The following is a 250,188-nucleotide window of genomic DNA, read 5'->3' as shown; positions in this document are numbered from 1 at the left end:
CCTTGCAGTTCTCCCTAGCAGTCCCAGGCCTTGAGGTCTGGGTTCTTGCTACTGTGGGCATTTGCACAGTTCTGCTTCTGTGGGCTACAGAAGTCTTACTGCCCTGCAGGTAGTAAGTTGTTATAGGTAGCTCCATAACTCTTCTCTGGGCTTTCTTCTGGCACTTACTCAAAATGCAGCTGGCTCTAGTTTAGCTATCTCCTGTAGAATGCTGTAACCTGCTGCTTTCTCTTAAAGTAACAGGAGCTCCTGGCTCCCTGTTCACAGGAAAGTAGAGGATGGCAAGGATGTCATCTGGTCCAGCCCCTTGCTCAAGGCAGGGTCTAATTATGTGTTGGACTCAGGATTAGAAAGAACCCAGGTCTCTCAGGTGAGTGCCCTATAGAACAGGCCAGGTACTTTATACAAAGAACAGCTTCAACGGGAAAGGATAAGAGAGATCTGTCTCACAATACCCCTTGGGTCAGTAGTTAGGTAGTCTTTGGAGAAGCGGATCTACTTTCAAATTCCTGCTCCCTACCATCTGATGGTTTTCTAGGCTAGGATACTGAGTATAAAGGTGTCCAGCACTGTTACCTTCACCTGTTTAATGAAAGGCCGAATCTTATTATGCATTCCCCGCAGACAAGACAGATTGAAGAATGCCTAATTTGTGAGTCATGCTGGGATTTAGGCGCTGAACTGCTCGGGACTCTCATTAGTCGCATGTATGCGCAGTAGAAGGAATTTAAGTGTCTCGGGAGTTTTAAGCATCTCCAAGGTCAGTCAGGTTCTGAGTCCCTAAATTTTGGAGTTCAGTGTCTAAATCCAGTCCTTTGCTGCATACAAGATGAATTAAGATCTCCGATTTCCTTGAACCTTCAGCCTAAAACACCATCTTTCTGAAATGTAAAAAAAGAAAAGAAAAGAAAACAGTTCCATTCTCAGTTTTCTTGGTTAGAAAGAATCTCAAAGAGTGCCCCAAACAATTTGCACTTATTCCTTTTTTTTAAAAAAGGGGCACCACTTTCAAATCCTGGACAAACCAATGTATATGAAACTTCTGTCCTCTGACAAGGGGCTGCTAAAAACATAGCCACTATTTAAGCAGTAATGAGGGAGTTTTAGTGACATAATAGGCCTTGCTTTTCTTTAGAGATGAATTCTGCTTTCACTACTTTGGAAAATCAGAAGCACTAATCCACTTTTCTCCCATACAGGATTATTAGGCAAAAAATGACTTGTTCAGCGATCCAGAGGCAGAAGTTTAATTACCTAATATAAACAATTAAATCGGGCATAAAGAGATTTCCATTTCTCTTTCATATAATGTTCAAGTGTACCACATTTTAATAATCCATATCTGATTGGCTCAGAGATGAAATCTAAGTAAAAGCAATCCTTGGTTTGCTGTTATTTCATTAGGGGTAGCCTAAAAAGGTGTGGCTGTATTCTAATCTAATTCTTAATGGATGCTAGAAACTTTTTAATACTATTTTGCTAAAGATTAAAAGAGAATGTCTGATGGGGATAATGTAAACATGGGAGGATTAGGGAGGATTATATTTTAATACAATTAATCATGTCTATAAAGAAATCTGTAAGAGCATCTGAACAAATCCAATTTAACTTTTGTGGGAAGCATTAAACTTGAGACTTAAAGCCATAAAACTCTTGTCAGATTGTGTGAGGGGGAGGGATTGGGAAGCCAATGATTTTGGAGACTGTAACTAAAAGAAAGCTCTGGTTTGCTAAAAAAGAAGGTCCTCAATTCACAGAGTTGAAACAATAGCAGGGGACAGAGAATTCATGACAATTGCAAATAGGAACCTGTATTAAGGTACTCCCTGGAACTTCAAGTGAGCTTGAAGTTTGAGAAGGGGTGAAAAAAATGGGGCACCTTTATTAGGTACTCCGGCCAAGAAAAACTGAGGGAGAGGTGTGATCATAGCTCTGCCCTGGGTCTGGACCATGCTGTCACCACTACAAGATCCCAGCCCCAGCCCGAGCAGCTCCCCATCCAGCTGCATGCCCTGGCCCTGCACTCTCAGGGCATTGCCACTGCTGAGGTGTCAATGGAAACCAGTCACAGTGATGTGGGCAGGGGATGCTGGGCCAGACATGCCCTTCTGCTCACCCCTGCACTAAGCTGTACTTGCTTTTCCTTACATCTGCTCTGTAGTTCACTGAATATCTAAACAGGAGAGATAGAGTGCCCTGCTCCAGCATACCCTGGCAGATAAGTGAGAGAATCAGACTGAAATTTCCTCAAGCAGAGGAGGTGCTGGAATCTGTAACTCACATCCTGGACTGTACCCTAACTCCTGAGACCATAGGAGAAAGAAGAGCAGCTACAACACTACTTTCTACTCTTCCATTTTTTGTGGAGTCCTCCCTCTTATGAAAGCTCTAAGAAGGCCTATCTAAGTCAAACCCCATAGGTGAGATAGCTGGAGGAATGCATAATTTTCCTCTGTGGATAATTAATTGTTTCACTCGTTCTTTTCTTCCACAGATCCTTTGTTTGATTCTCTAGTTCAGTATTAGAGATTTCATAGATTTCATAGACATTAGGGCTGGAAGGGACCTCGGGAGATCATCGAGTCCAGCCCCCTGTCCAAAGGGCAGGAAGTCAGCTGGGGTTATAGGATCCCAGCAAGATAAGCATCCAATTTACTCCTGAAGATGTTCAATGTAGGTGCTTGAACCACCTCCGCTGGCAGACTGTTCCAGACCTTGGGGGCTCGGACAGTAAAGAAATTCTTCCTTATGTCCAGCCTGAAACGGTTTTGCAGGAGTTTGTGACCGTTCGACCTCATCATCCCTTGGGGCGCTCTGGTGAACAAACGTTCCCCCAGATCCTGGTGGTCACCCCTGATAAACTTATAGGTGGCCATCAGATCACCCCTGAGCCTACGCTTTTCCAGGCTAAAGAGCCCCATGACTCTCAGCCTGTCATTGTAAGATCTGTTTTCCTGACCTCTGATCATGCGCGTGGCTCTCCTCTGGACTCTCTCAAGCTTCTCCACATCCTTTTTGAATTGTGGAGCCCAAAACTGGATGCAGTACTCCAGCTGCGGCCTCACCAAGGCCGAGTACAAGGGGAGAATGACTTCCCGGGATTTGCTCGAGAAGCATCTATGGATGCAAGCCAGCGTTTTGGTCGCTTTACTAGCCGCAGCATCGCATTGCAGGCTCATGTTCATCTTGTGGTCAATGATGACCCCCAAGTCTCTTTCTTCTGTAGTGCTATCCAACGTAGCACTGCCGAGCCTATAAGGAAGCTGCAGGTTTTTCCTCCCAAGGTGGAGAACCTTGCATTTTTCAGTGTTAAACACCATGAGGTTCTCGTCTGCCCATTTGCTGAGCTTGTCCAGGTCAGCCTGGATCACCCGCCTATCTTCTGGTGTGGATGCTTTGCCCCAAAGTTTGGTGTCATCGGCGAACTTGGCCAGTCCACTCCTGACTCCAATGTCCACATCATTAATGAAGATGTTGAACAGTATGGGTCCCAGGACACAGCCTTGAGGGACCCCACTGGTCACAGGGCACCATGATGAGTGACTGCCATCAATTACAACCCTCTGGGTCCGACCACGGAGCCAGTTTCCCAGCCAGCGGATCGTGGTGGAGCCAAGGCCACAACTGGGCAGTTTGGCCAAGAGGTGATCATGGGATACCAGATCAAAAGTTTTTTTGAAGTCAAGATATATGACATCAATCTCTTCTCCCTTGTCCAGGTGATAGGTCACCTGGTCATAGAAGGAAATGAGATTGGTCAAACAAGACCTACCCGCAACAAACCCGTGCTGGCTGTCCCTTAGGATGTTAGCCTGGGCCAGTCCATCAAGGATGGCCTCCTTAATAAACTTTTCTAAGATCTTCCCCAGGATAGAAGTCAGGCTAACAGGCCTGTAGTTAGCCTGATCCACTCTCCTCCCTTTCTTGAAGATCGGCACCACAATGGCCTTCTTCCAGTCTTCGGGCACTACACCAGAGTGCCAGGAGTTTTCAAAGATCCGTGCCAGGGGCTGGGCTATGACGCTCGCCAGCTCCCTGAGTACCCTGGGGTGCAGATTGTCAGGGCCAGCTGACTTGAAGGTATCCAGCTTCTCAAGGTGTTCCTTCACGAGGTCAGCATTTATGGAGGGTAGGGGATCCCCATCACCTGGATCTCCCTGTCCCATAGCAGGCATGGGTGTCCCATGTGACTGATGAAAGACTGACGCAAAGTACCTATTTAATAGGTTGGCTTTTTCCTAGGCGTCAGTTGTCAGTTGCCCCATCTGGTTTAGCAGGGGTCCAACATTGCCCTTGCTTTTCCTCCGGCTCCCCACATATCTGAAAAAGGACTTTTTGTTGTCCTTGATGCTTGAAGCTAGTTGGAGTTCAGTTGCAGCCTTGGCTTTTCTGGTTTGCTCCCTGCAGGACCGGACCAGCGCAGAATAATCCTCCTTGGAGGTGAATCCTGTCCTCCATCCTTTGTAGGCTTTCCTTTTTAGCCGCAGGAGGTCCGCTAGGTCTCTGGAGAGCCAGGAGGGCTGCTGTGCCTTCTTGCTGCCTTTTCTCCGTGTTGGAATAGATTTAGCTTGTGCATTGAGGATCACTTCCTTGAGAAGCAACCACTCTTCTTGAACTCCCATCTCCCTGGGGTCACGGTCCCTGAGGGCCTGACCGACAAGCCTCTTGAGCTTGTCAAAGTCGGCTTTTTTGAAGTCAAGGACTTCTGTGTTGCTGACTGACTTGCCAGCTTTACAGCGGATGGTGAAGGTGATCAGCTCGTGGTCACTGTCCGGACAGGAAGCCTAAACATCCCATAGTCCTGGGAGGACTAGGAAATAGCTAAAATCTGAACCTACATTTGCATCCAAATTGTGCAGCTTATGCCCTTCTCTGATCAATTCCAAAGAGCTATATAATATGTATAGTGACCCAAACTAGATTGTCAACACTCTCCCCACCCCTGTAACTAATATACCTAGCAAGATATTTACTTTTTTCCTGAGACCCAATGGAAAAAATATTACAGAAAATAACTGACTGGTCCCAAAACAAAGCAAAGAGCCATACTGCTATAAAGCCAACACTTTTGCTCAGTTCAGAAAATTACTGTGGGATAATTTAGCTGCTTTCATTTCTGTCTAGGGAGAATCAGAGATGTTACCCTCTAACATATCCTCTGGATTAAGTGACCTTAACACCAAGTCTGCTACTTTTTAATTTAAAGGTGTCTTCATTGGCTGCAGACTAAAAATGCTTCCTCTCAGAAGACCAGAACAGTTGTTCAATATAACACAGGCTGATCTGAAAACAGATCGCATTTCTATTCTAAACAAGGCAGGGTTTACCAAACCAGAAATTCTAAATGCCATTTGTTTTTAATAGCAGTTGAATTTATATTTTCTCTTGCCTGGAACAGCATGTTAAGAACAACACATTCATTTGAGAAAAAAACTATCAGTTCCTACAGATATTTTTCAACTTTATTTAATGTGTTAGGGAAAATGTACTGGTGTGTTTCAGAAAGTAACAGCAATTTTGAACAGCGCCATTTTGCGTGCAACGACCACTTATTGGATCATATCACTTCTCTACGTAGTCATAAACAATGCATGCATTCAACAATGCTGCCATCAGTGTTCCCTGCTGCTGTGTAGTTTCCCACTCATTGCACACAAAATGGTTTTATTTCAAAATTGCTATTACTTTCTGAAATACCCTCATACCTGTGACATTGTAATGTACTGATAGTGGCTTGCCTTTTCAAATGTTCAGTAGAAATAGATCTGTAAGCCATTTATAAAAATAGCTCTGTCCCTGAAGCTAGATCAAAAAAACACAGACTGGGGGCATCTACATGAGACATTTACTGCTCAGTTGACTAATTAACTGCACAGTAAACATCTCAGCACTATACATGCACCCGTATTAGGACGTATAAAACTAACAATACAAGTCCTACCCTGCTGTGGGTTTTTTTTATGCACAGCAGCACATGTGTAGACTAGCTGGGGCACCAGGGTGCTTCAGTGCAGGGGTTGCATTCTGGCTAGTCCTGCACTGAAGCACCCTGATGCCTGAGCCAGCCCCTCTGCTGCACATTGAGCCCAGCTGAAGCAGCCCTGGACTGGCAGGCTGACTCTCCAAGCCCTTAGCAGTCAGGGCTGCTGTGACCTAGCTCAACTGAAGTTAAGGTACAAGTACAGACCACACACCTGGGAGCTTTCCAGGCAACACTGTACTTAGGCTCCTGGCAGCCCCAGGCGAACTTCTAGTATTGGGACCCCCTTCGCCAGAGATAATGATAATAGTAATAAAAAATTACTATTTTGGGGCCCCCTTTCTGTCCAGACCCCGGGCAGCCTCCTGGTTTTCTATGCCTGTGTCCAGCCCTGTTCACAGGAACAATAAACTGTGGAGCAATAAGCTTCATAGTTTATTGCTGTATGTTCATGGTTTGTATAGGCACATCCACTGACAGGTAATCATTGATATGGCTGTTACTGCATGAAGCACATTTACACAATAACAGGTATAATGTCATGACTTGCTGAAAGAGAGGATTCACAGCAGTGATTGACATGGATGGGAGTTGTGGATGCTCAAAAGCTTGATATGTATATCCACTTATCTAAGAGAAGCCCACATTATAAACTGGCCCTGATTCTGCAAATTGCTCCAGATTGGCAAATTCTCATGCTTTGTGTGGAACTACAATGAAATTAAAGGAGTGCTCTATAGTAATCCCACCTGTATAGATAAACTTGCAGGATTGGGTCTCCATAGAAGGATAATTCCCTTGCTTGACAGATAGATGCTTCTGGGGTGGAATGCCGCAGCTGTCCAATAGTATCACAAAGCTTTACTTTATATAACTATAATGAAAAAATACAGAAATTTCCTCTTTGCTAATAAAAGCCATCAACTGAAAATAAAGTGCCTTTAATCCTCTTGATGACACTATTTACTATAGATAAATGACACTGAGAACAACTTCGCCATTCAGTAATGCTCCACAGCTAAGTGTTCAAAAATCCTGAGTTAGCTCTTGTGCACCCCCCTCTCCCCTATCATTCTTTAAAAGAGTTTTTATTTGTCATCTGCTCTAGGGCTCCTGTTTTTTTTTCAGTTTTTCTCCAAAATGAAGGGCTTCCAATTTACTGCTCCTTTGAAATGTAGATGAGATTTTCATTTAATGGCTTGACTTTGGGAATTGGAGTCTAAAAAAGTAAGCCCTGGTATTGAGAATCTAGCAATACAAAACCCAAGAATCGGCAATGTTGGTGAACCAAGGCATGATCTTGCAGTGGTTATGTTCACTGATGGGTCTGTGCTAGTAAAGACTGATTAAGACTTAGAGGAGTTTGAGGTGGTCTCGCTATTTTGTGCCTCAGCAATGGATTTCTAGCTTCCTCAAGCTTCCCCTGGTCCTTTGAATACCTGTGTGAATTTTGTCAGTCTCCTCACTCTCTCTCCTTGTGTTGTGGACCATTGAAAATACACAATTAGTCCTCTACTGATTTCATTGCTGTTTGATTGCCCAGGTATTCACCCCTTCAGCTCTGCACTGGCCTCTACACTATGAACAGGCATTTAACCATGTTAATTTGGTGATAAAGCTGACATACCCAATTAGAAACCAGTTAGTGGAAGCAACTTAATACATGAATTTATGAAAGACTGTTATTTGAAACTAATCCTACGTATTCAAGGAAAGTCTTACCCCAGCAAGCCAAATTAAGTCTCTAACGCATAGAAGACGAGTGTTGAAGGATTTACTTGGATTAGGAGTCATTGCTATTAGGAATGGTTCAGAAAAAAAGCATTTAAATAGGATAAATGAAACGTAATGTCTTTGCCTAAGGCAAACCAAACAAAGCTCACTCTTATATTTCTCTTGAATTTGCTTGCAGCTATAACATGTAAATGCTTATGAGAACAGGCCTAGCAAGGAAGCAGGGTCTAGCTAGGATGGTACTGACTCCAAGTGCAGCAGGGGATGTTCCTGTTCTCTGCATGTGTGACTGTGAGTCAGTATTAACATTAATCTATCTGCTGTTTAGGGCACCGAGCTGCTGGAAGTACCATGCTCTGAACAGCAGTCCCATCCACTTCTGGTTATCACATTCTAAATTGACATGTAGATCTAATTCCTGATATTTTACATGCATCTGAGAGCCAATATTTACAAAAGAAACAAATGACTTTTGATGCCAGTTTGACCTCTTAAAGGATCCTGCTTTCCAGAGGGCTGGTGTTCAATGCTTTCTGAAAACCCATTTCTGTTAAGGGGTCATGAGTCAGAAAACCACAGTCATTAGTCATTCTGAAAAATCTTGGCCAAGGGAACAGTAGGTTCAACTTATTTTTTCATCTCTCACTTGAATTCAGGTTACCTGGCTTCTAGCTCTGCAAAACTTTCAACTAAAAAGGACCTGCCCCAGGAGGTTTATTATTCACCACAGCCAGATCATGTGCCGCTCTGGAAAAGAAATATTTCCAACAAGCTTGCTGTGGAATACAGAAAACTCAGAGTAAATAAAAAGGGCACTCCAATCTCAACAGTAGTTGTGAGGTAAAACTTCAGTCTTTTTCTTACAGGATAGTCTAGAGCAAAAATTCCCAGACTGTGGTATGTGTACCCCTAGGGGTACACAAGACATCTCTGGGGGGGATGTGGGATAAATTTGTGTAATGGCAGATTTAAATTTTCATAATAATAATAGGCATTTAAATGGTTAAAATATCTAACATATGTTGGTAGGGGTTCTTGGGCAGCAGGTAAATCTGGAAGGGGTACGTAATAAGAAAAAGTTTGGGAATGCCTAGTCTAGAGAGACGTACTCATTGAATAAGGTGACTACATACTGACCTATGTAGAAAAGCTATTGTAGGTAATTTTAAAAGATACTTTAAAATCGTAGGCCAAATTTTGCTCACTTATGCTGTTAAAAAAAGAAGTAACTCTGCAGAAGCTAGTGGAATTACTCTGGATTGATACAGGCAAAGTCTGATATATTAACAAAAGTTTTTCCCCTCCCTTTTGTATTGTTTGATATGGCAGATAGCATTTAAGTCATGTAGCTTTACAAGTTAAGGAATTAGAGACTTTAATAAAAAATCAAAATGCTGAGCGGTATTCGGGTGGTGGGGAGGGGTCAGTTTGTCTACATCTTTCTAGCAACAAAGTGCCCTCAGCTCAGTGCTCAAAGGGCAATGGACACAGTACAAGAGACTAAATAGAACCTGCTAATATTTTGGAGAGGGGCTGTTAGCCTCCAACTTCATGATCTGACACCACACACCTATAATTTTAAATTCCATTGGCCCATTTTTGCTACAGTTTTATAATTCAAACTCTGAACTTATCTGCTCTCCACTCTCAGGATACATTTCTAGTACAAGCATGCATCCTCTCCCAGAACACTGATGGAGAGCCTCTTTTTTCTCAAAATACCTGGTACAATGAACTCATGCCTCTACCCGTCACCCAGTATATATTCCCAGAATGTTCTTGTATCTGCCAATATCTTACATTTAGTCTTTCCCAGAATGCTTTCATGGAGTATTCTGAGGGTATTCATCTTTGCCAGGTAGTTGCATTTGTCAGGTTTTCCAAAGGTTTTAGTTGCCATAGAAAAAAAAATCAATAAAAGAAGCTACAGTCATCAGGGAGTAATCTGTGGCTTGCAGGAATAAGGATGATAAGAAAAAGTTTAAGTAGGAAAGAAATCCGAGCAATGGTATAGGCCCATTACAAGATGGAGATGGTGAAACCTCTGTTAACAATGCAGAAAAAGCTGAAATACTGTTTCTGTACTGAGGCAGAAAAGAAACAGGATGAAGTAGCTGCCAGAGTATGGTAAACAACATCTACTTATGACATTTTTAAATCATTTAATTTTTTTGGTAACATGCACACACAATTTCTGGAGAGCTGGAAGATGAAAATTCTGTCCCAATATTCACTCCTGAAATATTGGAGAGATTCTAGAAAACAAGGAGAGTTCTAATGTTTTCCAGTAGAGGTGGACTATCCTAGTTCATCCCAGGTGGGTCAGTCTAATGTTAGTTCTGAGCAAAATAATGGAAAAACTGACAATGGATTCAATTAATAAGGAATTAAAGGAAAGGAATGTAATTAATGCCAGTCAAGGTGGCTTATGGAAAATGGCTTTTGTCCAACAAATCTTATTTCATTCTTGAATTTACAAGTTTGTTTGATAAAGGTAATAGCACAGATTTAATATAATTACACTTTTCTTAAGAAGCTTGAGTTAATTTCACATGAAGCATATGTGAAATAGATTAAGAACTGGTGTCTCTACTTTGTTCTTCAAGGACTGATGAATAATATCAAGCTAGTACCTTTATTTAACAAAGATAATTTTTCTGGTATAACTATTGCCAAAATGGTAGCTTTGAGTGCTGTCAGGACAGTGAGTATTATATGGATCACTTTATAACTGGAGACTATTTAATATTCCATCCCAACCCCTCTACTTAAAATATACCCAATGCAAAGTTAGCTATCAAAAGACAAGGAAGGCAAACCATACCTGCAGTATGAGGCTGAGGGGTAAGAAGCCAGGGCTGTGTTCTGAACAGCACCCAAGAATATGACTATGTGGTTCAATGTACTGCCTTGCAGAGGTACTCAAGCTAGCTGTCTGGGGTATAACTGGGAGATAGGCAGTTAGGGTTTGACCCTAGGGGGATCACAGCCCAGAGGATCAGGAACCGCTAGGGAAGAAAGGATCCAAACTAGAAACAGGAGTCAGGGAATCAGGAGGCTAAGGTCTAAAGGGGCCAGGACATCAGCAATCACTCTGGGTAGAACCACAGGCTAAGATGGGGAACCAGGAACAGGGAGCATGAATCCATACCATTAGTGTAATCAGAGGGCTGGAGCAAGCAGCTGTAGCTAGATAGGACCAGGACATGGGCAGTTTCCCGGCTAAGCCAGGGGCCAGCAAGGCAGTCTGGAAACGCAAGGTCCTGGCTAGATTTTGAAATGAGGAACCAGGATGGAGTCAGGAAGTAGGACCCAGAAAAACACAAATAGGGTTTCAGAAGTCTAGGGTTAGCCAGGAAGATACTGGTCCTGTACAGTAGCTGGCTGGGCACTGAAAAGGATGCTGCCCTGGCTCTTGCTACTAGCTCAGGTAACAGAAGCAGCATAGCTGTATCAGTGGGGGCAGTCCATCACAACCAATTTGCTTTGCAGCAGAACTCATTAGCCTGGGCAGAGCCATAATTCAGTAACTGCTTCCTGCTGCCTCTGTAAAACCTGTATTAGATGTTTTATTTTATTATTAATATAGGTGACTAACATTGGTTTTCGCCTTACCATAGTGAGCCTGTGCCTATTTTTCCAACAAGATTGCAGGTGCCCAGGCATAATGAACTTACACATGTTCAAGACTAACATAATTTCCAGTTGCTGATTGAAGAGAAAGCAAACTCAGTATGTTCATGACAAGCATCCTTTTCTATACTGATACTTTAAGGCATGCATCTTGCCTGTCTCATTTTCCATTTCATATATTAAAAAAAGTTATTGCACAGTGGAGCAGGCACTCCCTTCCTTTTTCAGTACCACTGAACAAACTGGAACAGGTGACTTGCCCCTGTCCTTTGGCAGAGACCCAAAAGACAGTGGGTTTCCTGTGTGTATAAGTAAGAAGAGGCTCAAAGTTGAGGCCAGTGCTTTGACCCAAGCAGGTACATAGGATGCATTTCAAAGTAGTGGCTGGGGCTTGCCAAGTTCTAGCAGTTGCCAGTAGACCCTGGCCCACTTCCTTGGAACATCTCTAGCTCACCAAGGACAGGCCACCAGGCCCTGGGTAAGAGCCCAGTGGTAGGGTTGTAGACCTACCAAGAGTGAGGTGCTGGGTTTGAGGCTTCCCTCTGTACCTGGTGCTGAATCTGGCCACTTTCCCTCCCTCCTGGCATTCAAACTCCCCTACGTGCAAACCAAGAGGCCTCCACCTCAGCTCATAACAACTAATTTTTTTAGTCCAGTGGCTACCTTGTGTCAGGGAAGAGAAGGCCCTAATTTGAAACCTGTCTTCCTCTATGCAGAATGGAGGTAGTCACTCAGCTTTCCTGAGACTCTGGCACCTGCCTTGCTGGGTGCATTGGAAAGCAATGCTTTTTAGCCCTCTGCCACTCCTAACCACTGCAAGCATACCTCAGCCCAGGTCTCTAGCCTGCAACAGTGTAGGCACTCTTCTAGAGCACAGAACAAAAGGGCCTGACTGTCCATCTCAATCCATGCCAAGGGAGCTGAGATAGACAGCCAGGGAGCTGAGATAGAAAGCCAGCCTGCAACCTGACCCCACTCAAGCCAAGGCTACAGTACAAAGCATGGGGCTCTGGTGTCCCTCTGGCCTAAAGAGAGGAGAGCAACAACACAGCATAATGGCTTAGGGCAGGGTTCCCATGCTGGTTGTGGGAAGGCATTGCCTCTCACTGGGTGCAGCTACATGAAATGCTTACTGCAGTGTTCCTTAGTTAGTTCCACGGTAAAGCATCACTGTATACACATGTGGAACTATTAGGCTGGAGTAAACTAATTAACTCTGCCGTAAGATAGTACTGCCCAACACAAGTACTATCCTATAGTGGAGTTATTTACTCTGCTGCAACACGTGTAGTAGGGGTGTGTGAAATGGGCCCTATTCAATTCAGATTTGAATTCGGCCCAGATCAGGGACAGTGATTTGATTGATTCAGATTGCTGTTGCTGATCCGATTTGGCCAAATCCAAATGTGAAGATTAAGTGCTGATTTGGAGAATCAGCGATTTGGACATACACACAGCTTTAAATGTTTTTTCTACATACCTCAAGGTACCAGGCACAGCTTGCGAACACTGTAATGCTGGGGCGGATGGAACGTCTCACAGGAGCGCAGGGGGTGGTCCCCACTCAGTGGCAAACCCAGAAGAGGACCAGAAGTGCTTCTGGAACACTTCTGGGTCTGCTACCAAGTGTGCTGGGGAGCCCCCTGTGCTTCTGTGGGATGCTCCATGTGCCCCAGCATCACAGTGTTCACAATCTGCCTCCTACCTAGAAGTATGTAGAAAAAACATTTAAAGCTGCATCTGTCTGAATCTCCAAATATTTCCAAATCTCTCCAAATTGATTCAAAGGGTTCCGATTCAATTCAGAGAGATTAAAGGGTCCTCCGATTCGATTCAGATTCGGCCACCAAATGAGGCTGAATCTCCGCCAAATCGAATCAGCAACCGAAGCTTCACACAACTCTTTGTGAGGTGCATTGTAGGAGTGATGCATACCGAAATATAGTCTCCTGCATGGGTCTGTGCTCCTCACTCATTGTCTGTGACGTGTTTCTGTAGTTGTCATCCCTATTATGATAGTGCCCTGTGCTCATGGGTACTGTCTGCTGTTGGCAAGTACCAAAATTGTCTTGTAAAAGTGGTAGAAACAGGCCTGGGGGTCAGTACAGTCAAGGTCTTGGAACATATCCCTAGTTGTTATATTGCAAAGTGGGTTCCCTTTATGTGAATTTGAGTTATGCGCCATTTTCCAGGAACGCATGTACAGCATAAAGTGAGGGAAACCTGTACAGAAGCCAGAGGCTGGTACGCATGCAAGAAAGCCAGTCAGTGAAAATGTAAATACAGGAGTCAATGGGTAAGAGACAGGTTGGGGAGTGGGGAGGAGGAATGAATGTAGCTAGTAAATAGTGGAGAGTTACCTTGAGAGTCAGATATTAGGCAAGTTATAATGTGAAATAAATCCAATGGATATATTTAGTCCATGATTTTTGTAACCTGTAGGTTGAAGTGAATTTCATAGGCTCATCTGTGAAAAGTGTTTTTGTAAATTTCCTTTGAGGATTAGAACTGAGAGATTGGAGAGAGAGTGGTTTTCTTGGGAGAAATGTACCCCCATAGGTCTGGTTAAACTGCAGTACAAGAAACAGATCTAGGAAATGATAATGAATCACAAACTAAATGAATCACTACTGAAAAAACTGATTAATATTTAATATCTTAATATTTAAGATGGGAGATGATTATTTCACTGTACTCAGCACTAGAAGGCGTCAACTAGTTTTACGTACAGTTTTTGGGCACTGAACTTTCAGAAGAATGTAAAGAAATTGGAGTCTAATGGAGGTTCAAGGGATTGGTTTGTTTATACTAAAAAAAACCGGGATACTTTTTTCAGTATACAAAAGGGACAGTGATGAATTGTTTTCCTGTCTACACTGGGAGATGGAAAAGATGAAATTAAGTTACATTTTAAAGAAACGTTATGGAGATGAAACACTAGAACAGGCTTCACCTTTGTATGTTGTGGAATCTCCTTCACCAGAGGTTTTTGAAAAATATGTTAGATAAACATTTGTCAGAGATACTGTAAACATATACTTGATCCTGCTACGGTGCAAGGGGTTAGATGAAATCATTGGTTGTCAGATTTCTGGAGGGTTGTAGACCCCTACGATTTTGTAATAGGGATAATGGAGTTATACTTTCTATAAACATACACTATAAAGTCTAAGACCACCTAAGAGGTAGTACACATCTCTTGTTCCACTTCTTTTCCCTTCTGCTTGTCAACTTCTTCCTCTCATGCTTCCCCTAAGGAGGAGAAGTGCATGTCTCAGGTTGAGAATCACTGGATTAGCTTTCTTGGAACAACTTCCAGTCCTGCATTTCTATGAAACAGGAAATTATCCCTACTCCAGATACATCATGAGACAGGAGAGAGCGATTTCCTTATTAGTACTATTAAGTTTAAGAATAACTTAATATTCTGCCTTCCGGTTCAAAGCTAGTGTTTCTATATTAAGCACTTACACCAAGACCAGAATTGTCTGGAATCACTTCTCATATAATATTATATTAACTTCTCACATTAACATAGTAAGGTAACACACAAAATTATGTTAAAATAACATGGCCTTTTCCATTGATGGCACTTCAGAAAGCAACACCAGACAACAAGACTGTTTAACATCTTCATCAGCAACTTGGACGAGGGGGTGGAAAGCACGCTGTCCAAGTTTGATGATGACACTAAGATGTAGGGCAAGGTGGACATACTTGAAGGGAGAGAGAGGCTGCAAATAGATTTAGACAGACTACAATAGTGGGCAGACGAGAATAGGATGGGGTTCAATGTAGACAAATGCAGGGTGCTGCACCTTGGGAGAAGGAATCCACAGCATACATACAGGCTGGGGAGTTCCCTTCTTGAAAGCACAGAGGCGGAAAGGGATCTTGGAGTCATTATTGACTCCAAGATGAACATGAGCTGCCAATGCCAGACTGCAGCCAGCAAGGCCAGCCATACCTTGTCATGCAAGCAAAGATACATCTCAAGCCGGTCCAGAGAAGTGATACTCCCTCTCTATGCAACTTTGGTCAGGTCCCCGTTGGAGTACTGTGTCCAGTACTGGGCGCCGCACTTCAAAAGGGATGTGGCCAGCCTGGAGAGGGTTCAGAGAAAGGCCACCCGCTTGGTGGGAGGGCAGCAGGAGAGGCCCTATGAGGAGAGACTGAGGGACCTGAACCTGTTCAGTCTCAGCAAGAGGAGGTTGAGGGGGGACCTGGTGGCTGCCTACAAACTCATCAGGGGAGATCAACAGCAAATAGGTAGAGCCCTTTTCTCCCCAGCACCACCTGAGGTGATGAGAAACAGTGGTAATAAGCTGATAGGGAATAGGTTTAGGGTAGAGATCAGAAGGCAATACTTTACAGTTAGGGTGGCCAAAATCTGGAACCAACTTCCCAGGGAAGTGGTCCTTGCCCCTACCTTGGGCAAATTCAAGAGGAGGTTGGATGATCACCTGGCTGGGGTCTTGTGAACCCAGCATTCATTCCTGCCTGTGACAGGGGGTCAGGCTAGATGACCTGTTCAGGTCCCTCCTGACCCTAGCTACTATGAAACTATGAAAGACTAATAAACAGAAGATTTTAATATTTTCTATTTATACAAGTTTTCCTTTCCTGCATTAGATGGATAAGAAGAAACAAGTTAGTATCCTATAACCATCAGTCAGTTATGGAAGATTTATCAAGGTTTGGTACTATTGAATCGGTGGACTTCATTGGAAGACAGACAGCCATAGTTGTATTCAGAGATATCATATCAGCATGTAAAGCAGTGAATGCCTTCCCAGCCAAACCAGGTGAAAGGATCCAGTGTGTTTGGCATGACAAATTCATGTCTGAATATAGCATATCAGACAACAGAAAGAAAAAATCCACAGGTTGCTAAAATATGGTTTTATTAAATTGTTTATATATGAATCAATACAGTAACATCAAAAAAGGCACTGCTAGGATTCACCAAGACTATTACCAGACTTGCTTCAGAGGAGTTTCATTTTTTTGTGATGAAAATCAGAGTTTTGCTTTTTTCTGAAAGAAGCTCACAATAGCGTTCATAAATTCATCAGATTGCCATCTTTCACAGAGGAGTTTACTCTCTTGACTGTTAACTGCATGCAGCTTCTCTTTTTCCGTATTTCGTATTAACTGCTTGGACAGCGCCAATGACTAAGAGGGAGGAAAAAAACAGCCTGGTTAAAGAACACACATTCAAATTCTAGGCATTTTCTCAGTTCGATGTTCCAAAATGCAAAATAGAGAGAAACATTCAGTATGCAGTATTAAGGCTGAATGGTATCATCATTAGCATTTTTAATTGCAGTGGGAAATTTACACAGAGGCTGCTACTTCAACTGCTGGTAGAACTACTTAGGGTGTGTATAGAAGTTGTTTTTTTCTACCATTTAAAGTGCTTTACTGCTGTGACTTAACAGAAGTGCATGGCTTTACAGCACATTAAAATAGGTACAATGCTTTAAATTAACCCCTGTTAAATGAGGTATTAAATTTGAAGCACTGTATTCTGTAGCACTGTAGCAACCAACATTGCTTTAAATAGTCTCTGTACACTGGTCAAATTTCTGACCAGTGAAGAAATCCCAGGAGGCTGTGGAGCACTATCTACCTGCCTCCTAGTCTGGAAAGTACAGGAAGGCTTACAGCAACCCCCCTCCTCCCCCCAGCACACTGCACTTCTGTCATGTTTAACAGCACTGTAATTTTATAGTGCTATAAAAAGTGCTCTAAATTACAGCACTGCAGAACATGCATGGAGCACTTCTGTACAAACCCTTAGTTGGGTATGGTTGCAGAGAAAGGAATGTGTCAAGGGAGGGCTCAGTCTATACAAATAGGCATGTTTAATTGGGAAGTTGTTGAGCTACTGCGGTTTCAAACACACCAACAGCTGATAATTTATGATATTCTGGTCTCAGACCAGTTTGTTTTCTGCATGTTTGAACAATCAAGAAAGACCTGAGCTGCATACATGCTTTATTTTTAGGCTGACCATAAGGAAATCTGGGACATTAATTCAGGCAGGCAGGCAGCAGTGCCTCCAAGGCACTCTATGCCACTCTGACTCCTGGCCAGATTGCACCCTGCACCCATGTTTCTGGGACACCCATTACAATTCTCAACAGCCGGGACCAGCCTCTGAAATTTGGGACTGTACTGGCTAAATCAAGACGTATGGTCACCTTATTTTTCTCTTTTCAGGGATGTAAGAGTGGATACAAATTGAGAATATTTTTCCTATTTTAATTAAAGCACCACCACATATTGCTTCTCTTTCAAAGGTGCTGAGCACCTACAACTTTCACTGAAGTTAAAATACTGAAAGCTGTAAGGGGGAGGGGCAGGGGACACACCAGTCTGGACAGGCACTGCATAAATATTCTTCCCCCTTAGTATTCGCTCTTGTGCTAGTACAAGGTACAGGGTACTGGGCTAGATGGACCTCTGGTCTGATCCAGCGTGGCATGTCTTTTGTTCTAATATGAGGAACATCCTAAATGGCAGCTTTTGTACAGAAAGTGTTAGGGCTATTTAAAAGAAAAGTCAAGGGCTGTTTAAATACATATCTTTACTCTCTGGACAAGAAATTAGCAACCAAGGGCAATGCATGTAGCTCCTTAATTTTAAATGAACTAGAGGGAAGTATATCTTCCTGATTTTAACCAGAATAAAAGAATGATGTTCCTGATAGAAGAACTATGATGGTTTAGTTCCTGAAGGGAACCAAAGAGCTACCAAACCTGAGGAGATCATTTAGAATGAAGCTTATTGTTTTCATTACTCACAAAGCCAAACCCCAAGGACAGGGGAAGGTTGGACTATCAAACACATATTTACCCTGTTGATAACCAGACTAGGATACTGCCTGCTTCTAAGCTGGCTAGTCATGATTTTTAAATACTAACGTTTCTGGGGTAACTTGCAAAAGTTTTCAGCCTTCTCCAAACTTCCTTCTGAAAAGTTTGATCAGGGAAAACCTCAGTCACAAGTCCCCGAGCACACGCTTCCCAGGCAGTCAGCTTCTTGTTGAAAAGCAGCATCTCATTTGCCTAAAAGTAAAGAAAAAACAAGCGGTCAATTTGATAAATCACAATGTTCTTCACAAAAACAATGGAAGCTTGAGTCTTGCCTATGAAAGGTCTAGACTCTGAAAAGGGTGTGGCCACAGAGGAAAAGGTTGCCTCTCTGGAAGAACATCAGTGGATGGTGGCAGAGCAATCAAGGAATTTAGTGCCTCAGATTAGCTACTGCCAAATGTATTGTTTGCTTGGTTATTCTAAATTCTCCAGAATGGGGAATGGCAGCCTATAATTTGCTGAATGTATAAACTTTGTTATCTGTTCAATGGACTACAGAGAATCTACAGCATATTTTTGCACACACAGTCTCACTGGCAGTTATGTTAACACAAAGATAACAGAAACCAGATTTAAATATTGCCAAGATCATCATTGTGAGAGAATCAAGTAAAGGATAAAGAGAGTTATGCATTTCTAAAACCCAGAAAATGAAAATTCTGTGGTATGCCAAATGTGGCAATCCCAGCTTTTTTGTTTCTTTTCTTATTCAGAGTGAAATATAGGGGAGGGGGGAGGCAGATGAATAACAAAATAGCTCAGAGTTAACAAGTAGTATGGGATATCCTGGAAAGAAGGGAGAAGCTGCTTCACAACAACACTCTGAAGAAGGACTGAACCCCTGGCTCCCTCCACAGGGTTGGCAAGGGCTGCTGAAAATGCCGCTCGCTGACTGATAGAGAGGTCTGCTGAGGAATCCTGAGGGGCACTCTAGTGTAGTAGCCTCTTTGACAGCCTGAAATCTGCCCCATACGTTGCTGAAGCAAAGATGCAGGCCCTCATTTAAGGCTCAGAACCAAGACTGTGCAAAGAAAATACTATTATGTCCATATGGTAGTATCTAGTTCCTGTTCTTTAAGCTTTCTTGTGTGTTGAACTCTCTACTCTGGTACATATGGTGATGTTTTTCTATTATCCTGATCACTGAAAAAGAAAATTCTACACTACAGAGTGCAAAGTACAATAGAGGCTGTCTTTCAGTGACTCTTGTGGTCACCCCTCTTACCTGTACAGTATCACCTCATAAATCCAGATATAAAAAATCTGGAATTATTGAAAATTTGGCACATTAAAAAACTACATTCGGTCAGGGAGTAGCAGCAGCTGGTCCCGGAGCAGTGGAGGGGGAAGCTTGCAAGCTGCAGCTCCCATTGCCATCCACCATCCCGTGCCGCTGCTCTGCGTGCAGCTGCTGCTCTACCTGTTGCTCCAGTTTCTAAAATCCAGAATTTTCACATTTCTGGCAGGTGCTCGGTCCCAAGCATGCCAGATTCATGAGGTTATACCGTATCATGGTGTAGCACCAATAAATAAAATGGTATAAATGTAGATCGGTAACTTAAACACTGGTTCCTGCAGTCTTACCTTGCCTAAGCCCATCATCTTTGGAAACAGGTAAGAGGAACATCCTTCTGGGCTCTGGCCAAGCTCAGAAAATGGGGTGTGAAACGTGGCCTATTGAAAAGTAAATTCATCTTTAGAATGAGGAATCCAGCATCTGAAAACTGTCACTTTTAACCAGGACTAAAGTCTTGCCTGGAACAGAGTTGCACCGCAGATCAATTTGACCCACTTCCTTTACAGACTTCAAACAGTGCAACATGGCATACAACTGCCCTTGTTAAAATAGCACAATCCCACAACAAAATAAAATTGCGTGTTTCAATGGTTCTTGTAGCCCTGATGGCTAGCACTGTTCTTGGCATAACCAGACAGAAGTCACATTTTAATCCACTTATTACTAATATAAGTTTCACCATAGTGTGGACAGAGAACCTTTTAAATTCATTAGCCTAGTAAGCTCACATATGGGAGCCTCAAGACAAGAATCTAAGAACTACTAAGGACCCAATTCTGCTAGTGAATTCAGCCCCCAGGCTCCTGACCAGCTGCCACTTCCCTCATTGCTCCAGCTATAACACAGCCAGAGTCTCCATGTTTCCCCTCCTTCCTCCAGATGCTGCTTCCTGCCTCTGTCCCAGCAAGTTGTGTGGGGAGCTGAGAGTGAATCCAGGGCCAGTGCCTGGCACAGGGTTGGGGATTACAGCCATGCAATGAGTGGCTGCTGCTGGTGCCCAGTGCAGCAGCAGGATAGGGGGAGGAGAAAGGGGAAAGGAACATGTAGCTGTTGCAGAAAGGGTGCCCACACAGGCAAACAATGCAGCAGGTGTGGTGGGGGGAGTATCCACACATTGTACAGCCCAGTGACCCTTGCCTCACCTAGTATAGCCTGCACAGTGTGCAGATCCCCACTGGTGTGGCCCCTGAGGGTTAGAAGTTGGACAGCCATGCTAACAGTATTGAGGATTCAGCCTTAACTTGGTTTACCAAAAGCTCTTGAAAACAAAAATACTAAGCATGTGCAGCATTTTTCCATGTAAAAGTTGCATAGTCTCCCCAAAAGCCCAAATACATATTAAATCACTTTGGAGTGCAAGAAAACTGCTTTAAAATAGTAACTGATCAAAAAGGCCCAAAGCTTTTACACTGCAACTACAGATAGCTTAAGGCAAGTAAGGACACATTGAAAAGTGACTCATCAGCTATGTAAGCTATTGGTTAGACTCCAGAATGACCTGGCTAGATTGGATAAGTAGTCTGCAAACAATCAGTTGAGATTCAACAAGGACAAGTACAAAGTCCTGCACATGAGATGGAATAATTGCACACACAAATGCAGACTGGGGAATGACTAGCTAAGCTGCAGTCCTGCTGAGAAAGACCTGGGGTTACAGTAGACCACAAGCTGAATATGAGCCAACAGCATGCTCTTGTTGCCAAAAAAAGGGGTTATAAAGAGGATGGTAATGGGTTTTTCTCTGTGGCCACAGGGGACAGGACTAGGAACAATGGCCTCAAACTTCAGCAGGGTAAATTTAGGTTGGAGAGTAGGAGGAACTTTCTGACTCAGGGTGGTCAAGTATTGGAAAAGGCTACCTAGAGAAACTGTGGAATCTCCATCTTTGGAAGTTTTCAAGAGCAGGTTAGATACTTGGCTGGGATGGTTTAGTCAGGGATGATTCTGCCTTGACAAGGGGGCTGTATTAGATGACTTAATGAGGTCCCTTACAGCCCTACTTTTCTATGATCCTATGTAACATAGTCATGGGGAAAAATTCATACTATAAATCACAGACAAAGCAGTTTAAAGAAAAAGCAACCCGCTATAAGTCACTTTTGTACCTAAAAAGTAGCACTTTCTAAAAATACTTAAGACTGGGATTTTTATTTTTGCCTTTAAAATAACATGGATTTGTCTAGCTTTTCCAAGCCCAAGTAATGTGACATGGCTCTACTAATAGAGTACCATAATGAAAATGGTAGCCATGTAAATGCAAATAAGCATTTTCTCACATTAAAGAATATTTTGTTAGCTTTGGATCTTATTCACCTCAAACAGTGCTTTCTAGTGGACCTGGATATGGCTCATCCAACCTAAATTTCCCCTGCTGCAATTTAAGACCATTGCTCCAAGTTCTCCCCATGCAACCACAGAGAATAGTCTGTCTCCATCCTGTTTTAAGTACCTTTCAGATATTTCAAGACTATCAAATCCCCCTCCCCAATCTTCTCTTGCTCAAAATCATCCTAGTTATTTCAGCCTTTCCTCATAAGTCATGTTTTCCAGGCTTTTAATTATTTTCATTACTCTGCATTCTTATTCAGACTCTTCGTTGAACTCTCTTCTATCTGCTCACATCTTTCTTGAAGTGTGGTGCCCAAAAGTGTACACTGTACTCTAGGTGAGGCCTCAAGAGACCCAAATAGAGCAGAAGGAGCTCTTCCCTTGATTGCAAACGACATGTGCAAATGTTAACAATTAGAGTGTAATGGTCTGTACTGGTATTGCTTGATATATGCCCAGATAGCATACAAAATAGGAAGTAACATATCACCTTTGGATTTTACATCAAGCTTTTGTATGTCTTTTTTTACAGTAAGTTTAACAAGATTTCTTAAAAAGGAACCTGTGCTGAAAAGAAAAAGCTGCTACAAAAGTTTAAGTACACCTTTGGTTAAAAAAATAAAATAAAATTACTGTACTCCCATTTTATAGTGGATTTGATTTTATCTTTCCACAACAGCTTTACTTGGTCAAAACATTTCACTTCTGTTTACTCCGACAAAAAGTGTAATAGCAATTTCTTAACCCGAGCTCAGTCGTCTTGATGGCTTTATTCAAATGACCAGTCTTAGCTAGGCAAGGTTCTTTGGGTAGATATAATATAGACCAAACAAATTGTTGGAACAAAGATCTTTCCGGGCACAAACACCCTTTATCAGGCATAGGCAGATTCTGCAGAGTCTGACGAACGGTGTTTGTACCCAAAAGCTTGCGAAGAACTTTCCCCCCGACTATTTAGTTGGTCCAATAAAAGATATCACCTTTACCTAAAGAATCTTGCCTGCCTATGCCCTTAGACCAAAATGACTACAACCAACAACCCTGCAGTGTTAGTTACACATTGCTAAATAAATATAGTTACACTAGTGCCAATCCCTGAAGTAGTGGTACTGCATGCAGACAAAGCAACTGCACATAACTGTGATCCGTTACACTGAGACAAATTGTTCAATATAGACAGAACTGACAAATACTTGACCGAGATCAGCTTGCTTACCCTGTCAGTAGCATATACAATATCAAACAGCCCCAAGATAGTTGCAGAGACTCCAACAGCTGGACCATTCACCACTGCAATCAGTGGTTTAGGAAAATCAATAAAATGGTTGACAAAGTCTCTGGATATAGGGAGGAAAAGAACTTGACGTTATGTCACCTTTAAGACTCATCTTGTGCCAAATTTCCTATATAGTAATTACTGCACACTGTTGAAAGGAATGACATTGTTCTAGATTTTGCAGTTGTCAGCTGACTAGGCCTGCCACTGTAGGTAAGCAACCCTGTATAAGTGAAGAGACAGTTTAACAAGAGGGCTTTATTACCATAGCTGTTTTGTTCAGAGAAAGTGGCATAAGCTAAACTGACAAAAACACTCTGTCAGCCTAAATATGTCAATATTAAGACTTTGGGTATGAAGTCTTACACCAGTATAAAAGTGTAGTTAAAAATCATAACCCTAACTCAAGTTACTATACTAACAAATGTTTCTACTACTAACCCAGTATCATTTCCTTATCTGTAGCTTGTGAGTAATTCTCTCACTCTGTTTTGTCTGTATACACTGTAAACTTTGAGGCAGTGATCTCCTACTGTATTTATCTACTGTGTCTGCTGTTACTGGGCCCCTTGCATGTGGGAGCTAGGTCTAATGCAGGTAACAGTCGTCTAGCTTTTATAGTATTATATACATATATGATAAGAAAATAAATCTTACTCTAGTAGTGATCCACCATATTTTGTCATCTTCTCCATTTCACTGGGTTTGATATTGATAAAGCCAGCCAGGTCATTTCCACTACAATAATAATCCCCACTTCCTGTGAACAACATAAATACATATCAAAAACTTCTCAGTGCAGAAAAATTAAGGAACAGGCACTTTCTTGTTTATAAAAATGTTTAATTTTGAAGCAACTACTTTATGCTATTAAGCTTACAAAAACATGTACTTTTTCCACATTCTTACAGGAACAGTATTTGTTTTGATATATATAACAAAATGAACTACAGAAATCAGAAGAGACAACAAAGAAAAACCACAAATACTTAATGTATTTGTGACAAGGCATAAGAGTTGTCCCAAGTGCATCAGAACTGATCTGGTCTACTGTCTTTGACATCTGAGAATTGTATTTCATGGGTAGTGCAACAGGGTTTCACTCCAGGGGTGGCCATGCCTGCTCAACCCTAATCAACTTCACTCTCTTTGGGCAATCTCCCTTTCCCTTTGCCTGCCATGCTGTGATATAGTTATCTTTTAGGAAAAGGGAGGCTGCCCCAGGGCTCTGCAAAGCTTGGTCTCTCACTCATGAGCACAGGTGTCTGTGCTCATTGCCTTAAGGGCTAGTTACATGGACTCTGTCCTCCTCAATATCCAGGTCCATGTCTCGCAGATGTCACACATCTTGATCAAATCGTAACTCCTCCATCGGTTCTGTTCATCCTTATACCAGCCTCTCTCTGGGCTATGGGCACTTTGGCTCCTTCAGTTTCCAGCTGTGGCCCTTCTGGTCTTTGGTCCTTCTTCTTAGACCATGACCCCACTCCTAGGCTGGGCTCTCAAGCCCTGCCAGTCTCCAGCTGTGACCCTTCCTGAGCCTTGGCCCTATTCCTAGGCCACAGAGATGTATGGGCACTCTAGCCTGGTCCTACCTGTTCCCTGGGCCCTCTGTTCTCTCTTTGGGGCCTCTGGCCCCTACTTATTTTCCCTTTGTCCCTTCCACAAACCACCAGTTGCATACCCCAGCTCAGATATTAACCTGGAGCCCTGCTGCCCAGAAACCCCTCTCTCCATGGCTCTCAGTGCTAGACTTGGCCAGCTTCAGCTCTGGGCTTATAGCCTGACAACCCAGCCCCTGTAGGTCATGTGACTCCTAACTGCCCCCCGGCATACCTGCAAGCTGCTTCTCAGGCAGCCTGGCTTCTCCTAAAGTAGCAGGAGTACCAAGCCTCCTGCTACAGTAAGTTAAGTACAAACCTACTAAATAACTCAACATTATCTTGAAAGGATTTCTGCTGTAATGCTTTGGAAAATTTTATACAAGAGGAAGGAAATATTGGAGGGAGATTCAGTTTACTTATGTATATGCTGTTCTGTCATTACTTTGCTAATAGTTATGGCTAAATATAATGCTAACAGATCCAGATAAAGTAAAATCAATCCAGTAATATGTGGTACCTGTAATAACAGTTATGACAGAGTCATCCTTGGCAGCTTCTTCAAGAGCTTGCATAATTTCTTTATACATCTATGTAAAATGAAGATAAGAGAAGCTGTGATGCTGGGAAAGTATAACACGGACAACCCACCATGAATATTAAAAATTTAAAAAGCCAGATTTTCAAGAACAGTCCTTAAATTCATACCTACAGGAAGAGATGTAACTAGTGCTTTTGGCATCTGGTGCAGAGGTGCTATCTAGAATCAGAGAGTAAAAGTTGGGGACAGAGGGGCTGGGGGGATGGTGAGCACCAGAGAACAAAGATGTGGGATGCTGCAGGATACTGCTGACCTAGAGCATATGCCAACACTTAGGGCTGCTGCCCTGCCCTAGTTATGCTACTACCTACAGGTAGTTTAAACACAGGTTACGTGTACCCACAGTAGTTATCATACTTGCAATAGTTATTTATGTCATAAAAACCTGTACATGGAAAAAAATAAGTTTTAGGTACAAGACTAAAGGCAAGAAGAGAGCCTCTCTGAAATGTACATGAACTAGATAAAATATTTTAAAACCTGACAAGTATTACAAACGTGAATTCAGATAAAGAGGCACTAAGCACAAGTGATCAAATCTGGGTCCCTGCTGTGGCTGGCTTGCAGTTGGGCAACCAAGGTAACAGTTGGCCAAGCCAACTATTAAAAGCTTCCTTTAACCATTCTGCCCTACTGAAAATACCTGCAGAACTCTAGCTAGATGTACATACAACATTGCTAAAGTATTACATTACATATAAATAATATAAATATACAGATCAAAATGTAAGTTCTCTAGTACAAACAAAGCTAAAAGCAAGTCCCATCTACGGGTTTAAATTAGGTACGTTACAGTCTTTCTGTACTTTACTATGCCAGGGTAGGAGAACAGGCCCTATGATAAGAGGCTGAGAGCCATGGGACTCTTCAGCCTGGAAAACACAGGCTCAGGGGTGACCTGGTGGCTGCCTATAAGTATATAAGGGGCGTACATCAGGATCTGGGGGAATGCCTGTTTACCAGAGAGTCCCAGGGAATGACAAGGTCAAACAGTCACAAGCTCCTGCAAGACTGTTTTAGGCTGGACATAAGTAAAAACTTCTTTGCTGTCCAAGCCCCCAAGGCCTGGAATAGACTACCTCCAAAGGTGGTGCAAGCACCTATTCTGGACTCTTTTAAGAAACATTTGGATGCTTATCTTGCTGGGATCCTTCAACGCTAGCTGACTTTCTGCCCCTAGGACAGGGGGCTGGACTTGATGATCTTCTGAGGTCCCTTCCAGCCCTAATGTCATGAAATCTATGAAACTTTGGGTTTAGATCAGCACCTACTACTCTTGAAAATCCGACCTTTTAAAGCTGGTAATTGTTAGTTGGGTGGTTATGTCTTTTTATTTATTTCAACAGCAATTCCAAAGAGAAAGAAAGGTTTGAGCTGAGAACAAGAAAGTAGCAAAAGCAAAGGAATTAAATAAAATTATTTGAAAAAGGCAAAAAAAAAGAACTCATAAGAATTAGAGGGAGAAATAAGAAGCTGGCCTGTGTCTGAAACGACAATCTAGGCCTTGTACCAAGGACATAAACCAATTAGAAGTGCAGCTGCTATGCTAATGTCTATCTATGGGCTTCAGCCAAACTTAATTCTTCCAAGTTATTTCATAGCATATATCTACTTGCTTCAATAATGCAAACTGTGGTTAAGGACAATCTCAACTCCTATTGGTTTCAATGGGAGTTGAGGCCCCATCAGCCCCTTGTGACACTGGACCCTAAACATCCAAAGGCACCACAAAAGGTTGTTATGAAAGTTTGGTCTTTTAAAATTTTGATTCATTTACCTGACAGTAAATATCTTAACCCTGAAAGCCAGTCTCCTCACCTGTTCATTGATAGCATTTTTCTTCTCAGGACGGTTTAGCATTATTTTAGTGATGTTGTCTTTAGTGGTTAGCTCTATGGTTTCATATCCACCCTTGCGCTCAGCAGTAGTATCTTTCACTTGGCTAGAAGACTCAGAGACTAAGCTTGACACAAGTTCAACATATTTCTGTCTGGCATCTCCCTGTGGTGAAGAAAATCCCAAATTATGATTAAATAAATACTGAAGTCCAACCTGGTGAGCATGCTTATTACAATAAACTGAAATAAGTTTATTTTTAGAATAAAAAGAGCTTGAAAAATCTGTTTTAAAATGGAAGCTGTCTTCATGAGGGCGATGAAGCTGCAAATTAGGAGTTTACTATAGAAGCCAGTGGTAGGTTTTGCCTCTGATTGGAAATCAGGGGCAAAAGGATGCAGTCAAGTACTGCCAGCTGGAGGCTAAAGAGCCTTATAAAGGAGTCTGGTGAATACCAAGATTATCACTTTCTTTCCAGTTTCAGGACAAAAGGGCACTTGAATCAGAGTCTATACTCAGCAACACATAAAAACAACTGAGAGGACAATTGTAACAATTGTCTGCATTTGATCCTGCATGCACAAAACCCCCATACTGTATTGTGTGATTCTGTGATATAAAACCTAAGGATGACGGGGGACCAAGAGGAGTGTGAGATGTTCCACCATCACACCACACATGGCAAGTTTTCCAGTTTGCTCTTTCTGTTCCTCCTGGATGAGGCTGTATTAGTTTACTACCTGTATGCTGTTTGTTGTCAGCTGCTAGCACTTATTTTTCTTCCTTAAATGTTTAATGAGTGTAGCTGGCTCTTGTGTGTTCGACTCAAAGAACTCTCCAACAATCACTGCTAACAAACATCTTGTTCCGATAAAGTTGCACAATACTTCTTTTTAAAATGACCTTTCAATTTTTATTCATAGGAGGCTGGGAACTTTTACAGAAAGCAGACTCTCTTCATCCTCAGAGCATAAAAATGACTTTCTCATTCTAAGCAATGGGAATACAATATTCCACTGCAAGTGGTTAACTTACAAACAAGATTTACAAGTGGTGATATGAGCATAAGTTCATGAGGCCCTCTGCTTATTGGTTCCTACCAAAACCACAAACACAAAGAAACACAGGAGGGAGAAATTTAATCATTTCTGAAATTCCATGTAGATTTTAGGTCAGTTCTGATTTCAAACAAACCCACTCACCCTCGCCGTACTTTTATTTGTCCCTCCAATAACCGGAGGTTAGGATTTAATGTTTCCCTATCAAGTGCTGATTACCCTAATAGCGTCAAAAAGAGCAGGGGGTTTCATTCTTTTAGTCCATCGTTTGACCTTAGCAAGGCCAGGAAATACAGTGAATTTGGGACTCTGAAGAAACAAAAAAGAATTTATCCAGTATGCTTATCAATGTAATTATGCATCAATTTTAGTCAGTTTTTAAAAAGAACTGCCTTTTGGCCAGTGTAAATCTCATCTACAAAATTTAAGCCTGTATTTTTTTAAAGTAGGAAATGACTTAAAGGCACTAGTTTTAGTACATGCATCTCTTAATACTTCCCTCTCAGGCACCTACATTCAAGTTGTTAAATAATAAAGAGCAAGTGTTGCAAGCACAAGTTGTGTCCTCAGAATGAAAAGCCTCCTTCTGGGAAATCTGGCTCTACAATCTAGGTCCACATTCAATCACTGATTTGGAATCGGGGGCGGATCCAGAGGGGGGTGCAGTGGCATAGATTGGACCACACTGCTGGAGGCTCCAGGGACTTCTTAAAGTTCCTAAAGCAGGTGAAAATACTCTCTCCTTTCCCCTTCCTGTTCAAAGAAACACCTTCCGCCCCTGCAGTCCCAAGGGCGAAGAAGCACCAGAGCCATTCCTGCCTGATGTGCAGGGACTGTGCTTAGCTGGGGATGGGGACAAGGGCAGCAGGGATGGACAGGGGTTTCCTTTCCCTGCACTGTGACTGGGCAGGGTAGAGGGAACTCTCCAGTCACTCTGTTGCACTGTCCCCTCCCAGCCCTGCTCAGCCCAGGCTGACTCTGGAACTTCCTTGCCCCACACCATAAAGAATGTAGCAGGGACAGGCAAGGAAGAGGGGTGGGGGTGAGGGAAGAGATGGGAAGGGGACAGCCTCTGAATAGGAAGGGGAAAGGAGTGGGTATTCTTACCTGCTTTAGAATTTTAAAACCTCTGCAGAGGCTCCTGCGGCATGGTCTGCCTGCAGTGGTAGGGCAGAAGAGGCTGGGAGCAGGGTGTGCTGCCACCCCTGCAGTGGGAGTTGCTAGTTCTATATCCCTTTTGGGGAAATCCTGGATCTGCCTGTTTACCCTGCTCCCAGCTTCTTAACCCATTCTGTATACAGCTTCTCACTTCATCTTTAGAGGCGAGTTGTGATAGATCTTGGATTTAGTAGTAGAGCGTGATCAAGGTCCAAGTACTATTACTATTATTCTCCCTCAAATTTTTACCCAACATGAAAAGACTTCTAGAAGCAGATAAGCTTGTTTAAAATTGATCCAAATTGAGCCACAACAGTTATATCTGCACTCTTTGCAGTTCTTCAGCATTCTTTGGAGAATCACTAAAAGTGGAAGCAGTGCTCCTGTGTGAACCAATTGTGAAGACTGAAATGTCTAAGAAACCTGGTAGAAATAGTTAACAAATGTTCAAGTGCAAGACTAGATGATTGTGACTAAAGTTACATAGAAGAGACAGAATCTGTCCTGAGTAGTTCAGAGGAAGCATGGCAATAGCTAACCCCTGATTAAATCCAATGGACCTACAGTCAAAACTTAAGCTTACTTCATACAAGACACATGACTAGCAAAATGTTATTCCCTCACCTTTGCCCTGAAGATGCCTTGTATGGTACTGCCCTATCATATCTCCCTTTAAATCTTGAAGATCACCATCAGTAGTCTGATAGCATACACAACACTCAGTGACAAAAAAAGGTATTTGTATACCTCAGGGCAACCTACAGAACCTAGTGCAGAAGTGCGACATGCCTGAACTTTCAAGAGGCATGCCATGCTCCTCAAATCACAAAAGCAATGCTTCCAAACTTCTTCAACTAATCCCTCTGCTATCTGATACGGCACTGCACACAGAATAACACTCCCCGCCACCCCCTTTGTCATTGCTTTAACTAGTTGTTACAGCATCAGGTTTAGTGAGAAATTTCCAGTGGCTACTGGCAATTCCTGGAGGACAGTGTTATAGTTGTATTGCAGGGGCTGCGTACACTTTGATCCCGCCTCAGCACTGGCAAATACATCTGCAAAATACAGCAGCACTGCTGAGAGGAGGCAATCCAGCCTAGAGCATCCTGAAGCAATAACCTAAGTGTAGATGGTTTCTAGGGCTGTGCAAAACTTCGGTAGCCACTTCAATTTGGGGGAGATTTGGCCCGATTTGGTGACTGAATGTGAATCGAATCGGGAGACCAGTTAAAGTTCCAAATTGAATCGGAAGCCTCTGCATCAGTTCAGAAAAGATTCAGCCCGATTCGGAGAATTGGCCATAGACTAAACAGGCAGCAGTCCTCACCACACTGGACACAGCTGCCAAGTCTGCTGGGGTTGGGGGAGAGAAGGGATGTGGGGGAGGGAGGGATCGGGGCTGGGATAAGCTGCTTAGCCGAGGCAGGAGGGCACGGGACTTGGGGGAGGTGTGGGATGCAGACTCAGCAGCGCTAGGAATGGCTACGCTCTGCTGCCATTTGCCCAGCTGGGGCGGCGCGCGTGATGCAGGCACGGCTTGCTCCGGGTGGAAGGAGAAAAAACCTTCATAGAGTATAAAACAGACAAATATCCAAAGCAGGACGTTCAGCTAGTATACAATGTGCTTCCAAGCTCTACCTGATTGGTTAATAAAGGGATGTCAAGCAATAAGTTCATAGTTCTACTTTACTTACCTTAGACAAACTGCCAAGAGAATTCCATGCATCCCATTTGGCCTTCTTGACAAAGTCAAGCATACCTGGCTTTGCAGAACTGCAGGGACCTTCAGTTGCCTGTATGAAGATGAAACAAATTCACATGAACCTTTGAGTAAGTTCAAATTTTTCTCTCCAAAAAAACAGGACAAAGAACATAGTCCTGGCATAATGTTACATAATCCTGGCCCAGAGGTCAGTCCTAAGTTTTAAAATAGTTACGCATTTAAATTTCTCAGCAACTTTTCAGTATGGTAAAAACACCAACCATTTTAATTTAGGAATAAATATGCACGTACACCATTTATAAAAAAGCACTGCAAGTAAGAAAACTCTAAGAAAAAAAAGGATTCAGACTTCAGAAAGGCAAGTTTTAGCTGGACTTTACAATGTCTTATTTAAAGCTTTTTATAGTCCCCTTTCTTATATCCTTCACCTTTAAAAACGTCATAGCCACTTTTTAAACAGAAGGTATCTGACCTACCTGTTTGAACAATGCATAGATCTTCAATTTTACTTCATTCCCAGGATCAGTTTTCAAAAGTTTCAGCTGAGCACTTGCCTTTTCAAAGTCTTCCTGGCTGACAGACATAGTAGCTCCAGTCATATGCAGCTGAACAAAAGGAAAAGAAACTGCCTGCACTGTCCTAGTTATAAGGGGAAAACATCTTGTTAGTTGCTTAGTTAAAAATCTATTCTAAAGATAAACAAGCTATTTTTCAAAATAAATATGTCAGATTTGCATTTATTTTTGAATATTCACAGGTGCACAAATCAATACCAGAGGTCACAAAATACAAAGCAGTTATGGTGTAGTTGCTTTGATACAATGAGAAGCATTATCAACCTTTGGACAGCTGGAACTTAACTGCATCCTAAATGTAAAGTAGAGGGCTGGATGGAATACCAAAGGCAAGCAACAGCTGGAAAGCAGCTAGAGAGGTGGAGGGGGGAGTAACATTATATGATCAGAAGCCAAGCAAGCAGTTTAACAACAATAGCACAAGGGGCAATACTAGTTTTAATCTTGAATCATAACTTTCCTGGTTCTATCTAGACCAGCTAGATAAGGGAATATTAAAGAAAAAATATTACTGTGTTCAATACTACTATGTTTATGGTTCAAGATATTAAAACCTATCAATGTCTAATAAATCTTTCCTGTTATATATATCACTAGTTCTCTTCAAGTCCAGGTATATAATATAATAAAGGACTGGAGTCTTAAAACCTGATTCTCCTCTGTTCTATACCTGCATGCCAAATGATCAGGATAGTTTTTTATTCAATAACACTATAAAGCTAAAGATCAGGCCTAAGCAAGAGAGACAAAGAGGTATGTAGCCAAGCTTCCTAGTCCACATCATGGTAAATCAATGTTATTACCAGTCTGAGAAACTTTCAAATTGCCAACAAAAAGTTGAAAACCTTACTGAGGCTAAAATTAGAAGACTGTGTTGGAAATGTATAGCTTTATCATTCTGGAGCAGTAACAGGGAATGTTGTTTTTACATAAAGGATCTGGTACAGTACAAACAAATTTCTTTCTGGATCAGATATTGAACATGGTTTGGGTCAACTGCACACTAGAAGCACATCACCACTTAGTCCACTTTTCTGTGGCTGCCTAATTTCTAGGGTGCCAGACTTTTAACATGGAGAGTATGGGGGAGGAAAATTAAACTGGGGTATTTGACCCAGCAGTCTTTCCTGCCCAGAGCAGGGGGTTGGACCTGATGATCTCACAAGGTCCCTTCCAGCCCTAAACTTCTGTGAATCTGTAAATCTCAACTTTCACTTGAAATATACTCTAATCTATATTGTTAGAAATCAGTACTGAAAGCATGCAGCAAGAACAAACAAGTGCAGTAACACTTGCCCAGATGTAAAGGAACTGCATTCATGGAGCTGTGAACTCCATGAATTATCTCATCTTACTGAGGACTCTCTTTTCACAAGTGTAGAACTTAACATTTTTCAGAGATGTTGAATAATTATCTTGCTGCTTAATTTGCCATTTTGCTGCAGCAGGACTCATGTACTCTAATTTTCTGCACAAAAGAGATGTATGTAATACGAATACAGCCCAGTAAACATTATTTTGCACTGTTCCATAAAGCCAGACCTGAAGTAGCCCAGGATCAAGGCCAATAGAAAATGTAAATTGTCCAGTAGGGCTGCCTGGACAACAGCTGAAATCTTAAAAATGGACAAGATGAACTACTGAAGGCTGGTTCCTCTTTATTTAATTGACAGAGGACTGGAGAAAGAGGAGGCTGGCTTTGAGCCTGGGGAACTGCCAAATCCACAGAGCCTGAACAATCAATGTAAGGGACAAAAGTAAGTAAATTCTGTAAATGAGAATTTTTCAGTATGGACAACAGTAGTGCTTGGAAGTCTGAGAGAAGGAAATGAAGGATTTTTCAGGAGGAAAGAAGAAATCTAACACACTGCTAAAGAGTACAGAGATTCTTAAAGAACAAATGACTTTCTAATCTAGACTGTGGTTTCACTTGTACTGCTGAGTACACAAAGCTCTGACTACAGAGGAGCAGAGATTTGCAATAAAAGCTAAAACTGACAGAATATGTTGACAGATTACTCCTGGCAAATATCAAGGAACCTAATAATAATGCTTGGGAAAATAAGCAGGCATGTCTTAACTACAGTTCAATATCATCAAAACCAAAGAGTTGAGTTAATAGACAAGATAAAAAAGCAGATAATTTATGGAGCTGCTGTAGTAAATCCACTGTGAATACTTCAGATAGTTTCCAAACCTTCCTTCCTTCTCTATCTTTATGAAGAGTTCCTTTCTTCTTGGATCTCACCTACAGTTTTATCCAGACCAGTGCTATCCAAATGGCAACCTATGGGCTGAACAAGGCCCCCAAACGTTTAAATGAACCCCGCAGGCTCCCACCTGGCTGTCACTCCCCCTTCCCACGTTGCTTCTACCACAGTGGCCAGGTTCCTCCAGCTTCTACTTCCTGTCCTGGAGGCATGGCAGCACAGCGGGACAGGGTAGGAGTGCCTGTGCTGCTCACATGTCAGGGGAGGGGACTGGGGTGCTTGTGCTGCATGCATGTAGCAAAAGAGGGAGCTGGGCTGTTCATGCTGCAGGTGAGCAGCACGTGCAGTCACGGGAGGGAATGGCTGCTGATGTGGGGGCAGGGGAGGGCCGGGGGGAGCTACCTGCACACATCTGTGAAGTTTGCAGACCCTGGGGCTGTAGCCCAAGCTGTGTGTGGCTCCTGACTGCGTAGAATTTGAACAGCCCAGACACAGATGATTTACGCGTGGTTGATTTCATTTACTCAGACCAACCATTTTAGAGCTCCTGAAAGAATGGTGGAGTCCACTTTTTCCAAGACAAGTTTTAATCCACTCAAAAAAAACAAGAAGTGTAAAAAAAAGTTAACTGAGTTTTGATTAAGACCAAAGTTTTCACAACACAATGCTTCACTGAAGTTCTAAAAATCCATCTTTAAGTACTTAAAAGTACTCATTACTTTTTTTTCCCCAGCCAGAAATGGGTAACCTAGTTTATCTGTACTAGGGATGTAAATATCTTTAAAAAAAATCTGTTTAATCTCTTCTAATTATATCAGTTAAATGATGAACCACTAACACATGCCTAGTGGGGCTACAGAGCCCTGCCCTGCACAGGGGAGGGGTGCAGCTGCCGGCTCAGAGCAGTGCGGGAAGCTAGGGGCTATGCACAGGCCCACTGGGACACAAGCACTGCTGGGAGCCTTTGACAGGTTGAAAGTCAATTCAGATCACGAGCCAATATACTTGCCCAGATTTAACAAAATCTTTACATTTTACTTTTGTTTAAAAAAATTCTTCCAGTTACTATGTATGACAAGTACAAAGCATAATATTTCATTCACCTATCATGTAAACCTGTATTTATGTAACATCTGCCACAACAATTTGCAAGTCCACCAAAGAAGAGCCTCAAAGTACTTTTGGTATAGAAGGTAGTCTTTAAGTTGTGTGTCATGAACTGCACAGCAAGGCAGTCATTTTGTTTGTTGTTTTTTATTCACAATTGAATACAATTGAAGCAGAGAAGCAGAGGGACAAAGATACAACTAGAATTATTATGTACAACAATTTTAAAAAATTCTGCCGGTCATCTTTACGTTATTCAGCACCAGTGTTGCTGGTTTTAAATTAAATTTCGCTGTTTAAACACAAAGAACTACATTCTCTCTGAAAAGGTACTACTTGACACTACATCTGCAACTGATCCACTGTCACCTGAAATAAATCTCTCATGAAGAGAGCTTGGACTCACGAAAGCTTATGCATCTCTACCCTACCTTCAGACTTACACAGAGGCATTGTTAGCAGTGTTAGTCTTAAGTCAAGTTGAATTCAGGGTAGATTTGCACCCTACCAGCTAACCAAAGTAGATAGATCTAGATAAAGATATAGATATAAGCTTCAGCTCAGGAAATGTTGAGTGCTCTGTGTGTGCATGTGCATATATATGTGTGTGTATATACATACACACACACACACACACGTGTGTGTACGTGTATTCAAGTGGCACAGACTGAGGGCAGCCCACCCTGCAGGTTCCCCCCCACCACACGCATGCCTGTTACAAACACACACGCTTTGGTTTCTCTGTAAGGTACAAATCTATCCTGACATAAAAATCTATCCTGCCTTCCTTCAGACTAGCAAGGCAGACCACCTCTCTCTGAAACATTTTGCTATGATGAGGAGTCGGAGTGCTGCTGTCGCTGTGACAGCCCTGGACATGCGTGAGAGAGCTATAGTCTGTGCTTGTTTGTTTGTCTTTTGTAGTTTTTTTTATTGGATCAAGGGTCTCCTCCCAAGGACACACTGAGTCCAGTAGCATATAAAGGGCATCCTCAGGTGGCAGCTCCCCCTGCCCTGCAGGTCCCCCCCTGCACATGCACACAAACACACACATGCTCCCCTTCCATACCCCTCCCCAACACACACAAACACCCCTTATGCAGTGCCAAAGATGCTCACACACACTTTGGTTCGTCTAAGGCACAAACTTAGTTTTATTCCAAAAAAAAAAAAAAAAAGCATAAAAACACTGGGAGTAAAGTCTGATTAAGACTTTCAGAGGCAAATGCATGCAGCAAAGTTGTAAAACCCCTTTTCCAGGCCCTTCAAAAGCACCTATTTTGTTTGTTTTTCCTCCTAGCCACAAATGCATAATTCATTTTATACTCAGGGTACCCCAATTCCCCCCCACCCCCCACGAGCCCTCTGGTCCTTTGTCTTGAGGTCCCATCCAGCCCTACTTCTCTTATGGTTTCCCCTGCCCTCTCCCCCCACCACATACTCGGATTTACCCCAGGAGCGGTGCCTCCCCACCACACTTCACTTAGATCTGCCTGGAGAACCCCGAGTTGGTTCTTTCTTTTTTGGAGCCAGGCTGAAAATTCGAAAAGCAGCAGCTGGGGCCGGGCTGGTCTCGAGGGGCACGAAGGGGAGCTGCCCGGCCCCGCCCTGCGGCTGCGGCTGCGGCTGCTCCCGGCCGGGCCCGGCTCGCGCAGGCTGGCGGCAGCGCTGCGTTCGGCCGGGCGGGGCCGGCAGCCAATGGGAGCGCAGCCCCCGCGCCCACGGCCCCCGCGTCTCACCTCAGCGGCCGCAGGCGCAGGCTCCGGGCCGCGCGGGTCACCGCCGCCATGAGGAGTGCAGCGCTGCACCCGCCCATGAGGGAGGAGCTTCCGCTCGCCACCGCCTCCTCCGCCCCCTGCCGCAGGGTCACGCGCTGCCGACCCCGGCTTCTCGTGGGGCCAGGCTCGTCTGCTCTGGACCGTACGTGGTGGGTGTTGCCAGTTTTGCTTTGAGGAGCCCCGCTCCCGCGCGCTGCTACTTCGATCCCGTGCTTTGTCACCTTCTTAGCCAGAAACACGCGTTCCCTTTCTCAGTGGCATCTGCCCAGATTGAACGTCCAGCCACTGGGGTGTGTTTAGTCGCACGTTCCTTGCTCCAGCCCTGCAGAGGTTAACTAATGGGGTCTTCTCGGGCACTCACACCCTCTTGTCGTCCAGATGACCTCTAAAGCCTCCAAGGGTTAGTTAAGTACTAGGGTTTTCTCAGGTCCCTGTGTTCTCTTGTCCTCCAGATGACCTCCAAACCCTGCAAGGTTACAGGGGGGTCTTCTCAGGTGCCCATGTCCTCCCTTCCTCCAAAGGACTTCCAAACCCTGCAAGGGTCAAGTAGTTAGGCCTTCTCAGGTGCCCATGTCTTCTTGTCTTCCAGATGACCTCCAACTTCACCCTTCACTTTTCCTAGGTAGGAGGAAGGCAGGGAAGGGTGGCACCTTAGCAACTAACTGGCTTGGAGAAGTGTGAGTGAGCTTTTGCAAGCAGCAGCCTACGTTGCCAAGTGCATTACAAATTCTGGTGCAGGTGGTGATCCCATAACTGCGTTCAACAGATAGGAAGAGATCGGGGATTCTCACCAGGGTGTTGTTGAGATCCTTTCAAGGGTGCCACGGGGATGTCACACAATGTTAGCAGTGTTCGGTGTGCAAATGTGATTCACAAGACAAACTCAGAGATTTCAAGTAGGAATCATAAGTGCCAAAAGCACTCAGACCTGCTGTGGCCTTTCTGAGATCTTTGCAACAGAAACATTGATCTGTTATTTTTCTGCAAAACTGAGCGAAAACGAAGTGCTGGCATTTTCTGAGGAGTGCCTCAAGCCTATGGAGTGGGTCTCGAGTCTAAAAAAGGTTAAGAACCATTGGAATAGAACATGATACCATAAACATTATGAGAAAACATATTTGGATTATATTTTTTCCCCAAGCCACCTCCCTCCCACGAAATAGTACACTGTGAGGAAGGACGGTATTTGAATATTATTTGAAATAGGTTCACTGGAGTATTGGTAAATATTTCCTGGGGCAAAGCAAACTTCCAACATGCTTTTTTACCCTTCACAGGACTGTAACTATCAATGTTGTAATCCACAAATAGACAAGTTCAGACAGAGAATTTACTTTCCCATCTAAAACACAGTTCTAATGTACTTAATTTAAAAATGACATTCCTGGAGACATACCAGCTCCACAGAGATCAAAAAGCCAAACCTTGCTGGTTTGAAATGTCTTTGTGTCCTGAGTAGTATTATACAAATACCAATATAAAGTACATTTGTTGCTTCTCTCTGCACAGGGTAGAATTAAAATCAAAGGCACTGGGTTTCTTTTCTAAATTGTCTTCACTCCATTCTAGTAATTTTTCTTCATTTGTAGTAGTGCATTTTTACTAATAAAAGACAGGTATTAAAGTAGCTTTCCCCCCTAACTATAAAAAATAAATATGTACTTACAATGAAATAAGCTTGCTTTCTCCTGAGATTAGGTGTCAGTATCCTCTTCTGCTTGATACTAACAGACAGATACGATTTTCTCAGCCTCACCTATTTATTCTTATTCTTATAACTGCATTGCAAATTTTTGCTTTCAGCAATTAAGGAATGCCTCCTTCCTTTCCTGTTCCCCCCAAGAAAATACAAATGATTTTTACTTTCATACCATGACTAAAAACATGCCTATCTTACTCATACCCTGCCTCTATATGACAGATGATTAGAAGATGTTACTTTGAGGGGAGATTGAAACAATGACCTCCATGAAAAGATCCTGGGATTTTAGAACACAAAAATGCAATTTTGAGCTAATGGAAATGCTTGCTGCTAAAAGCTTAGGAAATGCTTCTGTATTGGTAGTGTCAGGTACTTGTAAATGTAAAAACAGATTTGTTAATTGAGAGAAACCATTGGCCCAATTTATTCACTGAAGTATCTTGTGACAAGTACATTGCATTACTTAGTAAATGTACTGTACTGTACTAGCTGTGTTCTTTTTAACTTCTAAATACGGACTTAACATATTTTAAAGGGACCTGTTTGCACAGCATCATTTAGTAGACTGCTTCACATCCTTTTTTTTTTTTTTAAAGATTTTCACTTATTATTTTTCTTTCAATGGTGTCTAAAGGCCTGAATCCATGATCAGAGTCCTAGAGCTGAACACGTTCTACATTAACCCTGGTATAACTGGTTTGGTCTTTTTTGAACAACAACCAGTTAAACCCGCCTCCTCTCCACACATATGCTAATAGCACTTAAGAGTTCAAGTTTCTTTCACATGACATCTTTTCTATGTCATAAATTAGTTGTGAAACTCTCTTCTCTATCTGGAAATACTTGTTTAAGGTTTCTCAGACGGAATATCTCAGGTATACAATCTTGAGATTAATAAGCAAGACTGAAATCTGGGCTCTCTTCCTGGCTGTGCCATATGCTTGTTGTGAGACCTTAGCCAGATCATATGCACCTAAATTTTCAAAAGCAGTCATGCATGTTGGAGATGCGTCAGTTTTTGGGTCTGGTTTGAGATGGTTTGGGCCTATCTTTAGAGTTGCCAGTCTCCACATGTTCTCAGAATCAAGCACAGAACATCTAAATCTGGGAACTCAGGAATTTACCAGTTAAAGTTTTGGCTTTAGGGAAAAGAACACTTGCCTTACCACAGTAGGATGAAATGAATTAGTGTTTTTAAACTAATTTGATAGTACCATCTCTAGAAGGTGTTGAGGAAATGGGAAGTATCATTATGTTGGTACATCCTGCTCAGTCCTTATCCATGCAAAACTTACATAGAAACTAATGGTAGTTTTACCTGAGTAAGCATTAAGCAGAGGCCTCAGGACCTGGCCTATTGTTGATTAAAGCTCCAACTCTGAAATGTAAGGAACAAACCACCCCTACACTTGAGAGTTAGTTGTGCTAAATGTAAATACTCCAGCTCAGACTTAAGAGATTCAAGCTTGTATTCAGTCAAGCTCTTAAGTATAATTTTAAGCATGTGAGTAGCCTTGTTGAACTGTAAGCACATGGTGTTTTTCTTTCACCTGGAAGAAAGGATTTCAAATACCTGTGTGTCAGGGTGACTGAAAAACCCTATCATGGGAACGATAGAGAAAACCCCAAAAAACCAAACTTACCCAGAGAGTCAGGGAGAACTGCAGCAAGCCTGGGTGGAAGAAACACTGTGCTCTGAGCAATTAAAAGAACCAACTGGGGCTGCAGCAGATCAAAGGCTGCTGCGGCAAACCCAGCTGCCAGGGCTCAAGCCCAGGAGAAGGGAAAACAGTTCGGTCAAAAGGAGAAAGAAAAACCACGCCAAAGAAAAAGAGAGAAAACAGCTAGGTCAGACAGTCAGTGAATGGGAGGCTGCCATGGCAGACTCAGCTGGGCAAGAGGGGAATCTAAGGGGTGCCGAGAGGGCATTCAAGGCGCAGCTGGAGAGAAGAAAAGAGGAGAAGAGAGAGAATACAGAAGAGAATACTGGAATAGACCAACCCCAGAGCTCAAAGGTAAACTCCTGTTCCTAGACTTACCTGGAGGATCCAGCAAAGAGGCTGCTCTGCAGGGGAGAGGCGGCACAGGAATAGAGGAAACTGTGCAGCTGCTGACTCCCATCCCAGAGGGTGAAATTAACCACTCTGGGAACCTTGAAGAAAATTAAGCCATAGATGAGATTACTCCCCAAGGGGGAGTGAGTCTGTCCCAACCCTGAAGGTAAGAGTGGGACCAGAAGCAAGGGTGGCTTGGGACCCAGGCAGGGAAGAATGGGGCAAGCAGCCAAAGGAGGAGGGAGATTCCTATCAGTGGTCCTTAAGACCGAGACCAGAGCATCAACATCAGAGACCAGTACTAACATGCTCAGAACATCTGGAGTGGTTAGGGCAGGGGATGGGGATAGTGGATCCCTGCGAAGACCAGCCAATGCTGTGAGCCCCTAACTAACCCTTTGTTTCCCTGAGAGTGTTTCAACGTCTATCTCCCGTAACATCAAAGGCATGGCAGGCAATTTTTCTGAAAGACGAAACACTACCATCTATAGGGAGATGACTTGGCTCTAGGCAGCACGCCAGCAACTTCCTACAGCCTGAAACTAAAATGCACATTCACCAGGCCAGATTTACCTTGAATGTATGCGTGAAGCTCCCTGTGAGTGAGAGCCCTGCATACACATCTGTAGAAGAACTTGACTTCTAAATGTTGCAGTTTGAACAGGCTGAGTAACAATTACCAAAAGATGTACTATAATGGCACATTGATTCAGTGTCTACTGTAGCAGCATTGTAAGCCTAGAATAATTAAGCTAGAAAGCTCTCTAGAGAGGGCTGCATGAACTCATTTGGTAAGGTGCTCTAGGTTTATTATTGAGCAAGTCTCGCTGGCAATGCCCTCTTTAGAGTTTTACTGACACTATATGTTAATAATGAATCAAAGGAATTTCCCTTCATCCCTCTTGTATTTATTTCCATTAAATTTTGATATGCTACATCTGCATGTTTTGTTTTTCTCTTCTACCTAGTATTCAGGGGACACAGTTTGTTTTTCTTCAGATATTCACTGAATCCTCTTTGCTTCAGGTTACATTCCTACACAGAGTAAAAATGCTTTGTTTGTGTGCTTGGTTAATCAAAGAATTGTAGATGGAAGCAATAGGAAAAAAATCCCACATTAGATCAGCTTACTGAATTCCCTTCCAGTGCAGGATTGTTCCTTATTATATATTTTCTAGTACTTTATCTAGTCATGCATCAAGCTGCCCAACACTGTTTTGAGAGGTTCTTCCAGAACCCAGTAGCTCTGATCATGAGTAAATGTTTCCTGAAAAGTCATCTTAATTTTTTATTTTCTTAATTTCATCCCATTGATCTTAGTTTTAAGCAAACACAGTATTTGCAAATACATTTGCCTTTATGATATTGGTATATGTCAGCTTTTTTTTTTTTTACCTCTTAAAGACTCTGATCCAAGCTTTATTGAAGACAGCAAAAAAAAATTTGAATTACATTGGGAGTTGTTTAAATGCTCTGTTTAAATAAAAGAGATCTCTTCAGTACTCATGGGGAAGTAGTCTCTCAAGAAACAGTAATCATGATCTGTCCTTCTACTGGAAACTCCTACTATAAAACATATGTCACATGTACTTTTCAGAAAATTTCCCTTTGAGATGGAGATTTAATCCAGTTTTATATTATTAGATATAATGATAATGATTAGATAGTGGTAAGTTCTTTTCATTTTGTTCTGAAGCATTTGTTCCACAACAAGCAAAGAAAGCACTTTTGCTATCCTAGAAGAACAGATATTCCCATACTATGTCTCTGGATGTCTTTGTGAAGCACTTGACTGGTTGCCTGGCACTGGCTTCTTCTCATTGCTAACTTAAACACTTCATTAAAAGGCAAGTAAAATATATTAGGACATTTCCTGAAGATAATGTGTCCTTGAAGAAATGGGTGTAGTTGACACAAGATTTTCTGTGATTTTTAATGAGAGGGAGAGAGATATTCTGCCAGCATGAACAGGAGTGATGGTCTGTGCAAATAAGCCCAGGACAGTAACATAAGCTCTCTTTAACTATGTTTTCTTTTGAAAAGCCTCATAATAGGACATTGTTTTTGGCTGCTTATCAGAAGAGTGGGGCTGGAGACATGTCCAAGGCTTAGACCAAATGTATTTACCAAATATAAGGGTCTTACCCACACAAACTGACTGAACACTTTTTAAAAAGAAAACTGTGTTTTCCCTGGTAGTGTGATCCATCACATTACATACACTCAGACAAATACATCATAGAAGAAGAAAAGATTATATATAGTTATTAATATTATTAGTTATAGTTACATACAGACTAAAGACTACACAGAAGTCAAACGGAAATTCAGATTAACACAACACAAAAGTCAGACAGTCATAGAAGAAGAAGAGATTTTAGTTACACACACAACAGTAAACACAACACAGAAGTCAGATAGAGATTCAGATTAACATAACGCAAAAGTCAGAGATTCATAGAAGAAGATATTATATATCGTTACATATATTATTAGTTAGTTACACATGCAGACACATTTTCCAGCACAGGAAAGATTAATATGAAGCCTGGTGGAAAGGTAGGTGCCAGGTTTTCTGGCAGGAGAGGGAGAGGGGCCAGAGAGGGTAGGAAGAGAGCTAGAGCTGCAAATGCCAACCCCCACAACATAGACTTTTCCCCTTTCCTGGCAGCTATGAGTCTTCTCTTGCCAGTGGAAGCAAGGAAGTGAGAGCAGTACCTGTCCCTCCACCTGCACCACCGCCCCTAACTCCAGAAATAGGCACCAGCAGTGGAATCACAGTCTCCTGCTCCCCAATTTCATCTCCCAGCATGAGCCTCCCATTGCCAGAGGAGGATCTGGATCTGGATGCAGGGGACCTGAGCACCTTAGCTAAAGAAATTCTGGGGCTGAGGGGGAAACTGAGTTTCTGCTCAACTCCCCTCAGAGTTTCCTTAGACCCAGGTCTCCTTCTCAGGAATGCTCCTCTGTGGAGGCAAGTGACTTAGCTGAGTCAGCTCCTTCTGTTTTTGTGCCTCTGCCTGGTGAGGGGGGGGATAAGGCATGATCCCCACCCTCAGCCCAAAAGAAGGGGAGTAGTGTGGTGTGGGATCATTTTGAAGTGGCAGATGATCTCAAGTATGCTATCTGCCGGCACTGCCAAAGGCAAATCAGCTGGGGCAAGGAGGTGAAACACTTCACAGCCACGGTGATACTGCTACATCTCAGAAGGCAGCACCCCCTTGCTCTTCTTCCTCCTCAGCCTGGCACCAGTGGGAGTGTGCCTAACGGGAAGTCCCCCACTTGCTCCAAAGCCCTCATCCCCCCAGAGGCAAGCCACCCTGGAGCAGTGGGAGAAAGTCACAGACAAAGGAGGGCGTGTTGCAAGGTTGAGTGAGGTCACCTAGAGCACTGGGGAGATGCTTGTTCTGGATGGGTAGTCCTTCTGCTTAGTTGAGTGGCCAAGGTTCAGGTGGCTCATGGTCCCATTCTACCAAATGCCCACATGCACCACCTTTAATAGGACGGTGGTGCCCTCCCTGTATGAGGCATGCAGGGAATACTTGAGGGAAGAGCTGTGCAAGGCAGGACCACAGGTAGCCTTGCACTTCACCTCCAACATCTTGCCAGGGTAGCAATCACACCTCTCTCTCCCTCACAGGGCTCTGATGCAATCAGTCAAGCCACCTATAGGCTCTCTTTCAAGCCAAGGTGATGAATGAGTGCTACATAGCAAGGGTGAAGCATGGTGTCCATGAACCACATGGTGGAAGGGTGGCTTTTTGGGCAGGGCGAGCTCACCCGTGGGTTCATGGTCACCAACAATGGGGCGAATATGCTCAAGGCTGCCTGTGATGCCGACTTTGTCTTCATCCACTGTGTGGCACACAAGCTGCATCTCATAGTCAGAAACGCCTTGGAAAGGGACAGGGCTTCCAGTGATAGTGCTGTTACTACCACCCAACTGATTTCAAAATACAGGAAGATTCATAGATTCATAGATGCTAGGGTCGGAAGGGACCTCAATAGATCATCAAGTCCGACCCCCTGCATAAGCAGGAAAGAGTGCTAGGCCTACATTACCCCAGCTAGATACACATCCAACCTTCTCTTGAATACCCCCAGGGTAGGGGAGAGCACCACCTCCCTTGGGAGCCTGTTCCAGACCTTGGCCACTCGAACTGTGAAGAAGTTCCTCCTAATATCCAATCTAAATCTGCTCTCCTCTAGCTTGTGGCCATTATTTCTTGTAACCCCCGGGGGGGCCTTGGTGAATAAATACTCACCAATTCCCTTCTGTGCCCCCCTGACGAACTTATAGGCAGCCACCAGGTCGCCTCTCAACCTTCTCTTGCGGAGGCTGAAAAGGTCCAGTTTCTCTAATCTCTCCTCGTAGGGCTTGGCCTGCAGGCCCTTAACCATACGAGTGGCCCTTCTCTGGACCCTCTCCAGGTTATCCGCATCCTTCTTGAAGTGCGGCGCCCAGAATTGCACGCAGTACTCCAGCTGCGGTCTGACCAGAGCCCGATAGAGGGGAAGTATCACCTCCTTGGACCTATTTGTCATGCATCTGCTGATGCACGATAAAGTGCCATTGGCTTTTCTGATGGTTTCGTCACACTGCCGACTCATGTTCATCTTGGAGTCCACTAGGACTCCAAGATCCCTTTCTACTTCCATGCCACCCAGCAGGTCATTTCCTAGGCTGTAGGTGTGCTGGACATTTTTCCTCCCTAGATGCAGCACTTTGCATTTCTCCTTGTTGAACTGCATTCTGTTGTTTTCTGCCCACTTGTCTAACCTGTCCAGGTCTGCTTGCAACTGCTCCCTGCCCTCCGGCGTGTCCACTTCACCCCATAGCTTAGTGTCATCTGCAAACTTGGACAGAGTACATTTCACCCCCTCGTCCAAGTCGCTGATGAAGACATTAAAGAGTATCGGTCCAAGCACCGAGCCTTGCGGGACTCCACTGCCCACACTCTTCCAGGTCGAAACCGACCCATCCACCACAACTCTCTGGGTGCGACCCTCCAGCCAATTCTCCACCCACCGGACTGTGCAGTAATCCAAGTCACAGCCCCTTAACTTGTTCACCAGTATGGGGTGGGATACCGTATCAAAGGCCTTCCTGAAGTCCAAGTATACGACATCCACCCCTCCTCCTGCGTCGAGGCGTTTTGTGACCTGGTCATAAAAAGAGACTAGATTGGTCAGGCACGATCTACCTGCCACGAACCCGTGCTGGTTTTCCCTCAGCATAATTTGTCCTGCCGGGCTCTCACAAATGTGAGCCTTGATGATTTTCTCAAAGATTTTGCCAAGGATGGAGGTGAGACTGACTGGCCTATAGTTACCCGGGTCCTCCTTCCTCCCCTTCTTGAAAATGGGAACCACATTGGCCCTTTTCCAGTCCTCCGGGACTTGACCCGTGCGCCACGAGCGTTCAAATATTCCCGCCAGTGGCTCTGCAATGATGTCGGCCAGTGCCTTCAGTACCCTCGGATGGAGCTCATCCGGGCCTGCCGACTTAAAGGCATCCAGTTCCTCCAAGTGACCCTGCACCACCTCAGGGTCCACGCATGGAAGTCTGGTGCCTTGCTGCTGCCTCCCTACACTCCCAGTGAGAGACTTGTCATGCCTCTCGCTTAGGAACACTGAGGCGAAGAACTCGTTGAGGAGTTCAGCCTTGTCCCCTCTGTCCGTCACCAATTGTTTCTGCCCATTTAGCAGGGGTCCTATTCCTCCCTGGGCCTTCCTTTTACTCCCTATATATCTAAAAAACAATTTCTTATTGTCTTTTACTTGGGTTGCCATCCTCAGCTCCATGGTAGCTTTGGCCTGTCTAACTGCCTCCCTACAAGCACGAGCAGAAGAGGTATATTCCTCTTTGGTGATCTCTCCCTGTTTCCACTTTTTATGTGCTCCCCTTTTGGCCCTTAGTCTGCCCTGGATTTCTCTGGTCAGCCAGGGAAGCCTCCTGGCCCCTTTCCCTCTTTTACCTCGCACGGGGATCGTCTCGCTTTGTGCGAGAAGGATAGCTTCCTTAAGGCACAGCCACCCTTCTTGGGCTCCCATCATTTCAAAACTACTACTCTGCAGTGCATCCTTCACTAATCGCCTGAGTTTGCTGAAATCAGCTTTCCTAAAGTCCAGCACGTTCACCCTACTGGTTACCTTACCCACTCAACGCCTTATGTTGAATTGTACTTTTAGGTGATCACTGTCCCCCAGATGGCTACCGATCTGTAGGTCCCCTACTATGTCATCCCCCGTTGCCAATACCAGATCCAGTAAGGCATTCCCCCTAGTGGGACCATGTACCTCCTGCGTCAGGTGGAGGTCCTGTACACAGGTTAGAAACCTGCGTGAGCGGTGGGACTTTGCTGTCTGTGTCTCCCAGCAGATGTCCGGGTAGTTTAGGTCCCCCATGACCACCGCCTCTTTAGCTTTTATGGTCTCTGAGAGTTGCCTCAGGAGCCCCAAATCTATTTCTTCCCCTTGATGTGGGGGTCTGTAGCAGACCCCTACCACCAAATCCTTTTCTCCTTGCCCCCCATGTAGCCTAACCCACAGTCCTTCTACTTCCTCATCCTTTGATTCTGTCTTGATGAGGGTTGATGTATATTGCTCCTTAACATAGAGCGCAACCCCTCCCCCCCTTTTCCCCACTCTGTCCTTTCTGTACAATCTATAGCCCTCAATATGTACCGCCCAGTCGTGGGATGGATCCCACCAGGTTTCCGTCAGCCCCACTAAGTCGTAGTCATTTAGTGCAACCAGGAGCGCTAGTTCATCCTGCTTGTTCCCCATGCTCCTAGCATTAGTATATAGGCACTTGAGCCCTGTGACTGGTGCTTTTGCTACCCCCTCGCTCCAAGTCCTAAAGGGCTTTTTGTCTCTAACCTTCCCGTTCCTTACCTGTGCCGTATTGCTGTCCACCCCCTGTCTTTCACGTTCCCAAAGCTCTCTTTCTTCAGGCTGGGCTGTCCTTGTGGGTGCCACCTGGTTTGGTGGTCCACAGCCTCCCCCACCCTCATCTTCCCCTCCCCCCGACGAGCCTAGTTTAAAGCCCGCCGGAGGAGATCCGCCAACCTGGAAGAAAACACACGCTTACCTTTGGGGGACAGGTGAAGCCCATCCCAGCTGAGCATGTCCCTCATTGTAATGTGTGGGTCATTGTCCAGGAAGCCGAAGCCTGCCTCGAGACACCAATTCCGAAGCCGCCAGTTGGTCTCTCGGATGCAGTTCTCATGCCGTCTTCCGCGTCCGTTCACTGGTAGGATGGAAGATGGTGGGCTACTTCCACTGCAGCATCCAGGGGGGCAAGATGCTACAGAAGAAACAGGCAAAACTGAGCATCCCTCAGCAGAAAATCATGCAGGATGTGGAGACTCAGTGGAACTCCACATACCTGATGCTGGAAAGGCTGGTGGAGCAACAGAAGGCCATCCATGAGATGGCCTTGCTCAGAGAGATTGGGATCAGTATCCCCCTTAACAGAGCTGAGTGGGGTACCATCTCCCAGATCTTGGTGGTTCTCAAGCCCTTCCTCGAGGTCACCAAGACCCTCAACACTGGCAATGCCCTCCTTAGCCAAATGATCCCCATGCTAAGGAAACTTGAAAACCAAATGGAGAAGTTCCAGGCAATCAGTGTTCCTGGCTGGGGCAAGCTGCTGTCACCAGATGTGCAGGCACTGGTGAAGCAGCTGAAGGAGGGCATCAGGAAACAGCTGAATCCCTTGCGGTCCAATACAGTCCATGTGCTGGTGGGCATGTGCGACCTGAAGGTGAAGGGGAGCATGTGCACTGGCAGCACCAAAACCCTCCATCACTGGATGGAGGTTCTGGTCAACAGAGCCAGAAGGGCAGAGGTGAGGCTATGTGGAAGAAGGGGATCCACTGTCCTGTGTCAGCACTAGTCAGTCTCCTCCATGCCAGCCACTACCAATGTGGGACAAGGGTATGACTTCAATGTTGGAGTCCAGACATACCGGAACTCAGCCTCAGGCAGGTAGTGCCAAGGCTTTGGTGGCTACCTATCTCGCTAAGGACGTGGAGTTGCTAGACTGCAACCCCTTTGTCTATTGGGCAACCCGTAGCCAGATGTGGCAGGATCTGGCCACGGTTGCCTGGGAACACCTGTCTTGTCCACTGACTAGTGTTCCAAGTGAGAGGGTGCTCAGCATTGCTGGGGATGTAGTAACACCCCACTGCACCTGCTTGGATCGGTGGAGCAGCTGTGTTACTCAGGGTGAACCTCCCGCTGCTGGGGTTCCCCAAGCTCCACCTGCAGACTGAGTGCCACCCTCCTCACTCTGTCTGTACCTATTTCCATTTTATTTTTAAACCAGTTAATGACCCACTCTCAGAGCTGGAGGGAGCACTCCCTGCATCACCAGCCAGCAGGGGAAGAACTCTGCTGAGCTTCCATGCCAGAATGAACTGGGAGGTATGAGCTGGGGCTATGGGGAGGGAGGAGGCTGCAGGTCCTGGGCATGACCACTAAAACTGAACTCTCCCGGGGTTGGGGAGGCCCAGTGGGACTGCTGGTGGTGTGGCAGCCCCAGGGAATACCATGACCAAGGAAAACCTTGTGAAAAGCACTTAGAAGGTGCCATAACCTTGAGCCACCACATACACACACACACACAGGCCTGGCTGGGGAAAGCCCAGATCCATCACATCTTTGACAGGTCTGACGCTTGCTGGTTGCAGTGGAGTTGTGAGGCTCCAGGTGAGCTCAGCTTAGCTGCCTGGGATGCCAGCTTTTGGGTTGAAAAACCTTTTATCAGGCTGAGGAAGCACCTGCAGTTGGTGTGTGCATGTGCTGTTCCTGGATGGAAGGAATATTAAAGAAGCCAGAGGCAGGCATGCAGTGCAGGCAAGAAAGCCAGTCAGTGAAAGTGGACATGGAGGCATCGTGGGGTGAGAGAGACAGGCTGGGGTTGTGGGAGGAAGGGGGATGTAGCAGCACAGGTAAAAGTGGAGAGGTACCTGGGGAGTCAGATGTCTGGCAGGTTGTAATGTGTCTGTATTGAGTCCATAGTTTCTGTACGGAGGAGGCTGATGAAGTGAAGTTCATAGGCCCAGCTGTGAAAAGTGGTTTGTAAATTCCCTTTCGGGATCAGGCCTGAGACCCAGTGGGTTTTTTGTGAGAAATGTGCCCCCACAGGTAGTTGGGTATTCTTGCTTTGATAGGTTCTGGTGTGCAGTTTGTGGGGGTACTGGAGATATGTTGGCAGGTTATGTGTTTTGAGCTCTAGGAAGTTAGAAGGGCCATGTGAAATTTCACCAGCTGTTTCATTTTGATGTTGTTTTGACTCATTTGGAGCTTGAAACAGTGAAATTGAAATGAAACAAAGGGCTTTGAAATGGCCTTGAAACGAAACAAGGGCAGTAGAAACGTTTCCAAAGTTTCAAAATGTTTTGAGTTTCGAAGCTGAAGCTGGGCTTGCCTGCAGGGAAACAGAAAGTAAGGAGAGGGAGGGGAAGAGGGAGTAAGGACACAGTGAGAGCACACCTTAACACACACTCTGGAGAAGAAGTTCCTGCAGAGGGGAAAGAAAGGGTCTGTCAGAATTTGGCTGCCTGAGATGCTGCTGGTGCTACTGTGCTGCTTGCTAATTTATTATTAGTATCACTTGTTGTCATTTAAAGTGGTGGAGCAGGATGAGGCTGTAGGGGAGGAGAAGATGTCATTTAGGCACACGTCCATGTCGTATCCAGGCCCCAGCACCAGTGAGGGCCTTAACACACACACACACATACATACACACACACACACACAGTCACACGTCACAAGGTTTGCTTGTCAGCAGCTTGAGGTGCAATATACCAGAAAACCCATAACCTATCTCCTTGAAAGCTGGCAGGCTTCACGGTCTCATCAGGGGCTACCATGGCTGCAGTTTTCACCCTGCTGTGCCTTAACACACGCACATGACACAAGTTTTGCTTGTCAGCAGCTTAAGGTGCAGTTTCCCAGAAATCCCTGCACCTATCTCCTTGAAACCTGGCAGGCTTCGTGACTGAAACAGGAGCCACCATGCCTGCTGTTTCCACCCCACTGTCCCTTCACACTTACAAGTGACATGAGTTTTGATTTAAAGACTTTGAGATGCAATTTCCCAGAAATCCTTTGTCACAAGGCGGGGTCCTAGAAGCGGCCATGATCTCTCCTAGTGCCCTCTACCATGCCAAGTTGGTGTTAATGCACCCTCACCATCTCACCCGCCACGTCTTTGATGTAAGTAGTGTTAAGTGAGGCTGCCTTTTTGTCCTCTTTGATACGGTACTCTGATGTATCCAAGTCTGTGCTCTGTCTTAGATGACTCCATGCACTAGAGCCTTTGAGGCTACGCATAGCTCCTACCATCCCTGTACCACGCCCCAAGCCTTACAGATATACCAGATGTTGTATGGTCAATCCGTTGCCGCGCCCTTATGGGTGCCCCTGGCTCATCGTGCAATTGCCTGCACCCTCCTGCGGACATTCCCTGGCCTCTCTTGCGGCCATGCCCGCACCGGGGCCTCTCACAGTTGGGGCTCAGGTGGCCGTAGCCGTGCCTGGCCCCCAAATCCCCTCCTCAGGTCTTAAAACGAGTGCCCTCTGGGGTTCTCGCCTGTGCACGTCCTTGGGCTTCCCACAATTGGGGCTCAGCTGGCCGTAGCTGTGCCTGGCCCCCAAATCCCCTCCTTGGGTCTCCAAGTTCCTGTGGGGGTCAGGCAGCCTTGGCCTTACCTGGCCCCCAATCCCCTGTGCCCCTTCTCAGGGCTGGGGTCAGTGCACCCCGAATTTTGTGCCCTCTCTGGCACCAGGGTCCCCACACTACTGTGGAGACCCTATGAGGCCTCCTCCAACCCCTAATAGCCTCACCCAGTCCTCCAGTGTTATAAAACTACAAAACAGAAAACTCAAGCCCCTGGGCTACAACAAACTCTAAGCCATCTGGCTAATCACCATTCAACTCCCTACCAGGGCTTCCTCCACCCGGTATCCTTGAACAGAAGCTGCTCAAGCAATCAGGCTCCCCTACTCTGCTTACTACAGCAGAGCTCCTTCTTCCTTGGCTGCAGAACCCAGTTAGTGGGGGCTTTTCTTTTTCAAAGAGCTGGCAGCTGGGGTAGCCAGCGCTGGGAGAGCGAACGGGGGGTGGGGCCTGTGTGACACGGAGATTCAGCTGATTCGGCAGCTGCCGAATCTGCGAATCGGATTTAGCCGAATCCGAAACTGAATCCGGAGCGAATTCTAGGCGCTTCGCACCGGCCTAAGTTTTCTATAAAGGTTCTATGTATATACACATTCACCTTCTAGTCACTGTTCATTACCTCCTTAACCCACCAGAGAAAAACCTGCGCGCCTGTTACAATATATGCTCCCGTGCGAAGGCGCTCCCTCGCACCCATCCAGAAGGCATCGACTCCCTGAAACCCTCCCCCCGTCTCAGACTGGCCCCCAACCGGCAAGTATCGTCCACCCCCAAACTTTCCATCCTGGGGCTTCGGATACTTCTAAATCTTTGACCGGCATCCTATGTGCAGGCCCAAGCCCGAGGCCCCCAATTTTTATTATTTTTTCTTATTTGAAGGAAAAACCTTTAGAGTTCCAAACCAAATCAGCCAAATCACTTCCAAATCCGTGAGTCATTCAAGAACCGTATGTGGCCCTGCTACCGGCAAATATCCTCCACCCCTGCCTGGGGCTTCAGATGTTTCCAAACCATTTGGCGGGCATCCTATGTGCAGGACCACGCCTGGAGGCTTGGGGTTTGGATGCCCTGCCTCCCTGCCCCCCCGCTCTTACCTGAATTTTCCGTGCCGCTGCAGGCACAAACAGCCCCAGGGTCCCAAGCCAGAAGCCTCTGCTAGGCAGGAGTTTCTGTCTGGGGGGAGGGGCGGGCGTGGGGCCAGGGCCAGGGCCAGGGCCAGGGCCAGGGCCAGGCAGGCCTTGCTGTTCCAGGGTCCTGCTGTGGCTTCCGCTGGGTCCTACTGCCTGTGGCTCCTGTCAAAGGTGACAGCAGCGGCCAGGGGCAGATGCAGACGAATTTTCTAAAAAATTTTAGGGGCCCCGTGGGCCGAATCGAACAGCCGGGTGGGCCGCGTGCGGCCCCGCAGACCGGATTTTGCCCACCCCTGCCCTAGCATCACAGTAAATGCCGTGCTCTCACAAAGACAGGGCCCAAAACTGGCCCGACACCCCTGCAGGGCCTTTTTTGAGAAGTTCACCCCAAAGGAACACAATTATGAGATCGTGGACTGCAAGGTCTTGGCCATCACGGGAGCTTCGGGGGACTGTCAGCACACCCTTAAAGCAACGCATCGCAGGGGGCCCTGGAGAACTGGCTGTGCCTGGACCACCTCCGCTCAAGCAGGGAAAGGAACCACGGCCCCTAGCCTACGCCAAAGCAGCCACGGCCCGATCGCCGCAGCCTACGCCAAATCCCAACCACCATCGCTCTATTTTCACACACCCAGGGGCAGCCCTGCCAAAGCAGGGCCTCCAAAAATGGGTCGAGACTCGTAACTGCTCCCCTCCACGGAAATCTTTAGTAAAAGGCGAAAGATTTATGCAACTTGAAGAGAAACCAGAGTATACAGAGGAGCCGCAGAGGAGCAGCCAAGGCGGCCTCAACCCTTGCCCCAGTTACAGCGGCCCCCTGCCAGCCCGGCCCCCCGCAGCGCTGCTCGGCCCCGGGGCAGGCACCGCAGCGTGGCGCCGCAAGGAGGAATTTGGGGAGCCTCCAAAGAGCGAACCCCCCAAATTTTCCTTCTTGCGCTGCATTGCATCCTGGGTATGCAAATAAGCTTCCCCAAGGCTCTGGCCCCAAAGTGCCCCATGCCCTGTGCAATGGCGCATGGGGGGCAGGGGAGGCTGTGCCCCCAGGACTGTGGCTTGCGCCGCTGAGCCTTGCAGCACCCCGAGGAGAGCCGTGTCACCGCGGCAGCTGGCCTGCCTGAGGCTCCAGGCTGCCGTTTGCTACGAAACTGCCACTGCTTGCAGGGCAGCGGGGCTCTTGCTGCTCTAGGAGGGGAACAAGGCAGAGAAAGGGCATGTGCTCTGCCCTGCAAAGGCTGGCAGGAGGGAGATGCCATGTTGCAGGCAGAGGAGCGGGGCTGGAGGGGGCAGGGAGCATTAGCTCCGTCAGCCTGCCATCTCAGCCCTTTCCCGTGCCTGGCAGAGCTCAGCTCACAGCTTCCACCAGTGCCAAGGCCCTGCCGTGGGTTCTGGGACTCCACAGAGGGCACAGAGCTGGGCAACTTCCTGAGACATTCCAGCCTGCGCCCTGCAGCCGTGGTTTCTCCAGGACCAGCTCCTACCTTCCGTTTTAAACCATTTTTCTTTAAGGAAAATATTTTGTGTCCTAGGTCAAATAACCACATCAGCCAGATCAGTTTGAAATCTTTTGAATTGTTCAGGAACCATATGTGGCCCTACAGCTGGCGAGTTTTGGGGCGGGGGGGTTCTGTAAAAATATAATGTCTTAATATATACACACACACACGCAGATGCACACACATGCACACACATATATGTTTAAAGGTGACGTATATATATCCTAGGGCTGCGCGACACTTCGGGTGCTGATTCGATTCGGAGGAGATTCGGCCTGATTCGGTGGCCAAATCGCCGAATCCGAACGGAATCAGGGGAGCTATTCGAAGGTCGGAATCGATTCAAAGCTCTCTGAGTTGATTCGGAAAAGATTCGTAGCGCTTGGGTGATTCGGGCAGTCCCTGCCCACTGCAGCAAGGAGCTGGACCCGGACTCCGAGCTGGTAACTAGGGGCCGGCGGGAGGGGAGAGGGGACCATGGGGAGGCCCCTGCCAAGCCGCAGCCCCGCCCCCCCTCCATGGCTGCCCTGGCCGCCCCAGCTCCCAGCCCTTTACAAAAAGCCCCTGCTAAGCAGGAGCTGTCGGGCAGGGGGGAGGGGGTGATCCCTGCTGCCCACCATGGTGCATGGGGGACTCTGCCACAAGCCTCCTGACCTCCTCCCTCTCTCCCAGCCCCCGCCCCCCCAAGGCTGTCCTGCCCGCCCCAGCTCTGGCCCTTCAAGAAAAAAAGACCAAAAATCCCTGCCCCCCGACTCACCGGCTCCTGCAGCGTTCTCGGGGCTTCTGGGGGCAGGGACGGAGCCCTCCCCGATGGTGTGGGGCAGTGGGGATGGCCCCCCCATTCCTGCAGCACCTGGGGAGTGGGGGCTTTTCTTTTTCAAAGAGCCGGGAGCTGGGGTAGGCGGGGCTGGGAGAGCGGGCGGGGGGTGGGGTGCGTGTGACACGGAGATTCAGCTGATTCGGCAGCAGCCGAATCTGCGAATCGGATTTGGCCGAATCGATTCGCGGCAGTGATTCCAATCACCCAATCGAATCCCTGCTCCCGGATGGGCCGAATCCGAATCCGAAACTGAATCCGGAGCGAATTCTAGGCGCTTCGCACAGGCCTAAGTTTTCTATAAAGGTTCTATGTATATACACGTTCACCTTCTAGTCACTGTTCATTACCTCCTTAACCCACCAGAGAAAAACCTGCGCGCCTGTTACAATATATGCTCCCGTGCGAAGGCGCTCCCTCGCACCCATCCAGAAGGCATCGACTCCCTGAAACCCTCCCCCCGTCTCAGACTGGCCCCCAACCGGCAAGTATCGTCCACCCCCAAACTTTCCATCCTGGGGCTTCGGATACTTCTAAATCTTTGACCGGCATCCTATGTGCAGGCCCAAGCCCGAGGCCCCCAATTTTTATTATTTTTTCTTATTTGAAGGAAAAACCTTTTGAGTTCCAAACCAAATCAGCCAAATCACTTCCAAATCCGTGAGTCATTCAAGAACCGTATGTGGCCCTGCTACCGGCAAATATCCTCCACCCCTGCCTGGGGCTTCAGATGTTTCCAAACCATTTGGCGGGCATCCTATGTGCAGGACCACGCCTGGAGGCTTGGGGTTTGGATGCCCTGCCTCCCTGCCCCCCCGCTCTTACCTGAATTTTCCGTGCCGCTGCAGGCACAAACAGCCCCAGGGTCCCAAGCCAGAAGCCTCTGCTAGGCAGGAGTTTCTGTCTGGGGGGAGGGGCGGGCGTGGGGCCAGGGCCAGGGCCAGGGCCAGGGCCAGGCAGGCCTTGCTGTTCCAGGGTCCTGCTGTGGCTTCCGCTGGGTCCTACTGCCTGTGGCTCCTGTCAAAGGTGACAGCAGCGGCCAGGGGCAGATGCAGACGAATTTTCTAAAAAATTTTAGGGGCCCCGTGGGCCGAATCGAACAGCCGGGTGGGCCGCGTGCGGCCCCGCAGACCGGATTTTGCCCACCCCTGCCCTAGCATCACAGTAAATGCCGTGCTCTCACAAAGACAGGGCCCAAAACTGGCCCGACACCCCTGCAGGGCCTTTTTTGAGAAGTTCACCCCAAAGGAACACAATTATGAGATCGTGGACTGCAAGGTCTTGGCCATCACGGGAGCTTCGGGGGACTGTCAGCACACCCTTAAAGCAACGCATCGCAGGGGGCCCTGGAGAACTGGCTGTGCCTGGACCACCTCCGCTCAAGCAGGGAAAGGAACCACGGCCCCTAGCCTACGCCAAAGCAGCCACGGCCCGATCGCCGCAGCCTACGCCAAATCCCAACCACCATCGCTCTATTTTCACACACCCAGGGGCAGCCCTGCCAAAGCAGGGCCTCCAAAAATGGGTCGAGACTCGTAACTGCTCCCCTCCACGGAAATCTTTAGTAAAAGGCGAAAGATTTATGCAACTTGAAGAGAAACCAGAGTATACAGAGGAGCCGCAGAGGAGCAGCCAAGGCGGCCTCAACCCTTGCCCCAGTTACAGCGGCCCCCTGCCAGCCCGGCCCCCCGCAGCGCTGCTCGGCCCCGGGGCAGGCACCGCAGCGTGGCGCCGCAAGGAGGAATTTGGGGAGCCTCCAAAGAGCGAACCCCCCAAATTTTCCTTCTTGCGCTGCATTGCATCCTGGGTATGCAAATAAGCTTCCCCAAGGCTCTGGCCCCAAAGTGCCCCATGCCCTGTGCAATGGCGCATGGGGGGCAGGGGAGGCTGTGCCCCCAGGACTGTGGCTTGCGCCGCTGAGCCTTGCAGCACCCCGAGGAGAGCCGTGTCACCGCGGCAGCTGGCCTGCCTGAGGCTCCAGGCTGCCGTTTGCTACGAAACTGCCACTGCTTGCAGGGCAGCGGGGCTCTTGCTGCTCTAGGAGGGGAACAAGGCAGAGAAAGGGCATGTGCTCTGCCCTGCAAAGGCTGGCAGGAGGGAGATGCCATGTTGCAGGCAGAGGAGCGGGGCTGGAGGGGGCAGGGAGCATTAGCTCCGTCAGCCTGCCATCTCAGCCCTTTCCCGTGCCTGGCAGAGCTCAGCTCACAGCTTCCACCAGTGCCAAGGCCCTGCCGTGGGTTCTGGGACTCCACAGAGGGCACAGAGCTGGGCAACTTCCTGAGACATTCCAGCCTGCGCCCTGCAGCCGTGGTTTCTCCAGGACCAGCTCCTACCTTCCGTTTTAAACCATTTTTCTTTAAGGAAAATATTTTGTGTCCTAGGTCAAATAACCACATCAGCCAGATCAGTTTGAAATCTTTTGAATTGTTCAGGAACCATATGTGGCCCTACAGCTGGCGAGTTTTGGGGCGGGGGGGTTCTGTAAAAATATAATGTCTTAATATATACACACACACACGCAGATGCACACACATGCACACACATATATGTTTAAAGGTGACGTATATATATCCTAGGGCTGCGCGACACTTCGGGTGCTGATTCGATTCGGAGGAGATTCGGCCTGATTCGGTGGCCAAATCGCCGAATCCGAACGGAATCAGGGGAGCTATTCGAAGGTCGGAATCGATTCAAAGCTCTCTGAGTTGATTCGGAAAAGATTCGTAGCGCTTGGGTGATTCGGGCAGTCCCTGCCCACTGCAGCAAGGAGCTGGACCCGGACTCCGAGCTGGTAACTAGGGGCCGGCGGGAGGGGAGAGGGGACCATGGGGAGGCCCCTGCCAAGCCGCAGCCCCGCCCCCCCTCCATGGCTGCCCTGGCCGCCCCAGCTCCCAGCCCTTTACAAAAAGCCCCTGCTAAGCAGGAGCTGTCGGGCAGGGGGGAGGGGGTGATCCCTGCTGCCCACCATGGTGCATGGGGGACTCTGCCACAAGCCTCCTGACCTCCTCCCTCTCTCCCAGCCCCCGCCCCCCCAAGGCTGTCCTGCCCGCCCCAGCTCTGGCCCTTCAAGAAAAAAAGACCAAAAATCCCTGCCCCCCGACTCACCGGCTCCTGCAGCGTTCTCGGGGCTTCTGGGGGCAGGGACGGAGCCCTCCCCGATGGTGTGGGGCAGTGGGGATGGCCCCCCCATTCCTGCAGCACCTGGGGAGTGGGGGCTTTTCTTTTTCAAAGAGCCGGGAGCTGGGGTAGGCGGGGCTGGGAGAGCGGGCGGGGGGTGGGGTGCGTGTGACACGGAGATTCAGCTGATTCGGCAGCAGCCGAATCTGCGAATCGGATTTGGCCGAATCGATTCGCGGCAGTGATTCCAATCACCCAATCGAATCCCTGCTCCCGGATGGGCCGAATCCGAATCCGAAACTGAATCCGGAGCGAATTCTAGGCGCTTCGCACAGGCCTAAGTTTTCTATAAAGGTTCTATGTATATACACGTTCACCTTCTAGTCACTGTTCATTACCTCCTTAACCCACCAGAGAAAAACCTGCGCGCCTGTTACAATATATGCTCCCGTGCGAAGGCGCTCCCTCGCACCCATCCAGAAGGCATCGACTCCCTGAAACCCTCCCCCCGTCTCAGACTGGCCCCCAACCGGCAAGTATCGTCCACCCCCAAACTTTCCATCCTGGGGCTTCGGATACTTCTAAATCTTTGACCGGCATCCTATGTGCAGGCCCAAGCCCGAGGCCCCCAATTTTTATTATTTTTTCTTATTTGAAGGAAAAACCTTTTGAGTTCCAAACCAAATCAGCCAAATCACTTCCAAATCCGTGAGTCATTCAAGAACCGTATGTGGCCCTGCTACCGGCAAATATCCTCCACCCCTGCCTGGGGCTTCAGATGTTTCCAAACCATTTGGCGGGCATCCTATGTGCAGGACCACGCCTGGAGGCTTGGGGTTTGGATGCCCTGCCTCCCTGCCCCCCCGCTCTTACCTGAATTTTCCGTGCCGCTGCAGGCACAAACAGCCCCAGGGTCCCAAGCCAGAAGCCTCTGCTAGGCAGGAGTTTCTGTCTGGGGGGAGGGGCGGGCGTGGGGCCAGGGCCAGGGCCAGGGCCAGGGCCAGGCAGGCCTTGCTGTTCCAGGGTCCTGCTGTGGCTTCCGCTGGGTCCTACTGCCTGTGGCTCCTGTCAAAGGTGACAGCAGCGGCCAGGGGCAGATGCAGACGAATTTTCTAAAAAATTTTAGGGGCCCCGTGGGCCGAATCGAACAGCCGGGTGGGCCGCGTGCGGCCCCGCAGACCGGATTTTGCCCACCCCTGCCCTAGCATCACAGTAAATGCCGTGCTCTCACAAAGACAGGGCCCAAAACTGGCCCGACACCCCTGCAGGGCCTTTTTTGAGAAGTTCACCCCAAAGGAACACAATTATGAGATCGTGGACTGCAAGGTCTTGGCCATCACGGGAGCTTCGGGGGACTGTCAGCACACCCTTAAAGCAACGCATCGCAGGGGGCCCTGGAGAACTGGCTGTGCCTGGACCACCTCCGCTCAAGCAGGGAAAGGAACCACGGCCCCTAGCCTACGCCAAAGCAGCCACGGCCCGATCGCCGCAGCCTACGCCAAATCCCAACCACCATCGCTCTGTTTTCACACACCCAGGGGCAGCCCTGCCAAAGCAGGGCCTCCAAAAATGGGTCGAGACTCGTAACTGCTCCCCTCCACGGAAATCTTTAGTAAAAGGCGAAAGATTTATGCAACTTGAAGAGAAACCAGAGTATACAGAGGAGCCGCAGAGGAGCAGCCAAGGCGGCCTCAACCCTTGCCCCAGTTACAGCGGCCCCCTGCCAGCCCGGCCCCCCGCAGCGCTGCTCGGCCCCGGGGCAGGCACCGCAGCGTGGCGCCGCAAGGAGGAATTTGGGGAGCCTCCAAAGAGCGAACCCCCCAAATTTTCCTTCTTGCGCTGCATTGCATCCTGGGTATGCAAATAAGCTTCCCCAAGGCTCTGGCCCCAAAGTGCCCCATGCCCTGTGCAATGGCGCATGGGGGGCAGGGGAGGCTGTGCCCCCAGGACTGTGGCTTGCGCCGCTGAGCCTTGCAGCACCCCGAGGAGAGCCGTGTCACCGCGGCAGCTGGCCTGCCTGAGGCTCCAGGCTGCCGTTTGCTACGAAACTGCCACTGCTTGCAGGGCAGCGGGGCTCTTGCTGCTCTAGGAGGGGAACAAGGCAGAGAAAGGGCATGTGCTCTGCCCTGCAAAGGCTGGCAGGAGGGAGATGCCATGTTGCAGGCAGAGGAGCGGGGCTGGAGGGGGCAGGGAGCATTAGCTCCGTCAGCCTGCCATCTCAGCCCTTTCCCGTGCCTGGCAGAGCTCAGCTCACAGCTTCCACCAGTGCCAAGGCCCTGCCGTGGGTTCTGGGACTCCACAGAGGGCACAGAGCTGGGCAACTTCCTGAGACATTCCAGCCTGCGCCCTGCAGCCGTGGTTTCTCCAGGACCAGCTCCTACCTTCCGTTTTAAACCATTTTTCTTTAAGGAAAATATTTTGTGTCCTAGGTCAAATAACCACATCAGCCAGATCAGTTTGAAATCTTTTGAATTGTTCAGGAACCATATGTGGCCCTACAGCTGGCGAGTTTTGGGGCGGGGGGGTTCTGTAAAAATATAATGTCTTAATATATACACACACACACGCAGATGCACACACATGCACACACATATATGTTTAAAGGTGACGTATATATATCCTAGGGCTGCGCGACACTTCGGGTGCTGATTCGATTCGGAGGAGATTCGGCCTGATTCGGTGGCCAAATCGCCGAATCCGAACGGAATCAGGGGAGCTATTCGAAGGTCGGAATCGATTCAAAGCTCTCTGAGTTGATTCGGAAAAGATTCGTAGCGCTTGGGTGATTCGGGCAGTCCCTGCCCACTGCAGCAAGGAGCTGGACCCGGACTCCGAGCTGGTAACTAGGGGCCGGCGGGAGGGGAGAGGGGACCATGGGGAGGCCCCTGCCAAGCCGCAGCCCCGCCCCCCCTCCATGGCTGCCCTGGCCGCCCCAGCTCCCAGCCCTTTACAAAAAGCCCCTGCTAAGCAGGAGCTGTCGGGCAGGGGGGAGGGGGTGATCCCTGCTGCCCACCATGGTGCATGGGGGACTCTGCCACAAGCCTCCTGACCTCCTCCCTCTCTCCCAGCCCCCGCCCCCCCAAGGCTGTCCTGCCCGCCCCAGCTCTGGCCCTTCAAGAAAAAAAGACCAAAAATCCCTGCCCCCCAACTCACCGGCTCCTGCAGCGTTCTCGGGGCTTCTGGGGGCAGGGACGGAGCCCTCCCCGATGGTGTGGGGCAGTGGGGATGGCCCCCCCATTCCTGCAGCACCTGGGGAGTGGGGGCTTTTCTTTTTCAAAGAGCCGGGAGCTGGGGTAGGCGGGGCTGGGAGAGCGGGCGGGGGGTGGGGTGCGTGTGACACGGAGATTCAGCTGATTCGGCAGCAGCCGAATCTGCGAATCGGATTTGGCCGAATCGATTCGCGGCAGTGATTCCAATCACCCAATCGAATCCCTGCTCCCGGATGGGCCGAATCCGAATCCGAAACTGAATCCGGAGCGAATTCTAGGCGCTTCGCACAGGCCTAAGTTTTCTATAAAGGTTCTATGTATATACACGTTCACCTTCTAGTCACTGTTCATTACCTCCTTAACCCACCAGAGAAAAACCTGCGCGCCTGTTACAATATATGCTCCCGTGCGAAGGCGCTCCCTCGCACCCATCCAGAAGGCATCGACTCCCTGAAACCCTCCCCCCGTCTCAGACTGGCCCCCAACCGGCAAGTATCGTCCACCCCCAAACTTTCCATCCTGGGGCTTCGGATACTTCTAAATCTTTGACCGGCATCCTATGTGCAGGCCCAAGCCCGAGGCCCCCAATTTTTATTATTTTTTCTTATTTGAAGGAAAAACCTTTTGAGTTCCAAACCAAATCAGCCAAATCACTTCCAAATCCGTGAGTCATTCAAGAACCGTATGTGGCCCTGCTACCGGCAAATATCCTCCACCCCTGCCTGGGGCTTCAGATGTTTCCAAACCATTTGGCGGGCATCCTATGTGCAGGACCACGCCTGGAGGCTTGGGGTTTGGATGCCCTGCCTCCCTGCCCCCCCGCTCTTACCTGAATTTTCCGTGCCGCTGCAGGCACAAACAGCCCCAGGGTCCCAAGCCAGAAGCCTCTGCTAGGCAGGAGTTTCTGTCTGGGGGGAGGGGCGGGCGTGGGGCCAGGGCCAGGGCCAGGGCCAGGGCCAGGCAGGCCTTGCTGTTCCAGGGTCCTGCTGTGGCTTCCGCTGGGTCCTACTGCCTGTGGCTCCTGTCAAAGGTGACAGCAGCGGCCAGGGGCAGATGCAGACGAATTTTCTAAAAAATTTTAGGGGCCCCGTGGGCCGAATCGAACAGCCGGGTGGGCCGCGTGCGGCCCCGCAGACCGGATTTTGCCCACCCCTGCCCTAGCATCACAGTAAATGCCGTGCTCTCACAAAGACAGGGCCCAAAACTGGCCCGACACCCCTGCAGGGCCTTTTTTGAGAAGTTCACCCCAAAGGAACACAATTATGAGATCGTGGACTGCAAGGTCTTGGCCATCACGGGAGCTTCGGGGGACTGTCAGCACACCCTTAAAGCAACGCATCGCAGGGGGCCCTGGAGAACTGGCTGTGCCTGGACCACCTCCGCTCAAGCAGGGAAAGGAACCACGGCCCCTAGCCTACGCCAAAGCAGCCACGGCCCGATCGCCGCAGCCTACGCCAAATCCCAACCACCATCGCTCTATTTTCACACACCCAGGGGCAGCCCTGCCAAAGCAGGGCCTCCAAAAATGGGTCGAGACTCGTAACTGCTCCCCTCCACGGAAATCTTTAGTAAAAGGCGAAAGATTTATGCAACTTGAAGAGAAACCAGAGTATACAGAGGAGCCGCAGAGGAGCAGCCAAGGCGGCCTCAACCCTTGCCCCAGTTACAGCGGCCCCCTGCCAGCCCGGCCCCCCGCAGCGCTGCTCGGCCCCGGGGCAGGCACCGCAGCGTGGCGCCGCAAGGAGGAATTTGGGGAGCCTCCAAAGAGCGAACCCCCCAAATTTTCCTTCTTGCGCTGCATTGCATCCTGGGTATGCAAATAAGCTTCCCCAAGGCTCTGGCCCCAAAGTGCCCCATGCCCTGTGCAATGGCGCATGGGGGGCAGGGGAGGCTGTGCCCCCAGGACTGTGGCTTGCGCCGCTGAGCCTTGCAGCACCCCGAGGAGAGCCGTGTCACCGCGGCAGCTGGCCTGCCTGAGGCTCCAGGCTGCCGTTTGCTACGAAACTGCCACTGCTTGCAGGGCAGCGGGGCTCTTGCTGCTCTAGGAGGGGAACAAGGCAGAGAAAGGGCATGTGCTCTGCCCTGCAAAGGCTGGCAGGAGGGAGATGCCATGTTGCAGGCAGAGGAGCGGGGCTGGAGGGGGCAGGGAGCATTAGCTCCGTCAGCCTGCCATCTCAGCCCTTTCCCGTGCCTGGCAGAGCTCAGCTCACAGCTTCCACCAGTGCCAAGGCCCTGCCGTGGGTTCTGGGACTCCACAGAGGGCACAGAGCTGGGCAACTTCCTGAGACATTCCAGCCTGCGCCCTGCAGCCGTGGTTTCTCCAGGACCAGCTCCTACCTTCCGTTTTAAACCATTTTTCTTTAAGGAAAATATTTTGTGTCCTAGGTCAAATAACCACATCAGCCAGATCAGTTTGAAATCTTTTGAATTGTTCAGGAACCATATGTGGCCCTACAGCTGGCGAGTTTTGGGGCGGGGGGGTTCTGTAAAAATATAATGTCTTAATATATACACACACACACGCAGATGCACACACATGCACACACATATACGTTTAAAGGTGACGTATATATATCCTAGGGCTGCGCGACACTTCGGGTGCTGATTCGATTCGGAGGAGATTCGGCCTGATTCGGTGGCCAAATCGCCGAATCCGAACGGAATCAGGGGAGCTATTCGAAGGTCGGAATCGATTCAAAGCTCTCTGAGTTGATTCGGAAAAGATTCGTAGCGCTTGGGTGATTCGGGCAGTCCCTGCCCACTGCAGCAAGGAGCTGGACCCGGACTCCGAGCTGGTAACTAGGGGCCGGCGGGAGGGGAGAGGGGACCATGGGGAGGCCCCTGCCAAGCCGCAGCCCCGCCCCCCCTCCATGGCTGCCCTGGCCGCCCCAGCTCCCAGCCCTTTACAAAAAGCCCCTGCTAAGCAGGAGCTGTCGGGCAGGGGGGAGGGGGTGATCCCTGCTGCCCACCATGGTGCATGGGGGACTCTGCCACAAGCCTCCTGACCTCCTCCCTCTCTCCCAGCCCCCGCCCCCCCAAGGCTGTCCTGCCCGCCCCAGCTCTGGCCCTTCAAGAAAAAAAGACCAAAAATCCCTGCCCCCCGACTCACCGGCTCCTGCAGCGTTCTCGGGGCTTCTGGGGGCAGGGACGGAGCCCTCCCCGATGGTGTGGGGCAGTGGGGATGGCCCCCCCATTCCTGCAGCACCTGGGGAGTGGGGGCTTTTCTTTTTCAAAGAGCCGGGAGCTGGGGTAGGCGGGGCTGGGAGAGCGGGCGGGGGGTGGGGTGCGTGTGACACGGAGATTCAGCTGATTCGGCAGCAGCCGAATCTGCGAATCGGATTTGGCCGAATCGATTCGCGGCAGTGATTCCAATCACCCAATCGAATCCCTGCTCCCGGATGGGCCGAATCCGAATCCGAAACTGAATCCGGAGCGAATTCTAGGCGCTTCGCACAGGCCTAAGTTTTCTATAAAGGTTCTATGTATATACACGTTCACCTTCTAGTCACTGTTCATTACCTCCTTAACCCACCAGAGAAAAACCTGCGCGCCTGTTACAATATATGCTCCCGTGTGAAGGCGCTCCCTCGCACCCATCCAGAAGGCATCGACTCCCTGAAACCCTCCCCCCGTCTCAGACTGGCCCCCAACCGGCAAGTATCGTCCACCCCCAAACTTTCCATCCTGGGGCTTCGGATACTTCTAAATCTTTGACCGGCATCCTATGTGCAGGCCCAAGCCCGAGGCCCCCAATTTTTATTATTTTTTCTTATTTGAAGGAAAAACCTTTTGAGTTCCAAACCAAATCAGCCAAATCACTTCCAAATCCGTGAGTCATTCAAGAACCGTATGTGGCCCTGCTACCGGCAAATATCCTCCACCCCTGCCTGGGGCTTCAGATGTTTCCAAACCATTTGGCGGGCATCCTATGTGCAGGACCACGCCTGGAGGCTTGGGGTTTGGATGCCCTGCCTCCCTGCCCCCCCGCTCTTACCTGAATTTTCCGTGCCGCTGCAGGCACAAACAGCCCCAGGGTCCCAAGCCAGAAGCCTCTGCTAGGCAGGAGTTTCTGTCTGGGGGGAGGGGCGGGCGTGGGGCCAGGGCCAGGGCCAGGGCCAGGGCCAGGCAGGCCTTGCTGTTCCAGGGTCCTGCTGTGGCTTCCGCTGGGTCCTACTGCCTGTGGCTCCTGTCAAAGGTGACAGCAGCGGCCAGGGGCAGATGCAGACGAATTTTCTAAAAAATTTTAGGGGCCCCGTGGGCCGAATCGAACAGCCGGGTGGGCCGCGTGCGGCCCCGCAGACCGGATTTTGCCCACCCCTGCCCTAGCATCACAGTAAATGCCGTGCTCTCACAAAGACAGGGCCCAAAACTGGCCCGACACCCCTGCAGGGCCTTTTTTGAGAAGTTCACCCCAAAGGAACACAATTATGAGATCGTGGACTGCAAGGTCTTGGCCATCACGGGAGCTTCGGGGGACTGTCAGCACACCCTTAAAGCAACGCATCGCAGGGGGCCCTGGAGAACTGGCTGTGCCTGGACCACCTCCGCTCAAGCAGGGAAAGGAACCACGGCCCCTAGCCTACGCCAAAGCAGCCACGGCCCGATCGCCGCAGCCTACGCCAAATCCCAACCACCATCGCTCTGTTTTCACACACCCAGGGGCAGCCCTGCCAAAGCAGGGCCTCCAAAAATGGGTCGAGACTCGTAACTGCTCCCCTCCACGGAAATCTTTAGTAAAAGGCGAAAGATTTATGCAACTTGAAGAGAAACCAGAGTATACAGAGGAGCCGCAGAGGAGCAGCCAAGGCGGCCTCAACCCTTGCCCCAGTTACAGCGGCCCCCTGCCAGCCCGGCCCCCCGCAGCGCTGCTCGGCCCCGGGGCAGGCACCGCAGCGTGGCGCCGCAAGGAGGAATTTGGGGAGCCTCCAAAGAGCGAACCCCCCAAATTTTCCTTCTTGCGCTGCATTGCATCCTGGGTATGCAAATAAGCTTCCCCAAGGCTCTGGCCCCAAAGTGCCCCATGCCCTGTGCAATGGCGCATGGGGGGCAGGGGAGGCTGTGCCCCCAGGACTGTGGCTTGCGCCGCTGAGCCTTGCAGCACCCCGAGGAGAGCCGTGTCACCGCGGCAGCTGGCCTGCCTGAGGCTCCAGGCTGCCGTTTGCTACGAAACTGCCACTGCTTGCAGGGCAGCGGGGCTCTTGCTGCTCTAGGAGGGGAACAAGGCAGAGAAAGGGCATGTGCTCTGCCCTGCAAAGGCTGGCAGGAGGGAGATGCCATGTTGCAGGCAGAGGAGCGGGGCTGGAGGGGGCAGGGAGCATTAGCTCCGTCAGCCTGCCATCTCAGCCCTTTCCCGTGCCTGGCAGAGCTCAGCTCACAGCTTCCACCAGTGCCAAGGCCCTGCCGTGGGTTCTGGGACTCCACAGAGGGCACAGAGCTGGGCAACTTCCTGAGACATTCCAGCCTGCGCCCTGCAGCCGTGGTTTCTCCAGGACCAGCTCCTACCTTCCGTTTTAAACCATTTTTCTTTAAGGAAAATATTTTGTGTCCTAGGTCAAATAACCACATCAGCCAGATCAGTTTGAAATCTTTTGAATTGTTCAGGAACCATATGTGGCCCTACAGCTGGCGAGTTTTGGGGCGGGGGGGTTCTGTAAAAATATAATGTCTTAATATATACACACACACACGCAGATGCACACACATGCACACACATATACGTTTAAAGGTGACGTATATATATCCTAGGGCTGCGCGACACTTCGGGTGCTGATTCGATTCGGAGGAGATTCGGCCTGATTCGGTGGCCAAATCGCCGAATCCGAACGGAATCAGGGGAGCTATTCGAAGGTCGGAATCGATTCAAAGCTCTCTGAGTTGATTCGGAAAAGATTCGTAGCGCTTGGGTGATTCGGGCAGTCCCTGCCCACTGCAGCAAGGAGCTGGACCCGGACTCCGAGCTGGTAACTAGGGGCCGGCGGGAGGGGAGAGGGGACCATGGGGAGGCCCCTGCCAAGCCGCAGCCCCGCCCCCCCTCCATGGCTGCCCTGGCCGCCCCAGCTCCCAGCCCTTTACAAAAAGCCCCTGCTAAGCAGGAGCTGTCGGGCAGGGGGGAGGGGGTGATCCCTGCTGCCCACCATGGTGCATGGGGGACTCTGCCACAAGCCTCCTGACCTCCTCCCTCTCTCCCAGCCCCCGCCCCCCCAAGGCTGTCCTGCCCGCCCCAGCTCTGGCCCTTCAAGAAAAAAAGACCAAAAATCCCTGCCCCCCGACTCACCGGCTCCTGCAGCATTCTCGGGGCTTCTGGGGGCAGGGACGGAGCCCTCCCCGATGGTGTGGGGCTGTGGGGATGGCCCCCCCATTCCTGCAGCACCTGGGGAGTGGGGGCTTTTCTTTTTCAAAGAGCCGGGAGCTGGGGTAGGCGGGGCTGGGAGAGCGGGCGGGGGGTGGGGCGTGTGTGACATGGAGATTTTCTATAAAGGAAATGGATGGGTAGACCAAAGTGGGTAGTGATACATCTACACTTAAAGACGAGGTCAAAAATTGCAGGAGCCAGGGTCAGTAGGACCCAATGGGAATCTTTGCTGGGCTCCTACAGCAGGAGAGCCTTTTTTAGTTCTGCCCCAGGTCATGAATCTCAGGTAAGGTGAAGGGAAAGAGCAGAAGGACAGTGAAGGAGCTGGTGTACAGCAGGGGGCAAAGCGGTCACTTTCCTGACCCCTGGCCTGTTATCCCTGCTGCAGCTGGTTTTAGCCCCCTTGGGCTGTCCTGAGTAGGCACAGGGAGCCGCATGTAGGCTGTGAGTCACTGAAGCAAGGAGCGCCGGCTACGGGGCAGATGACAGGCTGATTTTCCCCCTCCCACCCCGTACTCAGCACCAGCTTATAACCCGGCCCTGTGCCAGCTCTGGGCTCGCGCATCAGGGCTGCACCATGGCAGCAGCAGCTCCAGCCTCCCTGCTTGGGCTGCTCTGGGCAGTGTTTTCAGCTGCTGCCAAGTAGGAGCTCACTCCACAGTAGGCTGCAGTGTGGCAGCCCAGTGCATGAGCTCTGGGTGGGCCACAGCAGCAAATGCTGGCAGCAGGTGCAGGTTACAAGCTGGTGCTAAGTGCAGGGGGAAAGCAGCCCCTCGTCCGTCCCGTGGCTGGCGCCCTGCACTGCAGCTGCTGGCAGTCTGAGTGGGGCTGTCTGGGCCTGCTCAGGGCAGTCCTATATGGGCTGCAAGCGGCTACAGCAAGGAGCGCCAGCCATGGGGTCAGGGAGGGGCTGCTTTTCCTCACACTCCACACCAACTTATTCCATGCCAGCAAGCAGGGGGTTAGGGCTGTGCACTGCCCCCCACCTGTACTGTGGGGCTGAGGAGCACTAGAAGTGAGCAGGCTGAGGAGCACAGGGCCCGCACTGTTGTCCCAGGGCCAGCACCAGCAAGGCACAGAGCAGGGTGGCAGGAGTACAGGGTCCCAGCTGGCAGGCTCTATGGAGCCAGGCCAGCTCCCCGCTCTCCCTGCTAGTGCAGCCCAGCCCAGCTCTACAGACCCCTGCCAGCCTGTGACCTGCTCAGGGCCGCACCAGTGCTGGCCCTGGGACACTGGTTCCAAGATGGTGACAAGGGGAGGGCACCTGTCGGGGGGGCAGGCAGGGCTACCCATGCAGCCCTCGACAGCTTGCCAAAATTGGGTAAGCGACTCTCCACCCAAAATAATTGACCGCCCCTGTACTATACTATACTGTACCGTACTATACTATACTATATACAATATGTCTTTATATATACATAAAAATATGTCTTTATATGTACATACACACACACACATACTTGTCAAGTACAAGTTGCCAACAGTGCCACATGCACACCCTTGCCCATGCCTCATCCAGATCACTCGAGACCCCCACACAGGAGAAACTAATCTTGAATTAGATATGAACCCTAATACCATGACAACGTAGAAGTCAAAGAAAGATACCAGTGCCCATAGCAACTAAGATGTAACTCACAAGTGCGGCCCCCTAATTGGCTGACTCAACTGAAACTAAGATTTCATAGATTTCATAGATTTCATAGACATTAGGGCTGGAAGGGACCTCGGGAGATCATCGAGTCCAGCCCCCTGCCCAAAGGGCAGGAAGTCAGCTGGGGTCATAGGATCCCAGCAAGATAAGCATCCAATTTACTCTTGAAGGTGTTCAATGTAGGTGCTTGAACCACCTCCGCTGGCAGACTGTTCCAGACCTTGGGGGCTCGGACAGTAAAGAAATTCTTCCTTATGTCCAGCCTGAAACGGTCTTGCAGGAGTTTGTGACCGTTCGACCTCGTCATCCCTTGGGGCGCTCTGGTGAACAAACGTTCCCCCAGATCCTGGTGGTCACCCCTGATAAACTTATAGGTGGCCATCAGATCACCCCTGAGCCTGCACTTTTCCAGGCTAAAGAGTCCCATGGCTCTCAGCCTGTCATCGTAAGATCTGTTTTCCTGACCTCTGATCATGCGCGTGGCTCTCCTCTGGACTCTCTCAAGCTTCTCCACATCCTTTTTGAATTGTGGAGCCCAAAACTGGACGCAGTACTCCAGCTGCGGCCTCACCAAGGCCGAGTACAAGGGGAGAATGACGTCCCGGGATTTGCTCGAGAAGCATCTATGGATGCAAGCCAGCGTTTTGGTCGCTTTACTAGCCGCAGCATCGCATTGCAGGCTCATGTTCATCTTGTGGTCAACGATGACCCCCAAGTCTTTTTCTTCTGTAGTGCTAACCAACGTAGCACTGCCGAGCCTATAAGGGTGCTGCAGGTTTTTCCTTCCAAGGTGGAGAACCTTGCATTTTTTGGTGTTAAACACCATGAGGTTCTCGTCTGCCCATTTGCTGAGCTTGTCCAGGTCAGCCTGGATCACCCGCCTATCTTCTGGCGTGGATGCTTTGCCCCAAAGTTTGGTGTCATCGGCGAACTTGGCCAGTCCACTCCTAACTCCAATGTCCACATCGTTAATGAAGATGTTGAACAGTATGGGTCCCAGGACACAGCCTTGAGGGACCCCACTGGTCACAGGGCACCACTATGAGTGACTGCCATCAATCACAACCCTCTGGGTCCGACCACGAAGCCAATTTCCCAGCCAGCGGATCGTGGTGGAGCCAAGGCCACAACTGGGCAGTTTGGCCAAGAGGTGATCATGGGATACCAGATCAAAAGCTTTTTTGAAGTCAAGATATATGACATCAATCTCTTCTCCCTTGTCCAGGTGATAGGTCACCTGGTCATAGAAGGAAATGAGATTGGTCAAACAAGACCTACCCGCAACAAACCCATGCTGGCTGTCCCTTAGAATGTTAGCCTGGGCCAGTCCCTCAAGGATGGCCTCCTTAATAAACTTTTCTAAGATCTTCCCCAGGATAGAAGTCAGGCTAATGGGCCTGTAGTTAGCCTGATCCACTCTCCTCCCTTTCTTGAAGATCGGCACCACATTGGCCTTCTTCCAGTCTTCGGGCACTACACCAGAGCACCAGGAGTTTTCAAAGATCCGTGCCAGGGGCTGGGCTATGACGCTCGCCAGCTCCTTGAGTACCCTGGGGTGCAGGTTGTCAGGGCCAGCTGACTTGAAGGTATCCAGCTTCTCAAGGTGTTCCTTCACGAGGTCAGCATTGATGGAGGGTAGGGGATTCCCCTCACCCAGATTTCCCTGTCCCATAGCAGGCATGGGCATCCCATGTGACTGATGAAAGACTGACGCAAAGTACCTATTTAATAGGTTGGCTTTTTCCTGGGCGTCAGTTGTCAGTTGCCCCATCTGGTTTAGCAGGAGTCCAACATTGCCCTTGCTTTTCCTCCGGCTCCCCACATATCTGAAAAAGGACTTTTTGTTGTCCTTGATGCCTGAAGCTAATTGGAGTTCAGTTGCAGCCTTGGCTTTTCTGGTTTGGTCCCTGCAGGACCGGACCAGCGCGGAGTAATCCTCCTTGGAGGTGAATCCTGTCCTCCATCCTTTGTAGGCTTTCCTTTTTAGCCACAGTAGGTCCGCTAGGTCTCTGGAGAGCCAGGGGGGCTGCTGTGCCTTCTTGCTGCCTTTCCTCCGTGTTGGAATAGATTTATCTTGTGCACTGAGGATCGCTTCCTTGAGAAGCAACCACTCTTCTTGAACTCCCATCTCCCTGGGGTCATGGTCCCTGAGGGCCTGACCGACTAGCCTCTTGAGCTTGTCAAAGTCGGCTTTTCTGAAGTCAAGGACTTCTGTGTTGCTGACTGACTTGCCAGCTTTACGGCGGATGGTGAAGGTGATCAGCTCGTGGTCGCTGTCACCCAACTTCCCACCGATCACTAGGTCGCCGATTAGGTCGTCCCCCGTAGCCAGGACCAGGTCAAGCAGCGCTTTGCCTCTTGTTGGCCCATAGACTTCTTGAGTCAGGTAGAGGTCATCCACGCATGAGAGAAAGCTTTGCGCCCGCTCAGATTTAGCTGAGTGATCTTCCCACGAGATGTCCGGGTAATTGAAGTCACCCATGACAACCAAGGTCTTGGAGCAAGCGGCCTCAGTCAGTTCCCGGGCGAACTCCTGGTCAAGCTCGGGACTTTGAGTGGGAGGTCTGTAGTAGACTCCCACCGTTGTGTCCCCTGTGCCGAATTCCCCACGAATTTTTACCCAGAGGGTCTCTAGCTGTCCATGCCGGTCGCCAACATCAGCTTGCAGGGACATGTAGCTTTCCTTCACATAGAGAGCTACACCCCCACCCCTTTTGTCAACACGATCCCTCCTGTATAGGGTATAGCCCTCTATACCCGTGGTCCAGTCATGGGTGGAGTCCCACCAGGTCTCCGTTATCCCAATGACATCATATTTCTTTGCACTGAGCAGGAGGACGAGCTCGTCCTGCTTGTTGCCCAGGCTCCTGGCATTAGTGTACAGGCAGGCAAGTGTACCCTTGGGGGCTCTTGCCTTGCCCACAGATTGTGCCAGGGCTGGGGCAGGGGTGGGCTCCCTTAAGTGCCCCCTTAAGTGCCTTGGTCCGCTGGCTTTGCAAGGGCCGTTCAGCAGGCCAGCAGGGGCAGTAGTCCCCCCATCCCCCAGCGGGCTTAGTTTAAAGCCCGGTGGAGCAGGTCAGCCAGCCTGGCTGAGAAGAGCCTTCTCCCCAGGGGAGAGAGGTGGAGGCCATCTCTTCCCAGCAGCTCGCTGCCTCTCTCTCCAAAGAGCGGGCTGTGGTCATGGAAGCCAAAGCCTTCCCGATAACACCAGCGCCGCAGTCTTTGGTTCACCACGTGGATCCTCCTCTCCCTCCTCAGCCCATAGCCCGAGACTGGGAGGATCGACAAAAACACCACCTGAGCTCCCAGACCCCGAAGCCCCGCTCCCAACTCCCTGTAGCGCCTCATGACCTGGCTGGGGGTGCTCCGAGCCGTGTCATTGGTGCCCACATGAATAAGGAGCATGGGGTAGTGGTCTGTGGGCCGGAGGAGCTGCGGGATCCTCTCCGCAATGTCTCAGATGTGGGCCCCTGGGAAGCAGCAGACTTCCCGGGCTAAGGGGTCGGGGCGGCAGATTGCCCCCTCAGTGCCCCGCAGGATGGAGTCTCCCACAACAAACACCTTTCGCTTTGTCTTGGGGAGAGCGGGGCCAGTAGCTGCGGTCGAGCCTGGGTTGCCTGCAGGAGCTGGCAACTGCATGGGCTCTGCTGGGGCTGCAAGAGGTGCGAACCTGTTGCTAAGCTCCGGCGGGGCAGGGGCCTTGGTGCGGCGGGCCTTGGGGCCTTTGACCACCTTGGTCCATGCCCCTGACTGGGCAGAGCGGGAGGTCCCAGAGTCCTCCTTAGTCGCGGAGGGAGACGGAGCTCTCCCCTGTGGCTCCCGGGGGAGAAGGGCCTGGCAGTAGGAGTCTATCTCCTGGCCGCAGTCCCTGATGGCACGCAGTCTCTGGACTGTGGCCTGGAGCTCCTCCAGCTGGCGCGCCAGAGGCCCCAGTAGCGAGCAGACCCCGCAAGGGGAGGTGGCCATGCTCCCGGGCCCCAGAGCCTGAAAAAGGGACAGGCAGCCTCCGCAGCCAAGAGCCAGGGGCTCCGTCTGCGTGGAGCCTGGAACCATGGGCTCCGTCTGGGTGGCCGTCTCTGAGGTGCCCAGTGGAGGGGCCACAGAGCCCGAGGGGACCCTCGGGGTGCGGCGCGTGCCCATCCATGTCATGCCTCTGGTAGGCTGGCTACGGCTGGGGCTGGCTATGGCTGGGGGGGGTGGCAGGCAGGGTCTCGTGCCCTCCCGCACCCTCCCCTGCACGAACTCTGCGCTAACTCGAGCGCCTGTTTACGCAGCCTGGTCGCGCGGCTCCGGTCGCGTGGCTCCCTGGGGGGCTGGGCCAAGTAGGGTCCTGGGCGGGGGCTTGACCCGGCCCGGCACTAGGCAGCGGTCTCCTCCCAGCAAGCGAGGAGTTAATCCCTTCCCACCATGAGCCCGCTTACCTCTGGCTGTGCTGGGGGTCGGCAGGGGGCTCGGCGGCTGCTGAGGGGGTGTCTGGGGGGCTTCGGGGGAGTGGGGGCGCAGCGGGCTTAACCCGCGCGTCTCTCACCGCTCCAGAGCCTACCTGAGTGTGTTTTTTGTTTTTTTTTTGATTGATGAGCCGCACGCGCCCTCTTGTGACCAAACAGGCCCAGTACCACACAAACGAAAACAACCCCCCGCCTGCCCCTGTCCTGACGGCTGGGCTGACAGGAGGGGAAAGCCTGTGTTGAAACCTGAGCAGACAAAGAAGAATCCATTTGTAGTCATGATTGGCTGACAGAGTAAAACTAGATAAGAAAAGTTATAAAAACTCTCCCCGTCCTTTGTTCGGAGAGACCGCCATTTCACCGTAACTCGAGCCGGACTTGATGCTACCCCCTGGGGCCGATCACCCTATTGTCTCCCGCTGAACGATCCCCTCCATCCTAATTTCCTGTGTTCTCCAGAGCATCTCATTTCGATCTTTATATCGTATCTCGCGATGTGAACCTGTTTGTAACCACCTGAAACGCAACTCAAGATGCATGTCTGCCCTCTCCTCTAGCCATCTCATCAAGGGGAGTGAGTAAATAAACTTTCTTTTGCTTAAAACCGTTACATTTCCAACCCTTCCTCCTCCTGTAAATCCAGATCAGTAACGAACCGGAGGGCACTGTATAGCCCCTCTCTCAGTGTGGGACAATACTGTTTAGTCACTTTTCATCATATACCTTAACCCACAAAGAAAAACCCACCTACCCATTACAATATACGCACCATCACAAGAGGTACTCTGTTCAGACACTCTTCCTCAGAAGCAACTGCTCTGACCCTGTGGGCTGGATGAATGTTGTGGGGCTGGTCCATAGGCCAGATCCTGCATGGGGATGGCAGGCCAGGTCAGTCGGTGGGTGCAATCCAGGACAGAGGTTGAGCACCACTGCTCTAGAGCTTCCACCCCTGCCACTATGGGACAGAGGTCCTTGGGCTACCTGAACCATTGGTCTGCCCCAGTAGGGCACTGTTTGTGTGCTCAAATTTACCCCTCAGTTCTGGGGCTGGGTGGCACCTCATGGGCCCTCACAACAACAAAGAATGGAAATTGTATTTGTCAGGTGATAGAGCTCCAGACCCCACTTGCCCTGCAGCTCTCACTGCTGATCGGTTTGTTTCTGGTATGAACCCTTGGGACACAGCTAAGACATCAAAGTGCTTCTTCCTAGTCATGGGGTGGAAGAACCGAGAGCCATTTCCCTCAAGAAACATAGCAAAAGCTCCAAACTCAAACAGAAACTCTAAAAGCTGCCTGTTCAGTCCCTGCATGCAATTCCCTTTGACATCAGAGAAGAGCTGGACTGGAAGGTCCTCAGGAGGTCACATGTAGTTGAACTCCAGGGGCCAGCCCTGTCTACACCATCCCAGGCAAAGGTTTGTCTCTAATCCATACTTAAACATTTTGGGATTAACCCTTGCACCCAACCACCAGCCACAATGGCTGAAACATCAAACACACTCTGCAACTGTCCCAGATAAAGCAGGGCCAAGGGCATTGCCAATATCCTGCCAATGTCCCGACACTGCAAGGACAGAACGTAAGAACTATCATTCACCGGGTCAGAACGCCAGTCCTTCTTGCCCAGTCTCCCGCCTGACAGCAGCAGAGAGTAGAGGCTAGAAGGGAGAGTGACCTGGATCTGCCCAGGGATTTTCCCCTGTTCGTCTCTTCCTTGCAGCCTCCAGCATTTAAGGTCCAGGAAATTATGATTCAGAGGCTGTGCCTTCACTCACGTGCTTAATAGCTACTGATGCCCCTTCCCGACAAGACATGTCCAATCCCTTTGTGAATCAGGCTACATTCTCAGCTTCCACATCTGGTGGCAATGAGCTCCACACTTTAATTACCCACTGTGTGAAAAAGAACTTCCTTTTGTTAGTTTTAAGCTTTTTATTAGTTTCAACTTGTGACCCCTCGTTCTTGTATTGTGAGAGACAGTAAATAATACGTTCCTATCCACTTTCTCTTAGTATTTTGTAAACCAGTGTTAACATATCCCCCACTCAAGTATCTCTTTTGTAAATTGAACAGGCCTCTCCTCATAGGCCAGCCCCTTCATACCACTAATCATTTCTGTTGCCCTTTTTTGAATCTTCTCTATTTCTTCCTTATCCTTTTGGAGACGCAGGGACCAGAACTGGGTACAGTATTCAAGGTGTGGAATGGATTTATAAAGTGGTTATCACTGCTGTTTGGGTAACTCAGAAGCTGGACACTCCTAGTGTGACGAACTAGCTGGTAGTGATTTGGCCCAGGGGTTTTGAAATGGTAAAAAGTGATTGGAGTGCTTGGGATTCCCTTTCCTCACCAATCAGGCCCCAGAGACTCACCTCCATGTCCCCTTATTGGCCCTTTGGGTCATCTGGAGGGGGATAAAAGGGGCAGTGTAGCTGATTCAGGGGAGACCTGTGGGGGATGATGAGGAAGGAGTTTCAAAGAGCTGGCAAGAGCTGGGCCAGTAGGGTGGGAGCAGTTACCTCAGAAAAGCCTAAAGGCCCAGGATCTGCAGGCAGCAGTTGAACCCTCAGCAGTACAGCCGGCAGGAAAGGCTCCTTGCTGGACTCCAGGATCCCCAGCAAGAGGCTGGGTCGGTGTGGTGTGGAGAGGTTCCCTGTCTGGCTCCAGCAAGAAGCTGTGCAGCGACCTGAGAGACTCCTAGCTCTGCTTCCAGTTTCTCTAGCAAGAGGCAGGGCAGCTTGATGTGAGGCCTGGGCGTCCAGAAGGTCAAAAGCCTTAGCAGCCTAGAGTAGTCCCAGCACTAGTGTCTGTGTGGTAGAGTTTCTAACTGCCAGGTGGGAGATCCAAGTTTAAGTCCTAGCTGGGTCAAGTAGGTTTGAATGAAATGACAGGGGAGAAATTCTCGTTGGAGTGGAGGGGGTCATTGCGTTTTCCCTTTCCCCCTCCAGGTACCTATACCCTATATCTCTTGTTATTTGATGTTTTGTATTTTGTGCATTTTATATCTTGTCAGCCAATCAGTATTGTTAATTGTGTTGTTTGCATTTTATATTTTATTCAGCCTGTCTTTTGTTAACTAGATAATTAAGTCTGTGAATGTGAATGCCTAACCTTTATTGAATCCCATCCCCCTGGGGTATTGTAGTGTCCCCTATACCCCCTGGTTTATATATATTATGTTCCCACCACTGTTTCTCTCATTAAAAGGTGTATGGTTAAGTCCCCAGTGGTGACCTGGCTCTGCTTTATAGGGGAAGGAGGGTCCCTATACCTCCCACAGCTCTCATGCATCTGCTCTGATCCCTTCAACTGGAGAGGGGGTACGTCTTGGAGTACCACTTGGGTTACACTAGTAAGCTCCATTAGCAAAATAAAAAGAGCGTTTAGCCTTATTTGTCACAATGACAAATGATGCTTGTACTGTTTCACTGCAGTGAGCCTAACTTTGGATCACATGGAGTCTGTGGTAGTGTAACAGTGATGTAGAAAGTACACAAGAGGCAAGGATTTTTTCCCATGATATCCTTTATTGGACCAACTATGTAGCTGGGATAAAGTTAGACAAGCTTTTGAATGCAGGACTGTCAGACCTCATGGAGTCTGAGTATCTCTTCTGGTTCTGATACTAAAGCCAACCCTAAGGAGGAGAAACACAGGAGAAAAAACAGCCCATGCTCTGCAGATTTTCCCCAGGGCCCTTGGCAAGAATTATTGCTATCAGAAAAGACTGATGGCATCACTGGGCTGTGCCCATGCTTCTGCTGGGACCAAACTTAGAGGACTTAGAGGGTCTTGCGTTTCCACTCAAGATCGGAGCAATTCCAGATTTGGGGCTTTGAAGGGATTTCCCCCCCAGTCAGATTGGAACAGGCTGGGGCGGGGAGGTTGCCTTCCTCTGCAGCAAGGGCACAGCCCCTGCCTGGGGTCTCTGGAGCATGTATGAACCCCCTTTGCAGTAGCAGGATGTTGGCGGCTGCAGCCCTGGCCCCCCTGGTTTCCCAGGGGCAGAAGCAGGGGCAGGGGCGATGCCTGCGGCTGTGTCAGGGGTGCTCAGAGCTCTTGGGCATGGGGTTTGTCTGGGAGGGTTTGGACAGGGCTAATCCTGCCATGGGCAGGGCTGGGTTGGATGTGACCTGCAGGTCCCTGCCAGCCCCATGACTCTGCAACACTGCAGTTTCCCCTGGACCTTGCTGCACTTGGTCACAACCGGGCAGGGCAGAGGCAGGGGCAGGGGCAGGGGTAGGGCTCTGGCCCAGGTAGCTCCAAAAGCATAAGGCGCTTAACCAGAGACAATTTCAGTGGTACCTCTTCTTTTCCCAATTTGACTTTCAGATAACTTACCAGCTTATGCCTAGAAATGGAGGGGCAGAGACCTTCTCCCAGAAGGTCAAGTATGATGCAGACTTGTCAAAAGAGTCACCCAAACCCAGTCCTATTCTGAAGCCCCATAACTTCTTCAGTGCTGCACTCCTAGCAAACCTCCTCTCCCTGCTCCCTGCCACCACTGGAGAGAAAATATTTGGGGGGTTTTCTCTGCTTTTGTTTTTACATTTGTTTTTTCCCAGAAGAGCACACAACAACTGCATTGGATCCAAGATGGGTTGATATTTCTCTGGGGTACAATCTATGTGCCCCTAGGTCAGGATAGATTAACTCTCCTTCACCCAAGCTATGAATTCCCCATTAGCAGACCATCCTGAAACAGAGAAGACTTACTGCCTCATCTCCCATTACTCCTAGTGGCCATAACTGTGCGAGACAGTGAAGGCCTCTGTCCACTCTTGAGAAATTTGTACCCTCACCAAGAAACCCTCTTAGAGGCCTCGTGGACTCCTCCAACCCCTCCCCACCCTGCCTTGGCCATAATCTGCAGTCTCCGTGGATGTCACCATAGAGCTGCCAATCTTGAATGGTCAACTTACGGCCGTTATTCCTTGTTACTCCTGGTAGTGCTTGGGGGAACAGGGACTCCCCCAGTGCCTGTTGTTCCCCTTTGACTAGTTTGTAAGAGGCCACTAGATCCCCCCTCAGCCTTCTCTTGTGGAGGCTGAACAGGTTCAGGTCCCTTAGTTTCTCCTCGTAGGGCCTGCCCTGCTGCCCCCGATCATATGTGTAGCCGTCCTCTGGAACCTCTCCATGTTATCCACATCCCTCCTGAAGTGCGGCGCCCAGAACTGGACGCAGGACTCCAGCTGCGGCCGGACCAGTGCCGCATAGAGGGGGAGGACCACCTCCTTGGACCTGCTTGAGATGCATCTGTGGATGCATGACAAGGTGCAATTAGCCTTCCTGACTGCATCCCCATGTTGGCGGCCCATGTTCATCTTGGAATCTATAATGACTACCAGTTCTGGCATGAAGCTCTGTGCCTAGTGGGAGTCTGTGCCCATCTCATGTCGGCCTGTCATCCCCAGACAAATGACCAGGTCAAGGGGACCAATCAGGTCTTAGAGCAGTGTTTCCATTTTTACCTTAATTTTCAACAGAATAACTGGTTCTCACTCCTAACCCTCGTAGAATGTCCATACAGTAACTCCAAGCACACCTTAACTGGGAAAACCCTGTTTTTTGTAAAATATGGGTTCCATTCCAAGTTGCACTGCCCTTTACCCACAGACTCTGACAAGCCTCTGGCTAGAGAATGGGTACACCACATTCATAAAGTCCCGGAGGAACTAATAAAACACCTGGAAAAGGCAAAAACAGGCACAAAAGCAGCAGATGAGCAGTGCCAGCCAGGTCCTGTCTACTCCAGGGGACAGAAGTGTGGTTGTCACACAAACTACTTTGCATGGATTTGCCCTCACAGAAGCTGGACCATTGTTTCCTTATCCCCTTCCACATAACCCACCAAGTCAAATTTGAACTATAGCCTTTGAACTATAGCTGCCTTGGACACTGAAGATCCATATGCTGCTACTCAAGCCACATATAGAGAATTCTTTTCTGCAATATAAGAAACACGAACTAGCACCTCCCCTCCATAACAACCCAGGGACAGGGACAGGAGCAGTATTTAGATGCAAAGTGGAGACAGGGGAAGTTGCATTACTTAGTAGATTGGGAAAGATATGGGCCCAAAGAGCACACATGAAGACCAGCAGAAAACATCTATGCCCCCAACCAGCTGAGAAAATTCCATGAGAAGCCAGGACCACCACCTACCTTGGACTGGAATTGGAGTGGGCGTTGATGTCAGGTCACAACCTTGAACCGCAGCCTATCCAACACAGCCACTCATCAACGTACCACCCAGAGCAGACCTCCAAAATCAGTCAAGGCTAATCTGAGGCCTCCAGCATGGCTTAACCCTCTTCCCACTCTCTGTTACCAGAGTGGCTGGCTGTGGTCAGCTGACCCTCCACTTCACACATATAACCCCCCTGAACAAGAAGTGGCTGGGCAATAGGGTTCTACTTGGCCCATGACTCTTTTATGCCTTCTGGCTTGCTCCTAAATGCTGTTCTTGGCTTGGTTGTCCTGACTTTGCTTGTTGGTGATCTTGTTCTCTGTCTACTCCTCTGGTGTCCTTGACTTGGTGTGCTTTTGGATTCCACTCTCTGACTGACATCCTGGCTTCTGGACATCCTGGCTTCTGGACCTGGCTTGTCACATGCAGCACCCCCCTCCGTGGATCCTGCTCACCCATCCTAACCTGATAGGTGCCTTCCCAAATGAAGCCCTTCCAGGAATTTTTGTGGGCAACTTGTCTCATTCTGGGTTTCACTTTGGCTTCAGGCAGTAGAAATGAACTGCAAGAAAGGCTGGAAGAAAGGACCAAGAAGTTATAGGATGATTGTTGGCAGGCTTCTGTGCTCACAGGTGGCAGTGCCTGGGTCATTTTCAAGCGCACTACAGTGAAGGGGATAAGCATGGAAAAGAATGGTTTGCTGAACTCATGCTCAGAGCTTCCAGGATCAGGTCTATTGCTGCTAGGGTCAAAAGCTTAGGGTTGTCCCACTCTTCTTTGGAGCAGAAGCACCTAAGAAAGGCATCAGGCAGGATAATTTGCCCTCAAGGGATCCTGACTCCAGGAAAGCCTCTGGCTGCCACCTACCCAACTGCTTCCATCTGATCTTAGCTATCTGCAGGGGTTAGGAGCAGAACTTAAGTGGCATAGGTAATTTTTTTTTTTTTTGCTCAGGTTGAGTGGGCCGATGCAAGAGTTTAGGCAGTTCCAGGGTTAGGAAACTTCTGGGCTATGGAGGGTGTTGCTTGATTACAATGTTTCGACTTGGACAAACTTCATTCTTTCTTTCCTTTTAGTTCTGGCTCATAGATTCCTTAAGGCTTAAGTCATATGCAAACTCTCCTTTTCCTATTGATTTCAATGAGATTGCATCAGTGTAAATCAAATCTAATGGAGAAGTAGGCCCTTAATAGCTTTAGATCCTGAAGGGAGTAATGATTTTGTTTTGGGCAGTATGACCAGCATCAATCTGCTTTCTTCCAGCCTCTCCTTGTAATGAGGAGTTGGTTTCTACAGTGTAATTGCCCATACCCATCAACAGCAATTGAAGCAGTATTGGCTACACCTGTGACAACTTAAATGAGTTACAGCTGGGCTGGCTGGAAGCCAAATGGCAATAATTTGTCAGGATGTAGTAGACGGTCTGTCTTGCTCTCTAAAAGGTCAAGACAGGATAACTGCTGTTTGCCTTCCTCCTTAATACAGATTTTTACCTTCATGAAAAGTACCCTGTGTTTAACTAAGGCTCACCCACTGAGACACTAAATTCTTTAAATGCATCTGAATAGCACACGAGCTATGAAATTGCTAATTCCTTAAATCATCGAGCTACTGAGCTTTTCTGGGAAGTGTAGAGCTCTTTCTATTTTCACTGATCTCAGTGGGACTGTTCAGCTGTGAAATAGTGAAGATATACAGAATTGAGGCTTTGGTATAGATTTAGTGCCACCAAATCTTATTTTACAATACTTTTTTTTCTATGACTTATATTATTGTTCTATATTGTAAACTTTCTATTCAGCTATCTGAAGTATCAGACTAACTCTCTGCTATGTTCTGTATTTTCAGGACTCTTGGTTCTAGAGATTACTGTGAAAATACAAAGCTCTCCTTTTTCCTTCTAAGGTTGTTGATGCTTTCCTTTGTAGTGACTTGCTCTTGTTTCTGCCTTATTATTCCTTTAACACTGAAGTTAATTGCTACTAGCACTATTTTTAAAAGTCCTTAAGTATCATCTATGGCAGTGTTCATTGTTGGGGCTGGAAGATGGAGAATGATCTAATACAGTAGTTCTCAATCTTTTTTAGACTAAAGGCATCCCTCTGTCTTTTGTAAACTGAGTGGCATCCCATTTCAGAAACAAACTTTATTATAGTATTTATCTCCTTGCAGAGGGGTTGGACAGTGAGGGGCAGGGGAACACCCAGGCCAGACCTGAACCTTCACTTGTTTATCTCTTCAGACCTGGTGGCATCCCTTGGTGTCCCATAACCCTGGTTGAGAATCGCTGGTCTAATGATTACAACAGGATACTGGGATTAGGAAAACTTGCGTTCCATAGCTCCACCGCAAGCATCTATGGGAAAACACTTGTGGCTGGGTCTTTAAAGGAATTGTAAATGCATAAAGATACAGGCACTTTTGAAAATCCCACAAGTTGTCTCTTCTTATGTCTTGCATACAAAAGCTTGTCTAACTCTATCTCAGCTAGACAGTTGGTCCAATAAAAGATACCATGTTAAATAAATCTCTTGCATAAATACCTTTTAAACACTTGGCCCAATGTGTTCTTGGTTCCCATTAAGTGTGTAAAATATCCATCTTTTGTGGATGTTATGACGTTATACTTAAATTTCTTGAGTGCCCAGATTACAAAATAATGGGTTCATTTATCTGGGTAAGTAACATTAACTGGTGGCTTCCATGTCTGTAATACTTCCATTTTTTTTTTCAAAATGATGTTGTTAAATGGTTTATGTAGGGGCATATATTAATCACTGGCATGACCACAGCTAAATCTACAATTCTTACCCCCTCATAGGGATTTCCGCACCTCCCTCCCCCCGCCAAAAAAAAGAAGCCTGAATTTTTTTTTTTTAATTGTTGATGTATCAATTTTTTTTAGCTGTGTGTACCTACAATTAAGAATACTGCCCCCCTGCTTCTCTGAACGGTTTCCTTTCTCTCTCCAAGCTTTTCAAATGCTTCCTCTTCTCCTACTTTCCTTTGCTGCTTTTTTCTTTTAATAATTCCCTTTTTCTCCTCTCAGTCCACTCACCTCAGTGTGCTCAATACTATTAACTCCCCCAAATAAGCTTACTTTGTTCCTGTGTAAAATGCTGTTCTTTAATGCACAAGTTCTGTCTCTACCCTGGGAGAATAAGTTACACACAAACCAGTTTAAGTGATCAGAAACTGGTTTAAGCCTGTAACAGAACAGAAGTTCATTGCACAGAAACCAGTTCCGAAAGTGGCCAAAACCATTTTGAGATAAACCTGGTTGAATGTACTGTCAGACTTAACTGATTAAGGTCAAGCCAGTTTACAGAACTTATATCTCAGACCCCTTCCTGGTTCAAGTTAAACCAGACTCCCCCAGCATGCTCTGCAGCCTTGGGTGGGCTGGGCTTTCTATTCCAGCCAAGCAGTTGGCCCCGCCCCTCTCCTCCCTGGCCAGAGCACTATCAATGCTCCAGCTGACTGAGAAAGGGGTGGCAGTATGAAACCCTGCAATGGAGTGCTACTAGGTCTGCCAGGCAGACTGAGAAGCAGCCCTTTTCAGGCATCCCCATCCCCCCACAACCCTTGCTTGTCCAGGAGCAGGGGGAGAGCCAGACCCCAGTAGCCTGAGGAGAAGCGAGGGTTTATTCCCTTCATTGCAGGTGGGGGAAACAGCACAGGCAACAATGGGCTCCACTTGTACACCCGGGGCTACGATGGCCAAACACTTGTAGCCTGAAGAGAAAGGGGGGTTTAATCCCCCGATTCCAGGCAGCGGCGATAGGGGCACTGAAACGGGGCCTTGAGCCGAGTCCCTCAGAGGAGAGGCCAGCCAGCCGTGGGGAGGGAATAGGGACCGGGGATGTGACCTGGCTGCAAGCAGAGGGTGGAGCCGGGGCTAGTTATGGAGCCTGACTCACTGCTGCCTCCTGCTGCGGCAATGCGGCTCAGGCTGGGGCAGCCCCAAGGGGCAGGGGTCAGTGTCTGCCACCTCCCGTCCCACATGGGGGCTGCAGTTTGCAGATGGGCTGCAGCTGCAGCATGGCTCCCTGCCCCCTCCATCCATTGATGGCCGTGGCAGAGCAAGCCACTGTGGCAGGCAGAAGTGAAGCACCTGTTACCCACAGTCTGCTTGTGGCAGCACCAGGAACTTGGGGCAGGCTGCTGCAGGCCAACAGCATGGGCAGAGGCATGGCTCGGCAATGGACTGCCATAGCCCAGTTCGGCCTGGCCCCACTCCTCAGGAGCATAGGCAGCAACTAGCCCACAGCAGCCCACCCCGAGCACCCAGCAGACGGCAAGTAACAGGTGCTTCGTCTCCATCTGCCATGATGGTTTGCTCTGCCACTGCTGGTGCAAAAGGGAGGGGTGGGCTATCTTGGGCCAGTCACTGGCTATGACCCTGGGATGCAGGGCCAGACTGGACTGGGCTTCAGTGGTTCATTGCTTCCCCCTGCTGCTGCCCATGCTCCTAGCCTGCAGCAGGCTACCCTGAGCAGGTGGTGGGTGACAAGTGTTTCACCTCCAGCTGCTGCAATGGTTTGCTTTCCCATCACCATGAGGAGAGGGAGGGGGCAGGAAGCTGCACTGCAGCCAGCCTGGAAACAGTGGCACCCATGTGGGGCCAGAGATGGGAGATGGCAGACAAGGACCTCTGCTTCCTGGGGCCACCCAGAGGCAGCAGTGAGTCAGGCTCTGTAAGTAGCCTCCGGTCTTTGGAGAGCTTTGAATCAATTTGGACCTTTAAATTGGTCCCCTGATTCAATTTGGCTTTCACCACCTGAAGCTTTACACAGCCCTTTTATATTAACTTTCTTGGTAAAGGGCTATTTGGAGTTGGATCCTCTCCTTGATTACAGGAATAGGAGACAGACTGAAGAAACTCTTCTTGTCTACTAGACAACAGCTTATGAAGTACCCTGGGACCCAGCTTTGCCCTTGTATGTCAGGCTGACTGGTGAGGCCAAGTCCAAAGTATAGCAAAGGGTTCAAAGGTTAGTGTTACTAATTGGGTCTGCTGGACAGTTGCTTTCTAAAACTAAACAAAGTAAAATGGATGTTGTGTAACAGAACATGACCTGAAAGAGGGTGCTGTTTTTTCTTGACATATGGGATGACACGTAAAGCATGCCAATGCCAGAAGAAAAAACATATCAATCCATACAGAAGCCAGCCCAGCTATGTAAAGAGTCAGTCAACCCGTGTCAGCTGCACAGTTGTTTATACCCATCCTAAATTAAATCCAGAAAAATTATATATAAGAAAGGAACAAATACAAAATTGCAATAAGAAATCCATCAGAGAAATAGGTGTTTCACTTCCATTCTTGATTATGTGGCTACATTTTTGACTTTTTTTGGAAGAAGCTCCTAATTGCATTCATGGATTCCTTTGAAAAGTATTTCTTCACAATCTGCTCACACTCTTGGGAATTAACTGCATAGAGCTTTTCCTTTTCCACACTTCGGATCAACTGCTTTGACAGTGCCAGGGACTGGAAAACAGAAGAGTAATGTAATTTGATAGCATGAATATACCATTGTAAGATTCCATAGTCTCCTATGTAACCCCTAGGCCAACAAGTCTGGCTTAAAACAAAGCATAAGTACCCTTCAGTGTTCTCTATCATATTTGGTTTATGGGATGTTACAAGTTGCCTCAATCCAGGGCACTTTCTAAAGAAAACAAAGGTGGAAATAATATATTCCTGTCATTTTAAAAAAATTTCTTCATGTGCTTTGGATCTAATACTTTGAATCTGTTTGAAACTACTAGATTTATATATTTTTTTGGTAAGATGTGCACGATAGCTTAACCTGCTGTGTCTTGCTTAACATCTGATCGTATCTCTGCTATAGCTCACTACTTCGTGTGGCTCTCATGTACCTTATTTCATAAAACATCTTAGACCAAATCAGAATCTAAGTAACTAATGAAATTATGCCATATTTACTTGAATATAAAATGAGGTTTCCCCCCACAATTAGCATGGGGGTGCGGGGGCAGAAAGCTCTCATTGTAATTGCCTATAAGGAAATCTCACAAAATATTTTGTCTACCGTTAAACTGCTGCCAAAAGTAGTATGTGCTTAGCAATGGAAGCCACCTATGAAGTTGACTAAATGCAGCTGCCACTAAGCATGACTATAAAACACATAGCCTACACTGGGCAAACATGCTGCTAGGAACCTACCACGAGGTTCAGATGCAGCCCATCTGAATGAGACTTCTGATGGTTCCTATTAAACATCATTCCCCTCATGACCGACTCTTTCAGATCATGGTGAACCACTACATTGCATATATTTTGACCTCTTTACACCTACACCTGAGCTATGCCTTTTCTTTCTCACTTCCAGTGATTAGGGATCTACCTAAATCATGGCAGAAATGCACTGCACAGCAGCTTCTTGTTCTTTTCGCTCTCCTTTCCTCCAGCTGACCAGTAGACAGGCCCTGGTGGCCCCACCACTCACTCCCATTGCTCAGATGGAAGGCAAAACCCACAGATTTTAAATATGCCACAATTTTTGTCTCCTGGCTGATCAGCAGCAAGCAGAGGGGCCACTGGGGCCCCTTGGCCAATTGATGGTGGGAGACGAAAACAACAGTATATTTCCAATTCCAAAAAAAGGATACCTGTTGGGGGAGAAGGTGGGCAGGAGGGATAGTGTATAATTGCAGGGGGGGACAGTGTCTAACTTACAGTAAATAACTAGCATTATTGCCTCAGAAAATAAATGTAAAACAAAAATAAAGCCACAGTCCCATGCTGGTGCCCCTTACTCCCAACTGGCAGCTCCCTTGTGCTGCCAGTGCCCCTCACTCCTGACCTGCAGCCCCCTGCTCCCCCAATCCTGCTGGAGTGGGACCCCCAGTTGCTCTCAGCCTGACCAGGCTGGAGCATGGCAGCTGCAGTGGCTCCAACTTGTGTGGGTGGCAGTGAAGCAAGTCTGGCCCAGGCACAGGCTAGAGGGAGGAGGTAGGGAGGCCTGTTGCACCCCCTACCCTTAATGGGCTCCTGCACCATGCCATGGAGCCTGGCAAGGCCCCCCTGACAGGCAACATCACCCACCCCTGCAAGCACAGGCACTAGCCCCTATGCTGCCAGCCCAGTCACACAGCTTCCTGCTGCTCCTGAAGGGCCCCACAGCCCCCCTTCCCCCACTGGAGGGGCACATGCCTCTCCTGCCACCCCCCTGCCCAGTGCCAGTGTCTGGACACCTTTCTCAGGCCCCCTGACACACACATGCACATAGAACCACCGGACGGTCCCCAAGCCCTGGCCCTCCAATCCCACTCCCCATAGACATACCTTCATGCAGCTGCTGGGGCTGCTCCTATCACCCTGCCTGGCTATATTCCAGCCACATGCATCTGTGTGCACAGATGTGTGGTGCCCCTTACCTCCAATCACCCCACTCTGCAGGCTGGAAGGCTGCCAGCTTGCAAGAGGAAACTTGTGCTTTCCTCCTCTAAAGAGGAAAATCCACGTTTTTCTGCAGCAAATGGGAAACGCAGACCCCTGGTAAACATGCATGCCACTAGGACAAGCCAGAAAAGGCAGTTCTGCCAGGATTGATATTGAAAAAGGGCTAGAACAGCAAAATCCCAGGCAGTATATTTAAAAAAAACCTGCCCAGATGGAAGTTGGAGGACCCAGAAAGAGGTCATGTCCAGGAAAACCCTGACATATGGTAACCATAGGCATATTTAAAACCACAGTTTTTGCCTCCTGGCCGATCAAGAGTGAGTGGTGGGGCCACTAGAGCTCCTTCACCAATCAGTGGTGGGGGGAGGACACACAGCAAAAAAGCCAAGATTAAAGAAGCTGCTGCACAGTGCTCTTCTGCTGTGATTTAGGTAGATCCCTACCAATGATTCCTGGTTCTTCACCAACCTTAAATGTCTGGTAAACATCAAAAATGGGCCCCCAAACAGTTCACCCAAAATATGTCTGTTGAGCCTCCCTCTCTCAACCTGTCCCATATGAGTAGTGTGGCCCTGCCCTTCATGAGGTGAAGCCAGACCAGGTTGCCCTGTACCTCATCTACATCTACATATCCATTTTTGGATCAGCCCAGGACTCATGACTTGGGTGCAGTCATGAGTGGGGACTAATTAGCACATGGCTCCTTTGTGGGGGTGGTATCTGGTATACATACACATACTGAGCCATGCTGGGCAATGGGGTCACTATGGCTTGAAACTCTATTGACTCTGGTATGAACTGTGTGGTAAAGCATAAACCTTTGCCTTTGGACTAATGTTATGCATAGTTTGTACTACATATAAGTAGGTACCCAAGTGTTGCTCAAAAATGTGTTTCTGGAGTACCTATACTAAAACTTGTAGCAGTTTTGTATCTCAAGAAAAGATAATATGCATCAATTCTGGAAAAACTAAATGTATGGGTACTATAAGCAAATTGCTACATCCAAGTTTAGTTTCAAGGTTATTGTTCTCAAATTTGCTTCTCATTTCCCTGCTCTCCTTGAGTGCAGGGGCTGACAGTAAGAAGAGAGGGAAGGGGTTGCCAAGGGAAAAAAACTGGGAGGAAATAGAGACCAATCTGACCCCTCATATTTGGTCTTTGTAAAGGTTGATAATATTACATGAGACATTAGAGACAGGAAAATGTTCATATAGAACAAAATTCTTGTGTCAAGTGGGAGGGGGGACAAATTTAAGATTCTATACCTGGAGAGTTATAACAAATTTTATAAATTTTCCATATATAGAATCTAATTACTGTGGGGGAGGGGGTCATCATATAATCAGGATTGTCTTCTGTTTGAGTAAATATGGTATTTTACAGTTTCTGGTTATTGAAACTCAGTGGCCACATCCAGAGGAGCGTGGCTGTGTAGTATGTGGTACAGCAGGCCCATCTACAGTGCCACACACTGTACATTCAGGCATTTTCTGCACTGCTACCTTGCAGTGTTGTGGGGGCAGGGAGGGGAGGGTTGACCTTGGGAAATCCCAGGGTCAAAAAAACCCATGCAGGAAAAAGAAGAGTGGTGGATGGCGGCAGTGCACACCACCCAAAACCACAGCCTGGCTGTCTGGAGCCACACTCCAGCTGCCAACCAGAGTCCCTGCTGCAGGAAGCACCACAGCTGCAGCTTCCCTGGCCCCCAGGCTCCCAGGTAAGGCTGCTGGGGCCAACACAGCTGCTGGCCCCAGCCTCCCCTACCCCACCCAGGGTAACCTGCCACACTCCAGAGTGTGTGCGGCACAGGTGTTTCCTGGGAACAAGTAGCACCAGCACAAGGTGTCAGCACAAGGTGTGCCACTGCTACTTGTCCCCAGGGAACCAAACATCCATGCTCATCTAGATGTGGCCAATGAAGCTTCCATTGCTAAGTCTTTTATTGGTTTTTGAAAATCTTGTTTGAAAATGTTGAGGTCAGTTTCTATTTAATTTCCCTCACCTGGGCATATAATATTGTTATGCAAGCTGTTTAATACAGGGGTCAGCAACCTACAGCCCATGGATCAGGTTCAGCCCCCAAAGCCACTGGATCGATCCCATGGATGTGGGACTTTAGCAGCATTTGGTGGGCATTTCTCCCATGCCATGGTGGGTTGAAGCGGCTGAATTTTGCCTGTGGGAAGAAGTAGTAGCAGTAAGCACTTACCCTATGCAGGGTAGAAGTGGTGACAGCATCTGGGTCTTAGCACCTGACCAGTTATGACTTGAATGGGGTTCTTCTAGCCCAGAGCTTCTGAAGACTGCCAACCACTGGTTTAATATACTGCTGTAACTATAAAGCAATATCCAGGGAAGACAAACTGCAGTTTTAAAGTTTAGGCCAAATTTGGAGTCGGCATGACATTTAAACTGCACCTACTTAACTCAGGTGTGACTTCTACCCATTATGTCTCCTCAATTAGATGATTTTAGATCATTTCCTGTCTTCCTGATTGGCCTTGATGTAAGAATTCTGTTCTATTTGAATTATTTATTTTCCTGTTTCATATGTCTCATGTAATATTATCAACCTTTACAAAGACCAAATATACTATTAATGTGTAAGGTCTTAACTTAGGAGTTCTTTGAAAGTTGTGACTCTCATAAATTTACCTTAAAGTTCTGATGTCATGTCAGGACTATGGAAAAGTTATCTAAGGTGTTCTGGGATGGAGTCTAGGGGGTTGGGGACCTGTTTAATAAATCCTGTTTAGATCCTTTTGGACATAATTGCTATTTCTTAGTTGCCTGTAATTATAGGAAATGGGATCTGATCACCCAGTGGCCCCTTCCAGTCCTGTGTCCCTTTACTTGGTAGCACACCTCTCTCCAGATACTACACACTCAGTATTGTACAGTCTACTCTAAAATACCCAGCTGTAAAATCAGTTGAACTATGACATCAAAGACTACCAGTGGCACCTACACACAATTCCACTTGCAAACTCTTCATGCTTTCTTAAGGAATAATTTGCATACAGAATTGTGAATTGGGCTGCTGCCAGAATCAGGTAAAAAAAATTGTGCTGCTTTTGCTGTGCACTTGCTGGGGACATTTCTTGTTTCACTTAATCAGTAGAACTAGGCCAGTAGGCATTTTGCTTAATTAATAATTTAACTATTTAACTAACAGCTTATTAATAATTGAAACCTAAATATCAAATTGTGGGGCTGTCTGTAAACGCCTGCTGTTTATAAAATGAACACACGTGGTCATTTTTACTATAACTGCTTGTTAAAACTAATAAAGCTAGCAAATACGTTTATTAACTTTGTGATTACCATATGTTGTTCAAAAAGGCTATGGTCTGCAAAAATCATTAATGCCTTCATGTCCAAACACTTAAACAAAGGTAGCTTCATCAGAAGACACAGACATCTCCTGAGAAACAGACCTCTTTAATTTTGTTGCGTTGGTTATTTATGAAAACCTCAGTCATAGAGCGCATTAAAGTTGACTGCTGTATTGAAAATGGGTTTTATACTTTTGAAACTGAATATCTGACGAAAATTATAAAGGTGAACAGGATGGAGGAAAGGTGACTTTTCTTATGAATCTTAAGTAACTCATATGCCACCTCAAGGGTACATGCACACATTCAGGGAGGTTAGATGGAGGTCAAATTGGGTTAAAAAGGGCCACTCAATCTAAAATCAGTCAGTATGGAGGGGGCTAGCGGGAGGGCTTGGAGGCAAGCAGGGTCCATGGGGGAGGCTTGGGGGACTGGGAAGGCTAGTGGGGTTGACAGGAGGCTTGGTGGGATTAGTAGGGTCTGCAGAGGGGTTGGGGGGATGGTGGGGAGGGGCTAGCAGAGTCCAGGAGGGTTTGGCAGGATCAGGGGAGCTGGCAGGATTGGAGAGGCTCTCCTACCAACCCCAACTCAGACCCCTGCAGTCCTTCCCACAAGATCTCTAGAGGCTGATTGAAGTAAGTTGGGATAGGGGGAAGGGTGGGCAGACCAGAGGGTGGCAGCTCTATGACTGGGGGTTGATCTGATGGGTGGGCCTCTTGTCCTACCTGGGGACCAGGGGCTTTTTTAGCTTTTCACCCCCTATCCCCAGAGAAAAAAACCCCTGACGAGCCAGCCCACCTCCCCCTCCCCCTTCCTGTCCATCCCAAATTACTTCCTCAGCTCCTAGCACCAGCACCAGGAATAGCCTGTGGGATGTGAGGGGGAGGTTGACAGGCTTGGGCAGGGGGGCACAGGCTGGCTGGTCTGTGAGATGGGAGAAGGTTGTCTGTCTGGGGTGGAGCAAGGGGTGGAGGGGCTAAAAACAGTCCAGTGGTGATGTTGGGGATAGGAAAATTGCAGCTCTTGGGATGGGGCTAGTGGCTAGGCTTTCCCAGAGCCAGGACTGCATTGGGAACTGTACAGAAGTTCAGTTAGGTCAGTCTTGCTGGACCTGATCTAAGTTACCCTACCTCTGAGGTAGGGTTGAATTAGATTGGGTCATTCATTTTTAGACCAATCGAACCTTCCTGAACTTCTGGGCAGTTCACATTTAGCTTGACCTAACTAGGGATCTAAGTGCAAGGTCCTCACTTGGGAAAATTAAGTAAGATTGGGCAGTTATTTTAAATGCAATATAACCTCCCCTTAGCCTGCTCAAACATCTGTACCTAGCCCAAGAGGGAATGGAGAAGGACTAATGCTTTGCTGAATAAACAAACTAAATTCATAGGTGGGTGCCTCCGTGTGCAGTGTATATGCAAAGAGTTTAACATAAGTTTAATACCAACATTTCTGGGGAGACTTGCAAAAACTTTCAGCTTTCTCCAGACTTCCTTCTGAAAAACTTCGTCAGGGAAAACCTCAGTCACAAGTCCCTGAGCACAAGCTTCCCTTGCAGTAAGCTTCTTGTTGAAAAGCAGCATCTCATTTGCCTTAATGGAAGAAAACAAGATGAAGATGCAATTAAAATGTGCCAGATGCAACATTTGGAAAACAGAATAGAAAATGATAAAATTCCAGTTCCCTGTTCTAACTAACTAGTAATTTACTGTGTGCTAGGTTGAGAAATGCCAGTTGTGGTTGAAGTCTTGCCTGTTGTAGCTTTCTCTTCTTTTTCTATAAAGACAGTCTTGCTGGGTTTGGGCCAAGCTTGCCACTCAGTTACACAGATGCAGCCCTACTGAAATAAATGGCACTGTAAAGGAGATGAGTTTGAGCTATGCTATGGCTACACATTTAACTGGAGCAGTAAGGAGACTGCTCCAACCCCCTCTCACCATACCTGCATCCAGCTGCCCAGGTTGCTCCTACCACCCTTCCTGGCTGCGTGCCAACTATGGGCATATGGGCACACATACACATGTGGTGCCCCTTGCCTCCAATCACTCTCAACCCACTCTCCCCAACCCCAAGCAGCTCCTTGCTAGGGCAAGCAGGGAACTGCTGGGACAGACATGGATGCTGAGCAGACCAAAATTCCAGCCCTTAATGCTGAAAAAAATCCCAGCCCTTAAATAAATGGCATGTAGCTAGGGTGACCACCTGTCCCTAACTGGGTGGCGCAGTCCTGGAATGGGATCACCAGGTCCTGGTCCTGGGCTGCATGACTCTGGGACAGAATTTGTCCTAGATTCACAGCACTGTGTGGGGATCTGGGTTTCCTCTTGCAGGCACACAGCATTCCAGCCTGCAAGGGGCTGCTGGGAGTGGAAAGCATGCACATAGCCAGGAAGAAACTTGGCAGCCTAGAGAGCAGCTCCCTGCAGGAGCGGGACAGCCATGAGCAGCTTGTCCAGGGGTATGGGGTATATGGGGGTGGCTCCCTGTTACTGTGCACTCCCCTTGGGGTGGGGGGGAAACAAAGATTTGCACACAGGGCAGGGGTGAATACAGGCTGCCTGCTGAAGACTTGGGGCACCCTGCCCTGCTGTCACCCCCTGGGAGCCCCACACCACCATGGTGACATGTCCCCTGCCCAGCTAGCAGTAGCCAGGGTGGCAGCATGTTGTTGTGCCTCCCACTGCTGCCAGTGTGTGGGCCGGCATGGGGGCTCCCAGGGGAAGAGCAGCAGGGTGGGGAGTCCTGAGACTGTAGGAGGAAGCCTGCATCCACCCCCGCCCCGCTCGGCTCTGCTCTTGATGTGCTGGTGGGGGCTGAAGTGAGGAGTGGGAGAGGCATGTGTCCCACCTTCCAATCTGGAAAAGGTATGTGTAGCGTTGTAGCTCAGGGGAAATATTTTATTTATTTACCATTTACTAGCCAGTAAGTTTCATTTATACTTAACAGACCATTAGAATGTCATTTAATTGAAACAATGCTTGCAGTTACATTCATGTCCGCAGTTTGTTTGTTTTTTACATATAGCTCCAATTTATATTAGATCATAGAGACTGTAAGTATAATTTTTGGTCATGTTGTAGCAAACACGTGTTGAATACCTTGATTATAGCGTTACCATATTTCCAGTTCCAAAAAAGAGGACACCTGTGCGGGAGTGTACATGACTGTGGAGGGGGGCAGTGATATGGCAGTGCCCCACCTCTGTCCATGCCGTTGCCCCTCTCTCCCAAACCACAGCCCCCCCCTCCCACCAGCCCTGCCAGTGTCCCTCACGTCCAACCTGCAGACCACTGGCCCTGCCAGTGCTCCTCCCTCCCAATTTACAGTACCCTGCCCCCCTGGGGCCCTGTTGATGCCCCTCACTCCCAAACTGCAGCCCCCTGGTGCTTCCAGTGTCTTGCCCTTCTGACTCAGTACCCTGCGCCCCCTAGTGTCCCCTCTCCCAAGCCACAGCCCCTCACAGCCCTGACCTCCCGACCTGCAGCCCCTGCTCCTCCCAGCTTTGCAGTGTCTGCCAGCCACCCCGCTCCTGTAAGCAAGGGCACTGCTGCCACTGGCCTGGCCATGCAGTTCTCCACTGCCCCTGAAGGGCCTCCCTGCCCCCTTCCCCCATTGGAGGGACAGGTGTCTCCCCCATTCCCCTGCCCTGCTATAGCCCCAGTGCCAAGACTGCTTCCCTCAGTACCTGCAGCCACCCACCCCCCCTCACACACTCACCCCTTGCTATTCACATGCCCCACACAGCCCCCCAGACAGTTCCCAAGCCCTAGCCCTCCAACCCCCTCTCACCATACCTACATCCAGCTGCCCAGGTTGCTCCTACCACCCTTCCTGGCTGCGTGCCAACTATGGGCATATGGGCACACATACACATGTGGTGCCCCTTGCCTCCAATCACTCTCAACCCACTCTCCCCAACCCCAAGCAGCTCCTTGCTAGGGCAAGCAGGGAACTGCTGGGACAGACATAGATGCTGAGCAGACCAAAATTCCAGACATTTGATCATTTACGGAAGAAAGAGACTTGGGGGTCATCACTGACCACAAGATGAACATGAGCCTGCAATGCGATGCTGCGGCTACTAAAGTGACAAAAACTCTGGCTTGCATCCATAGATGCTGCTCAAGCGAATCCCAGGATGTCATTCTCCCCCTGTACTCAGCCTTGGTGAGGCCGCAGCTGGAGTATTGCGTCCAGTTTTGGGCTCCACAATTCAAAAAGGATGTGGAGAAGCTTGAGAGAGTCCAAAGAAGAGCCTCGCGCATGATCAGAGGTCAGGAAAACAAACCTTACGACGACAGGCTGAGAGCCATGGGGCTCTTTAGCCTGGAAATGCGCAGGGTCAGGGGTGATCTGATGGCCACCTATAAGTTTATCAGGGGTGACCACCAGGATCTGGGGGAATATTTGTTCACCAGAGCGCCCCAAGGGATGACGAGGTCGAACGGTCATAAACTACTGCGAGACCATTTCAGGCTGGACATAAGGAAGAATTTCTTTACTGTTCGAGCCCCCAAGGTCTGGAACAGTCTGCCAGCGGAGGTGGTTCAAGCACCTACATTGAACACCTTCAAGAGTAAATTGGATGTTTATCTTGCTGGGATCCTATGACCCCAGCTGACTTCCTGCCCTTTGGGCAGGGGGCTGGACTCGATGATCTTCCGAGGTCCCTTCCAGCCCTAATGTCTATGAAATCTATGAAATCTATGTTTTTACAAACCACTGGGACAGAGATCAAAGGATTCAAAAAGAGGACATACCCAGGAAAACCCAGATGTATGGTAACCCTACTTGATTATAAGTGCCTTGGTAGGCACTTCACATATGTTTGTTCCTGACTGTGGTACACCTGAGCCCAAATTGGGAACAAATGGGTGTCTATAGACGTGCAGAGAGGCTGCTTTGATGTGCTGTAAATCCAGTGTGTTGGAGCAGACTCGATTAATCTAGTCTGCTGGAGCACAAAAATTAACATGCTCTAGCAGCCTCCAGCATCATGTGTATCAGCATCCCCATGCTGAAAAATGGTGGCAGGTGCTTTAAACTAAAGCTCATTTGATGAATTTTAATTCAAAATGCCCTGTCACCATTTTTCAGCATGGGGACACTGATACATGTGGTGGCCAGGTGATTTTAATTAGTGTGGCTCACTAATTAAAACTCCCCCCCCCCCCACCTCCTGGATCACATCTATAAAACACCCAATGATTGCGAAGTGAAGCATATGTTAAATTCTATGGAATTTCTCTACAAACTGCCTTTAATTTACCTGAATGCTCTTTCTGGGTCTACTTATCACAGACTAGAAGAACTATTTTGTAGAATACAGGAATATTACAAGATAGGGAAAATATGAAGGATATGCTTTAAAACTGCTAAACAGTAATGTGAGGTGGTACAGATGAATCCTTTGTTGTTTTGCATGAGACTTAAAAGTGAGACCACATCATGTAGCCATTTCCATTTACTGTGTGGAAAGCAGCACACAAAAAGGAGTAAGACCCCTGACACACCTTCTTAAAAAACCATTATCACCTCTTTGTGAAAGACAAGGTATAAACAAGCACTCAAGCAACATACTTCATAGGACTGTGCAAAATGGCACTGTTCCATTTTGTTGGAACAGCATTTTGTTTCAAATTTCGTTTCAGTTGAAAACCACTGTTCCATTTTGTTTTGTCGAAACAGTTTCACTGTTTCGACATTTTGCCGATAGGCTATAATGGGGAAGCTCAAAACAGCCTATACCTATGTCATTTCTGGCCTGACTTGGATGAAACTTGCAGGAATGGTAGCCCCTTCTGAGGACATGAAGCCTGCTGAGTGTCAAGGAGATAGGGGCAGGGGTTTCAGGGAAACTGCACCTCAAAGTCCTGAAAGCAAAAAACTCATGTCACATGTATGTGTTAAGCCACAGCAGGGTCAAACCTGCAGGTATGCTATCCCCTGCTGCAGCCACAAAGCCTGCCAGCTGTCAAGGAGATCAGTGCAGGGGGAGTCTGGGATCTGGGGCCTTGCACCTCTAGCTGCTGACAGACAACACTTGTGACATGGGTGGGTGACACTCTGTGTGTGTTAAGGTGCGCCCTCACTCAGCTGACACCAAGGCAGAAAGCAGGGCAGTTCAACCAATGCTGCCTTTATGCAGTTTTTCTATCCCTCCCCCCAGAGCACTGGGATTGGAAGGGACCTTAGGGAAGGATGCCAGTCACTGGCCAACCACACAGTCAATAATGAGAGCAGTCCTTCCCCCCACTCTTTCTCCCTCTCTCCTGACTTTAGTTGCTGTTTCCCTGCAGGCAAGCCCAGCTTGAGCTTCGAAACTCAAAACTTTTCGAACATTTTGAAATATTTCGACTTGCCTTGTTTTGTTTTGAGGCTGTTTCTAAGCTCTCTATTTCATTTCAGTTTCGCTGTTTTGAGCTTGAAATGAGTAGAAACAGCGTTGAAACGAAACTGCTGGTGAAATTTTGCACAGCCCTAATACTTTATTTGTTTGACAGGGTGGGAGGGAGAGTTCAGAAACCTGTGAGCAGTACAAGCACATGCAGACAAGCACCTCATAAGGTTCCTGTAGAATTCAAGCCTTGCTGGTCCTGCCCTCTCCACCTTCAGTCTGTGCAAGGTTTGGGAAAGCAGCTCCTTCACCCAAGGGGAGCCCAGCTGATGTCTCATTTCCAGCACAGCTGAAAAGAGGGCCGAAGGGCTGACTACCCCTGCCAGAAGCTTTCCAGCCCCCCTTGCTGGCAAGTCTTGGCAAAGCAAGTTCCCAGGGCACTTTTTTCCCCTCTGGGATAGCATGACAGTTTCCATCAAATAGTATTATCTGTTGTTTGATGGAAATAATGGGCTTTTATATACAATTTTTGTGTCCCATGATGCACTGGAGGTCTGCTGCTTCGAAGCAGACTTGATTAATTGAGCCTGCTCCATACACAAGCTAATGTGAACTGTGTTGCACTGCATGCAGTTGTATAAGTAGTGAAATGCATGTTAGCTTGCAGAAAATGGTGGCAGTGCGCTTTTGAACTAAAGTACCTTCTATGTGTGTTAGTTCAAAAGTGCACCACTGCCATTTTCTTAGTGCTGATGCACATTTTGCCACTTATACAACTGCATGTGTCAGAGCACCGGGCATGCCACTTTTCAAAGTGCCTGGTGCTGTGGCACTTGCATCTGTAAAAAAGCTAAATGTCTGCCAGGGGCCTTAGTATCTAAAAATGAAGTGTCTGTTTTGAGTATCTCAGAAAATAGAAACTAGCAGGCTTGGCAACAAATTAGCAAGACAAATTAGCAAACGAAACATATTCTCAGAGGCAGAGCTCAAATATTTTGTACCATCAGACTGAAAGAACCTTACAATTACTTCAGACACACAATTATAGGTCCTTAGTTTATAGTTTTCCAGGCTGTGATGTAAAATACATTTAGTAAATAGCCTTCAGAGATTCATTACAGAATACACTGGCTTTTTAATGCGATACATGAACCAAAATAGTTGAAACAGCAATAGCTTTATGTGGCATAAACCCAGGCTTACACTATCAGAGAGATTTCTTTTTGGAACTGCATTTTTCACTAAAAACAAAGTTAGACATGATTTGAGCAGGTAACATTGGCAGCAAGGAAAATTAGTTTTGTTTTTGCTTTGCTTCATTTCTGCTTCAAATTGCAGGCCACATTCATACACAGGACTAAAAGCAGGGATTAACTTTTTCTCTTCTTGCTCAGAAAATTTAATTTTGAGAGTCACTGAAGGAACAAAAGGCTTTCCACCTGGTGTACAATCCTGATGAAGTGAATCCTACTGTATGGCTAGCAGATGAAAATGTAAAATTGTTTACTGGCATTACTGAAATCCAGCTTTGCAGGGGGGGAGTTTATAATGTACTTGAAAATAATATATAACTGTAGATGACTTTGTCCTTGAAGATTTGAAGTTTCAGGTGATGATAGTTATTACAGATAGTGAGTCTTTTTTTTTTTGTCCTGAGAATAGGTCCAGTTCTCAGGTTGCTTCAGTGCCTTTGTGCTCTACATGCGAGTTGAGAAATGTAGCATCTGTGTAGGAGAGCTAATTCCATGTTGCCCAGACCCAACAACTGGTGATACATGTTAGAAAGAATATATTTAGGTCCTTGAAAGAACCCACTTTATCAAACTGTACTGATACATGGTTTGTCTAGATGGAAAAGAAAGTAGAAAAGGAGAGGGAATCAAACATTTTGGGGGATGTACACATTTTCATTCTTTGCTGTTCATGAAACCTGGACCTAACTCAAGAAGTTTCAACATGTTTTGGGGGGTTTTAGATGAGTTGATCTTCTGTGAAGTTGTATTGTGGAGGTACTAGACCAGGAGTGGTGCTGTACTAGACAGCCTATGGTGGACTAGACAGCCTATGGTGTTGTCATCTCACTGGTGGGACACCTCATAGGACCAGAAATCTGGCTGGGGGCAGGGGAGGAGCGGCAGCTCCGCTCACCTGCTGCCAAATTTCTAAACCCACAGGAAGCACTTGGGTGGAGGGAAAGAGCAGTGTTGGGCCCTTGGGGCCCAGACCTACCAAGGGGCATGGGTTGGGGGTGGCACTGGGGCCCAATCGCAGTGCATGGAGCACAGAGTTGGTGGTGCTGGGCCCCCAGAGCCCAATCCTGGCACACGGGGCTCTATTGGCCCATGGACCAGCCCCAGGCTGCTTATCTAGCCCGAAAGACCAAAAGGTTGAGCACCACTTTACTAGGCCAGGGACACAGATGGGGTTGAAAAAGCTGAGTATCTTGCTCTAATATTTTTAGACTTAAAATGTCCCCTTTTCAGGGGACAACTACTTAATATATACACAAGTACAAATGTGCCAGTTCCTCCATGGTAGAAAATAAGGTTGCTGCCCCTCCCTCAAAATCAATGCCACTTCCTTCCTATGGTAAGCTCCTTCATTATTCTTAAACAAGGACAAATGAACAAAAAAGCCCTGCAGTGGAATTGCTTTTTTCCCTTTACTGTCACTATAACGTATCATTTCCTGTCCATGCAGTCAGTTTCTTTACCATTGTCTCGCTTCAGAAACCTGCTTGTACCTCTAGGACAGCTCAGATATGATTTTTATTTTATGCAGCTGGGGAGGAATCTGATTTCCTGCTAAGGTAACATAAACATCATCCATTTCCAGCAGTTTACTTTACTTACTTACTTTAGCTGTGCCCATTATTTTAGGGAAGGTGTAAGTAGAGCAGCCTTCTGGAGTTTGACCAAGTTGGATAAAAGGAGTCTGAAATGTTGCCTGTATATATATATATAAAAACAACAACATGTGAAATTATACTACTTACTACTCCCATTGTAGTGGGCATCGTATAAACACAACAGAAAGACAGCTTCTGTCTCATAGAGGTTACAGTCTGTTGGCCAAGAGCCAACAGGTAAAGAAAAGCAGAGACATATTCAGCAACAACCTCTGAATTCATAACAGATAGGTAGAGTTGTCATTGATAGAATTTCAGAAGGAAGCAACTAAGAGCATAGACTTAGGTTTCTTTAATATTTTTTTCACGAGAACATCAATGGGCTGAATGTATGTGTTTGACTAATTACTATTGACGCCCCTGTCTCTCAAACTTGATGAAAACCTACACAATACAACATATAGAAATACAACATAAAACTAGTTCTAATTAATATGTTTATATACAATTTCCTATGCTTTTTAGAAGAAAGAAGGTGAAAGTGAGTTATGTACATTGTAATAGCCATTCACCATGCATGAACAATTAAAACCTCTGCTGTTGGCATTGCAGCACTGATTTTTACTTGAGCTCCTGTTTTTGTCCACTCACATAGCTATACTCTTGCTTCTTCAAGGATAAATTCTACACTAGATTGAATGAAATCACTTGAGAGGTTTGTGTCATCTATCCATTTCTTGCACACACTGGTGTGAACATCATTAATGTTCATACAAACACATTGTCTGCCCAAGCCCAAAGAGTAGGAAAAGGGAATACTATTGTTCTCATTTTACAGATATGGAATTAAGGTCAAGAGTGAAGAAGTAGCATACTTAAGGCTACCCAGGAAGTCTGAAAAAAACAGTTCTCCTGAGTCCAAGTCCCTACATCCTCTCTACATAGTTAAGTTAAAGAAGCCAGGGCATGTGACTCAATGTAGTGCAGACTACCCATGTGTGAACAGTATACCCCACTGATTCATTAGTTCCCATTAGTGACCTCCAGACTATCCTGCCTCCTTATTTTTCCTACTGTTGAAAAAAATTGTTTCCTTATATTGATTGTAAATGCTCTTTAAGCATTTTCAGACCATTAGACCCAATCCAACCCTCTGTACCAACCTGAAAGGCTTCCTTTCCTCTACCAACAGCTTTTTCATTTTTTGCAGAATTTTTTGTATGGACTTTTCTCCAGTGAACTCTCTCCATCCACCCTGTTTTACTTATGTTCTTCTGCTGCTTTTAAACTCCCTGGCTTTCCTTAGTGTCACTTCTTGTAAGTCTTTTATCAGATTTGTATTTTGCTCTGCACTGAAATGCTTTAAATTTTCAGCATCACTCTTATTGTCAAGATGTCCAAACTGTAAGTGTGGGTTTAATAATCTTTTATATAATGAGTGAATGGTGTATATTTTCTCCAATCCTTGGTGCTTGTGGAGAAATTACACCCCAGTCTGTCTCGCTGCTGCAAGCAGACAGCCCCTACCACCCGTTTCATTGACCTACATGGTTACATGACTGTGTAGAGAAATTTTATAAGCCTACATGACTTTGTGGAGAAATTCATGATGGATGGGGGGAACCTGCTTGTCCTCTGTGCTGTGTAACCCTAAACTCTCACCTGAGGGTGCTGATGTTTTTTTAACTGACCAGCCGGCATCAGCCATGGTCTGAAAATATTGGTTTATGGTTGGGGTCCAGGTGATGAGGTCAGAAAAGTAATTTAAGGGCCCCTCCATCCTGGAGGGAGAAGAGACAACTGGGAAAACACAGAACCAGCTAAACAGGCTCTGGATATATAAATGAGTAACTTACCTGAAATCTAGCTAGTCTACTAGGATATGTATTTTAGTTCCATATTCAAAAGGTCTTCAAACCCCTTTGGTTTTGCTCAAGGCGTTTTACTCTAAAATCTCTTTTGTCTACATCAACCCCATTCCTTCTCCCTGAACAATCAAAGGCTACCTGCATGCAGCGAGCTGGCTGTGGGTTTCTGTGGAGAGAGGGTATAGGCAGCTGTTATAGCTCCCTTGACCCAGCTAGCTAAGGCGGGCTCAGCTTTTCAGTGTCTCCCTGTACTGGAGGCTGCTTGTGAATGCTTCAAGCAAATAGAAGCACCTCAAAATCCCATGGTGGGTTAAGCACCTTCAAGGTCTACAGGGCCTGTGTAGCCTGGGCAGCACAGAGTCCTAACAAAGACCCAGGCCCAGGTGGTGGCAGCAATTGCCCCAGGCATGCTCCAAGAAGTGGGTCAGCCTGGCGTAGGTGCCCCAGGGGAGATGCATAAAGCAGGGTTATGGTCAGGCACAGTGGGGTGGGTGGCTCAGCACAGTAGTACCCCTTACTGCCCTGCCACAGTGCTTTACTATAATATCAATAATAGCAGTTTTGTTTTTTATGTTGTGCTTAGATTTTCACCTTCTGGAACTACTCGTGTCAGTTTTGTGTTGATGTAACTCTGACTAAAGCAGCATTGTTCTTGATCCATACAAGTCAGGGAACCATCCCTATTACATTTCATTTTGAATTAGAAAATTAATCAGAAGTATTAAAAAAAATCTTCAGGGGGTTTTATTAATGGAAAAAAAATCAAAGGTAAAAAAAGAGACGGGCAACTGTAATATGCTGCCAAGCCTCTATTTCAAAATCTGGATTATAAACTTTCTTTTGCCAAGTAATAAAAACCTGCTGAATTTACTTCCTCATTAGTATAAGAGCTTTTCCCACCACAGAGACCAATTCATTCTCTTACTACTTAGACCTGCTGCTGTTCAGTGGAATTGAAACTGTGAAAAACACAGTAAAAATTACCCCTCTTTTCTCAACCAGATTCTTCTGCTGCTTTCTGCTGTAGTTCTTGCTCTTGACCCTGAAGTGGATAATCAAAATGTATCGCATCTTGAGGCAAGAAGTGTTAGATTCCTCTCTTTCCACACAATATGATATGAACTGTATCTCAAAATATGAGGCTACCTTGTTTTCAACAGTAATATCTTTTCTTAAAGCTTCTCAAAAAACAGTTATAATTTCTGAAAGCCTTATTTAAAAAAACAAAAACCCTCAAACTAAATAATGCTCACATCATGAGCAGATTAATCCAAAAACCTGTCTGGAAGAGAGAAGACTTCCTGGCCCTTGACTAATCTTGAGATGGGTAAAGCTTGTGGTTCTCAACCCTTTAGACTCAAGGCACTGCTCTATAACTTTTCTGAATTTAGTGGTACCCCCTTTCAAAAACTGATTTCACTCATTTGTTTGACTATTATAAAGCAATTATTTTATTACAAAGAACACAGAAAAAACACAACAGGTCAGAATGTTTTTGACACTCTAGATTTTTATTTGAAATCTCTGGGTTTAATTTGTGAATCATGTGTGGGTAGTTGTATCCTTAATAGCACTAATATTGCACAGCACCCTTAAAAGGATCTTGAGGCACCCTGGTTGAAAATTTCTGAGTTGGACATCCGAAAATTATCATAGACTTAAATGGGTATTGCACATACCTAATGCCACAAAAATACTGATTATTCACCACATGGGCAATGCCTGCTCTTCCAGGGTTCTTTGTAACAGCAAATCCACTGCCTTCCAGACACATTTCAATAAATGCACCTGAAATTTCATTTCAGTTTGCAAATTCTCTTGAGATAATTCATGGAGTACTGAGGTGCAGGGGGAGACAAGGAAATCTATGAATAGCTCAAAAAGGCTGATGATAAATTAAGACATACCTGTTATACATTTAATGTACCATAGATACTTATCATTTTGCATTATACAGCAGAATTAGATTCTGCAGAAAGCTCCCTTGTGAATGTAGTTCATTATAAAGAAAATACAATATTCATGTAACTCACAAATATCTTTAAATTTATTCAGCCTTAAGGGTTTCTTAAATTTCACTTTAAATCTCTACTGCATTAGCATCCAGATTCACAAGTGTCAACATGAATTTGTCTCATAAATTAATTTAATAATCCAAATATCAAAAGTAATTTCACACCTGGAACTCTTTATTTGATACTCAAAAGGTTATGTAGCTGTATTGACCACAATCTCTGAAACAGACAATGAATCTTGCATCTAGATATCAATATCTTTTTCCTAATATTTGCTTTGTCTTTGCTTCCCTCAGGACAGCAGACTGAGACCAATACTATTTTTTAATCATTCTGGAAATGTTGTAAACATCATCACAATAAATGTGTGTAAAGGAAAGGAGACTGAATTATTATCATGAGTTTGCTATTTGAATATCTTGCTAGCAAGCAACCTAATTAAAAGCTTTATACTATTTGATATGACATCCAGCAAGTCAAAATGCATAGGTGTACCACACCACCATCATAACATCATTTTAATTTTAGTACTTAATATTATGGCACTTTTTGCATGATATTGTAACTGTTTTTTAAAGGCTTCTCTAAGAACTTGGTACTATTAGCTTTTGCTGGTGTACTTGAAATAAACTATATGAAGGGTGCAGGAACGAACCATCCTCATGTGGAGGAAAACTACTAGCAAGCATAGCAGAAGACCAGCTTGACTTAGTAGGGAACTCTTCAATGAGCTAAAACACAAAAAGGAAGCTTACAAGAAGTACAAACTTGGACAAATGACTAGGGAGGAGTATAAGAGTTGTTTGGACCTGCAGGGATGAAATCAGGAAAGCCAAAGTGCAATTGAAGTTGTAGCTAGCAGGGGACCTAAAGGGTAACAAAGGCTTCTACAAGTACGTCAGCAACAAAAGGAAGATCAGGGAAAGTGTGGATTCCTTACTGAAAAGGGAAGGCAACCTAATGACAGACAATGAGGGAAAGGCTGAAATGCTTAATACTGTGTTTACCTCAGTCTTCACAGGCAAGGTCAACTACCAGACTATTGCACTGTTTAGGGAGGAGGTGAGCAGTAAGCCTGTGCAAATAGGGAAGTATTTGATTTGGATTTGGATTTGGATTTGGCTGACTTGGAGGACTGTGATTCAATTAGGAGACTTGAATCACTGTCCCTAACCAATTTGGCCACATCTGCTTTGGAAGATTTGGTGCTGATTCAGAGAGATTTGGTGGTTTGGATTGGCTGGGGAGATGTGGGTGTGCCTGCTCTGGCTGTGCCTCCTTCAGCTGTGCCCACCTCTCCTTGGGTGGGGGAAGCCACGGAAGAAGCCCCCATAGCTACCCTGCCCATCCCCATCCCCCACCCCAGCTGGGCAGCTTGTCCCAGCCCCAATCCCTCCCTCCCCCACACCCCTTCTCTCCCCCCTCTGTCCACCACAACAGACCTGCCAGCTGGAGGCAGCTGTGTCAGCTATCTATTTAGTCTATGGCCAAATCTCTGAAGCAGCCAAATCTTTTCCAAAGCTTTTCTGAATTGATTCAGATGCATCGTATCAATTCAGAGATTTTAATTGGTTCCCAGATTCGATTTGGATTTGGAGATTTGGTCCCTGAATTTGGCCGAATCTCCTTCCGAATTGAATCATTCAGCATTGCATAGCCCTAGTGAGCAGCCAACAGTAATGAAGGAACAGGCTAGGGACTGTTGAGAGAAACTAGAGGTGTACAAAACCATGGGACCAGATGTGATGCACCTGACAGTGCTAAGGGAGTTGGCTGATGTGATTGCAGAGCTGCTGGCCATTATTTTTTAATAACTCATGGCAGTCAGGAGAGGTCCTGGACTACTGGAAAAGGGCAAATATAGTGCCCATCTTTAAGAAAGTAAAGAAAAAAGATTCAAGGGAACTACAGACTGGTCAGGCTCACCTTGGTCCCTGGAAAAATCACAGAGCAGGAGCTCAAGGAATCTATTTCTAAGCACATGGAGAAGAAGGTGATTAGGAACAGTCAACATGGATTCACCAAGGGCAAGTCGAGCCTAACCAACCTGATTGCCTTCTATGATGAGATGACTGATTGTATGGATGCAGGGAGAGCAGCAGATGTGATATGCCTTGACTTTAGCAAGGCTTTTGATATGGTCTCCCACAACATTCTCACAGGCAAGCTAAAAAAGTACAGGTTGGATGAATAGTCTGTAAAGTGGAAAGAAAACTGGCTGGATCATCAGGCTCAAAGATGGCAACTGGTATCAAATGCAGTGCCCCAGGGTTTGGTCCTGGGGCCAGTTTTGTTCAATGATTCATCAATGATATGCAATAGGGGATGGAGTGCACCCGCAGTAAGTTTGCAGATGACACCAAACTTACTTTTTTTCTTTTTATGACCAGGTCATGAAATGCTTAGATGAAGGAGTTGAGGTAGATGTCATCTGCTCGGATTTTAAGAAGGCCTTCGATACTGTATCTCATCCTATTATCATAAACTGAGTGACTGTGACATAGATGACTACATGGCAAACTGGCATAAGCGTCGCACCCAGAGAGAGGTGCTGGATGGGTTGGTATCAACCTGGAAAGATGTGGGCAGTGGGGTCCCCCAAGACTCAGTCCTTGGACCTGTGCTTCATCAGTGTCTTCATCAGCAACTTGGAGGAGGGTGTGGAGAGCACTCTGTCAAACTTTTCAGATGACACAAAATTATGGGGTAAAGTAAACACACCTAGTGGGGAAGGATCAAATCCAGATGGACCTGGACAAGTTAGAAAAGTGGGCAGAAAAGAATAGGATGAAGTTCAACAAAGACAAGTGCAAAGTGCTGCATATAGGGAGAAGGAATCTCCAACACACCTATAGGCTAGGGGATAACTTTCTCAGAAGCACAGCAGTAGAAAGGGATCTTGGAGTCATAGTTGACTCCAAGATGAATATGAGAGGTCAATGTGATAAGGTAATTAGTAAAGCTAACCACACCCTATCACGCATTAGCATGTACATCATAAACAGGTCCAGGGAGGTGATACTGCCCCTCTATGTGGCATTGATCAGGCTGCACTTGGAGTACTGGGTCCAGTTCTAGGTGCTGCACTTCAAGAGGGATGTGGATAACTTTGAGAGGGTCCAGAGGAGGGCCACTTGTATGGTTAAGGGCATGCAGGCAAGGCCCTACGAGGAGAGACTGAGGAACCTGGATCTCTTCAGCCTCCGCAAGAGAAGGCTGAGAGGGGATCTTGCAGCCATTTACATATTCATCAGTGGGGGGAGGGGGAAGGCAGCAACAAATTGGAGGTGCTCTGTTTACCTTGGAATAACCAGGAACAATGGCCCCAAACTGACAGAAAGCAGATTTAGGTTGGACATCAGGAAGAACTTCTTTACAGTAAGGGTTCCCTTACTGTATGGAATGGGCTTCCAAGGGAGATGGTGCTCCCCCTACCTGGGAGATCTTTAAGAAGAGACTGGACAAGCACTTGGCTGGGGTCATATGACCCCAGTGCTCTTTCCTGCCCAGGGCAGGGGGTTGGATTTGATGATCTACTGAGATCCCTTCCAACCCTAACAACTATGAAATTATGAAACCAAGCTGTGGGGAGAAGTAGATATACTGGAGAGCAGGGCTAGGATTCAGAGAGATGTAGACAAATTGGAGGACTGGACCAAAAGAAATCTCATGAAGTTTAATTAGCACAAGTGCGAAGTCCTGTGCTTGGGATGTAACAGACTCATGCACTGGTACAGGCTAGGGATTGACTGGCTAAGCAACAGCTCTGCAGAAAAGGACCTGCGTCTTAGGGTGGACAATAAACTGAATATGAGCCAACAGTGTGCCCTTGTTGCAAAGAAGGCTAACAGTATAGTGGGCCTGCATTAAGTAGGAATGTTGCTAGCAGATCAAGGGAAGTGATTCTTCCCCTCTTTTTAGCACTGGTGAGGCCACATCTGTAGTACAGTGCCCAGTTTTGGTCTCCCCCACCCCACTACAGAAAGGGTGGAGATAAACTGGAGAGAGTCCAGCAGAGAGCAACAGAAATTATCAGGGGCCTGGAGCACATGACTTCTAATGACAGGCTGAGGGAACTGGGCTTAGTCTTGGAGAAGAGAAGATGGAGAGAGGATTTAATAGCAGCCTTCAGGGAACCTCCTTTCAGGTAGTTGAAGGGGGTTCCAAAGAGGATGGAGCTAGACTGCTTTCAGTGGTGGCAGATGACAGAACAGGAAGCAATGGTCTCAAGTTGCAGCAAGGAAAGTTTAGGTTAAATATTATGAAAAACATTCTTATTACCCTCCTAGTGAAGCACTGGAACAGGCTACCTAGTATGGAATAGTCATCCTTGGAGGTTTTTAAGTCCCGGATAGACAAAGTTTTGGCAGAACGATCTAGTTGGAGACCATCCTGCTTTGAGCAGGAGTTTGGACTAGATGACCTCCTGAGCTTCTTTCCAACTCTAATTTTAACTATGAATACTGTTTAAGTATTCTTTATAAAAGTAGATTTTCACTTCTAAATTGTTTTTATATTTCTCAAAAACAACACAGCCCGGGAGAGGGAGGCAGAGAATGGGAGAGATGGTGAATTTGTTGATCTGTCTAGGATATGGTTGAAATTATGGTTTTAAATAAAAAAGAAACAGCAACTTCAGATTCACGGTAGTTGAGTAATGACTTGTACAGAGTCTGTTTTAGGTTAAAACTTGTTGCCAAGTTGTCTGTATAAATAAATGTCTTGAAGGCTGGATTAGAATTGTATTTGGGCACTTTCTACCGTATTTGGGCACTTTCCAAAAATGAACAAAGAGTGTTGGAATCTAATCTCAGTAACAGCACACCCATATGAATCTGGAACCAGTCCACAATAAAAGTGATTGAAATCCAAGTTACCTTGGATTTACAGGCAGCTGAATGCAGAAATTTACTTGTAGCTACTGCAACAGAGACAGCATATCATATTCTTTGGGAAGTCTTGAGGATAAATAGCAGAAAAAGGATGAAGGTACAAGTGTTTTCTAAATTAGTATGTCTGACGATTTAGGTTATGTTTACAGATTTTTAACATGCATTATTGTTCTGGTAAACATAATCATGGTCAAGGGAGTTAGGATTTAACCCATAAAATTTTGGTTTCAGCTTAGTTTCACAAAAGATTTACCCTTTTCATATGATGAACTCAAAATCATACTAAGTATTGTGAATTGCAGCAATTTTCCATGAAAAAGTTTGTATCGTAAAGTAAATTTAGTTAAAATTGCTCATATTGAACTGAATATCATTACTGGAAAACTTTTATTAGCCAACCTTTTCTACTTCTGCAGCTGCTGGTCAAGACAGCTTCTTGAGAAATGGTATTAAAAATAAATAAATAAATAAGCACATGTCCCTGTATTTGTTTGTCTAAATTTGTGAAGGCCATGCATAACGGTTCCTCATAAAAAATTAAATTGAGTACAAATGCTAATTAACTGGTCAGTTTGTAAAGATGCCTGGATGTCATTATCTACTTTTTAAGACATAGCATTTGAGTTTAGAACAGATGTCAGGCTTAAGGTTTTATTCTCCTATTCTGTTAGAATAAGAAAAAAAATCTAGTAACCACTGGTACATGATCTATCTAAGTGAGAAAATCTTTCAGGTATGGTTTCATCATAAATACTTGTAATTTAACACTGAAATATCTGAGTACTCTGCAAAATTATTAATCACTACATTTTTCCTGAAGGTATTTCTCTTCCTTCATGGATAGCCAACTCTGGAAGCCTTTTTCCCCCAGCTCTAGATTGCAAAACCCTTACAAAAGTGAGCAGTCACTTAAGTTGTCCTGCTGAAGTCAGACTACAAGTAGAGTGCTGATAGAAGTGATATTTGTCATGCAATTGCCCAGTTAAAAGTGCTCTACAGCCATCTCCTGACAGAAGTGCATGGCTGCAGAGCTCCTTAAAAGTGCCCAATAGTGCAACTAATTAACCCTCACTAAATGAAGGTTCAGATGAAGGCGCCCCAGTCTCCCCCCTTGGAGCTCCATTCTAGGGTTTGCTCAGTCTGTGCTGCATCCCCTGCCTTCTCCCCCTCCCATCCTGATGACAGCGCTGGAGCTGGTGTGGGCAGGGGCTAGGGGGGAGAGGCTTCAGACACACAATATCTCTCTATTGGATTGGTTTCAAGGTGGGGCTTGACTTTCCCAACCAAACAGCAAACATCTGTTGGTTGAGGGGAAGGGAGGAGGGTCACTGTAGCTCATGACACTTTCTGTTAAGCACCGTGAGTTACAGCAGGGAGCTATACATCTGTCAGCACCCAGAGAGTTGGATGCTGTTAACACCTGTGTGAGAAGGTCCATATTTGATCCTCAGGTTTGGGAGTTTTTTAGGCCAACAGACAAAACTCCATCAACGGAGATTTACGAGTTTTAGGACTTTCAAGTTATGGAAATGAGAAAAGCATTTTCCCTTACTGAAGCTTTAGAAAATTCATCACTGTCTGTGATTCTGCTCAAATCACATCTGAAAACTGTGCAATTCAGCCAGAAATGACTTACCCTGTTAGTAGCATAGACAATGTCAAACAGCCCAAGAAGAGTCACAGAGATTCCAAGAGCTGGACCATTCACCACTGCAACCAGTGGCTTAGGAAAATCAATAAAATGGTTGACAAAATTCCTGCAGAAAAAAGGAGTACATTTTTTTTCTGGTATCATGAACTCTAAATACTCTTTAAAATATATACCAAAAGATCAGTTGACTCTGTATGCCAGCATTAATTAATTACTACTAGGATTTACAACAGAGTTCTTAGTGTTGTCCTAACTTTGCTCTTGCTGAAGTAAACCTCTTAACGATTTCAATGGGAACAAGGTTTTAGGCCTTACCACAGTGTTTTGAATCCCCCTCTGCTTCTATCACATCAAACCTCAAGTGACTGACTCTTTCTTTCTAAATCAAATTTTTGGAGGTGTGCTTGTAAAAGATAGACTAAGAATTTTATAGCTTTAGTCCAATATTCAGCTGGTAAATATATAAAAAAGGAGGTTTTAAGCTGTTGGTAGAAATTTTAGCGCCGATTCCCCCACTTCTCCCCCCCCCCATACTGCTGCTTTTCGTAATCACTACTTAGTCAAGCAAAGTTTCTATTGGTGTTTCTTATGGTGCAACAACTTGCTAAAACTAAAATGACATCCGAATCCAATGTGTGTAAAGAGATCCACATTCTAATTAGGGCTGGATTTTCCCCCTGCCTTTGCACATTGCACTCAACTAGGTCTATCTGGAAGTAATTGCACTCCTTAATCTAAGAAAATTCTTATGGGAATGAAATTTTTTGTGATAGTGTAATTAAATAATAATTAATTCTCAGCTGTGTGGGGAATAGGTGATGGAAGTAGAGATAGGTCTCTCTCTCTCTTTTTTTTTTTAAGCTGAACCGAGTGTTTCAAAAATGTCTTTATACCAGTCCTTCACTTTTTCTTTCTGTGGTCTAACAAATTTTCATTTATTTATTCAAAGTACTGCAGCTCCAAAAACAGGAGGGAGTGAGAATTGCCTTAGAATACCCAGTAGCCTGGGAGGTGGGGAGACCTGGATTCTAGGATCTGCTTCAAAGCAGTGGGAACTGGAAAACAGGTTTTCCTCTTTCTAATCACTGACCTATTGGGCTAAATGGATTGTATTTTGTGGAAGGCCTGGTACAATAGGCACATTCTCAGAACACTGGATTTGAAGGTAGCAAGGAAGGCAAGGGAACAGCTATTTTAAGAAATGTGCTGGTCAGGGTAACCTGCTGACCCTGGCTATTGGGTGGGCCTGGCTGCCAGCATCCTAATTAGTCCTCAGCTGGTCAGAGCTGCCTGTATGGATCTGGCTGCCTGCTTATAAGCAATAGCTCTTCCAGAGCTCAGGGGGCTATTGATCAGGACAGATACCTCTGTCTAGCTTTGGGCTTCTGACTCCTTAGTTTCCTAGTACCTGATAATACTATATCTTTGATTCCTAGTTTCCCAGTTCCTGGGTCCTGCCTATTTGTTCCTAGCATCCAAAGTCCTGCATGTTTGTTCCCAGATCTCTGTTCCCTGGGTCCTACTTGCTGGGTTCCTGGTTTTATCTTTGTTCCAGCTCATTGGTTCCTGCCCACAGAATCCTTGTTTCAGACCTCAACCTGGATCCCTGCGCTTCTAACCTGCCTTGCTGGCTCCTTGGCCCCTTGTGTTCCAGACTCCAGTCTAGATCCCTGTGCTCTGACAGCCAGCTCCCGGCTTAGCTTCCAGTCCTGTATAGCTAAAGATACTTGTTCTAAACCCTCTGGCTAGTGACTGTGGTCTGGATCCCTGTCTCATGTTCCTGGATACCCCATGGCTTGTGGTTCCCTACAGGGTGACTCTCTCCATTCCAGTCCCTTACAGACCTCACCCTCCTGACTTGTCTGCTCCTGAGCTCCTGCTGTAGCTGGGACCCTTGCTTCCCTAACCTTGTCTGTTCCTAGAGAGGCTAATTTGCTCTTTCGAACAGCATGTTTATGGCAGAACAAAGAACTGATGCGAAACCTCCCAAGTCCCATCTTCATCAGATTTCATAGACCGCTCAGATTTGTGAGGTCTCTCTTACTGTAACTGAACCGAAACAGAAACCATCTTGAGAGATTTATGCTGCAGTTTAGCCCCGATCATGTCAAAATAATGATAAGCTTGCATCCTTACTGTCATGCAGTCAAGGGCCCTTGTAAGTAGAGCTCTGTTAGATTGGGACCTTATGGCTATTAAAGTCACTGGAAAGATTCTCACCAGGTCTTTCCACTGCTTGTAATGGGATTTGGCTCAGTCCATTAAAAACTGAATGAGCTTTTAGTAAATGAGCACTCTTACTTTATCCACTCGCCATTGTTTTTTATTATCTGCTCCAAATTTTCTGTGAAATTGTTGAGGTCATTTCCACTAGAGTAGTAATCACCACTTCCTGCAAAAACAAAGGAACTTCACCAACATATGCAGAGATGCTGAGATGCCACAGCAACAGACATTTAGATTGATAAACACAGGAATTCAGATTGATAAATGAAGCTATGTGCATTTGAAGATGGAGTTTAAGTGAAAAGTTTATGTCTTTATATTTAAGAACTGTTGAGCAGCTACATTTCAAAGTAGGTCCCTTTAGAACTCTTCCTGGTATAAACTGATACGACAGTGTGCTCACAGAGTACACCCCAGACTCATGTGGGCTATATGCTGTTTTAGTTCAAGATGTGTATTCATACATTTAGCACTTACTCTAGAGCAGAGTCACCAAGCTGATAGCCATCCCCATTTTGTTTATTTGTTAGGAATTAAGTAAGAACAAAATTTGTAAGGAACATAATTGTGTGGTTGATTCCAAAGAGATATCAGTGAGAATAGTAGACTCTAAATGGTGCCATTTGGGACTTGATTCCAAGCCCATTACAGTTAATAGAAGCATAGTCCTGCCCTTTGTGGGTGCTTCTACATGAGATGGTTACTATGGAGTAGGTTAATTATCTCCACAGTAAATGTCTTGCATTTACACATCCAGAACTATTAGGCTGGATTAAACTAAAACTCTGCAGTAGGGTAGTACTTATAAGTACAAATACTGCCCCACTGCACAGTTTGTTTGTTTTTTACTCTATTATAGCACCCATGCAGATGCTGATGGGGCTGGCTAGAGCATGAGGGTGTTTCAGTGCGGGGGCTGCCTGCCAGCTAGCCTTACACTGGAGTACTCTCATGCCCCAGCTAGCCCCTTCTCAGTATGTTGAACCGGAGTCAGAGCAGCCCAGGGCTGGCATGCTAGCCCCCTGGGACCCTTGCCAGCTGGAGCTGCTTCAACTCAGCTCTAGGTCTCAGGTGTACATGCAAACAGCAAGCCCAGGAGCAATAAACTCTGGTGCAATAACCACTGGAGTTTATTATTCCGCATCATTTGCACATGTAGGCACTCCTTTGCACTTGTAGGCACACCCTGTAAGTTGCCCTTTATTGCAGAAACAATGAGTCAGACTCTAGCGTCACTGACATCGGAGTAAATCTTTACTGAATTTGCATGGAATTATTTTGGATTTTACACTGCCGTGACATAAGAATTTGGTCCCAAATGACCATTTCCTTGAGGTGTTTCTTATAGTGCTAACCCTGATGAAATTCTCTAGCATTAATATAAGCAGCATTCCCAGGCTTTTGCTATAATGCAGAATTAAAGGATTGATTAGTCTCCTTTGAAAATGGCATCCACAACCATCTAAGGTGGTATTTCCCAATTTTTTGGAGTATAATTCCATCATGAGCTAGTCCTAATTGCAATTGGAGCCCATCTGGAATAATAGAAAGTATATGGAACTTACAACCCCACTCAGAAAAGTCCTGATCCCGTTTAGGATTTATGACCCCTTAATTTGGGAAACACTATTCTAATGGCTGTAGGCTAGATGGCAGCAAAGATCTTATGCTAGTTCCTACATATGCTGCAATAGAAAACCACAGTCAGGTGGTGGAGAATTTTGTAGCGGCTCATTTAAAAGCAGACAACAATCTTTCAGGTTTGCGTAGAACAGCTGACATATACCGAGTCCTTGGTCACAACTCTGTGCCCCAAATTCACAGCATGCAGCAGGTGTAAATCTGCGTTGGAGGGGACTTTTGCTGCAGGGGAGCCCAAGTTGTGAAAAATTGTGTATTTGTTTTATTTAATTTTATTCACAATGGCATAACAGTTGGTATCCAGGGCAAATGCTGCTGGGGGGGATTTGCGTGCAATTCTCACAGTGGAAGTTGGGGGAACCGTGGGTTCTGGAGGCTGCAGTTTCCAGGGGCAGGGGGTCCAGGACTGAAAGCAAACATAAGGGGCACACCAGTTTCAAGAGTGGGGGATGAGACCTGCAGGTTCAGGAGAGCCACAAGTTCTGAGAAGGGGTGGGAGGTCTGGGTTTCAAGAGTGAGGGTGGAGGGCAGCAGTGTTACCTATGCCAGGACTCTCTTACACAGTCCCAACTGAGCTGCTGCTGCCACCACCACACACATTCTGCCTACCTCAGCTGAAGTTCTAAAAACATCAGCACCTGGGGCCTATTTTGAACTTCTTGGCATGGATGTGTTGGTAGGATGCAGATCCCATAGAGATGGGGGTGCAATTCCAGCACCCGTTTTAACTTGGTGCCTGGGAAGGTACCCCTCTTGCCTACACCTAAATATACTCCTGGCATGTCAGAGTCTGGAGAGTTATTCACCCCAGGAACTGTCTGCCTGTTTATTGCCCAGAGATGCCATTTATTTTGAAGCTCTAATGGAGCTGTTGCTGTGTGGGCAACCTGGAAGGATGCCAAGGAGACAGAATCCCTTTTTGCATTTTTTCCACTCTGCTGAGTTCTCATCCCTGTCACCCACATCTGTTGAGGGGATGATTTTGCCCCCATTATGAGCACTCTGACTGAGGCACCCATCAAATGTGATACCTGTTACAACAGTTATAACAGAGTCGTCCTTGGCAGCTTCTTCAAGCGCTTGCTTAATTTCTCTGTACATCTGTGTAAAAGGAGGATGGAAAAGAGATTACGTGATTCTGGCAAGCATTATAGAAAGTTAACTCCATAGCAAGAGTCAAAGAAAAGGACTTCCTTATTATAAAATGGAGACAAGTGTGATAATAGACTGTAGGGGCCATAGTTCCATCTTATTTACATTTGTCTTATGCTGACTTCATTTGAGCTGCTCATCAGTTATACTGGCAAAAATGAAGGTGCTTTTGAAGTTCCCTCTCATCAAACTCAGTCTGCTTCAAAAGCCCTGGTCTTGAAAGTGTTCATTAGCTCGCTGTATTTTTAGTCATGTGACTTTTTGGTATTCATAATTGTAAAAATGGTTTGTGTAAACTGAAGGTTATATTTATTGTCTTGCCCAGATAATTCTAATGGATAGCATGCATGAAACTTGAGATAGAATTTGGGGTATATGTCAACTAGTTTTCACAATTTGCATTACTCTACTTACCACAAGGTTGATAGCATTTTTTTTCATTGGACGATTTAGCACAATCTTTGTGATGTTGTCTTTAGTAGAAACTTGCAGTGTTTCATATTTGCATTTGCTACTGGTAGAAGCAACTTCTTCCTGAACAGGAAAGTTTGAAGACCCAAGTTATACACATGAACAGGGTAAGTAGAAAGTCACTATCCTGTTGTAAATAAAGCATAAATCTAATACAAAATCCAACCATACAAAGCCAAATTCTTCCAGTTAGCCTCTAGTTTCATGTACAATGGTCTTCATACTTTCAAAGAAGCATTTAAAATATAAATGTATAACCACTGGCACATGCAATTGCACATTAGGTTGTAAGCTAAGTGAGCAGGCACACAAATGGATAGGAATTCAACCTTTTGGCTGCTTCTGGTTTTGGATTCCCAACCTGTATCACTTAACTTTGGCATGACTTGCAGGAACTATAGAAAAAACCCCTGAAAATTGGGCCTGTTAAAATTTCTGGTTTGCTACCTTAAAACAAAGACATCTGAAACCATTAGTCAGTTGACTAGAACAAGTTCAAACACAAATAAGGAACTGTGGGCAGGGGTGAAACAAGTAAGCAAAAAACATTCCTTGACAAATTCAGCTGAAGAGTTGAAAGCACATAATCACTGGTGGTATTTGCCTGATTTTTGGGCATGTATTGCTTGATGAAGCACTTAGATCTTTTGAGAACTATTCAGACATTAGTACCTATGTTGTTTAAAGATAAATAAAGAGAAGCACTTTAAAGTGAATTTAGTGTTAATGGGATGTGCCAAATGGATGAAACGGAAATCTCTTATGTATCAGTGGGACAGCAACAGTCATCCTTTACATCCATTTAATCCCTGGCTTCTCCGCTAGGATAGAGATGAGTGCTGACTGTATATGTGGGTTTTGAGATGCAGGTACTAGGGCTGTGCAAAATTTCACTGGCAGTTTTGTTTCAATGCTGTTTTGACTCGTTTTGAGCTTGAAACCGCAAAATTGAAATGAAACAGAGAGCTTCAAAACAGCCTCAGAACGAAACAAGGCAAGTCAAAATGTTTTGACATTTTCGAAACATTTCAAAGCTCAAGCTGGGCTTGCCTGCATGGAGACAGAAACTAAAGTCAGGAGAGGGAGGAGGGAGAGGGGGGAAGGACTGCTCTCATATTGACTGTGTGGCTGGCCAGTGACTGGCATCCTTCCCTGAGGTCCCTTCCAATCCCAGTGCTCTGGGGGAGGGATGGAAAAACTGCATAAAAGGCAGCATTGTTTGAACTGCCCTGCTTTCTGCCTTGGTGTCAGCTGAGTGAGGGCGCACCTTAACACACAGACTGTCACCCAACCATGTCAAGTGTTGTCTGTCAGCAGCTAGAGTTGCAAGGCCCCAGATCCCAGACTCCTCCTGCACCGATCTCCTTGACAGCTGGCAGGCTTCGTGGCTGCAGCAGGGCCTAACAGGCCTGCAGTTTTCACTCCGCTGTGGCTTAACACATACATGTGACATGAGTTTTTTGCTTTCAAGACCTCAAGGTGCAGTTTCCCTGAAACCCCTGCACCTATCTCCTTGATACTTGGCAGGCTTCATGCCCTCAGAAGGGCCTACCATTGCTGCAAGTTTAATCAAAATCAGACCAAAAATGACAAAGTTAAAGGCTGTTTTGAGCTTCCTCATTATAGCCTTGGGTGAAACATTGAAACAGCAAAACTGTTTCAATGAAACGGAACAGCAGTTTTGCATTGAAATTAAATTCAAAACAAAATGCTGTTCCATCAAAAAGGAACAGTGCTGTTTTGCACAGCCTTAACAGGAACCTTCCCATAAAGAATAGTTTGGCATGGACTCACCCACTGAACTGCTAAATCAGTGGCTCTTCACCGTTTTTAGATTTGAGCACCCCCCCTTCTTAGGTTTCATTCATTTTTTGACTACAGAAAAATAATAAAATAATAGTCCATTATTAATTCCTAGTTGAAATACCTGGGTTTCTTGTGAATCATGTTTGCACTCCTAAGCATACTAACATTGTTTGAAAACCCACAGCATCCTTGAAAGGATCTCAAGGCACTCCAGAGTGCCACAGCACCCTGGTTGAGAATCACTATGTTTGACAGTCATGGTATTAGTACTGTCCAGAGCTGGATCCAACAAGCAATTCCCCTTTACCAGTTCCACAAGTCATACAGCTCCCAAGCATAGCTACCCACTCCCTCTCTCCTTTGAGAGCCTATGCTCATTTGGACACAGTTAATGAGGACAAAGGCTGAAGAACTCCTGCTGCACTATGAATCATGCAGACAAAAATGCACAAAATGAAGTGAGAGCCAGATTGTGACTTGGAAACAAGAACTAGAGCAAGAATTTTTTCATGCAAGAGTCATTGTTAGTTTTGTCTTGTATTTAGCTCAGTGGCTGGACTCCCTTTCTTGTCTGTAGGAAGGCCTGAGTCTGATCTCTGGTATCTGTCAACCATATCAGAAAGCAGTGAGAAGTGGCAAGTGACAGATTTTTCTACAAGTCTAGTACTTTTTCACTTTTTTAAAACAGAAACTTTTCTTGCCAGATGATTTCTTTAAATAAAAAATAAACCTTAACAAAGGAATTTCTCCCCCAGTGCTTACGTTAACAGATTATGTGGTGGTTTCTCAGAATACTGGTTAAAATCCTAAGGAAAGCGGGGAGAAGAAAAAGCAATAAACCTTGCATTTTTCATTAAAGAGTGTACTGTTTGTAGATTGCATATAGGCTACATACTGTAATGAGTATATCCCAGTTTAAGAAAAATTGGTTAGATTACTTAAGACAGGGTAAGTAGCTAAAAAACCTGCTGTATTGGCTTTTATAACACAAAGCAAGTTCAAATCTAGAAAAGGTATCAGTTTCGAAATAGCTGACAGGAGCATAGTGATAGTGAAGTAACATGGCTGACAATGTCATCTAGTTTATTCAAGCAGAAGAACTTTTGAAAAAAAATGTATAAACTTGGATTACTTATTTTTAGGATCCTTATGTTTAAGATTTGGGATTTTCAAAAATTCTGAAGTGAACTCCTGCTAAATCCAAGGTAACTTTGCCTGAAATCCTGGCACATCTCCCTGGGGATCAACAGTCTTAAAAACTGTGGGAGCCTGGGTCTCTAGGTCTGTCTTTGGGACACTGAACAATAGCCTTGACAAGAATGCCAATTTTACTGAGTTCTAGGTTTGGGAAATTCTGATTTGGTGGAAACTTCAAACAGCATTTGCAGTCTGATTTTTGACTGAAGCCACATTTTAAAAAAATGTAAGCAGGAAAAGCTAGTTTTTATCAGCCCAACTTATATTTAGGTATATTAGGTATTTAGGTGCCTATGTTCCATTACAATTAAGCACTTACTGTATTTTTTCACATACCACATGCCCCCCAAAAAGACACGCCCCTTGTTTTTGGAAGGTAGAACGTTAACAAAAAATCCAGTTGTGGATGAGAATGGACTGCATGCAGCAGCTTACTTGCCCTCAGTCAACTCATTGGCAGTTTCAGGCAAAACCTATATGCTAATTCTTTCAAAGAAGGTGCTGAGTTGGCAACATCTGTTAGCTGCTCAGCTAAAAGCTATTGCCAATTCAGCAGCGGCTACAAAGGGGTTAATACTGGACTCGTCCCCTGTTGCTGGCCTGAAAAGATGGAGTAGCCATTACAGTATCTCCACATTTCTGTTCCTCCATGCTTCTGTACTGGCAAAGAAAATCAGCTTCCCTGCTTAAGACACATCTCCCCAATTTTGTAGAGCTGGTTTTTGGTGGAAAAGGTGCATGTTGCATGCAAAATGTACTTGTTAAAGAAGTTTATTAAATTGGAGCTTTAATGCTGGGATACTCTATGTCCATCTACCCCTCTGTCCTATCAGAACTGAGCCTGAACTAGAACTTCACATCAAAATCTGGTAAACTTTGGAGGGATTTAGATCTAGATGCCAATTCAGGTTTCATTACAAAGGCCCAGCTCTATTGATGACCACATCAGAAAACCAAACCCAAACACTGTCCACATCTTGAGGAGGACTTTTTTTTAATCTAAGCTTTGTTCTTTAAGAACAGCTGTAAGGAAGATGCTGTTAAAAGTGATATTTGCCTTCTGTAAGGTTCAGGAAAGGAGAGATTAGTTTTAACCTACTTCAGACAAACCTTTAGGATGTCCAGAGTAGGATTATTTATGCTGCTAAAAGAGTTTGGTCCACTGAAGTTATTGTCACAAGGATGAAAGCCAAATAACTTCTGTGGGAGTGTTAAGGTGTATGAACCAGTGTGGCTGCTAATTTTCTTTTGCCTAAAGCACTCTCCTTTCAATTGCTGATTATCCTTCCCCAGAATGTTTTAATTGTTAAAATGCTCCAGGAAGAAATATTTACAATCACCTGAAATTTCTTAGCAGTTCCAAAAATATCTAATGTGTCAAAACAAGCCTACTCAATTTTACTGTTCAGCAAATCTTGCCATATTTCAAAGCTTTAAAAAGGGGAAATAACATTCAAATTAATGAACTCTTGACTGACAAATAGAAAATGTTGTGCCTAGGTACTGTCAAGCAGGTGCACTAGAAATAATTAAGTAAATTAAGGACATGTGTAGGTTTGTTTCCTCTCTCTGCTGTCTGGTGCTTGTGAAATTAAAGTGAATAAGGAACTTCATGAGACTGATTGGTTTTTGCATTTTGCTTCCTGTATTGACTGCTGATTTCACACTTGCATACCCTTATTTTCAAAGGCAGCATTCTCCTGAATGTGTTACACTTCAGTGGTTTTGAATCTTGCTATTTGCATAATTGTTTTAACCTATTTTGAGCCTGATCTAACTTCTTGGGTCCTAAAGAAAAGATCTCATTAACTTTAGTTTAACATTTATTACTCTTCCATTTTGAGCATTTCACCTTTGTCATGCCATAGAACTTTGTTGTACATCACATTGTGCAGGTTATCATTTTTGCTCCAAATTAAAGTAATTTCAAATTGCCCTCCCTCCTGATATAGTTTAAACAGATATCTTTTGAAAGAGGAGTTGAAGGTGTGTTGCTTTGTGTATTCTGTATCAGACTGAACCTGTAAAAATTTTGGCTTACAGCCAGAACAGAAATTGCTTTTGTATTTTGAGGCCTAAATGCAATTAGTTTGATTGTTCTCATGGAAGAGCACAATGAGAACTTAGGCCTTATTGAAATCTTTGTATCCTGAAAGCAGTGTTGTCAAGTGTCCATAAACTTATAGGCAGCCCATTAAAAATAGCACAAAAATGCCTGTTCATGAAGTCCATAAAAAAGCTGGAGCCATCCCTAAAAATGCTAAGTAACTATGAGCTTGACAGACAGCACACAGGAGGGCCACCTGGTGTCTGAGCACTCTGCAGGGAGCTCTTGTCAGGGCTTTGTGACTCACAGGAACCTGCATGGACCCCTCCATCCTACCTAGCCATGTATATCTTTGGCTGTCCCCTGCATCTAACAGTGGCTCACCTCAAAGATCTAGAGTGCAGTGGCAGGATGGAGCTGCAGGCCAGGAAGGGAGAAGGCAGTACGTGTGGGTCTGTGCCAAGAAGTGGGGAGCTGAGCTGGTGCGGATAAGGTTAGGGGACGGGGTGAAGGATACACCCTACAGGGTGCAGTCAGATGTGTCAGAAGAGTGAGGGGGCTGAGTAGGAGACCTGGGTATGGGGGCAGGAAGCATCACCAGCAATGTAAAACTATTGCTTCAGTCAAGCAGGGATGCCAGCACAAGAGCACTTTGTTAGTAATAAACAAATAAATAAAATCTTTAAACTTCTTACCAACAACTTTTACTTTGGTTGGTTTTAAACCCTTTAATTTGAACCCTGCACTTGTCACTTCCTTCCAGAGCCTGGCAGAAGGTTTATATTTACATTATGTAAAACCAATATCAGTTAAAAAAAAAAGTTTGTTTGTCAGTAAAAAGTCTGCAGATTGTCAACCCCAGAACATTATTTTATTGTCAATCCTGCATGTAAGTGCTTCCACTATTGAAAATAAAGGTATAATTTGTTTACACTGGGTTTTACTTTTATAATTAGATAATTGGAGTATTTTCATTGCTTACTGTTGCTTTTGGTTTGGAAGGCACAATTCTTACTAGTCTTGCAAATATTAGCTATTTCCTGTAAAGCCACGACTACTTCTTGCAGTAGTTTTGCTTTGATCTGGTTATCCGTTACCATGACCACTTTGTCTAATTAGTCCTTTTAGCTTACATGACTTCACTTAATTGTATATGACTGTAACATGATGGTCATATCAGGTGGTCTTATCAGGCACCTGGTTTCTTATAAAGGAAATATGTCTTTCCCCAAAAATATTCTTATATGAAAAAAATATTCTTGATTTTTTTTTAAAGGGCACTGTTTAGCAGCTCCCTTCATACTCTTATTGAGATGTTTCATAGATCTCCATTGCCTGTGCTAGAAATCATTTACTACCATTGATTTTTCCCCCCCTGAAACACTACTTGCTTTCAGAACAATTTGGAAGAGGTCAAATAGTATTTCAAATTTCTCAGTCCCTGTTTCCAGTTTCTCTCTCCCTGTCTCTCGGTCTCTGTCTCTCTCATTCAGGTGGCTGTTTTCTGGACAGTCAATTTATTTCTGACTAGAACTGGGCGGAAATTTTCCAGCAAAATGTTTTGTCAGAAAATGAATATTCATTGAGCTCCAAATGTTTCACTGGTAACCTCTCAGATTCACCCACTCCCAGAATGCTAGGCAAGCTTCTGACATTGCCCTGGCACCAGGAATTCAGTGGTTCTGGGGTCTTCAGTTCCAGGGCAGCTTGTCATGCCCGAGGTTCCAGGCTCTCTGTAATGAAGCTGAAAGCCCTGGAAGCCTCTACTTTTAACTGGGGTGCAGCTGTTGGCTCTCTAGCAGGGGGCCCTGAAAAGATAGGCTGGAGCCAGAGCTCTGGGATTTTCCAGGCTCCCTGCTTGCAGAGGTGGGACTTGAAGCGTGCAAGTCCAGGAATTAGCTCCTGGGGTCTTTGGCTCCAAGGCAGACTGCACAGAAGGGCTGTCAGGGAGCTGCAGATCCTTGAAGCCCCTGAAGTTCCTCAGTGCACTGCATGCTCATCAGCTTCATTGCTGCTCTTGTCGATTTATACTTTGTCTCTTTGTAGGATCTGAGGAGCGTATTTCATTTTGGAAATACATATTTTGGTGTTTCCAAACAACTATTTCTCTGACTTTCTGGTCCATGGCAATTTTTTTTAATTTCTATTTGTTTCAGATTTAAATTAAACTTGGAAGAAAGTGGGGGAGGGAGAAGAAATACATTGCCTGCAAGTGGGAAACCCTACATTTCAGCCAGCCTTACTTCTGACACTATACAGGGTCTTCATAAAGTCCTCGTGCACTTTTAAGCTTTAATAACTTAGGTTGTAGGTATGATAGAATCAATCTGTAAACAGCATTTAAAAGCAAATTTATTGAAGTTTTAGGACAACTAGAGTACATGATGTTAGACTTGGTAAGTAATAACAAATTTATTCTTAAATAAAATGGAGCTCCATGCCACTACGGTCTGAATGTACAACAGTTCCTAAATGACGTTTCCCCAGAGAAGTGGATAGGCAGAGGTGGACCAATTACCTGACCTGTCGACATTGGACTTATTTTTATGGGGATATGTTAAAAATGTAGTTTACTTGTCAAAACCATGTTCTTTGGTGAAACTTAGGGCTAAGATCACCAATGCAATTAGTGTAGTAACTTTAGCAACTGGGAAACATTTTCAAGGAGTTGGAAGATCAGAATGAGCCCTGTATCATGATGGATGGTGGTTATGTTGAAATCTAGTATTGTGTACTCTAGTTGTCCTAAAACTTTAATAAATTTGTTGATTCATGGGGATTTTGAAAGAAACCAGCCACTCTTTTCTGGCCTAAGTCACATTCACAAGCCCATGCTATAAAAATCTATACTCCTGTTGCATGCAGTAGCATATTTAGGGCAGAGCAAGTTGCATACCAGCCCTGGGTGTCAATTTACATGAGAGTGCCATAATGGCTGCCCAAAAAAAGTGAAGGGCACTCAGTCCTGTCCTGTACCCTGCTCTACAACAGTAGGCACCTGTGCCAAAGGTCTCAAAATTGCTAGTAGTGTCTCCAGTCATATGTCAGCCATCTACATTCATTTGATTTCAGTGGACATTTTTACAAAAGCAAAGCAATAAAAAGCAATTGCTTTTTGCTTTGACATAGTTTGCCTGAAAAACTCCAAGAAGAACTCTGAGAAGGCAGACGTGGCAGACCACAGGCTCACTTGATTTTGAATACAAAGAAAAAAACTTAAAATCTGTTGGGTTTTTTTACTTGCAAAAATGTATCAATATGTCCGGGGTAATTTAGATGCTTGAAGGAAATGGCTGTAGATCTCAAAATGCCTTCCATTTTGAAGGGCTAGAGCCATATTTTAAATCATGGGGCTGAAAGAGACAGCTTCTCTGTAAATTCTCTCTGCACGTAGGCAGCACACCTTAAAGACAATAATTATGACTTGGCGATTAAATTCAAGCCTTCCTTACTACTTCAAGCACAATGTAACACCCATTATATTATATTATTGTAATAGCTTAAATAAAATTAAATAGCATTTGGATTGAAAATAAGACCTCTCATAATGGAGACTTAATGTTATACAAAAACTTCTGTTACAGCTTGCTAGACTTGCAGATTCACAATATTGAATTAACTATCCACTGAGCAGCTGAGAGACCCTGGAGTGTCTCATAATGATGTGATGGAAAAGTCTTTTGAGAGAGATACATTTTTCTTAATATCTTTATGAAGATAAAATATGCTGAATGTTAGATTTCATATCTATCTTATGAAAGACTGTAAACAAGGGTGTCAAAGGATGTTTGGCTCTTTGCTTAATTTTCAGGGCTTCTCTCCTGCCCAGTTACTGTAGTTTCAGTTGAAACACTGTAGGTTAATAGCCTACTTCCATTCAACATTCATACCAGAGACTTCTTTCTCTGTAAAGAGCTTGTTCCATTACCATTACATTTTGGACAGAATATCTCTATGGCAATAATAATACTTAACACTTTTTGCATTTAGCATGTTTCAAAGCACATTACAAGAATTAACTGAAGTGTCCTGTACAACCCCTCCATGAGGGAGGAATTAGTTGCATGCAAATGCAGTATATTCACAGTACTTCATTTTTTAAAGCTCTCATCTTAGTCATACCTTCAAAGGCAACTTTAAATGTTACTTTCTGAAGCAAAATAATCTTGGGTACCTGTGTCACTGATGAACGATGCCTCTGCAGCAAATCTTTATCTTCAGGATACTTTTCCAAGGACTTCATCTTATTCCTTGCTTTTGTAAAGTATTCCTGACTGACTTAACTCTTAGGACCTGATTGACTCTTGAAAGTACTGAACTAACCACACCCAATTATAATTAATCTTACCTATTCCACCTTATTTTAATGTGACGCTATGCTGTAATGTAATATTGTAATGGAATACAAAGCCAAGTAGATACCTGAGATGCATTTGTGTTTGTTAGGATCTTCCAGTGCATTTCAGGGTAGCACAATTTGTCCTTGTTCTACATTGGTGGCAATAGATTGCCTCTCTTTTTAGGTGCTCCCAAAAATTATACCTATAAACTTGCCCCATTTCCTACCTAATTTTGACATTTGACCTGTGATCTTTTAGGTTAGAAAGATTATCAGTACAGAAAGCTCTCCTCATCCCTTTAATTTGAGCTGAAAGGTATAAAATTTCTATTTTCTCACTAATGAAGAAATCCATTTTCTCACTAATGGAGAAATCTGAAGAGTCCTTCCTCCTCCAGCCAGTGAACCAAGCAGTAGACAAAAGTCAACTTGAGAGGTCCTTACTTAAAATATAGACTAACATATTGTACCATATGAGGGGGAAAATAGTGTACTGCAGGGGTCAGCAGTGTTACCAGATTTGCCTGTCCCTTTGGGGTGCGCTCATTTATTAGAGTTATGTTTCTGGGGTCTCTGTAATTCTGTCAATGTGCTGCTTGTGCCACTTGTGTTTCTATATGGAGCTTATCTGTCCCTTCTGCAAGTCCTCATCCCCCTTGGAGCTACCTTGCAGAGTTTAATTTCAGTGGGACTGGGTTCTTCTAGCCACCAAATTGATCGAAAACACACACTCTCACTGTCACTCATAGGGCACATCTGAGTGGGCAGGGTTACTCAGCATTTCCAGCTGACACCCTCATGTGCTCTGGACTCAGCACCGGAGTAGAGCAAGTCTGAGCCAGACCAGGTTGATCAGTATTAACAGGCTGACACCCCTATATGCCCTGGCTCAGCGCTTCCCAATTTCTTGTCCCAATTGCCCTGGTAGTAACTCCCTTAATGAGCAAACCTCACAGGATTTTGGGGCTTTACAAGGATCTTTGGCTTAGGTAAAAGAAGCGTTGCTGCAGAGCAAATGGAGAGGTTGAGGAGAAGGAAGAGTAAATGAGGTTCAGAGAGAGTATGGCAACCAACTTGACCATAAAAGTTATTTTATTGCCAAGTATATAAAACTTATAATGACACTAGTAGTAATAGCCATACAAGGAGAGACAAACAAACAAAGCTGTTACAATATTACAGTTTCAACTGGGTATTTGGGGAAGTTTAGCTCAAGTTTGATCAGAAGAAGTCAGGTTTAAAATGCTTTGCCTGGGGTAAGAGAAACAGCATGGGTGACTGGTGCCTCCTGAGTCTGGGGGGGGCACCAGTGGGGCATGACTGAGGTGGGCAGTCCCCACAGAGGCCGATTGCCATGACCGGGGGAGGAGGGGTCCCCCAGCAGCTGATCACCAAGGGCACAGCAGTGGCAGAAGTGCTGACACTTCCACTGCTGGCACTTCTGCCACCAGCGTCCCACCAGCAGAGCCAATTTCAGAGGGAGCACGAGCGCTCTCCATGCCCCACTACCAGCCAAAATGCTCACGCTTGGGGGGGGGGCACGTGACCCCTTTACATGTTGCCTTTCAGAGAGAGAGGGATTAAACTAAGTCTGAGGTTTAGAAAGTGGGCTTGCTAAAGTTTGATCAGCAAAAGTCAGGTTTAGAAAGCTACGCCTGGAGTAGGAGAGAGAGGGAGGGAGAGAGAGAGGGAGAGTTGGGATCTCACCACTCAGGGAAGCTTGAACTGGTCAAGGTTCTCAGGTGTTTGTTGCAGCCTGTAGGCAAGTTGCTGAACTTAGGGTCCAGCGTGCTTGAGACAAGCAGAGCCCCCAGCACAATCAGTGGAGGTATTCAAGGCAGGAAAAGAGGTGAAGTCCCAGTGGAACTGGTGCAGCTTTTGGATCCAAGCACCAGAACAGAAACTTGAGCTTGGGTAGGGGTTTTTGTAGGAAAATAACAATGGCTTAATGGAGAACACTAGGTTTGTTTATGGGTAAATGATGGTTCAAGGTAGTATACCAGAGTTGTTTTGTTATGCTGGACACACGGAGCTGATCATCCCTGGCTATGGGCAGTGTTACCCTGAGGGATCTCACAATACAAACAGGCAGATTCAGTGTTTTGGGTACCAATAAAGGAGTCATCACTAGAATTGGTCTGATAAATGATGAGCTGCGTGGGTGCAGACTTGGGTTGATTAGCATTTGGAGGAGGGATTCCCCCATCATGCAGTGCTCTCTTGCTTCTCTGGTTGCAGAGTTCAATGTGGTCCTTGCCTTGGAATCTCTGTTCTCCATTCTGAATGCTAATGGAGGTGCCTCCTTTTCCCATCTCTCATGCAAATGAGACTAGGGAAGTTGCCTTATCCGGAGGGGTTTAGGTGCATCTCTCATTGTATCTTCATTGCCTTTTGTAAGTCCTTCTTTTGATCAGTTCTGGTTCAGGCAGAGGTGCAGGGGCAGAGTCTTTTGTGAGTCAGACAGGCTGGGTACTGTGCCAAGGTTGCCCAGGAACACAGAGCTGACAGGTAATAGCAGTTAGCAACCCCTGGCATGCATGCCAGTACAGCATGAAAAGGCATTTTGCTTGGCTCATGCACCTTGGGGTGGATGGCAGAGAAGGGGCTGGTGCTGTGCTGCCACAACAAGGATTGGGTCCCTTCCAGCTTCCCCCCACTGTCTTCCCAGAGGTGTTCGTGCATTCATTGCCAGCAATGAGCTGGGCCACGGCTCCACAGGCCTCACTGCAGCTGCTTACAGGTTCCTCACTGCCTGCCAGGGATCCACAGACCTCAGTGCAGCAGCTTGAAGCCTCCTAACCACCTGCTACAGCTTAGGCAGGCCCCTGCTGCCCACAACAGAGCCCAGGCTGCTTGTAGTAGGCAGCAAGGAAGGTGACATGTGGAGCCCCAGCACAGCTCGCTGCTGGTGGTGGGTGCACACACACTTCTTGGGCAGACATGTAGAAGGGACTGGGGCTGTGCTGCCAAAACAAGGATCAGTCCCCCTTGTGGCTCCCCTGCCACCTGCCCCTAGCACACCAACATCTTACAAGTTAAGGTCAGGGTGTTTTGGCACTCTGGCCAAAAATTTTGCCGACCCCTGGTGTAGTAATTGTTTTGTGTGTCCATGCTTTCCCACAATAAGTAGAACCTAAATTCCAGCAGTCTATCAAGAAAGCAAACAAGCAAGAAAGAAAGCTTACTAAATTACCCCTGTTTAGCTTTTGTTTACTGTGGAATAGAAAAGACACATGAAACTGTTGCTACTTAACTGGCTGAGTCTTTCCTTCCACCCGTTTTAATTTGGAATAATTTGTCATCTCTCCGCACCCTTATTTACAGTGGAGATGAAATTATGGTAATAAAAGGGATAGTGGACTAAATTCTTTATTTGTGGAACAAAAGTGATTAGAGGAGGAGCTCCTTTCTATTCTGCTTCAGGCATCAGTGGATTTGTCAGCTTAATTCTACTCCCAGAATTTCTTCTGCTTGTAATGAAGTATGGGCCAGATAGGACCCAGAATGATTTGTGGACACCAACTAAATTCACAGAGATAGCTATTACAAAAGGCAGTGGTCTTTTGCTTTTGCTTTTGACCTTATAAGCTGAGTAAATTTGACAATGTAGCCTTTGAGAAAAATCCTGAATACTTTTAGAGTATTTTTCTTATAGTATAGTTGCATCTTATGCCCCTGAAGCACTCCTGGGGTTTGATTCTCTTTACAAACCCATCTCATGCAAGTGCAAAATGACACAAGAAAAGAATCAGACCCAAGGCTTCAGGTGGCTTTGCATTTTGTTATTTTTAATATGGAACTGTAGATATAGTGTACCCTCCTGTCTTGAGGACACAAGCTCTCTAGCTTCAGTTCTTAAGCCCCTGGCATATGTTAGGTTAGTCATGCAGTTGAGATTTGATTAACTTTATCCTAGATCCCCAAAATTGTGCATCCTGTCATGCATGGCAGGACATGCAATTTTTGAAATCTGGGATAAAATTAATCAAATCTCAGTTAAGTGACTATGTGCATGGGGAGCCAGGCTTCACGACTGGTCCCTGATGTTGTGCTTCCTGCATCAGCAGCACACCCTTTCAAATGGCAATGTGCAGAGAGCTTGTGGGCTCCCCACCTGTTGGCAAGTTATAGTGTAGTGTAGCTCAACATCCAGCTGCACCAGGTGACTATGGGTGCAGGTGTGTAGGGAGCACATCAGCTGATGGCCTACTCATACTCCAGGAAGCTGAAAGCCACACCCTGTAGCCCCGCATCAGGCTGCAAAGGGTAGGTTTAAGTGCTCGTAAGCTCCTGCACACTCAAATTAAAGCATGATGCAAACCACATGTTCAAATTAAAGCACAATGCAAAACCAGTTACAAAGATATGCCGTATTAAATTAAGTATAACATTTGCAATTTATTGTGAGATTAATGTGTTAATTATGCACCCCCTCTGGATCCATCTCTGGGAACAGATATTTGCTCGTAGTATATGAGGCCTCCTCAATCTAAGTGGTGGCACAGGCTAGGGACAAACATTACACACAAATCAGTTTAAGTGATCATAAACTGATTTAAACCTGTAGCAGAACAGACATTGAGTGCATATAAACCAGTTTGAAAATGGCTGAAATCTATTTGAGATAAATCAGGTTGAATGTAATATCAGACTTAACTGATTTGAGTGAAACTGGTTTATGAAATGTCTGTCCCAGACCTCTTGCTTGTTTAAGTTAAACCAGACTCCCCCAGCATCCTGGCATGCTCTCTCAACTGGGTGGGGCTCTCTGCTCCAGAGATCTGTGCTGGCCCCTCCGCTCTGCTCCCTGGCTGGAGCTCCAGCAGAGACTTGCAGGCACAGCAGTGTCTGTCTAGCTTCCCCGTGCTCCCCGCATTGCTCACTGCTCGAGCAAGAATCCCCACTCCCTCCCTCCCTCCAATAGCACAGAGCATAGTCAGCGTGTAGTATCCTAGCTAATGCCGAGAGGCGTCTGTGTAAGGCAGACAGGATAAAGGCAGACAGGACAGTGATCACCTAGGGCTTTCTGGAGCAAATCAACAGGTCAGCTGGTAATGTCCCTGCATTCCCTCCTTTGGAAAAAGCTGTTTAAGAAGAGCTTGAACTAATGAGTGAGGCTTTGTTTTTTGATGGAGTGCTAAATGCTGATAACAGCTGATAAATGCTGTTATCAATGACTGGGGGGGGGATAGACCCCTCCCAAATCAGAGCATCCTGCCAGGGCCTAGCCACATCCCCCCCTCAGCTCAGCACTCTGGAAGGGAAGGGAGGGCAGCTATAGCGCTGCCCCCCCCAGCTTCTAGCCTGAGCCACTGCAGGCATGTACCTGAATTTCCTCAGTCCAGAGAGGGTATCTGTGTGATTACAAACTGTCTTAGCCTAGTGAAGTTAGACTAACCTGCAAAGATTGAATCAATCCGGGCTCAGGCTTTTTGAATGTCTGTCCCTAGCCACAGTCACTGAAGGATGAAAGATAGTTATACATGCACTGTATGTGGTGTTACAGTTCATGTCACCAAGCTGTATCTGCAGTGAAAAGTAGAAGAAATCTGCTTCTTGGTTGTTGTTGACAACTCCAAATGACCAAGACAAGTAATTGGGGAGAAGAGAGAATAAACACTACCACTGGTTCCATGCCTACAGTCTTAGTGAAGACTATATGTGAAAATCAACACATTGAGATACACATACACCTCTTGTTGTCTTTGGATATACACTCTAAGTCAGGTGTTTGGTCCTTGTTTGGTAGCCAAGAAGCTGCCATATTTGAGGGAGGTCAGGTAATACTACTAGCTCTTAGGCTTGGTGCTTTTCTTTCCTTAAACATGCCTCTTGCAGCTATTAGGTAGGCTCTGCCATATATCATGGACACAGGGACTGACTTGATGATCAATTGTCTGCTGATGCTCTGAATTAGAATGGAACAAGTCATAATGGGGTGTGAATAGATAGGGATACACTTTTACAATAAAAACTGGCTGCCATGCTTAAGCTGCTTGAAGCAGTGACTCCTACAAATTGATTAGATTTGGCAAATGGTTTCTGCAATTTAAATGGCTTCCTGCATAACCAGTGTGTAGAACCTATCACACCAAGCAGGACTCAACTTTTCATTACTCTGTCTCTGAGTATATATTTAAATTCTGCAAATCTATGCTTGTCTGTGATTTGATGGTCAGGCAGCAAGTACTGGTAAGACCCCTATGTAAGTAATCCAGAGTTGTATATCTGTGACCTGAGGCTATCATTTTAGCAAATGGAGAGACAGTGAACTGGAAGTGAGTGTCCAAAGAAAAACATGACAGGACAATGGAGAATTGTGTGCCTGTCCAGGAAAGGAACAAGGTGTGGCTATGCCCCTGGTAAAACCAACTTGGAAGAAATCCCAAACACTTCTCCTTGGTGGGGTAATTCTGCACAGTCATCAAGGAACTGAACTGGTCCTTGCTGATACAAAAATCAACAGCTGGTCCTTTTCTGATGCCCTAAGAAAGGATGCATTCGTTTTAAAAAAGGAAAAACTAATGGCCATGTCAGAGAAATGAAGACGATTATTTCGAAATCCCAAGAAACCATAGTAGGAGACTGATATATCTTCAGGACCTGACACTCTGCTATCTTCAAAAGATGGTCTGCTGTTTTGTTGTTGTTTCCTCCCTCAATAACAATTTGAAAATTGTAATGACCTGTAGAGATGACATCTCTATAAATGAATGGTACTATATTGTGAGATATGCCTACATATAAGGAGGTGGTATTTTTTCTTCCATGCTTACACTGATGAGATTGACATATATATGATTGTTTTTTCAATGGTAAAAATGTAACTATAAAAGTTACCTCACCAGCACCAACACCAGCACCAACTAATGAGTGTTGCCTTGAGCCCAACACAAACTACTGCTCTAAAACTTCCTGTTGGCCCTGGCAAAGCTTTGTAACAGAACTTTCCAGTGGAGTCATGCAGCTTGATTAAATATTAAAACTTCTCTTCAGATGACAGAATGAATTAGGAAATCTTTCTTGCAAGGGGCTTTTGGGGGTGAATAATCCATAAAATTTCTGAAACATCTGCTTCCATGTAAGTCACAGAGTTGTATTTTTTTTATTAATTTGTTGTTTTTTTCTAATATGTGGGAACACATTTCAGGCTATGGATAGCATGCAAGCTATTTGGTGCTGATCGTTGTTTTAAATGGTTTGCGTTCATAATATGCTGTGTGATTCGTTAACTATATGTGTAAGTATAATTATAACTGCTGCATTCTATAACCATAAGAATGAGCATGGAAAAAAAGGAGAAGAAAAAATAAAATACTGTCATGCAGGCCTATCCCTCAACTAGAAAAGACATTCACTGATCTTCATTGAACAAGAATTGTCCCTTGCTATTTTGTTTAAAAGCAAAAGACCCTAAATATATGTAACTATTCACTGGAGCTCAGCACAAGCAGCTGGACTTCAGTTATTCTGCATCACAGGGACCAGATGGCAGACTTGGTGTTGCCAACTCTCATAATTTTATTGCAAGACTCATGCTACCTGGTGCCTTTCCTAAAGATCTAAGTGCTGAAATGATATGATCAGGCAAGAATTATCTCATTTTAAAAGATAATACATTTTTCTATCTCAGGTTTGAGGTGGAAAACTTGGAAACATGAATCAGAAGCCCAATAAAAAAATCCCATGCATGATTTTGGAATGTTTGGGTTTGGAAACATTGTAGGCTGTTTTTTTTTAATTTTGTTGATTGTAAATGCAAAGGCAAATACTTTACAGATGTTAAGAAACACAAACGCCTCTCCCGGATCATTGTTTGCCCTCCACTACTCTTACAACAAATGTTTGCAATGTATTTGTTAGCATTTACAGTTGTGTTAAATAATACAGGTTATCTGAGAATTAATACCATATTTATTCAAATATAAGACACTTTTTCCCCCAGTCAACGGGGGCGGTGGGGGAAGCCCCATATCTTATATTTGCATACAAGGTAATTGTATTAAATACATTACCTGTCATTGAACTGCTGCAAAAAGCAGCATGCGCTCAGTAATGGAAACAAACTGTGAACTTGATTAAATGCAGCCAACATTGAGCATAACTATAAAGTACATGGCCCATATCAGGCAAACATGCTGATAGGAACCTACCACAAGGATAGGTATAGTTTGTTTGCTTTGTTTTGTTTTTTATTTTGTTCACAGCCAAACCAGTTAAAATATAATTGAGAAAAGCCCAAGAGTCAAGTTCCAAAATTCAACTGAGCATAGCTCAGTTGTCAAGTCTATGTGGTTCTACCACCCAGAAAGCATCTTTCCTCCCAGACCCATTGGTCTGGGTCTTTGGATACTCCTCAAATCCAGGCAGGCATCCTACATACAAACCCGAGGTCCAGAGGCCTTGGGGTTTGGATGCCCCTAGTCTTGTTTGATTTTAGCCAAAAGGCTGCAAAGCAGGAAACTAGCACAAGGATAGTTATTGTTTTTTTTAATTGTAACACACACATACACCCGTATACCTTTACTGTCTTGTCTTGTGACAAGACAGCCTCTCCTCATAGGGCCCTCAGCCTCTCCTCATAGGGCCTGCCCTGTTGCCCTCCAATCAAGCTGGTGGCCCTTCTCTGAACCCTCTCAAGGCAGGCCACATCCTTCTTGTGGCGCCCGGAACTGGACGCAGTACTCTAATTGTGACCTGACCAATGTTGCGTAGAGGGGGAGTATCACCTCTCTGGGACCTGCTTGAGATGCTCTTTAGATGCATGACAAGGTGCGGTTGGCTTTGCTGGCTACGGTCTGGCATTGGTGGCTTATGTTCATCTTGGAGTCAATAATGACTCCAAGATCCCTTTCCACCTCTGAGCTCTCAAGGGCGGATTCCCCCTTTTAGTTTTTAGTTTTTTCTACATACTTCTAGGTAGCAGGAGCTCATGAGTGCTGTGATGCTGGTGTGCATGAAGTATCCCACAGAAGCATGGGGGGGCTCCCCAATGTGCTTGGCAGCAGACCCAGAAGTGGACCAGAAGCACTCTCAGTCCATTTCTGGGTCCACCAGAGAACTTGTCGGGGGGGGCCTGCGCCCCCCCTGGCTTGGTGACTGGTGTCTCCTGGGTCTGGGGGGAGCACTCAGGGTCCCCCTGTGGCTGATTGCTAATCCTGGGGGGCATGTGGGGCCCCCAGCATGCTCCCTGGCAAACCCAGAAGAGCCCCCCATGCAGTGTGGGGCAGTGGGGTGCAGTGGGGATCAATTCCCGGCAGCACCTGGTGAGCACTGGGGCTTTTCTTTAAAGCACTGGGAGCTGGGGTGGGTGGGGCAGCCATGGGGGGGGCTGGGAGAGCGGGTGGGGGACAGGGGGGCTGGCAGGAGTCCCCCTATGGTCCCCTCCCCTAGCCCCTCTCCCCTGCCCCTAGTACCTACCAGTTTGGAGTCTGCTGCAGCCACCAGGGACTATCAGAATCATCAAAGCTCTCCGAATCTTTTCCGAAGATTCAGAGAGCTTTGAATTGATTCAGTCCTTTAGATTAGTCCCCTGATTCGTTTTGGATTCAGAAATTCGGCCACCAGATGGGGCTGAATCTCCTCCCAATTGAATCACCAACCAGAGCTTCACACAGCTCTAATGGGCACTGTATTTGCCCTTTTCTAATCATCCAGGACCTCTCTCAATTGCCATGAGTTTTCAAAGATGATAGCCTGAAGCTCTGCAATCACGTTGGCCAACTCCCTCAGCACCCTCATGTGTATCCTGTTCAGCCCCATGGACTTGTACACATCCAGTTTTTCTAACTAGTCCCTAACCTGTCTTTTTGCCACTGTTGGCTGCTCACCTTATCCCTGTAGCAGGGCACTAGGGCACCTGCTACTGACTAGGAATATGGGCTGCTGAAGCTCCCTAAGGCAGCGCAGGTGTGGGTTGCCGGAGCAACCAGGTGGGTCACATGACCTGAAGGGGGCAGGGCCAGGCCTTTATAAACAGCCCAGGCCAGAGCCTGGGAGGTACTTCCCTTCAGACAGCTGCAGGAGGAGCAGGAGCAGGAGCAGGAGCAGGAGCAGGAGCAGGAGCAGGAGCAGGAGCAGGAGCAGGAGCAGGAGCAGGAGCAGGAGCAGGAGCAGGAGCAGGAGCAGGAGCAGGAGCAGGAGCAGGAGGATTGTTGTTGCCTGACCACGCAGACCGGCTGCAATGATGCAGGGGAAGAGAGAACCCTAAGGGAGGTATGGCTAAGAGCCAGTGTGGCACGGAGTTTATGTTGTGAGCCAGAAGGCTCCCTGTGGTTATGTTACAGCCGTTTGGATCTGGGTTTAGTTATTGTTATACCGGAGGACCGGGTGAGGTTGTAGGGGTGTGAGGAGACCTCACAGGAGCTCCCCTATAATCTGGGGGTTCCTGATGCCCAGTGGGCGCAGCAAGCGGTGCCAGGGTGGCACAGCGATTGCCGCCATAGTTGGCACAGTGAGCGAGTGCTGGAGAGGTGTGGGGTGTAGAGACCCCAGCCCGTGAGGGCGGTGTTTTGCCAAGTGGGGCGAACAACCCTGAAAAAGGTTAGGGGGCCAGGCACGGCTATGGGCCACCTGAGCCCCAAGCGCGGGAGGAACACGAGCTAGGCCCAAGAAGGCGGGTCTGGGGGGGTCAAGTAAGGCTAAGGCCGCCTCAGCCCCAACCACGGGAAGCCTGAGTGCGGGCAAGAAGCACGGACAGCGCCGCATAGGCCCCAGAGGGGGCACAGGGAGCGCAGGAAATGTGGCACAGGCCCCAGAAGCAATCAGTCTCCTACCGACGCTAAGCCCCGGAGAAAGGCGGGCATGCGGTATACATCCCGGAGAGGGGCAGGCGCACGGCATAAGCCCAGAGAGGGGCCGACGTGTGGATTGGGGCCGGACTGATAAGAGCTCAACAGAGCTGAACAGAAGCCCAGGGGTGGGCGAATAGGCCCAGGAGAGGGTGAGAGGGGAACAGAAGCCCAGGAGGGGCGAGGGTATGACATGAGAACGTCCAGTACAGCTGCGAGGCTTGGGACATGCTAAAGGGGAGGCTTGGAGGTTTGGTGCCCCTCAAGGCTGGGGTGCACTGAGTCACCTATAAGGGATGGGGAATAGTGCCAGCATATTACCATGGACAAGGGAATCATAGGCAGCCTCCCTTACAGAACCATAACATCAAAGACATGGCGGGCGAGACAAGAGGGTGCTAGTTGCCCATGTGACACGGTAAGGGGGCGCAAGGGGGATCATGGCTTGCCCTAGGCCCCTGCCCCGTGACACTCCCCAAACTGTGCTGCCACATGCAATAGTCTGGGAACTGGCCTTGCCTGTGAAGGGTTGTCTTGTATTTGAGGAAATACAGTACATATTACAACAGTGTGGACCAACCTTTCCAGCAGATGTCACAAATTACCCCATATCTTCTTCAGGTCTCACACAGATCCCCTTACCCTACCTGATCTGCTGCTGTGCTTTTTTTTTTTTTCTCACATCCTGTGTTCTCTGCCTGATCTTCTGCTCTGCTTCCTGCTTCTTTCCCCATACTTCCTTGTACTCCCTGCCTGATCTGCTGCCCTGCTTTCTACTTCTTGCTCTATCTGCCACTGTGTTGCCCAGTCCTCTGTATGACACATGTAGAGGTTTCCTGTGCCACTTGTGACCCCCTGCCACAAGTTGGCCACCCCTGTATTACAATGTTTGACAATTCAAGTCTAGAAAAAGCTAGGTGTTGGCACAGACAAATTCATCTCCATGGTCCTCCTTAAAATTAAATTGTTTCTCTAAAGAACTGAGTGGCTATGACAGACAGTAGTATGTATCCAGCCCAAATGCATGAGCATGGACTTTGCCATGCTGCTCATACTTTAAGGCAAGGGTTGGCAACCTACAGCCTATGGTCTGGATCCAGCCCACAGATGTGATGTTTCAACCTGTCCTGCAACCACAGGTGTAACTGCAGGCCGGGCATACCATTTGGGGATTGCGGGGTTTCAGTTCAGCGTGTTTCATGAGTCCTATAGACATAAAATTATTTTTCTTAACGTGACAGCTGATATGCAGTAAAGACCTTCTACCATGCAATATGTTTAATGTACCCTAATTTTCTATACATGTTAAATGGTAATAAATTACAATAGCTAAGGAGCTGGTCCATTGACTAAACCAAGTAAATATAGAAATATTTTGTACCAGCTCTCTTCCCACAGTACTGTTCCTTAAAGATACTGATGCTATATTGGTTTCTGACAATGTCTGGATATCGCCTATTTGTATGACTTTTCTTGTACTGTTTAAAAAAAATTGAAAGTAAAAAGAAAACACCTCCCCCCATCCCCCATTTAAAAAAAGACTTAAAAGATTAACAGATTGGAGCCAGGAATTGGTTAATTTTAAATAACAACAAATAATATAGCAATACATTATGAGTTACGGCTACACTGTCAATTTTCAAATGGCTGGAGAGACAATTGACTAGAAAAATATTTACAATAACAATGGTAAAATAAATATATAGGACTGTGTCTCTGAATGAAGAGTATTGCCTATATTTTTTTTAATCCACCACTGACTACGTTGTCTGGCAGTCTTGATGGTGTTGTACTTGGCTTGTAAGGGTTAAGTAAAATCGGAAGCAATGCTGTAATCCTTCAGGACTGCCAGCGTGCTGCAGTGTTGTTATGAAAAATCTGTTTTCTGAAGAAAGCTTTGTTAGTTCTGGCAGCCGCCTGGGTCATGTCTGTCATTTGGGCTTTCTGTCCACAACAACATGGCTGATGTAGCAGGTAAAGCAATTGACTAATGCACTGTGTATGAAACTACACTCCTGTCTCCCTTATTGCTCCAGAAAAATGTATTGTCTGAAAAAGGACAACTCTTCAGAAAACTGATACAGTGACTCAGGAACATGAATCTTTGCTGGGGAAAAAGCATGAATGTATGTTCATATAACAAATAGTCTTCTCAAATGAAACGAGAAAAAAAAAAATGCAGGTAAACCTGCCTGCCCTCTGTCCTACCTTTTTATATGCTGAAGGCAATTCATTTTCCAAAGGAGGAGAATAACCAGAAGGGATATTGCCCCATGTTATCACCATTTTCTCAAATTGACATTAAGTTTGCCCTTAGATTGACATTGACATTGTAACCATCTGGTAAGCTATTTGCTATCAAGTGGGACATATCTACAATTCAGGTTCTGTGTAAGTGTTCTTAGGTGACCACTATCTAGTTCATCTTTGTTTTCATACTAGATTATGCCCAAAGCATAACAAGTAGTATTTGTACTCTGGGCAGCAGTGACAACTGCCAATATTGTGCCCCTTCTAAGTTGGCACCTAGGGCTTGTGCCAGTTTCTCCCACCTCTAGTTACACTACTAGATTATGCATTTCAAAGTGGGAATGGCAAATGTGATTTATTGCTATCAGAGTTGGCCTTAGCTTAAACTCTCTTTAAAAACAATCTACCACTTCATAGCTATTTACATGGGCCCTATGATTACAACATCAATGCCTCCACAGTCTCTAACGTTTTAGACATGATAGACTGAGCCACAGAAAGCATTAAAGCCAAGATTACACAGAAATGTGATTGCAGAAGGTAACTGAACCTAAATTGTAGGCAAAGGCTTGCAACCACTGGATGATCCTTCTTCAGCTTCCTGTCTCTTCCTGAAGCACCAGTAGCAATGACAGTATTCTTAATGCCTTGTATTCTGTTAAACACAAAGCTGAAAAAGGGCTATGCACTATGTGCTTATCCAAACAATGTGAACAATGCTTAGCAAGTGCACAGTACTGTCGGTGCTGTAATATTAGCAACCCTGAAGCTGACTAGTTCCCCTCATTTTCTAATACTCAGTTTTAGGCTTGTTACTACAAGCCTTGAAAATGGCAAGAGAGAGCAGCTATGAAACTGCCGAACTTCTGTCAATGTCAAGGTGTCTAATACTGGTGCTTTGACAGCTGCTTCCCCTTTGCCACTTCAGGTGCCAATTAGTATTCCCCTCTTAACCAGAGTATAATAAAGTTACAAAGTAGACAGTAAGGCTGAAATCTGCTATGCAGTTAAGTTTATTCACTTAACTGATATATAAATAACCAGTATTGGAATGTAAGCAACAGACAAAACATTGGCATTCACACAGTGTTATGCAGTTAATTGAACTATGCACTTGAATGCTGAATCTGTTGCACAGAACTTTGCTAGGCTTTTACACCAGAACTGAGTCAAAAGAATACTCTTGTCTTATCTTTCCTTATATAGAAGAGGATAAGGAACACAGAGAGGGGAAAAAATGCAAGGCAGGGTGGCACCTTAGAGACTGACTTGTTCAGAGAGGCCTGCACTTCCGTAGAGGACAGCCTGCTTCACCAGATGCTAGTAGGATAGCATCTGATAGAGTAGGCTGTTCTCTACAAAGGTAAAAGCTTCAGGCTAGCATGGCTAACCACCTCTTACTACTCACAAAGGGAAAGTTGGCTTGCCTGACCTGGCCTCATTAGAAGCAAAATTAGGGGTCCTTGGGTCCCTACATGAGAGGTTTACTGCTCAGTTGACTAATTAACTGTGCAGTAAACATTAGGGCTGTGCAAAATCTCACTGGCTGTTTTGTTTCAACACTGTTTGGGCTTGTTTTGAGCTCAAAACAGCAAAATTGAAATGAAACAGAGGGCTTCAAACAGCCTCGAAATGAAATGAGGCCAGTTGAAATGTTTTGAGTTTCAAAGCAGTAGCCACGTGGTGGGAGGCAGGGGGGAGCCAGGGCTGCGCTCCACAGCCCCATGTGGCTCAGCCTGACAGAGAGCACAGCCCTGGCTCTCCTCACCTCCCACTGGTGGGCTGCACTCTTATGGGCTCTGCCAAGCCTGTGGAGCTCAGCCTGGTAATGGGAGGAGGGCAGAGCTGGGGCTGTGCTCCACCTCTCTATTCCAGGCTGAGTTCCACGGGGCTGTGAGCTGCTGGGATCTGAGCTCGGTGCGGGGGGCAGAGCCCCCTGCACTGGGCTGCAAGCCGCAGGGAGTGGCCGGGGGGGGGGCAGGGGGAGGCAGGCATGCCGATCCGGGTTGGGGAGGGTCCCTACACAAGCTGATCTGCCACAGCCCTGTACCAGGGCCGGCTGGAGAAAGGTGCAGGCACAGAGCAGATCACCTGGTGCGATGACCGTCCCCCACCTCAGGATTGGGGTGGCTGGTCCCCACACCAGCTGACCTATCCTGGCCTTAGGTGGCAGCACCTGTCTCTTGTCAGCTGGCAGGCAGATCAGGGGACTGCTGGCACCCCCAGGAGTGCTGCAGGGGCTGTGCTGGAGTCCTCCCAGAGGCGCAAGACCTCAATCTGCCTGCCAGGTGACAGTAGCTGGGTGCTGCTGCCTGGGACCAGTGGCAGTGCTGATCTTCCCAGTGCCCGTCTCAGGTGGCAGCACCCGGCTTCTCTCATCTGGCAGGCAGGTTGGGGACTCACACCCCTGAGAGGACTCCATCACAGCCCCCACAGCCCTCCAGGGGGTGCCAGAGAGCCCCCGATCTGTCTGCCTGCTGCATTTTATGTTTCTCCACAATAACTATGAGTGAAACATCGAAACAGCAAAATAGTTTTGACAAAACGAAATGGAACAGTAGTTTTGAAACAAAACAAAACTCGAAATGAAACGCTGTTCTATCAAATGAATCAAACTGAAGCTGAATTGGAATGGTGCTGTTTCGCACAGCCCTAGTAAACATCTTGGCATCTAGAAGTGCGCCACTATTAGGCTGGAGTAAAATAGTTTACATTGTAGCAGGATAGTACTTGTAAATACAAGTGCTATCCTACTGTGGAGTAAAAAAGCTCAGCAGCAGTCCATGTGTGGATGATGCCTGGCTGGCTGGGGCATGAAGGTGCTTCAGCGCAGGGGCTGTCTGCCAGCTAGCCACATGCTGAAGATCTTTCATTCACCAGCCAGCCCCTCTGCAGCACATTGAGCCTGGTCAGGGTAGGCTTGGTCCCTTGCAAGTTGGGGCTGCTCCATCTGAGCTCCATTGGCTGCACTTGAATAAACTGCAGTGCTTATTGTTCCAGAGTTAATTGCTCTTGGGTGCACCATTTACTCCAAAGTAATAAGCTCTGCAGTTTATTCAGGCACCATAATTGCATGGATATATGTGTCCCCTGTGATGTATAAGACTGTATGGAGGCTCTTCCACCTTTTAATGGGTCCACGAAGGAGTAGCTTTCCCTGGCTTCTCTGTAACTGACTAATACCTGTATACTGCCAACATCCAAATAAGCTGAGAGCATCCTGTGGGTAGTCCAAAGGGAATGAGAACATACCCAGAGCATGGTCTGCACTTTACCTATTCTTGGTTGTAGGAATGGAGCCATAGGCAGGCAGACAGGCATGCATACCCTGGTGCAGCCCTTAACCTGTTTTACCCTACACATGAATAAAGCTAATCCAGGACAGCGGAAGTATGGCAGGGATATAAAAACTTCTTTTGTTTCCTGTCTCTGCACTAAGCATAGCTTCAATACAGGGATGAACTAGGACCAAGGAGGGCAAGAGCTCAGTAATTTTTCTTATTCACATTGGACAAGGCCATTCAACCTGCATTTCCAACAACCCTAGAGATTAGCTTTTTCTGCATTCAGAGGCTTCTAGTCAATGGCTTGTTAATGACCAGAGTCAAAGTTAGGTTGGCACTACTAGACCTACTGGACTAGCAATGAAGCCAGCAGTGGATCTAGACTTGTCTTGCTTCTGTTTATAGGCCAGAGAGGCGCTAAACCCACAATATTTCCTATACGTAGCATCCTCGGTAGGAAAGCATGATATAAGGATGAATGATGGTTCACCTATGCATACATGGAATTGTTTCCATTGGGAAGTATGTTCAGACATTAATGAACAAATGTACATAGAAGGAAATATCCTTGGTCAAATACCCCTTTCATTCTGAGGTCCAAATCCTCCTCTCGCTTACAGAGGTGGAAATCTGTAGTAACCTGTTTTGATTTCCTTTATGAAACTGAGAGCAGGAATTGGCCTTTAATTGGCACATTAGAGCTCTGCTCCTGGGTGTGAAGAAGGCTACAGCAATAATTAACAGAGAACCTGCCAAAGGCACTGCAGACTGGAGAAGTGCCCCTTCCCTGTTGCAGTAGGCTGATCCAGCTTCTCCATCTCTAACACTATGGCAAACGGTGCTACCTACAATCCCAAATGGCCCAGGAAGCAGATCTGACAGCTTGTGACTAGTAAGAAAGCCTTTGTCAGGTTTATGAAAGAACTAATCCAGCAGTACAGAAAGGATTGCTGGCTCACCCACTGGGAGCTCACACTCCTCTGTTTACTTGAACCAGGAGGGGCTGCTGATCATTTAAAGTTAACCTGCTGTGAAGTTGTCAAGTTGCAGCTGGAGGGCTAAAGGGACTCTGGGGTGAATTATTATGGAGAGAGGTGTTAACTAGTCCCCTGACTAAGTTTATACGGGGCTTCTCACTGAATGCCCTGAGTCAAATCCCTTTATGCTGTAACACTACTGGAGCTATGTCAGGCTTGACTTTGACCCTGCCATCTACACTCGCTGTCCCAGCAACAACGCTTCACCTTCCTTCCTTAGGGGTGGTGAAAGTGAATTAGGTCAAAGGGAGCTAAACAATGGATAAAAGCTTTTATTTCAGCCAGGAATTTTTGCCTGTGTAGGGACAGGACTTTGCTGCTCAGGGCAGTAGCAGATTGGTTATTATCAGCTCCAGACATTGCAAAACCTCAGGTTTAAATTTACTGTCAATGTTATTCCAAGTGATGAGTTAATTCTCTTGACTGTTACAGCTTACAGCTGCTTTAGTATAGGACTTACACAGGGATGATTATCTCTGCAGCACAAAGGTCTATAATCTTTATTGTTAGGTGAGAAGTCTGGTGTCTCTCTTTCTGTTCTTAATAAATATTAGATATAACAATGCTTGGGATGGATCTATACTTCTCAGAACTAAATGTTATCATTTCCCAGGGGCAGCATCAGATTCCCCATGACTCTCAGAGGACACAATATTATACTTGGCCATTTTACTTTTGTAGGAAGACTTCAGTGTGTCTGCTCCCACCCAGGATGAGGAAAAGAAACATTTACAGGGTGAATCTTCAAAATGTTGATATGGGTAAAAATAAATCTATCTTTAATCATTCTAAAAAAACCTTAATTTTTAAATCGGATTCTTACTGAGACAAAGGTCAGTTCCTGTCTTGATGATTGCTTTGGCATTCTGGAGGGTGTTTTTTCTAAAAGTCTTTTCTACCAACAAAAAAAACCCAAACAAACAAAAAAACCCTGTTCTTTGTTTTAAAAGAAATAATTTTGATGGAAATTTTTACTTTAGTTTTTTAACCAGCTCTATCCCTGTTCCCTGCAATTTACTTCTCTCCCTGCAAAATTCTCCCTGGGCATGTCTACAGATGTAATTAATGCTCTGTAATCTTAGTGAAGTAAGCTTCCCCTGGGAATGTATTTATGTGTGTGCCCATCAGGAGCAGTTCAGTTCAGGGCTACTTCTGCCCTGGTCTGTCCCCCTATATCAGCCAAGGGGAGCTTCAGGCTTCCCCGGGTGCCAGCCCTGGGCTGGCAGGGGAAACTGGAATCAGGTCTGGTTTCCCCTCTCCCAAAAAAGTTTCCCAGCCCCACATCCTGATTTACCAGTTGGGGTGCAAGGTAGGGAAACAGCTGCTTGGGGGAGAGGACAGTTCCCCTACCCCCTGCTGCCTGGGCTGACTGGGAGTAATTTGCTCACAGTCAGCTGTCAACACATGCACTACTGCACTGTTAATATGCTACCTGTATCTCCAGGTAGTAGCAAACCATGCAGTAGACTAATTTATTGCACAGTAGATTACTGTGCAGTAGATTGGTCTACTGTACAGTAAAGCATCTCATGCAAATGTACCCCCTCTCTCTCTGTGGCCCACTCCCCTTGGTTCCAGACCACAAAAGGGAACTTGGTTAATCTGGGTCCCTAGCTACCAAAATCTCTGGTCAGCTGTTTGTTCTGTATAATGTAGTCTTAAACCAGGGAGAGCAAGATGAACTCTGATCAGTCACTTGGCAGGGAGTCCTCTTGGGGTGCACAGGTTGTACTCTGGGCAAATCAGCTAGGGAATGACTGAAATGCATGTGCAGTGTTACCAGATTTGCCTGCTACTTTGGGGTGTGCTCATTTATTAGGGGTAGGGTCTTGGTAATTCTATCCATGTGCTACTTGTGTTTCTATATGGAGCTGCATCTCTCCCTTCTGCAAGCCCTCACCCCCAATGGAGCTAACTTGCAGGACTCGGTTCAGTGGGGCTGGGTTCTTCCAGCCACCAAGTCAGTCCATACACACAAACACACACAGATTAACGTGACACGCCTGACCTGGCCAGGTTGATCAGCATGGACAGACTGACACCCTCATATGCCAAGAATCAGTTCATCAGAGCAACAATAACTACAGTCAGACACAAGCACACAGTTGAACAGAATACTTCTGAATCTGGCTGGGTGTCCAGATGACACCCTCATGGGCCAGCATTCAGTTCATTAGGGCACGTCTGAGCCAAACTGGGTGAATCAGCCTGTACAAGCTGATCCCCTAATGGGTTTCAAACTCAGCATGTCCCAATCTTTTAGCCTCTTGATGAGCAGACCCCACAGTATTTCTGGGCTTCACAGGGATCTTTAGCTTAGGTAAGAGTAGCGTTACTGCAGAGCAAGTGGGGGCGGGGAAAGAGAAGTAAAGAAGGCAAAATATACCCAATTACTACCAGTTTGACTATAAAAGTTATTTATTGCTAAGTAGATGAAATGTATATATTGACACTAGTAGTAATAGACATGCAAAGGAAAAACAAACACAAACAGTCACAGTATACCCTGGTTTCACTAAGTATTTGGGGAAACTTAGCTCAAGCTTAACTAATACAGTTCAAGTTCAGAAATCTATGCTTAGAGAGAAGAGAAAAGAGAGAGCTGGGATCTCACCAGTCCAAGGCACTCAGGTTGCAAAGCTGACGGGTCAAAGTTCTCAGCATGATCCTTGAAGGGAGATGATGTTCCTCCTGCAGCCTCTTCAGAAGAAAGGAAGTGGTGTCAGCACACACTGCTGCTTCTTTTGCAGATTTTTATAGCCCCAGTTCAGCTTCTTTCAGGCATTCTCAATAGTGTAAATCAAATTGTCCTCTCTATTGAGAAGGGGTTATCTGGGTGGAACATTTCAGGAACTTGATTGATACTCAGGAAACACCTACTTGGGAGCCAGCTTGACATTATATACTTGATGGGGATATCTCTTGGTGTCTTCCGAAACAATAGATTGCAGCATGAGGGTTTTGGATTTTGTGAACAGGCTTGCTGTGAACAAGCCTCAGCTTAACATGACTTTTTTTCCAGATCTTACTATAGTCTTTTAACAGACTTAAGGCAATTATTGGAGTGATCATAACCTGTTGTGGAGAGGACCTTCACCAGTCGTCTCGGGAAAAGTATGACAACACTTGTGGTCAGGGCTCCAACAGGCTGGACACTGTGATGAACCCTGTACCATTGTTCAAATGTTGCCCATACCCCCTCTGACTCGGTCTATTGCCTCAGCATTCCCTAAACCGGCAACTGAGTTGTAGTCAATTAAGTTTACATAGGCCTCCCATAGTGGGACCGGGGAACGTACGGCCGAGATGCCCTAATAAACTTACTTTTTGCTTAGAGGTGTGGGGGGGGGGGGAAGTCCTTTGTAAATCCAGATTAGAACTGGTCTGATAAATGCTGAGCTGGGTGCATGGGTTGATTAGCATTTGGAACACAGCTTCCCCATCATGCAGTGCTCCTCTGCTTTGCTGATCCCAGAATTCACTGGAGTCTCTACTTCAGGCTTTCTGTTCTCCATCTCAGATGCAAATGAGACCTAGGGCAGCTGTTTCACTTTTGTTACCCTTATCTGGAGGGTTTTAGGTGTGTTTCTCACTGCATCTTAATCAGTTTTTGCTTAGGTTGGGGGGCGATTCTTTGTGAGTCAGACAGTCTGTGTCCTGTGTCAGGGTTCCCCAAGAACATGGAGCTGACAGGTAACAGCAGGGGGGTCACTTACCAAAGAGGAGAGGGAGATTGTTAACTGTGTTAGTCTCAAGTCAGGCAGAAGGCAGGGCTGGATGGCACCTTAGTGCCTTGTTACACCTTGCACTGAGCTGTACAAATGTTGATTGGCTTAGTCCTAGCTTGGAGGTTGGAGCAGTCACACCTTAAGGCTAAAATCCTTCTCTGTCTCCCACCTGCGCAACTGTGCCTTAACACTAGAGGCCTCATGAGCAGGGCTGGTGAGCTAGGACAGGCTTTTATTCCTGCTCTGTGGGCAGGAGTGTGAGAGATGGGGTGTGGGGTTGGGGATGGAAACATGTAACAGTCAAATGCCACCTGCCTCCTTTGGAGCCTGGCATAATTGTTGGCAGCATACTGGTGGCTTGCTGCAATGAGGCAATGCCTTTCCATCCTCCTTCTCCTGCCAGAACCATCAGGGCTGCTAAATACTCCCACCAGACGTGGCATGGTGCCATGCGAGGAAACCAGCAGGGTGGCATGATGTAATGCTCCCTGGCTGGGCAGCAATGGAGCCTTCAGTGCCTCATCAGGATGGGCAGCAAGCCAGCACCAGAGCCCCCACTTGTGTGATGACTTCTACCTCCTCGGTGCCATCTCATGAAGCATTCCTGTTCCTCTTGTGCTGGGCCACACTCTTCCCACCCTGCAACAGCATCCCGGTGCACCAGCTCCAGCTTTTTATGCCTCACCCCCACCCTCATTCCCCACTGGCCCCAACCAGCCTTGATCTGTCACCATCTTCAGCTACACACAGAAACACCATGGAGGGGAGGGGCCGTTGCAGCCCAGGATGGTGGAGGACTTCAACTTGAGCAGCACAACTGTGGGGAGTAACCACACCTTCTTATATAACCTTGCTGAGGTTCCACTGAACCGAAGATAATCCTGCCCTGGAGCGGCATAACTTTGAGCCTGTCACAGGGTCACGCAGGTGCCCTGTTCCTATGAAGGAATAAGGGCTGCTGAAGCTCCCTGAGACGGCACAGGTGGTGGTTGCTGGAGCAACCAGACTGGTCACATGGCCAGAAGGGGGCAGGGCTGGACCCTTATAAACAGCCCAGGCCAGAGCTTTAGTTAGCAGTTCCCTTCTGGCAGCCTGAGGTGCAGGAGCTCCAGAGCAGAGCAGAGCAGAGCAGAGCAGAGCAGAGCAGAGCAGAGCAGCCTGACCACCCAAGTGGCTACAGCATGGTGAGGGTGGAGAGGACTCTGACTGGACAGTCTTTACGAGAGAGCCAGGTGGGCTTAGATCTTATGTTATAGCCAGGAGGCTTATTGTTGTGTTTCAGCCGTTTGGCTTATGGTTCTATTTAGTTACTGTTATACGGGAGGACCAGGAGAGGCTGTAGGGGATGGAGGAGGCCTCATTTAAGAGTGCCCCAGTAGAGTGGGGGTGCTCCCAGCATCAGAGTGTGGTGCTGCATTGTGGGGTGTACTACCCCAGCCCTGAAGAGGGGCACAGTGCCAGTGACGGCACTGTAATTGGGGTATAAGACCCCAGCCCTGAGAAGGGCAAAGAGGATTTTGGGGGCCAGGCGCAGTTAAGGCCACCTGAGCCCCACTGCAGGGAGCACCAGTGAGAAGCCCGAGGGGCTCATGTTAGGCTCCAAGGGGAGAGCCACACAAGAAGAAGCCTAGGGTGGGTGCTACTAGAGAGATGAGCCTGGAGAGGGTGAGTCCATGATTATAGAGAGCCTGGAGGGGGCAGAGAGAAGCCCCAGGAGCAGGCACATACTTGAGGGAAGCCCCATGAGGGGGCGAGTACAGAGAGAAGCCCTGGTGGGGACAGGTTTTAAGCAAAGCCCCAAGTGTGGGCATATACTATTGATAGAAACCCCAGTAGGGGTGTGGACTGAAAAAGATCCCAGAGGGGCTCCACAGTGGTGGGGACTCTGAAGGGTCAAACGGGCCAGGTAAGGCTCCGGCTGCCTGAGCCCAACTGGAAAGAGTACTGTCAGTCAGCCCGAGAGGGCTAACAGATGAAGGGGCGCTGGTTGCGTGACAAGCCCAGGGGCGCTGGGCAGGGCGCAGAAAAGAAAAGGACCTGATAACATCTGGAAGAGCTGCAAGGCTTGGGGCGTGCTAAAGGGGAGGTAGGAGGCACGCATTGCCCATAAGGCTGGGGTGCACGGAGTCACCTCATACGGAACAGGGGATAGTTCAGCATAACACCGCTTATTAGGGGATCAAAGGCAGCCTCCCTTCCAGAACCATATAACGACAAGATGTGGCCGGCGAGACGAGAGGGTGCTGGATCGCCTAATTGACATGGTAGGGGGCGCTAGTGGGATCACAGCCGTTCCTAGGCCCCACTCTGTGACACAGCCATATAACAAGTGCTTTAAGCCACTTAAAGGTATTAATATGTGGTCAATCCAGGGCTTCAGAGCCACCTAAAATTATTGTGTAACAAGACCCTTAGAAACTAACTAGTTTAGAGAGGCATGAGCTTTTGTAGGTGACCAGTCTACTTCATCAGATGTTAGGCTGTTGCCAGTTAGTCTCTAAGGGCTCCTACAGACATGCAGCAAGGCTGCTCCAATGTCCTGTAAATCCAGCGGAATTAATTGGAAATTAATGCACTGCAGCATCACATGTAGCAGCATCCCTGCACTGAAAAATGATGGCATGGCACTTTAAACTAAAGTTTGTTGAATGAGCTTTAGTTCAGAGCACCCAACTGCCATTTTTCACCGCAGGGACACTGATATACATGATGCTCGGGCACTTTTAATTAGTGCGACTAATTAAAAGTGCCCAAGCATCCTGAGTACATCTATAAATGCCCTACGGCTGCTTATTACCAAAGAGGGTTCAAAGGCAAGGAGTTGCAATGGAGAGAATTCTTATTTTTCCTGTGGGGTTTGTTTAGTTTTGTATGACCTCCTTGCTCCTGACTCGTTAGGTAACCCCATGGTTAACCCGATTGAGTGTAGGGCCTATCAGTAAGCTGTGCTTACTTTGCGTGTGGAAAGATGGCTTTTCCAGCTGCTGTCCCTGCAAACTGTCTGAAACCTGAATGTCAGGCAGGATTGTTTCCTCATTGCGCAGCATGGTATACATTCTGGGGACCAATTCTGCATTTCACTATCACTCAGCGATCCCTTTGTCTTCAGCAGGTATGGTATAGAGTTGCTGACCTGTCCTGAGACTAGAATTTTGTAAATACTTCTGTGGATGATTCACAAGAAGAGATGCAGCTGACTTGCGCTATCTGCTAGGTATATTCCTTCCAGTTTTTTGCAAAAAAGTTTAAAGTTTTTAAATTTAAACAAAATGCTTTGTTTGAGATCCAAAATTAATTTTGAGCGTGGTGAATTAAAAAACAAAATCCTTTTAGGCTGACTAACAACTAATTTTCTCTTGGTTTTGAAGTGGGGGTGGGGTGGAAAAATCAGCTAACTGCAAATATCCATTGTCCAAGCAGCTTCATCAGTGCAATGTAAAGGGACCTTTGTATAAATGAGAATGAGGACTATGGTGCTGAGTAGAGGATGCTGTTTTCTTTCACTCTAGTGCTATTCAGCAAGAGTGTCCTGCACTTGGCATTTACTTTTTCTCCATGTTTTTGTCTTTGCTTGAAGACCTTCACTAAATACTCACATTCCATTGTTTTAACTAAGTCAGTTCTAAAATAGACTTAACTAAATCTGCACAAACTCCCTTGTGTGAACACTCTGAGCTAAGTTAAAATGATTGATATAAGGCATTCTTTAATCTAGTGTAGGAGGGTCCCTGTAAGCCGGGTATGACTTTGGTATGCAGAAAAAGACTTATGACCAGTGCCAGCCCCTAAGGTATGTACCCATCTGCTGTTGAATCAGTTCTTCAGATCTCTTTTGGTGTCATAAAATATAAAGAAAGAACTTTGAGCATCTGAGAGCAACACTCAAATCTTTCTGCTTGTTTCAGAGCTCAAACAAAAAGTAATGCTTCTGTGAATTAGACCATTCTGGGTGTTGGTCTATAAATAAATATGCTCTGCATTCTGCTTTCTTTCACCAGTCCTATGTGCCGTATACCACAGTGAACATTTACATATCAATACCCAGAATGCTTCCCCTGCTCTTTCAGAGGTCTGTTGTTTGAACCCCAGAGCTGCCTGAGGAGCATCTGGGTGTTGCTTTTGGATGTAAAAAAGTTCTTTCTGCCCCCCTCTGCACTTTTCCTGCCATAAATACAGCAGGCTTTTCTCCCTATAGTACTTCTCTACTGAGTCTGTATTCAAAGGTGTCTCTTGTCAATCCCTTTCCTTAAAGAAATGGCATGATAAACTGGCTGATTTATCTAATTTATTAAAAAGAAATATGACAGATATGAATGGAAGTTTTTAATTATATATGTTACTAGGTAGATAATAGCAAAACCTTGCAGTGATCCCAATGTTCATTCCACTTGAACATAAACCTTTGTTCTAGGTGTCTCTTATCTGTTTATCTGGGTACCAGATAACTAATCAAATAGAAAGGCAATACCTTGAAGTAGGGTAATAAATTACTTTTGTGTGAATATTTAAAAAAAAAAAAAAGACACTGATGGACATGACACTATTGCAAGCACCTCTCAAGCCCCATGATTAATTTCTTAGCACTATAAATTAGCCAGCCAAGCAAGTCTTGGCATTTGGGAGTGGGGTTCAAGTATTTCCCTTTTTTAAATTGTTAAAACAAAATTTTGAAATCAGCAGTCACAAAGAGTCACCTACCTTTTTTAAAGAGAAATAGAAAAGAAATCTACAAGTTAGTTTGGAATGATGAAACTCTACTGCTGATGTTCTTCTGGAACAGCAGTGTGGCAATATACCTGGAGCACAGGGGTGTTTGGTACCCTAGGTCACATGATGGCATCACTTGAAAGAAGCACTGTGAGGGAGTTGTTTGGAAGATGGATTAGCTAAGAAGTTAGTCTGTATGGAAGTGGCTGGATTCCTAGTTGTAGTTATGGCATCTCTGTAAATGGTTTTTGTAATGAAGACGTTTGGTTTGTTTTTTAGCATGGAACCATCTTATGCTGTTATATTGTACATGGAACTTGGTGACAACAACAAGTAAAGGGAAACCTACAGAGAGGAAAAAATGATTAAGAGACGGACAAAGCGCACCTGGAGAGAGAGAAAGCAGAAAGACTGGGAAGACTTGAACTGGTGGGGATGTTATATTTCCTGAAAAGAAAATGTGTAAAAAAAAAAAAAAAAAAAAAAAAAAAAAGCACCCCTCCCTCCCTCAGCACACTTTTTTTTTTTTTTGTTTGTTTGTTTTACCTAAAACCAAGAAGCAGAAGAGGGGACAGATACACACATGAATGGAGTTGAGAAGTCTGGCACTCTGTTTGAGTTTAGAGATGCTTAAGATTCTGTGATTTTAAAAATGGTTAATTTTTTAGTCACATTATTCCAGCTTGTAGGTGATCATTGAGAGAGATCCATCTAATCCTAAAGCAGCAATTTCCAAGCCTTTTTTGGTAAGACCCAGCTAGAAGCCAATGTCATGCCATCACATACATTAATTTACTTGCGCACAGTGTGTGTGACACCAACTACTCGCCAGCCCTCAGCTTCCCTTGTGAAGCACCACTTGCAGTACAACAGGGATACTCTGATCTAGATCAGTGGTTATCAACCTTTTTTGTGCCAGGACCCATTTGTAAACGACTATGGCCAGTCCCGACCCAGTGCCCTTCACTCTCAGCCTGCAAGGGAAAACGCATGGTTTCCCACTCCTTTTTTTTCTCCTTTAAAGGGGAATCCATTTTTTAAGCTTGTTGATTCATTTTTAAGGTTTGTTCACAGCCCTTGCATATATACTTGTGACCCATTTTTGGGTTGAAAAATCCTGCTCTAGAGGACTATTAATTTCATCCTGCACCTCTTCCACCAGTATCTGTGTGTCTGCAACAGAGAGGGTGTGGAGAATTGCCTCACCTCAGGTGTTCCACAATATTTGTCTGTGTGCCTGCCCCACAGAGATCTAAACTGGGGCACCTTAGCCCTAAATGATATAGGGATAAATTGCCTGTTGTAGCTTTCAATTACCATGGGGATGTTGCAGACATATGTTGAGTTGTGACAGTGCATCTGAGGTGTGGTAATTTCCCACCTAATTAGTGAGGAGAAAAAACAGACCCCAACAAGAGTCTGAGGGCACAGACAAATGATTGAATGAAAGAGAGTTAACAGAGAGGGGAGACTTTTCAGGGAACAGCTGTCATGAGATAACTGTGTGCCTGCAATTGGTCCATGGTAAGTGAAAGCTAAACTGGACAACTTACCCTGGTTTCATTCAAGAGCAAGGTGTCTCATTTTAGCCTCACTGAATGCATCTAGCTGTGCACTTTACTGCAGAGCTGACTGATTAGCTCCACAGTAAAGCACCTCTGTCTACACATATGGTGCTATTGGCCATAGTAGACTAATTAACTCTGCCATAGGATAGTACTGCCTGACACAAGTACTATTCAATGATGGAGTTTAGTGTGCTGCAATGCACATGTAAATGGTGACTGGGGGTTGGCTGGGGCATGAGGGTGCTACAGTGCAGATGCCTGCTAGCTAGCCCCACCCTGTAGCACCCTCATGCCCCAGCTGAGCCATGGTGGAGCAGCTCTACATTGGCAGGCTGACCCCCTGAACATACCTGGAGCTGCACTGCCTCAGTTCAAAGTGCTGTGGTCCTGGGCACACATTTAAATGCTGTGCCTAGGAGCAATGAATTCAGCTGTGCTAATTGCATGTGTAAGTGCACCCACTGTGGGGTAATTGTGAGCCTAGTGACAATTACCACAGAGAGAAGTGCAGTGAATCCTGCAATTAATAGGGAGTAGGGACTTACTGTGCCTCAACTTCTCTGTGGTAACCATTCCCATACTCGCAACTTACAGAGTGTGGACCTAGAATCATAGAAAAACCAGGCTGGAAGGGACCTCAGGAGGTCACCTAGTCTAAGCACCTGGGCAGGATCATCCTTGCCAAAATTCTCATCCGAGTGCTTATCTAATCTACTTCTAAAAACTTATGTGGATGAAGAGTCCATAACCTTTCTAGGTAACCTATTCCAGTGTTCAAATAGCCTCATAGTTAGAAAATTCTTCTTAATTCCAACCTAAATTTCTCTTACTACTTAAGATTTTTACTGTTGTCCTGTCTCCTGCTACTAGAGAATCATCTGTCACCCTCTTCTTTATAATAGTCTTCAGATCCATGAAGCATTGTTATAAGACCTTCCCTCAACCTCCTCTTCTTTAGACTAATCCCAGTTCTTGCAACTTTCCTTCATCAAGCATGTTTCCTAGACCTCTAATCAGTTCTGTTGCTTTCTGCTGGATGCCTCCTAATTTGTCTGTGTTTTGAAGTGTGGTACCCAAAGCTGGACACATTACTCCAGGTGAGTCTGCAACAGAGTCTACCACACCTCATCTTCTCTATGGTAAACATTCCTGTGGCCACAGTTAACATAAGGTGTGAACATAATGCAGTAGCATAACTGGGAAGAGAGGGTAACCCTGGGTACTATCTTTCTATGTGTGGGGGTGGCGGAGGCACAAAAATAGCTGCGACTGCAGTGGTGGCTGATCACACCACTACGATCACCAGTCTAGCAGCTTGTACTTCCCTGGGTGTCACAGCTGCCTCTGACTTCAGGTGCTGTGCCACAGACACATTTCGTGCCTGCCACTTTAAGAGCTTACAGTGACAGCAGGGCAGCCGGCAAGTGTAGGCCAGCCCTGATGAGGCAGTTACATGGCTGCAAGAGGGCCATGTGATTGGAGGAGGAGGCTGAGCAGCCTCTATCTTAACTCAGGCCCCCAGGGATGTCAGCAGTCTGCTGCTGGCAGCCCGGGGAACACCACCCAGCTCAGCAGCTGCTCGGAGCATCCTTGGAGGTAAGGGCAGGAGCTATGGGATGGCAGGAGGCTCCTGGTCCTGGGGCATGACTGAAAACTAAACCCTGCTGGGGATGGATGGCCTGGTGGGACTGCCCATGGTAGTTCCCCAGAAATTCCAGGCCAGCTGCCTCTCCAGTGAAAGGTGGGTAGGAAAACCTTATAACACTAATTCCTACTACCCAGGGGGTAATTTTGGAGCAGGGACAGGCAGTGCAGCCAGGCACATTTGTGGATATGTGAGCTCATGACCTCAAGAGGTGTAAGACCTCAAGCTCCAGAGAGGGGGCATAGAGTGGGACCCAGTAACAGGGCGAAAAAAAGGCCCTGGTGACAGGGAGAAAGTATGTGTAGAGGCCTGCAAAGAGTAGGGTATACAGTAATGCTTGAAGGGCTGTGTGTGAAAGGAGTAGTGTAGGGTCTGCACAGGGAGGCCTAAAGGGCTGCACCAGGGGGCATGTAGAGTAGGGTTGCTCATGCAATCTGAAGGGCTACACATGGGCCAGCCCCCAGAAAAGTGACAACATGAGCAAGTTGCTCGGAAAGGGGCTAGTGGCTGAGTTCAGCCCAGTGTAAGGCATAAGGCCGTAGGGTCTGAAGGACTGCATGTGGGCCAGCCAGAGTGCGAGGAGGAAAGCCTGAAGGGCTGCTTAGAGTAGGGCCCAAGTGGGGCTTGAAGGGGCTGCATGGATCTGTAGTGGGTTGAGAGCACAGGGGACACAATGGTGGGAGTCTACTACAGACCTCCCACTCGAAGTCCTGAGCTTGACCAGGAGTTCGCCCAGGAACTGACTGAGGCCGCTTGCTCCAGGACCTTGGTTGTCATGGGTGACTTCAATTACCCGGACATCTCGTGGGAAGATCACTCAGCAAAATCCGAGCGGTCGCAAAGCTTTCTCTCGTGCGTGGATGACCTCTACCTGACTCAAGAAGTCTATGGGCCAACGAGAGGCAAAGCGCTGCTCGACCTGGTACTGGCTACAGGGGACAACCTAATCAGTGACCTAGTGATCGATGGGAAGCTGGGTGACAGCGACCATGAGCTGATCACCTTCACCATCCGCTGTAAAGCTGGCAAGTCAGTCAGCAACACAGAAGTCCTTGACTTCAGAAAAGCCGACTTTGACAAGCTCAAGAGGCTAGTCAGTCAGGCCCTCAGGGACCATGACCCCAGGGAGATGGGAGTTCAAGAAGAGTGGCTGCTTCTCAAGGAAGCAATCCTCAATGCACAAGCTAAATCTATTCCAACACGGAGGAAAGGCAGCAAGAAGGCACAGCAGCCCCTCTGGCTCTCCAGGGACCTCGCGGACCACCTGTGGCTAAAAAGGAAAGCCTACAAAGGATGGAGGACGGGATTCACCTCCAAGGAGGATTACTCCGCACTGGTCTGGTCCTGCAGGGACCAAACCAGGAAAGCCAAGGCTGCAACTGAACTCCAACTAGCTTCAGGCATCAAGGACAACAAAAAGTCCTTTTTCAGATACGTGGGGAGCCGGAGGAAAAGCAAGGGCAACATTGGACCCCTGCTAAACCAGATGGGGCAACTGACAACTGACGCCCAGGAAAAAGCCAATTTATTAAATAGGTATTTTTGCGTCAGTCTTTCATCAGTCACATAGCAGGCATGGGCATCCATGGGACAGAGAAATCTGGGTGAGGGGGATCCCCTACCCTCCATAAATGCTGACCTCGTGAAGGAACACCTTGAGAAGCTGGATACCTTCAAGTCAGCTGGCCCTGACAATCTGTACCCCAGTACTCAGGGAGCTGGCGAGCGTCATAGCCCAGCCCCTGGCACGGATCTTTGAAAACTCCTGGCACTCTGGTGTAGTGCCCGAAGACTGGAAGAAGGCCAATGTGGTGCCGATCTTCAAGAAAGGGAGGAGAGTGGATCCAGCTAACTACAGGCCCATTAGCCTGACTTCTATCCTGGGGAAGATCTTAGAAAAGTTTATTAAGGAGGCCATCCTTGATGGACTGGCCCAGGCTAACATCCTAAGGGATAGCCAGCATGGGTTTGTTGCAGGTAGGTCTTGTTTGACCAATCTCATTTCCTTCTATGACCAAGGGACCTATCACTTGGACAAGGGAGAAGAGGTTGATGTCATATATCTTGACTTCAAAAAAGCTTTTGATCTGGTATCCCATGATCACCTCTTGGCCAAACTGCCCAGTTGTGGCCTTGGCTCCACCACGATCCGCTGGCTGGGAAATTTGGCTTCGTGGTCGGACCCAGAGGGTTGTGATTGATGGCAGTCACTCATTGTGGTGCCCTGTGACCAGTGGGGTCCCTCAGGGCTCTGTCCTGGGACCCATACTGTTCAACATCTTCATTAGTGATGTGGACATTGGAGTCAGGAGTGGACTGGCCAAGTTCGCCGATGACACCAAACTTTGGGGCAAAGCATCCATGCCAGAAGATAGGCGGGTGATCCAGGCTGACCTGGACAAGCTCAGCAAATGGGCAGACGAGAACCTCATGGTGTTTAACACTGAAAAATGCAAGGTTCTCCACCTTGGGAGGAAAAACCTGCAGCACCCTTATAGGCTCGGCAGTGCTACATTGGATAGCACTAGAGAAGAAAGAGACTTGGGGGTCATCATTGACCACAAGATGAACATGAGCCTACAATGCGATGCTGCGGCTAGTAAAGCGACCAAAATGCTGGCGTGCATCCATAGATGCTTCTCGAGCAAATCCCGGGACATCATTCTCCCCTTGTACTTGGCCTTGGTGAGGCCGCAGCTGGAGTACTGCATCCAGTTTTGGGCTCCACAATTCAAAAAGGATGTGGAGAAGCTTGAGAGAGTCCAGAGGAGAGCCACGCGCATGATCGGAGGTCAGGAAAACAGATCTTACAATGACAGGCTGAGAGCCATGGGACTCTTTAGCCTGGAAAAGCGCAGGCTCAGGGGTGATCTGATGGCCACCTATAAGTTTATCAGGGGTGACCACCAAGATCTGGGGGAATGTTTGTTCACCAGAGCACCCCAAGGGATGACGAGGTCGAACGGTCACAAACTCCTGCAAGACCATTTCAGGCTGGACATAAGGAAGAATTTCTTTACTGTCCGAGCCCCCAAGGTCTGGAACAGTCTGCCAGCGGAGGTGGTTCAAGCGTCTACGTTGAACACCTTCAAGAGTAAATTGGATGCTTATCTTGCTGGGATCCTATGACCCCAGCTGACTTCCTGCCCTTTGGGCAGGGGGCTGGACTCGATCTCCCGAGGTCCCTTCCAGCCCTAATGTCTATGAAATCTATGAGAGTTGCCCAGTGAGGAGCAGTATGAATGAAGCCCAGTGAGAGTTTGCCGTGTGAAAGGTCGTGTGAGAGTTGAATGCTAGAGGCTCAGCAAGGGGCAGAGTTTAGCCTGGCCTTGGGCTGTAGCTGTGACCAATTGGTGATGCTATCTGGAAGGCATGGGACATGGTGTAGGGAAGGTCAGAGCCTTGTACAATGCCCCAGGCATTGGAGCATTAAGTGGGCAGCCTCATGCACTTTACTATAATTTAATGTTACAGCAAGATGTGGAAGGTGAATGAGGGCAGACTGCCCTAGACAGGTGGGCAGGCCAATGTTTGACCGGCCTCTCAATGGCTCCCTGTCACAGCACCTCAGCTGTTACATGGTAACTGTCAGTGTGCTTCCTCTTACTACTTATCAAGACCTAAACCAGGGCTGTATGAGGGTGCTCAGGGGAACTACAGGGGCTTGTGATTCCCCACTTGTCACTGCAGCAATGCTAATTTTAGTTGTGACCCTTAGTTTGAGAAGTTCTGCTTCAAAGAAATATCTTCAAATACACAAGGGTGGTTGAATTGACCAGACAAATGATAGGGGGAGGGGGGAAAAGAGAGGTACTACTAAAGAAAAGGTCAGCATGGTGAGGCTGAAGGAACTCAAGAAAAAACAGAGACAGAATGAGGGCTCCATGGTCCAATTTATATACTGTAAAAAGCAATGTATAAGGTAAAGAGGAAAAAAAAAAAGCCAAGTCAATGGGTAATAGCGTAAGGGGTGTGTGAAGCAGAAATACTTTTTGTTCTGCTGGCATAGCTACCCTCATAAAAGAGGCTGCAGTACATATTGATTGAGGACATCAATCCTTCAATGAAGAGGAGGATATTTGCAGTTTAACTTTAGCAGAACCAAAAACACACAATTTACCTACACTGCAGGAGACAACTGCCAGTTCTTTGACTACTGTATTTGCAAATGTGCAGCTGTATCAATGACCAATTTGATTCCAGCTAGATTGTGCAGCCATTCCGGCAACACTGATAAGTAGCAATGTAAGAGTTTGTGCTACAGACCCTCTGCTGCTACAGCTATCTTGGCATAGCTGAGTCAGTAGAGCCCCTGAGCAAAAAACACGGTGTATGCCAAGAGAAGGGGTTTTCTGCCAGTGAAGCTATGCCATGTCCCTGAACAACATAAGGTAAGCTGGCAAACATCCTCTTCTGTCAGCACAGCTGCCTCAAACACTAGAGATTTTGCTGGCATAGCTACATTAGCAAAAGGTTGTGATCTTTTCATACATCTGTCAGAAGTCTGCAAACCCTGGAGAGAGTTAACACACAGTGATGCTGGGTGGGAAAGGTCAGAGCCTCAGGAACAGGCATTTGAAAAGAAAAGAAAATCTCATGTGAGGAACCAGCCCTAAAGGAGGACTGTGGTCAGGCAATTAAAGATGAATTTTACAAGTTATGGCCTACTCATTGTACAGTGCTCCAAAAATGGGCCACAGTCAACAGGGGTAGAATTCAAATGCTTTGGCACCAACTAGGAATCTGAGCACAATACTACTTGTTTATTTGATTTATATGCTGTCCTTCCCAGCAGAGGCTCAGGGTGGCTTACAATCAAAGAACAGAATTCTAATACAGTAAAGGGCTTAGTCGGTCTATCCGTGTGTCTGTCTGTCCGTAACACTTCTGGGCAACTGCCCATGCACTGCTGAGAGGGCTGGCGGTGATTGGCTGTGAGGGCTCTGCCTCCTCAGGCAGGGATGGAGCTGCTGCCACCTCAGGCAGGGAGGCAGGAGCCCCACTGCACCACGAGAGGAGGTGGAGGTTGGGTGGGGGGAAGGAGAAGCCACCACCTCAGGCAGAGGGAAGCCCCACTGCTCTGCAGGAGGAGGTGGAGGCAGGTGTGGGGGGGGAGGGAGCTGCTGCCCCTGCCTCAGGTGAAGGGAAGCCCCACTGCTCTGTGGGAGGAGGTGGGTGGGTGGGAGGTAGGGAGCTGCTACCAGCCCCTCAGGTGGAAGGAAGCCCTGCTGTTCCACCGGACAGCGGTGAGGAGGGAGCTGCTGTGCCGGAGGAGGAGGTGGTGGTGCTGGAGGTACTATATACATGGCTGGCTCCAAAGGGTCAGTGGGGGGAGGAGGGAAGGTCATGTAAATACTCTGTCATTCATGATGGGCAATTGGCTAGTAATTTATAAAACAGAAGAAAAAATAAAGGAACCAAAAAAAAAAAAACTTAAAAGGCAAATATCAATGTAAAACAGAGACCCTGACAGACAGTACACAGAGGCAGTAGAGAGGACATTCAAATAAGCAGATAGCTACACCAAGGAGCTAGAAACCTGTTTCTGGAACAGGTAAAGGTAGGGAGGGCTACCAAGGGAGTTGGAATGGAAAGCCTACTGTATGGGCATGGCTTTCTTCACTTAGCAAAATTTTAAGTTTGAAGGGCATTATGACTCCTTTTTTACAAATCCACTTGCATTGAGGAGGGAGGGAGAAGAGCTGCTTCAATTAAAGAATATAAATTGGCACAGGATCAACTGTGACTACAAGCTGGTCATGAACAAATTTAGACTAGACATTGGAAGGCTTTTAATAATCAGAGGAGTGAAGTTTTGGAAAAGTCTTCTGAAAAACCCCTCTGAATTACTTCAAGATGGAGCAATAAGTTTATGGAAAGTATAGTATATGATAGGCTACTAGTGCACTTGGTACAGTAGTATGTGTGTGTCATATGTGGGTTTGAGAATTTGATATTCTGATGAAGGGATGGAAAAGAAAGTTTAATTTCTGTGGGAGGTGTCTGGAAATTTCATGCTTCAGCATTTCTGCCTGTTACTTGAAGGGACCAGGAAGAACCTTCTACCCTCATCCAAGAAAACCTTATAACACTAACTCCTACTACCCAGGGGGTAATTTTGGAGCAGGGACAGGCAGTGCAGCAAGGCACATTTGTGGACATGTGAGCTCATGACTTCAAGAGGTGTAAGACCTCAAGCTCCAGAGAGGGGGCATAGAATTGGACCCAGTAGCAGGGCAAAAAAAAGGCCCCGGTGGCAGGGAGAAAGTATGTGTAGAGGCCTGCAAAGAGTAGGGTGTACAGTAATCTGGGAATGGGAGAAGTTATCGTTCTCTGAGTAATCAAATGTTGGTCCTTAGGGGACTTTAGCTGGGGTGTGTTGGTGCTCCTGTGAGTAATTGGAAGGTGTCAAGTACCCATCCGGATGGATTTGCTCATGTGCTCAGGGTCAAACTGATCCACAGGATGTTCAGGCCATTAGGATTTTTTGCCATCCTCTATAGCACAGGGCATGGTCATCACGGATCATATTTTAACTAGGAGTGCACCAATAGAGATTTTTGGGGGGCTGACAGCCAATTTTTAAGCAGGCATATTGGCTGATTCTGCTTTCCTATACACAGCCCAGCAGCTTGAAGAGCAGTATCTGGCTGGCAAGTGAAAGGGGAAGGGATGTGGAGGCAGGCAGATCAAGGCCCCTGTGATGAGGGAGGGAGTGGGGCTGGGGCAGGTGCTGCCCAGCTGGTGTAAAGTACAGGATGGAGCCACAGCTTGCCCAGAGCAGCACAGGGAGAAGGGGCAGTTCCTGCCACTGTGTGCACCCTGGGAGGGCATGGTGGGGTATGTGCCTCTGGATCTTCATGGGGTGGGCTGCTACTGTGGACTGGGGTCAGGGCTCCGCCAGGCTCTTCCTGTTGTGGGGCTGAGGCAGGCTGCACTTGGGGCAGGCAGTAGCAGCACTGACGGGATCACGGGGGTGCTGCAGCCACCCCAAAATTTGCCATAGCCCCCCACCCCAACCTCCCTCCCAGTGCCACTGCCCAGCCTCCACTGGGAAGAGCCCAGCACAGCCCCAGCCCACAGTGGCAGCCTCTCTGCTTCATGTAGATCCAGGGGCACACACCACCCATGCCCTCCTCAGGTGGACATACTGGCCTCCCCTCCCTGTGTCCACCCAGACAAGCTGTTGCTCTGTCCCACACCCTGCCCTGCCCTGGCTTGGCAGCCCCAGCCCCAACCTGACTCCTCCCTCACTGTAGGGGCCTCAATCTGCCTGCCCCATGCCCTTTGCCTGCCCCTCTCCCTTCCACCACAACAGACTTACCAGCTGTATGCATCTCTCCAAGCTGCTGGGATGTGCTCCTCACCACCTACGTGCTGCGCTGTGACTGCGCACATTCACAGGGCATTTATTGGTCAAATTATCGGCCACATCAGTCAAAAAAAAAAAAAAAAAAAGCCGACTTTTGTTTTTTCCCAATACAGTCAGCTTTCTTATATCGGTGCCAACCTGATATTGGACTGATGTACATGTATGTGTCAGTGTAGAGGGCAGAAGTGCACCTCTAATTTTAACCTAATTTCCTGATGTTGCAGTGGTAGGGCAGTGGAAGTGTCCTTCTCTCCTTTGCTTTTTAGCTGTTGCACATTGCTGAATATTTTTAATAGGGTATTTTATGGCTGTGCTGCATAAAATATCTGCATGTGCTTAACTTTAAGCAGGAGAGTAGTCCAGTCATTTAATTGGGACAACTTGCGTCTTAAAGTTAAATGCATGCAGAAATCTTTGCAGGATCAGAGCTATAGCAAATTAATCTGTTCATTTCTGACTATTTTAGTGATAACATTTAGTAGTAGTAGTAAAATTATTTAGAGAAGTCATATTTTGATTTATGGATATAGTCATGATCATTGTCCAAAACAGTTTACAATTATTTTTTAAATTTATTTTTGTAGAAATTGAGATTTCAACCTATAATGTTTTAACTCTTGCAAAGAGAGAGGTAAAGAGGAGATTTCACATTTTATATGAAATTTACTTGTGGATTTTTTTGACAAGTACAAGATAAAATGATCTCTAGAGTTCTTAGACAAGGTAGAACTGGAATATAGATTATCTGTCAAATGCTCATCAAGAGGACTTCTTTTTCTCTAGGAAACAAAACTACAGTTGATGTGAAAAGCAATAACACTTAAATCTATCAAGAAATTTGTTTCATGTGCTGTTTTGTTGTACAGTTGGAGAGTGTGCATTATGTTGCATGAACAATGTTTACTTAAAAGATCAGAGGGAAATACAATACTATTTAAATCTGAAAAACAGGTGACATGCTATTCCCTTGTGGCTGCAACAATCAGGCAAAACTGTCTTCTGATGCTGTTCTTCTTAAGTGAGTGAAATTCCATTACCTTTGTTCCACATGCTGTGGCTTCAGTAATAATGTGAAAATATTCCATGCTTGTAAAAAGTTATCTTAATAAAGAATCAGTTTACTTTTACATAGATGTTGCAACTGCAATTTTACATGCACAGCTCAACTTCCTGATGCCTCTGACAAAGTGTTTCTTCCTGCCATGGACGGATCCAGGGTGTAGGGTGGTGAATGTGGCCAAACCCATCTTTAGCTGTGCAGCATATGCACGGTGAGCTCACTGACTATTTAGTGTGGCCCTGAAACCCAGGGAATGAACACTGCTGCTGCTGCTGCTGCTTTACCTCCCTCAAATTCTCTTGCCTGCCACTGAATTTAGTGGCAGGGGAAAGTGGGGTGAACATGGCAGCACTCACATCCTGCCCTCTCCCCGGGTTAGAGCTGTACCAACACAGGCTCTGGCAGGAATTCCCGACAAGCTAGTGAGCTCAGAGTGCAGTCTACAAGTGGTGCACAGCTGAAGGGGGCTATGACTGACCCCTTCTCTCCCCCCCCCCCCAGCACTGCTGGATCTATCTCTGCCATCTGCAACTTGTGCTGTGTGACAGAATTGCACCCCAGGGGCAGCCTTGATGCCCCTGGTGGCTGCATAGCTCCTGCCTCACTCTGACTCCTCAGGCACCCTCCCTTTTCCTCTTGTTTGCCATGCCTTGAAGGAATTGTTTTTGGTTGGAGAAAGAAGGCTGCCCCAGGGTCCCTGAGTGAACCCTACCCTGTTTTGGCTAGTGGATCCCTCCCAGACCCTGATGATCCCAGTCCTGCCCCTCAATCAGTAAATGGGGTCCTCCCCACCCTGTCCATGCCCTAGGACACCAGTTGCCTTAAAGGCTATTTGTGACCTCCTTCTGCCCCTACAGCCACTCCCTTGCCTCGCAGATATCACTCTATTGCCAGTTGCTCCCTTGTATAGGCTTTGGCCTTCTCAGCCTTACCATACAGGTCACTCTGGCTGTTGATTGGTAGCCTCAGCCCAGTGGCTCTGGCCTGGCCTTTCAGTCCCAGCCTCTTGTTGGCCCTGGCTGCCTGCATTGCCCTCTCTAGGCTCAGGCTCCAGCCTTCTTGGCCTCAGGCCACTTTTGTCCCCCTACTCTCAAGTTCAGGCCCTGGCCTTCTTGGCCTCAGCCTGATTTTTGTCTTGTGCTCAAAACTTAGTGTGCCACTAAAACACCCATATGGCCTCCTTTTTCCACCCATCCAACCATATCTAGTCCTCCAGCATAAACTAGAAAAAAACCCCAAGAAACCACTTTAAACTCAAACACTTTCCTCCTGGGCCATCATCCTATTCCCAAGCCACATTCCCACTTCCTGGCTCCCTCAGCCTCATGAATACCTGCCATGGCTTGCAGCTGTCTGTCCTCACCAGCCTGAGTTGGCAGAAGCTCTCTTCCCTCAGGGCTGCATTGCCACTCTGCCTCCAGAGCTCAGGCCTATATCCCCTGGCTTCTCCTCTTCCGAACAGGTGCTCTCCCCTGACTGGCCACAGGTGTGTCCCTCAGCCTCCAGGACAGCTTACTGCCAGTGCCTTTGCTGCCTAACCAGGGCTCTGCCCTACTTCCCTACTGCTAGGCAGCTAGCCCTGCAATCAGTCCTTGCAGCTTATGGGTCCCTGGCTGCCTACTCCCCTGCAGCCAGCCCATAATGTGCAGTCTTCCCCTACCTGTGGACATCCCTGCTACAGCTCCTCATTTGAACTAACAGGAGTCCCTGGCTACCTGTTACATGCTCTTTCTTTCAAATTCCATCCAGGTAGCTACAAACCTGTATATTTATATTAAAACTAAAAACTTAAAACAATGTTTCATTACTTTCCTAACTAGAGCAGGCATCCTTCTTTCAAACCCCATTTAAATCCAAAGTTAGTCTATTGCAGTGATTCCCAAGCAGGACGTTGTGAGATCCTTTCAAGGGTGTCGTGGGTACCATACAATATTAGCACTGTTATATGTTCAACCACCTACATATGTTTCACAAGATAAACCCAGAGATTTCAAATAAGAATTCATAGTGTCAAAACACTCTGAACTGTTGTGGTTTTTCTAAGTTCTTTGCCACAGAAGATTGCTCTATTATTTTTCTGTAATCAAAAAATGATGAAGGTAAAAGCTAGAATTTATCTCAGTTTGATCACTTGCAATTACTCTCTTCCAAAATCGTAAACTGTATCACTTGCGTTACAAATGTGTAAAATGCTACTGAAGAATGACAATTTTCTAAGACAAAAATAATAAAAAGATGGTCTCCTTTACTCTTGTTGTGAAAATCTGAAATGACCATCATTGAGTATTAATGATTCTATAGTATATGTTAACAAGGGGGAGGAGGGTGTGATATAGTTGTTATACTTGAGGTGTTTCAGTATCAAGTTAGAGATGCTTATTATGGTAGCATTACTGTGGTAGCATTGGGGTGATGTAGCTGTGATGGTTCAGGAAAAAATGTTAAAGGAACAGGCCTTTGTTCTATCTACAATTTAGCTCAAGCTGTGTCTGCTTTTTTTTCTCAGAGACCTGGGGAAGGGCATTTGATACCTGAAAGCTTATCTATGTTCCTCCCAACTATACAGTTTGTCCAGTAAAAAAAATCTGTGCCTAATAACATTACTGGAACTTACATAGGGGCCTCTTTATAATACCTGTGTCCTTTTCCTTAATATTGATCAGTTTAAGTTATACCTTTTCCACAGAGAAATGTTTGAACTAAGATGCCTCATTTGAACTGCTTTTGATATTTGCTTACTGGACGTAGCACAATGGTTTATCATGAAAGACTCAATCTTCTCTATTTCCTAGGTGCTTTAGTAAGTGTATTTATCAAGAAGTAAATTAATATTTTAGGGCTTCCTAAATCTAAACTCTGTTTATTTCATGCATACTTGTAATACGTAGAGAGACCTATTTTAATTGAACATTAAGGCTGCTTGGTTTAAATCAGTGAGTCAGCAAAAAAATAGGGTTTCCATAATAGCATCAATATGTATAGCTGCAATGTCATGTCTTGTATATGTTTTATGGTATATATTTCACAACCATAATAATAAGCAAGAAAAGGGCGAAAAGGTTGGGCACCATTGGTTTAGAGTTATATAGCTGTTTTACAAGTAGAAGTAAATTGGTACAATCTCTGATATAGACAGTGATGCCACTATAGCTTATTTCCTTTCTGCAAACCAATATCTCTGTCACTAAATGTCTATTTCAGTAATATTACATGCAGTAATAATACATACTACTTCTGCACAGAGAATGAACATGCAGGCTCAGAACATGTAAACATATAACATACCAATGTCTGGACATGAACAACAAAGACATTGTTAAAACATCATGTCTTTGAATCAGAAATAATTTTTATGTTTCAAACATGAAAAGGCAACTACCACATTAGAGACTGTAGTCCTGAGCCATGGCTGAAGGTAATTGGAATCTTTCCATTAATCTCACTAGGCTTTGGATCAGGGCACATATTCTAAGCCAAGTTTCAGATTTCAAGTATCAGCCACTTTTGCTATAGCTCTTTTCAGAGTGAATGACTAGACTATTCAAAAGATATTAATAGATTTTACTCTTGGATGTACGCAGAGAAGAAGCTAATATTCCCTATCTCACTCTTTCCCCAGAGTTATTTTTTAAAAAGTCCACCTTCAGACAAGTTGCCAAAAATCAAGTGTCAGATCAAAAATTGAGTGTCTTTTGAAAATTATGAACATGGGAAAAATAGTATTATACTGAGAGAACTTTCTTACCACCTGGACTAAAGTGATCACTAATGGCAACTGCTCTAATTGATTTAGCAAAATCATTTGAAAAAACGTCTTGAAAAACATTAATTAAACATCAAGCTAAATAATCAAAGTCGACTGGCTTTTTTATTTTCATGTTGATCTGGACATTACCAAACTGATGCACTGCAGTTTTTAAATTCAGCATCTTGCATCTGCAAAGCTCCAGCCTTTATTAAGGACTAATCACTTACTAAATTTGATTTTGAACAACAAAAGCTGTTCTTGAGTTATCCAAGAACAAATGAGAATCTGGAAAGAAGAAAAAAATGTTATTCTATTTTACAATCAACCAAAACAGAACATATTAACATTCAACCAAAAAAATCCATCAACTGACACTAATCATGTCATATTTGAGCCTGGAAAAAAATATTCCTAAATTTTAAAGTAATTTAAAGCAGGCACTTGTTTTGTAGATGTGCTATCTCAACTTTAACTTGAACATCTGTCTACCATGCCTCCATTATACATCTTATTATTATCATTGATGTCTGACCTGTATTAGTATAGATGAGTTATTTAGATTATTACATCATTTGTAAAAATAGAGGGGAAAAATCCTTCCACAGTAGTTGAGACACCATTCCAAACTGGACCCAGATAACTCACCAACTCTACAAATTAGGAAAATAGCTTCAGCTAGGAGGTATGCTATAGTCAGTAGCAAGCATTAGATGATGGCAGATAAAGCCACATTTTGCTCACGTTCAGAAAGAGCAAAATCTGCTGCTAAGCTCCTTTTCATGTCACCACCCCTCATGCTGATCCAGGAAAGCATTCCTACTCGGGAAGGCCTTCACACTTCTGAATAAGTCTGGAATCCAAGTGACTTAAGCACATGCCTAAGTGCTGTCTTGAGTCAAGTTCTCAGGTAGAAACCCTGTTGCGGGCCACAAGTAGCATGACTTTTCTCTGATTCATTCCAGACCACAGACCATGAACACCATGTGCCCCCGGAGGCTGGGAGAGCAAGGTGAACTCCCACAGGTGACGGTGGCACTGTTGGTGGTGGGAGCATGGTGGAGGCAACTGGGGAGCTGCCACAGGCAACCGCAGCACTATCAGTAGCAGGGGTGGGGGGTGGTGAGCACTGACCAGTGGTCTGCAATCACCCTCAGACACTGCCAGCACTGTCACGGTGGGGTGCACTGCCACGCTCAGGGGGTTTACGTATGCCTGCGTGCACCCACTACACGTCAACAATACCACAATCGGAGATGTTGCAAAGAAATGGGTTTTCTGTTAGTTCTCCAACTCTCCCAAGTTTTTCTTTAACTGAAAAAGAAAACTATAATAATTAAGAAATTTGAAAAGAACTGGTTCATCTTCAATATGGCTGGCTCAGTAGATTGCTGTATTTCCCAACTCCAAGTTTCTTGGTACTGTTACTTAAAATTCAGTACAGATCATGCGACGCTACTATTTGCACTACAGTAGTTTCCAGAAAGCCTCCTCATGTTCATGGCCCTAATGTACAGGCACACAACAGGAGAAGGTCTCAAACTAAATAGACAAGACAGATGGTAGATAAAGAAAACTTAATTTCCATTTTTACAAGTGGAGAAAAACTCAAAGAAACTCAGGGACTCACAGTGCCTATGGCAGAACCAGGTCTTCAACCCAGAACTTGCAAATCCCAGTCCAATGGTAAAACATAACAGTAAGCTTTCTTTTTCTCTTGAAGACTATAAAGAGGAGAGGTGGTGAGAGAACAATTGTTTTTCAGACTCATGGAAGTTTGAGATTTCAGACATTTTCCCATTTCCTTGGGCCCAATACTTTCCACAGTTTTTCATGAAAAAATCGTATGCATGATATCCTCCCTGTAGCCCAAGGAATGCAGTTCTTTTTATAAAATGGAATTGCTTCAGCAGGCACAGTTGGGAGAGCCCCCACCCCAGACCCAACCCCTGGCTGCTGCTTGTCTATCACACCAAACATAAACTACTTGCTTTCACTTCCAAAGCCCATTTATGCCTGTCCACACCCTTCTTATGATCTCTCACTCAGGACTGAGCCTTTGACTACCTTCTCCGGCTCTCCCTTGTTGTCTTCATGCTTTTTCTTATGCTGTCCCTTCTGTTTGCCCCTTATAAACATCTGCAAAGCTATCTTCTTAGTCTCCCTCAAATCCCACCTTAAAACTCTCCCGTGACAGGTTCATGTCCAGAAAACTGCTGCTGGGAGGTGCACATGTTTTTTGTTTGTTTTTTTTCACCTGGTAGCAGTGCACTTTCCTCGTCTTGCCTACCACAACTTGCTGTTCCTATAAGCTGAGTATTTAATTATAGGGAGGTGGTACCTGTGGTCATTTGGTGGACTTAGTGCAGTCAGGTCTGTGTTGTGCTTCTGTGGGTTTCCTCCTCCCGTACACCCCACCGCTTTCCACTCGGGCGTTGCTGTCGGATCTTGATTGTGAGTCAAATTTCTACTTGGTTCTCTCCCTTCCTGGTGCTGCATGAGGATTGGACTCATGTGGGGCAGTGCCTGTGCCTCTTCTTTAAAGGACTAGAAGGAAACTCAAAAGCACTAAACTCAAATCACTCAGGTTCATTGGCCAGGCAGGTCACCAATGCCTTGGTGTGGGCTGAGCCCCCTTACTAGGGTAATAGACTTAGTATAATGTGTCTTGGAGCACCACTTCTGATTGCCCTTGTCTGGACTCCCCGACTACTAATAGGTTGCTCTGGGTCCACAGGCTCCCTTTGCCCGTGTCTCTCACAGGGTGCAGCACTACTTGGCCTGGCCCAAGATAGCTCTGTGCTGGTCCCAATATGCAAATATATTTATGACAGACCATGAAGCCCACATCCTCTGCAGCTGACCTCTCATTCCCCTGGTATACCTCAGGTACATTGGCAACAACATCATCATATATTCACACTGGGGGACTTAGTTCTGGTTTATATCTTATACTACTTCTCTTATGCTAATACTTAATACTTCCCAATACAATACTTAAGGCCTACTAAAATGCTACACTATAAGCAACTAAACCTAATTTATCCTGAATATCTACACCTGTCCAGGCTTACAGATAGCAAACAATGTCTCTCCAGCAACAGACTACCTAACTCCTATTATCACCCCTCATCAACACAGGTCACATAATTACTGAACTAAACAACATGGATTATAACATGGATTTAGGCTAGATATCAGGAGGTGCTACTTCACAGTCAGGGCGGCTAGGATCTGGAACCAACTTCCAAGAGAAGTGGTGCTGGCTCCTACCCTGGGGTCTTTAAGAGGAGGCTAGATGAACACCTTGCTGGGGTCGTTTGACCCCAGTACTCTTTCCTGCCATAGCAGGGGGTCGGGCTCGATGATCTGCTCAGGTTCCTTCCAACCCTACAAACTATGAAACTATAACATTATTATAACATATGTTCCTCTACCTGCCCTTCTACCACTGGCATAATGCCATCACCTACTTACAGTGCTCCTCTGCTGTCTAGATTGGACATTCCCTACCTGAAAGAACAAATGGACACTGATCTGACATCAATTCCAGAAGGATACAAAAGCCAAAAGAATACAAAAGACGTATTAACTTCCCCAGTCATTCCGTCAGAGTAACTGTTCTTAAAAAAACAAAATTTAAAAAAACAACTTGAACGTGAAATTGGTGAACAAGAATCATCCACAGACTGGATTGTGTTAAATAATGGTCTCAGTAAAGACTCTGGATTTTTATCCCATTATTTCAATGACCTTTTTATAATCTCTATGACCTCAACAGTTTAACCACTTTATGTATTCCCTTTGATCTTCAGTTCCTCTTCTCTCAACACTGCCCCCTCCTTTACTTCCCTTTTCCCTATCCTTTGTATTTCAATGACCTTATTCCTTTCTATTTAGTACCTGTGTTCTCTTTAAGTCGATTCATAGCATCTGTCAAAGTAAGCTGTAGCTTACAAAAGCCCATGCCTCTGAATGAGTTAGTCTATAAAATGAGAGAAGTAGTTACCTGTATTAGTCCAAAGTCAGGAAGAAGGTAAGGTAAAAATACACCCCATAGACTGAGTCAGAGATGCACAGCTTTTTGTGAGCAAGAGCTCACTTCATCAGATGCTGCCCTGCCTTCAGTCTATAAGGAGTCATGCTGCCTTGCCTTCTGCCTAATTTCAGACTAACATGGCTAACTCTCTCTTGCTACCATAAGTTAGAGCAGCATGGAGTCCCTCTTCCAGAAAAGAAGAAGAAGAGAGCAGAGATGCTCTGCCCTGCCCCTTCTCGCCTGTGGGAGGTTGGAAGTTGCAAGCTTTCTTTCAGCTAAGATGTGGGAATTCTTAGTTGGCCAGTTAGGGCCAGATTCTTGCTACTTTATAGTATGAAATAGCTGGGTGTAAGGAGAGCATCAGTTGTAAGATGCCCAAACTTTAAAACTCAACCTCAGTGTGGAATTGCCCTTGGAATGCTCAAAAACTGCTCAAACTGCATATACTCAAAGTGCTCTTCACAAAGCTTCACAAAAAAGGTCAGAATTATGTGCTCCTCTAATTGCCTGGATGGCTAAGTCATCCCCTTCCCATTAAAGTCAATGGGTGTTTCTTGCCATTCACTTCAGCTGGGATAGCTTTGGGCCTCATGAGTGTGTTAGAAATGGTTTGTTAACCTGAATTTCTGCTTTGCATCCTACAGGCTGTTTTCTGATGCACTCCATTACACCCTGCAAAGAAAAATGCTACTGCTTAGCAACAGTCACAGGCAAGAAACCCAGATAACTATCCTATACTGTGGAGAGGCAATAGAACTTTCCTTAGCTTGCAAATAGCAGCTAGTGCACCAGCTGCATATATCCCTTTGAAATAGACTGTCTAGTGTCAAACAAGAACTACATATGAATACTGTAGTGTGGGACAGGTTCTTGGAATGGCTTCCTGTGGAAAAACTGATTGTTGGAGCATAGTGTCTTCTGTTCAAAGTATCTTTGGCAATACAAAATATATTGTAAGCTTAGTATGGAGAAAGAAGTTGAGGCCAGAGGGAAAACAGTTTAAACAGGAAACCCACATTTCAGAACTCTGGATCTGTAAAGCAGGAGCATATACAGCTCCTTTTTCATTGCTGCTGCTATTTAGCTTAACTTCTGATTATTTGGTTTTGTAATGGGATGTATATTTGCAAAGGATAAGCTCACATACAAGCCTCATTTAATGTCCATTCACAACCATTTGCACCACATTACAAGCTCATTTACAAAACGAATGTGAAAACAAATGAGAGTCTTGTGGAAAGCCTTTCTGAGCCTGTGTGTGATTACAGCTGTATGCAACAGCTCATAAATGGTCCCAACTCGAGACTATGGTTAAATATTACAGCACAGGAGCTTGTCATTTCCTTAACTAGAATGCAATGTGTATATTTCTCTTGCCCTTTTCCAGATGCTGTTAAGCCAGAGAATTCTTTCTAGAGCAGTCATCTTAAAAGCCACTTAGCTCCTTTGGAACAGCTCAAAAATGCTGTCATGTTTAAAATATGCTATTGTGCTATGAAACAGCATTACAAATAGCAGTGGTAACAAGCTAGTGTACTACATCAGCCCTAAAATGCAGAGGAAAATGAAAACCAGAGTATCCAAAGCAGTCATGCTGGCAGGTGAGTTGTAAGAGCAACAGCACAAGCTTAGTTAATGGGATATTACCTGCTCTCAGCCTGATAGATTGAAACATGCCACTTCCCATTTTGTTTCCATCTCAAGACCCAGCTGTTCTCTGTATTCCCATTAAAGTCCTTTTTACTCAGGTATTCAACTCCCCTTGCACTGAAGACGGTCTCCATCTTTTCTCATATGTCAGTTAATGCCAAGTGGGAAATGGGTTTCTTTTTGTAGAGATCTCTCAATGTAATAGAAGAACCAAACCCTTTCTGCACAGAAATGATGAAAATCATGCAGAAGTAGGGCTGGAAGGGACCTCCGTATATTATCTAGTAGGGCTGTGTGAAATGTTACCAGCTGTTCTGTTTCAACTCGTTTCAAGCTCGAAACAGCAAAATCAAAATGAAACGAAGGGGTTTGAAACAACCTCAAAATGAAACAAGGGCAGTCGAAACATTACAGAAGTTTCTAAACTTTCTGAGTTTTGAAGTTGAAGCTGGGCTTGCCTGTAGGGAAATGGGAAGAAAGGAGAAGGATGGGGAAGAGGGGGAAAGGACTGCTCTGATATTGACTGTGAGCTGGCCAGTGACTGTCATCCTTACCTGAGGTTCCTTCCAATCCCAGTGCTCTGGGGGAGGGGTGGAAAAACAGCATAAAAGACAGCATTGTTTGAACTGGCCTGCTTTCTACCTTCAGGTCTAACGGTTACTGAGCTATTTTCTAGCAACTCAGGAGTGTTAGACAACAAAGGCTACTACTATTATTGATTTCCTACTTGCTAGCCTAGCAAGTGTGATTCCACAATACCTTTTGCTTTCTTTCACAACCCTTTAATTTTATTATTATATTCATTGATTTATTCTTTTCAATTTCATAATTACATTGCATATTATAGGATTTATATAGGAAGACACATATACATTTATATATTTTTATAAAGACAAGACACTATGAAATACACCATGAAGTGTGCTGGAAAGCAGCTGGCAAGCCTTCAGGGAGGGGCAGAAGAGGCGGTAGAAGGAGAGGTAAGTTCCTTTCCCCCACACTGAGACAGCCTCTTTGCTACAACAAGCAGGCATGAGGCTTCCACTAGTACAGGCACCAAGGAGAGGGGAGCAGTATCACTGCCTGTGCCTGAGTCTGCATCCTCTCAAAGAGCAGCAGCCATATCCCCTACCACCACCCTGACAACAAGCAGCAGCACCAGCATGGCAGCCTCCTCCACCCCCATTTCACTTCCCATACTGAGCCTTCCAGTGCTAGAGGAAGAGCTGGATCTGGATCTGAGTGCCCTAGCAAGGGAAATTCTGGGGGAAAAGGGGGAATCATCTGAGTTTGTACTCCACACCCCTCAAGTTTTCCCTAGAGTCAGGTCTCTTTCCTCAGAAGACACTTCAGAGGAGGCTGAGGTAGAGGTTGCAGAGGCAAGTGGCTCAGCTGTCTTCCTGTTGCTGTGCCTCTGCCTGCTGAGGAGGGGGAAATTGCAGCATCCACACATGCACCCACACCCCAGAAGTGGGCAGGTAGTGTAGTCTGGGATCATTTTGAGCTGGCAGATGATCACACATAGGCTATCTGCCTGCACTGCTAAGCCAAAGCCAGCTGGGGCAAGGGAACAAAACACGTGAGCACCACAGGGATGCTGATGCATCTCCACAGGCATCACCCCCTTGCCCTTACTCCTCATGCTGGCAGCAGTGGGAGCATGCCAAAAGGGAAGTTCCCCCCTCACTACAAAGCTCCCATTCTGCCAAAGCAGAGGCAGGCCACCCTGGAACAGTGGGGAAAAGGTGGACAGAAAGTGGGGCACATTGCAAGGGCGAGTGAGATCACCCAGAGCACTGGGGAGATGCTTGCTGTGGATGGCTAGCCCTTCTCCTTAGTTGGGAGGCCAGGGTTCAGGCAGCTTATGGCACTTGTGGCCCTATCATACCAAATGCCTGCACGCACCAACTTCAGTAGGAAAGTAGTGCCCTCCCTGAATGAGGCATGCAGGGAGTATCTGAGGGAGGAGCTGCACAAGGCAGGTCCGCAGGTGGCCTTACCCTTCACCTCAGACATCTGGAGCAGCCGGGGAGGAGATCATGCATACCTCTCCCTCAAAGAGCACTGGTGCAACCAGTCAGGCCATTGGTGGGCTCTCCTTCAAGATGAGGTGCTGGATGAGTCTCGCACAGCAATGGAAATCATGGAGGCTATGAACCACTTGGTTCAGGTGGCCCATTGGGCAGGGTGAGCTCACCTGTGGGTTCATGGTCACGGGCATGAGGCCAATATGGCCAAGGTGGTCCCTGATGTCAACTTTGTTGGCATCCATTTTGTGGCATACAGATTGTACCTTGTTGTCCGGGATGCCTTGGAGGGGAACAGGGCTGCCGGTGATGGCACCAGCACCACCAGCAAGCTTATTTCCAAATGCAGGAAGGTGGCACTGCACCTTCCACTGCAGCATCAAGGGGGGCACGATGCTGCGGGACAAACGAGCAGAGCTAAACATCCTGCAGCACAAAATCATTCAGGATGTGGAGACTCAGTGGAACTCCACATACCTGATGCTCGAGAAGCTGGTGGAGCAACAGAAGGCCCATCCATGAGATGGGCTTGCTCAGGAAGATTGGGATCAGCAGCCCCCTGAACAGAGCTGAGTGGGATACCATCTCCCAGATCTTGGTAGTCCTCAAGCCCTTCCTTGAGGCCACCAAGATTCTCAGTGCTGGTGATGCTCTCCTTAGCCAGGTGATCCCTGTAGTGAGGGAACTTCAAGGTGAAATGGAGAGTTTCCAGGGGATCAATATTCCTAGCTAGGCCAAGCCACCATCACCAGATGTGCAGGTACTGGTGAGGCAGCTGAAGGAGGGCATCAGGAAATGGCTTAATCCCTTAGGGCCCAGTATGGTCCACATGCTGGCTGCCATGTGTGACCTGAGGGTGAAGGGCAGTGTATGCAGTAGCCAAACCCTGAATCAGTGGATGGAGGTTCTGATGAAGGGAATCAAGGAGGCAGAACAGCAGAGGTGGGGAGGACATGGAAGAGGCAGATCCACTGTTCTATGTTAGCACACCATCCACCAGCCAGTTCCCTCCTCCACCAGTGCTGCCAATGTGGGCCAAGGGCATGGATTCCATGGTAGGGTCCAGAGGCACCAGACCCCACCAATAGGCAGGTAGCACTCAGGCCTTGGTAGCTGCCTATATAGCTGAGGACATGGAGCAGCTGCTGTACAACCCCTTGGCCTACTGGGCAAGCTGCAGCCAGATGTGGCCAGATCTAGCCATGGTTGCCCGTGATCACCTGTCTTGTCTATTGAGCATTGTTCTGAGCAAGAGCATGTTCAGCATTACTGGGGATGTAGTGACACTCCACTACACCTGCTTGGATTGGTGGAGCAGCTGTGTTCCTCAAGGTGAACCTCCTGCTGCTGGGGTTCCCCAAGCTCCAGGTACAAATGGAGTGAATGCCACTCTCCTCACTCTGTCCGCAGCTATTTCTATTTTATTTTTTTAAACCAGTTAATGCCCCACTCTCAGAGTTGGAGGGGGGACTCGCTGCATCACCAGCCAACAGGGGAAGAACATGTCCCTGCTGAGCTTCCATGCCAGGATGAACTTGGAGGTATGGGATGGGGCTATGGGGAAGGAGGAGGCCCCAGGTCCTCGGCATGACCACTAAGACTGCACCCTGCCAGGGTCGGGAAGCCTGGTGGGTGTAGCAGCCCCAGGAAATGCCAAGACCAAGGATGCCCCTGGTGAAAGGCAGGTAGGAGGTGCCATAACCTCCAGCCATCACACGCATACACACAGTCCTGGCTGGGGAAAGCCCAGACCCATCACATCTTTGACAGGCCTGATGCTTGCTGGTTGCAGCGGAATTGTGAGGCTCCAGATGAGCTCAGCTTAACTGCATGTTGGTGTGTGTGCTGTTCCTGGATGGAAGGAATAGTAAAGAAGCCAGAGGCAGGCATGCAATGCAGACAAGAAAGCCAGTCAGTGAATATGGAAATAGAGGCACCAGGGCATGAGGGACAGGCTGGGGTTGGCAGGGGGTAGGGGGATGTAGCGGGTAAAAATGGAGAGGTACCTGGGGAGTCAGATGTCCGGCAGGTTGGAGCGTGTCAGAATTCCAATGTCTATATTGAGTCCGTGAGTTTCTATACCTAAGAGGCTGATAAAGTGCAGTTCATAGGCTCACCTGTGAAAAGTGGTTTGTAAATTCCGTTTGAGGATCAGGCCTGAGAGATTGGAGACAGGTGGTGTTCTGTTGTTGTCTTTGATAGATTTTCGGTGTGCGCTCATTCTGGTGCCAACTGATTTGGCTCGAACCAGTTGATGCAATGCCTGTCCCAGACCCCTTGCTGGTTTAAGATAGATCAGACTCCCCCAGCATCCCAGCAAGCTCTCTGGGCTGGGTGGGGCTATCTGCTCCACAGCAGAGATGGGCCCTCCCTTCTGCCCTCTGGCTGCAGCTCTGGCAGAGACTGCAAGCTGCTAACCCCTCTTCCCATCACCACTCCCTGCTAAACAGGAATTCCACCCTTCCCTCTGCCTTGAGGAGAGGTGTCTGTGCATTAGCTAGCAGACCCCATGTTGTCTACGGTCTGTGCTGAATCAATGGGTAGAATCAACAGGCAGTATCAACAGGTAGCTGGTAATGTCCCTGTGTTATTTTCTTAATTGGGTGATAAACACTGTTGTTAATTCCCTGCTGGGCTAATCAGAGCATTCTGCCAGAGCCTGGCCACACCCTCCCCCCTTAGTTCAGTGTGTGGAAGAGAAGGGAGGGCTGCTGTAGCATCCCCCCGCTTCTAACCTGAGCTACTGCAGGCATGTGACTGCATGTCTGGGATGTCGGTGCAGTTACAAAGTGATTCAGCCTAGCCAGGTTGGACTAACCTGAAAAGATTTAATCAATTCAGGCTCAGGCTTTTTGTATGTCTGTCCCTAGCTCTGGAGATTTAACTCTGTGAATGCAGACAAAAATATACACACCTTGAGACTAAAGTTTGGTTTTTTTTAAGCTAACATTTCACTTGAAAGTAGGACTCTTAAAGATAACATTAATAATGAGGAAAAATATTATGAATTAAATTGATGTCAAATATTGTTTTACAGATCCAAGAATCACAACTGCAAGGAGAAACGGACAATCCTTGGATACTGAGAAAATAAAACTGGAACAGATCTATGGTAGCACCATATGGGAGAAGGGCAACCATATGAAAGTCAAAAAGAGTAAGTCTTTACATCTTATCTTGTATTTTCCTGCATTTATTTAGCTTCTTTTACTAAATCAGCTCAGTTTCAAATTAGCATTACTTCCTGGTTGATTAAACAGAGAGAATGTACAATACTGACTTATGAAAGACATTGTTAGAACCACAGAGAATAGATGTAGGAAATGGGTTATAGAAATTGTAGTTTTGAAGATGTTGCGATCTTTGGTGTTAAAAGAAGGTCGGAAAATAGTATAATTACCTGACAGAAAATTGGAAAGCGTATAGTATTTTTATTTTTTGTATTTGTAGTCAGGGGGACCTTTTAAAAAATATATGATCTAGTCTGTCTTGTTCTATACTAAAGATAGTATGCCGACTTTTTAAATTATAGGTGACTGGCACCAGCAGCTACTGATTAAAATGTTTCTTCTTAGAGCAAATTTATTTTTAAGTTTATGAAATAGGCAACTATTAAACCTAATTTTCTTTATTATTTGTCTGTCAGATTTAGCTTGGCAAATGAGGTCCTGATCCTCTATTGTTTACTACCATGAGTAACTTGACATAAGGAGAAATTTCTTTGCACAACCATTTTTTATAATGAAACCATCTTATCTAAATAAGTAGTGAGAAGGAAGCTGGAAAAGTTCTTTAAATAGAAATAGCTCACATCCTATTTTTTATGCTTTTTAAAGAGCAAGTAGATGCTATATTCTGAGCTGTACTAACAAAACTGAAGACAGTCACTGCAGGTTTAATGTTTTGAAAAGTCTGAGCAGCAGGCTTTCTGTTTTCTCTGCTAGAAGGACCAACAGAACAGGAACCCTTACTTCCATTGCCTTTGCTTATGGTTTGGGTCACTCACTCTGTCAGAAACACAAAAATAGCAAAGTTCAGTTTATCTGAAAACTAGAATGCTTATCTCAGGTTAAGCTGCCAGGAGATCAAAACCCCGAAGGTCACCACATAGCTGAAACATTGCTAAAAATGATAAAGAGAGGTGAGGGAGGGAAACCAAGCTATCTATAAATATTTTTAGGAGATAAAAGAACAAGACTCTACGTGGCAGTAGAAGATATAACTGTGTGTAACTAAATCATGGGAAGAGGGAAAATTTAGGCTGAATATCAGCAAAAGCTTCTTAGCAGATCTTAGGCAATGGTCAGGTCTCACTGACCTGACACATCTGATTTTCACAGGAAACTACAGGGGTGAGTCCTTCACCACTGCTCTGTGCTTTTACGTAGAGTTACAGAGCTAGATAGTCTGAGGGCCCTAAAGTCACATGACTGAGGAAGGTCCGTTGGCAGAGCGTCTATGTAGGGCATTTGATACAGGGGTGGCAAAGGGATGAGAATAGTGGTGTTACATAGCTGCAGAGGGTCCAGATAGTACCTCAGTCTTCCTGTGGAGTAGTTTTTCCATTGGAAAATGCTGACTCCTCAAGCTCAAAATGTTTTGCAGGGATGTCTATTTTGATGCAATTTTTTGTAATGGAAAATCATTACAACGATTCATTTCACCTGCCTATGTGTGCCAAGACTTCCTCCTCATGAAAGTAACTGACTGACTTGAATCACATACTTGGAGTAATTTCAGGGTCTCTGGACCTCATGGATATTCACTTCTCCATTTTTCCCTGCTGGCTGAAAAGTAGCACTGCAGAGATGAAAATCCTTGATGTTGTCATGCAGAGAGGAGTGGGAATGGTTGTTTCTGATGTGTTGAAAATTGCATTACAGTCCTTTCACTTGAAGATTCTTCATTCATGCAAATGTCATGAACCACTCTCCTGTCTCTTTTTCATTCACCTCTTTCTATCAGTGTCAGTCTTACACTCTTCACTTTGTGGGAGCAATCCCTATTTTGGGTCTTTTCTACACAGCTACCTCAAATTTCTCCCAGGCCAGCACTTTTGTCAAAACCCACTGAACACCCACATGACAAAACCTTTAGCTTGCCTCCTGGCCGCATGCCAGCTTACTCCTACTGAAAACACTGTGGTGGGAATAAAAGACATTACGTGGGAAGTCTACCACTAGCTCTTTTCCACCCCACTTTCTAATTCTTCTGTCCATAATTAAGGCCAAGAGAGAAAGGTAGTAGATGTGATTACCAGAAGAGCTATTCTTCTACTTGCCTGCTTGCTACTTCCCAGCTACTTGTCTGTCCTTCTGTGCTTCCCGTATGCTGCTGTAGCAAAGTAGTATAGGAGCTCATGTGTTTCTGAGTTAGCTGAGGATAAGCCTATAGTTTGCCCAAGAAGTGTAGATATAACTAACCTTCTGTGAGTTGACTATGGCCAGGCACAGACATTACACTTTTACTGGTGTAAGTCATAGGAAACCAGTCTATATCCTTAACAGAACAGAAATTCAATGCACACAGACTGGTTTAAAAATTGCAGAACCCAGTCTAAGATTTGCACCACCCACCGAAGGGCAAATGTGTGTTCTGTTAGCAACTGATCTAAACTACACGGCTTAGACCGATTCTGCTTTCGGCTTTTTGAACATCTGTACTTAGCCACCACTGTGTATGCCTCCCTCCCCGCCAACTCCAATAACAGTGTTTAAATCAGGAAAAAGTGACACTCAGATTGAGGCTCCTAAGGCACAGATGGATGGCTCTTCAATTTATTACCTGTGCCCCTTCACAGAAAATGTTATCAAAGTTTCTTCTTTTTTTTTTAATGCATGCATGTCATAGTGGCTCTTGGTTAATGTGGGCTGCTCATATCCAGTGTTCCCTTTAAGCTGCGCACAAGTAAAAATCTTGCCACACACAAACTTTTAAAGGCCGCACACCTGCCTGGAGAGGAGCTGGGCACAGAGTCTGGCAGAGGCACCAGGGCCGGCACGGGACACTTATCGAAGGTAAGCTCCTCACTCTTCATGCAGGGCAGGCAACAGCTCCTCCCCAAGGTGAGGTGTGGACAGGGACAGAGACAACGCTGGGGCTGGGGGCTGGTGTGGGCTCCAGGGAACTGCTCTGTGGGTTATGCTGGCTCCAGGGAACTGCTGTGCTCCCCTGCATCACCTCGGGGAGTGAGGAGGCACATGGCATCAGGGCTGGGGAGTGGACAGAGCTGGCAGAGTCCACACCGGCCCCCAGCCCTGCCTTGCCTCACCTCAGGCAGGAGCCACTGACTGCCCTGCGTGAGGCTCTGCCGGCTCCAGGAAATTGCTCCGCAGGCTCTGCTGGCTCTGGGGAACTGCTCCACTCCACAGTCCTGACGCCATGTGCCTCCTCACTCCCCAAGGCAATGTGGGGGAGCAGAGCAGTTCCCCAGAACCAGCAGAGCCCATGGAGCAGTCCCCAGAGCTGGTGGAGCCCATGCCAGCCCCTATCTCCACCCCTGCCTCGCCTCAGGGAGGAGCCTGTGCCTGCCCTGCACGAGCAGCGAGGAACTTACCTCAGGTAAGTGTCCCATGCCGGCCCCGGTGCCTTCCTTTCAGTTCTATCAGTTGACTGTACCCAGCCCGTGGCTGGGCCACAGCACTCCACTGTTCTGCTCTCTGGGCAGCAGTTAGCATGGAGAAGGGTGGTGGCCAAACCCTGCCTGCTCCCACCTGGACACTTACTTTGGGACACTTACCAGCGGACTGTGCCGCGCTGAAAGGGGGAGGTGGGACTGAAGTGGCACGCTCACAGACCAAAGCAGCGCATTCATGGACTGCTACTTCTCAGAGGTAACATTGCTCATATCACTCCAGAGCCAGTCAAGATGGAGTGTCAGAAAGTGAAGGCGAATTTCCTTGACTGCTGCAAGGTAGACCTAATAGGGACTCTTTCTCTACTGTCAGCGATTCTTTGGGACATGTCCCTTTTACCCATCTCCATGGACATTAGTTCCTTGTTCATACTACCAAAACAGTCAACAAGGGTGCCAATCAATGCCCAATATAGTGGGTTTTGTGACATGGGTACTTTTTCACCAGTAATTGCACCACTCAATCTAAAATCATTCCACAAATCCATTATTCTAAGCCTTTCAAACAATGGCAGTCTCTACTGTATCACATTTTCTATTCCTTGCCACCTTTAAAACCCTAAGAATATTTCCCCCCACCCCAAACCCTACGTTTGTATCTCTTCCTACAGACCAGGAGTCCAGTGTTGTTCACTTTAATAATTAATTAGGGTCAAGATTTTGTCAACTTCTGCATTGTCTGACAGAGATTCAGAACTTGTCACAAATCAGACATTGTGGACTTGCAGAAATTGCCCCCAGAATTCCCAGTCTGGTCATTAGTGTTGCATAGTAAGCCATTTGCAGCCTTTTATTAATTGAGCATTCACATAATGTATTAAAAATGAACACTGCTCATACATTATCAGGTCTGTCTGTTTCAGAGGTTGCTAGATAGATTACATGTATAAACACTTGTGACTTGAACATGAGCCAACTGTCACATGAATGACTGTACAAGACTTCAGTCTTCAGCCTTTGTAAACAAAACCATATCAGTGGGCTCTGCTTTAATTTTGTTTTAATCATTTTTTAAAAGCCTCCTGTATGCATTTAGAATCTGACGGTAAATGATAGAGATATTAATGTTGTTAATAAAACCAGCACAACTAAATTCTGATACTCTTACCCATGTGAAATAACAAGTAACTAACTGTACAGTGGAACTACTCAAAGAAAAAGGAAGTATTTTAATGTAAGTAAGAGTATAAGGCCTTAGTGTTTCTGTATAATATTTTTATTTGACATCTTCAGAACAGGTAAAATGTAACAAAAAGTTGTAGATTAATCCATGAGAGTCAAATGCATATGTAACTAAAATTAAATGTTCTGAGAAATCTGGAGCAAAAGATCCCTCTTTCAAAGGGAGAAGTATTTTTTTTTTTAAGCAAAAGGCTAGATGATGCATTAAAACTACTCTAGAAAACTAAATCTGAGATAAACTAGTTATTAATCGACTCATACCAGTTGTTATTTTGTAAGTACTCCTAAGATTTTTTCTCTTTCTTTCTTTGTATTGTGTTCTGCATAATTTTCTGTCTCTTCTTAGTAACATGAAGATCTAGTCAGTCTACCTCTCCTAAAGTTACACTTCTATGCCTGAGAGTTTTGCTCCCTTCTGTACAATTTATTTGCTTCAATAATGACCAACAAATCTCTCAGCATGAAAAATAATGGGACTGAACAATACTGTGATGAGTAAAAAGGGTCATTCTCTGTTCTCCATTCATCTTTATAATCTTCATTGCTGTGTAAACAGTAATAGACATGATCATGATTTATATAGAAGGAATTCACAGTTAAATATTGACTCCAGAGAAATTCTTCCTAAATATAAGTGGCTTAATTGAAGATAATGAACATCAGAAATATGAAGCCATTTAGAGTTTCCGGTTCTACAGTCAATTCTCCTGATACAGTACTGTGAATAAACATATGCATTACATACTAATTTCTGAGCAGTGATTCTCAACCAGGGTGCTGTGGTACCTCAAGGTGCCTGTTGGACCTTCAAGGGTGCTGAGGGGTGCTACATAATATTATCACTGTTAGGTGTGGAAACATGAGTCATAAGATAAACCCAGAAGTTTCAAATAGTGTTAAAAACATTCAGACCTGTTGTGGTTTTTCTCAGTTCTTTGTAATAGAAGAATTGCTCTATTATTTTTCTGTATTAAAAAAGAGTGAAAACTAAGAGCTGGCAATTTCTGAGGGGTGCCTTGAGTTTATCAAGGGGAGCCTTGAATCTACTGAGGGGTGCCTCAGGTCTAAAAAGGTTGAGAACCACTGTCCTAGTGACTATACAAGTTTAGTGACAGGTTGAATGGCAGACTCTTTGGGCACCTAGAAATGAGCAGCGAGCTGCTCTAATTAAATAACTCCCTCCCTCCTCCCACCCCCCAAGCCCTGGAGCATGTGTATAAACACCCTTTGCTTGCTATCTTATTTATTTATGCCATCTTTAGGCTCAGTCCAGTGAAGCACTAAGAATGTATGTAGTTCTTTTAGAGTCCTTTGAAGAGCACTATTACTACTTGTCCTTATTTTTGCCATGCATACCATAAATAGTATTGTGGTAATGCAAAACCACATAGAGCAAGTCCATGTGTTTGTCTTGTTTTAACTCACAGTACTATTAAATAACTGTGCTGAGGTCTTTTTCCTACTCAGTTCTGAAATTAATATTGTGCATTTAAAACTGAATCAGTTGCAGCTACATTTTAAAATAGCAAGTTAATGTTTAACCTCTTTAACCAATTCTTCACCTCCATTTTCTTGGGCAGGGACTGGGACTTCCCCACCGTGATGTAAGACGGACTCAAGGGGAACGCCTCCAGACCTCAAGTTGGGGAGGACTGGGTTAGAGAGCTTCTGGAGGGCTGGACATGTTCAAATCAGTGGGTCCAGATGCTCTCCACCCCAGGGTGTTGAGGGAGCTAGCAGGGGTTATTGCAGGGCCCTTGGCATGGCTTTATAAGCACTCGTGGTGCTTGGGCCAAGTGCCAGATGATTGGAAGATAGGCAACGTGGTCCCCATCTTTAAAAAAGGGAGGAGGGAGGACCTGGGCAACTATAGGCCCGTCAGTCTTACCTCAATCCTAGGGAAACTCTTTGAGAAGATCATCATGGAGCACATTTGCAATGGGCCGGCCTCAGAGATGATGCTCAAGGGCAACCAGCATGGTTTCATTAGGGGCACGTCATGTCAGACCAACCTGATTGCCTTTTATGATCAGGTCACAAAAGCACTGGATGCAGGTGTTGCCGTGGATGTAGTCTTTCTGGACTTCAGCAAGGCCTTTGACACCGTCTCCCACCCCATCCTCATTAAAAAATTGGGCAACTGTGGCATTGATGCCTACACAGTCAGATGGATTGCAGATTGGCTGAAGGGTCGCACTCAGAAGGTGGTGGTGGATGGGTCATATTCGACCTGGGGGGAAGTGGGCAGCGGAGTTCCCCAGGGCTTGGTCCTTGGGCCTGCGCTGTTCAATTTGTTTATCAGCGATTTGGACAACGGGGTGAAAAGCAACCTGTTTAAATTCGCTGTTGATACCAAAATTTGGGGTGAGGTGAGATGCTAGTAGGGAGGGAAAGACTGCAGCAAGACTTGGAGAGGTTACAGGGGTGGGCTAACAAAAACAGGATGCACTTCAATACTGATAAGTGCAGGGTGCTGCACTTGGGCAGTAGTAACCAGCAGCACACTTATAAGATGGGAAACTCCCTTCTTGAGAGCACGGAGGCAGAAAGGGATCTTGGAGTCATTATTGACTCCAAGATGAACATGGGCCAACAATGCGAGGTTACAGTTGGCAGGGCTAACCGGACTTCTTGTGCGTCCACAGGCACAACTCTAGCAGGGACAAGGAAGTGATCCTCCCCATCTATGCAACACTGGTCAGGCCACAGCTGGAGTACTGTGTCCAGTTCTGTGCGCCCCATTTCAGAAGGGATATGAACAGTATTGAGAGGGTCCAGAGGAGGGCCACCCGCATGATCCAGGGACAACAAGGCAGACCCTACAATGAGAGACTGCGGGACCTGAACCTGTTCAGCCTTCACAAGAGAAGGCTGAGGGGGGGACCTGGTGACCATCTATAAACTCACTAGGGGGGACCAGAAGGGTTTGGGAGAGACGTTGTTTCCCCTAGTGCCCCCTGGCATAACAAGGAATACCGGCCACAAGTTGTTGGAGAGTAGGTTTAGATTAGACATCCATAAGAACTACTTCACAGTTGGGGTGGCTAGGACCTGGAACCAACTTCCAAGGCAAGTGGTGCTGGCTCCTACCCTGGGGGTCTTTTAGAGGAGGCTTGATGCCTACCTAGCTGGGATCATTTGAGCCCAGTTTTTTCTCCTGCCCAGGCAGGGGGTTGGACTTGAAGATCTACAAGGTCCCTTCTGACCCTACTTCTATGATTCTATGATGATAATGTTCAATGTAAGGTCCTTTTTCAAGCTAAATGAAAAGATAGGTCAAATTTTGCTTGCAGTGGAATGCACCAATGTAATTGAGCAGGTTGTGGTCCAATAGTCACAACAGGAAGAAAAAAGGGAGGGCTTGGCTCTAAAGAGTTTGCAATGAATCACAGTTAAGCATGGAATAATGCTGTGACATCCAGAAGTGTTAATAGAAGAATTAACTTCATTTCTCAGCTACCATCAGATGAAATGTGTCCAGGTTACAAAAGGTAATTCTGCATTGCACAGTAGAGATCAGTACGTAGGAACTCTGCTAGATACTATAATAATTTTTTTCTATTTAATGACGTGCAATTAAAACAGTAAGCTAAATTGCAAGCCATAAACAGAGCATATATATTCCTATTGGGTAATACCTCACTCCTTAAGGGGTTTCATTAATATCAATGAGACTGTTTGCAGAAGGAGCTCCATGTCAGCAAATGTTGGCAGAATGCAGCCAATAGATATAAAACACACAAGCGGAGACATCTAGAATGGCTGAGAGGGCGAGCAACTGGCATGCTTCTGACTGCAGAAAAAATGGTTGTAGCCAACCAGACAGTCTGACAGTGCATATAACTGTGGCTTCCAGGTCACATGGCCACGTTCTGTTTTCAAAATGATTTCTTTTCCTGTGGCTTTTCTGACCATGCAGGGTGGATGCCTCCTTCAGATTGTGTGTTTTCTGTGCTCAGAGTTTCTCATGCTCAGTGACTTGGTGGATATATGTTTAGTGAGGAGTGTGGTCTAATAGAGAGGACTCTGGGCTGAAAAATGTGGGGACCTATATACATATATTTTAGCAGGATTTCTGGTTGACCACCTACTCTGATAGGAAGTTGTGGACTTTGTAGAAAGATTTTTAACAATACCCCACAAGAAGGTTCGCATCTAATAACAGACAGAAATAAGAAGAAGGAGGGAATTCAAAATAAATGGGATCCTAGGGAGGGCACTCATTTTAATTATGTTTACTTTTCCCCCAAATACAAAAAGAATTTGCTTGCCATCTAGTTAAGTTGCTTGTTAACTGCATAATTAATGGAAATAGGTTAACCTGGCCTATGAATTTCCTTGGGGAACTAGATGCCAAGGTATTTGAAGTGCATTTATTGTCATCTGAATGCCCTTGCTAAGCAATTGCTTCCAGCTGCATCTAAAAGCATCATTGCTTCCAACTTTCTTTCTAGTTTATCTTATAGCTAGAACATATGCTAAAATAATTCGTTGGTTGGAATAGACTGGGGTGGGCAAAATACAGCTTGCAGGCCAGAGCCAGCCCACAGAGGGTCTTTGACTGCCCACGGCAGGTCCCTTGTTCCTGCCTAGCCAAAACACCATTCAGCCATGACATGTCCTGCCCTCCCTGGGCATGCAGCAGAGCTGGGGTGGCTCTGCAGCTGGACTGCCTTTCTAGACAGCCCAGGTGGCAGCAGCTCATTCCAGCTGTGGCTGGCCCGAGCCCTGCAGTACTGGTGGGTACCTGCATGTATAGCCCCAAACCAGCTTGCCTTGCACCCACTCCAAACTTGCTCACCCAGGCTCAGCAGCAGCAGTAGTAGCCAGGCAGAGTGAGAGAAAAGCAGCCCCTCTCTCTCGCCGCTTCTGGGCCCTTCCTGCTGCAGCTGCCCAGAGCCTGTACCACACCGTGCTGCCCTGCAGCTGCTTTGCTGTGCCACCATTGGCCCACTAGGCAGCCCAGAGGCAGCAGTGATGGCAGCAGAGATGAAGGGCACCCTGGTGTGGCACTGGCTCCAGGCAGCTGCCGCAGGAAGGACCCAGCAGCAGCAAGACAGATGGGCCCCTTTTCGCCTGCACTGAGCAACAGTTTCTGCCTGGCTGCTGCCAATGCTGAGCCTGGGCAGGTGAGTCTAGAAGAGGCGTGGGGTAGGCCAGTACTGAGGGGCTGGGGTCAGCAGTGGCAGCAGCCAGAAGCCGCCACCTCCTGGGCTGCCTAGAAAGGCAGTCCAGCCATGGACCACCCCAGCTCTGTGGCATGCCCAGCCATAGGCAGGTGGTGTGGAGCTGGTGATGTGTAGGTTGGGGTTGGGGCTGTGCCCTTGAGTTCTGGCTGATCTGTTCCAGCTGGGTGAGGGGCAGGGCTGGGGCTGTGCACTGTTGGCAGTGCTGGGGATGCACTGCAGGGTGTGTGGGATCTGGGCTGTTGTGGGGTGGGGGCAGGTGCTGACCAGTTCAGGGGGGGTGCATGTGGGGGCTCCAATGCACACCCCACCTTACTCAGAAACCCTCCCCTACAAACCACATCCTCCCCCACCCACATTCTTCCACCCACAAACCCCACACCATTTCCCGCAAGCATTCCTGAAACACCCCCGCCCCACACACACACACACAAACCTGCATACCTCTGGGGAGAGCCTTGCTTACTGCTGTGTGCACATACCCCACCACACACAGACACTCACACCCCCCATCCTCACCCCACCTCCCCACACATACTCCAGCCACCCTCCCCTCCACACACCCTACAGCCCCCCATAAACCCCATACCCACACACACATCCCCACAAACACCCCCACACCCAGCCACCCATGCACACACAACCACATTCCCCCACAAACCTCATACCCACTCACCCATACCCTCCACAATATACAAGAGCAGACTTCATTTTGAGCTATTATGCAATCACCTCTATATATATCATGCAAACACACACAAATCAGGATTTTTTTTTTAAATAAAATTAAAATATGTTATTGTCTGTGTTTAAGTTTTAGTGTGTGTGTGTGTGTGCATGTGCGTGCATGTATATTCTGGTTCCAAGATGGCAAAACCCCTTCCCAAAAGAATTACTTCCAGGGTTGAGGGGAGGGACATGTGGTGGCAAAAGTCAGGGGATAGAGGGCAGGACTTTCTGTCCCAAGATAGCAACCAGGGGTTGGGGCACCTGCCATGGGGCGAGGCTATCCTTGTGGCCCTCAACAGCTCACCAAAACTCAGTAAGCAGCCCTCCAACTGAAATAATTACCCACCTCTGGAATAGACTGATTGGGGAATAGCTGGATGTGGGTATGTAACAGATAGGAGCATGTGCGACTGGTGCCCCCCGCCAGTGACCAATCAGCGACTGGGGGACTGGGGGGGTCCCCCCTTGGCTGATCTCACTGACCAGAGGAGGGGACGGTCCCCCAAATGGCCAGTCACTGAGGCTGATCGCTGTGGCTGCTTCCAGGAGTGGCTGTAGCGGCTTCAGGGAATGGCTGCAGCCACTTCTGGGAGCGCAACGGTGCTCCACTCCCCAGCTGCGACTTGCAGGGAGAGCACTGGTGCTCACACCTGCCCGTTGCCTACGTTGCAAGCGGGTGGTCAGGGGGTGCATGTGCACCCCCTACACATCCCTTCCAACCTTAATTTTCTATTTTTCTGTCATCAGCATATAAAAGAGTTTTTGTCACATGAGACCCTGTTTTGATCCTTTAAATACTATGGTGCTCCCTCATTAATACTGCAATTTATTCTAATGCTAGATCAGAAAAGGGAGGAAAGAGACATCCCTGTTTACTTTCCCAAAAGAAATCAAAAGTGGTCAACAGAAGAGACTGAGCTATTTGTTATGTTTTGAGAATTGGGATATAAATAAAGGGTTTTCCTCAAGCCAAATTTATCCAAAATAAGAAGTAAGTATTACAAATACTCTATCAAAAGTCAAGTGACTTCACAGGAATTTCTATGAGGTCGATTTAATAAAATACTTTTTTAAATACATAAATGTTTGTTACATGTTTCTGTATCTTTGTCTGATCTCAAAAGCCTAGAATTTAAGGCTTTCCTCAGAGCCTGGAAGCCTGGCACCTTTTGGTAAGACAGTTTCATAAGGCCTAATCAGTTAGAGAGTCTCACTGAAAATTTGGTTGAATTTAGCAGCTGGGCTGATGTGCCATCAGGGCTAGGAGTTTGCATAGGCACATACTCCTCCAGGGTAGGTTTCTATAAAGGGATTATTTCCTGTAAATGAAAGGGAGAAACAAGCTCAGCCTGTTGCTCTTCTGACATTTGTGGAAGGTGAATTTTTAACAAAATTAACCATTTCCTTTGCATCAAGTGGTGAATCATAATTATAAAGACACAAACAGGATTTCAGAAATTGGTAACCGATCTCTTCTTTTTTTATTAGTAATAACCCATTGTTACTCTGAGGTAAATGATACTTGTTGGGACCTCTTGCTTCTTACTTCTCATCTGTAGGTAAGAAGTTTCCCTGCACTCTAACCCAACTCTCATTTTGCTTGGGCTGTTGTGAGACTGTTGACTTTGCATTGAAAATGAATTTATTTTTAAGGTTTCTTGAGGGGGGGTGTCTGAAGTATAGGTTTAGATTCTCCAAACTGTCTGGTTAACTCCATGAGTTCAGCCTGAATTGTCCTCTTCCTGCTGCTGAATAGGAAATAATCTGGCCACTAATAAAGGCTTTGGACATGTCTTGTAGAGAGGGTAGGGATTCCTCAGTTGTGCCATTTGCTTCAAGAAAAAAACTCATTTAACCTGTGTCCCATTAATTCTGAAAATATTTATCTTTTTCAAAAGCAGAGCTGTGTCTCAACCTTTTACAAGTCCAGATTGTCTCAGAAAGGGAAGATTGCAGTGTCACTTGGGCACTATCAGGTATCGCAATTGATTTTGGCTTCATAATTAAGCACAGAATAGAATGACAGAAACTGGGGGGAAAAACCTGTTCTTGAATAGTTAGACTGCTGTTTGTATGGTGGGAAGGAGAAAAAATGTAAGTGCTTTTTCTGTGGTTCAGTAACTGTCATACATCTTTCAACACCAGTTCTTCTATAACTTGTTATAATGATTTTAGCATGTGATTGTGAACAGTAGAATTGGTCTGACTTGTCCGGAAAGAAATCCAGCACCTCATTAAGTGACCTGCTGTGACAGCCTAATTCTGCTGGGAAATTAGTGATTAAAAAAACAAAACAAAACAAATTATTGGTTAAAAAAACTTGATCATCTTTGCCTGGTTTACATAGCTCAAATTTCAAGTATGTAGAATCACAAATCATGACTGCTAATTCCAAATCTACTTTCTTGCTCTTGTTCACATAGAATATTTGGAAATTGGAGTCTCCTGAGAAACAATATAGCTATGGATTTGGCTGCATAGGAATAATTATTAAGCACCCCTTCTCCTATTCAGCCCTGCTTAAGTTTCACTGCCTTCAGCTCATTAAGGTGAGTTTCCTGTAGGAAAATAACATCTGCCTGCAGTGGTTTTTAGTTGGCTGATCCTCCTTCTTCTTCATTGATTCATCCCCTTGATGTTCCAGAAGAACCAGTGTATAATCTTAGTCATTAGTAGCGCTCAGGACAAAAATCTCTTTATTAAGTACTTGCCTAATACCAGTAAGAAGTTTGCTATGAAGGAAAGATATTTCTGGGTTCCCTCTTACTGCATAGTGACCATAAACTGTTGTGAGAGCAGCAGGGTAGGGCAGGCATAAGAAGTACAGGATGGATAGGATAGGAGAGGTGACCCTTTTTAAAACTGAAGTGGGACATAGGTCCAAGAAATTTAAGAAATGCCAAACTTCCTTGCATATTGCATCTGTTCACTGCAGAACACACTCATTGGAACGATGGCTCAGTTCTTCTTCACTTCATGTCAGGGGCCCTAATCAAGCAGCCCAACCTGGGTAATTACCTAGGCAGCCACACTGGCCTTGCATCTCCCTCTGACAAGCTCTGACCCAGTCCTGATTGGCCAATGGATCACTACCTATCCATTCAGTCCCACTTACGGCAGGAAATTCCAGGCCAGTCACCTGACCCATGCTGGACTGGAGCTGGACTGCTCTGACATGCAGCTTGTAAAATCATGCTGGGCCCCATTTTATTGGAACAACTGTATGGTTGGGAGGGCTATGACAAACTTTAGTTTACGAAGTACCCTTATTTAGGTATTGGGTACTTTGTACCTGAAAGCCTGTTCATCACTTACCCAACTATTCAGCTAGTCCAACAAAATACATCATCCACAAAAATCCTCGCCTCTCACATTTTTCTTAGACCATCATGGCTACAACATGTTCATGTGTAAGCACAGTAGCCATTTAAATCATGCAAATCAAATAAAGTGTGTTGGCTAATTCATGTCAGAACAGCTTGGCTCAGCTGTTTGCTCCTCACTAGGGCTCATTACCACATTGTGTAATGAGGTGGGCTCAGTTTGTGTATAGCTGTTTGCACCTCATTAAAAGTGTAGGTATTTGGAACATTGTTACGTGCAATGAATCAATCAAGCCACATACCCTCCTGTCTGTGTTGGGCAAGCAGAACGTCCACGTACTGGCTGCAGGAGCAAATATGGCCAGGAAAAAGAAAGCATCTCTTTTCAGGATTAGCTAACCACTGCAAATTGACATGTGTCCTGACACAGTTGATTGGCTGAAATGCACATTGCCCATTGTCCCACTCACTGATGTTGTAGAACAACAGGTGATGTGTTCTCTGGGACCCTGAGGAGCCTGGTCCTGCATGCCCTGGGAATTCCCATGCAGGATTGAGCTGCTCAGGCCCATGGCGAGTGCCTGCCTGGCTATCCCCTACCCCAGACAATCTCAGGGTACACCTCTCTCAGCAGGAAAAGCTGGGGTTTTCCCACTTGCACCCTGGAGATTCCCAAGGGAACATCTCTGCATCTCCATAAGTGGGGAAAGTCAAGTTTCCTCACAGATAGCACCCTGGGGAATCTTCAAGATGCATCACTGTAAGCAGGAAACTCTATCTTTCCCTGCTTATGAAGATGTGACCTGAGACTGCCTGGGATGCATCTCTATAAGAGGGGAAAGCCAGCCAGGCACTCACAAGGCTCAGTCTGGTATGGGAATTTCTGAGATGCACAGGATTGGGCCCCTCAAGCCCCTGGAGCACTTACTTGGGCTGGCTCACAGTGTTAGCAGCTCCAGGCTGCCCATGCTCTCCCACAGTGAAGCAAATAGCTACCACTGAATAGTGGCACAAATTTATACCACCTTTGTCTTGGCCACAAATTTTGGGCATTTGTGGCACAAGGGGCATAGACATTAGGGGTGTGCGAAGCGGGTTCTATTCATTTCAAATTTGGATTTGGCCTGAATCAGGGACAGTGATTCAATTCGCTGTTTCAGATCACTGTCCCTGATTTGATTCAGCTGAATCTGAAGATTCAATGCTCATTGGGAGAATCAGCAATTCGGCCATAGACACAGCTTTAAATGTTTTTTCTACATACCTTGAGGTACCAGTGTGGTTTGTGAACACTGCGATGCTGGGGTGGATGGAGCATTCTACAGGAGTGTCGGGGGGCCCTCCACATGCTCGGCGGCAAACCCAGAAATAATTCTGGTCCACTTCTGGGTCTACTGGGAAGCATGCTGCCCTGCCCCCCCCTCCCCCCGCACCTCCCTGGCTTGGCGATTGGTGGGGGGGGATCCTGGGTGCCCCCCCAACCCAGGAGGCACCAGTCACTGAACTGGGGAGGTAGGGACCCCCCTGCATTCTCCCCAGCGGACCCAGAAGTGCTTCTGATCCACTGCTGGGTCTGCTGCTGAGTGCTCAGGGGAGCCCCCTGCGCTCCTGTGGGATGCTCCCTGCGCCCCAGCATTGCAGCATTCACAACCTGCCTGGTACCTTGAGGTGTGTAGAAAAAACATTTAAAGCTGTGTCTATGTCCAAATTGCCAAATCTTTCCAAATCTCTTTGAATGGATTTGGAGAGATTAAAGGGTCCTCTGATTTGATTCAGATTCAGAGATTCAGCCACTGAATTGGGCCAAATCTCCGCCGAATTGAATCAGGGACTGAAGCTTCACACAGCCCTAATAGACATCTGTTTGCTCAGCTTTTGTGCCACCACACAAATTTTTACGGTGGTACAAAAGCAACAAAAGGTGATGTCTGTTTCCACCATAAGACTGGACCTGTTCAATTTAACCATCTTTTCCATTCACAGCCTTAATTATTCTCAGAATTCTGTATTCTGAGAAAAATCATCACTCTATGCCTCTTCCCTGTCAGTTTTTTTAAACTTCCAGGCTTCAAGGCTGAGTATCTGTATATTTTAGGAGTCCTATAACTTTGGCCTGGAGTTTGGGAATGATGAGTTCTCTTAGCATCTAAGTTCTGGGCAGAGGGGAGAGACAACATCACTGGTAGCATGGTGGGTAAGAATTCTACAGGCATCTCTTTCCATTCTCTCAGGGAGATGCACAAATCACCAATTATTTCATTTTGATCTTCCCTGGAGGCCATTAGCTTTGTTTTGCAGCATATCGACAGCCATTTTCTCGTGTTCTGAGACAGTATTTGAAGGACCTGCTGTGTCTTCTAGTAAGGAGGTATTTTCAGTTCCCCCTGTTCTCAGTGCCAACTCCTGCAAACTACTCTGATGAGTACAAGTAATATTTTCCCCCTCTTCTATGCCCTGCAATGTTTCTCAAAAGAATCTGCCCCCTAACATTTGCTTTTAGCAAGGCCAGGATTTCCTCTGATGTAGCAGGGCAGACACTTGTTGCTCAACCATCAGTTGCAGAAAAGTTCACTGACAGCTTCAGTTTTTGTGCTTTTGTGGAGAATCGAAGGAAGGAGTTTTCATATTGGTATCAAAATAAACTGAAAGAATTCCTGAAAAATATCTGAGGGGTGAAAGATGGAGAAAAACGTGGTTCAAATTCATTATGCCTGTGGATTTTAGGAGGCAGGAAAGGGAGCTGGATAGCTGTACAGCTGCCATCCTCCTAATGGCTCCTAGAATTTATGGCAAGCTTTAAAACAAAGATGAGGTGGGCACAGAGAATACTGGAAAGTACTGCTAGGTCTTGAACTTTCCACTAATAACATCCCTGTTGTTCTCAGAAAGCAAACAGAAAAGGACATGATCACAATCAAAGCAAATCCTCTTTTTCATTTCAATAAAACAAACCACAAAAATATTTTGTGTCGTTTGTCTAACTGCATGGGCTAAAGAGCTGAAAAACTCTCCTCCTGTCACCAAAGTCTGAGAGTACATCTCCATATAAAATAACCTGTTATCTTGCATATCACCATTTGTCTTACTCAGATATTTAACCTAATAATAATTTACATTAGTCATTTTAAACAGTCTTAGGCATGTTCACTTTTTCTTTTCTGCTTATGAACATATTTTCATTCCTAAATGAAATCAGAATTTCTACTGGATTGCAGAGAACGATATGACAAAATAGGCAGTCCATTGCTTAAGTGTTCATATTAATGACATAGGTTTAATTTACCTGATAGGCAAAATAATTATGTTCTATCAGTAAGGTCACCATATACTTGTTCAGAGTTTCTATATTCCAAATTCTTCTTACTCTTTGATGTGCTGTTTACTATTGGATGCTACTTCTGTCCTCAAAAATTACATTCATCTAAACTATTTACTGCATACATTATACAGCTAATCCTAATTGGTACCTAATATGTTGTCTAATGCTAAATGTGTGATCATTATGAAGATGAAAGGATGAACCTAATAATGTTATAAGCCATTTGAGAAGTGATTATATAAAGTGATTAAGAGTGAACTCCTACCATTGTGACTGAGAGGAAATGAGTGGGTGTCTGTCCAATCTGTGACTTGCTGCATATGACTCAAGCTTTAAATGTTTATTTCTTGTGTCATGAGGGACGGCTCGGAATCAGTCCTTAAACTTCTTACGTGTTGACAAATAATGTTAAAGTAAGCCAGTCTCACTGTACTGCTAAGCATCAAGTGAGAACTCTAATGAAAATATGAAGGAAAGTGATGAAAAAAACTAGGGATTTTTCATATTGCTAAATTCCTGAACAATTGCAGTCTTTGCTTATTAACTGTTTTTTCCCCCTTTCACTGGCTGGTGTAATAGCCCTTTGTTCTAAATTTCTTCAGCAACTCATCTTTTTTAAATCTTCAGTCTTCAACTATTCCATTTCTCTTTCAGAAATCATCAAATTTTAGAAAAAATCTTCGTTTTAATTTCACATGGAGAAAATTCTCCAATAGATTTTGTTTCTTTGGGTTCTTGCATTATCCTCTGAAGATGTCATGCAGTAGGAACTGTAGCATTTTAATAAAAAAAATCTGTATCAGTAACATTGTATAAGCTTGGTTAATTTAATTGTTCCATTAATTATGCTAATATTCAGTATCCGGCCATTCCCATAACAAATTATCTCTATCATTTTAAAATAAGATGTATAAATATCTGTGTTAAAACCATTTTACAATCTCGAGAAATTTCTTGAATATATTTGCAAATGATGGATTGACATTCACTTCCAACAGAGATTTTCTTCTTTTAAGATACCATATATGCCCTCCCATCCCATCAGAAGTAATCCTTAAAGAATATCATTGTTGCAGATGAAATGAGTATACAAATATAGGTGGATGCATATATGTGATGCAAGAATCCACACGGGCAGGGTACAATATAAATGCTTCATTGGAATGAGCTTGGGATGACCTTATTACTAAGGAGTAGTAAATTATGCAGGTCATCCTGGCTTGGCCTGCATACCAGATCTAGTTTCTTTGCCCTTCCCTGTATACCCCCCACCCCCCCATGCCATGGAACCCAGTCTCAGTGCCCCATTTGCTTTTCCTACAACCTTCTTTATACAGCACTCATCCCCAAGACACTGGCTGTAGGAAGATAGCATAAGATAGCATTCATACAGTGTTACATGAATAAAGTCAGACAGTGGTTGCAATCTTCATTGGTATCAAATTCAACAATAAATACATTTGTAAAAAGAAAAGATCAATATTCATTAACTGTTTACTAGCATATTTCTATGACCAATATGAAATTTCATGTTTGTGCACCCAGATCACACAAAAATGAAGTTTATTATGTGTGTACTTAGCAGTTTATATGAAGAGAATATTGTCCAGAATATGAGATAAGCAAGGTTTTTTTGGATAATGTCTTTAATTGGACCAAGCGTACAGCTGAGAGAGATATTAGACAAGTTTTGGAGCCTGAAGTGCCCTTCCTCAGGTCTGGGAAAGAAGCAGTTAAGTGTCAGTCAAATGCCAGGTCATATGACGAAGTAGGATTTTGTAAAGGGGGTGCAGGAGCAATTCCTGACACTTTACCCCTCTTTCCTGGACTTTTCCCCCTCTCTTGGCACCCCCATCATTCCCCTCTGGCTCTGCAGAATGTCCCCTCCCCAGGGGTGATGGGAGCTCCACAGCCATTCCTGCCCCACTCCAGTTAAGCTTTGTGGGTTGCTGAGCTTAGACAAGGACAGGTTCTCCCTCTCTACCTAGTCTCCTTGGGTGTTCCCCACCAGCCTTGGAGCAGGCTCAGGAAGGGGGAACTTGCTAGGCCTGCCAGCTCTGCTGCCCGTCTCCAGCTGAGCCTCCCCCCCAAAAAAAATGCAGCTTGGCTGGCTAGACCAGGGCAGGTGCAGTTCTGGAGCTTCCCCTGCCCAAGGTCAGCTGGGGATACCAGCAATAGTTGGCAGGACAGGAAGAGAATAGGAGGGGAGGGCACATGCTGCTGAGCATGAAGGGGAAAGGGTGGATAGAGAGATTCTTACTGCTTCAGGTACTAAAAAAAAAAGAGTCCTTGGCTGCTGTTTCTGTGGTGTGGTCTAAAAGTGGGGTCTGCCATGCCACTGGACCCCTTTGGATCTGCCTCTGTGCCAGGTAAAATAATGGTTTGGACTTTTGTTACAGCTGTGATGATTTCAAAAATATGAGAAGCAAGGGTGATAGCAAGGGATTTTTTGGGGGGTGATATCTCTTATTGAACCAAATATTTATAAATGATATATGTTTTATATGTTCAAAGTGCTACATATAATATAGAAGAAGCAAATCATTTTTAAAAAGTGTTGATTTAAAAAGAGTAATTTTTCCAGAAGAGAGGGAACACAGATCATGTTGCTACCCTCATTGCCAAGGAGAGCAGGAGAGAACCTAGGTAATATGTTAAATTCTAGGGATATTGGAACTTACAGTCGAGGAATGCCTAGACAGAGGGCTACGTTTACACTAACTTTTAAACAGGGCTGTGTTCATGTGTGAGCAGAGCTGGCTTTGTGGGTGCGTAATGTGGGCAACCATGGTCAGTGGGACGCCACACACATGTGCGCACACGCAGGCACCATGAGTGCAGGTATTGGTGCTGGTTTGGAGCATTGCTCAGTGCAATTCCAGGGCAAGGAGGGGAGGGGGCCTCAGCAGGGCAAGGGAGGGTGGCACATGCAGGGAGTCCAGAGCTGGGTCTGGCAGCCCATAGAAGAGAACAAGGGAAGGCTCCACCCAAGCCTTGCCTGCATGCAGTCTGTTGCATATTAAGGCCTAGAGGAGCCCCATGGAGGTCATAGGGCACCACCATGCCAGCACTTGCAAGTTGCTCATTGCAGGCTCCTGTTCCCTCCGCTTCAGCTCCGTGGGCTGCAGCCAGAGGTCCCTGCCACAGGCAGATGCCTTGCCCAGCTTGTTGGCCTGTCAGTTGGAGTCCCTGTGCAGCAGGGCAGTAATGCTGGTGACTTGTGGTGGGGAGCACTGGGGAGGTCTGTGGTGGGGTGGGGTGCCAAAATACAAGTTTGCCAGGGTACCATTTTCCCTAAGGGCAGCTCTGGGTGTGGGTGTATATCAATACAACCTGCACCCTAGTGACTGCAGTATAGCATAGTAAAGACACATGAGCTAACTAATTTTAAAAGTTAGCTGAGGTACCAATAGTAGTCTGGTTGCAGGTTTCTTGATCAGGTAAAAGCCACTTTGGTGATCTCTTCACTGAACTACAGTCATTGGAGTGAATGCAGTGCTGATGTATCATCAGATAGATTTCCAGCTGGAGACAATACTAAAGTGAAGGTCACCTTGGAGCTGTAGGGCAGGAAACCTTATCCTGGCTCCCTTTAGCTTCCCTCTTGGACCAAGAGCTAAAGGAGTCTAGCCAAATTCAGGGGATCATGGCATAACAGAAACATGAGAGCCCCAATTTAAATGAGCTAAGTCCAGCTAAGCCTTTGTAGAGAATACTCTGAATTTTACCTGCAAGTAAATTGGATATTCACATAAAAGCAAAGAAGTTACTGTTTTGAAGTCAACATTCCCCAGGACACACATATCGGAACTGGTTCTTCAGGTTTAAGCGACTGGTGTGCTAACCTTGTATACACCTACGCATGCCCATGCTAGTCTCTTTCTAAACCACAAGTAGAGAAGGTGTGATTTTATTTGCTGGAATACCTGCAGAAGCAATGAGCCTTGCTCATAACAATAATTATTAGGGAAGTCTTTTATTTGCTGAAATATTTGCAAAGATGATCAGTTTTGTTTTCCGAGTCATTGGATTCTAACTGCTGAATGAATGGAGTCAGGATTATTTGGGCAACCACCAGATTTGTGAAAATGTTCATAAATCCCCCCAGTACTGCTATTTTTTAAAGTCCAAATGGTTATTCTTTTGTAAATGTTACAGAGGTGTTATGTCATTCATTCTCTAGTTTTAAATTCAGTCTTCCATTCACAGAGAAGAAGCACTGCCAAATGTGTTTATAGTACGTATTAATGTATTTGGCATTAGAAGTTTCTTTCATCAAGTGAATAAAATAACAACAAGGTCCAGTGGCTGGTAGTTGAACACAGAAAAATCAGATTAGAAATGAGGTGCACGTTTTTTACAGTATGGGAAATTAGCTACCTGTTCATGATTGCAGTGGACTGTTGATTAATAGCATTTATTTTAAATGTTGAATTTCAATATTGGATGTTTTTCTAAAAGGTATGGTGGTAATTTAATCAACACTGTCAGGCTTAAAGCAGGATTTCATTCAATTAAGTCATATAGTGTGTATTATGTAGGACAGATTAGATAATCACAATGGTCCCTTTTGACCTTAACATCTATGAAGCAACAATGGCCTTTAACGTTCAGTAAAAAGTGATAATATCTGAAAGTTCAATAAAGTACAGCACCCTGTATTCATGAGAATACAAGAGGGAAAGATGTGTGTTATTAAGTTATTTTCATGTACCATTAGTACTCCTGCACTTGACAAAAATACGCCTTGAAAACAAGACTTAAAAAAAAAAAGAATATATAGTAAAACTATTTTCACAGAATATGAACATTATCAATTATTATTCATGGTTGGAAAGTTAGTCTATTGAAAATGAGATTAAAAAAAGAGTTGCCCCACTTCTCTTATCCTCAACATCCTAACATGATAATGAAATAAAATATTAATTCTTTTAAACAGGTACCTATATATTGCATGCAATTCTATAAATGCACTTATACCGAGAATGAATTAAAATTTAACTACACTTACCCAAAGCCAAAATTATTAAAGAGGAGCTCAGATATCACCACGAGGGAAGTAATAAGTGAATTTCTGTTGTGTCTGAGTTCTAATCGCATAACCTGGTCAACAGCCTATGACCAGTGGGCAGGATCTGGCCTACAGAGCCCGGCTTTGGTGGCATTTCAGCTACTAGGAGCTTCTGTGAGAGGCTTCTGTGTGGGCAGCTTCACTTACATGATGGCCAAGTGATAGAGTGAAGTGGCAATGTCACTGTGATGGGGAGCATTGATTGGGCCACAACGACAGCAGTAGGTATGATGCAGGCCAGATTGGAAATAACTTGCATTTGGAGCAAAGTGCTGCTAAAGCATCCCCTTTGCTACAAATGTTGTGACCCCTGCTATAAACCACAGAGGTGACTAGAGAAAGCACCTAGCTAAACCAATATGCAAACACAGCTGGTTGATGTTTGTTGACAAAGTGTTTTCATGAGGAAATAGGGTTGGGTTAACTCCAATTTTGAAACAAAAATACTTTCCACATTTGTGTTGAACCTAGAATAAAGATAGGCAACCTCTGGGGAGTTTGAGGCTTGGGGAATCTTGCAGACTCTTTTGATGTCCTTCCACTCCTACTTTCCTATGATTCTACAGTTCATTTTCACCATCTCCTGTGAACTGAATGAAAACCGTATTTACCTGAATCCAAGATGACTCTGAATTTAAGATGACCCGCCCCAATAATTAGATTACTTAAATGGAAATGATAAGTTTATTATAATTTTCCATGTATACAATCTAATTGTCAGAGTCATTTTAAATTCATCCCACTGCTGAAGAAAGGCAATCAGTTGGGGGCGGGGGGACAAGCAGGGGCAGAAACGATGAAGGGCAGGCCCTGGGAGAGTCAAACAACCCTTGTTGCCTATCCTCCACACCACTTGGCCCCCTCCTTATGGCTGTCCTTCTGGCATCTGCTCTGCCTGCTATTTGCACCCCCCATGCCTACACCCCAAACACCTGCCCTCCTCACAGTGCCTCCCCCCATTGTCTCCTTGTCTGCTCCCCCATCTTCCTCCCCACCATTGCCTTTATGTCCCCCTGTCTGTCCCCACTGCTGTCTCCCCCTGTCCTCTCCTAGCTTCTGTCCAGAGCTGGCCTTAGGAAAAATGGCACCCTGGGCAAACTTGTATTTTGGTGCTTATCCCCACCTCAAGTCAGCAGTACTTGTGCTATGGGGAGCAAGGCAGGCATACTGGAGCAGGTGCCACCCAGCCTGCATGTGCCCAGCCCAGTTTCCCCTGAGCAGTAGCTAGAGGTGAGGGATAGGCTCGGCTGGGCACTGCTCCTCTTGCTTGGAGTGGGGATCAACCTGGGTGGGGTGGGGGAAGAGTGCTACTGTAAGCGTGGGCTGCTCACACATGTCTGAGTGTTTGGTGCCTCCCTGACCATGGTACTCTAGGCGGTCACCCATGTTGCCCACCCCTAAGGTCAGCTTTGCCTACACCACTGCTGCTTCTCGTCTGGCTCCGGCAGGCTCAAACCTTACTCCAACCCCAGCCTTGACTGGTAATAGCTGCTGCAGTAGCAGCAGCACCAGCTGGGCCCTAAAGGGCAGAGGCAGTGGGGGGCAGGCAGCAGTTGAAGCTTCTATCCCAACCTCAGGTTGGAGTCAGAGCCAGAGTGAGAGCTAGAGTTGCCGTCATCTCCACCCCTTGCCTTCCTCCCCCACCTCCTTGTAATCAATTCCATGATGGGGGCCTTTCCCCTTTGTATTAAATGGGGAAAATCCTTGTCTTGGAATCAAGTAAATATGGTAGATTCATAATTAGCCCATGTGAGTTGAACAATCCTATCTGAAAATTTGAAATTTAAACAGAAATTTCAAGTTTGTGGTTCTGTTTGGAGTGACAGTTGATTTCCGTGCCTCCAGTGAAATACAGCAATAGAAATAAATCAAAGTAAACTAGAGATAAGGGACTGCAGGACCAGAAGCAGGCACATTTGCTGCTATACAGAAGGATAAAATAATACATAATTTTAACTGTCGTTAATTTTGAAAGAATTAGGGGCCATCTACTATTCTCTGGACATTATTAAATGAGAAACTGGAAGCATAATGGCCAATACATTTTTAATTTGTCATAAATCTTATTCCTTCTCCTTCCTCCACTGTGTCTGATGATACAGATGGCAAGCGTTCAAATGAAAGATATTTCCATTGAAGTAAAATATGTTTAAGGAACAAAATGCAATTCTTGAAAACAATCGGTATGGCCCACAGAATTTTGCCTTAATAAGTTCCATTTACACACAAAGCTGAACTTGTTTATCCAAACCAGGAGTTTCTGACTTTGGAGCTTCCAGGACCTCCCCCTAACACCCAGTGTATGGGGAGTGGCAGCCAGTGGGGATCCCATAGGCTGCAAATTAATTCCTCCCATGTCACCCATGGGCCATGAGTTGGTCATCCCTGATCTAAACTTTGGGTGCCTATATTTAGCATGTGCGTACTACTTTAAAGGGCAGAAGCGGCTTGGCCATGCTGCTCAGAAGGCTAGACAGAGCTGTAGGGTGCCTGAGCAACAGCCTAATAGCCCCACCCAAACCAGCGGTCTTAAACAGCAAACAAAAACACAAGCCCCTGGGCTATAACATAAATCCAAGCCATACCAGGGGTGTTCCATCCCTCACCAGTATCAGAGGCTGTTCCTGCAGTCAGGCCTCTCCTTTTGCTTGCTCTGGGAGAGCTCCTTCCCCCTTGGCTGCTGGTAGGGAACTGCCTTCCTGGTTTCAGCCCCGGGCTTTATATACGAGCCAGTCCCTGCCCCTTCCAGTCAGCTAACCGCTGGCAGGTGTGGGCCACTAGCTCACTCTGGTTGCCCTGGTAGCCAGCAGTTGGGGCCTCCAACTCACTGTTAGGCTCTTTCCCTAGCAGTTTTCACTCTTTATAGGAGCTTACTCATTACATCAAAGACATGGCAGGAGAGATAGGTGGGTACTGGCAGACTGCCCAGACAGGTGAGAGGGTTGTTGTTGTTGTGACTGACCTTAAAATAATGCACCTATTGTCTGAGGTCCCTTCCAGCCTTACAATCTATGGAAAAAAACTGTCACACTATACGTGTGCTTTGGGGTGCAGGGGGTGGTGGGGAGAGGAGAGGGTTGGGAGCCACTCTAATTAAAATGCCCATTTCTTATACTGACATTTTTTTTTTTTTGAGAATAAACCCATCATCTCAACAACTATTGAATTGTTCATTTAGTTCAAAGATGCACAGACATAGGCAACATAGCTATGCCTTTGACTTTAATCAAAGATGGTACAAAAGCAGAGGAATTGTGCTAGTTAATCTGATTGTAAAATTGTACAAATTATGTCCTCAATAAAGGTGTCCTGATTAGGATTCACTTGGATGAAAAGCATAGTGCAGTTAAAAAAAATTAAGTATCTTCATTGTTATCATTAACATGATGCACATTAGGTCTCCCTGGTGTTCTCAGCCAGAAGAGCTACGTGTATTTTATGAAGTACTGGTGTTCATCCATGTCAAATGCTAAAAAAAGACAATGTAGATCATTACTACATGTATTTTGAGAGAGCACATTTCACAACTTCCAAAACCCATTCTGTGATTAGTTGCATAAAATACACCACAGCGGAGCTTGGTTTTTAGCAGGAAAAAAATGGAAACACAGTGAGCCCCAATATACAAGTAAACAGTCCCAAAGTGCTTTTCTAACTCAAATAGTTGTCTGGAAAACTTTTAACCTGAGAGTGAAAGTGGCAGTGCAGACAGATGTATCATTTGTAGTGGGACAAGTTGTCATAATGTTTGAATCGGATTCAAAATGTAGCATTTCAGGTGCAGACACACATCCTGCTTGAAAGTGTTACTCAGAGAGCAGGAGCATACAGGAGCCCAGTCATTGGAGGTTTCTGAGGATTTTTGAGCAGGGAGGAAAGCACTAATTAGATAGCTGCACAGAAATCCCACCTTCTGCCCTTGTGCTGGAAGTTCTTGATCACTTTCTGCTCTGGGCAGCTCATCAGTTGTGCTGCTAGCTCAAAGAGTGCCAAATGGACCCATATCACTGCCTCACCTTGCACACTTTAGTCACCGAGTGGCAAGAGCTCCTGACCCTGCTGCATTTCAATCTTGCAAAGCTGCAACCACCCATACTCAAGCTGGCAGTAGAAGACCACATGGCCAAGAACATGGAAAGATGCCTCCATCATCTGCACTTCTTTTTTCCCCACCAATACCTTCACGTCAGATAAGTCTGAGGCCACACGGTGCACCATAGAATCCAAACTGCAATGGGAATAACTCCCAGCTATGAATCAATATTTCTGGTCCAGAGAGACAAATAGAAACTGATGGGAACACAATACTTTGGCCACATGGACTGAAGAGTAGTGATGGATGAACTTTTGTATATCCTGTAACAGAGAACCTTAACTGTATTATAGGAAAGAGAGGTCCAGTGAAGAAAAGTCAGCAGGGCCCCTTTAAAGCCAGAACTTTTGTAGCCCAAAGGGGGAAGAGGGATTATCTGCAGCAGAGAAAAGCCTGTTTGGAGCAGCCAGAGTGGTAGAGCTCCTGGCTGCCAGGTGGGATACCCAGCTAAACAGGAGGAGGTAAGCTATCTGCTGCAGGTAAAGCAAAGATCTCTTCAGGCGAAACAACTGTAGATACATAAGAAGCAAGAAAAAAATTGGGCTCCACTGTGGGACCCCGTACTGAATACTCAAGGACAGCCCACAGTCAGTCCCCACAAAAGGCAGAACTCCTAAATACATACTTCATGTCAGTGTTCCTGAAATCAAAAGGGGGCTGTTCACCTGACCAGAGGCCCAGGGAAGACAAAAGACTACATGAAATGAGTCCCAAACGGGTGAGGGATCTCCTACAACACTTGGATGTTTTCAGGTCTGCTGAGTCAGATGACCTACATCTGAGAGTCCTGAAAGATCTGGCTGAGCTTATAGCAGTGACACTGGCAAAGTTGTTTAAAGAGTTGTGGAACTCAGGAGTGGTCCTGGACAACTGGAAGTGGGCCAACGTGGTGCCCATCTTTAAGAAAGAGAAGAGGGATGACCCTGCAAACTACAGATTGGTCAGTCTGACTTCAGTCCCGGGTAAAAAAATTTTAAGAATTTTTTTAAGGAGGCCATCACAGGCTGGTAACTGATTGGGTATTAAGAAGCAACTGGCATGGCTTTGTCAAGGGTAGATAATGCTTGACAAACCTAGTGTCCTTCTAGGACCAGGTAACTAACCATCTGGATGAGGGACATGAGATTGACGTGTTTACACGAGGGACATGAGGTTTACTTAGACTTCAGTAAAGCCTTTGATTCTGCTTCCCATGGGATTCTCTCAGCCAAACTGGAGGGTAATGGGCTGCACTAGTCTACAGTGAGGTGCGTGGACAACTGGCTTAGAGGCCAGTCCAATCAATGGGATGGCCTCATCCTGGAGTGCCATCTCCCATGGTGTCCCCCAGGGATCGGTGCTTGAACCCATGCTCTTTAACATTGTCATTAATGACTTGGATGAAGGGATGGAGAGCTCAGTGATTAAGTTTGCAGATGACACCAAGCTGTGGGGAAACACGGGCACATCCGAGGATAGGGCAAAGATCCAGGATGACCTTGACAGACTGGATTTATTGGCTGAATGAAATCAGATGATGTTTAACAGGGAGAAGTGCAGGGTTCTTCATCTGAGTAGGAAGAACCTACATCCTGGGTAGGAAGAACCATAACTACACGATGGGTGGTAGTCCACTGGCTGGCACAGCATCTGAGCAAGACCTGGGGGTCATGACAGACCAGAAGATGAACATGAGCCAACAGTGCGATGAGGTTGCCAGCAGGGCAAATTGAACTCTGCATGAATCAGCCGATGTATAGCCAATAGATCCAGGGAGGTGCTCCTCCCTCTCTGTACGACATTTATGAGGCCACAGCTGGAGTACTGTGTCCCGTTCTGGGTGCTGCACTTCAAGAATGGATGTGGATAAGCTTGAGAGGGTACAAAGCAGGTCTACCCATATGACTACGGGCATGGAGGATAGGCCTTATGATGAGAGGCTCTGGGAACTGGGCCTGTTCAGTCTGAATAAGAGAAGGCTGCTAAGTGACTTGATGGCTGCCTACAAGTACATCAGGGGTGAGCATCAAGACCTAGGGGAGCAACACTTTAGGAAGCTACCTCAAGGTAGGACAAAGACCAATGGCCATAAGCTGATAGAGGGTAAATTAAGGCTGGACATAAGAAAAAACTTTTTCTCTGTAAGAGTCACCAGAATCTGGAACACATTCCCAGCAGAGGTGGTGCAGTCACCAGCCTTGGGGAGGTGTTCAAGATGAGGCTGGACAAGCACCTTGTTGAGCTTGTCTGAGCCCAATAACTTCCTGCCTGTGGCAGGGGACCAGACTTGATGATCTTACAGGTCCCTTCTGGTTCTCTGATTTTATGATTCTATGATCCTATCTTGCATATAGTTCATCCTTGACCTGGTAGTAGGAGCAACCTTTTATGATTCCATAGACATCCTCCTCTTCACTGGAAGTCTCTACATGCTTAGTCACTGCCCTGTACTGCTACTTTTTTCTTCTTGGGTTGGCTCAGGCATCAGGATGTAAAATGATTATGTTTTTTAAACCCCCTTTCACCAGTGCCCATAAGCTGCAAATTTTTCTTTCCACGTGTCATGTTGTCTTGCACAGTATATACACCAGACCGTAATGCTGGCATTTTGGTCAGTCTCTCTGTTCTCCTACCTGAGTTCATTAGAACTTCTTTTTTTCATTATACCTTTTTTGCACGAGTGGTCTTCATTATTTTCACCCTTTTATTTCAGCTGTCCTTGTTATTTGGGGGCAATTCTCTCAAGTTAAATCTTTTCCTCTTAACAGTCTCTTTTCCAAGCCAGAATTGTGTGTTCCACAAAGGATCCATTTTTTTCTAAGTAAGAAAATCTAACGTGTCCAAAGTTGAATGTAAATGCCAAACCCTGCAACTATCATCTCTTCTGTTGCTTGGTTTGAAGTAAAAAAGTCAGTATGTCTCTACCTTCTCAGTCTTGCTGTTGACACAATAATTATTAAATGTCTTTATCAGCTGTTGGAGTGTTTTGGGCATCATTTCCACCAACCACCTCATTTGCTTCTCATCCTTGTATTCCCCTGTGAGATAGTTAAAGAAGTCTTGCCTTCCTTTCTTATCTTTATCCTCTGTGATCATCAGTGAAGTGAGAATCAATTCCTGTTTCTACTTATATCTGAAAAACCACCACTCTCAGCAGTGTGAGTCAATCCATAATGCTTTGTTCACTTATTATTCATACTTCCTGTGAGTGTCACTAGAGTGATCACTGACACTGTTTTATGTACCATATGATGGATAAGAACAAAAGAGGACTCAGGCTTATAATCTCTTTACACTGTTACCTCAACATCAGATAGCATTTTGCCTGCTCCAAATTTCCTGCCTTCAAGTTGTTCTTTTCTTCCCAAACTCTATGCAGGGTACTGCAAAGTCAACAGCAGAGAGAACAGCAAGTAAAACAGTAAAATAGCCAATGAATATCAGTCAACGAATGCCAATCAATGAAATAGAGATTGGGTATTCTGTTCCTGGAGCTGAGTAACCTCAGATAATGGGGTTATATGGGTGCATATAAGAAGAATTAAGTCCTTTATGTGCAATGACAAAAATTGCTTGTTAGACATAGGAGAAATAAAGAGATAGAAAATTCCTTTTGTGTAAGTGCAGAACCCAAAAATAGAACTGAAACTTCAGTCATGAGAAAGGTGCAGAGGGAGGAGAATAGTTTCCTGCTTGTTTTTGGTTCAAATGTTTTCCCTTCTTGTACCCAAAGGCATTCTGAATATCCTTTTAAATCCATTAAACAAACAGATATAATAAAACTTTGTAAGTTTAAATGCAAATTAACATGGTGCAGGTCAAACCCACTTAAGTGTTAACTGGCTCCAGGCAGTTGCTAAGCAATAGTGTTCTCTCTCAGAATTAATGAGCAGCCAGTGCCAGTTTGTTCTGATGATGTAATGCTTCTCTTTTGTCTCTCATTGGTTGACTGTTCTGTCACTTTGAGGGGTTTTCCATGACTATTATCCCAGCTCAACTCAGTGCCTTCATGCTCCAGCTTCAGTTTCACTGATCAGATTGTTAAGTTAAAGAGACACTTCAAATTAAAAAAACTACAAGATCTAATAAGCTTCTCTGTTTTCCAACCTAGAAGATTACCAAAGACTAAAATATTAAAACATTTTATTTTTAACATATAGGCCGTGTTCGTTTTTTGCTTTTTTTTCTCATTTTGACTAATGAGAAATCAGTTTCACTTTATAAACAATATACTATATTTACTTGCATTCAAGATGATGTTTTTCTCCCCAGGCAACATGGGGAAAAAGTACCAGCTGGGGCAGGCAGCTGCTGCAGCCTCAGTTCCAGACTTTGGGCAAAGCTGGAGTGGTTCGTCCTGTGGGGAAGGGTTACCTGGTATGGGGGGAGTGCAGGGAAGATTGCATAGTAGGGGTGAGCACAGGGAAGACCTATGGGGATGGGAACATGGGGGAGGCCATGCAGCAGGGGGTGGTAGACCCAAACTGTGCAGCTGCAGGGAGGAATGGGGGAGACCAAACATCCTGTCCACACTGCTGTCTGCTCTGTCCTGTCCCTCCCCTGCCATTTGCCTTATGCCCCAACTCCAGCTCTAGTCCCAGCCCCAACTTGGCCCAGCTCAAAGATGTTGCCACTGCTAAACTTGGGCAGTGATTTATGTAAGTGTTCCTTATGTTTATTAATACATCACCTTAAATCCAACTGTTAATTTTCTCATAATTTGTTGAGAATACATGTTTGCCTTTAAAACAGCCATGGTTTTGATGCACCCATTGGGAATTTGTGTTGTCATGAGGACAGCAGGGACTCCTGTAAATTAGGATCAGATGAGAGATCTCCTTTTCTTCACAGGTCAGAACACTCAAAATGTCCTGGATCAAGTCTTCCTGGTTGTTGACTCCATAATGGGGTGGATTAGCTACAGTCCTTTCTTTTTGGGTGGGCAGACAGTGGAGTCAAAAATGGCATAATGTGTCATTATACTGGATGCATCTGTGCTCATTCATCATCACACTATCCAAGGTCTTGTTTTTAATTTCATTACCTAGAAAGCAACTAATGTGGATAACAAAAAAAAATGAAATAACTTCAAAAGAAATCCTCAATGCCATTACTTCTAAGGGAGGGAAACTTTGTTTTATGAAGCAGCTGGCTTGTGTGTTTTGTTCTGTTTGGCCTTGAAACCAGAGAGCCAGACTGTGGCTATGGAGTAGAGGAGGCCATGAACAGGGGGGCCTGGGTGGCCCTTGCTAATTGTACCAGGGGCAGAGATGGTGTGCTGAGACTGAAGCCCCCAGAAGGGGCTGCCATTGAAGCAGGGCCAAACCAGGGCACTGAGGTCTTAATCAGTAGACTCAGGTGCAGAGTGTGGCAGCCAAAGCCCCAACAGGCCCTCAGAAACCTATGGGAGCACTCCTTTAAAGGGGAAGTACTGTGGGAGGGCAAAAGGCTGCAGTGGGGTTGGCCTGGCTGAACAGGTCCAGCTACCTGTGAGACAACTACCAGTCTTCAAAACCCCTCCCTTAACAAACATCAGAGTCATGGCAGATGAGAGAGAGGCAGTGAAGTGGGGCCAGGAAGGAGCTATCAATCAGGACAGATGCCTATGGGTTCTACATGAGGGTCATTTTTTAAGCACTTTGGCCAATTTTAAATAATTCTTTAGGTGGGAACATCTGCACTCTTACTGTCTGTAGAGTCTCAAAGGCACTGGGAGCACTTCAAAGCACATCTGTACATGGCTTAAGTTCCTAGCAAGGAAGAAAAGAAAAGTCCTTCTGGTCAATTCCTTACAGTAGACTATAATGAGAGGGTCATCCTGCCAGCTTTATTTTAAAATTAATCATATTAGCCAGATTTTGTGTGTACTATTATTCAGGTAAGATTTTTCTCTGAAAATTGATTTTATTTGTACAAATGTCATTCTGGCAAGGTAATTTCAGGTTACTAGTCTGTCCGTCTAGGTAGGTGAGATTTCTAATCTGTCAGTCTAGGTAGCTGCGACTGCCTTGTGCAGTTTTTCAGAGCAAACCCACGTGTCATCTGATGCTTTTGAACCATAAATTGACTTCCACTTGTTATATGCCTTTTCAGATGACAGGACCAAAACAAAGTACTAATTTTTTCTAGGCCCTTAGCTGGTGTGACAAATGGAATAAAGCTGCAGGCATTATTCTGCATGCAGTTCTTGAAAAGAGCTACCTGGATTCAGAACCCAACTTTACTCTTTGCTTGGTTATTAGAGCAGACATTGCAGCAAGTAATGATGACTTTATGAAAAATGAAAATGTCAAAAAAGGCTCAAATCCATTATTTTTCTGTTATAGCTACAGTACAGAGTGTACTTGCATCTGATATGGAGAGAGATAATTTGACAGTGTACGAAAATGCACTCAGGGATACTTTTAGTTTGTTTTATTTTTTCAATATTCTGTTTAAAACACTGTGTGTAATATTCCCCTACTTGCTTAAGAACCTCAGTGTATGTGGTATGAAGTAAACAATTTACCTCCTTCCTGTTTTAGTTCATTTTACAAACGGAGCCTAAAGTAAAACAGTCAGATTTCCTCCACACGCAAGAGACTATTTCCAAAAATATTCTCCAAGGATGGTTTAACCCAAACTCTTATCCTTTCTCCCCATAGCACCCCTTCTGCTTTCCTTGTAGTATGTTCTGAGTAAACCAGCAGAATCCATACCTGCTTTATAGATGAAATGTTCTTATATAACACTGCCATATGCACAGATGTGTCAATCCACATGATTTGGTTACAAGTTGGCTTCACCCTTTCTATAACCAAAAGGGAAATGTCCCTGCTATAATGTACAACAGTACAATGGAGATAAATATGGCAGTCTTTTTTATTTTCCAAGAATATTCCATCATTTGTGTCAGAATAGGTTGGGAATGACATCCATTTTGAAGTCTTGCCGCGTAGATTCTTTGCTTAACAGAACTTTCCACTTAATGTTGTATTTTTAGTAAACCACAGTTATATTCATGCCTTTTAGCATGTTACCCTGGCAAGGTCTTCCAATAGTAAGATGCAGATGCAAAGAAAGGAAACAGTGAAGTAGCATTAACTAACACCAGTTGGCAAATAAATTCATGAATGGTATTACAGTAATTATGTGTCAGAGTCCAAAATGTTAAGGTGTACATGTATAAGAGAGTTTCTGAAGAAAGCCTGGTGCTAAGTTCTTTCAGATCCATCTGAATTATACACTTTTTTATCCATTTAGTCTGGGATTTAAACAATACAGTTTGACCATTCCTGAAGTAAAGCATCCTCTTTCTCTTCTCATAGTAATACACTTGCTGCTTGTCAGAATATCTTTCTGAACCCCTTTGTTACGTAGAAAACGACTGTTATAGTTCAGTCCCTAGGACTGCAGGGACAAGTAATTGGTTCTTTCTAGCAAGAATAGCGTTAGCACAAGCAAGCACAAGCTGGTATTTTTCTGCAAAGAGAGCACCTGGAGTACAAGGATAACTCAGTCCTTCTCAATTTTTGTGCTATTAAGATTTATACAGTAATGGGTCAAATTGTGCTCTGAAATCAATGTAGGGACTCCTGATTTAGACTGGTATAACTGAGAATTCAGTTTGCCCTGTATCTTTATAGAGTCACTGTCAGGTTGTTATTAGGCTTGATTTTCCATGCTGATTCTTTACAATGAGTCTGATTGATAGTATTGTGTAGGCACAGCTCTGAGTTGGCCTACAAAGAGGGAGCACAGAACTGCATTGTCTTCAGGAACAGTATTTGGAGGCAGAATATCTTGAAATCCTGATAGCACATAGAGGCAAATTCTAGAAGCTACAGTCCTTAGTGAGGTCCAGCTTACTAGCACTGTGCAAAATGGCTCTCTTCCCTTCCGACTTCAGTTTTGAGGTCTGGATGGAACAGTGTTTTGTATAGAATATAATTCTGAGTCGAAACAGCCTCACTGTTTTGCTTCATCAAAACAGTGAGGCTGTATTGACCCTGTTTTGACCATTTCACCCGACCATGGGGCTGGGGAAAGGAATTCAGCCCAGCTAGTGGAGTGGGAAGTCAGCTCAGCTGGGCTGACTTCTTATATTGCACGAGGGGCGTTTTGATTTTGGTTTCAACCTTGAAATAAGTCAAAACAGTGTTGAAATGAAAGAGCCGTTGAAATTTCACACCGCCCTACAACTTATTTCCCACAATCTGTTAGGCTGTAGATAGCAGGGGCAGGGCCCTCAATCTATCTCCAAGGGAGAGCTCTGAAGGGAAGACAGTTCCTGATTTTTGTCAATGCTGCCAGAGGCCCTTATATTAGCTGTCAGAATGGAAGAAGTATCTTTGTATCTTCTTTCTTCACACCAGCAAACCCATGGAAATCATTGGCACTGTTTCAAAGTAAAACTGGCAGAACTGAACCACCAGTGATGAACCTGGTACTATAGAAAGGTAGATCCATCAACAATCTCTCAAACATAAGGATTAATTAAAATCAGAATGAATGCATCAGTCCTTCCAATATCAAGATTTTTCTAGTATATAACTTAGTTAAGTCCCATAAGGCCTGTATTAGTGATTTTTCTGTCTGTATCAGTGATTAATTTGAGCTGGTCAGAACTTTACATTTTTTTTGTTGGGAAATTCTGGTGTTTCAGCATTGGCTTCTGTTCTGATTTAGAACAGAAATAAATCAAAGATTTTCCACAGACTGAAATGTTGTGAAACAATCACTTTTTAGCTCAATCAAAATGTTCAGTCAGATGTTAGGGTCTGTAGAATTGCTCGGGAGTGGCAATGACCATGAGGAAAGGATACAAGTTGTCATAGGATGGTGTTTCAGGCCACTAATTAATGGTAATAAAAGAATCTCATAACAGCCTGGATGGTAAATATTCAAGAAATATACAACACACAGCAGAGGGCTTTCCTGAAAGGAACAAAGAAGGAAGGAAAAGCTGAACTAGTGATGAGACCAGAACGTTAAAGAAAAAGTGCCAAAGAGCTGAGACAGCTGGGAAAACAGAAGTGGGAGAAGCTTTATGCAAAGTAGCAAAGAAATTACAAAGACTGAGCAAAAAAATGTTGTGGGAAAAAGAAGCTGAACAACTTAGAGGAAATATTAGGAAAGCAAGTTATAAAAACCATTTACAAAGCAAGTTAAGTTATGTGGGGACACAGTTGGTCCCACAGTACAAGCAGTAAAAAAGACAATGAAAGAGGTGAGAGCAAATGCTGAAAAGGGGTGGGCGTATGGAATTGCATTTTGATTCGGTACTAAACCTTGCAGTCCATCCAAATGCACATATTCTAGACATAATACATGACAGCAGCTTGCAAGGCAGAATGGATATCAGCATTGAACTCCTGTCAGAAGAAGAAAAAGAAAGAACAGTGAAGTAAAAAACAGGGAAATCTGCAGGAACAGACAACATAACAGCTGTGCTGTTAAAAGCCAGTGGGACAAGTGCCATGAACGCATTAGGAAAAATATACAAAAAGGTATGGAAACGAGAAGTACCAGATGACTGACTAAAGGCAATAGTTGTACCAATCTTGAAGACAAGAGATCCTGCTAATCCATATAATTATAGAGGTAGGAGCTCATTGCCAGTACCAGAAAAAATCACAATGAAACTAACTGTCAACAGATTAAAGCCCACTTCAGAAGAACTAGTAGGCAAAAAACAGCTTTACACCTGGCTGGGATTGAACTGATCAGATATTCAATTTCCAGTAATTGCTAGAAAAAAGCAAAGAACAGGAATATATATTTTTTTCATTAATTTCAAGCAAGCATTTGACTCAGTTTGGAGGGGAGCATAATGGAAAGCAGCAAAGTCATAATGCTCCAGATAAAACAACTGTCATTGTAAAAAATATATCAGAAGATTCCTGCAGTACCATAAGAAATGGTGGAAAATTAAGATGCTGCTTCAGGTCAGAGTTTGGTGTGAGACAAGGAAGCATGGAATCATTTCTGGTTTTCATCATGTTCTTGAGCTGGGCTTAAGTCAGGTGAGCTGGAGACCATGGCACTTGATGATCTAGAATTAAGATTCTAAAGTTATATGATTGAAGTCATACAACCAGTAGATACATTTCAGTCAATGCAGTTACTCTTGCATTCCTTAGAAAATTAGTGTCTCCAACTTGGCCTTACAATATATGCCAAGGGACAAAACAGTTGCATTTAGGAATAGGGATAGATAATAGAGATAGAAAGATCAAGTGTGGAAGTGGAGCAGCAATGAAATTCTAGAATGAGATTTTCAAGTGAAACTTGGAAGATTGATCAGTAGTGACAGCTCTATTAAGGAAGAGGTTGATATGAGATGTGTCTCAGCCTAAGGGCTGCACAGAAACTGATCAAATTAGGGACCAAGAAAAATATTATGTTTGGTATCAAAGCAGAACTTTATCAAACCAGCATACCAAAAGTATTGCTGTATTAAGTGGAAGCAATTTCATTAAATGAAACCCATCAGAAAACTGAAGGCAGTAGAAACAAATTCTTTGAGACATGATGATATAAAGTGGAATGATTTGAAGACAAAGGAAGAACTTAAAAAGAAAGTATAAAGTGATATCAAGGCTTGGGGTTGGCTATAATTAAAAAGATGACAATGGTGGAGGCAATGAAGGTGGCAAACATGATATGCAGAGATAGGACCACACTGGGCTTCATGGTGGAACAAGTCCTCAGCTGGAAAGAATGGCAGTGCTGTACTGCTTCCTATGTCTGCAAAGATGTTCTGGGGTGAAAGAGGAAAAAAAAAGAAATTTTCAGTTAACTCAAATTATCAACAATGTCTGTTGCTAGTAACTTTTTCAGATACATGTGCTCTCCATGGTACAGCACTATCAGGGATCCTAACAGGCACCCCAGCCTGCCCAAATTGCCTAGTGAGCCACACTTTCCTGGGACTTTGACTGGTAGCCCTAACCCAGCTAATGACTCTATCTGGCCACTGTCTGGGCCTCTTGATCGGATGCTGGGAGACCAGCTTCCTCGTTTTAGCTCTAGCTGTGACAGGAAAGTCTAGGCCAACAAGCCTCTCTGGCTGAAGATATGCTATAGCAAGTCTCTGTGATCTAGAACGCCTGATTTCCTGACCCTGTTTGCTCTGTTCCTGATCTCTGGTATCTGGATTGTCCCTTGGATTTGGAAATGGTCTCTGGCTCATGATCTTTAACTCAGCTTGTGATTTGGACCTTGTCCCTGGATTTCCCTTGGATCTGGTAACCTGATATGTTTCCTGATTCCTGACTGGGCCTGTGTTTTGGTTGCTGCCCCTCCTCTAGTAGCTTAACCATTACAAAAGACTGCCCATGTTGGTCCAATACAGCTTGGCTGGGCTCCACTTTGCCTAGAATGTCAGTATCTGCTGCAGAGCAGTGTCCATTCCCATGAATAGCCCCTTAGCCACTGAGGTTCCCTTAAAGCAGGGGCAGGCAATTATTTGGGGCTGAGGGCCACTTACTGAGTTTTGGCAAGCCATAGAGGGCCACTTGACAGGCAGCCAGGGGCAGATAAATATTAATTTTCTAAATTTTTAGGGGCCCCGTGGGCTAGATAGAATGGCCTGGTGGGCTACATCTGGCCTGCGGGCTCCATTTTGCCCACCTATGCCTTAGAGGCTCTAATGGCTTCCTGCAGAGCTTTTTTTAGCAAAGTCCAAACCACTTCAGGATCAACTCAGATGAAGACCCCTTGTCAAGAGTAGAAAGCCCTGAGGGCCCAAGTTCCTGCTTACTTGCTTAGCATCAGCCTTCCAGACAGCCTGTGAGCCAGAAGTGTCTTTGCCCAAGTACTTTGATGGCAGCCCTAGGAATTTTTCAGGGTTTCTTCACCAATGTCACCATGTATTTACTACATGCCCCCAGATCTATCCTTTTGATAATATGAAGGTGGGTGTGGTGATCAGCCTCATTTCTTGACTTGGGCTTGTGCTTTGCTGCAGCAGTCAAGTTCCCTCGAGACTAGCCTAACTACTAGACCAGAATTCTCATGACCCAGTCCCTTACAAGTACACCCAAATAGATTAATTTCTAGTAACAAATTGTATCCAATTATTGTTTTTCCTCCAGTGAAAGAAACTTGTGCTGTAAATACTATCCATGTCCTTAATTGCTCACAGCAAAGCCAGCTGGTAAAACAGAAAGCACTCCACCATGATTTATAGAAAGCCTGGACTGTGATGTAACTATTATGATTTCGTAGATTATTTTTTGTTAAACTTCTGTCAGAATATTTCCATTATTTCATACCACACAGATTAAGGCAGTGGTTTTTAACCTTTTTTGGACCAGGACACATTTGTAAGCATCAATGGCTAGTCTGGACCTAGTGCCCCTCACTCCCGACCCACTGTCCCCCACCTCCAGGCCCCAGTCTCCCAGTGTGTGTGGGGGTTGGCATATGAGATTCATGAGGGGCCCCAAGCAGCCCCTTGCAGGCTGGAACTCTGCCAGCCTGCAGGGAAAAAGCCATGGTTTGCCACGTTTTCTCCTTCAAAGGAGACTCCATTTTTAAAGTTTGTTGTTTCATTTTTAAAGTTTGTTTGCAACCCTTTTATATATTCTTGTGACCCACTTTTGGGTCGTGACCCACAGGTTGAGAAATGCAGGACTAAGGTATGCAATGTTCATTAATATACTGGAACAGCATACCAAATAAAACTGTCTTGGTTGTCACTGATGTTCTTGGATGGCAATAGATCTTGACAAGCTTGAAGTAGTGGGATTGCAATGTTCTGTAAATATGCTTGCTTAGCTCACCAAATCCACAATTTAGTTTGAATAAATTCAGTAAGTTACAAATGCTTGTCATAGACCCACTACAGGTAGGGCTGCTCCTATTTCCAAAGCAACCAATAGTAAAATTCCTATTGATTTCAGTGGAACAGAAAAACAGATTTCCCTCCCTAGATTGGACCATAACTCCCACTAAATCAAGAAATTATTGAGGTCAAACTGATTGGCCTGTAGTTCCCTGGATCTTCCTTCCTCCCTTTCTTGAAGATGGGCACCACATTGGTCCTCTTCCAATCTTCAGGCACCTTGTCCAAGTGCCACAAGTTCTTGAATATCCTTGCCATTGGCCATGCTATGATGTTAGCCAGTTTCTTTAGCACTCTTGGGTGCATTCCATCCAAGCTGGCTGATATGTGGATGTCTAGCTTCTTAAGGTGTTCCCTCACAAGATCAATGCTAATCATGGGCACATGTTTGCCTTTCCCCTGGTGATCCTGCATTTGGTCAGACAGGGTGATCCCATTGGGCTGATGGAAGACCAACATAGTAACTTCGCTGTTTCTATGTGATGTTCTAACAACCCTTTGAGAAGGATTTTCAAAAGTACTAAGGGTACAATTCTGTTTCACTTAATGGATGACCAAAGTGCAGCTTGTGACCAAGTATGAGTTGATGGCTCTAGTGCTGGAGTGATTCAATCACTTCCTCTGGGCAGTCTGGTGGCCCCCATTATAGGTTAACCCTCAAGGGATCCTTGAAAGCACTTTTTTCGAGCAACCATGAACTGCTTAAGCATTTGTATATTGTCCATCTGAGCCATGTGCCTGTTCCATTACAGCTGGATTGTCATGGTTAATGACTCAGTGGACAAATAAGTAGCACTGTTTGTCATTGCCCCCCTTTTGTATCATCTCATCATTTTGGAGTAGAGCATGAAGGTGCTTCTGGTGGATGTTGAGAAGAGTGTACATCCATTAGTAGAAGAATTTCCAAGTCTCATGTCTGTACAGCTGTGTGACAAGCACAATATCACTGTACACTTTTAATTTGATCCTACACTAACTGCATGCTTGCTTTGTAAGCCTGCCAAAGATCATGCTAGCTTTAAGTATGTGAAAGACTATCTGCTTGTCAGTGCTGGTACAGTCATTCAAAGCAATCTGAAGGTAAGTGAGCTCATAAACAACTGGAAGTTCAAATCTGCCAATGGATGTAGGAGTGATCTATGCTTTTGCAGAGGCAGTGAAATAGTCTGCCAGTATTTGGAGTAGGCCACCAGCACATAGTCATCAAATATAAAAGTTCCTGTGTTGGCTGTCTGTCAACTTCAAACACAGTAGGCTATCTGGAGAGTTTCTATAAGCTGCCTTCAGTTCACTAGCAAAGGCCCAATGGCCATATTAAGGTTGCAAGTTGCCATGTTTAACATCACTTCATAGAATAGTGAATAAGATTGACTCCATGCTGCATATTTATTTGACATCAGTTGTCACAGAGAAGGAATTTGACAGGACACTGCTGACATTCCCCTGCCATGTAGGTTGTTGTGAAGCTGGGTCAAGACTCCAAGAAACTTTTTTGAATGGATAAGCCTTTCAACTGGGTTTTTGAATCAAGGTCAGTTCACCAGCTCCCATCATTTCATCAAGTTGATAAAAACCACATAGAGGTTGACGTTCTTTTCTGTGCTGTACACTGGAGTTGCCAAACAGCAAAAATTGAATAAACCATTATATGGAACCCAGAACATGAGAGCTTCCTTTCTACAGAATGCAAGAGCAGTCAATTGAGATTATAAGAGAGGATCTTGCCAGCTGTGTCCAGAAGAAGAAACCTTACAATTATGGCAGTTGGACTTCTCCCCTTTGTTCTTTAAGCTTATGACAAATACTGCATTTAGGAGTCATGTAACAATCCCTATGTCCCCAGTTTGACAGATTTAAACTTCTGGTCATTCATGAGGCTGGAATTGATTGGCACTACCTTGGAATTGTTGTACTGGTGCTTACATCCAGAAAGTTGGTACAATTACTCAGTTCAAAGCTTTCAGCTACCTTTAGATTTCAGCATGAATGCTATTTAGACTACATACCTTCCTGTTGTCAGATGTGCCACCATGGTATTGACCCTACGTATGGTTGGTGTCTCTTCTCAGGCAACAATGGGCACTCTAGTGCATTTCCACGGGTAACTATGTTGACTTTGAGCAGATGTTGAAAATGTTGGTTGCACACACTGTCTTAATGCCTTCATTCTGTGATCAACCTATTTCTATCTCTGCTTTGATGCTATCTCTAATGCTATCTCTAATCAGCATTGTCACATCCCTCATTGGCTCATAAACTGCCTTGAAACCAACATAGAACAAGCACATATGGTGTCTGTCACCATATGCCTAGTTTCACAGCCTTGCATACAGCCACAGATCTTTCATCTAACTTAACCTGATTTAGACCTTATGACACACTTTCCAGTATGTTTGCTGTTAAGTCTAGATGAGTCAGCACAGCATGGGAGTGCTCTGTTTGTTCCTTGAGCAAAACTGAAAGGCCTCACCGTTGGCGTCAAAGCACTTGGTGTCACCTCGGATAAAATGCCAGTTTGCTCACAGATGCAGCACATAGAAGCCCTTAAGGTCTGCCATTCTTCCCTCATATATTAGCATCACTAGAAAAGATATCAGCAGTAGATAGAGCTGCAGTCAGCTTCTTGCTTAATTCTCAGCAATGAGTAAACAAAACAAAAATCAGACCACACCATTCATATTAGAATTGCACAAGAGCAATTAAGACTGGGTTTTCTTCTGCCTATTAGGCACATAAGTGCACTTAAATGCCAAAGTATGATTCCCTTCTACCCTGCTCAAGTTCCTGAAAAAACAGTTAAGGCAAATGGTAGGGGATGGGGAGGGGTGGGGTCTCCTCCTTTTTGCTGCTGTTTTGTGACGGGGTCTTAATAGTTAGATAAGGATGTGTTTTAAAAGTAGATTTTTCAGGAATTTAAATAAGTGGAATAGAACTGTTCAAAGGGGCTTAAATCCATTCTATTCCATAATCGATACTTTGTGTAAATATAAGAAGATAATATTAAATGCAAACTCAGCTTCCAGACAGTAAAGCTTGTTGAAGCCTAGGAAAGATACCATGAGCTAAGCCTGTAAGAAGAACTAGCCTGAAATTAGTTTTTTATGAATTTGGGCGGGGGGCGGGGAGCTTTCATTAGAAACTGAAAATCAGAAACTCCTTGATTTTTATTTTTTGGTGGGGTGGAAGTGGATTTTCTCCTCTTAGTTTTTTGAATATCTAGTATATTTTTTCCAAAAACTGGATGTTTACTATGGATCTTTTGATGAAAAATACGTTTTCTTTTTAAAAAGAAACCTGTCCACCAGCTCTACTTCCACCTTATCTAAACCTCTCACTAATTTGTTACCATGAGAAATTAAACTGATTTTATGAGCCCCTGTGCCTAATTATAGGAGAGAGAAATTCATTTCCTCAAAACCATAGGCAATGTCATGTGACCAGTCACAACAAAGCTTCCATTTCAAATAGCAAGTATCAGATGCTCTTGGCAAGCCATTCATCATTAATATGAAAAAAAACCTTCTCACAAAAGAAATAAATCATCAAGTGATTACAAATAAATGAATGACTGAAAATAAAATCTGCTCGCAGATGTTCTGTGAATAGACAAAGGCTAACTATTTGGGAAAATTATTCTCACTGAATCACCCACTCATCTCTAATTATGTCATTTTGTGACTTCACTTGGACTTTTGAGTCTTCAGGAGTCCACCTACATGGTTCTCCTTTTTTTAGGAGCAACCCTTATATATCATAACGATAGGCATCTTAAATAAAGCTAAGAGAACTATCTGGCCATTTCTGCGTTCACCCATATGGTATCTGGTGGCATTCAATACATTCTAAAACTAGAGGCTGTTTGGGTAATATGCAGCCAGGAGCATTTTCAAATTTCAGACACGCTCTGAGTTAGTAAGTCTTCCATTTTAGGATTCTTGTTTAAGCCAAACTCAATTGAAAAGGAAAGCAAGATGTGGTCTTTAATTTGAGGAAGCAATCAAATGTTTCCATGATCTCAGCCTATCACCTAGGCTAAAGAGTTTGTTATATTCCAAAAAAATTTCTAGGCAGATTCCAGGCCTGTTCTGTTCCTAGACAAAGAGGGAAAACCATACCTTATCATCTTTGAGGGAAAACCATACTCTTTTAGGGTTAACACAAAGAAGGATAATTCCTAACAGAAAGCATCTGAGCTGAGGGATGAAGGAAGGAAAAGCTGAGTCTTCATGAAATAAATGGATTTGTTCCTTATCTCTTATTGCAGAACAAGTTTTACTAGTTGTTGTTTCTAGATTATGTTCAATGGACAAGTTTCAGGCCTCAGGGAAAACTGCGAGTGAGTGGGCATGAGTGTTTTATCATGGAAAAGTAGGGCTAGAAGGGACCTTCAGAGGTCATCTAGTCCAACCCCCTTCATGAGACAGGATCATCCCTATACAAACTATCCAATACAAATCCATTGTATAACTTAACAAAATGACATGTTCAACCCTGACACAACCACAAGACATGACACCCTACCTGCCACAGGGAAAGTGGGGGGATCACAGTGGCCATTGTGCTGCTGCTGAAAAGGTTAAAATATGCTTGAGAGGTTCCAGGAAGAGGTCCATGTCCCCCACTACAGAAGAAGGCAATCCCTCCCCCTCCCAGTATTTACCCATACGATCATGGGTTAAAATTCCTTCCTGATCCCAATATGGCTATCAGTCTGGCCCTGAGCAGAGGGGCAAGCCACTCTTGTCAAGAATTTCTGGGTTTAAGTCCCAGCAGAAGTGTTGACACACCAAAGTCAAAATCCCCAGGCTTGGCTGCAGCCAACAACCAGTGTTTCTGAAGAAGCAGGAAACCCACTCTGACACATGTGGCAGCAGGAAGAGAGAAACAATTCTTTCCTGGCCCCATGTGGCAACCAGCAAAGCCCAGAAGCTTAGCAAATACCTATGATAGAATATGGGCATGGCCAACCCTAGCTTATCCCTGACCAATGCTTACCCAGCCTCTTCCTGAACACCTCCAATGATGGAGATTCCAAAACTTCCCTAGGCAATCTATTCCACTGCCTGCCTCACTGTACTAATAGTGGAGAGGTTTTTCATGAAATCCAATCTAAACCTACTTTGCAATGTCAAGCCACTGGTCTGTGTCCTATTCTCTGCAGCAAGAGAGAAAAGGTGTTTTCCCTCTTCTTTATGGCATCGCTTCAAATATTTGAAGGCTGCTATCATGTCCCCTCTTTATCTCTTTTTCCACAAGCTGAACATGACTAACTCCTTCAATGTCTCCTCATATGACTTGCCTTCCAAGGCTTATGTCATTCACCTCTGAATCTTCTCTAACTTTTCCAAGTCTTTTTTGAAAGCTGTATTTAGTCTAAGTTAAAGTTGAAGGCTCTCATAAAGTTTCCCTGTTCTCATAGTTGGCAATTTTTCTCCTATTTTTTGTATAAACTTATTAATATTTCTCTTCAGTAAATCCAAACACAGCTTGCCAACATGGTTTCTGTTGCCTCCTGCTATTGCTTTTAACATCTAATTGCAAGTGAAAATACATATCCAAAGACAAAAGGGGTAAGAAGTTTCTGGCTGACACTCAAGTTGCATTATTGAAGAAAAGGGCCTGACCCTGCATTTAAAGGGATATTTTTTGTACAGGGGATGCAAACTTTATTTAGGTTGCATCATTAAGGTGGTTTGAGGGGGAAATCAAGCCCCCTCCCACTTCTATTGCTACTATTGATGTGGCTCTCCCAGTCTTAAAACAGTGGATGGCTCTATATAGGTGACTATCTTCTAGACCAGCATTTCTCAACCCATAAGCCGTGACCCAAAAGTAGGTCACAAAAATAATGAAAGGGTCATAAGCCAACTTAAAAAATGGATCAACAAACTAAAAATGGATTCTCCTTTAAAGGAGAAAAACATGGAAAACTGGCTTTCTCCTTGCAGGCTGGCAGAGTTCCAGCCTGTGAGGGGCTGTTTGGGGTTCTCTTTATGCCCCACACACTGGGGTTGGGGATGGCATGTCGGGAGTGAGGGGCACTGGGTCAAGGCTGGCCATTAATGTTTATAAATGGGTCCCGGTACAAGAAAACTTGAAAATCACTGTTCTAAACTATCTCTGAGATCTACCACACTAAGAAGCTACAATAGCAGCTGAAGATTTTGCTAAATAAACCTTGGGCTGATTCTCCAATCTGTTACACCTGTTTCACATTGCTGTGTCTTTGCCAAAATCAGTGGTGGTCCTAGAATTGCCACTTTTCTAATGGTGGGGTTGCAGGATAAGGTGGAAGAGAGTGCATAAGTGGTTTCTCATGGAACTAAATGAAAGGTCCAGCAGAAGAAAGCCAGAGGGAAGGAAGCTGCTACAGAGGAGGCCAAATCAACAAGGATTTTAACATACACTCACAGTTCATGTGCATTTCCATAGTCTTTACACTGTTGTTGCAGTTTGCCAGAGATGACTAATGTAAGGGGATCCCATGTAAAACCAAAAATGATCTTTGACAAAATTGCTTTAATGCTTCTTTTGTTGGAAATTTCATTATGTTAATGTGACATGAAAGTGTTTGCCTTTCAGCTTGTCATTAAAAATAAGAATTGGGGGGAAAAGTTAGGAACAAAGGCTAAAATTAAAATGACTGAAATTAAGAGGTCATAATTTGAAACAAGTAACCTTTCATCATCTGAGTATTCTGCTGTTAATCCTCAGATAATTGAGTTATACTCAGCTGTCCTCAACTACTCTGCTCTTGGCTCATGAATAAAGGTCATGCTATGCTTACACTTTGTTACTATAAATGCCACAACAATTTGTTGCCAGTAGTGGTACTGAAGATAGTACTCTGACAGCTGTTGCTACCTCCCTCCTTCTTTAACTCTTTTTGTCCTAAAATGCGTATGTTCAGTAAAATGCGTATGTTCAGTTGTATTATGAGCATTTTTTCTCTGCTACCCAAATAGGTTGTACTGGCACCTACTGCCAATTTATGAGAAATTCAGTCTCTTTTTCTGCTTCAGGATTGTCTGAGAACAGACTGTGATTTTCTTGGTTGTTTCCATTGTTCCAAAGCAACTAATGCATATTTAGGCAGATGTCTTGTGGTTGGTATGCAAGCAGTTGTCTGAGTATTTTCTGTCTGCACTGGGACTATGTCAGTCACATGGTATTGCTTTAGTTCCCTTATCTGATGCATCTGCAAACACCTTCAGCACTTTAATTCAGTGGTTTTCAAACTGTGTTCCAAGAAACCCTGGGATTCCATGATGGGTCATCAGGGTTCTGCAAAAAGACTACGATGATATTAGAAAATGCTTCTCACCTAAAAAATAGTTCATTACTTATACAAAATACCCAACAGTAAAACTACCAATATGTTTTGTGATACAATAGCCAACTTCCCAGCTTTACTTCGTTTGTGAAGCACCTGCTCCTGAAAAACTCATCAATTCCATTGGTCAACTCTTTGAAGTAATGGTTTGCAGGATCGAGACCTTATCTGCTAAGTCAGGAGCTGATTTTGCCACTTTTACTCACATTGGGCATGTCTACATGTGCAATTAATGTGACTGAATTTACTCTGGCATAAATAGTACTAAAGTAAACTAATCCAGGCACAGCATTTATACATGCAGCCAGTGACAGGAGCAAATTGAGCCCAGGGACATGTCTATATAAAATGTTTACTGGACAGTTGATTAATTAACTGTGCAGTAAACACCCAGTTTTTTGTGTGCAGCAGCACATGTATAGACACTGCCCTGACTGGCTGGGGTATAGGGTGCTTCAGTGTTGGGGCTAGCAAGCTGGCAGCCCCAACACTGAAGCACCTTCATGCCCTAGCCAGCCATTCCGCAGCATGTGGATCCCCGTCACAGCAGCCAGCCCATGGCTGCTCCGACAGGGCTCCACATGCTGCAGAGTCCCTCCAACAGGGCTTCATATGATGTAGAGCCCCTCCACAGTACCCAGAGCCCTGTCAGAGCAGTTCTAGGCCAGCTGCTTTGATGGGGCTCCATGTACTGTGGGTTGGCTGGCTGGAGCATGAGGCTGCTTCAGCACAAGGGTTGCCTTCCAGCTTGCCTCATGCTGAAGTACCCTCATGCCTCAGCCAGTCCATTTGCAGCACATGGAGCCCCACTGGAGCAGCTCTAGGCTGGTAGACTGAGCCCTGGGCCCCGTGCCAGCCCAGGCTGTTCCAACTGGGCTCCATGTGCTGCACACAAATAAACAGCGGAGCACTATGATTCAGAGTTTTTTTGCTTTTGGGTGCACATTTAAATGGTGCGCCCAGGAGCAAAACCTCTGGAGCAGTAAGCTCTTCAGTTTGCTCATGTGCATTAATCACACAGCTGGCCACTGTTGTCAAGGCACCAGCCCTGTGCTTTAAATGGCTGCCTACAGTATGTTATCTGGCCACATACTTCTCTAACCCTGAGCAGTTTGCAGCCTGCTGGCACATCCCTCCAGGATGCTGTCTTGAGAGCAGGTGCCCAGCACACGATGCATGGGCACTATGGTCGATTACTGCAGCTGCTTCCAGGAGTGGCTGCAGCCGCTTCTGGGAGCACAGCGGCACTCCACTCCTCAGCCAATGCTTCTGGGAGCACTGGCATTCCCACCTGCCCCCTCTGCCCATCACCTAAGTGGTGAACGTGGCCAGTCAGGGGGTGTACATGCACTCCCGTGCACCCCCTACGTGTCACTGCTGACATGATGGATGTTTCTTATCCTCCCCTGAGCAGTGACAAGGATCTGTGGACAGCCACTGCTTGTGGTCTCAGACACAGACCCACTGCACCCTCAGGCCCTTGGCCTTGACTAGCACTGCTGACTGAACCATTTTGTCTGCATTCCTACATTTGCCAGGCCACATCCTCATAAGCATGGATGTTGGCTCTTGTTGCCTGGCCAAACTGCTGTGGACTTCAACATCCCTTTGGATGGCTATGAGGTCCGCTGTCTCCTCATGGCTCTGTTGGGTCCCTGTCCCTGTGTGTCAGTAGGTGAGGGACCCAACATGGTGGCAGCTGGCAGGGGCCTCAGCAGGTCAGACCTGGGCTCCGGGTGGTGGTGTTGTGTGGCGGGGCCCACAGTAGTAGGGAATGGTGCCCAGGGGATAGGCCCAGGCTGGCAGGAGCCTCCATGAGGCAGTCCAGGGTTCTGGGTCATGGCATTAAGTGCTGGAGGAGCTGCCCAGGCCACAAGGCTCCTGAAGCTGCTGAGCCATGCAGCTTGGCAGCAGGCAGGAGTCTGACACTCTGCTGGCTCAGCTGACCAGGCGCAATTTGTGCCCACAACCCCATCTACACATGTGTTTAATTGTAATTATTTACTTTGCCATTGGGTAGTACTTGTGTCTGATGGGACTAACCTACAGCTCAGTAAATTAGTCTACACCAGCTTAATACTGGCTCATGTGTAAATGGTGACACTTTAGTGCAGAGAAAATTAGTCTACTCCACAGTAAAGCACACATGTAGATGCACCCATTGAATAGTAACTCTGATTAGTCCCACTGAAGTCAATGGACATAGCATGAGCAAAGGTAATCAAATCTACCTCTTTGAAACTTACAGCAGATCTCAGTCATAAAATTCTATTATGTGTCATACTGTAGCAGCTATATGGAAGAGACAATTTCTTCCTGTGATAAGAAGTCAGAAGAACATATTTCCATTGTTTAACAGAAAAGTTCATCTTCTTTAGCTCCGGGCTGTGTTTTATCATATTCTTTCAGCCTTTATTGTCCAGTCTTTTTCAAAGAATCATAATTCCTGTTCTCACACTTGCTCTTTCTCTGAAAAGTCCTTCTTATCTCAGCTTCTTCATGCTCCCCTCTCTCAGAGTCTCTTATCCTCTACCCCTTTTCCAGCACACCACAATTATTTTCTCTCTCTCGCTCTCTCATCTTGGGCTGTGAAAATTTGGATGGGGCAAATGTCTAAAATTAGATGGATGTTTGTCTAGTGCATGATGACAACTAGCAGGTGCAATGGTGTCTGATCCTGCAAGATGCTAGAGCAGTCATTGCCTTATGAGACTGTATGCAAAGTCAAAAAGGACTGAATGGAATTATTAATACCTGCAAGAGAACATTTTTTTTCAGTACAAATAGTGAATCGTTAAAACCTTTCCTCTCCTTAGCAGCTTCAATAGGACTTTCTGGCACTATAAGCATTGAAAGTTAAGTGTCCATGTATCAGTTCTAAGTGAAAAGAGATACTGTTATGTTGCTCAGGCAGTATGTTCTCTTTCTCTTCCCCCGCCCCTTACCTAGCTCCATGCTCAAACTTAGTTTTATGTTATTTAGCAGTTAGCAATATACTGTTTTTCATACTTAACTTTCTTATATTAACACACAGTATTTTATCTCATTATTGGGAACCACTTCAGCAGAGTCAACATTTAAGTGCATTCACTTGGGAAAGTTAATACTCTGTTAAAATGAGTAGGGGCAATTTAAATCTCTTTTGGTATCATTCAAATGTCTCTGCTTGAACTCTGTGACAACAAAATACTGAGTTACACAACCTGCTACAGAAGGCAAAGTTATATTAAGGTTACTTAACTTAAAAGGAAAAAAACAAAAGCTGAAAAAATAGGAGAATGTAGGAAAATCTGTGTACTAAAACACACCAAATTAGTAAAATCCAAACATTTCCTTAATTGCAAATTCCAGGCGCTGATACTAATGATTAGTTTATTTTTTCTTGTTATATATTTTGTACACTAGTTTTTATGTATTTTTTGTCTCCAAGTACAGTATTTGTAAGTTATTTTTTTCATCTATTACAATCTCCTTTTTTCAGTATCTGTATTTATTGCTCTCTGGGGTTGTTTAGGTACAAAAATCATAGGCCAAAAGGGGCCAGCACAGCCACTTACGGTCATTCACATTGTATACTTTGGTTTGTGTTTTCAGACCTGGATTGAAGTGTTGCTTATATGAAACAGGTGATTCTGCTCCTAAGCATGAATGACACACTTGCTGTCTATTATGGTCATATCCCCACAAATGCACACATGTATTTCCCTGGGGACAAATAGCAGTGACATAAAGCTATGCCACTGCTACTTATCCCCAGGGAACACCCCTTCATGTGCACTGTAACATGTGGCAAATAGCCCCGGGTGGGGTAGGGGGAGGCTCTGGGATCCTGGGGGCTTCCTGGGGCTGCAGCAGCAGATATCCAGGTGCATGGAGCCTGACCAGCAGCCGAAATGTGGCTCTGGCTGGCCAGGCTCTGGTTTCTGGTGGCATACACTGCAGCCACATGCACTGCTCCCCTTTCTTTTGGTTGCATTTTTTTTTTAGATAACAGGCTTTCCTGATATCAAATTTTGGCTCCTCATGTGTGCTGGGTACATTTTGCGGTGCCTCAAAATGCATGTTCCTACTCGTGGGGACATAGCCTATGGGTCTGTCGACACAACAGAACTGATCTGGTGGGAGTGAATGAGTAGTTCAGCATGCCCAAACTAACCACTGGCCTTCATTTCAGTTTTCCTGCATCCACACTTGCATTGCACTGAAATATAGCACCTCCCCTGTGAGCATCTGTCTCATGGCTCCCTCCACAGCTTCCTAAAGTAATGGGATATTTTGAAGGGACCTTCGATACCCAGTACTATGGGAAAAGAAAGTGGACATCCCTTCTAAGTGCCTGGGAAAACTCCCTTAGTCTTAAGAAATCAGGAGTATTTCCTTTTTCTCCAAATGCTGAGTTCTAACTCTTTTCTTGGTAAGAAAGATTTCTGTTTCTTTTGAAAAGCATTTGTGAGGTATCTGAAGTAGCTGTGCTGAAGTGATGAAAGACCTGCCAGTAGTGTCTGCAGAGAGCTAGAGGGTGGGACCAGCACCTCAGATTATATTTCTGTGCTGATAATGTACCCCAGCCCCAGGAGTACCATGGTAAAGGAAGATGCTGTGTGCTTTTAGTCTGGCCTACAGCACAGACTAGTGAGTTCTCAAGGCCCAGGACAAGCTGCTAAAGCTTTATAATTCTGAGATGGTGAAAAAAAATGTTGTTTTTAAATTTGTTTATTTATTTTTGGTTCTGTCTTGTTTTGCTTTTGTTTTATAACACCTTCAAGAGTAAATTGGATGCTTATCTTGCTGGGATCCTATGACCCCAGCTGACTTCCTGCCCTTTGGGCAGGGGGCTGGACTCGATGATCTCCCGAGGTCCCTTCCAGCCCTAATGTCTATGAAATCTATGAAATCTATAAAAAAACTTTCTGAGGCAAATTGCTTGTGATATCACAAAGCTCCAAGATGATGTCTCTGATCACTGGCAAGACAGGATTGTGACTACCCAAAGCATGATACTTCAATGGCAACTAATCAGCTAGGCTCTACTTTGGGGTTAGAATGGGGTGGGCAAATTGTGGCCCAGGGGCCGGATGTGGCCTGCCAGGCCACTCTATCTGGCCCACGTGGCCCCAACTACAATTAGAAAATTAACATTTATCTGCCCCTGGCTGCCTATCATGTGGACCTCAATGGCTTGCCAACTCAGTAAACAGCCCTCTGCCCAAAATAGTTGTCTGCCCCTGGGTTAGAAAGTATAGTGTTGGGTGCTGTTGTTGTGGAGGTTTGTGTGTGATGCAGAGGCATGTGACTGAGGAGTTCCAGCAGTCAGTTTTCATAGGCTTTGCAGGAGCTATTGACAGACTCCAATGGCTGATTCTGTGCTTTACTACTCCCCCCCAAACAAACACAACAGAAGACTAAAATAAAGGAGTACTAATCAATAGTCATTAGTGGATTACAAAAATATATGTGTATGAGCAAATATTCGGTCTAGGGAAGATAGTGCTGTGCTTTTGTTTGCTTTGTTATGGAAGGTTTTGGGGAGGAGAAGGCATGTGAACAGCAGGAAAGCTTATTCTCTGCTTGGGTCCATTAGTGAAGATAGTTCTTGAGACAGACTTGCTATTTGGAAAGTAGGCACTGGTGTTATCCTGAGCTTCCTGAGAAAAGAGGTTGCCCCCGTGCTGGTTGTGGCCACCTGAGCTCTAGAATTGGGGTAAGTGTGCAGATGAACAATTAAAATCATATGTACCCAGACTTTGCCATTAATATCTCCTTAAGTGGGAAGGAGGCCTTCAGTGCCTTGAACATCTGTTCCCTCTGTGCAGTGCTGGTGTCAGAATGGGACTCCCGGTTAGAAGAAGACTGATGTTACAAATAATGTATGCCCACTTTCAAAGTAGTGGTAGTGCAGAAGAAGGCACGGTTCGTGTATATATCATTGAATTAAAACATTTCCTTTTATGAGTCATTTTTGCCTTGTTAGTGGTAGATTTCTCTTTATGCATTATATATGATCTATATTAGTTATATGATATATATGCATTATATATGATCCATATTTTCTTAATTTATCAGGTGAGCAGTTTTATGGAGTGTAGAGCTGTGGCCGTATTGATGAAGCAATAATTATTATCAGCAATACTATATTGCCATGGAATGCCTTTATGTGCTTCGGTGGTGAGATTAACCTTTTGATGGTATTATGCAATTCCTTTTCTAATGATGCGTATACTATTTCTCAGACCTGATCAAAAATGGGTAGTGTTGTATTTATTGTAGTCCTCAGGGTCCAGGAAAAATGTGAGAGGCAAGGATTTTTGTGGGTGATATCTTTTATTGGACCAACTTTATAGTTGGGAAGGATCTAGACAAGTTTTTGAGTACCAAGTACCCTTCCTTAATACAGCTGGGAGGGAGTGTATGGATGCGTGAATTGTAGTGATTTGTTATTAAATACACCATATGACTGTGTTTACACACAGACTTCCCCACCCTCAGAATCTGCTTTATTACACAAATGCAACAATGCCCATTACAGCTAGTTACTCAGCCCACTAGTCATACGCCAGCCTGTTCCATGTGACCTACCTCAGCTGGGTCTGGATTTACTCAACTCCCCAGATGGTCACCATTGCTCACATGCTGGTTATTGAAGCCAACTGAAATGAACTGCTGCTGCCAATACTGATTGCTATGAAAATGGATTCCATGGCACATGCGGTGCTACTTTTACTGGCTTCTGGCAAGCATGACTACTGCCAGCCAGATGGACCTTGTAAGTAGTGAACCCCAGACCTCTTGGGGATAGCTATGGGAGGAATTTACACTCTTGATGCCGTGTTGGCAGCATTGTCAGCATTGCACGGATGGCAGAGAACATGAGGTGGTTAACCTTACCCAGAGATAATTTAATCATAACCCCATTGGACAGTTAGGAACATTTTTGTGCCTGTCTGCATGATGTGTTACTATAGCCGAGAGGGGGGCAAATGCTACTGAGAATGCCATATTTCTGTAGTGTGAGGAAAGCTAATGAATTGTCTCTTTAAAAAGACACTTAACCTTTTGGTAGTGGCCCATATGAATGATTAATACTAACACATCTATAGCAGATAGTCCCTGCCTTTTAGAAGGATGATTTGGAATGCATTTTTGAAAGCTAAGTAATAAACCTTTCAGCCAGAAACATACTTTAGTTAAGTGATGAATGCAAGTCATACAATTACAATTTGCTTGTCAGATATACATACATATTGTAGTCACAGTTTTGTGGAAAAGCAGGTGCAGTGTGCTTGTGGGGGAAGCAGGGGTCTCACAGATGATACTCATATGCTTCTGTAGTCAAGATGAATCATTGCAAGTCCCATATTCAGCTGATACAGTTTAAGAGTAAATAATCTTGTAACATCCATTGTAGTGATTGTGCATACTGCTAAAGTTGCCTGCTAAAGAAGCTTACCAAAGCCTCTGTCAGCCGTACTGTTCTGCAGCCCAGGAAATAATGGCTGAGGCTAAAGAAGGTGCCTATTCCTGTAAATAGAGAAGTGTGTTATGAACAAAGACCACTTCCTTTCAGAGCAAGGGCAGAGTAGGTGTGTGTAAAAGTCATCAGTGGTCAGCACAAAACCTTTATGCTTGTTGCTTGCAAGTGACTGAAGTTCCTGTAGTACTTTACATTTGGATCATGTTCATTAAACAAAAAAAATAAGTGTAAAAATTTTAGTTCTACACCTCTAATTTGAGGCGAGCATGTAGTCACCTTGACATCAAACAGGGTCAGAAGAGGAGACCCCCGGGACCTGAAAACTGCGTAGAATTCCAGATCCGAGCTATGACAAAGCAGAAACAAATACAAATAAAATGATGAGAACAGAAGCTATATTCTACATTCATGCAACTCCTTTATAGTTAGAGAATAAAAGACAGGCTTTTTTGTTTTGGTTGGGTTTTTTAATTGTAAAATTGGGAGAAACGGAATTAATGAAGTCCTGCATGAAAGTGATGACAGTAAAAATTAATAAGAAAGAGAACTACTGGGAAGAATTCTACACTTATTCTAAAAAATGCTATCTTATCTAAGTAGAAATTGTGTCATGTGAATGAAATTTAGTTGTGGTAGTAGTAATAACAGTAATAACTATTTGAACTGTAGTGGTGTCTAGATAATCCAGTCCTGGCTCAGATCCTTGTTGTATTAGGTGTTGAACAAATACAGAACAAGAAGACATTTTTCATCATAGAAGGCTCCAGACATCATTTTATTTACCTTGTACCTCTGCAGCATCTAATACTCCTTCCCTTTGATAGCTTATATAGGTTTCCCTTGGTTTATGCTGTAAGCGCGTTCCTGGAAAAATGACACATAACTCAAATTTGCATAAAGGGAACCCACTTTATGATCTAACAAACAGAGATATGTTCCAAGACCTTGACTATACTGACCCTCAGGCCCATTTCTACCACTTTTACAAAACAATTTTGGTACTCACCAACAGCAGAGAGTACACACAAGCACAGGGCACTATCATAATGGGGACGGCAACTACAGAAACACAATAAGCAAGGAGCACAGATCCACAAAGGAGACTATATTTTGGTGTGTGTCACTCCCACAATGCACTGCACAAAGCAGCTGACTGCAGGATTCCACCAAACTGATTGCATAAGAGTGAATTTACCTCTCATATGATGATTTTTTGGTATAAAAAGGGTCATTGCATAAGAGCAAATTCGCACAAACAGAACCCACATAAAGCAAGAGAAACCTGTATCCTAGAACAGGGGTGTCCAATGGGCAGTCCTTGGGCCACGTGTGACCCGTGATGGATTAAGTTCTGGCCCCTGAGCTCCTGCCCAGCTGCACCACCTATTACTCTGACTGCAACAACAGCTGGAGTCTCCCGTCTTCTCCTCCTGCCCTCTCTCAGGCTCTTATTGCCTGCCCCCACCTCAGGAAACAGGTTAGTGGAGCATTGCATGGCCCAGGAGCTGAGTGTGAGCCTGGGCCCATGGGGCATTCTGTTCCCAACCACTTACAAGCTGGAAAGCCCTGTCCTAGAAGAATCAAAATGCCACTCACCAGCAAGGTTTAATTGCTGTCCTCTACAGCACTGTAGCATTAACACTAATCAGTTAGCACATGTAATAATATATGTTAACTGTACAAAAACTTTATCTTTGGAAGCTCTGCCACACTGAAAAGAGGTTTACAAGAATACTTGTGCAATACAGCAGTCAGCTTTGAAAGAAGAGAGGCAGCTGTATATGTTAAGACTCCCTTAGCTGTTCTTATTTTCAGAGAGAGTAAGAGTAGCATTTCTGGCAGCTCACTGCACAGGATTGCAAGAGAGAAGGATTCTTAATTCCTTTTCTCATTTAAACAGACGTGCAACAGAAGCCATGATTTGTTGACTTGTAATGATTTCCTTCATTTTAATTTTAAATCTGTTTCTGATGCTAATGTTCCCGTAGCTAATTTATTGCCTTCTTCATTCCCACAGGTTCCACTTTTAGTATGAATATGCTCACATGAAGACCTTCTGAAAGGAGGGATAGTGGCCAAGTTTGCTCAGAGGCCTGATGATTTCCATGTACCTGGCCCCATAGTGTATAGCTGGAGGATATAGCAATTGAAGCATCAGTCAGACCACTCCTTACTGACTTTCAGAGTGAGTAATACTGAGTTAAGTTCTGTAAAAACTTTTTTGAGAGAGAGAGTGTGTATTGATAAATTGTTCCAGATGACTAAAATGAAGTGTTGGAAATGCCTCCAAGGACTCATGTGGTACTGCCTTCTCGCCCTTAAAGGTGACTTACAATGGCAAAAGAATTTTGCTTGCAGTCTTTATTGCTAGTTTATGATACAGAAAGAAGTCCTAACATTGTTTTGGTTCAGTTTTGACTTTTTCTGATCAGCTTATTTTAACCTGGAAATGTAAAGTATAGTTTCTGGTCTTCCCTTTACTGGAAGCCTTCAGTGGGAACTTTCTCAGACACTTACATGAATAAGGGTCTGAATCTCTTAAAAAAAAAAAAAAAAAAGGATTCTTTTATGTAACTGTTGATCAGAAGTCTGAGTTAATTAGGATGGAATTACATGGTTTTTTGTGCAGATTTAATTAAATGGGTGCAGCCCAAAACCAATTTAGCTAAATCAGTGCAAAAACTATGTGCAGATCAGCCCCCAGTATTTTAAACAGTCATGACAAAAACTCACTTGCTTTCATAGTTTATGCATGCTTCCTTGATGTTTTGATAATAATAAACCTAGTCATTTCATAGGTGTCCAATGAGCCTTCTAGGAAAAGCAGAATAGATAACACCTGAATTGCTAATTTAAAAAAGCAAATTGGGACCACTTTCCTGCTCAAACCGCCACCATTTTCCCTTTATCATTTGAGGCATTATTATTTTGTGCAAAGAATCTCATCTCAGCCATCAGGGTTGGGAATGTGTGCATGGCACAATGCAGTCCCAGGCTGTCTCCAGAAGATAGCTGGGCAGAGATACCCAAGAGAGCTCTAATTAGCTCAGGCAGAGCACTATGTTACCATGACTATAGTGCTTCTGTTATGAGACACCTCAGGTATCTCTGCACAGCACTGCCATGTGACATGTAGACATCTCTCTGGAGACAGCATGTTCAGTCCCTCACGAGTCAGTAGTCACTTTCTTCTGCTGCGACTATTCCAGTCAACTTAGGTGAGGCATTATGAGCTATGGAAAGAGTTGCTTTCTGTCCTCCAAGTGGAGAGAACTGTGGAGTTACAACCCTGAGGTGTTGCCTTAAGAAGTACTGCACTTGTGGCTAAAGATGGTGTCTTCTGAAATTTAATTTCTGAAATTTAATTTCCCCAGCCAGTCATGTCGTCCCAGGAGTCAACATGATTGAAAAATGAAGGCAGTAGCCTTGCTGTTCACATGCAACCAAAGACAATGAAGGAGTGGCTGAATTCAGAACGTGTCATGGGAAGCAAATTAGGCATGTCTTAAAATGTTGAGGCTTATATGTCTTAAGGGTCCAGAGATAAATGTAGATATGTTGGGGTCTCTCATAATGGAAATGGACATATTTGCAGTGTGTTTAGGGTCAAAATGTGTCTCTGAAATGTAACAAGTTGCTATTGTGCATTTCCCACCCTACAGGAAGAAAATTTAACTGCATGGCCTCCTATTACTTGTGATTTATAGTTATCTCAGGTATTAAGAGCTAAGAGAAATACACAGATCTTACTTATAAAAAAAAAATAGAAATGTAATACTTTTCTTTGTTAGATTATACACATTTACATTCTTTGTGGATGTCTGTCTTCAAAACATCATTTTCTATGCATCAAATGAAGATGTGTGAAGACAAAATATTAATTTCCTAGTCCAGGGGAAAGTGACCTTTTACAAATTATGGGACAGCTGCTGTGACCTAGCTACCACTACAAGCTGCCCATCCCCAATGCAGTGACCTCTTTATGACTGAGTGCCACAGATTCCCATCCCAAATGGCAGTAAAGAGGAGCAAATTCAGCCAGGAGGATAAATGCCAGATTCTTAGGAGGTTCAAGAGTGTTTGGGAGCAGGTGCTATCGAGGGGTTTGGTAACACTGTCCTGGATGGAGAAGGGAAATGTGCCAAAGCAAGCTGCATGCTGCCAAGCTCCTGTGCTGCTGTGGGCCAGATCCAGTCCCTTTGGTTTCAACCCATGAGCCATAGGCGGTCAACCTCTGTCCTAGTCCATTGATGTCAGACTTCAGAATTCTTTCTGTATAAATGAGAGAAAAGGTAATTACATAATAGTCACTCAACCTGATTATAGCTTGGAGCAAAGGTGTTTGGCAGTTTTTGTATGAAATGTACAGGAATCACAATCCCACTCCAAATGGGTAGGTATGCAGGATGCAAACAACCACATTGGTACCTTAGTTGACAGGCCAACCAGAAAGTTAAGACTCAGCTAGGTCAAAGGGCTCTCTGATCCTTGTAGTGCAGTCTGTCCCAGTGAACAGCTATAACAGTAGAAGCAGCCTTGCACTTTCACTGCTATTTTTCCCTTGAGGAAAAAGATGGGATGTAAAAAGTCAACTAGGCCAACACCTGTGCTCAAAGCAGGAATCACAGAATCTTCCTTGTCTAAACCATCCCAGACAAATGTCTGTCTAATCAGCATTTAATGGTTGGAGATTCCACAACCCCTCTAGGTAATCCATGTCAGTGCTGAACCACCTTCATAGTTCTTCCAGATGTCCAACTTTACTCTCCCGCCTTGTATGTTAAGACTATTACTCTTTGTTTTGTCCCCTATCTATGCAGAAAAAGTTGATCACTGAACTTTTTATAACAACAACAGCAGTATTTCCCTGTACAGCCATCTGGCAGTGTTCATGAACATTAACCCTTATTTTTTTCCAATCAGTCTGTCCCATTACAAAGAAAGAATTTAGTTAGTTAATGTAAGTCTGTATCCCAAGTAGTGATATATGTGTAACCCTTCTGCTGGGCACTGGTTGGCAGCAACAAGGGGTGAGCTCAAATTTTGGGGTACCAAATGAATTTTTACTTTGGCTCAAGCCCTCACCCAGAAATCTGGGAACACTGAATTTGGGTGGGGTGTCCCACATAAACAAACCCTCCTCCTCGCAAGCAGTGTAAATACAAAGGACAGATTTATTACAGGAAACAAAGGCAATGAAAACAAAGGAAAATACCAAATGCAACTTAAAAAACTATCAACTATAAGGCATAGTCTATAGGTTGCATCATCTTGGGGAAGGTTCACCCATACCCAGCCAATCTGGGACTTGGGGTCTCCCCCAAAGGGTAGTTCCGGGGGTCTGCAGCCCTATACCTGCACTTCAGCAATGGGCTGGTGATGTGGGTCCACACAGGAGAGTGCTATGAACTGCTTCTTGGGCTTGTTGTGCCCCAGGGAGTTGCTAGAGAGCATAGGTCCTTCCATGTTGCAAGGGGCCCCTTGTTGCTCCCTGGAAAGCTGATCTCCACTTCCATATGGTGGCTGTGAGGGGTGACTTGTGGCTTTAGTCAGCGTACCACACCCCCAGAATTCCTTGTCTCAATCCCCAGCTCTGCTGGGACAGAAAACTGCAAGAGAACTCAAACAAGGGTCAGGCCCAGCCTGCACTGAGGCCTAGGGCAAACAACAATATGGAGCCAGGCCAATGTTGCCCAGACTCCTGGACCATACAACAAAAGAAAGCCAAACCATTCTGTGCTGGGCCTGAACTAGGCAACAAAAGAGAGCCAGGCTCCTCACCCTGGCTTAAACCATGTCAGGTACCACCCTGTCCGAAATCTGCCAACAAAACTGCCACACTCCTACCCTTGTTAGCATGCTCTAGGAACTAATACCCGTATAGTATTATCCCACTTGAGGCCTTAGGACTGGCCAAAATTTACCAGGCCTTTAATACTAGCCAAAAGTAGCCAGCAAAACACAGCTGGGGTTCAGCCACACAGCTAGGCTGAAACAAAACGAAGTTGCAATAGCAGCAAACGTGCCAGGCATTTAATCCTGGCCTAAATCTGCCAGCAGAACTGCCAGGCTCCAACCCTGATCAGTGTGCTTCAGGGCTTGATACCCCCATGGTATCATCCAGCTGAAAACCCAGGGAAACACGAGGGAGGGAATAGAGGTCTCAAACCCTGAGACCAACTTTCTCTCCTTGTACCTGAAGCTTTCCCTTTACATAGATTTAGCTTTCTTCTCCAGTGAAGGAGGGGTTGGGGAGACACCCTTCCCCCCAGCATGGGGAGTAGTTTCTCTCTCTCCCAATTCAGCTTTGCAGCCCCAGGAGAAAGAGCCCTGAGTCCCAGTTGAAAGTTTCTGTATACCTAATGTGACTTCACCCAAGTTTTTCCAATCAAAACTTTCCAGGTGTTCAGTTTTACTCTTTTCACAAATTAATTTAAAAAAAGGATATTGCCCAGTTAGCCAAGTAGGCCAGGGGTCTAATTCCCCATGCTTACAGAACATGTAGCTAGGTGTCTTAGTTACAGTAAATACAGGAGGGTTTCTAAAGGCCTGATCAAAAGGGTCTTTTCTGTCTCAGGTATCTGCCTAGTGCAGTTTCTCCTCAAAATTACCAAGCAGGAGGAGAGGAGACCAGATCTCAAATACAAAAAGCAAGATCATAATACATGCTGTACAATCAGACACACACACACAAACAATAAAAAAAAATATTGAAACTAAAACAAACTACTTAGCAACATGAAAACTAGAAAACACACTTTGCAGTAAAAAAATGTCTGGTACATTTTGTGTGGGTTACATATGATCAATGGATTATGGTCTTCTGGTTAAGTGGCTGGACTGGGCCTCAGGAAATGTGGGTCTGTGACTTTGAGCAAGCCTTTTCTCTTTCTCTTTGCCTCAGTTTCATCTTTTACAGATACGAGTAATGGGTGCCTGTACACATGTGGAGAGGCTGCTCCTACACATTGCAATTACAGTGCATTGGAGCAGACTTGATTAACTAAGTCTGCTGGAACATACTAATTAGCATGTCTGATGTATCAGCATCCCATAGTTTCATAGTTTCTAGGGTCAGAAGGGACCTGAGCAGATCATCTAGTCCGACCCCCTGCCATGGCAGGAAAGAGTACTGGGGTCAAATGACCCCAGCAAGATGTTCATCTAACCTCCTCTTAAACACCCCCAGGGTAGGAGCCTGCACCACTTCTCTTGGAAGTTGGTTCCAGACCCTAGCCGCCCTGACCATGAAGTAGCGCCTCCTGATATCTAACTTAAACCTACCCTCTGCCAGCTTGTGACCATTATTCCTGGTCACTCCTGGCGGTGCTCGGGGGAACAGTGACTCTCCCAATGCCTGCTGATCCCCCCTGACTAGTTTATAACAGGCCACAAGATCCCCCCTCAGCCTTCTCTTTTGGAGGCTGAACAGGTTCAGGTCCCGCAGCCTCTCCTCATAGGGCCTGCCCTGTTGTCCCCTGATCATATGAGTGGCCCTCCTCTGGACCCTCTCCATGCTGTCGACATCCTTCTTGAAGTGTGGTGCCCAGAACTGGACGCAGTACTCCAACTGCGGCCTGACCAGTGCCACACAGAGGGGGAGGATCACCTCTTTGGACCTGCTCGAGATGCAACTGTAGATGCATGACAAGGTGCGGTTGGCCTTCCTAACTGCCTCCCCACACTGCCGGCCCATGTTGATCTTGGAGTCAATGATGACCCCCAGATCCTTTTCCGCCTCCGTGCTGACAAGAGGGGAGTTCCCCAACCTGTAGGTACGGTGCCGGTTGTTCCTCCTGAGGTGCCTCACCTTGCACTTGTCTGTGTTGAAGCCCATCCTATTCTCGTCCGCCCACCCTTGTAACCTGTCTAGGTCTGATTGTAGCCTGTTGCATCCCTCCAATGTGCCCACGTCCCCTCACATCTTAGTGTCATCAGCAAATTTGAACAGGGTGCTTTTTACCCCCTCATCCAAATCGCTGATGAAGATGTTGAACAGTGCGGGCCCGAGGACCGAGCCCTGCAGAACCCCACTGCCCACGTCCTTCCTGGTTGAGAAGGACCCATCCACTACCACCCCCTGGGTGCGGCCCTCCAGCCAGTTGGCGAACCATTTGACTGTGTGGGTATCTACACCACAGCCCCCCAGTTTCTTAATGAGAACAGGGTGCAAGACAGTGTCAAAAGCCTTCCGGAAGTCCAGGAAGACTATATCCACTGCTACCCCTGCATCTAATGATCTGGTGATCTGATCGTAAAAGGCCACCAGGTTGGTCTGACAGGACCTGCCACTGATGAACCCGTGTTGGTTGCCCCTAAGCATGCAGTCCCCTGCTGGCCCCACACTTCAAAATGGGGTGGGGTGCTTTATTTTAACTAAAGCTAGCTCAGTGAGCTTTAAAGTGCTCTCGCCACCATTTTGAAGCGTGGAGACACTGGTACACAAGATGCTGAGGGTGTTTTCATTAGAGTGGCTCCCGGAGTCACTCTAATTAAAGCGCCCACCCCCAAAGCATGTGTAAAAATGCTCAATAAGAGTCCAGTGCAGAGCAACAAAAATGATTATAGAAGCAAGATCTATGAGGAAAGGCTGAAAGAACTAGGTTTATTTAGTCTGGGAAAGAGAAGACTGAGCGGGGATTTAATAAGTCTTCAAATACCTGAAGGGAAGTTATAAAGAGAATGGAGATGGACTTTTCTCTTTGGCCATAGGGACAGGACTAGGAGCAATGATCTCAAGTTTCAGAAGGGAAAATTTAGGTTGGAGACTAGGAGGAACAGTCTGACCATGAGGGTGGTCAAGCATTGGAACAGGCTGCCTAGAGAAATTGTGCAATCTCCATCCTAGGAAATTTTCAAGAGTAGGTTAGAGGGATACTTGGATGGGATGCTGTAATTAGGGATGATCCTGCTTTGACCAGGGGTCTGGACCAGATGACCTCATGAGGTCCCTTCCAACCAATGGTGGGAATGATAGTTTTCCCACTGTGGATGCTGAGCTGATGCAAAACCAGCTAGAAAATCTAGACATTTATAAGTCAGCAGGACCAGATAGACTTCACCCAAGAGGGCTGATGGAGCTGGCTGAGGTAATTGCGGAATCCCTGGCAAAACTCTTTCAGATATTGTGGCACACAGAGGAGATCCCTGAGGTTTGGAAGAGGGCCAACATTGTGCCCATTCTTCAAGAAGGGGAAGAGGGAAGACCTGGGCAACTATTGGCCAGTCAGCCTAACCTCCATCTCAGGGAAAATCCTGGAAAAATTCATTAAAGAATCTATGTGCAATACACTCATTGAGGCTAAGATTCTGAATGACAGCCCGCATGGCTTCATTGCAGGTAGGTCTCATCTGACCAATCTCATCTTCTTCTATGAACAGGTCTCTTGCCACCTAGACATGGGAGAGAAGGTCAACATTATATACCTAGACTTGCAAAAGGCTTTTGATCTAGTATCCCACGTTATCCTTGTGGAAAAAATAGAAGATTGTGCACTTAACTGCTCAACAGTTCAGTGGGTGAAAAACTGGCTGCATGGTAAGACCCAGAGAGTTCTTGTGAATGGATCTGTGTTTCATAGTTTCTAGGGTCGGAAGGGACCTGAGCAGATCATCTAGTCCAACCCCCTGCCATGGCAGGAAAGAGTACTGGGGTCAAATGACCCCAGCAAGATGTTCATCTAACCTCCTCTTAAACACCCCCAGGGTAGGAGCCTGCACCACTTCTCTTGGAAGCTGGTTCCAGACCCTAGCCGCCCTGACCGTGAAGTAGCGCCTCCTGATATCTAACCTAAACCTACCCTCTGCCAGCTTGTGACTGTTATTCCTGGTCACTCCCGGTGGTGCTCAGGGAAACAGTGACTTCTCCAATGCCTGCTGATCCCCCCTGACTAGTTTATAACAGGCCACAAGATCCCCCCTCAGCCTTCTCTTTTGGAGGCTGAACAGGTTCAGGTCCCGCAGCCTGTCCTCATACGGCCTGCCCTGCTGTCCCCTGATCATACGAGTGGCCCTCCTCTGGACCCTTTCCATGCTGTCGACATCCTCTTGAAGTGTGGTGCCCAGAACTGGACGCAATACTCCAGCTGTGGCCTGACCAGTGCCACATAGAGGGGGAGGATCACCTCCTTGGACCTGCTCGGGATGCATCTGTGGATGCATGCCAAGGTGCGGTTGGCCTTCCTAACTGCCTCCCCACACTGCCGGCCCATGTTCATCTTGGAGTCAATGATGACCCCCAGATCCCTTTCCGCCTCCGTGCTGACAAGAGGGGAGTTCCCCAACCTGTAGGTATGGTGCCGGTTGATCCTCCCCAGGTGCATCACCTTGCACTTGTCTGTGTTGAAACCCATCCTATTCTCGTCCGCCCACCCTTGTAACCTGTCTAGGTCTGATTGTAGCCTGTTGCATCCCTCCAATGTGCCCACGTCCCCCCACATCTTAGTGTCATCAGCAAATTTGAATAGGGTGCTTTTTACCCCCTCATCCAAATCGCTGATGATCATGTTGAACAGTGTTGTCCTGGTGAGCAGTAGCCAGTGGTGTCCCTCAGGGGTCCATGCTTGAACTGATCCTTTTCAACATCTTTATCGATGATTAGATGTAAGGGTAAAAAGCTCACTGGCCAAGTTTGCAGATGACACCAAGTTATGGGGAAGTGCGGTCATGCCTGAATATAGGTTGCATACAGGCAGACCTGGACAGGCTGGAGAGTTAGGCGGACTGGAACCAGATTAAGTTCAACACTCAGAAGTGTAAGGTGCTTCATTTGAGGGCAAACAATCCCCAACATACCTACAGGCTTGGTGGCGACAATTTGACTTGCACCATGGCTGAAAGGGACCTAGGGGTAGTGATCGACCATTGCATAAACATGAGCTGGCAGTGCAATGCTGTGTCCAGAAGGGCAAACAAGACACTGGCATGCATTAACCATTGCATCTTGTACAAAGCTAAGGAAGTGATACTCCCACTGTACTACGCACAAGTGAGACCGCAGCTGGAGTACTGCATCCAGTTCTGGGCACCACACTTCAGCAAGGACATGGAAAAACTTGAGAGCATCCAGAGAAGAGCCACCCGTATGATCAGGGACTTGCAAGACAAGCCATATGAGGAGAGGCTGAGGGACCTGGGCCTCTTCAGCCTACAGAAGAGAAGGCTGAGAGGGGACTTTTAGTAGCTTATCACTACATAAGGTGAGTACATCAAGAACTCAGTGAACAGCTGTTCACCAGGTCACCCCTAGGGAAGACCAGGAGCAATGAGATACAAACTCCTGGAAAGCTGCTTCAGGCTCAATTTTAGGAAAAACTCCTTCACAGTCAGGGTGTCCAGACTGTGGAATAAACTCCCTCCAGTGGTGGTGCAGTCACCTACCCTGGAAATCTACAAAAGGAGACTGGACAGTCACCAGTTGTCTTTTCCTGCCTACTGCAGAGGGACTAGACCCAATGATCTACAAGGTCCTTTCCAGCCCCTAACAATCTATGAAAAACCTTCATGGGCAACTGATGCCTCCTGATCCTGGAGGGGGGCATCAGCAGCTGATCACTGACCGGGGGGGCAGTCCCCCAGTGACTGGTCACAAATCAGAAGTGCTGGTGGCAAACCCCAAAGTGCCACTGGCTCTTCTCTCAGCACTCCCACATTCTTAGGGGGGACACAGGCCATTGCCCCCCCCTCCGTGGCCAATGAGAGCCAATCGTGCCCACCTAGGCCAATCGTGCCCACCTAGGCCAACCTTACTTTCCCATCTGATTCATGGTATATTGTGTGAGGTGATGGTGGTTGTTGTTTTGGATTATGGTCGTGCCTTGAATTTAAGTATGACCATAACCCCATTGCGCTAGGCACAGTGCATACACAGATTATGAAAAATCCCCATTCACTCAAATTTGCAAATTAAATTAGATAGACAAGAAGGTGGGAGTGAAAACAGATCACCCAAAAAGGAAGTGACATACTGCCATGATGGAGAGCATATAAGTACAAAAGAGAGGACCAGGAAAATTAATACAACCAATAGCTAAATGAATAATTTAATCAACAACCTCCATACCCTTTGTAAATTGTTCTTAAGAAATGTAACAGGAGAATCATGAAGACAAGTTTCTGCAAAAGGCAATTATCTACTATATTATTGAATTCTGAGAGTTATATTGAGTAATAATGCAAAAAAAATCACACCAGTAACTAGAAAAAATAAATGTAATAGGATTTTTAACTTTTTATTAATAAGAAGGTTTTTTTTAATAAAACCAAAATCTACTCTGGTCACATGGCTCAACTGTTTGCACTCTGTAGAAGTATTTGGCTTACTTGACTAGAAAAAAACAGACAAAGACCAGAAGTGCTGATACTGCTTAATTCAAATGTTCTGAGACATCTGCATTCCTGCATTCCTTGGGTTATCTTGATATCTTGCCCTATGCATTCCTGCATGCCTTGGGATAACCCTATGCATAGATAGTTGTTTAAGTAAACTTTCTAAGTTTCTGTGTGATTTACTATTGTTTTGTTTCTCCAAGGTGTATTTTTTATCTCTTTCTCTGTCTTTAGTATAAATACACTTGTAAACTTAGAGAGTCTGAGAAATCCTTTGAAACAGACAAGTGGGTTATTCTCCTTGCTGTATGGAATTCTCCCTGTGATCACAGTATAGCCTTAAATAAAGAAAAGCTGGCTCTGCCAGTTCTGATTCAACCACAACGCGAAGTTTGATTTCTTCCACAACTCATAGCTACACCTGCATTTAACTTTCTTTTTTATTATTAATCACTGAAACAAAGCATTATAAGGTCTTTATCTTGGGTTCAACTCATTCCCCTTTGAAAACAAAGGAAAAGCAAGACTCCTATTAACTTCAGCAGGCATTGCATCAGGCTCATTGTTTTCAAAAGTCAAAAGCTAACACAGATTATTCATTTCCTGGCATTGGTATGAGCAGTGGCTGGGATTGCTCCACAGAAAGTTTATTCAGTTCTCTGGGGATAAAGTGTAGGAGTGTCTCACATTGCTCAACAACGATCCCTCCAACCAATTCAGCAATAGCACTGACTAGTTTGAATCTGATCCCTATCGAGTCCTTAATCCATGAAGCTGAAATTGTGAAGAGAAGGGTAAAGGCCTGAAATACAAGATAATGAAGAACTTCTAAGTAAAACTAGCAAAGCTATAAATTTAACACTCCTGAAAGGCAACAGATATCAAGCACTAATTTTAACAGCAGAAGAGAGATGGAGAATGCCCAAGAGCAGCAAGTTTGTCAACATTATTTTAGATACCTGGCATGTTTTTATAATCAGTATATTTGAAGCTGAAAACCCATTAGATTCCGCCGATGCAATTTGTGCTTAAACTCATGAATTAATCAACCAGTCATAAACTTCCCCTGGTTTATAAAAGGTTGGTTCTACTGCCATTAAAAGTCCACTGTAAAATTTGTTTTGGGCAGAGTAGATACAGGATCATGGTTCTCTACAGTTTCATGTAAAAACTTAGAGATGAGCCTGAACAATAGAGTTTGTTTCTGTCTAAACACTTTGGCAGCTTGGTAATATTTTGTATCCAGTTCAATTCTTTGTAGGGACCAAATGCAGAATTTGGATCCAGATCTGAGCAGTCTGAGAGTTTAAGAGCATTCATGTCTGAGCTCTCATATATTCCTGTCTCTAACATGTCAGGTAATAGTTTTATAGAATATCAGGTTACAATCTACAGCACGAGTGTTGTCTACTGAATGACCAAGGCATAACCAGTTGTCTTCCTACCTAGAGCGGGGGGCTGGACCAAATGATCTGCAAGGTCCCTTCCAGGCCCTAACAATCAATGAATCTATGAAAACTGATCTAAAGTTAAATGGTCCTAATGCCTAGGCTGTGAAAGGATGGCCCTGATAACATCTGACTAAACATAATGCCTTGTGAAAGGATTTGCTAATTTATTCCATCAAAAACCTTTTCAACTGAACCAGGAAAGCAGCAGAACAGCAGAGGAGGGATTTGTCTGCATATTTTTTGCAACTAAAAGACGCACATTTTTTATGAAAGAATCTGCCAAGTGGCTAAAGACCACCTCAGAGGAAATGCGCTGGCCAGTCTTGTCATGGAAAGAGATACTTGTCTTCACCAGGAACTGGATGGATTCTTTTAAACGTTTGGCATCAGGGGAGTGTCTTCAGTTCTGTTCATGGTACTGTACCATGTAGCAGCTTTGAACATAGCAGTTCATCCAGAATCTTTAGTTCTGTTTCTTACCAAGTTAAGGACTGTTATCATTGTTTTAGCAGAGCTTTCCCTTTATACATTCTAGCAAGTGCCTATAACTGATGGTATGTGTGTTTTAGTACTGTACTCTTGGGCCTGTGGACTGTTGTGATAACTGAGGCCTACAGATCTACAATGACTTCAGCTGTGGGAAGTAGGAAAAAGTTCATAAAACATTACAATAATATGCAACAGTGAATGATGATAGAAAGAGTAAGAAAGGAAGCAGAAAGGCTCAGTTCAAACGCATTCTGCTAATGCTGCTCAAGGACTGTGTTGAGGCATTGTCTGCTAAACAAAGAGATGATGAAACTGGAAATTAATGGTCCAAAATTGATGTTTTGGAAATTAAGCCTCATTTGTGAATCCATTACAGAAGGGACATTCCACCCCCCCTTTGGAACGTTAAGAAAAGAGACACATTAGGGACCAAAATGGCAGAATAGTCTCCTATGAATCACTTTGAGAAAGGCCACTGTTTCACTCCGGGAATTACCACTGGAAAGTCTCAGTCATCTAAATACCCAGGCTCAGCAACAGCACTCAACGATCACCAATACATCAGAAAGAACCACAATATGACTGATGACATCAACAAAAGTTGTATTTCTTTACCTCTGGTACCATCCTGTCTCAACCTCCCCCTTGTGTCTACCTGTTTTGCCAAAAATAGGAACGTAACCGTCATTCTTAAAGTGGTCAGCCCAAAGTTCAGCAACAGAATCCTTTCGTCCAGCTAAGAAGGATTATTACACAGAATAAAGACACTCTAATACAGTGGTTCTTGATGTTTTTGGACTCAAGACTCCTCTCAGAAAATGTAAGCTCTTAACTTCCTCTTGTTTTTTGAATATACAAAAATGCTGCCACCCAAACATGGACCTGTGCCATCAGTCATGGAACCCCATCACCACCACTGGATTTGCCACACCTACTGTTGACCTTGTAGATCCAGCTTAGGGTCCAGGATGAGTTTTGACAAACTTGCTCTAATGGAATAGCTTATCATTAACAAAAGGATTTTCTTGGGGCTTCATTAAGTTTGTCTTGCAGAACCACTCATTTTCATTTTCAAAATGCTTTCTGTATTGAGAATGTGGGAAGAGAGCATAATCTTTTTCTCCCTTGCGTGTGCTAATCATTCAATTATTTCCAGACCTTTGGCATGAATTTTCTAGTGTGCCTTCAGCAGGCTGAGACCCCCTACTCAAAAACCTTCAGGCATATTGTAGCCGTTTGATGTTGAATAGTAGCAGGATCAGGTTACCAACTTTGACACTCTGGGCTCATTTATGCCACTAAAATTAATACAGCATGACTGTTTGTATCTGTTACTGCTGATTGCTATCAGTGATAATGTCACACATTATTAAGTATATATTTTCTCACAGCTTACAGATCCGTAGCATTGCTGTGTGTCCCGGGAAACACTGTAACGAGGAATACTTACCGGCAGCTTGGAGCGCAGCACACAAGGGGCGGAAGGAAGAGCCCATGCTGCTCATCAGCCGCCTGTTTATGCAGCTGTGGCCAGCCGGTGACGTCAGCACTAAACGCCGGCCGACGGGAATGAAAATGGCGGCGCATGCTGCGGAGTCGGCGGAGGGTCGGGGAGCAGAGACATTGCTACCCACAGGACCCAGGGGTCAGAGCCAGCTGGAACGAGTGCAGGCAGGACAAGGAGGAGCACCTCAACGACATCTTGCATGGGACAGTGAGGGGATGTCTGGAACGTTGTCCGAGGACTTTGCCGGAGCGACCCAGGGAGACGAAGCGAACCGCAGGTGGGAGTGTGGGGATGACAGGGCACTGAGGAAGTCTTACCAGGGAGAAGAGGACCCCAGGAAAACCCCGGAGGGGTTGCTGTCGGGGCGGATATCACTGTCGGACCTAGATGGGTCACTGAGTAGGCAGGAGAGCAGACACTGAGGGAAAAGGCATCCCATTCCCCTTAGAAACCCGGGAGAAGTAGAGGGGAAGCCAGATGCCCAGTGATTTTGTTGAGGCATTTTTCTTTTGAGTTGTTTTCCCAGGCTACAGGGATATAGGAAGGGAAGTGGGTCCCCGAGTGGGGAGGCCGGGACAGAGTTCCAGAGGTGGTCCTGTCCTTAGGTTTTCCCCAGAGGGAAGGGTGACGGCCAGGCGGGCCTAGGAATACAAGGCTCCAGTCGTGGGTGCCCCCCCCCCACAGAAGGAGGAGGCTGCTAGTCGGACATCGCTCCACAGGAGGTGTGACACCAGGGTGTAGGGGTGGTGGAGCCCCGTGAGTAAGCGCCAGGTGAACCCCAGGCCAACGAGTGCACCCGAAGGACAACCCCAAACACTGAGGTCCGACAAGTTGTGGCAGATGAGCACAGGGTTGGTTGAAGACTTGGGCGGAAGACATCAGCTCAGGCAGGAACATGAACCTGTGAGGCGCTTGACACCAATCACTTGAGTGAGAGCTGCCCAAGAGCAACTGTTCGAGGCCTGGTGGCTACACTGTGTATCTTTTGTCCAGCTCATTGAGCAAAAAGAAAACTGCACTGTCTCTTTCTTTCTGTTTACATGTCTGCAAGTGTTAGAGTGAAGTGTCAAGAGAAAGGCATTAAGTATTATTGTGGGTAGTCTGAGAAAAATGACCATCTAAGTTAAAACTAAATGTAGTAGATAGTATCTTGTAAGTTTTTATTAATGGTAAAGAGCCATTTACCACACTTTCTTGTGATAAAACAACAAAAAGGAGTTCATGAGAAAATTCCATATCTAGAGACAGACATTCAAAAAGCCTGAGCCTGAATTGATTCAATCTTTGCAGGTTAGTGTAACCTGGCGAGGCTGAACTGGTTTATAGCCAGACGAACATTCTCTCTGGACTGAGGAAATTCAGGCACATGCCTGTAGTAGCTCAGGCTAGAAGTCTGGGGGCACTTGAGTAGCCCTCCCTTCTCTTCCAGAGTGCTGAGCTGTGGGGGGCATGGCCAGACCCCAGCAGAACCTCTGATGAGGGAGGAATGTAAGCCCCCACCCTGTCTGCACGTCCCAGGCTCTTCCCTGCTGGCTGCTCAAGGGGTGGGAGTGTTGCCAGACCCCAGCCCTGGGCTAGCACTCTAATGCAAGGGTGTATGTGTGGTGCATGCATCTGTTGTTGATATGGAGCTTTTCAATCTACCTCTTCCTGCTTCTTTATACTGTCTGCATCAACCTGAAAGGCAACCAAGCCAACAGGGAGCTGATGACAGGGTTTATCACCTCATCAGCAAAACAATAACCTCTCTCCATTAGTTCAAACTCTTTTTAAACACCTTACCAGCTAGCCTGTTGATTAGCTCCAAAAAGCCCTAAGTGGTCACTATTCTGTCTGCCTGTCCCAATAAAATTGGAGACACACACAGACACCTCTCGGCATTTGCTAACATACCACATGCCTAGGGTCCATGGGGCTGGGGTGTGTGCTGTGGGAGATGGGATGGAGGTGGGGGGGGATCTCTGCTTCAGCAGCAAGCAGTAAGGGGGTGGGGGTAGAGCAGGGGGAAACCAGAGACACCCCGCTGTATGTGCAGTCTCTGCCGGAGCTCTGCCTAGGGAGCAGAGGGAAAGAGCTCTGCTGTGGAGCATATAGATCTGCCCAGCCCAGAGAGCATGCCTGGATGCTGGGGGAGTCTGGTTTATCTTTAACCAGCAAGGGGTCTGGGACAGTTTGCATAAACTGGTTTGAGCCAAATCAGTTAAGTCTGATATGACATTCAATCAGGTTTACATAAACTGGTTTCAGCCATTTTCAGACTGGTTTATATGCACTGAACATCTGTTCTGCTACAGGTTTAAACCAGTTTCTGATCACTTAAACTGGTTTATGTGTAATGTCTGTCCCTAGCCCATAAGATGACTGTTACAGAGTTCTTTTTTAAATGTCCTCTCTAAGTGTTTACAGAAAGGAGCCTTGAAATCCAGTCAGTCACTCTGGTGGATTGATATGTGAGGTTGTTGTACAGAAATATAGACAGAAGTTTTAAAACTGAAGATAAATTAACATTCTGCCAAAAAAATAAGGGTTGGGGTTTTCAGTGGAGGACTTTGGGCAGGAGGTAAAGAAAGAACTTCTGAGGAAAACTGGAAGATCTCTGAGGAAGCAGGGAATGGACAAAACTGTGGAAACTAGAAGGTCTCTTGGGAAAGAAAGGAAGTTTCTGGGAAAGGTTTAAAATAAGATTTGGAATAGGTGAAACAAAGTGAAACTTGATTTCATACAATGAAGTAATTATAGAAATAATTTACTAAACAATTGTAGTGTTTTCATGCACCTTCTCATGAATGTGTTTTTTTTAAAATCCACAAAGTTTCACAGAAATGGAACAAAAGTTGCAAGAAATTTAACAAAGTTCTGTAAATTTCCAGGGGCAGGTTTTTTTTAACAACCTGTGGCACACAATGTGGCATAAAAGACACTAGGCTAGTGGGTTTAGTAGCAACCTTATTAGACTCAAAACAGCTAATTAATTGTTACCAGATATTAAAACATATAGTATTTTACTGTTTCAAGCAGATACTGTTTTCCATTGTGAGAATGACCTGAGGTTATTGACTTAGCACCTTCAGAGTATATGTGGTTTTAACCATCTTACTTACATTAATGCCAAATAGCTATTACAGAAACCTAAACAAAATGAATGATGTCTTTGGTCTTGTCTCTGCTAAGAAAATGCACTACCCTGGAACTCTTGGAGTTAATTGTGACTAGCTAACATCATTTTTAATTCGACTTAAAGGCAAACTTTTCTTACTATTTTTTTAGTTAACACATTTCTGAATATAATGTATTTTCCCAGACAAATGAGGACAAGTGGCAAAACTCCACTAACTTAAGTACAACTAGGATCAGGTCCAATGTGAGGCAGCTGCTTATTTGATGATCCCTATCAATCCTGCTACTTGACTTCTTTTTCTTCTAAAACCCTATCACTAGGTGCTGGGACTAGGCCATGTCATTA

General features: G+C 45.7%; 2 protein-coding genes and 5 non-coding genes across 8 annotated transcripts; all 7 read right to left on the bottom strand.

The window, feature by feature from the left end:
- Positions 1 to 16,234: 16,234 nt before the first annotated feature.
- Positions 16,235 to 36,895, bottom strand: LOC149868907 (enoyl-CoA delta isomerase 2-like). 2 transcript variants are annotated; one of them, XM_090039351.1, is made up of 10 exons: positions 36,741 to 36,895; positions 31,586 to 31,748; positions 31,081 to 31,179; positions 27,150 to 27,332; positions 25,251 to 25,320; positions 23,787 to 23,889; positions 23,070 to 23,190; positions 19,813 to 19,902; positions 18,277 to 18,420; positions 16,235 to 16,522 (listed from the first exon to the last, which is right to left on the bottom strand). In XM_090039351.1, the coding sequence occupies exons 1-10, from the start codon at positions 36,815 to 36,817 to the stop codon at positions 16,367 to 16,369; spliced, it is 1,206 nt and encodes a 401-aa protein (XP_089895477.1). In that variant the 5' UTR covers positions 36,818 to 36,895; the 3' UTR covers positions 16,235 to 16,366. The 2 variants fall into 2 exon arrangements, with proteins under 2 accessions (XP_089895477.1, XP_089895478.1); XM_090039352.1 differs by lacking the exon at positions 36,741 to 36,895 and adding an exon at positions 36,453 to 36,616.
- Positions 36,896 to 52,994: 16,099 nt separating this feature from the next.
- LOC149868906 (U5 spliceosomal RNA) lies at positions 52,995 to 53,109 on the bottom strand. The gene has a single exon (XR_016441546.1). It is a non-coding gene; the product is annotated as a U5 spliceosomal RNA (small nuclear RNA).
- Positions 53,110 to 56,159: 3,050 nt separating this feature from the next.
- On the bottom strand, positions 56,160 to 56,274 carry LOC149868905 (U5 spliceosomal RNA). Its single transcript, XR_016441545.1, has one exon. It is a non-coding gene; the product is annotated as a U5 spliceosomal RNA (small nuclear RNA).
- A 3,050-nt stretch (positions 56,275 to 59,324) lies between these two features.
- On the bottom strand, positions 59,325 to 59,439 carry LOC149868904 (U5 spliceosomal RNA). Its single transcript, XR_016441544.1, has one exon. It is a non-coding gene; the product is annotated as a U5 spliceosomal RNA (small nuclear RNA).
- Positions 59,440 to 62,489: 3,050 nt separating this feature from the next.
- LOC149868903 (U5 spliceosomal RNA) lies at positions 62,490 to 62,604 on the bottom strand. The gene has a single exon (XR_016441543.1). It is a non-coding gene; the product is annotated as a U5 spliceosomal RNA (small nuclear RNA).
- Positions 62,605 to 65,654: 3,050 nt separating this feature from the next.
- Positions 65,655 to 65,769, bottom strand: LOC149868902 (U5 spliceosomal RNA). Its single transcript, XR_016441542.1, has one exon. It is a non-coding gene; the product is annotated as a U5 spliceosomal RNA (small nuclear RNA).
- A 19,209-nt stretch (positions 65,770 to 84,978) lies between these two features.
- On the bottom strand, positions 84,979 to 236,417 carry LOC149868901 (enoyl-CoA delta isomerase 2-like). The gene is made up of 8 exons (XM_090037679.1): positions 236,307 to 236,417; positions 115,455 to 115,574; positions 114,920 to 114,989; positions 112,323 to 112,413; positions 110,007 to 110,127; positions 99,604 to 99,693; positions 91,859 to 92,002; positions 84,979 to 85,134 (listed from the first exon to the last, which is right to left on the bottom strand). Exons 1-8 carry the CDS (start codon positions 236,415 to 236,417, stop codon positions 84,979 to 84,981), a joined length of 903 nt encoding a protein of 300 aa, XP_089893805.1.
- Positions 236,418 to 250,188: the final 13,771 nt, after the last annotated feature.

This window comes from Crocodylus siamensis, chromosome 3 (assembly GCF_052110815.1).
Source record: "Crocodylus siamensis isolate JL-2025a chromosome 3, ASM5211081v1, whole genome shotgun sequence".
NCBI lineage: Eukaryota > Metazoa > Chordata > Crocodylia > Crocodylidae > Crocodylus > Crocodylus siamensis.
This window is presented reverse-complemented; position numbering and strand designations above follow the sequence as displayed.

Coding starts and splice junctions, on each gene's coding strand:
- LOC149868907 (XM_090039351.1), bottom strand. CDS start 36,817: ATGGGCGGGTGCAGCGCTGCACTCCTCATGGCGGCGGTGACCCGCGCG. Junction 31,180..31,585: donor TCTATGCATTGTTCAAACAG/GTAGGTCAGATA, acceptor ATCTTCATACAG/GCAACTGAAGGTCCCTGCAG. Junction 23,890..25,250: donor TGTCATAACTGTTATTACAG/GTACCACATATT, acceptor TGTTGTTCACAG/GAAGTGGGGATTATTATTGT.
- LOC149868901 (XM_090037679.1), bottom strand. CDS start 236,417: ATGGAAGGACCTATGCTCTCTAGCAACTCCCTGGGGCACAACAAGCCC. Junction 115,575..236,306: donor AGCCCATTGCTGAAGTGCAG/GTATAGGGCTGC, acceptor TTTCCTGTTCAG/GAAGAAGTTGCTTCTACCAG. Junction 112,414..114,919: donor TGTTATAACTGTTGTAACAG/GTATCACATTTG, acceptor TTGTTTTTGCAG/GAAGTGGTGATTACTACTCT.